Source organism: Urocitellus parryii, chromosome 4 (genome assembly GCF_045843805.1).
Source record: "Urocitellus parryii isolate mUroPar1 chromosome 4, mUroPar1.hap1, whole genome shotgun sequence".
Lineage (NCBI taxonomy): Eukaryota > Metazoa > Chordata > Mammalia > Rodentia > Sciuridae > Urocitellus > Urocitellus parryii.
This window is the reverse complement of record NC_135534.1, coordinates 202,705,433-202,986,132: the sequence shown is the minus strand read 5'-3', so window position 1 is coordinate 202,986,132 and position 280,700 is coordinate 202,705,433. Positions and strand designations below refer to the sequence as shown.

At 51.0% G+C, this 280,700-nt stretch overlaps 1 protein-coding gene across 3 annotated transcripts; it reads right to left on the bottom strand.

Moving 5' to 3' along the window:
* Positions 1 to 79,786: 79,786 nt before the first annotated feature.
* On the bottom strand, positions 79,787 to 244,298 carry Mvb12b (multivesicular body subunit 12B). 3 transcript variants are annotated; one of them, XM_026386449.2, is made up of 11 exons: positions 244,175 to 244,298; positions 231,844 to 231,966; positions 185,103 to 185,210; positions 180,191 to 180,287; positions 172,877 to 173,006; positions 169,220 to 169,342; positions 146,625 to 146,719; positions 100,555 to 100,610; positions 97,765 to 97,824; positions 96,857 to 96,925; positions 79,787 to 83,382 (listed from the first exon to the last, which is right to left on the bottom strand). In XM_026386449.2, exons 1-11 carry the CDS (start codon positions 244,253 to 244,255, stop codon positions 83,296 to 83,298), a joined length of 1,029 nt encoding a protein of 342 aa, XP_026242234.1. In that variant the 5' UTR covers positions 244,256 to 244,298; the 3' UTR covers positions 79,787 to 83,295. The 3 variants fall into 3 exon arrangements, with proteins under 3 accessions (XP_026242234.1, XP_026242235.1, XP_026242236.1); XM_026386450.2 differs by lacking the exon at positions 96,857 to 96,925; XM_026386451.2 differs by lacking the exons at positions 79,787 to 83,382; positions 96,857 to 96,925 and adding an exon at positions 97,005 to 97,069.
* Positions 244,299 to 280,700: the final 36,402 nt, after the last annotated feature.

Here is a 280,700-nt window from a genome sequence, read left to right as displayed (position 1 = left end):
GTGCAGGGGCGGCCCCGCGGGCTGGGGGGGAGCGGGCGGCGCAGCGGGGTCCCGGGCGGGGCGCAGCGGGCCGCGGGGCTCCGGGCGCGCTCCCCGCACTACTCCAGTGCCATGGTGCGCCCGAGGAGCGGCTCGGTTTAGAGCTGGGGCTGGCGGCGGAGGGATACTCCGGCCGGGAGCCGCCTCACCCCTCCTCAAACTTCCTGACATTTGAACTCATTGGTGCGCCTCGTATCCCTGCGCCGGGATGAGCCGGCGGCTCCACGTCAAATAGTGCCGTCGCCGCCCCCCCGCGGGAGGGCTCCCCGCGCCCCCAGCCAGTGTCCCGCGCTGCGCCTGGCCCCGAGCTCCGGCCCCGGCTTCCCTGCCCGTCCGGTCGCCCTGATGGTCCCTCGAAGAAAATTGGGTCGCCTTTGAAACAATCCTCTGCCCCACCTCCTTGGAAAATTGATTTGGGAGTTGGGAAATGGAGGCTTTCTTTTTTTCTTCCTTTCCTTCTTTATTATTAATATTTTGTAAAGCTTCAGTGCTAAGAGGAGTGGCCCCGAGCAAGGCCAGACTGCGCGGACGGCGGGGAGCGCAGCGGCTCCTCCCGGGTACGGCGCCAGCCGGCAGCGGCCGCCCGGGGACCCCGACAGTCGGCAGAGGTAGGTCGCAGGGGCTAAGTTGGCGTCTCCTGGGCGGCGGCGGGTGCCCACAACTCTCGGTTCGCTGAGAGGGCTGGCTGCCGGGATTGAGGGACCGAGGCGAGCAGAAGACTGCTGGCTTCGGCCTCGCCTAAGGGAGGCCCGGCCCAGGGAGGGAGAGGGGACCGGGTTTCGGGTGGGGAGTCGGGAAAGCTTCATGCTGGCAGAGATCGGATGGAGGAGCGAGCTGAAGGAGGGATTGGGGCCCCGAGATCGAGAATGCAGGGCATTGGGTAGGCGAGGAAGGTCAGGCCCGGGTTCAGACGAAGAGTTTCGATGATGATTGAGGATGGGAAAGGGGACGAGGGCAGGGGCGGGGACCCTGGGCTGGAGCTGGGCCTCGCAGGGTTTGGCGTGTAAGATGCGGGTAGGGAGTGGTGGCCCCAAGGTCTAGAGATAAAGGCACGGGATGACTTGTGTTCGGTCACCCCAAGGAAATCAGGTTGGCCACTGGGAGAAGCACCCTTTGGCGACGGCCGAGGATCCCAGTTAGGAGTCGGTAGGCTGGGCAGGTCAGGGACAGTGTCCTGGCCAGCACGGGCCAAGTGGGCCTAGACATCTCCTAGCCAAAGCCCGGCTAGACCTAGCTGACGACTCCCGCGCCCATCGGGCCTGGCACCGGCTCTGGACTCAGGAGGTCAATGCGTCGGGCCACAGGGCGTCATGCTCGGGCTGTGGCCCCTGGGTCCTCCCCAACGCATTGCTAGTCCAGGGACAGTAGGGCTGGTGCAGCCCTGAGGCAGGCGTGAGCCGCTGCTGGGTGAGCCGCTGCTGGGCTGCCCGAGCCCCTCCCGGAGAGGAGCAGCGGCGCGGAGCGGGGCGGGGGCGGAGGGCATGGGGGGCGGGTCCCCTGACCCCGCTGGAGGCGAGAGGGCGGATCGGATTTGGAACCTGCGGGAGGCTTGGTCAGAAGTGGCCCCTTGTGCCGCGGGGCCCCGCGGAGGGGCCCGGCTTTGTCAAGGATTAGGAGCTCCCACCCCAGTACCTGTGTGTGTGTTGGTGGGTATCTGTGTGTGTGTGTGTGAGTCGGCACTCTCCCCTGAGGTTCTTGCGTACTTGTGCACCCGTTTCTCTGCGCACATATTTTTGTGTCCTTGCCACTTTTGGGGATCCAAAAGTGTGAATCCGACTCTGATTACACTAGATCCTTGTGTGTGTGTGGGGGGGATCTATAGATCCTTTCATGCTTCTGAGTCTTAGGTGCTTTGGTACGTCTTTGTTGGTGTCCCTGTGTGTCTGTGCACTTTATGTGGGTGCCTACGTCTTTGTGTGTGTCTCTGCCCTTGTATTGTGTATGGAAGGTTTTTCTGCTTATGTGTATCTTCATGTCACATGTGTGCGCCTAACTCTGAGTTCCTGAATGATTCTGTCTCCCAGAGGGCTGTGTGTGTGTGTGTGTGTGTGTGTGTGTGTGTGTGTGGCTTTGTGTCTCTATATGTCTCGGCATCTTTGTGTGTCTGTATCCTGGAGGATGCAGGAGTAGATGTTCAGTGTACAACTGGCCCCCTCTGCACGTCTTCTCCCGCACACGCCCTTGGTCCCTTGTCTTTGCTTAATCTTTGAAACCCCAGGTCATGAGCCCCGAGGTTGGCCTGAGCCTGGGCGGTCTCCTTCGGACATCTGAGCCTGGGCGCTCCACTGTCGGGAGAAGCCTGGCAAACTAGACTCCAGCACGCAGAGCCTGGAGGCGCGGATCCCCGCCGCGGGGCGGGCGGGTGGACCGGGCGCATTCTGCCCTCTGCTGGCCATGGTTTGTCCCTGCAACGCTGCTGGGCGACCGCCTGTTGGCCTTGTTCCAGGACCAGACCCAGACCCTGGCCCTGTTATAGGCCCTGGCCCTTCAACTCCGGGCGCAATGTTCCATCCCCCTCCTGTTTCCCGTTCTCTATCACACCGTCCCGTTCCCTGCCCTTCCCCTCCACACCTCCCCTGTGCACCCACTCTGCCCCCCACTCTGAATGGAGGCTTTTCAGGCTTCCTTGTCCCTCTGGCTGGCGATTGTGTTCAGGGGCTCCTCATGGCGCCTGAAAGCAGGGTTTCACTGAAGTACCCCTGATGGTCTCTGCCGCAGCCGGCGCTCCGGGCGCATAGATTCTTGGCTTTTCTCTCAGCGTCCCTGTTGTAATCACAGCCCACGCCACCAGCGGCCACCTGGGACAGGCTGCCAGCGCCAGCAACTGGGTGAAGCCAGGCTGCCTTCTCTGGCCCTTCTCTGTTCAGTGTACAACCTGGCCCCCCGTGGCCTCTTCACCCCCATGCACTCCCTGTAGGCCCTGTTCCTTGCCCCTTGTCCCTCTCTCTGTGTTCCCCATCACCCCAGTTGAGATGGCCCTCCGGGTCCTGTGCTTACCGCCCCCTGAGGCCCCAGGTCTCTCTCCCGAGCACCACCAGAGCTCGGGTGCCTCCGGATCACTGCCCCTGCCCAAGAACAAGGCGGCCGCATAGGGGCCTAGGCCCAGAACTAGGCTCCTGCTGTTGGGAGCCAAGCCACACCTGGCTCCACCTGACCAGCCCTGAGCTCTTGCGTACTGGCGGATTCCACCTGGTGCCCTGTGACCCACCGCACCAGTGGCCCCTGGCACCCCCTAGTGCTGTCGGACCAGACCGGGATGCTCTCTGGCTTGGACTTCAGCGGCAGAACCAGCTGGGGATTAACTCCAAAACTGAATCAGCGACTTCAAATCGATCTTGAGAATCAAGAAGGCTAGGAAGGAGACTGGTCTCTTCCCAGTCTGCCAGACACCTCCTCCCCACGGAGCCCTGCCCTGTTCCCCTGGCTCCTCTTCTTAATTCCTCACACACTTCCCCGCAACCCGCGGACTGCCAGCTAGGAGGCAGCGCAGCTGGTAGGGCTTTCCCCAGGGAGCCGGACCCAGGCTGTGTGATTTCGGAGTGGTTTCGTGATTCTGACCAGAGCCCAGAGCGGAGCCAGAGGACCCTCCCATGTAAAGTCCCAGCGCCTCGGCTGGAGGCATTCGGATGGGCGGGGATGGAGCAGGAGCTTCTAGTTTCTGCCCTCAGGGGACAGCCAGGGCCACCGGATTGTCCTGGCTGCGGGGCACCTTTGGTTGTTTGGGAGAGCCGCAGCTCGGCCTGGGCCAGGTTAGGAGCTGCTAGTCCCGGGATTTGACCCACGAGGGAGGGTGCTGGAAGTGCAGTGAGGACACCTCAGCTGCTGGGAATTTCTGAGCTAGAGGCAAAGGAGCTCCCCTGTAGATCCCAGCTGAGCTTGACCGGGCCATGGGGGTCAGAGGGTCTGGCAGCATAAAGTAACATTGTCCTGGCTTTCCCACAGCCCAGTGAAGTGTCCCTGGTCTTCCTGTCTTCCCTGTGAGGACGGTAGAGCCCCGGAGACCCTGAGCCCAGGTGGAGGGCCATAGGACCGAGTGACTGGGAAGCCTCTGAGAGGGTCTTTCAGCCCCAGGACTGGGGCTGGGTCTCACCGTCCCTGCTGGAGACTCCTCACCCCCAGGGAGTGTGGGGAAAGGGTAGCAGGGAGGCAGGAACTCACTGGTGAGGCAGTGTGGCCCTGAATGCCCAGTCTGTGCCGAGTGTGTGCCGTGTCCAGCCCAGCCAAGTCCCTCTGCCCTCCTGGCAGGGCGCCCCCACCCTCCAGTCACAGACCCAGGACTTTTCAACACAAGGTCAGACTCATTAGTCATGGGATTCTTCCTCCGTGTCAGATCAATCTCCCTGGCCCCCACGTTCAGAGAATGAGTGCCCTGGCTGTGTGGGCCAGGGCTGAGGCCTCCCTCTGTCCAGGCAGTGGTTAGGTGTGTTCAAGCATGGGTCTCAGGAAGTCCTCGAGATCTGGTTCAGGATGTGGATGTGGAATCTCTGAAAAGGTTTACACCTCTGTGCCTCAGGGCTCTCCTCTGTAAAATGGGCATAGTGATAACATCTCTCCCATAGAGTAGCTGAGAGGATGAAGTATAAGGACTTGCCCAGGGCCCAGCCGTAGTTTGCCTCCATAAATATTTGGTGAATAATTGGATGGATGGGGATTCTTGCTTAAAAATGGGGGGGGGGTGCTTAAGAAAATCACAACTGCCTCCACCTCCTACAGCTAGGGCCTTAGGACAGACCTGACTTAAGCTCAACCATGTTCCTTCCTTCAGAGCAGGTGAAGCCCAGATGCAGGCTGAGCACAGGACACACCCAACCATCACCAGCAGCAGCAGTGCCCAGGCCCCCAGCACAAGCAGCTCAGCCTCCTCCCCTCGTCCCACCCTGGAAAGATTCTCTGGGAAAGATTAGAATTAGGGGCTTCAGCCCATTGCATTGAGAGCACAGTGTGGGACTCTCAAAGTGTCACTTATAGTTATTTTTAGCAGGCTCTTTCCTCAAGAATCTATGGATCTCTTGCCAAATGGATGGGCTGGGTTATTTCAGCAACCCACTAGAACCAGGGGCTTCCCCAGCAGAGGACCTGAGCCAGAACAAAGAGAAGCCAAGGACCGTATTTGGAGCCATAAAAGCCCCATTAGGACGCTAAGAATAACTCACAGAAAGACATTTTATATGAATTGGACACAAATTCACAAAAACCAGAGCGTTCATTTGTCTCCACCCCAAGGGGTCTATAGCTGGGGCGGGGGGGGGGGGGTGCTGGGCATGAGGGGGGCCAGTGCCCGTCCTATTTGATCTTTATCTTAAATCCACTTCAAAAAGCTGCGGCGGGGCGGAGTTGGAGGTTCACCCCTTCCTGTAATTATTTGGTGTCTAGTAAAGTTTTTATGAGTGTCTGTGCAAATAAATGGATCTGATGTGCATTTGTTTTGGCGAGCGCCGCTTGACGTAGGAGGTGCATGCAGCTTCAGAAAAGAGAGGCTGACGGTGAAAACAGAAATAAAACCCAGCCCTCCAGGTCAGGCAGAGGAGTGGAGCTGTGCAGTCCCACTGTGTGCCACCATCCCCCGGGGCCCAGGGGCTCAAGGGTGCCCAGGATGCTGCAGATCGAGGGTGTAGCCCTTGGGTTTGTGGCTCGGGGTGATCAGGGCTGGGAGTCCGGGTTGGTGGAATCCAGATCTGGAAACAGAACCAGGCCTGCTTTCTGGTGTCCACTGGGTATTCTTCATAAAGTGAAATTAACAGATAAAGGTGAGCCTTTTTTTTTTTTTGTGGTGGGGGGGGCAGGTGTCACATTATCATTTAAATGGCAGAATAGGCCTATTTCTTTCAGTGTGAACTCAGCACACCTGTTGGGAGGCAGAGGTGAGGTCAGATGCGTCCACTGTCCAGCCCACTCCCTTGTCAGGCCAGGATGGCATTCTTTCCATGTGGCTTGGAAAGTAGGGGACTGCCCACTAAGAGAGAGGAGTCAGCCCCAAGGGTCAGGGTAGAGCACCCGTGCCCTGCTCGGTGTCTGAAGGTGGTCCGGGGCCAGGATGCAGCCCACAGGTGTGAACAGGTGGGACCCACCCACACTGTCTCCTAGTCCTGCCATCTTGATTTATTTGTTTTACAATAATTTGAGCATCTTCTTGATGTATAATGTGCATGTAGAAAAATACACAAAGTTAAAATTACCCCACATCAGCAAGCCCCAGATTAAGAGAGAGAATGTTTTCGGCGCCCCAGAATCCCACCACATACCCCGCTCCCAGGCACTACCCACCCTCACCACCAAGGAAACTGTGATTGGGCCTCTGTCGGTAGACATGGGTTTTGCCTGGTTTTGAATTTTCCAGTCTGAACTCTTTCCCATACTTCCATCATGGCATTTTGCATGAAAAATTGAAATTTTCTCCTGAATAGTCAGGGATCTGATGAGTTTGGACCTTCATTTCCAGCAAGGTACAGATAACCTAGAGCAGAATTATGTCCCCCCCACCCCCCGCCCCGCTCACAGCCCCACCCCCACCCAAGCTGGAAACCCTCCCTGTTCCTGTGTCTTGCCAGGAGGCTTTTGTGTTGGTAACTCCAGCTGTAAACCTGTGGCTACTTCCCTGATCTTTAATTTGTCCCCCAAAGGAGTCATTGTACGTACACTAGGGAGTGCATCCGGAATCTCCCGTCATCTCAGTCCCTCCATCAGCATCAAGTGCCCTCTGAGGTAAAGATCATGAGACTTTGTAACAGGTGAGGAAAGCAGCACCTCAGAGAGGTGAAGTCACTTGCTCAGGGTCACACAGCATTCTGAGTGTCAGATTCTGCACTTGAACCCAATTGGCCTAAACCTAAACCCCAGGCTCTTGTCACTTCCCCACATGACTCCCCTGGGCATCCAGGCCCAGGCGAGAACAGTCCCCTCCTGCCTCCTTCCAGCAGGGAGGAAGCTGGACTTTTTCCAAAGGAAACGCTGGGAAACACAAAACCCCAAACAGAAAACAGGGCAGGGATGGTTCCCAGGCCCCGGCTGCCTAAGGGGTGATGCAAGTCTAGTCGGGGCTGGGCTGGTCTGAACTGGTGTGGCCTCCCCAGATGCATCAAGGGAGGGTGGCAGCGTGCCACTTGCTGAGTGTCCACCACATGTCAGGCACTTCATAGATGTCATTCCTGGTACTCAGAATGTGCCTGTGGGGTGGGTAGTTAGCCCCATTTTACAGATGAAGAAACTGAGGTTCAGAGAGGTAGATGTCCTGCCGTGGTCCACAGGTCCCTGAGTGGCTAGGTTGGATCTTGAATGAACCGAGGATGACTTCCTGCTCTTTGCCACCCTGGCCCCACCCTTGTCCTTCGCTCAGTCCCCTTATCTGAACCACCTCCACACCCCTGTTTTATGGGAGGAATGGCCAGATGCTTCCTCTTGGGTCTCAGAGATTCTGGGGTCTGGCTGGCCTGGCTTGAGGCCAAGTTGCAGGAGCCACTTGGTAATTCTCACGGCCTCAGTTTCCCCAACTGGAAAGTGGGGGTGATTTTACTACTTCTATTACTATTGGGGGGTTCAGCAAGGCCTGTGGTCTTTTGAATCTGGAAGAACAGTCAGTACCTAATAGAGGATGTGCAAAGGTTCTGAGGCTGGAAAGAACTGGATCCGCTGCAGGTCTGTGTGGCTGGGTCATTGCCAGGCTGCAGCGGGGCTGCAGGTCCGGGCGGGAGTCTGACCACAGGGCCCTGGAGGTCAGGTTGAGGAGAATGCCCTTGGGCAGTCAGTTTGTTTTCTAGGAAGATCTCTGTGGCTGTGGTGAGGGGTGAGACCTGAGGCGGGAGGCCAAGTGACGAGGCCAAGTGACGAGGCCCTTGGGTTTCAATATCCCTTTTGTATGGAATGAGGCTGGGCGGTCCGAGGAGCAGACCTTATCCTCCAATTTCCCATAGAGGTTGTGTTTCCAGATTCAGGGTTTCATGTTACACAGAGTTATTCTTTCTGGAATGTGTCCCCCGAGCAACCCCGCTGGACCCTCTGTGGAAGGAGGGGCTTCCGTGAAGGCAAGATGCACATGTATGCAGACAAGCACAGCCCCCGGAGCCCGGGCTCGGCAGTAGTGTCTGTCCCTGAACGCGTCCAGCCTGGAGTTGGGACAGGCTGCAGACAACAGCGATAGTAAACCAAGTTTTACTGGGGACTTGCTCTACCCAGTCCTAGGTGAAGCCTCTGCCGTCAGTGACCTCACGGGACCCCAAGAGGACCCCGTGAGTAACTGTCATGGGGCCCATTATTGTACAGACGGGAAAAGCCTTGCCCAAGGCCACTGAGCAGCCGAGCTGCTGCCCTTGACCTGTCACCAGCCTCAGAAGGGGGTGTGAGGGGCTGTTGTTGAGCTCTGCAAGATCCAGGCGTCCCGGCCACCATTCCCAGTGGGCGGAAAAGCCAGGAAATCCCACCTCCATGCCCGGCCTCCACCCGGCTGCAGACCACGCCATCTTGCCTGGCAGTTCCCCCTGGAAGAGCCGGCCATCTGGGCTTTTCCAGACCCAGGAGCATCCTCCCCATGGCCTCTCCCTGGCCTCGTCTCTGCCTCCCTCCCCTTTGCTCTCCGTGGGCCTCGCGGAGCCTGCTTCTCATTTCAGCTTCTCGGAGTGGCTGTCCCCTAGCCGGGAGGCTTTCTCCACTCTCCCGGCTTCCTCCTGTTCATCCTGCCTGACTCCGTGCAAATGTCACCTCCTCCCAGAAGCCTGAGGTCCACCTCTTCCACGTCCTCAGCCATCTCTCCTCCACGGTGAGAGGGGGTTCCCTGCCCCCTTCACCCCTCTGTCTCCAGGACTAAGCCAGGAAGGGTGAGGAAGGAGTGAGGAATCGGATCCAGGAATAACTTGGGGGAAATTTCCCCTCCTTTGTATTCTGGCCGTGTGGTGACATTGACAGCAGCAGCGCAGAAAGGAGCCGGTGTGCTGGATGGGCCCAGCACTCTACAGCGTCACTGAATCCTCATGACAGCCTTAGTGGAAGGGACTGCTACTGTGCCCGGGCTACAGGCGGGGAGTTGCGGCTCACGCGGGTGGAAGCACATACCCAGGGTCACAGAGGGACTGGCTGGTGGATCTGCGATTGGAGCCCGTACCTCTGAGACCAGGCTCCTCCTCCATGCAGATGCACCGTGGACGGTGACCAGATCTTTGCCAGCTGTCAAGGTCCCAGTGCTGTGCACGCCCCAGAGAGAAGCCTACCGGGTGGGTTGACAGCATCCCTGCCTCGGGCCGCCACGTGGGCTGCCTAGTTGGGACCCAAACCCATTTGGGCTCCTATCAGTTGGGGGTTCTCTCAATTGGGGTCGGTGGCGCACGGCACGCGGCCCCTCCTCACCCTGCTCAGGTGGTTTAGAGCCAGCTTACCAGCAGGTTCTTGGAAGAAGGAGTGTTGAGAAGAAAATGCCACTCAAGCCACTGTTGACACCAAGAGGTGACAACAGAAAACATCAGAAGCACAACAGCCCATCCTGCGCTGCTGTCCTTCTGTTTTGCAAAAGGAGCTTTCCAAAGCTTGTATTTCATTTATTTGTGTTTTTGGGGTGCTGGGGATTGAAGCCAGGGCCTCATGCAGCTATGCGAGTGCTCTACCACTGAGCTACACCCCCAGCCCAGTTTGCTTATTTATTTATTTAATATGAAAAATTTTTTAAATATGGAAGATTTCAAACTTATATAAAAGGAAAATAATGTACCCACCACCCAGCTGTGTCACCCAATTGTTAAAATTGCCCAACAATTTAAACTCAGGTACAATCTAGTTTTACCTCTATCTTGGAACTCTAATTCTCTTATCCCAATAGAGGTTTTTTTTTTTTCTTTTTTTTTTTGTGTGTGTGTGTGTGTGCGTTTTTGCAGTGCCAGGGAAGGAACACAGGGTCTCATGTATGCCAGGCAAGTGCTCTACCGTGGAGCTACATCCCCTGCTCCCAACAGATTATTTTAAACCAAATCCCAGACACTATAACATCTCATCTAAGACAATTTTGAAATATATTTTCAAAAGATAAGGAAATCTTTTTTAAAAAATAGCCATGGTATCATTATCATACCTGGAAAAATCATCATCAAACCTACCCAAGGTTTTAACTGTCTCAGATGCGTCCTGCACCTTCTGCAAGGTCTACGTATCTCCCCCGCCTCCCCAGCCCTGCGGTTCATCTGTTGGAGAAACCCAGTTGTTTGTCCTACAGCCTTCTCCCCACCTGGATCTGCTGCCTGGATTCCTGTGGGGTCCTTTAACATGTGCGTCTGCCTCTGTATTTCCTGTAATTAGATCTAGAGACTTGATCAGATTCAGGTTCAATTTTTGGCAATGATTCTTCACAGGAGGTGCAGTGTCCTTCCGTCAGGAGCTCATAACGTCTTGGTGTGTGTGTGTGTGTGTGTGTGTGTGTGTGTGTGAAGTTAGCTGTGGCTGATGTTCATTGATGAGGTTTATTAATTCACTCAGGATCACACAATTTCATTTATTAGCTAGAATACTTGAAAAAACAGCAATGTGTCCTTATTAACACTGTTTTTTTGCAGGGGGGGGGATACTGGGGATAGAACTCAGAGGTATTTAACCACTGAGCCATATCCCCAGCCCTTTTTATTTTTTTATTTTGAGAAGGCTAAGTTGTCTAGGGCCTCATTAAAGTAGCTGAGGCTGGCTGTAAACTTGGGATCCTCCTGCTTCAGCCTTCTGAGCCACTGGGATTACACCACACCTGGCCAACACCCCCTGCTGTTCTTATGACATTCCCCTTGGGCCGGAGAGGACTTCTCTGGGTTGTCTTCTGAGGCCTTTGGTCCCTGTAGAATCGTCTGGCTTCTTTGCTTTCTGGAATAGCAAGTTGCTCCCGACAAATCTTGTACATTTTCCGTTCCAGCCGAGAAACCGTCATTTCTCAAAGGAGTCTCAGCTTCCTTGACTGAGGAATAGGGTGCAGAGACCACAGTTAGGTTTAAGCACCGTTTTCTGCCATTGGGTTGGTCATGGTGTCTGGGATTTTCAGTGAGGAGAGTGGGAAATGCACTGTTTACTCTGGCATTGGGGGTCGGACCCAGGGGTACTCTGTCACCCAGCTGCATCCCCAGCCTTTTAATTTTTATTTATTTATTTTTTAAAATCTTGAACAGGTCTTGCTAAGCTGTTGAGGCTGGCCTTGAACTTGTGACTCTCTGACCTCAACCTCCCCAGTACTTGGGATCATAGATGTGCACCACTGTGCCTGGCTTGAAATAAATTAAAAAAAAAAAAAAAAAAAAGATCAAATACATCATGAGTCCTGATTCCCAAACTGGAAAGCAACCCAGATGTCCTTCAACAGGTCAGTGGGTTAACTAACTGTGGTACACCCAGACAGTTCAATACTATTCAGCTATAAAAAGAAATGGCCTTGAGTACATATTGCTAGGTGAAGAGGTCAATGAGTATGATTCTAATCATGTGATAAGGCAAAACTAGGGAGTAAAAAATCAGTGGTCGTCAGGTGTTGGGCGGGAGGCAGGAGGGCTTATCCCCCTATTTGGTGGAGCATGGGGGATCTTTAGAGTAATGAAACTATTCTGTGTGACACTACAGTAGTCCTCCCCTACGCTCCTGGTTTTAGTTACCCATGGTCAGCTGTAGTTCAAAAATATTAAATTGAAACTTCTCCAAAATAAACAATTTTTAAAGTTTGAAATTGCATTCCATTCTGAGAAATCTCATATTTTCCTATTTTTTTCTCTCCAGGACATGAATCATCCCTGGGTCCAGTGTATCCACACGGTATATGCTACCCACTGGTTAGTCACTTAATCACCATTGCGATTATCAGATTCCCTGTCATGGCATTGCAGTACTTGTGCTTGAATACTCTGTGCCACAATGCCTACTCCATTCACCCCCCCTTCATCTTGTCACTAGCCATTGTCTCGTCACACATCATCACAAGAAGGGTGAGTACAGTAAAGATATTTTGAGAGACCACATTCATATCACTTTTATTACAGTCTGTTGTTCTGATTGTTCTACTTTATTATTAGTTATTACTGTTAATTTCTTATTGTGCCTAATTTATAAGTTATTCATTTACAAATTAAACTCTATCATAGGCATTCATATGGAGAAAATTATTTATACACACACATGTATATTTCAGTACTATCTGGAGTTTCGGGTATCTGCTGGGGCTCTTGAAATGTATCCCATGGATAAGGGGTCACTAGTGTATAAGGTAGATAAGTGTCCTTATGTATTTGTCAAAACCCATAGAAACACAGGGTTCACACTCAGGTAAAAATTAACTTCAGTTAATAACAATGTATCAATATTGGCTCATAAAGTGTAACAAGGTTACTCCATTGATGGAAGAAGTTAACAGGAGGGGAGAGGGAGGAGAAGGAATATATGGAAACTGTACTTTCTGCTCAATTTTTCTATAAACCTAAAACTGCTCAAAATATAAATGTATTGATTTTTTAAAAATCATGACGTCATAACAACACTTCTTACTTGAATTCAGGACTACAATATTTTTGCCTGACTTACATCTGTGTGTCCTTTGTCTTATGAGAAATGACTTTTCTTTTTGCTTCCATTTGCTGAGAGCCACTTAACATGCACAGCAAGCTGAGCTAATACCAACCTCCATCTCCTCATCCATGGGGGCTGCTCTAACAAAATACCTTAGACTGGGTATTTTGAAAGCAACAGAAGTTTATTGCTCACAGTTCTGGGGGCTTGGAAGTTCAAGATCAAGGCAGGAACAGGTTTGTTATCTAGTGAGGTGCACGCAGGCTCTGCTTCCAAGATAGGGATTTCTAGCTGCATGCGCGCATGGCGGAAGGGCAAAGGACAACTACGCTCCCTCAAGCCTCTTATGGAAGACCATCGATCAGGTTCCTGAGGGCGGAGCAGCCCCCTGACCTGATCCCCTCTTAAAGGCCCCCCTCTTGACACCAGGTTGCAGATTAGCTTCCAACATGGATTTTAGTGGGACTGACACAAAATATTCAGGCCACTGCACACCAACGGTACTTTTTTTTTTTTCTTGCAGCTGAGTCAAAATTCCTATTTCAAAATCACTTGGAGTAATTCTTCTCTATGGTGCTATGGTACCAACTTGCCAAAAGTTGGCTTTTTTTTTTTTTTTTTTTTAATTTCTTGGCCTGGGGATGTGGCTCAGTGGTAGGGTGCTTGCCCAACATGTGCGAGGACCTGAGTTCAATCCCACTGCTACCAAAAAAAAAAAAAAAAGTTGATATTCAGAATTTCTTTTCAAATATTTCATGTCATTTTATAATATGGTCTCCAAACAGCTTCTAAAAACAAGGAATATTATGTGTAGTCTTTCTGCTCTTCTACCCTATTCCCTATTGATACTGGGGATTGAACTCAGGGGCACTCAACCACTGAGCCACATCCCCAGCCCTATTTTTATTTAGACACAGGGTCTCACTGAGTTGCTTAGTGCCTTGCCTTTGTTGAGGCTGACTTTGAACTCGTGATCCTCCTGCCTCAGTCTCCAGAACTGCTAGGATTACAGGTGTGTACTCCCCTCCCTTCCTCGAATTTTTATTGCTTCAAGATTTTGATTTGTGGGCTGGGGATGTGGCTCAAGCAGTAACATGCTCGTCTGGCATGCGTGCGGCCCGGGTTCGATCCTCAGCACCACATACCAACAAAGATGTTGTGTGCGCCGAAAACTAAAAAATAAATAAATATTAAAATTTAAAAAAAAAGATGCAAATCATTCATATGAAAAAAAAAGATTTTGATTTGTACTTAAATCCATTTTAAAGTTTAATAAATGCTTCTGTACTTCTTAGATAAAAGTGAGAATAATCTAGACATTCTTCTCCAAATTATAAACCAAATTTCCTTCTAGTTAAACTCCAGATATTTGCAGAGGAGAGCTGAACTCAGACTTTGTACATCATCATAATCTACCTCAATGTTTGTTTTGTGTGTGTGTGTGTGAGGGGTGCTGGAGATCGAACCCAGGGCTGTGTACATGTGAGGCAAGTGCTTCACTGCTGAGCTACACCCCAGCCCCAATCTACCCAATTTGAAATACATTATTTCTACTGTTACAAGAGTCTAGTATATACCCAGGTATCATCTAAAGGACTTTCTGCATATTAAACAAGGTTTCCAACAACACTGTGGGTGGGTATTACCCTCATGTTTTGCAGAAGGGGAAACTGGAGTCAAATAAGCTGGGATATGAACTCATCTCTCCCAGGAACTGGGGCACAGAGGTGACCCAGAGGCTCCTGACTTCATGGGGTTCACATCTAGTGGGCTACTCATGCCTGGGCAGACAACTGTGGTCTAGGACTGTCTGTCTGTCTGTCCACCCACTGTACAAGGAGTTCCTCAAGGGAACCTGCGTCTGGTCCACTCTGATTGGCGGCCCAGCTCAGCAGAACTCAGTGCGTGTTTGTTGAATGAAAAAACAAATAAAGGAAGAGGGAAGTTAAAAGGAAAACAGAACTCGAGGTGGTAATGGGAGCCTTATGCTCCTTAGACTTGGAAACATTTGTAAAAATTATAATGACTTTTAAATTATGAATATAATGTACTTTGTTATAGAAAATTTGGTAAGTGTAGAAAATGAGAACATAAAAATAATCATGATACCAGCTTTCAGAGTTAGTCTTTTTGTTTATTCCTTTGGTCTTCCTTATATATGGCTAGTCTTTTCAAAAAGCATTTGGATCATATATATATGATATGCCGTTTGCATTTTTAAGAAGATCAGTAACAATCTATCATGAACATTTTCCTAATTGAACATCCACTTAAGCCTAAGTGTCTACTTAGGGTTTGGATTTACTTTCACCAGTGATGTCATCCTTCACCGTATAAAATAATTATAAACTCAAGATTAAGGCTGCACTCGAAACAGGAAGAATATTCAGCAGCCCTAGAGACAGAGCTCTGTTTCTTCGCTCTGATTGCGTAACCCTTCCCCAGCAAATGCCAGGAAAATGTGGAGAGGACATTAGCCGGGGGGCATCTGCCGTCCTCAGCCCTTAAATACGGGGAGCTGCGTCCTCTGCACGTCCACTTTCTTCCAGTTCTGATCTCCACAGGTGCCACCAGAATTCCCTCTTGTCTGCAGAGAGGAGCTGCGGGCAGGCAGCAGAACCTGAGACCTCAACCCAGCCCTGCTCCACTGAGATGGCTGTGTGACCCTGCCCAGGAACTTGGCCCCTCTGCTGCAGTCCCTCATCTGTAACACAGGGCAGCCACTGTGCCCACCTCCCCAGGCAGCCGGGAGGAGTTCACAGCACAGTGTCTGACAGGTGATAAGCCACCAATAAACTTAGCCGTTATTATCATTAACTGTGTTGGGACTCCCTCTCTCTCCTCCCAGCTGCGCTTGCCATTGCTGGTCTCAGAGCTGCTCTTGACACCTCGTCTTGAGGGAGGGACAACATGGGTCTTGCAAAGTGCCTGCAGGCTGCCACCCTCTTGGCTGGAGGTGCTGGGCATGGCATCTCAGGGTTGCTCTAATCCAGTCCAGTTTCAGCAGCCGGGCACCACCAGCCCACTAAGGGGGGCTTCTGATTCTATTTTATTCCAAAATGAATCAAAATACTATACAAATGATCATAGGAAACAGGTTCAAGCAGTTAATAAATGTATGTCTTTGGAGTTAGACAATGCAGGCTCAAGTCCTGGCCACCTTACTCTCTGTTGGACTTCGTTAGAAGTTATTTCCTATTTCTGAACTCTAGTTTCCTCACTAGCAAGTTGCAAATGATAATCGTGGTGGATGGTTTTATTTTATCCTCCTTCCAGGATCCATGAGCCTGATTTTATTTTGGCTTTGGGAGAACCAGCAGCCATCCAATAGAGTAACTGGGCTTTTGCTTGAAGCTCATCTCTCCATGGCCTCACAGCTGCGGGGAGGTGAGCAGAGATCTTCAAGGACACTCCACTCCCAAATGGAGCTGGATGTCCAAGAGTGGAGCTGCCAGGAGAACCCTCAGATTGGTGGACAAATTTTGGGCTCCTGCAGGAAGCCGATCCTGGTTTTCCATTGATATTAGCTAATTAATCCTTTCTCTTTGCTTAAGCCAGTTTGAGTTGAGTGTTTTGTACTTTCAACTAAAATTATCATGCCTAAAAAAATGAGGAAGATTCAGTATCTCATCCAAAATGCTTGGGACCAAGCATTGGGTTTTTTTCTTTCCAGATTTTGCAATATTTGCATATATTTTACCCTAATCCCTAATCTGAAAACTCTAAATCCAAAATCTTTTGAGTGCCATGTCAACTCTCAAAAAGTTTTGGATTTGGGAACATTCCAGATTTCAGATTTTTGGAATAGAGATTCTCAATCTGTAGGATCTGGCTCCCCAAATTGTTACCAGGATTCACTAAGGAAACATAAATAAAGCACTTGATCTGGTGATTAGCACAGAGTAAATGCTTATTAAATGATATTGATATTGTTATAAACTTAGCTGAAGAAAAACAAGAAAGTGAAGATAAAACAAAGAGGGAAAACTTATTCTTAATATCACTTTTAAGGAGTAGGTAAATATTTTGAAATATTTCTCTTCCAGACATATTCACATATATGTATCATTTGATATGGAGATATATATATAAAATTTACATCAAATCAAATTTATATTATTTCACTCCATTTCACTTGGATATAAATCAAACACATCATAAAAATTTATTTATTTATTTATTTTGGTATCAGGGATTGAACCCCAAGGGTGTTTAACCACTGAGTCACATCCCCAGCCCTTTTTTTAAAATTTTGAGACAGGGTTTTTCTTGGTTGCTTAGAACCTCACTAAGTTGTTGAGGCTGGCCTTGAACTTGTGATCCTCCTCCCTCAGCCTCCGGAGCTGCTAGGATTACAGGCATGTGCCACCACACCTGGCAAATATATCATAAAGATATATCTGTGCAAGGTGGCCATTTGAAATGGCTGTATGACATTCCACATTTTCTCTGAATATTCAGGTGATCTCCAAGTTATTTTTTATAAGTAATAATGTGATAATATTCCACATCCTCTGTCAATTGACTGATCCACATCTTTGTGCATTTCATGATTGTCTCTCAGTTACTAAGGGTAGGACTACAGAATCTAAAAGTTTTAAAAATCAAAGAACTTGTACTTTAAATATTGACATGCTTAATTTTCAAATAAAGTGTATTACTAAGGATTTACATGTTTTCACCAGACAGCAGGCACCCAGTTCTTTGGGTTGCAAATTCTGTTCCCACCAGATATTTCATGAACTCCATGACCACCCAGGAGTGGAGGGACTGTGATCGCTGCAACTTTGACATCAATAAGTTGCATGACAAGCTGATTTTGCTCATTCTGAGTCTTAGTTTCTCCACTTGGGGGACCTAAATCCTTGCAGAGCCCATTCTTCTTCCCAGGTGTTTCAGGGAGCCTTCTAACATTAATACCCGCAGGTGAATATGAGTTGCCACTTTTTTTTTTAAATGAAACAGTAAAATTGGTGGGGTGAGATGGCACCTGCCTATAATCCCAGCAACTTGGGAGGCTGAGGTAGGAGGATCACAAATTTGAGGCCAGCCTCAGTAACTTAAGCAACTTAGCTAGACAGTGTCTCAAAACAAAAAATGAAAAGGGCTGGGGATGTGGCTCAGTGGTTAAGCCCCTCTGGGTACAATATCTGGTACAAAACAAAAAAAGTAAAATCGCATTTATTTGCAGATGATATGATCACTATATAGAAAATTCAGTGTAATCAATTTGGCTACAAGAACTAGTGAGTTTAGTGAGATTGCAAAATACAAGTTCAAAATATCAAAAAATCAATTGCATTTCAGTATCCTGGCAAGGAATGAATGCAAATTAAGATTTAAAAAAAAAAAACAAAAAAACAGCACTAGTGAGATGTCATTCACAATAGTCCCTCCGGGTTGGCATTAGACAGTATCTCCACGGCCAGTGGCTGGGCTAAGCTGCCTACTGGCTCCTGGCTGTTTCTGAGCCTCCTGGGGGCTTTTGGGGGGACAAAAACTCTGCCCGGGTCATGGCTACGCCATGAATCTGCGTGGCTCCACTTGGCTCTGTCCACGCAGAGCTGCTCCTCCCTGTGGACTTGTCCTGCTGGGATGGCCCTGGAGGAGAAGGTGAGGTCATGCCTCTGGCTTGCACTTGGTGGGGAGTCCGCCCAGCAGGGCTGCTTGGGACACAGAGTCTGCAGTCGAATGACACGGGCTTCCTTCTGCAGAGCCCCTTCCTCCCAGGGAGCATCCACAGTATCAGGAGACCTGTGTCCACACTGGCATCCAGACTCCCCTCTGCCAGCCACAGCTGCCGTCATGCCCATGCCCCTCTGCTCCTTGGTCCCGGGCTGACCTGGACTCACTGTCCTAGGCTCCTTCCCTCCTGGGGTGGATTCATTCTCAAGGGCCGAGGCTCCTCCTGGAAACCTGCTCCCATCGCCTCCCTGGTCCACACGCCGTCTCATGCGTGAACCTACCTCTCTGTGCCTCATCTCTGCCCCTGGGGAGGCTGCCCAGACCCAATGGATTCAAATACCTCCTGGGCTGAAGTATCTGCTGATCTTAATGTCACCACCCCTCGGCCCCAGCCCCTCAGCCGCAGCCACCTGGTGCATTCCGTACAGAATGTACGGTACAGGAGCAGAGGGCCAGAGAGGCCCCTACCTACCCAAGCTCCTCCAGCAAGTCGGATGGAGCCAGAATCTGAGCCCATTTCCCTCTGACACTGAGTTCAGTGCTGTGTCGATCATGACCTCCAGAGCCAGCCCATGGCCCAAGAACTCCTGCCACCCAGGGTCTAAGAGGCTCTCAACCAGGGTCTAGAGGGGAGGGGTGTCTGGCACAGGGATCAAGCATGGCACCCCGAAGAGGTAACTGGGCAGCTTCCCATCTGCATCCGGATCTGCACTCCAGTTCCTGTAGGCTCCATCTCCAGGGCCACCCAAGAGGACCTCCTTTCTTGGAACCCATAGCCAGGCTCAGCTTTCCGAGCCTGGATCCCTGGGTTTGGAGGCCCTTCACCTGCCTCTGTCCCGGTGGTGTGGGATGGGGTTAGGCAGGAGGGAGGCTGGGTTTTGACAGGCAGCTGAGCTCACGGGGCTGCAGGCCTGGCCCCTGACCCCACCCCCATTCCAGCTGGCTCCAGAAGGGAAGCGGGGGTGGGGGCAACTTCACAGGGAAACTTTTGTTCTTGCTTCGAACAGACAGGGGCTGGGGACCGAGCTTCCCCTTGGCTGCCACGGAGACCAGGGCCACTTGAGTTCATGTTTATTTTCACAGCGTGGATTCCATGGAGATAATCGTCCCTGACAGGGAAGCCCTGGGAAGAGGGCTCCAGCCTCCGTGGAGTGCCTACTATGTGCTGAGCCAAAGACAGACAGGAGCCAGCAGGAAACTCCAGACAGACTGAGGCCTCAGACACCTCTCCACACTTGACTGAGGTAGAGACAGCCCAGAGAGGGAAAGTCACTTGCCCAAGGTCAAACAGCTGATCAGGGCAGAGCTGGACCGGGGGCCACCTGCTCCCTGGCATCTCCTTACCGTGTGCCTGAGTGATGGGCACAGGAGCTCAGCATCCTTAAGGCCTCGAGGAGGATGTGCTGTGTGGGGCTCCATGCAGGCTGGGGGCCCCAGAGCTGGTGGATAAGAGCTGGGCATGTTTTCCATGTCAGAGCCTTGAATCCAAGTGGGGTCTCGGCCAAGCAGCTAATTTTCTGGGCCTCAGTTGCTCCTCTGAGAAATGGGGCTAGCAGCAGCAGCTGTCTCATCAGAGGGCTGCGTACGTGGTGGGAGAAGGCGCCAGGTGCATGGTAGGAGCTGAGCAGTCCCCACGGTGAATGTTACTATCATGACGCTCTTCCTCCCTCACCTGCTCCTAAACTGCCTGCTCACTGTGGGCCCCAGGAGTCTCCAGCGGGCTGAGTGAGCGCAGGAGGGTGGACCTACGGGTGAGACACTACTGTGGACAGCCCCTGAGCAGCGGACGGGAGGTGTCTCCAGGAACCACCCCAGACCTGCCTGGGGGGACCACCGCCCCGCACCCTGCGTCTGGCCACCCCTGCCCGGCTCTCCTCCCGACCCCCCTTCCACATGAGTGACTTTCTGCGCAGGCTCTTCTGGTCAGTTCAGCTCATGCTGGAGCACACCTCAAAGCCCCATTAGACCCAACCCGCCAACATGACTGGCCAGCCAATCACCGGCTGGCGGGGGAGACCTGCATCCGATGCACAAGACCCGAGGAAACAGCCAGATCAAAACCCAAACATGGAACCAATCAAACCCTTAACCTGACACTACAAACTTCCCACAGACTTCAGAGAAATACCTCGAGGAGTGCACGACCTCCGTCTCTCCCCCAGGCGCCCTCCTCCTCCAGCGGGGTCTTGCTCAAACACAGGTTTGACCTGGCCACTTCCCGCCCCAGAGCCCCGCCGGAGCGCTCATTATTTGTTATTCTTATTTGTTACTCTTGATCGAGGTCCTCTGCTGTGCATCTGTTCCCATGGGGCAGGGACCGCTGCTGTCTCTGTACCGGGGACCAGGAAACAGCGAGGAGGGCAGCGTCACACAGCTGGTGAGTGGGACGCAATCCCAGGTGGCTCGGCCACATTCCACCTCTCTGTTGTCCTGTCGGATTCCTGGGCCTGCCCTTGGAGACCCTGCCCTGCCCGTGGCCTGCGTCTGATGTCGCCTCGTGTCACTGTGCTCCTTGCCCGGCTTTCCCTGGGTTGACCCTCCCAGCTCATCACTTCGTTCCCTCAGTTCCTCGGTCTCAATGCAAAAGCCCCCCCACTGCCCTGACCTCTGGACCTCAACCCTGACTCCTTCTCTAGGGACCTCCCTGCCTCCAGTAACCCATCAGCTCCTGTGACTTGAACTTCCCAATGTCCCTGGCTCTTTGGGTTTCCCATTTTGAAATGGAAACTGTCCCCTGCCCTGGAACCTCTGTTGGCTGCCATCCTCTACCCTCTTTCTGTTTCCTGCCCAGCAACGCGTGCGGCCCGCCGCCTCCCCCCACCCACCCGCCCTCAGCTCTCGGCCTCACCCCTCCCCTGGTGGTGCTCACTTGGCCACCTGTCATATCACGGTGCCTGAGGCACTTGCTGGGTTTTCTGTCACCCCTTTTGTCCTGACCATTTCTCCGCCTTGGTGTCCACCTCCCTCTGGCTGCTCCTTCTCCAGGCTCCCAGGCGGCTGGCTCTGGCTCTGTGCTCACGTGGGTGTGCGGGGCTCTGACCCAGCCCACGGCTCTCCCTGCGGCCCATGCTCCCGGGGACCTTGGTGTCCACCCCAGCAGGGTGATGCCTGGACCTGCTCCCAGCTCTGGATTCTCTTCTGTCCACTTGGCCAACGGCCTCTTAGGCAACTGGAAAATCCCATAAATCCCGCAGGACTCCTTCCTCAGCCTCCCCCGTGGGCTGACCATCTTTCAGGCGCTAGGAGCACCTGCCCGGCACGACATTCGGGCCTCGGACAGATTTCCTCTTCCCTCCTCTCCTCACTCCTTCTTCCTGTCCGCCAACCCTTATACTGACCTCAGGGCCCCTGGCATTCCCTGGGGGCTGCCCTCCATCCAGCCTCCTTATTCTCGAGCCTGCTCACTGGACTCCCCTCTCCAGCCTCCCATCCAAAGTCTGCTCCCCGCTGAACACTGAGTGATCTTCCTCAAAGACAAACTTGATCTCCTGTGTCCCTGTCATAGCTCGCGGTCATCCTCACACTAAAACCCACCCTGGTCAAACCATCCCGATCTCCCCCCCCAACTTGGTCCTTTCTTGTTGGGGACCTTGGATCAGACTGTTTTGCCAAATGAGCTGCGGGAGACGCCCTGCCACCCAGGCTCTTGTGTGAGACTCTCTGTCCCCAGCCCTCTTCCCTTCTGGTTCTCCAGGCAAAATGCTGTCACTGTCAAGTCTTTGTGCCAACGCCACCTTCCTTGGCTTGGGTGGAAGACTGAAGCCTCTTCTCCCAGGTCCTACCCGAGTGTGTCCAGTCACCTGTGAGGGTTTTATAAAGTTGTAATCCTCTTTCATGTCTGTCTGTCTCCCCAGCCTCCACTGAAGAGGAATGTCCTCGAAGGTGGCCCAGGGTGAGTCCTGGAGGAGAAGCTCCACAGACATTTGCTGGGTGCCTTTAGTTCAGGAAAGGGAAGGGAAGGGAACCGAAGGGGGGAAATGGGGCTGCAAGTTGGAGGGGTCACCTGGGTGAGGCTGGAGGACCAACAGCCAAAGGCTGGTTAATCCAGGTCAAGCCAAGTCTGAGGACCCTTGGGTCATGTGACCCAACACTGCCCAGCCCCACACACCCCTGGACGTGAGAGTGGGCAAACTCCAGGACTAGGCTTCCCAGATGAGACTGGGAGTCCTCTCTGCACGAGGTTTGCGAGGCCAGCAGAGCTGGCTTCACACCAGCCCCCTTCCCAGCTGGGGGACCTTGGGCGAGTCCCTTCACTTCCCTGAGCCTCCTTCCCCTTTGCAGCATGGCAGGGCTGCGTGGCTCAGTGAGGCGAGTTCCATGGAGTAGCTGGGCTGGTGCTGGGCACCCAGGAGGTGCTCAGGCACGTGGGCACGCAGACTCAAGACCTCCCTGGAGGGCCCACCCTCTGGCCTTTCCTTTCCAGGAAGACCTGGCTGGATAGAGGGTAATAAACAGTCATGGTCAGTCCTTGTGCCACTGTGACCGGTGCCCTGCCTAGACTATCCCAGGCATCCTCTCCAATTCCAATGAGGAAACTCAGGTCCAGAGAGGTCAGGCTACTTGCCCAAGGTCATACAGCCAGGGGGTGAGCTGGGATCTGACATCAGTCCAGTTGTTAAACACTGGCTTGGTCTGTGTGTCCATCCCAGGTTCACCCATGTGTCCCCAGAGGGCTCTGAGGCCTGAACACTGCCCAGCTGTCTGTGCCAGCGGGCTCTCCCCTTCCCCCGCCTCCCTTCTGCCCAACACTAGATGTGTTTAAACTAGCTGAGCAGGGTGAGGTGGGGAGGCTGCGGAGAAGGTACGGAGATGTTTGTTTTCCTTGGGGGTTTATATCAACATTGGCCTTGACATTTCGCCTGTTATTATGTGTGGTTCTTTAGAGGGTGAAATAATATTTTCTTTTGCTGGAGAAAAGGACAAAGTTCAGATAGAGCTCTTGGCCCCAGATGGATTTTCCTCCTTCTCTGCTTTCCACGGGCCACAGCTACCCGGAGCTCCTTGGAACCGCTTTTGGGGGCAGACGTCCTCCCTGGGCCGTGGGCACGGGCTCCGGCTGCAGAGACCTACCACGAGCGCCAGCCGCGGCCTGTGCGAGGTGAGACGGGTTCGTGGACCCGGGATTCCGTCCATGTGGTGGCACCTGGCTTCTCTCAACCCACAGGACCTGGGGGCCGCGTGCTGCGCCTGCTCCTCGCCACGCCACGGGTTGGCTTCCCTTCCCTGCTGGCACCTGGGGGCTGCGGGCACCCTGGCTGTGCCGTCGGGTGCTCTGGACGGTCAACGCCCTGACACACGCCGCGGGTAGCAGGTACAGGCAGTGAAGGCGAGTGCCAGGTACTGTGGGTGAATTCCCGTGGGTGCTAGGGATCCCTGCGAGCTTCACCCACCTGCGCTGCAAATATGAACTGGGGCCTGGAGACACCGACCGGCGACACGCGTGCAGAAAACCCGGAGTGGCAGACTCATCCTGGGCACTCCAGTTCTGAGCGTCAGGCTGGAGGGCACAGGGGTGCAGGCACTCGGCCACTCCTGGAGACCTGTGGCTCTAGAGAGCTGAGGGTCATTGTAATGTCAATCACTGCACGGCCACGCCCTGGCTTAGCGGTGGCTTCTAACAGCAGGCGTCATCCCTGGAAATCCGACTTGAAAGTGGGGGTGGTTCCTTCTTAGGCTCTGGGTTGGGGGCGGGAATCTGCTGCTGTTCTTGGTGTTCCTTGGCTTGAAGCCACATCATTATCCTGGCTCTGCCTCTGCCTTCTACCTGCGTCTCTGTGCCTGGATCCCCCACCCCCCCTTTCTCTAATAAAGACAGCTGACTGGATAAGACACCCTTATCCAGTAGGACCACATTTTACTGCAACTAATGACATCTGCAAAAATGCTATTTCCAAATAAAGTCACATTCTGAGATTCCCGATGGATGTGAATTTTGGGGAGACTAGTCAACCCACTCTGTATAGCCCCATTTCCTTGAGCTCTGACTCTGTTATTAAACCCTGTGCACAATCCTTGTGCAGCCTAAAGGAATGTGGATGAGCTTCCATCACTGTGGAAAAATCCTGAGAAAACCCATTTACAGGAGAAAGGGGCGTTTTGGCCCATGGTTTCTGAGGTTGAGGCTCGCGATGGGCCCAGGTGCTTTGGGCCCATGGGAGGCAGAAGAGCATGCCAGCAGGATGATTTGGCAGAGGAGGCTGCTCACCTGGTGGTAGCCAGTAAAGCAAAGAGAGACAGGAAGGGGCCAGGCTTCCTGTGTCCCTTTCCAGGGCATAACCCCAGTGACCTAGGTCCCACCTCCTCAGAGTTCCACCACCTCCCATAGCACCACAGGGCAGGTATTATCTTTCCCATTTTATAGTGGAGGCGGCAGAGGCTGTGTGTGTGTGTGTGTGTGTGTGTGTGTGTGTGTGTGTGTGCAGGGCAGGACTTCAGTTGCCCAGGACACACAGCCCTCCAAAGGGCTCACACTCAGGTCTACAGGAGTCAATGCCCGGCATGACGGACGCCCTTGGGGACGAGGGCACATTCCATACACACTCTGCTTCATCGAGGCCAGGGTTTCATTTGACATTGGGGACTGATTCTTTTTCTCTCTCTTTTTTTAAAGTTTCATTTTATTTCTAATCGACACATAGTTGCATATATTTACAGGGTACAATGTGATGTTTGGATACATGTATTCAAGGCATAATGCTCAAATTTGGGCAATTGCCATCACCTACCATTTCTTTGGGGTGGGAATATTTAAAATCCTTTCTTCTGGCTGTTTTGAAATAGGTGCTACATTGCTGTTACCTATGCAATATGTTAACTGGGTAATAAGCCACCAGCACCAGTTGCTTCTATTTAACCAGAGCTGTGAACTCACTGACCAGTTCTCCCCACCCTCGCCTCCTCCCCACCCTTCCCAGGCTCTGGTAACTGGTATTCTACTCTCCGTGTCTATGAGATAGACTTTTTTAGATTTCACCTATGAGGTCTTATCCTTCTTGTCTTTCTGTGTCTGGCTCATTTCATTTAACATAATGTCCTCCAGGTTCATCTGTGTTGTCACAAAATGGCAAGATTCATTCTTTTTCTGTGTGGCAGACTGGTATTCGTGTCTGTGTGTGTGCACACGTGTGCCACATTTTCTTTGTCCATTGCTCTGTTGCTGGACACAGGTTGAATCCCTCTCTTGGCTGTTGTGAACAGTGCTGCTTAAACACAGGAATGCACTTATCTCTTAAAAAATAAAAAAAAAAAAAACTGATTTCATTTCTTTTGGATCTATACTCATGCTATGGTTTGGATATGAGGGGTCCCCCCAGAACCCATGTTAATACAGGAATATTCAAACAGAGGTGAAATGATTAGATTGTTAGAGCCGTACACTAATCAGCTCACCCTAGTTTGGATGGACTGGGTGGCAGCTATAGGCAGGTGGAGCATGGCTGGCGGGGGGTCTCCTGGAGTGTGTCCTGGAAGAGCTCGTCTGCCCCGCGCCCCTTGCCCCTACCCCTCTGCTTTCCTGCTGCCGTGAGCAGAGCAGGGCTTCTCCACACCCTTCCAAGGTGCTCTCCTCACCTTGGGCCCAGAGCAGTGGAGCTGGCTGACCGTGAACTAACTCTGCAGCAGTGAGCCAAAATCAACCTGTCCTCCCTCAGCTATTCTGTCAGGTGTTTGGTCACAGTGATGAAAACCTAATCTAGTAGTGGGATTGCTGGATCTGAGGGTAGCTCTATTTTTAGTTTCTGGAGAAACCTCCCTGCACTTTCCACAGTGGCTGTGCTAATTTATGTTTCCACCAAGAGGGTGTGAGCACGCCCTCTTCCACACGCCCTCCCCTGCGCTTATTTTCTTGTCTTTTGGATCATGGCCTTTCTACCTGGAGTGAGGTGCTCTCTCATTGTGTCTGGATTTGCATTTCCCCAACTCTCAGTGATGTTGAGCAAAATCTACCTGTTGAGCCATTTGCACATCTTCTTTGAGAAACTATTCAGGTCTTTTGCCTATTTTTTAATTATGTTTTTTGTTGTCGAAGTTGTGTGAGAGTGACTTCTATATTCTGGGTATTAACCGAGATGTAGGGTTTTTAGTTTGTTTTTGGTACTGAGGATTGAACTACTTAGGGCACTGGACCCCTGAGCCACATCCCCAGCCCTATTTTGTATTTTATTTAAAGACAGGGTCTCACTGAGTTGCTTAGCACTTCACTTTTTGCTGAGGCTGGCTTTGAACTTGCGATCCTCCTGTCTCAACCTCCCAAGCCACTGGTATGACAGGCGTGTGCCACCGCGCCGGCTCAGATGTAGAGTCTGTAAATCTTTGCCCTCATTTTGTAGGTTATCTCTTTACCCTGTTGATTATTTCTTTGTTGTAAAGAAATATAGTTTGATGTCATTCTATTTGCATATTTTTGCTTTATGCTATTTACCCATATATTTGTGGCTCTGGGTCCCTGGGTGGCTTTTATTCCTGGTGCTTTTAAGGTCTTAGCTAAATGATCCTTGTCCAGGTCAATGTTATAAATTCTTTCCTCTCTGTTTTCTTGTGGTTGGCTCATAGTTTGAGGTCTTACATTATTTTGAGTTGACTTTAGTATGGGGGAGAGATAGGGGTTTGATTTCTATACATTTCAGGTGGGTTTCCAATTTACCCAGCACTATTTATAAAAGAGACTGTCCTTTCTTTTGGTACCTTTGTTAAAAATCAGGTGGCTGTCAATGCGTGACTTTATTTCTGAGCTCTCTATTCTGTTCCATTGGTCTATGTGTCTTTTTTTTTTTTTTTAAATACCAGCACTGTGCTGGTATTTAAAGTTACTATGATGCTGTGGTATATTTTACAGTCATGATTACACATGCCTCCAGTTTTGTTCTCTTTTTTTTTGCTCAAATTGCTTCAGCTATTCAGGAATCTTTGTGGCTCCATATGAATTTGAGAGTTTTTTTTTCTTATTTTTGTGAAGAAAGCCGTTTTTACTTTGATAGGGAGTGCATTGAATCAGTGGATCACTCTGGGTGGCACAAACATCTTAACAATCATCATCCTTCTAAGTCACGAACACAGAAAGGATATCTTTACTTTTATTTGGGTTCTCTTTAATTTCTTTTCTCAATGTTTTATGATTTTTACTGTAGAGATCTTTCACCTCCTTGGAAATTTGTTCCTAGAAATCTTTTTTTAAAAAAATAGCTATTATAAATGGCTAGTTATAGATATTATAAATTATTGTAAGTATTATATATGGTTTTCTTAATTTCTTTTTCAGATAGTCCACTATTATTAGTCTATAAAACACTACCGAGGGGTCTGGAGATGCAGCTCAGTTGGGAGAGTGCTTGCCTCTCTTGCACAAGACCCTGAGTTCAGTTCCCAGCACCACAAAAACCAAAACAAAACAAAAAACACTACTAGGGCTGGGCTGGGGCTCAGTGGGAGAGCGCTTGCCTCACATACGTGAGGCACTGGATCGATCCTCAGCACCACATAAAAATAAATAAATAAAGATATTGTGTCCATCTACAACTAAAAATAAAAATAAAAAAAAAACACTATGGATTTTTGTATGTTGGTTTTATAACCTGCGACTTTACTGAATTCATTTAATCTAACTTTTGTGGGTTTTTTGGTGGCGTCTTTAGGATTTTCTACCTGTAAGATCATGACATCTGCAAACGGACAATTTGACACCCCCCTTTCCAGTCTTGAGGCCTCTTATTTCTTTCTCACCTTCTTGCTCTGGTTAGGATTTAATCTTCTGATGATAGAAGAAGTGGAAGTAATCATCCTTGTCTTGTTGGAGAACTTACAAGAAAAGCAGTCAACATTTTTCCCATTCAGTACGATGTTAGAGGTGGGTTTGTCACATTTAGCCTTTATTACGTGGGGTATGTACCTTTTATGCCTAATTTATTGAGAGTTTTTTTTTTTTTATCATGAAGCAATGCTAAAATTTGTCCAATGCCTCTTCTGCATCTATCAAAATGATTGTGTGATCTTTGTCCTTCATTATTTCATGTAACGAAGTGTGTTTGTTGATCGACAGCAGAACCATCTTTGCATCCTGGGGCTGAATCCCGGTTGACTGTGGTGAATGACCTTTTAAACGTACTTTGAGTTCAGTTAGTATTTTGATGAACACCTTGCAGCTATGTTCTTCAGGGATATTGCCCCACAGTCTTCTTTTTTGTTGTGTCCTTGTCTGGTTTGGGTATCAGCGTTGATACTGGCCTCATTGATCGAGTTTGAATAATTCCTTCCTCTTCAATGTTCAGGAATAGTTTGAAAAGAATTGATATTTGCTCTTTAAATGTGTAGAAATCAGCAGTGAAGTCCTAGGTCCTGGGTTTTCCTTTGAGGAGAGACTTTTTACTCTCCCCTCTTGTCACTCTTTACGGGTATGTTCAGATTTCCCATTTCTTCACGGTCTATTCTTCATAGGTTGTATATGTTCAGGAATTCAACTATTTTTTTTTCCATATCTTCCATTTTGTTAGTGTACAATTGATCATAAGAGTCTCTTATGATCCCTTGTATTTCTGTGCTACCAGTAGTAATAAGTTCTTTTTCCCCCTCTGATTTCATTTATTTTTAAATTTTAATTAACACAATATTTGCACTTTCCCATGGTCATAGCACTGCAGTCCCATGCACATGTACAATATGTGATGAACAAATCAGGGAAATGACCATTTCCACCTTCTCCAATGTGATCATTCCTCTGTGTTGGAAACCTTCCAATTCTTCTTCTGTAGTTGTTTTGAAGTGTACGACTATTGGAGTCTATAGTCATCCTATTGTGCTATAGAGCATTAGAACTACTCCCTACCCCAGACTCCTTGATTTCATTTATTTGAGCCTTTTTTATTTGGATACTGATTGATCCCAGGGGTGTTCTACCCACAAGCTACATCCCAGCCATTTTTAAATTTTATTTTGAGATCTCACTAAATTACCCGGGCTGGGATGGAGCTTGCAATCCTCCTGCCTCAGCCTCCTGAGTCCCTGGCGGGTCTGAGATCTTCCTTCTTTTTGCTATGCGCCTTCATGGCTCCCAACCTCCCTCTGAGGGCTGCTTTTCGGGTACCGTGCAAGTTTTAGTATGTTGTGGTGCCATTTTCATTTGTCTCCAGAACTTTTTTTTTTTTGCATTTACTCATTGGTTGTTCAGGCGTGGGCTGTTCAATTCCCACGTGTTTGGTTGGTTTCCCAAGTTTCTTCTCTCGCTGATTTCTGGTTTCATGTCATTGTGGTCCAGAATCACCCGTGATGTGACTTTGACTTCTTCAGTTTGGGAAGACTTGTCCTGTGGCCCACCTACCGTTCAGTCTATCCTGAGAATGTGCCATGTGCACCAGAGGAGTATGGTGTGCATTCCGCAGCTGTGGGACGGAGGTATCTGCCAGGTCCCTTTTGTTCAAAGTGCGTTTTCAGCTGATTGACTGTCTGTTGTTGAAAGTCTGCTACTACGACTGTCCTGCTACGACTGTCCTGCTACGATTTCTCTCTTCACGTCCACTAACATTTGCTTTGTGAATTTAGATGCGCTGATGTGGGTGCATACAGATTTACAGTTGTTATGTCTTCCTCATGAATTGAGCTGTACATAATGACCCTTTGTCTCCTGGGACAGTTTTGACCTGAAGTCTGTTTCATCTGGTAGAAGCGTCACCTCTCCTGCTGTCCTCTTCCAATTGCGTGGGATATTGTCTCCATCCTCTCCCTTTTTAGTCTGTGTGCTCCTCATGGCCAAGGTGTGTCTCTTGTAGGCAGCATTGAGTTGGGACTTATTTTTTAAATCCATTCAGCTATTCTATGTCCTTTGATCGGAGAATTTAATCCATAAAGTTAAGGTCATGATGGGTAGGTAAAAACTCACCCCCCCCCCCATTTTATTAATTGTTTTCTGCTTGTTTTGTAGATCCTTTGTTCTTTTCTTTCTTATTTAATCTGTATAATTTGGTGCTTTTCTTTAGTGCTAAGTTTTGATTCTTTTATCTATTATTTCTGTATTTGCTATAGTTTTTGGTTTGCTGTTACCACGGAGCTTACGTAAAACATTTTGTAGTTATAATAGACTCTTTTACATTGACAGCAGCATTGAAAATGCTGGACTTTTGGGCTGGGCTGGGGCTCAGCAGTAGAGCACTCGCCTAGCATGTGTGAGGCCCTGGGTTCGATCCTCAGCATCACATAAAAATAAATAAAACAAAGGTATTTTGTCCAACTACAGCTAAAAAAATGAATATTTTTTAAAAAATGCTAGACTTCTTTATAATCCTCCCACAATTTATATTTTTGGTGTCTCAATCTACATCTTTTTGTGTCATATATTTCTTATGGTAGTGGTACCACTTCATGGTAGTTGCTATTTTGTACTGTTTTGACTTTAGACTTCTATACTAAAATTATATGTGACTAATATGGTACTCTAATGGTATTGGAATATTCTGGGCTTAAATTTATATTTTCTTTATAAGTGAATTTTATACTTTCATATGTTTTAATGTTAGTAATCGATGTCTTTTTGTTTCTATGTGAGGCATTTCCTGTAAGACAGGTCTAAGGGGGATGGATTTCCTCAACTTTTGCTAGTCTGAGAAAGTATTTCTCCTTCATTGCAGAAGGGCAATTTTTCTGGGAATAGTAGTCTTAGTTGGCAGGATGTGTGTGTGTGTGTGTGTGTGTATGTATGTGTGTGTATGATGCTGGGGATTGAACCCAGGGCCTTGTGCATGTGAGGCAAAACCTCAACCAACTAAGCTATACCCCTAGCCCCTTGGTTGGTATTTAAAATAATTTTTCTGTACTTTAACTATGTCATTCTGTTCTTTCTTGGCTTGAAGGGTTTCTGCTGAGAAATCTGCCGGTGATCTGATAAGAGACTTACATGTTCCTTGATGCTTTTCTCTGGCTGCTTTTAAAATTCTCTGGAAGCCTGGCATGCTGGTAGATTACTACAGGCCCAACCACTCAAGAGCCTGAGGCAGAGGGTCACTTGAGCCCAGGGATTCAGGGCTAGCCTGGGCTACTAGCAAGACCCTATTTCTTAAGAAAGTCACATAAAAACGAAATTCTTTCTGTCTTGACTCTTGACAGTTGGATTGTAATACTACTTCAGAAAGACCCCCTTGGATTGAGTCTCTTTGGGGACTTCAGAGCTTCACATTGGGGATGTCCATATCTCTTCCAAGGCTTGGGAAGTGGTCAGCGATTGCTTCATTGGCTAACTTTCTGTCCCTGCCTTTATCATGTCTTCCACTGCAACTCAGGCTCCAGGGAGCAGGGGTGGCCAAGGCAGAGCCTCCCAGGAGGCGGGGCACCACTTCTCCTGAGGAACAGGGGCTGTCCTGGGTGGAACAGGGGCTGTCCTGGGTGGAACAGGGGCTGTCCTGGGTGGAACAGGGGTGGCCCTACCCTTTCCTTGGGAGGCATCGTACATTTTAGCTGGGGCCCAAGTGGGGGGGTGACGGGCAGCACAACAAGCACCTCGACCTGGGGATAGCAGACCACAGGCAGGCGTGATTCCTGGGTGGCTAAGCCACAGGGGTGGAAGGGTACATGGCTACTTGTTCCCAGAGCAGGGCACAGTCCAGTGGTGGCTCTGGTTCCAAGATGGCTGACCTCAGTGGCCTCCTGACCAGGCAGTTGGCTCATCTCTGGGGCAGCATGGCTTTGTGGGCCCCGTCTCCTCCCTCCCGGAGCTCAGTGTGTGTATGAGAATCACAGAGGTCCCTAGGGGTGAGGACTGTAGGTGCCCGAGGTGTTAATGGGGTCCTCTGGCCTTTCTTTCCTGCAGGAAAAGTCTTCCAGGTTCCAAGTTGACTTCAGCTGGGGCCGGGGTGCCCCCGACCAGGGGTTTGGTTCCGTGGTCCTGCAGGGTTTCTGCTCCTCCTTCGACCCACTCTGTGCCCTTTCTCTCCTCAGTGACTGGTGTCTTGGTTGAGGGGAACAAGGGCCAGGGGCTCCGGGTCAGCCAGTTGGCTGACTTCCCAACTCAGGACTGATTCATTCATTTATTTTTATCCATTCTTTATTTTGAGGGACTGTCCTTTGTCCTGTTGATCTGGTGTCCCTGACCTCTACATAATAGCTGCCAGCGGTGCCTTCTCTCCAGTTGTGACCCCTGAAAGCCTCCAGCCATCGCCAGACGTGGCCTGCAGCCATGTTGCCTTGAGTTAGAGCCACGGCTTGGGCTCTGTCCTTTAGGAGTGAAGTGGTCCTCGTGGGAGGACCAGGGCTGGCCTCGTAGGTCTGATGATGAAGGACAGGGTCATAGGTGGGAAAGAATCACCTGGCTGATGGCAATGACAAGAGGCTCAGGAGCGCTATGTGGCATCTTTTTAAAAAAATTTTTTTTTTGTAGTTGGACACAATACCTTTATTTTCATTTATCTATTTTATTTTTAATTTTTATAGTTTTAGGTGGACACAATCTCTTTATTTTACATTTATGTAGTGCTGAGGATCGAACCCAGTGCCTCGCTAGGAGAGCACTCTACCACTGAGCCACAACCCCAGCCCAGTGCGCCATCTTATTGAACCCCCACACGACCCCTGAGGTTGGCGAATCAGATCAGAAGCTGTCAACCTGCCCAGCTCCAGAGATGCTTACTGTTCCCATTCTGCAAACAAAAGCCCCAGTCCTCAGCACCCCCATCCTGCCCCTGGGGCCCGAGGACCCTTCCTGGGATTGCTCAGCTGACCTCAAGGCCATCAGAGCTCCTGGGGAGCAGCGTCTGTCCCCAGAACTGTCCCGAATGCTCTCTGACCCCTAAGTTTCAACGCTCACTTCTCTGTTCACCTTTATCACCTTTGAGGGTGAGCTCCTAGCTGGGTGGGTTGAAAGAAAGCATCCTAATGTTATAAAAAAGGAGCATCTGCCCTCCAGAATAAAGACCTGAGAGATAGTTGGCTCTAACCATGTCGAGTTCGCTCCTTTGGAATGACTGTGTCTGGCTGGAGGACCAGGGATTACCGCTCAGGTCTGACAACGAAGCTCAGCCTGATAAATGGAGAATCTGGGTCTCTCCCATGTTCCAAAAGAGGAACAGGCCGGTGTGGTCAGGGCCGTTCCTTTCCATCTCACTTACTGAGCACCAAATATGTTCCGGCTTGACTCAGGTGCTGGGGGCAGAGCTCACAGAATCTGCAGCCTAATTTGGGAGAAAAACAAAAGTCAAATGATCAAGGTCATCAGGAACAAAACTGCAGGCAAGAGAGCAGGCCAGGGGCTGAGACCCTGGAGTCGGGTGCTGGGGCCTGGACGGCTACTTCAGAACAGGCAGCCAGGGAGCCTGTCTTGGCCTGGGCTTGGCAGCAAGCAGGGCCCGAGACAAAGGCATGTGCAAGAACTTGACGGGGCCGAGAGCCGGAATGGAGATGTGCCATCGAGTTGGCCACCGTGACTGGGGATGCGAGCAGCCCAAGTGTCGTGTGAAGTGGGGGGAGGATGGGGGCATGTGTGCAGTGACATCAGTTCCCCACTGCTACGAGGTTCACCCTGCAGGACGCGAACTCTTCCAGCTCATCTCGGCTCGGACCAGTCGTATGTCAAGTGTTCAAAAGCTACGTGTGGATCGCGACTCTGTGCTGGACAGACGGGCCTGGCGATTAGGAGTGAAGCTTATTCCATGTGTTTCAGCGATGTGTTTCCATTATGATAAATCAGAAAGTTTTAGTTGACAACTGACTCCTCGCCCGTCCCTGGCCCAGGAATCTGCTGGTGTCAACAGCCGAGGCATCTCCTTTACTGGGTATAAAATGAGTCCTTTTTTTTTTTTTTAATTAACATTTTATTTTTAGGTAGTTGTATATTCACAGGCAGTTTGTAAGAAACTCTCACTATTTACCCAGTTACCTTCCAATAGCAATATCTTGCAAACTGTGCTACAATATCCACCCCCCCCACCCCAGGAAATTGACATGGATACGGTCCATGGGGTTTATTCAGATTTCCCTGTTTTCCTTACACTCGTCTCTCTCTCTCACTCTCTGTGTGGGCCAGTGTAGTTCTCTGTGTCACATGCATAGGTTCATGTATCCACCGCCACAATCAACCTACACAACAGTTTCATCCTGGGACTGAGAGTGGTTCTGGAGGAACAGAATTTTCAGGATGAGTTTAATTTTAAGGATTGGTTCTCAGGTTTCTGGAATTGTCTCTTTGATCAGTTAGATAAGCTGCTAAAGACTCTAATAGTAAAGAGAGCACTGATATTCCATGCTGTAAACTCTCTATAGAGATACACAAAATATCTGCATTGGATATGTCTAATCTGCTACTTAAAAGAGGCAAGAAGCTAGGTGACTCTGTGTGTGGTGCTTTGAACACTTTTGGAAAACTAAGACATAATAATGCATTGGTTTGTGGTCAATGGACAAAGTAATGAAAGAAAGGAGGAGGTCGGGGATTCAAATTCCCAACGTAAGCGCTGCAAAAGAGACCTAAGCTCCCCTTGCTGGGCCCTGACGGAGGGCCGTCACCTCCTGCCACGGTGCCGAACCTGCTGAAAATCAGATGCAGAACCCCATCCCGTGACTGACTGGATACAGTGCACGCTCCACCCTCGACCTCGAAGGGTGTTCACTGTTACCGTCAGGGCACTGGCTGGGACAGGATGAGATCCTGTAAGTAGGGATGGGGACATGTGAGAAGGCTCTGGAGAAGGTGGGGACACTTTGAGTCCTTGAGTTCTGACGAGTGTGTTTTGCCAGAGGAAGAGGTCTTCCTAACTCCAACAAAGTTGTCCTTCCCCACCCAGGTCAGAGAAGGGCAGCAGCGTCCCTCGGAACGGTGGTGGCCTTTAGAAGACTCTGTTACAGTGCTGTCAAGGCAGCGGTGCCTTCCAGTGCTGGGCAAGGTTCTCCAGAAAGCTGCATCTGGAACATGGTGCTGCTACTCCCATAGCCAGGGTCTCCAGGTCCAGAGCGAGGGATGGAAGAGCGAGGGCCACGACTCACTCTTATTATTACACTAGAAAAATGTTGCTTCCTCTTCTTGAGACTTTATGCTTTCCTGGGCCAGAGATCTTAGTTCCCATCGGGGGGAATGCTTCCATCAGGAGACATAACAACGATTCCAAGGAACTGGATGTCCTGATGTCCCCCTGGCCACTTTGGGATCCTCATGCCTCTGAACCAAATCAGGCAAAGAGGAGAGTTATAGCTTTTTTTTTTTTTTTTTGAGAGGTTGGTCAAGAGTTCCAAGGAGAAGTTGGATTGCTATTCCATCATACAAGTAAGGAAGAGTGTGTCTGGAATACGGGAGCTCCTTTAGAGTATCTCTTGGTATTAGAATGTTCTGTGATTAAGATAAATGGGAAATTACAATATCTCAATCCAGGTAGAACTTTAAATGCCCCAGTCCCTTCAGAGTCTGTTGCTGTACCTGAGGCTGGGTACTTTATAAAGAAAAGAGATTTATTTAGTTCACAGTTTGAGAGGCTAAAAGTCCAAGATGGAATGGCTTCATCTGTTTGGCCTCTGGCAAGAGCTTCTGGCTGTGTCATAACACGGTAGATGCCTTCTCCTGGTGGGAGCCCATGTGAGGGCAGGAGGAAGCAAGAAGCCAGGGAAGGGCTTGGCTGCTTTTGAGAGAATGAACCCCATCTGCAGTGATGACGTTCCTCCTTTAGGAGGGTGGTGCCCTGTGATGTGATCTTCTCGGCGCTGTTGCCCTGGGGACCAAGCTTCCGGCTCAAACCCTCCTGCTGTGGCCGAGGCCCTCACAGGCTCCTGACACCAGTTACGGCATCACCTGACACGTGAGCATCTGGGAGCTGGGCGACTTGTCCAAGCCCTAGCAGCCGGGGCTGGAGCTGCCTGATGCCAACGTCTCTGGTGCAGACGCGTGGAGGGGTGGGGGGCCTGGGGCTGATTTCTGCAAGTCAGGGGCCGCCTCAGGATCTGCATGTCCCCGTGTCCCCAGAGCCACTTGCAGGTCACCTGGAATGAGGCATGAACGAAGGCTGGGAGAGGGCAGCATTCAGCTCCCCCGGCTCTAGGGTCAGCTCTGGGGCCTTTCTCAGTGCTCCCCGAGGCTCCCTGCTGGCCTCTGCAGCACCCCTCTGAAATGCGGGACCAAGGTGAGCCCCACACTGTGGCCAGCCAGCGAGGTGGGGCTTGCCTTCCTCTCCATTGCATGGGGACCTTGACCACTCAGAGCCATAAACTCCATCCCCGGGCCAGGGCTGGCCAGCCAGTGCTGCGGAGCCCGGACCTGGAGAGGTGGGGTCAACAAACAGTGCCCGGGGACGGGGACAGTGCTGGTGCACTCCTTGGTGATGGTCATGAGTCTCAACTAGACGGGGACAGAGCGAACATGGCTGAGGATGAGGCGGGACGGGGGTTTATGAGGGCAGGACGGGACTCCTGCAGTGGGACAGTGCTTGGGGACATAGTGGGACGAAGCTCCGGGGAGCCTGACCTGGAACTGTCCCTGGTCCCCTCTGCAGTCTTGGGCCCTCCCCACCCCCTGCCCGGGCTGCTGCCCTGCCTAACTCTCCTTTGAAATCTTATCTCCCATCTTGTTCTCTGCTTCCTCCTGCTCAGGCCTGGCTCCCACCCCACCCCCCCTGCTTCCCATCTGTGCCCTCCCCGCTCCCTGCTGGCCACTGCTCCTTCCGTCCTGTCCTGTGCTGTCCTGTGCTGTCTCTCGCTCCTCCAGGGACCCTCTGCCAGGCAGCCTTGCTGACTCTCCCAGAAAAGCCACCTCCCTTTCCCTGCCTCACAGAGAGACAGATGCACTCCCTCGTCCTCCCAGCGGCTGGTCTGTGTCCCCAAGGGGTAAGGACTCCCCAGCTTCCTGCCCCTCGCTGAGGCCAGGAGGCCCAGGCCCTTCCCCTGGCCCAGAGGGTCCTCCCTCCCAGGGAATCAGGCTCCTAGTGCAGACCCAGCCTGCCGGCCTTGAGGTCCCAGCTCTGCCACCTGGTAGCTGAGAGAGCTTGGGCGAGTCCTTCTCTCCAGTCCTCCGTGTCCACACCTGTGCATCACAGAGGCTCACGGTGATCTCAGGCTTGAGAATTAAATGAGTTAATGCACTTTAGGACCTCGCTGCAGATCCTGGCATCCAGCAGTCACTCAATGAACAGCCCTCCCATTCCCAGGTGTGGGCACAGTGACAGCCACAGAGAAGCAGGACAATCAGGGCCCCAGACATGAAGCTCACCCCTGCAGGACATTAACAATGATAATGTGACCTCTTGTCCTGAGTCTGGTCCTTCCCAGTGCTTTACATCCTGAACCTCTTCAGTCCTCGACACACCGGAGGTGTGAACCCCCACTCCCCTCTTCCACACGAGCAGCCCCAGATGCCTGGACCCCCCCGGATCCCACGAGCATCCTGTCCACGGCCCAGTCTGCCCTGAGTCTGGCAGGAGCAGGGGTCTGGAGACCCGTGGGGGCTGGGGGCTGTGGGATCTCAGGCCTGATGTGGCTCAGGCTCTTCCCACAGAGAGGCCTGGGCAAGTCACGCTCCCTCTCAGCCTCAGCTTCACAGTCTGTAACGTGGGGACCAAGGCCTCAGCTCACCGAGCCACAGTGGGAATTCTTTTTTTTTTTTTTTTTAATATTTATTTTTTAGTTCTCGGCGGACACAGCATCTTTGTTGGTATGTGGTGCTGAGGATCGAACCCGGGCCGCACGCATGCCAGGCATGGCGTGCTACCACTTGAGCCACATCCCCAGCCCCACAGTGGGAATTCTGAAGGCTTCCTCAGCGATCCCTTGAAGGACAGTGGCTGACCACAGAGGCTCCCGGCTGGGCCTGAAGCCCTGTCCACTCCGAGCCTGAGCACCCCCACTCCTTGGCTGCTGCAGTTTGGGCCTGGAATGTCCCCGAAGGCCCACAGGATAAAGGCTCACTCCCCACAGTGGCTCTCTTGGAAGGTGGCGGTATCTTCACAAGGCGGAGTCTCGCGGGGTCTTCCGGTCATGGGATCGTGGGACCTGGGCCCCTTCCTTCTTTTTCTTGTTCCTGACCATGAGGTGAACAGCTTTGCTCTACCACACCTTGATGTGTCTCCATAGGCCCAAAGCAAGGATCCAGTTGGTCATGGACTAAAACCTCCAGGCCGTGAGCCAAAACCAACCTTTTTTTCTTTATAAGTTGATTTTTTATGAGTAACTGTTATAATAATGGAAAACTGACTAACACAATGGCTCAGTCTTCTAAGAATGCATAGAGCCCCTTCCTGCTCTGCCAGGGACCCTCAGGCCTCTGGAACTTGCTAATGTAGTCTAGGAGTTTTGAGGAAGACACCCACAGCCCCATGGTGATATGATACGTTTGGGGTCTGAGTCTCTTGGGCTTCCAACCCTTATTAAATCTACCTGAGACATTTTTATCTTGAAAGCTGAGCCAGAAGGGAGGGCCCCTAAGGGGAGGCCTCCAAGGTCTTTGGGTGTTTTCCTGTCCACTCAGATAGTTTAGCTCTGAGATGCATCACAGCCTGACAACTCACTGGTGAGATGGCACAGGTGAGTTTCTGGGCATATGCCTGCTACTGCCCTGGTGGGGGCGACCGGGAGGCTCCACAATCTCCCCATCCCTGCAGCCCAAGAGGGGGGTCAGCGTGGCCATGCTGTCTTGCAGTGGGGGCCCGGGGTGGCCGGCCCTGGCAGTCCTTCCCTGCACTCACCATCTTGCCCTGGATGCAGACCCTGGGAGGATGGGTGGAGGTGGCGGGGGGTGGGAGAGGGCCGCTGTGGTCCCAGAGCAGCTGAGACCTCAACCCGCCTGCTCCAGCTTTGGTCCCCAGACTTTCACCCACCCAGGCCCCCTGTTGTGTTGCCCTGCACTGTGTCCTTGGATGAGTAAAGTCACCTCCTGGGCTTCTGTTGCCTTGCCTAGCCCAGGGCGGGGGGGGGGCATCACGGAGGGGAACCTAGCAAGAACTCTCTAAGGGTCCGGTGGGGCGACCCCCAGAGGGCCAGACAGAGTTCCTGCTCCAGTGAGGGCGCAGCCAACAGCTCATGCTTGGAAGCTTATAGAGAATAAGAAAAATGTGATTTGCAAACCGTTTCCCTCTAGGATCCCACGAAGTCCTCACTACTCCCTTCTTTGAGAAGTGGCTGCGGTTCTATCATTTTCCAGAGGGGGAAACTGAGGGAGTGGCCCCAGGTTGTCACAGGGAGCTAGGAGGGGACTGGGAAGCCAGGCTGGGGGAGCTGACAAGCAGCAGAGCCATTGGTCCCCCCACAGCCATTCAGCCTGTCGCCCACCTCATCCTGTGCCCAGCACAGAATGTGTTCCGTGGCCCTGTCCTTCTGCCCAGCGGCTCCAGGCTCCATTCCCCGCCCTCCGGATGGTTTCTGGGTTTGTTTTTCTTGTCCTTACACTCGTGGAAATCAAATGAATGGTTTTCTTGCTTATTATTCATGTCTCCCGTATGAATGGCAGCTCTCAGGGGACAAGAACTTTGTATTTTATACTTACTGCAACATCCTCCGTGCCCAAGGAGGTCCTCAGGAAATATTTGTCCGATGATTTGATCATTTTCTAGCTAATGGAAGCACAACTGTGGGGCCAGCTGTGATGCAGGGCCCCGTTCCACCCAGCAGATGGCAGCAGAGAACAAGGCACCTGCCAGCCGGAGCCCAGGTGAAGGTCCAGGTTTGACCTTCCAGGTTGGCGAGAGGGAGCCACCGGCAGAATGTGGGCCGGTGTTTATGCATCTTCTACCACCTCCTCTTCCTAAGTGCGGGCCAGGCCCGAGGGCCGGATAATACTATGCAGCTGTCATTGAGAAGGCTCAAAAGCAGCATGTGCCCAGCACAGTTCAAGCACTTTCATTGATAGGTCACAACAGCCTTATGACAAGTCTCATTGTGCAGACAGGAAGCTGTGTTGCAATAACAGCACCAGGTTACACAGCCAGCGGGGTGCCAGGCCTGGTAGGGGACCGGACCCACTTCCTTAACCACCACGAGATAAGGTCTCTATGTTCTGTTGTCCCTCTATGGACTCAATGAAGTGCGTCCCCTTGGCTGGAGGTGGCAAGCTGAGCCTGGGGAGGAGGGGGGGGGGGCGCAGGAGACGCTCCGCCTGGCCATCCAGAGACGGCTATTTGATTTGCAGGGCCAAGAGCAAAAGGAGAAGGTGGGACCCTCTGCTCAAAGTAATTAAGAATTTGAAGAATTAAGGATTTGAAGAATAACGGCGCAGCGAGCAGAGCGCGAGGTCCTCGGGAGGCTGGGGCTCTGGGTGACCACACAGGTCGCGTGCCCTGGAAGCCAGACCCTCTTGGTCTGGGGCGGGTATTGGAGGAACGGATCTCAGGGTCATCCCAAGGCTAAGGGCCTTGTAAATGGAGTGGGACGGAGACAGAGCGACCTGCCCTGGAGTCCAGTCAGGTCTGAGCCAAGCAGCCCGCTCCACGGGAGCACAGGGACTGGGCCTCTCCGTGGTCTCTTCCCTAAGATCCGCTTGCATCCCGCACCTTTTATCTTCCTGCCCCGGCTGTGATTTATCTCCATGGGAAGGACCGAGGCGGCCTCCAAGGCAAAAGGCCCTTTTGATGGGCCATGAATCTTCCCTTTGCGGATCCTCTGGCCCCTTTGCACAGTTGGGCGGACCTACCACTTCCTCTCTGCCAAGTGAGGATTAGGAAGCCATAAAACAAGGACCCCGAATCCCTGGCCAGGAGAGCTCACACATGGGCCTCAGATGCTCCGGGCAGAGGAAGATGAGGCCTGCCAGATCTCAAATCCCCGAGGGGACCCTTTCCTTGGGAGCCCCCATTTCCAGCTCCCTGCCCCATGTGGAGCGGGGAGGGGGACATCCTGGTCAAGCTGGAACAAAAGCTGCTCAGGGCATCCCCGAAGGGAGAAGGGATCCCAGCTGAAGCTAGGGCTAAAAGTGCTCCCTCGCATATGCGGGGAGCGAGGGAGCCTAGGCTGGACTGAGAGTGAGAGCAGCCCCAGTCCAGGCTGTGGGGAAAGCAGAGCACTTAATACATGTGCTTTCTTTTTATCCCAGGGCTGCGTTTGTCCACATCCAACAGGAGGACGACCTGGGGCTCAGAGATGTGAGGTCACTGGGTAAGGCCACTTGCCAAAGTCACATAGCAGAAAGTGATAGGGTTGGGATTCGAAGCCAGTGAACATTTAACAAACCCTTTCTCCAGAGAGCAACTTTAAAACCATCTTGTTTGAAGAACAATTTATTTTCTTAAATGATACCTTTTTATTTTTAAAAAATCACTTGTGAAAGGAATGTGGTACAGAATTCAGAAGAGCGTAAAATAAGAAGACTCTGCGGGTCTCTCCTCCCCAGCTGGCCAAAGGCCCTGGCTCAGTCCCAAGAAGCAGCCTCGGCGGCCAGGGACGTGGCTGTCCAGAGACGGCGTGGACTGGAGACACCCGGGACTTCTTCCTCCTCCATTCAGACGGTGCATTCTGTGCACAACATCTGGACCTTGCTTTTCTACCTTAACACGACTTAGAGACTCTTCCCCATCAAGGGCTGCCTCACTCTTTTTAATGGCTGTATTTTGTGCCACTGTGTAGATGGGGTGTTTCAGTGAGCTGTCACCGAGTGACAAACAACCCAACAGCTAGTGGCTTCCAACTCGCCCTGTACTATCTCACTCACCTAAGAGCTGCTGAGCAGATCTGCTGGTCTTGGCTGGGCGCACTTGGGTATGTCTGTCAGTGGCTGGTTGGCTGGGGGCTGGCCAGCTGGGGTGACCTCAGCTGAGCATCCCAGCTCTCTTCCTTGTGTTTCCCACATCTCTGCATTTTCTCATAGTGAGGTTGGCAATGCAGGAGCGATGGCAGCCATGCTGGGGGCAAGAGGAACTGGGCAATGCTTTCCAGTTCTCCTATTGTGTCCTATCTGCCAACAAGCCACTGGCCTAGGAAAGCCACATGGGGAGGGCCAGCTCAGGTTGGGAGGGTGTCATAGAGGTACAGGGCAAAGGTGAGAGGCTATTTAATTCAGGCTGTCACAGTGACCAGTCTCCCACACCGAGCTTGATTCACGAGGCCTTAACAACACTGTGAATGGGCTGCACAGCACCCAGCGCCCCACATTCCCTCCCCCAGGGACGACAGGTCCTAGCCTCTCCAGTGTGGCCACTCCACCCTGACCAGAGCAGCTCAGGGAGGGGCCCATGACCATCCAGTGGTGCAGCCTGCCACCCCCAGTTGCTGGGCAGAGACGTGGGGAATGGCTGTCCTGCCCCTGGAGGTAGGTGGTGGCCAGAGCTGATGGCAAGACCTTGCTCCCCACATGAGCTGAATGAGCCTGGCAGCCTCACAGCCACTCAAGGTCCCAGGGAAACGTCTTCCTCCCTCACCGTCTGCCCTGAGGGCTCTGGGGGCAGGCTCTGAGCCAGCCCAGGGAGGCCTGGACCCGTGGGGGAGACAAATCAGCTGACAGAGGACCAGGGGCCTTCCAAAGGAGGAGTGACACTCCCATCCTGGAGGGGCGTCTGGAAGACCTCCTTAGAAGAGGACGGTAGCTCTGGGCTTTGAAGGATGAATAGGAGTTCACCGCCAGGCCAAGGGAGGGAGGAGAGGGGATTCCAGATGGAGAGCCAGCCAGGCAAGCGAGTGGAGGCGTGGAGCGGTCAAGAGGCCGCGGAGTACAGGCGCCTCGAGGCTGGACAGGACAGCACCAAGGACAGAAAAGGACAGAAGCCCTAGAACATCATGCCCAATGTCCAAGGATGTGCAGGCAGAGCCCCATGGAGCGGGGCTTCCTCCAGGAGCCTGCCCTGACCCCGCTGAGAGCCCCCAGGGTCCAGCGCAGCCTGGTTCACTCTCGGGGTTCAGACTCCTGAGCCTGTGCTGCCTAAGGTCCACCTCCTCCCCTGGACATGGAGGGTCCTGAGAGCCAGGTGGGGGGGTCTGTCCCTGCTCCACACTTCCGAGTGAATGAATGGGTGAGCAGGAGGGTGACGGGGGAGGTGAATCCCAGAGAACGCCATCCTGGGTAAGTCAATGCTCACGCCACCATCTACGTCCTTGACACTGGTTTGCCCTGATTTTATTATTTTATTTTATAATCGAGTAAAAAATCTTTCCTGAGAGAATCTGAGACATGGCCACGGTGCCCGGCAGAGACCGGGAGGAGGCTGCAGGAGGCTGGGGGGTGGGACACGTGAGGGGGGTGTGCGGGGCACCCCGAGGCCGGGACTTCAGCTTCCTCATTGAAGAATGGGACTAACAGACACGAAATGTCCTTCTGTGATGATGCGCAAATGAGAGCCACGTCATTTATGGCAGTGCCCCACTGTCTTCTCTAATACCCCCCCCACCCCGTTCCCCGGGGAGGAACATCGTCTCTATTTTCTGGGAGGGGAGACTGAGGCTGGTGTCCATTCAAGTCCGACCTCGGACATAATCAAGCTGCGTGGTCCCCGTTGATTCTGATCCTCACTGTTCCTGCCTGTAAAGTGGGGTGCTGTGGGGGGTCCGTAGAACTGTACGCAGGAGGCAGGATAGGTGGGCACATGTGAGCTGTTCTCTTACTGTGGCCCGAAAGGGGGACTGACTGTCCTAAGGTCACTCGGCAGGGTCCCGCCCAGGTCTCTTCCTGGTTCCTGGGGTGGGAGGCTCTCCTGCCCAACAAGGGCTCCGGGTGGCAGAAGCCTGGCACATGGTGGGGCTGGGGGAGGGGGCCCTGCCCAGAACCCCTCCCTGGTGGTGCGGCACGGAAGGGGAAGGGTCAGGGATGCCAGCCCCACGGCAGGGTTCGGGGCCCGTGTGTCCTCGAAGGCAAGTGGCTTCCCGGCAGCCGTCCCAGAGCTAGGGGGCTCCCTCCATGACAATCTGTTATGACAGATTTAATTAAAAAGAGCTCGCACCCCCTGCAGGACGGCAGCCCAGGGCGTGGGGCACCCCCTGCAGGACGGCAGCAGCACGGGGCGTGGGGCCTGCTGCGAAAACAGCTCTGTAAAGTCAGGGCTCAGGAGCAGGCACCAGGACCGCGGGTTTACTAAACAGAACCCCGACACCACCTTGTGATTTATTGAGTTAATCATGTCCCCTGGCCTCAGCTCGAACCAGCTCCAAGACCTTGGGCCCCAGTGCCCACTCTGGCTCCCAGGCTCTGCCGGGCGTACACACCCCTGTACCCAGGGGCAAGGCCGGCGATGCCAGCTCTTGAGCCAGGAAGACCAGGAGGGCCTCTCTGTGGCTTCGAGAGGTGGACAGGTGACATTCCTCTTGGATCTTCTTTTTGGGCTTCCAGAAGTGGCACAGAGCCGGAGCTGCCCCTGGAGGGTCGGCGAGGCCCAAAGGAGACAATGAGGACCGGCCTCAGCCCAGCGGGCACTTGGAGCATGCTGGCCACTGCTACCTTCATGGTCAGTATTGTGACCACTAGTCAGGGGCACTGAGCGCAGGAGGCCACAGTGAAAGGGCTGGCAGGATGGTTGGGGAGGCCCAGCAGTTAAGAGTGGACACTTGGTCCCAGGGCTCAGGAGCCGGAGGCAGGAGAATCCTGAGTTCAAAGCCAGCCTCAGCAACTTATCGAGGCCCCCAGCGACTCAGCAAGACCCTGTCTCAAATAAAATATTTAAAAAGGGCGGTGGCTGGGGCTCAGTGGTGAAGCGCCGGCTCAGTCCTGTTTTCTCATCTGTAAAATGGGGACAACAGCAGAACCTTCCTCACAGGATTGTGGCCTGAGAAACCTGATCAAGGCACAACCCGGGACCAAGGGCAAGCTCAGAGGGGGTGGCCAGGAGAGCGGTGGCCGGCGAGGATGACTCTGCCTGGCTTCCGCCTGGCTCCGGAGAGGTTCCCCAGAGGCCAGCAGCCGGAAGGGGACCTCCCACGTGTTCACTCCCAGGTGCCTGCGCTGTCAGGCTGCGGATAGAGGTGGCCTCCTTGTGGCCAGATAGGTGGCCTGATAGCAGGGCCGTGGGGACAAAGCTATCGGAGGTGGCGATGGATACTGAATGGGCTTCTCCGAGCGGGTGCAGAATTGCGTTCGGCTTGGATTTAATTAAAAAGACTCAAATCTTCCTGATAATCCTCCCGGCAACCGCGGAGCGGGGCCTGCAGCCGGCTCCCTGGCAACGGCGCATCCTGCTGATAAAGGACTTGGGGGGGCCCACCGAGCCCCTCGGCTGGCCCAGCACCCGCTGCTATCAGCCCTGCCCATCGCCTGTGGCCCAGCAAGGGGGGTTGGGAGGCAGCTGCGGCCCCCTCTCCACGGCCAACCCGCCCGCCTCGGCCCCGCTCCGGGAGCACCGTGGATGTCTTTGTTCGACACGAGCCCTGGGCCTGGCACCTTGGCATCTGGCTCTCCTCCCAGGCAGCTGCCCAGCCTGCCTCGTCCTGGCCCCGGGCACCCACATCTTGGTGTTGTGGAAGGGGCAGGAGGAAGCCAAGCGCTGGTGTCCTCACCTGTCCCCACGTCCCAGCCTTTGCCTGAGCCCAGCCTCTCCTTCGAGGGGTTCCCACCTGTCCCACCTCCAGCCCCAGGGGACCCTCCCTGCCCCCTCCCTCTGAGGTACCCACAGAGCCCCACAGAGGGCAAGAGCCTGGCAGAGGGCAGGGCTTACAGGCATCTGGTAGCCGGCTGACCGGTTGAAGGGGGGAATGGGGACGAGTCTGCCTCAGGAAGGCCCCCAGCACCCCTGCCACCAGAGCCTGGCAGGGAAGCCACTCACCCCACCCGAACCGTCACCTCCTCGTCACTGTGGGTCCCTTAACTGACTCGAGGAGGCCTCCACCCCTGGTGACCCTGGAGAGTCAGCTTGGCCCGCCTGTCGTGTGCCGTGGGCCCCGCAGGGCTGTGCTGGACACTGGCTCTGGGGTGCCCATCGCCCTGGAGCCCTGTGGCCCAGGAGAACTTGCCAGCTCTGGCCTGCCTCATCTACCGACAAGGACACCATGTTTGAATCTGACCTGTTTCCAGCTTGTGGTGAGCTGACTGAGCCACGGTACCTTCCAGGGATGTGGATCCACCCTCCAGGGGAGAAACGGGGCCCAGGAGGCTGGGCTGGGTTGAGGGCAGCACTGGGGGCCAGGGTCCTTACCCTCCACCCCGACCTCTCTGGCCTCCCGGGGGTCACCTGCCCAGTGCTGCCCCCTCTGCCCACCAGGATGCCTTGGCCAGCCTGCCCTTGGGTCCCTCCCCCAGCCCCTTCCCTTCACCCAGACCAGGAACTGCTCTAGTGCCCAGAAGGCAGCGGGCAGCAGGGAGGATATTGCTGTGACCAGCTGACAGTGCCACGGTACCAGGAGGCCGAGGGACTGCCTCACGAGGACCTGATGGGATCCAAGTGCCCCCTGGAGTCAGGGGCTGTGGGGTCCTGGGGTGGGGGGAGAAGAGGCACAGCGTGAGCGGGGCCTGAGGAGAGGGGAGGAGGGGCAGAGGGAGTCCAAGGACCTGAGCAGGGGACAGGCTCGGGGGACCTGGTCAAAGGGAGCACAGCGGAGGGGTGGCCCTGTGACGGGGCCTGTGACTGCCAGGAGGGACTCTCACTCTGGATGGCCCGGTCACCTGGCTGGCTCCAGGTGGGGCAGGAGGGGCAGAGGGGAGGATGGAGGGTCCAGGGAGGCCTCTGCACAGGGGACGGGGATCAAGGCTCCACCTCAGGGACCAGGGCAGAGGAATGGAGGCTGACGGGCCTCGGTGACTGGCCTCCCAGACCTGGACCCCACTGAGCTTCCTCATCTCCAGGGCCGGGGCCAGACTCTGCTCTATCCCACCCTGCGCCAGCCCTCCCGCCCCCGGTACTCCCCGGGGAAGGTCATCTCCAGGGTGGGAGCCAGTCCTGGCAGAGGCCAGGTGTTGGGTGGACTTACTTCACCCAAAACAGAATCAAGGGCACACACCCCCGCCCCCCCCCCCCCCCCCCCCCGTGAGAGCCCTGCCCACACACAGTCTCTCGCTCACTCCGACTTCGTGTTTGGCGCTGGAGTCTCGGGGAAGTCAGGAGCCCCCACCCGAGGGCTGGCTGGAGGATGCCCGAGGGGACAGTCAACGAAGCTCCCCTGGACATTCTGTGGCTGTGCCCATGGCTGACGCCAGGACCACTCTCCCGCCTCTCTCCCAGGTGCTAGGCCTGGGCCATCAGGTGCCCTGAGACCAAAACCAGAGGGACAGAGGGTGAGGGAGAGCCAGGGTCAGGATTGTGCCACGGGTTCAGCTCACCCCCACCCGTGCCCAGCAGGGGCCGTCCTGCGTGGTGTGCACACGCAAGGCCTGCTGCAGGGAGCAGCGGGTCCCACAGGAGCCCACGCCAGCCCTTGGGTCCTTCATCGGCCTCAGCTGACACACGCCGCCCTTTCTTCTGGTCCCCGTCACCAGGACATCCGGGGCTCGGCCTTCCTGCTGGGAGAGAGGGGCCGTGGGGAGAGGCTGGAGGACGCAGGCAGGTGCCAGGGCCCTGTGTGTAGGGTGCCTTCTGCCCAGCCAACCTGGAGGAGGGCCAGGGGAGGGCCAGGACCTAGCCGGACGGGCCCTCCAGGTTCCAGGACAAGGCTCCTGGGTGGTCTGAGCCCTGTGACGAGTGGAGCCCCCTTGAGCTGGCGGGGGGTTCGCCAGAGTCACCTGCTCAGGGGGGTCAGGACGGTGCCACCGGGTTTAGCTCACCCCAACCAGGGTGCTCCGGATGCTCTGCCCTGATGGGCGGGGCCAGGGCCTCTGGGGACCGTGTGGCACAGTGAGGTGAGAGGGGACGGCCTGTGTCTGGAGTGAGCCGGTCAGCAGGACCCCTTCAGACCCCAGGGTCCTCAGCCACCGCCAGGGGAGTGGCCGCTGGGCGGGCACCGGGGTGTTTCCTGCAGGCTCGGGGGGACCCGAGGCTTGTTCAGGACCAAGAGGACGAGACGGTGGGGAGGCTGCAGGGAGGGGTCCTCACGGGGTGTGTCCTGGGCTGGCTGGGCCCTGGGCCCCTCCAGGAAAATGTATGAAGTAAAGCACAGGAGACCTCCTGAGCAGCCTCAGGGAAATGACAATAGAGAAAACGGAAGCTTCCAGAAGCTGTCACCCAGGGCCACAGCAAGTGTCACTGACCCAGCTGGTGTGGGGGAGGGGTGAAGGCATGAGGAGGCAGGCCCCACACTCACACTCACACACACACAGCCACACACACTCACAGCCCCACAGCCACACACACTTCACATACACACAGCCACACAAACACACGCACCATATAAACACTAGAACACACAGACACTCACACAGACACACACTCTTACACACAACATTCACACAAGCCACACACATATACAGTTACACTTACACACACTCATGCAGTTACAGTCACACACACATGCTCACACACACTCCCCCACACACTCCCCCCCACACATTAATACACACACGCAATTGCACCTCACCCAACCAGAGTTACACACTCACACACAAGTGAACTCATATACATATACAGTCTCTCACACAAAACCACACGTGAAAACACTCACATAGACCCTCACACTCACACATTTACACACATTGTAACAGCCACACACTCAACCACACATTTACACACTTTCACCCTCCACACATACATACACACTCATACGCCCAATCTCTCTCTTTTTAAAAATATTTTTAGTTGTAGATGGACGCAATACCCTTGTTTGATTTATTTATTTTTATGTGGTGCTGAGGTGAACCCAGGGCCTCACGCACGCGTGCTGGGCGAGCGCTCTACCACTGAGCTACATCCCCAGCCCTCACACAATCCCTCAAATGCACACTCACATACTCACACACTAGTACACACCTCACAGCCCCACACACATACACACAACACAGTCACACTCACACATGTACATAAACACACTCACATAGACAACACTCCTACACCACAGGCACACACACTCACACACACATACAACCTTATACTCATCTAATCAGACTCCCAGCTTACACGCACACAATCACATACAACTGCAATACACACACACTTATAAGTCACATAAGCCCAGATACGTGCAAATACACTCACACAAATATACACACTCAACACACACAGCCACACAGCCACACACACCTACATTCAGACATACACACTCACACTCCTATTCTCACAGCCGTATATAGTCTCAGGCACAAATGCACTCACATGTGTACACTCTCACATAGTATCACCTAATCACACACCCACTCACACACACATATGCACCATCACTCACACTCACACCCGGCAGTCTGTGCACGTGGCCTCTCCTGCGCCCCGGCACCCTCGGGTGTGATGCCTCTGACTTGTGCCCAGGGGCAGAGCCTCCGTGGCCGCTGTCTGCCTCTGGGTGTTGGTGAGATGGCCTCTCTTCCCACACGCGTGGGCCATTTTGATTTCTTTCGCAAATGGCGTCTGTCACACTTGCCTTTCTGGTTGTGCAAGAGCTACCCACCCGGGGTGCGTTCCCTCCCACCTGTCGCGCAGCCAGCCGCAGCCCTGCCTCAGCTTGGAGCTGTCTGTCCATGTGCTCATTTCGAATGCTCTCAGACATCCAATAGCTGCTCATTTTATTTAAGAAACACATAAGCATTAACATTTAACTTTTTATTTAATAATCTGTAGCAATCAAAACACTGGGTTTTCATCTTGGAGCTGCTCTGGGATCGCATAAATATTCACCAGTATATTTTCCAGTAATTAAAAAAATTACTTCTAAAGCCTCGAACCTTGGATCAATCTGGAATTTATTTTCACAAAAGCTAGAAATCTATCTTTTCCCGATGGTTTCCGAATGTCGCCACATTATTCAGTCAAAATTCCATTATTATTTCCCTACTGAATTGGAATCCGCCTTTGACTGGAGTCAGTTTGCTGTGACTTTGGGTTGCTGTCTTCCGTGCTCTCCGCCAGCATCTCCCTGATTTAAGTCCTGCAGTTTTAAAACAGGCTTTGCTATCTTATGGGCAAAACTTCTCACTAATTCCTTCTTTTAAGAACTTTCATGGTGCAGCTCAGGAGGCTGAGACAGGAGGATCGCGAGTTTGAAGCCAGCCTCAGCAATGGCAAGGCGCGAAGCAGCTCAATGAGACCCTGTGTCCAAATAAAATACAAAACAGGACGGGGATGGGGCTCAGTGGGTGAGTGCTCCTGGGTTTGATCCTCAGCACCAAAAAAAAAAAGAAATTTCATGGTAATTCTAATATATTTGTATTTCCAGGTAAACTGTAGATTTAAGTTAACAATTTGCTGATGTTTTCTTTGTGCTTGTGTTAAATTTGTAGATGACTTTGGAGAAGATGGTCATTGATACAGTCATCAATTTTCCCATCCAGGAAAATGTCCAGTTTGAAATAATTTCTCCTTAGCTCTTTAGCAAACTCTCTTTTTGGTCCTAATATATTTTTCCCCAAGCATTCTACCCCCGAGCGACCCCCAACCCAGCCCCTTCTGATAATCTCCCATTTGACTGTCTTGAGTTTTGTAGGCAAACCACCTCTTCATCTGCCAATAACGGTTCTTTGTTTTCTGCCATTTTTATGTCATCATAGGTCCCTGGCATGTCATGATTATTTGAGCTGGTGGGTTACAGTCTATGGTCTGGGAGCCACAGATAAGCTCAGGTTGGCTTGGTCACATGCAGCACTCCCTGTGACATCAGGGAGGAGAGGAGAATGTGAACCTGGGATTGTGCCGTGGAGACCACAGGTAGAGGACAGCCGAGTCAGCAGAGCCAGGGCCACGTTACGTGGTAGCTGCCACCTCGGCATCCCTGGACTCCTCCGCCTCAGCTGGGGTTTCCACTCTTCTGCACAAAGTCCGTGTGCTGTTGACCTTGGGAATGGACTCTCAGTGTCATGAATCATACAAGCAGATTTTCCTCAACTGGACCCTCTTTCCTGAAGTGTGATTTAATCACAGTCTATCATACACCTAGTGTTCTCCTGGACTCTCTTGGATAGTATTTCATTTTGTGTTTCCCAACAACACTTATTTACAGAGGAACTTAATCTATACGGTTGACAGCACTGTTTTGTTAGGTTTGTACTAAACTCCTAAAATTATAAATGAAACGTCCCATCTTTTCCATTTCTTTGGAAAATCATAAATTACATGTGTATCATCTATTCTTTGAGAGAACTCATACCACCGTTTGGGCCTGGTGCCATTTTAGGGTCATCATTTTTAGAATGGAATTTGACGATGTCACATGCTTTTGATAGCTTCTCCCCAATCACAGGATGAAATGCAAAAAGAATACATTTTTTGGGGTGTGTGTGTGTGTGTGTGTGTGGTATTAGGAATTGAACTGAGGGGTTCTCTACCACTGAGCTCCATCCAAAGCCCCTTTTATTGTGAGACAGGGTCTTGCTAAGTGGCTGAGCTGGCCTCAACCTTGCAATCCTCCTGCCTCAGCCTCCAGAGTAGCTGGGATTATAGACATGCACCTCCACACCCAGAAAAATGCAAATGCTTCATCATGACATTTCAAAGACACTATGATTAGCTGCATCAGCTCTCGTGACCCCAGACCCTCTCCCCATACCCCAGACACACCCAGCTCCTGGACCCAAGAGGGCAAGAACCACACTGTTCAGTTCACTACAAATTCTTGGGCACCTTTGGCAGGAGTTGACTGAGTTCTCGTGAAAGGCACCACTCCACTCTCATGGTTATCCTCATATGTGTTCACTGGTCATCCCTCCTGGGCCTGGTCACATGCTGGCCCTGGGGAGAAAGAATCCCACCCCCCACTTTCAGTATCCTGCTCTCTGGCTACTGGGGAGGCAGGTGAGTGAACGGAGCCTTGATCACAGAGGAGACTGCAGGAGGGGATGCTCCTGGGCATGCGGGAGCACCTGGTGGCCGTCTGACCTGACCTGGGAGGGAGAGGACACACTTACCAAGAGACTCTCTTGCAAGCTACAGCTTCCCAGAGGAGGTGACCCCATTTAGTCTACATGATAAGGAGCAGGGGGTGGAGGGTGGGCAGGTCACTCCATGCTAGGGGGACCCGAACCAAAGACCAGAAAGGAAGAACCAGCATGGCGTCTGCCATGTCCACCAGGGGTGATTGCCAGTGTCCCCCTGCATGTGTCCTGGGTCTGCCCAGGACCCCACCAGCACAGCAGCCAGAGTGAAGGTGTGATGTGTCTATCCCGTCCTCACTGTCTCCAGATGAAAGCCAGAGCCCTAAGCACGAGGGACAAGATGCTGCCTGGTCTGGTCCCTGTGTTCTGAATTCACCTGGTCACTGTTCCAGCCATTGTCCTTCCTGGGATTGGCCAGACCTCCCAGCTCAGGACCTCGACCAGCTATGCCCTCTGCTTGGAGCCCCACACCAGGTCTCCCCAAAGGTCACCAATAGGGAGGCTGACCTTGACTCCTGTCTCACACAGCCACTCCTGTGGGGATCTCGTTGTCCTTAGTCTGCTTTATTTTTCTCATATTAATGATGCTACCCAAGACAGACAGATAGACAGACAGACAGACACACACACACAGATTTAAATTTTTTTATATCTATTTTACCTACTAGAATGGGAACCTCAAAACAACAGGGATTTTGCCTCATTCTGTCTTGTAGTCCCAGTACCAGGCCGCCATCTAGGAGAACGTGCTCAGTCGCCCTAAGCAGCTGGGTGTGGCTGGGCACCAGCAGCAGAGAGCCACGTAGCTCAGCAGAGCCTCCAGGATGGAGGAGGAGCTGGGGACGGTCACAGTGCCAACCAGGAGGAGGATGGGATGGAGGGATAGGATGGATTGACCACCAGTGAGAAGAAGGGCCCAGTGCAGACAGGAAACAGTGGAGGATTGGCTATGGGGCTGGGGTGGAGTGGCCAGGCGGACCTATGTCCAGGCTGCTGGCCATGGAGGAAGACGAGGCCATTCCCTGGCCTGGGGAGTCCTTGAAGGGGAGACCCTGGTTTGGACATGTCAAAGCCTGGGCATCCCACTGCAGGTATGTGGAAGGGGAGGGCCAGGGGGGCCTGGGGCTCAGGAAAGAGGCCTGGGCTGGAGAGAGAGGTCTCTGGTGGGAACATTGGCCACTCTGTCACGTCACCGCACTCATCACCTTGGTCAAAACAAGCTTTCGTTGAGTGCTTTGTACGGCCCAGGCCTGGGGCTCGGAGCTGAGGCAGAGTTGGACTTGTTCTGCGGTCCAGGGGCTCTCCGCCGCTGAACTCCACCTGCAGCCCTTTAATTTTTAGTTTGAGACAAAATCTGGCTAAGTTACCCAGGCTGGCCTCGGATTTGCTCTCCTCCAGCATCTGGCCTACACACTGTGCCCCACCACGATGGGCTTTTAGTGGTGCTTCTGTATGATCCAGTGATGCTCTGTCCGCGTCTCACAAACAGCTCTCTGGAGAAAAACGTCCTGATCTGTAGAGTTTGCCCGTTTCAGGCTACTGACATGATGTCACCACGGAGCTGGGAGATGTGGTGACCATCTGCTGTAGTAGATCTTCAGGGCCCCCCACAGTTCCCGTGATAAAGGCTCTGCCTCAGTGTGGCTCTCCTGGGAGCTGGGGGGGGCCCCGAGGAGATGGGGCCTAGGTGACTAGGAGGTATTTTGGTCACTGGGTGTGTGTCCTTGGAGGGGACGTGGGGCCCCAGTCTTTCCTTTCTCTTTGCCTCCCTGGCTGCAAGGGGAGCAATTTTGCTCTGCCAAGCACTTTCCCCGTGATGAGCTGTGTGGCCACAGGCCAAAAAGTCACGGGGCCAGTTGATCAGGAACTGAAACCTCCAAAACTATAAGCCCCAATAAAGTTTTTTTTCTTTATCAGTGTTTATGTCAGGTATTTGTTACAGCAGCAGAAAGTTGGCTATCACACTCCATCGTACGGTATCTCCTCCCCAGGAAAAACAGACATGGGCCCAAGAGCTTAGGTGACAGTGAAAGGAAGTACATCGACAGGAATGGCCGAATTTGAAGTATTCATGACTTTTGATTTGAATATGACTTATTGAATTGTGAATTTAAACCTTGAGCCATGCCTGTGTTGAATAACCAGCCCACAGAATCAATTCCTGAAACAAAAGGTTAACAAAAGGCTCTCTTGAAAGCCGGTATGACAGTCATCCCAAGATGTAGACGCTGTCATCAGGGAGATGAAGTGAGGACACCCAGATAGTAAATGGTACAGCTCGGTATTCATTTTTTTTTTTTTTTTTTTGAGTCAGGGTCTCGCTGAGTTGCTTAGGGCCTTGCTAAGTTGCTGAGGCTGGCTTTGAACTTGTGATCCTCCTCCCTCAGCCTCCTGAGCCACTGGGATTACAGGTGTGCACCACCGCATTGGGTCCGCTAATTACTTCTTGAGCAAGTAATTCCTGTCCGAGGGCCTCAGTTTCCTCATCTGTGAAGTGGAAACGAGAAAACGTTCCTCCCAGCATGCCACTGGAGACTGGATGAACTAACCCTCATGAAGCCATTAGCATTCAGTCAATGCTTGGCAAATGGGCACCAGAGCTGGTGGAGCCCCTGGGAGATGGGGCCTAGGTCACTGGGAGGGCCCTGCTGTGAGCGTGATGATAATCAGGAACTTGGACCCTGCCCCACAGGTGTTCATGGGCTAGTGAGTGAGGAGGATGGCGGCGGTAAGTGTGTGCCTGTTGGTAGGATTCGGATTCAGAAGAACCCTGTGTGGAGGCTGCATTTGAACAGGACTAGCCTGAGAGAAGGCGGTCCGTGGGGTTGGGGTGAGGCGTCCCGCTGACGGTCCTCAACAAGCAGAGGAGGAGGCAGAGGGGCATCTGGAGCTCAGGCCGCCTGGAGATGAGGCGGGAGCTGACTGGAAGCCTGCTGAGCGCTGGCTGGAGCCTGGACTTTCTTCTGAGGGCAGTAGGGAGCCACGGCAGACTGCCGGGCAGGGTGTGGCAGACTCAGATGGGCCTCTGGGAACACCAGGGGGACTGCAGTGGGGGGGGAGGCCAGGAGGGGCAAGAGTGACCGCAGCGGCCATCCAGGGAGCCTGGCTGGGGCTGAGGGTGTCCAAAGACACAGGCTCCCTGGCCCCTCCCTTTGGGCACCTACTGGGAAGGGCGGCCGGACTCCCTCCCCTTCTGCCCCTGCCCAGTCCCAGCAGCTAATCCTAGTGACACTGGGTCCTGGGGCTGGGGCGGGGCGGCTGGACAGCTGGCCTCAATTAGCTGGGGAGCCGGGTCTGGACAGTGTCATTAGGAGAAAACCAGAGCCCGGTCATAAACTCTAATGAATGCATTAATGGAAGGCTTGTGCGCCTCAAAGGGGAAAAAAAAAGTGGGTCTAAATAAAGTTATTAACACAGCCCACCTGTGTTCGGCCCTCGGCCTCTATTGTTCAAATAGCCCATTAGCTCCCGAGGCGGCGGGCCTTGGAAGGCAGCCTCCTCTCTGAAGCAGACTTTAACTGCGTTCATATAACTCAATTAGATTCCGCAGTCCTGATCCCGAGGCATCGCTGGGCTTTCATCTTGGTAATGGCCTGCAGGCTGGAGCGGGGTGCAGGGGGTTAAAAAGCCGGGCTGGAACCTGCCTGTGGCCCGACTCACCCCTGCACCCAGAGGGGCCTCAAGTGAGGTTCCCGGGGCAGCGCCCCGCCTCCCGCCCACATGCTCACGGATGCTGGTCCCTGCCCGGGATTCGCACTCAGACCCCCTCGTGCCTTCTCCATCAGGTAGGGGGCCTGTCACCCCCATTCCAACCGTCCCCCTTGACCAAGGGCCCAGCGTGCCCTGGCCCCCGACTCCACTCAGCCAGCCCTATTAATAAAGAGTTAAGAAAATTCATTAGGAAGTGGGCCTTTTATAGATTCTGTTAAAGCCTTCTTCCTACTTCTGTCACTGAGAAAGGATAAAAATCCTTTTATCACTCTACAACTTGTTAATGTCCCGCCCCGGGAGCACTTCATCTGTAATAAACATCTTCACAAAATATGCATCCCCGGGGAGCAGCGTTAATTTCCTCAAGGCCTCACACATGTGAGGGATTTTATTGCCTGCAGGTGCTTCACGATATTGCGTGGGCTTCTAATAATCGGCCAGTAAACCGCAGGTAGCGCCTCTGAGAGCCAGGGCTCTGTGCACCTGTCCACAAAGGGCCTCCACACACCGCACCTCCAAGGCCCAGCCCCGGCCCGGCCGCTCCCGAGCCCGACCTGCCCCCCACCTGCCCCTCAGGACGCTGACAGGTAAGTTCTCAAAGTCTCTCACCTCCTTGACCCACTTCCAGAACGTTGGGGGAGCCAGGATTTGCTTCCCTTAGTGCCAGGAAAATCCCCCCCGGAGCCTGCAGGCTCGGCGGGGAGGGCAAGCCCGGGGCACGGGACCTGCTCTCTAGCATTTCTTGGGTCTCTTCCCTCACCCGTCCCGAGTCCCTCCCGTTCCGCTCTGCCCAGGAAACGTGATTATCGACCGATTTAACTTCCCATTTTCTTAATAACTGAGATGGAGGAAAAAGCGAGCTTGCCTCTCTCCTAAGTGCGATTCAGACAAAATGGCTTTTGCATATCTTAAGGGCAATTTTCCGAATGTTAAAAATAATTGCTAGAAAAACGCGTCGTATAGCTCTGTCAGGAGGGAAAAAATCACTCGAGGAGTAATTAGAAGTTTGCATTTAATAAATATCTTTCTACTCTCTGGGATTCACTCCAAGTTTTGATCATCCGATGAATCGCGAGGTCCATGCTGGGTGTCGGTCTGCGGTCGTGGTACACGGCCGGGAGCTGGGGTGCCACTGGGACTCATTCCTAAGACAATGTGAGCTGGGGACCCAGCTGCAGGCTCCTGGGGCATCGCAGGGGGTGGGGGTGGAGGGGCTGCTCAGGTGGGCGCAGAGGACTGACAAGGTGACCTCTTCAGCTCCTCCTGGGAGAGGTGGCTCTGGGGACCAGGGCTTGGGACAGTACGATCACTTCTAATCAAAGGCAGCGTATGCTGTCTCTGGACACTCGACGCGGGGCATTTCCAGGTCACCTCCACGCTGCTGGGTCTCTGAGAAACAGGACCTGAGGTTGGGGGGTGGCGGGAGCGCCCGGGAGCTCGGTTCTTTGTTCAGACCTGTGACCCCGAGCGTGGGTGTTACGTCCCCTGGCCTTGTCAGCTAGGTACCCACAGTGACTTGGGCCATGCACATGCCACCCTGGGGAAGCCTGGGAAGGGAGAGGCCACTGGACTCAGCCCTCTCGTGGCTGGCGGGGACACCACAGGGGTCCACAGAGACTTCCAGGAAGAGCCCTCAGATGGACCCCGGAGCGCCGAGGAGGGAGCGCCAGCCTGGCAGGCCCCTCCTCCCGAGCCAGGGGCGCGGAATCCGCCAGGCCCAGCGTCCAGGGCTCCAGGGTAGGGCCAAGCCCAGACAGGCCTGCCCATGGCTGGCCCGGGCTGGGGAACGGTGGCGCAACTGCACCGTCCCTCTGTGTGGCGCCAGTGAGGAGGTGAGCCCACCGCCCTGCACGACTCTCGTGGGTCAGGCCCCAGCCTCAGGGCTGTGTGTCTGGAATTTTCTTAAATAAACCTGGCAGGTGAGGGAGCTGAGGTCTGAGAGGAGAGGTCGTCTGCCCAAGGTCACCGGTGAGAGTCGAGATGCTGAGGATGGCCTAGAACTGAAGCAGAGGGCTCCCCCGAGTCCCCTCCTGGCCTGTCCACCGAGCCTTCCAGGGATGTGATAGTCCCCATTTTCCAGACGACAAGCTGAGGCTCAGCCGGCAAAGGTGGGGGCCTGGCTTGGCCCTGACAGTGGCCTCCTTTCCCCCTCCACGGCTGCCCCTCCCCCACCTCCCTGGCTGGGAAGGGAGAGGGGTCATTCACCACCTGCCCCCACCTCCACTGGTCAGCCTGGCCTGGCCCTGCAGAGTCGTAGGAGCAGCTTCAGAGTCACCGTGGACATGATGAAAGCCCTAGATCGTGGGGCCCAGCTGAAAGGTTAGAGGAAGCGGGATTATTCTGCCCAGGGAGCGGAAGGCCCAGGGGGCAGGAGCCCTGGCTAATGGAGAGCACCAGATGCTGGCCAGCTGTGCTCTGTGTCCCTGGAGGCCCAGCAGGACCAAAGGGCTTGTCCTACAGCAGGAGGGAGTTGGGAGGGATAGGAGAAAGAACTGGCTGAAGGAGTGGTTAGGGTTGGAAGAGTGACGGAGCCTCACTCTGAGGAGCTCCTAGCTGGCTCTCGGGAGCTGAGGGGGTCCGTAGGCCAGGAAGGCAAAGGGTGATGACACGTGGCTTTCATGTGCAGTGGGCCGAGGGCCGCTGGGAGAGTTAGCCTGGAGAAACTTGCTCTTCTGAGTTCCCCCCACGCCCACCCACCTGCCATGTGGACCAGAGGCCGAGTCCCCGGGCAGGGCTGGTGGGCCTCTGAGGCCGTCTCCCAGGTTCGGTGCTGCCCATGAGAGGTCAGGGAAGCCACAGGGCTCAGAGGCCGGACCCCAGGGGCTGGCCACGGGGCCACAAGTCACGTCAAAACCTTCAGTGGCCAAAGCTCCTAAAACGTCCTGTGCCCTCACCCTCAGAGTCCTTAAAACAAGTGGCACTGCTCGGTGAGGCGGGTTTTAGGGAGGCCTGTGAGTTCTGGTCCCTCCACCAGGAATTCGGCCTCAGCACCTCACCAGCCCCCGACTCGGAACAAGGAAATACAAAGGGCTGGGACGCGGCTCGGTGCTAAAGCGCCTCTGGGTTCAGTCCCAGCCCCCCGCGAGTCTCGGGGTCCCTGTTCCGCTGGTGGCCATTTGGGGGGTGCTCAGCCCGGCCTCCTCCTAGAGCTGCGTGTCCTCGGGGTCAGGCAGGGAGGGGTCTCTGAGCCGTGAGGCTGGTGGACAGAGGTGTGAGGAGACCACACGGCGACCCCCTGCCCTTCCTCGAGGTCCCGGGCCTCATCCCAAACCTCAGCTGGTGGGTGCAGGGCGAGGAGTGGGGGCCCTTCACAGCAGCCTGCGGCCCCCAGTCCCGGTTCCCAGCCAGACACAGCGGCTGTTTCTTCACGGACTCAGTTTAGCTTCTAGAAGAAAAAATGGGACGTCACTGCTAGGCTTCCTCAGCCCTATTTAGAGCCCAAGGCTAGGGCTCCCCGATAAAACCCAGGATGCGCCATTAGACGCGAATATCAGATAAAGCAGCAGGACTCACTTTTAGCCTAAGTGTGTCCCACGTAATTTGGGGGATACTTACACTAAAAAAAAAAGAACTTATTTATCTGAAATTATAATTTAACGGGGTACCCTGATTGTTATTTGCCAAATTTGGCAACCCTCTATTCCCAGAGCCCCTTCTTCACTGGGTGGCCCCAGCCCCTCATCGGGGAACCTTCCGGGCTGCTTCTCTGGCAGCTGAAACCCGGTCAGAGCCACTTGCTCTCAGCTGGTGGAGACACGAGGAGGCTGTGATCTTCCCCTTTCTGCTGCAAAAGAGCAGACAATGCATTTTCTTGTGACATTGTTCTCGTGATATATATTTTTGGAGGGGAATGGCTCACGAGGGGAATGACTTTTCAGGGAAATGAGCCATTTTTGGGCTTGCCGTGTGCAGAGAGCTCGGCAGTGCCGGCCAGCGCTGCCTCTCCGACCTCGGGTTTCTTTGGAAGGATGTGGAAACCAGTGGAAGGGAAGCTTTCCGTCTGGTGCCTCTGGGATCGTCTCGATTTACAGTTTGCTAGGACACAGCTGGATTTTAAGGGTTAAAATGGAAGAAAAAAAAAAAGACAAATGTCCCCAAAAGTTCCCTGAGTGGCCCTGGGAATATGGTTCCTGGGATCAAGGGGATTTCATTTTTCAAATTGTTGAGGGCTTTTTTTTTTTTTTCCCTCAAAAAAATTATTTCCAAAAGGGCCATTGCAATTGCACAAGATATTCAGAAAGGCTTTTTCTTTTTCTTTCTGGACAAAGATGTTAAAGACAAATTGTTTGAATGGAACAATTGGGAATAAAACATTTGCAGAGTCAAATATCAACTGACCACGAAAAAGGGAAACACAAAAAGGAACAAAACTGCACACTAGAAACAGCCCTGGCATTAGATTTTCTTAAAGGTATTTTAATGTTTGAATTTCTACTTTGGGATGCTAGTCTATAATCATATTTAGCTTTAAAAATGCCATAACTGAAACTTCAACCCTTGACTACTTTCTCTTACTTTTTCCAAGCATTTGATGGCTTTTAAAATTATTTTGAAAAATTGAAAAATATATATATATATTTCAGTTGTAGATAGACACAATACCTTTATTTTATTTATTTTTATGTGATGCTGAGGATCAAACCCAGGGTTTCACATGTGCAAGGCAAGCGCTCTACTGCTGAGCCACAGCCCCAACCCCAAAATTTTCAAAAAAATTTTTGAAATTTTTAATGGATTAAAAACCATAAAATTTGTAAATATTAATGGGGTACCATGTTTGGTGTAAATATCACATAATGTTTAAATCAGTTTACATGTATTTATGTCCTCAAACACTTATCATTTCTTTGCGGTGAAAACTTTCAAAATCCTTTGTTCTCTGTTTTGAAATGCACGGTACATATTGGCCTGTAGAGTCGGCCTTCTGTGCAACTCTTGTGCCTATCTGACTATAACTTAGTCCCCGTCAACCAACCCTTACCCAGTGTCCCCGGGTCACCACTGTTGTACTCTCAATTTCTACGAGATCACCTTTTCTAGATTCCACATGAGTGAGATCTTGCAGTACTTGTCTTTCTGCCCCGACTTTTTTTTTTTTTTTTAAACATCTTCCTGGACCAAGAGAAATATTCCAATGTGGGGAGATCATGTACTCAGATATTTCCTTTCCAGAATGGTCTTCAAAGGCAATCGGGTTCTGCTCTCAAGACGGCACGTTTTGCAAAGGCCAAAAAAAGAAAAACAAAAACCTAAAAGAAATTCCTAGTCCCAGTTTCCACCAGAATCCAAACCAGAGGTGTTCCTTCAGACTTGGCAAGGTCCCAACTATGGGACCTGTCACTGAGGGCAGAGCCCTGCCCAAACCCAAGGGATCAACACAGGAGCCCGTACCCCACTTCCCATCCCTCTTCCCTCTCGGAGCGTAGACCCCAGATGGATGCTCGGCCCCAGCCTGGAGCCGGGAGGTGCCGCTGGATGTCAATTACAGCCCAGTTCCAGAGGTGCCATCAAAGAGTTAACCAGGATGTCCCAGTGCGCAAATGTGGGATAATTGGGAAACAAATTCTACAAACATCTTGAAAGGGGCAAAAGACCTTTGATCTTGCCATGGAGGGGCGGACATTGCCATGCCGTCTGCCTCTGGGGCCTGCACACATCTCAGGCCGGGCTGGAGGATGGCATCTTTTGGAGAAATCAGCCGACACCTAATTCCATCGAACCTTAATTATCCTAACTGGTTTCGTATGGCCCAAGGCATTTTCCCCAAAGATTAGAGGAGAAGGAGGGACTGACAAAATAATTAAATATGCAATTTGCCAAGCGTGGACAATATGGCTTTGAAATCACCTTTTCAGGAAGTTTTACCGCTTGTTCATTGACATGTATATTGCAGACTTCAGACTTTTATTTAAGCTCTTTTGATTGCCTTAATGGATTAATACCCGAGTACCATCAGCGAGGGGCAGAGACTCGGGCTGTTTCTAATTTCGCGAATATTGCGCCCGCTTCCTCTGGTGTTATGACAAAAACAAGTATATCTGCCCGGCCTTCTCACTTCAGGCACATGCTGATCCCCCCAATAATTGCCTGATGGAAGAATCCGCGTCTCACACGTGTTGTCCGTTACAGGAAACTCTCGTGGTGCCAGGGCCGGGGCTCTGGCGGTGGCCTGGGCAGGCCTGGGTTGCGTGCTTTTGGGTCTTGGATCCATTTGGGTGGTATTCTCAAAATGAATCTGTGTCTCCGGACAGCAGGACGCCTCTCAAACTAAGGCCCCGGCAGCATCCCGGGGTGTGGAGGAATGTGTTACTGTCCTTGCTTATAACTCCTGACATGGGTAAGAACATTCCACACGGCTGGGGGTGGGAGAGGCTGCTCGTCGGGATTTGGAGAAGAATCTCGGCTGGGCTCAGACCCGGCAGCCTCCAAGGGAGGCATCCGGAAACCGGAGCTGGGAGCTTGCTCTGAGGGAATAGTTTGCATTCTGTACTCGTGATGGGGAGAGTCAGAGTCCATGAGGGGGAATCGGCGGGAAGGAGCTGGCTCCACTCCCATCTTTTGGCCAAGCTGGGTGTCTGGGGACAGTGTCTTGGGGCCTCCTCTGGGGACCTGAGGACGGGGCTCCTGGGGGCGATTCCCTCTGGTCTGGGACACCTGTGTCATCCTGTGGGCAGGAGGAGATCGCTGTGGACTTGCAGGACGTCTGGTTCGAGGATCGGTGGAATGGAGGGAACCTAGAGAAAAGACCCAGAGGCCGAGGAGGGACCCGCGTGGCCGGTCGCATGCTCTGGCTGGTGCGCGCATAGACTGCGGGCTTGCCTTTGAAGGAAGGGCAGGGCCTAATTGTCCCCGGGATGTGCCCAGTGGCCTGGCCTTTTCATCGTCTCAGAACTCCCTAATGAGGCTGCGGCCTCTCCTGGTGGGAGCCTCGCTCCCTGGAATGGGCTTTGACAAGGTGGACAGACCGTCTGGGATGAGTTACCGCCTTTCCTCTTTCCCTTTTGAACCCTGCGGTGGTTTTGCTCTTTCATGGCAAGCAGAGCAGGGACCAAGTCTCTGGTCTCTGTCCTCGGGCAGCACAGGCCATCCCACCTCCTGGGACACCCAGGTGTCGGGGCGGGGAAACGGTGGACCCTGCGGGGACCCTGGCCTAGGCCACTGGCAGCTGGTGAGAAGAGGGACTTGAAAGACTCCATCTTCAGACCCCAGCATAGGCACCACCCAAACCATACCTCAGCAAAGCACAGGCGCCCTGGGGCCTGGCGTCAGGACACGCACAGGCCTGCGAGGACAGCGGCATTGGCGACGATCATGCCAACTCCTGGTGTGCTCCTCTGCGCCAAGCCCTGAGCCAAGCGTCTGAGGGCACTTCTTACTACAGGAGCGCTCTGTGCCTTTTATAGCAGAGCAGACGGGCTCAGGGTCTGGTGGCTTATTGGTCGGAGGCAGGAGGGGACCAGGTCTTGTCGACACAGAGTCCCCCTTTCAACTATTGGCCTTCTCCCCAAAGGGGTGGAAGCCCCAGCTGGCCCTCAGGCCCCCTGGACACATTTCTAGGTGGACAATCCCGCCTGCGTGTCCTCTTGCCAGCCGTAAGGCAGCTACAACCTGGATCATGGGCCCTGGATGCCTGCCCTGGCCACCCTGACCTCCCACTGTAGGACGCAGTGTCCAGGGGTCTCCCTGAGCCTGGGCGGGTGGGAGCAGTGGGAGGGCAGTGCTGAGTCTCACACTGTGGCAGCAGGACAAGAAAGACCTTGGGTCTACAACAGCTTCCCCAGGAGGACCCGCAGCCAGGGGACTTGTCTCCGATGAATAAAACAAACATCCTGGGGGAGCCCCGATATCGGGGGAGCCCCTCCTTCCCCGCCAGAGAGGCTGTCCTGCCCGTGCTGGGGGTCCCCATCTCCTAGCCCCAGCTGCCTTCCTCCTGGCCGGGTCCCACCTGCTGGCCCTCTAGCTTCTCCCCTGGGGCGCCTCAACCTTCTCTAGGGAGCACCTCCCGGGAAGACCAGAAAGGCAGGTGAGACCACCCCGGTCCCTCGTCCCTGCTCTCTGCCACTCTGTAAGGAGTGACCACCTCTTTAGAACTTGTGACAGAGAGGGCACTGGCTGTGAGCGCCCCTTCGTGCCAGGGAGGGGGCGTGGTCCTGCATGCCTGGTGGGGCTCTGATTCCGACTGTCATGGTCTCTGGGCCACCCACAAAGTGTGGCACACCATGAGGGGAGAGCTGGGGACAGGTCTCCTATCGAAGTGCCTGGTCACAGCCTTCCCAGGGGTTCTCATGGGTCCCTAGAGGTGGAGTACACGAGAAGCTTCATGACCGTGTCCTATTGGGCTCAGTCCTCAGGACGTCTCCGTGGGGAGAGGGAAGGTGAGCTCGCATCCCACCAGAGGCATGGCCCTGGGGCTTGAGTCACTCGGTGGTGAGGATGTCAACACGTAGAAAACTCTAAAGAACAGTCATCCCCACTTCCTGAGGTGCTAGTTACCTGTGGTCGACCTTGCTCCAAAAAATTAAATATCCACATAACTTTTATTACAGTACATTACTATACTTGTTCTATTTTATTATGATGTATATTGTTAATTCCTACTGCCCAATTTATAAACTGAGCTTTATCACAGGTCCGTGTAGACAAAAACAGCATGTGTATACAGTTGATATGCAGCACACATAAACCACCCATGGTTTCAGGCATCTCAGGACATGTTCCTGGGAGATGACGCGGCAGGGGGCAGGGGGAACATACCGTGAAGGCTTACGTGCCCACTCCCAATTCCAAAGTCATAAACATTTCACTGTCTTTGCTTTACGGTGTATACATACGTCTCCATCTATGTCTTTTTTACTGTAAGTTTGAAAATAGGTTCTAGACATTATCCCTAAATACTTCAGTGTGTATCTCTGAGAGGAAGGATATTCTCTTAACCACTTGCCACTTGAGGAGATAATGAATAGTAATCCAGGAGGTAGGGATTTTGAGAGTACATCAAGACGTCAGACTGGTATCTTAGAAAAACAAGAGATCCTGCAGAACAGTATTATTTGAAAGAGTCCCTTTGGTTTTGGTCCTCTGCAGAGCAGCTGGGGAGAGTAGACTGACGCTGGTTATAAAATCTATGCATTCCATACAAGTAAGGGCTGCACACAGTAGGTGCTCAGCTGTGTTGTTAATCGTGGGAACGTGAAGGGAGCCCATTGGACCACAGAACTCATCTCCAAAGCTTCCTCCATGCTGAGCGTGGGGGGCTGCTCTTCTGGCCCTGCCCTGCCCTGCCCACAGGAGGGGGCAGGTAGGGAGAGGGGGCCCCAGCAAAGTCCAGAGCTGGTTTGGATCTCTGTGGGACCTGGGATGATGGGAGTACCCCCAGGTCCCTGGCTCCCCTTGGAGCATTAAAGCTAGGTTTTGGCAAGGTCTAGGTGTGTTCCCACATAGGTGAGTCCACACCCTGTGTGACGTTAGAAGTGGGGTTTGGGTACAAAACAATATCATTCAGCCTTTAAGAGAGGAGATATTTTGACCCATCCCATGACATGCGTAGACCTAGAGGACATTCTGCTAAGTGAAATACACCAGCTGCAAAAAGATAATACTGTATGAGTCCACTTCTGTGAGCTCCCTAGAGAAGTCAGACTCGGAGACAGAAAGTGGCTTGGAGGTGGCCAGGGGCCGAGGGGGGGGGGACGAATAGGGAGTTAGTATTTAATGGGGACTGTTTCAGTTTTGCAAAATGAAAACCGCTTTGGAGATGGATAGAAGTGCAGGTGGCACAGATCTGGGAGTGTGCTCATCATGCTGAGCTGCACTTAAAAATGGTTAAGAGGGCAAATTTTGTTATGCGTATTTTAGCACTTTTTTTTTTAAAGTGGGATTTTGGTACATTATACAGTTTCCCATTTCAGATGATGGTGCGTCCCCCTACCCCACCCCCCCTTTTGTGACATTACGGCTCACGGCTGTTCCTAGGGAAGCCAGAATATTGTCAACTGGAGACAATCTAATGAAGCCAAAGCCATGCTTTGGGTATGGTATGAACTTAGGACCCCAGACTTGCTGGTTTCTGGAAATGCCACTGCGCTGGAAACGCGTCTCACCAGCCAGGAATGAAACAGAGGCATTTTGTCAAAGGAAAGAACTTGATGAAAAATTGGTATATGAAAGCCGATTTTTGGCATGTTTTCACGTTTTAGTTTGTCAGAACACAGGGTAATAAATGTTCAACATGTTGTTTATTATTATGTATGGCTGATTTCTTTAGGATGACGATCCTCTTTTACAGTTCACCATAGAGTCATGCAGGGTGGGGTGGGAGTTCTAGAAGAATTCTAGAATGGGAGAGATGTTTTACATTTTATCCCAGCAGGACCATGGGGAAAGTGGTTTTTATTAAAAAAAAAAATACAGAATAAACAGAGGAGGGGGCATCCCAGGCCCAGTCCTCCCACCATGTTTGGGTTGGGGGGTCATTATGGCACGGGGCAATCAGGAAGCCCAGGATGGTGGCTGTGGGGAGCCGGTGTACGCTCTTGCTGATCCCCTGGTGGCTGAGACTGAGCTCTGGGGCCGTCTTTGTTCCTGGCCTGATGTCTGGGTGGCTGGTTTGTGGAATAATCAGCAGGAACCTGGATGGGAGCAGCCAGGCAGCCCAGAAGCCAGTTCCTCCCGCCCCCAATCCCCTGTGCTGTGTGGATTCCCCACGGCCCGTCCTGTAGGAGAAAGGACCAGTGCGTGAGTTCGCTTCCTTTTCAATTCCTTCAGAAGATTTGGGTTCAGGTAATAATGTCCTTATCAATCCCTTGACTGTCCTAACCCCTTTCCCCCTCTCTTCCTCTCCCTCCCCTTTGTTGTATCTAAATTTTCTCCATCCCTCCCATGCTCCCCCCACCATCCCTATTATATCTGCTGTCATATATAACAAATTGGAATAAATAAATAAATTTTTAAAAAAGAAAAAAAAAAAAAAAGATTTGGGTTGTAGCCGTGGGTCCCACGGTCCTCAATGCACCTGGGCATTGAGTCTGGGTGAGGGTCCCACGTTTGTGTGCTCAGAATCCATGCAGAAAATAGGGTGACTTCCTGCCTGGACTGGCTGAAGTGGACAGGAGATGACCCGGCATCTGACCTCAGGGTTGCAGAAGATGGGCAGGCTTCCAGGGACATAGGGAACTGGGCTCTGACCCGAGCTCCATGATCCTGGTCAAAGTCAGGAAACTTACTAAAACCCAAGAGGGTCCACCTCTCCCTGGAGGGAGCTGGGGCCTGGTGCCCCAGGGCCAGGCTCTTGGCTGAAGGTTGTGTATGTGCCAAGTCATGGCTCCAGCCTTCCACTTCAGTGCCAGGACCCTCTTTGGGAGGTTCCAGACCAGGGAACCAGGATCAGGGTAGTAGGGCGGCAGGTTCAGGGAGCCTTCCTGGGGAGAGAGGCGAGGCACTGGTCTGCGGCTCTCCAAGAGTTTCCATGTGGGTTCTGAGAGGAGGGCACAAAGACGGAGGCTCCTAACCCTGAGGCTGGATTGGGTGGGACTGAGAGCAGGACAATACTCCCGACTCTGGCTGCACCCTGTCCTTTGGCATCTGGGGAGTTGGTGGAGGGGCTTGGAGGAAGGAAATGGGCCTCCCCCCTTCAGGGCCATGTGTACTACATTCCTGCTTTTGAGCATAGATATTGGCCAACAGGAGATGAGGAGGCTGGTTAGGGGACAGTTTGGGGTCCTCCCCCAAGATACAGTTCAGAAATACACCCAGCCAACCCTCCAGGGCCCCCTGTCACCACCCGTGGTAGGAAATGCTTCTAAGAAAGTGGAGATGGATCTGAGAGCCCTGGCGGAGAGTGGCGGGTCCCAGCCAGGCCACCGTCTGCTCGCAGAGGGGCACTCGGCTCCTGCCCCTTCTGACCCGAAGCTCCTCCAGCGCCGCCACCAGAGCCTCCAGCCGGGCAGCGGATCCTCCATAAAAGGATAAGGATCGCATTCTTCACTTTTTAAGTCGCACAAAAGCTGTATGCATAATTAATGTGCAATAAACGTGAGCGGCTGGAAATTAACTAAATGAAAAAAGGAATATACTTAATTGTGGAAATTTAATTTTGCCTTTATTCTTTTTCTTTCTTTCCCTCTCTCCCGCCCCTCTCCCCTGGCCTTTTACAACTTGTTATATTCTCGGGCCGTCAGATCTTGCTGGAGATCGGAGTGTGAAGGACTCGCCTCCTGACCTCTTGCCAGGGAGCCGAGGATGAGATTAGTTCTAAGCTGCAGCCCCGGCAGAGGGTCCGAGAGTGCCCACGAGCCGGGTTATTATGTCACACAAAGGAATCTTGGAATCATCCCTCACGACCGTCCTTGGGGGACCTTGGTGCCTGATTTCCAAGGCTTTGGTAGATGCAATTTTGAGAGTTGCTTTTGGAAACTTGGAGACCAAGCCCCTCATGGTATTTAAAATTCCTAAAATGAATTCAGCGTTTGAGAAGTTGAAAGACTCCGTAAATTTACATATATTCGAGCAAAATATTTTAAGCAATAACAAAGGCTCCCTTCTTGTTCTTCTACAATTTTTTAAAGGACAAGATCTTTTCTAGGTGGTAGGATTGGGTGGTGAAATTTCCCAGTGGAAAAATTTACTGGTGTATCCTTATTGTCACATTTCTTAATAAAACTCGGGGATTGAACTTCAAGAAATAACTCATCTCCTTGAAAGAGAATTTAAAAATATATATATATATTAAGAATAAAACTCTGTTAATAGAGATTTTAAAATGTGATTTATTTCACATACAACAACAATAACCCAAAATATCAAATCCTTGGAAATAAATCACTGCCGATCCCATCTCCCTATGTGCCAGCTGTTCCCTGCTCCTGCCCTCGTTCCCAGCCCTGGTCTATATCAGCAGATAATTTTTCAAGTAGCAGGAGAATCAGACGGAATCCAGAGTCATTTCAGCTGTTGGGGCAAAATTCTGTTTTTCAAAACACTCTAGTTTGTCCTGGACCGTTCACACCTGGCCCTTCTCATCTTTGCAAACAGTAATTCAGGATGTCTCTGGGTCATCCTATCACCAGATTGATTAATAACAAAATAAGCACAGAAGTCTCTTGCTGCCACTTCCACCCAGGTGCCCGGTCCTGCTTAAGGTGAGCTACTGTCATCCAGGAGCTTCCTACAACCAGATCTGCGGCCACACTTCACTCCTGACTGGCCAGCCGTGTGTGCCCAGCCGGTAGATGTGCTGCCTCTGTGAACAGGTGGCCCTCAGGAGGCTGAGGACAGGCGGTGGGCTGGGGCAGCAGGCAGATTCTGCAACCATCTTTAAGGACCAGCTTGGTTCCAGCCCAGACCCTCCACTGGCACCCAGCGGGGCCCCCAGACAGATCTGTGCATTAAACAGCTTCTGACACTAAAAATCCAGGTCCTCTGGCTGTTGTCATAGGGATGCAATATCCTCTGGAGGTCCCCTTATTAAAACCAAGGCTCACTGCTGCTGCCCGGGATAGATTTCTATTCCATTTGTATTGATCACGGGGAAATGTCTCATTCCCTGGTTGACATATACTGCCAGCAGGGAGTTTGTGTTTCGAGGAAAACATTTGTTTCCACAGTGATTTGGGAACCCTGTGCTGGGACTGTGGTCATATTCTGGGGGCATGAAGGGGAAGCACTAGCTATGATACAGTATTACAAATGGAGAATTCCAGTCTCGCACAACAATAGAGTCTGCAGGGGGCTTCAGAAATCATCTCCTGCAGCCAGATCATTTCACAGATTCAGGGTCAAGGGAAGGGACTAGACTTACCTAGACTATGTCACGGATGTAGTAGTGCCTCTGGGAACTTACCCTGGAGATAACTCCTGTCGGGATAGACAGAGGATATTCAAGATCACAGCACTGTTGGGAGGGACATATATGTGGAAAACCACCTCAATGTCCACCACAGAAGACTGCATAAAAATTATGGTATCAGATAGAATCATGTTAAATTGATGTCTTTGCTGGTCAACAATGGCTGGACACTGACAGCCATACGTGGGTCCATCTGCTGCATCTATTGCCTAGAATGGCATGTAGTCTTAGAAATGAGATGAACAAGCTCCCAAGTATATTATTAAATGAAAAAAAAAGCAAGCTACAAGCAATGTACCTGTTTGGCTCCATGTGTATTTTTTAAATGCAAACATACATACATTGCTGGGATAAACCTCAGTTGTTTGGAAGGAGACGTGAGAAATTGTACAAGCTGGCTGCCTTGGGGACCTGAAGAGGGGGCTGAGCAAAGAGTGACAGCAAGGATGACTGTTTTACAGCCTTTGTGCCTTCTGAATTCCATGTGTATGGTAGGTATCAAGTCGCCATTTAAAAGAAAGATCCAAATGTCAGTGGAAAGCCCTCATCGGGAGTGAAGAACTTCTCGGGCCCTGCGGCCCCAGAAGTGGGCTTCAAGGCACTTCATCTCTCGGAGCCTCAGTTTTTTCATCTGCCAAGTGGGGGTAATGATGGCTTCCACGTCCTAGAGTGGAACTGGAAGTTTCCCTGAGACAAGAATGAGAAAGCTCGGCCCCGTGGCCCAGAGAAGTCAGTAAATGTGGCGTGTGATTATAAACGACAAATCGTCTCGCACACACATGTGAGTCCTTCTACTGACTTGCTTGGCACTTGGGTTTTCTTGGAAGAGACATTAAAAATAGCTGCGTGTGTTCAGAGTCCAGAGCTGAGACTGCTGAGTGTTATGTCTGTTTGGGGGACCCTTTGGGGGCAGTGGCGACGGCCCACGCTAAATTCACTGGGTGGGTCTGAGGCTTTTTTTCCTGAACTGGTAAATGGTCTTCCGCGTCTCTGTGTACACAGGCAGGTGAACTAATAGAATTAAGCTTATTGGTTTAATTCCTCTGGGCCCCCTTGGCGAGGGGAGAGCAGCTGGATGAATATTTTAATTAAGCTCTGACACCCAGAAGTCAAAGTCCCCGAGTGGTCCCATTGGGCCATGTCTCGCAGTTTGGGGTTTAATCAAGTGCGGCCTCAGAGTTCAAATTTCTTCCTGGACAGAAATATGTCATTAGGCGTCCAAGATTTCCACTGGAAAAAAAAAATACAACTTGACTGCATTCTCTCTAGAGAATGACACGGTGATTCGATTAGCCCTTGTTCCTTGACATTGTGCCCACTTTATTAACTTCTGCTTTGCTTTTAAGCAGGCAACTACTGTTTCACTTCCCTGAAGAAGCTCATAATATTATAATTCAAGTGTCAGGACAGATTAGGTTAAACGAACTGTGTAATTCCCGAAGGAAAACAAACTTCAAAACGGACGCGGTTAGCCTTGTAACATGTCATGGGTTGCATTAGCGTCGTGCGGGCGATTCCGTCACCTAATGTGCTAAAGTTGGCTCAGATGTCCCCCCCCCTCTGCAAGGTGAGAAATTACTTAGCTAACAAAACATTTAGTTTTCCCCTCTTTGCATTCTTTCTTTATGAGATCCTGAAAGTGACATTTTCACCAAAAAATCTCTGCGCTTATTTGTGAAAAATGTATATTAAAACCAAAACCCATCAAATGGAAAGAAATCACAGATGGTTTTATTCACAAGCAGTAGAATTAATGGCCTCTCTTCTCTTTATAAATATTAGAAGCAGATGAGTTCATTACGATTTCACCCTAATAAAGAAAACCTGCTTGATTTTGACAAGACATCGACTTATCTAATATATCTACTAAATAACAAAGCTACTTCCCGCCGGTAAAACACGGCTCCGAAATCACCGGTGTTACCTGGGCGGCTTCTAAATTAATGAAAAACACTCCAATCCCCAATTCTGCAAGAGAAAGGGCGGGTGGGGTGGGAGGAGATGGAATCCAAGGGATTTTTGAAAATGTGACTGATTTTGCAAAGAGAGGGTTTTGAAATGTTTACTTTGTGGTGGTTTGAAATTTTTACATCTTTCAACAAAGCGGGCCGAGAAGTGAAACCATCTGAGGGGGCTTTTCAAAAGCGCGATTCAGCAGAAGCTGGAAGCCGAGGCTCTTTATCTGGGCGATCTGCGCGCAGCTCTGGGCCGCCCGGGGCCGCGTCCTGCTCCGCCCGCGAGCCGCGCCCCCGGCTTCAAAGCGCAGTCGGCGGAGCGTCCTGGGAGGGAATCGGACACCTCGCTCCAGGGTCCCTCGGGCCGGCTCCTTATCCCCGGCGTGGCCGCCTGATGTGGTCATCTCGTTAGTCCCGGGGTATTTCTGTTTGTGCCGCTTTCAGCACTTGGGAAGCCAGACGTGGGAGGCTTCCCGAGAAAGTGCCAAAGATGCTTAGTCTCCCCGGGGCCGCAGCAGCCGGGGCCGCAGCCTATCCATCATGGCAGAGGCCTCGGGCAGAAACCAGCAAGAATGTCCTACTGGGGTGGGGCGAGGGACAAAATTGAGGGGCGCAGGGGGCCTCTGGCCCGGGACCTTCTTGGCTTGGCTCCGCAGTCTGGGAGCACCGGGGACAGCCTGGGCCCAGCAGGCCACTATCTTAAGAAGAAAGGCGAGCCGCTGCTGGTGTCCACATGTGCGGCTCAGGGCTCTCCACCTAGACCTCAGCCCCAGGGCAACCGCTCAGGGCTCTCCACCCAGCCCCAGTGCACCGGGGGCTGCAGAGAGCAGACGCCTGCCCCAAGGTGTCTCTGCCAGGAAGGGGAGGGGCCAGTTCTCCCCACCTGGTGCTGGGATTCAACCCAGGCTTCAGCGCAAAGCAGGTGCTTCACCCCGAGCTACACCCTCAGCCCAGAAATACTGTTCCTGAGTAGCTTCTTAAGGCGCAGGAGTCCCAGTACCTCCACGTTGTCCCAGAAACTGCATCTTTCTGGCTGTCCTGTGCTCTCTGCCTCCAGGCCAGGGGCTGTGAGTTCTCTGACAGCCCAGGTAGAGTTCTGAGATCATCAGAGCACCTCCTTTGTGTCTCAGTTCCATAAGTAACAAACTTCTGGGGAGATTTTTGGGGAAGCAACAAGTTTGAGCCAAGACCCCATGATTGGAATTCTCCAATAAATCCCTCCCAGCTGAGCCCTGAGGGTCTGTAGCTGCTTCAGCAGGAACGGCAGGGGGGTGATGGCAAACTTCAAACAGGACCTGGGGTTGTGGGGGTGGAGGGGGATTGTGCTGAGAAAGGAGGCTGTGGATCAAGGACTCGGAGTTAATTAAAGAGGCTACGTGGTTGTACCCATAAACTCCAACCTTCTCATACTGAAGTGCCAGCAGCCCAGCTCTTTGCAAGGATGCCCTCTCGCTTGGGGGTGAACCTGGAGCTGGGGCAGGAGAGATGGAACCACCAGTCAGGGTGGACATTTGTTTGGTCCTCTGGAAAGCCCCAGCACGGACCTTCTGCTCTGTTGACAGCCCCACTGAATACTGAGGGTCTCCTGACTCCCAGGCACGGGCCTAGGCACTCCGCCTGGGTGCTATGGGCACCATCTGCCATTTCTCAACCAGAGAGGACCCCGGAGGACCAAGCACACTGTGGTGTAGGAGAATCAGGGTTGAGACCCACATCCTCCCACTCATGCCAGGTTGGAGATGGGGTGGGGACCAGCGAAGGACAGTTAACGTGGCTTCCATGTGGCCGTCACCTCAGCCCTGCCCCCTCGCACTGTCCGTGACATTCAATCAGGTGCTGGTGATGTCTGGGCCAGCAGCGTAGGGGCAGGGCCTCCCCAGCTTCCCGGGACAAATGGTTCTCATTTGAAAGGGAGGTTATAAAAACACATGCCCAAAGACACTGTCAGGGAACTGAGGATTAATCTCATTTCAGTCAAAGACCATTCCAAATATTTTTCTGGGGGGGAGTGGGGGTGGGCAGCAGCCCTGGCTGGGAAGGAAGTCAGGGTTCCTGGGGCGCCCCTCGGGTTGGCTGTTGGGAGGCACTTTGTGGTGCAGGCTGGTGGGGTCAGGGGTCACTCTGTACCTGGCCAGGCTGACTCTGACCAAGCATGGCGCTTTGCTGCATAAGCCCTAGGCTGGCTTCGCCGGAGGCCTCGGCTCTGGCGTGTACGCGCACACTGCATCCGACGTGTTGGCTGTGTCTCGGGGTGGTGTAAGCTGCCAAGAGGAAGGGAAGGGTTAGACTCCTGGGACATTCTCATTTTTATGGATGGTGTCAAAATCAGGGTGTTTTTGCTGAGTCTCTCAACCAGAAAGGACCCCTGAGGACCAGCTTGGGGAGGACGCTGTCGCCAAGTCCTCTGCCCAGACACCCGTGGGCCACACAGCAAGTCACCTATTCAAGCCAGGGAGTGGGAAGTACTGCTCTGCACTGAGCTAGCAGCTCCCAACATGGCGGGGGGTGCTGGGTCCCTTGTGACTCTCTGGGCTTCAGGGCACAGGCGGGGGCTGTGGACAGGGTCTCTGCCTGAGCTTTCCCAAGAGTATCATAAAATGACCCTGTAAGGGCTTTCATTAGCCCATTTTACAGCTGGGGAAACCGAGGCTGGGGGTGCAGCTGGCTGGCCTGAGGCCTGGAAGCCGAGCTACATTTCCTTAACCTGCTCAACAACTTTGAAGTAGGGACCGGTGACCTCCAGGGTTTGTGGATGTAGAAGTTGTGGATCAGTAATGTGACAAGTCCAAGTCCCCAGACAAGGGAGGGTGGAGCTGGGGTCTGTGGTCCCAAGGGGCTGGGCCCCGCCTGTCCTCCCTCAGGGGCCCTGGTCAAAGCTGGCTGCTCCCCCACAAGCTGTGGGACCCCCGAGAGGCAAGGAGGGGACTTAGCTGTGGGCTGGCCTCCTTCCAAACACACTTCAGCAGCACATGAAGCCGAAGGATTTATTTTCCAACTGTCGCAGGAGGAGCTCCACTTTCTTTGTGAGGGTGGGAGGGGGTGGGAGGGTCCCCATGGTGCGTGAGGGTGGGGCTGTTCCTGCGGGACACAGCCAGAACTGGGGCTGGCGATGTGCACCTTGACCAGGTGCCAAACCAGCGGCCTGAAGGTGGGGTCTCTCGCAATCTGAGGAGGAGGTAAGAGCACCGCCCTCGCTTTACCGCCCAGGAAGTGCCGCAGACCCCCACCACTCCCCCACCCACACTGCAGAAAACAGAACCGGAAAAAACAGGACTCAACAGGGGGGTTGCCCACTGCAAGGTGCCTCTTACCTGGACCTGGCAGGGATCACCCTAGGGAGCCTCCAGTGGGGTGGGGTGCCAGGGACCCCGCCCTGCAGCTCTGACCAAGCCCACATCACCCCAGGACCCCAGCAGGAAGCTCTGGTAGGTGAGGTGAGGGGGCAGCTTAGCCCAGAAGCAAATGCAAACAGGGAGCCCTGGTCCCCTCTGTGAAAATCCAGCAGGGGGTCTGGAGGGAGAACCTGTGTGACAGAGTCACACAGTCTGGAGAGGCTGGGGGTGGGCCAGGGCCACCTGAACTTAGACATTGGTCTCCCTGCCCTCAGTGGAGGGGCTCCTGCGGCCTCCCTCTGGGTGCCCCATTCCAGCCCCGTCCTGCACCCTGGGTCAAGCATGTGACAGTGGTCTGGTCTCTAGTCCCCCTCCTGAAGGGTGGCTAGCTGCTGTTACCCCAGAGCCCCAGGGTCACATCAGGGGAAGTGGCAGACCTAAGTAGGCCTGCCTGACCTCATGAGCCACCCTCCTCTTAACCCTGCCTCCAGGACAGGACACCTCGGTGCAGGTGGAAGGCTGTGTGAGGCATAGTGCCAGAGTTGTGGGTGCCCAGGTTGGGTGCCCTGAGCTACCCTTGGTTGGTGGTGTGCTTCTGAGCACTCTCTGGAGCCTCGGTTTCCTCATCTGCTAAATGGGGGAATCCCTCGCTGCAGGACTGTGGTGGTGACACACACAGGGAGCCACAGTGGCCCCCTAAGCGTCTGCTAATGCTGAGTGGAGCATCTGTCCTCGTCACCCTCACTGGGAGCATCCTTCATCCCAGGCCCACCCCTAGAGCCCAGGACCCACCTTGTCTCCTCTAGGAAGCTCCCTCACCTGTTTTCTGGGAGGTAGTGGCAGAAATAAGAGCCATTTTAAAAGGGGTTGGGAGGATGGGCAAAGATTTTTAAGACATTAACCATGAAGGAAAAGGTAGAAAATGGAATCACATTTATTTTCCTAACTTTTATTCATTAAAAGATACACCCTTACAAGGGTAAAAGGCAGTCCACAGGGTGGGAGAAGATACTGGCACATATGTATGGTGAGAGACTTTCTTGGAGAGTCCATATATAAAGAATATGAGCCAGATCTGACAGTGTGTACCTGTCGCCCCAGCTACTGGGGAGGCCAAGGCAGGAGGATTGCTTGGGCCTAGGAGTTTGAGGCCAAGCCTGGGCAACATAGTGAGACCCTGTCTTAAACAAAACAAGAGGAATAAAGTAAGGAAAAGAAAAATGGGCAGAAGACTTACCAAATCTTCAGTGAAGACACAAGGGACCAGTAAACGTATGTCCATGGGCTGAGTCTCATCAGTCAAGAGGGAAATGCAAATTTCAACTGAAGTGAAATACAACTTCACACCTGTTACCACTGCCAATTTAAAAAAAACTGCAAAATGTCTAGTTTTGTTCAGGATGTGGGGCAACAGGAATGATTACACATAGCTGGTATAAGGGTCAATAGCTAGAACCACATTAGAAATTGGTACAGCCACTTTAGGAGAATATTTGGAAATGTTCACTGACTCTGAAGCTGTGTCTCCTCTGTGTCCCAGCAAGGCCACTCCTGGGTATGCACTCAGCGTCCATGTGCACACACATCCACCACACAAGGCAGTTTCACCAGCCCACTTACCAGCGTCTACGTGTTTTGGGATCAGTAGCACAATGCTTTAAAATGTTTTATTTTTAAATTTTGGAACAGTTTTAGGTTTATAGAAAAATTTCACTTTTCCATAGAATCCATATCACCTTCCCTATTTGTAGCATTTTACAGTACCACTTGTTTTAAAAGTATCACTTGTTTTTATTAGTTTTGCAGTGTCTATGTCTAAAAATGAACCCCTCTTTGCACTATTTCCTTTTAAGTGTTTAATGTAGACTTTCATTATTCCATAAACATCTTAGAAGTTTTGAATAACATTGTGAAATTCTGCAAGAAGTCTTGCATAAATTTCTTTAAAAATTTGTGATTTTATTTATTTTATTTTTGCTCGAAATTGGATTTGAATTGCAAATATTAGTTGGAAAAGAACTGGCATCTTCACATTTAATCCAATGAACAAATATTTAGCAAGGGGCTATTTAGTGTCAAACACTGCTCTATTCACAGTGTACACACCAACAACAAAGGTTCTCACCCCTTCGGAACTTATAATATCCTAGTGGAAAGAGGTCTTAGAAAAGAGAAATATAGTATATCTTTCTGTTAATTTAGATATCCTTTGTCTTTTGAGTGTTCAAAATTTTCATAAAAGTCTTGCTAGATACTTCAGGGCTATTTAAAAGATTCTCTTATTTTCTATTTGGTTGTTGTTCATATAGAGAAATACTATTCATTTCTGGGAGTTGCTTTTCTATCTAGCAACCTTGCCTAACTAACTCTATCATTCTAATAGTTGGTTCCATTTGATTCTCTACATACATGATTATGTAACTTGCTGAGAGTGGTGGCTTTGTCTCTTCTTTTTCAATCCATATACTTTCTTTTTCTTGTCTTATAGCATTGGCTTGGACCTCCAATGCAATTTAATGGAATGGTGGTAGTAGCATCCTTGAATTGTCCCTGACCCGAAGATGGTGCTAATAGATATTGTTGGTATGGTATTTACCAAAAGCGGTCTCTGCACTGGTTGAGGTGACTGTGGAGCCTTCTCATTAGTGGGGTGAATTGCGTGGGTGGACCTTCCAGTGCTGAATATTCTTGCATTCTTAGAATGATCCCTACTCAGTCTAAATGCATAAGTTTTATATATACTGCTAAATTCAGTTAGATAATATTTTATTAAGAATTTTTATACCCATGTTTATAAGAAAAACAGGCCTTGAATTTTTTGGTTCCTGTGAATTGTCTCTATCAGGTTTGGGATCAACTTCTCTCTTGAGATGAGTTGGGCTGCCTTCCTCCCTTCCTTTGTTCTAGAATGGGTTGTATCAGAAGGGACTGTCCTGTCGGGGAGTCTGAGTGAGCTTGGCCACATGATTATTTGGTCCTGGGGATACTGTGAGGGAAAGGGGAGAAACTCTGCTTTATTTAGATCTTTAATAGTTGTTCATTTTTCTTAATTTTGATGTTTTGTATTTCCCCAAATGTTTAATGACATATTGTTACTAAGACTTTTTAGTTAACTGTTAGACCTAGTTATTTCTTATTTTTCTTTCTTGTTTTTTTCCTCCTCTTCCTTACTATTATCACATCTTTTTTCTTATTGTCAGAAGTTTGTCCATCTTTTAGTCTTTTCAAAGAAGAGCTTTCTGTGGCTGTGATAAGACCAGCGATAAACAACTGAAAAGAGAAAGGTTTATTTGGGCTCAGGGTTTCAGTCCCTGGTCACTGGGCTCTGTTGCTCCGGGCCTGTGGGGAGGCAGCACATGGCGGGAGTGAGCATGGGGCAGGTCTACTCACCTCACCGTGGCTGGGAGGGAAAAAGAGGGAGAGGGAAGGGCCAGGGTCCCAGCTGTGAGCCTGTGGCTTAGCTGGAGTGAGTGGCCAGAGAAGCAGGGGGAGAGCTGATGTAGACACTGGTGCAAGGAGGACGGGGCACCTGGAGGGGCAGGCCAGGCCAGGCCGCCCACTCCCCTGGGGCAGGAACGCCACGAGATTTGGTCACTGCTTCATGGCAGTGCTGGCACGAGGCTGGCACCTGAAGGTGCCTACACAGGACCTGGCTGCAAGGACAATCGGGTGCCCTCGTCCCTTGCCATCCCAGGGCTGCTGCTGCAGGGTCCCGTCTCCCTGGAGCCCTGCTCCTCTCCTCCTCCTGGGAAGGAGCCCAGCCCCACTGCCCAGCCCACCCTCCTCTCTAGCAGATGGGTCTGAACCTCTGGGACCTGTTCCAGGAGGCTTGTGTACATACCCTCATGCCACCACCAGGGCCGGAGCTTCCAGGGGCAGAAGGGGTGACCTGGCCCAGCTAACCTGTCAGTCTGTCCTGGGCTCTGGATTGGGAATCATGAGACTGTGGCTTAGGGACAGGTAAACACGGTGGCCATGTGCTTGTGGACCCCCTGATGCTGGTGTGCAGAGAGTGGGAGGGGAAGCCAGCAGATGTCCAGGCAGGCACAGGGCGAGGTGGAGGAACGGTGTGCCCGGGTCTGGACCCGAGGCTCAGCGCCACCCTGCTGTGGGTTCCGGTGCGATTGATGCTTGGGGGCTGTCTGCTCACCCCACCCCCACCCGGGCTGGTGTGAGTGGGTTTTGCCTATGGGCCTGGTGCGCCTTCCTGTGCTTTGGCCAGTGTCTCCTGTGTCCAGGGCCCCCACTTCGATGTGCTTCCCTGGTGTCCCGGGCCCAGCATGTGGGAGGGATCTAGTGTGTCTGTGGACAGTGACGGAACCCTGGCACTCTTTGGGGACCCTTGCAGTGCCCAGGAGATGAGTGCTGAGCTCAGGTCGCCAGTTCTGGCTCCTTCCCACAGAGTCTGGCAAGAACAGAGCCTGCAGGCAGGGACGGCCCTGGCTGGCACGTGGAGCCCAGAAATGCAAAGGTCACTGCTCAGGGAGGCAGAGATGTTGATGGTGACACTCGAGCTGCTGGTGCTCACAGGGGGCTGTGGGTGCCCGCCAGGGCAGGGGCCACCTGGGCCAGCCTGGGGGGTGGCGTCCTGCAGGCAGGTGAGCAGTGGGGACAGCCCTGACGGCATCGGGACCTGCATCCTCGTGGCCAGGTGTGGTGTGACCCCACAGACAGGGCGGGAGGCACCCGAGACGGAAGGGCACCCTGCGTTCCTCGCCGGGGTGCAGCTCTCGGGGCCACCGAGGTTCTTCTGCTTCACAGAGCACCCTGAGGGCTGCTGGGAGGAAGGTGGAGCCCCACACCCTCCTGAACCAGGTGGGGGGCAAGACGGCCTTCCTAGAAGGCTGAAGGCCAGGCAGTGGCCGTGTCCCAAGGAGCCCGGCCGGCCTGTGGGCAGGCTCAGGGCTGGTCACGGGGCGGCCCTGAGAGACACTGACCTCTGGTGGCTGCAGATACAACAGCAGACGGGGAGAGGTTAAAACGAACGTTTATTTAACAAATTATATTAAGAACACAGACAACCACACAGTGAAACTTCCCTGGCCAAGTGCAGAGTTGCCTTGAATAAATATGCAGGAAGAGGGGCCTTCCTCAGGTCCTTGTCTGAGGCCAGTGGTCACACAGCAGCCACGCACCCTCCATCGCGGGGACAAAGCCCAGGCTCCTGGATGAGGGCTGCCGCTGTCCCAGGGGTCTGCACCCAGAGCAGGTGGAGGAAGCTGGGCTGACCTGAGGTTCCAGGCTGCTGGAGAGGGGGCCTTGTGCAGGGGCAAGAGCAAGTGGCCTGCCCCTCCTGCAGGCTCCGGGGTCAGGCAGACTGAACGGAACTCGACGGGCTCAGCTCCACGTGGCTTGGAGGCACGGGGCTCGCTCGGCGGGGCCCTGCCTGCCTGGGTCTCAGAAGCTGCAGGCTGGGAGCCCCCGACATGGCAAGGGATGGAGCACTGCAACGGCAGCCTGGGGAGCCCCTGCATAGGGGTGGCCCGTGCTCAGTGTGTGACCAGCAGGGCCCAGTGACAGCCAGGAAGTCACAGGAATGCAAACAGGGTCAGCCCAAGGCATGTGCTTTTGAAAGGACATTGGCCCAGTGCACCTTGGGGCCAGAGCCTGTCTCTGCCACTTACCAGCCTGTGCCAGGGACAATCTCGGGTTTCCCATCGGCAACAGGCAGCAAAGAACGTGAACTACTAGGTCTTGTTTTGGGGGAGGCTATGGGAGAAAGCGTCTGGACTGCCCAGCAGAGGGCTGCTCGGAACAGGTCAGCCCCGTCCCCCCATGGCCTTCTGAAGCACTCGGGGGCCACCGACCAGTGTCCGTGGTTTTTTCCTACAAAATGAGCTTGGTCGCTGGAGACCACACGGCTCTGGCCATGGGGAAGGGCAGTGCAGGCTGTGATGTCTTCACTGAACTCGGGGTGGGGTGTGGCTGGCATCAGTTCTTGGATTTGGGGTAGAAAAAAAGGCCTCATGATAAATTTGCAAGTGAACCTGGAGCAAGAGACATCTGCTCCTTGTCAACTTTGTGCCATTTGCTAGGTCTCAGAAGACTGAGTTTTCAGGGCGGAGGGCAGGGCTCGGGGATGCTGTGCTCTGGTTGGTCTTCTCAGGGGGGCAGGGTGCTGGGCAGGGACAGCAGCAGCTATGGGACATGCTGGGGGGACCCAAGGAAGAGGCCGTGGCCCTTCATATAGCCAAGGGCATCCTTGTCCCTCGCTTCCAGAAGAGGCCAGGGGTTGGTGGACACAGCATTCCCCACCTAAGACTTGAGAGGCCCCTCAGCTCCTCACCCTGCCACAGTCCTGTGGTCTGCACGACGCCATCGGGGTGGGCGTACACACGCACAAGCTGTGACCCACACGCTTGCCCCTCCTTGTCCACCTCTCAGAGGGCAGGAGCCCGGGTAGGGAGCAGCCTAATGTCTACCAACCTCAACTTGACCTCACCACTCATCAGCTCATGTCACAAGCTTCACAGTCAAGGTCATTATTAAACTGAGTCCATAATGCCATGGGGAGACCTCTCCTACCGGCCAGAGCCCACAGTGTGCCCTCTTCCTGGTGGCCCTGAGGGAGGGTGGCGGTGGGGGCTGTGGCTGCCCTCTCCCTTCCCCATCCCTGACCAGGGATCCTGCTGTCGCCCTGTGGCCTTCCAGGACTGTCAGCGCCGCGGAGACGCTGCCTTCTCCACTGTGGAGGACGAGGACCCCGGTTACCTGCTGGGGACAGTCTCACAATCAGGGGGTGGAAAGAGGTCGAACAACAAAGTAGACAAACCAAAACGAAGTGCAGAGTTCCCTCCTCCACCCTCCTGCGGCCCCGGGGCCTCGCTCCTTTGTCTAGCCTCAAGCTGTGCTGGCCGCTGGGTTCTGGATAAACCACCATCAAAAAGCAGCAGCGGGCAGGTTGTGGGGTGCCCAGGCCCTGGAGCACAGCTGGCTTGTTCTGTGGGTGCTGGCTCCACCCGCCAGCCCTCCTGTGAAGCACCGGCCCGCGGGGGGCCAAGGGCCTTTCCCTGCCTTGTGCTGCCCAGAGGTGTGGGAGGGTCACCTCACAGGTGCCCTTAGGTCTTGGGAAGGGGCCAGGCAGCCACTTGCTGACACACAGAAACGAAGAGGGGCCAAGAGGAGGAGCTGCTGAGGAGGAGGCTGGCCCGCCGCGGGCTGCTGAGGCTCTGGGGGCCGAGGGGCGACGCAGGTGGTGAGGTATTTGGGCCCCCCCGGCTCCTGGCCAGCCTGTCGACTCTCTGGTTCCTTTGGCCTGTGGACCGTCCCTGGAACTTCAGCTGGCGGGGCCTGTACTGACCCAGGGCTGCTGTCCACAGCCCCCTCCATGGCGCCTCCGAAGCGCAGCAAGCCCTCACGTCCAGAGCCCCCTCTGGGGACCCAAAGCAGTCAGACCCCGCGTCTGTGGGCCTGGGGCAAAGCAGGCCCCTGGGCTGAAGTCCTGGGCCCCAGGGAGGGTGCTGGCGACTGTTCTCGGGGTGGATGTGTGGGGCCGAGCTTGGCACCTCCAGTGCCGGGCAGGGACGGGGGACGCTGGCCCTGGCTCAACCCAGGTCTGGGTCAGGGGCTTTCACGATGACCTGTCTCTGTCCGCTGATGCCAAGGAGACACAGCCGGGCTGAGAGCAGCCTGATGGCAGCGTGGCAGTGTCCTCCAGTGCTGGGCACCTCTCATGTGCCTGTGGCGGCCTCGTGGGGCACGTCCTGTAGTCACTGGGTCAGGGCACTGGCCGCGGCAGGTGGCGCTGTCACTGGCTGGAGTGCCCCACAGTCAAGCCCTCTGGGGGGGTAGGGCAAGGTGGGTAGGGTAGGGGGTAGGTGCCTGGTCACTGTCCTCTCCCGGGAAAGTGAGTCCCCCTCTGTGCCAGTGGCAGGGCCTCTGGTGTCCAGTCATGCACTGGGCGAAGAGTCCACAGCTGTCCACAGTGGAAGGGGCCCTCTGGCCTCCCCACCCGCGGTTTCTCAGGGCTGCTGTGAAGTGCTTGGTGTACCTGAGCCTGTAGGTGGGAGGGATATGCTCCCCCCAGCTCTGCATCTCAGGTGGCAGTGAGCCCGGAGGGTCCTATATGAAGTGGCCAGCCCTGTGGCCTTCCGGGGGGGAACGATGGCTTGTGGGATTCCTATGGTGGGTGACGGGAGAAAAGGAGCCAGTGTGCGTCACTGGGCGGCCGGAGGGACTGCCGGGCCCTCGGGGACGACTCCAGCTGGGGGAGGTGTTTGGCAGCACGACTGGTCATCACATGGACAGCTGGGAATGGCTGGTCACTACAGCACACACAGATTAGTCGCAGTTGTGAACAATGTCCCCGGGAGGCTGGGGTCTTGTCAGGCGAGCCAATGACCGGAGGTCACCACTCAGCTGCCCAGGGTCTTGGGTGCTTGTGGGGTGGGAGGTGGAGGCAGGGCTGGGGGCAGGGCGGGCAGGGCGGGGAGCGGCCCCCGCTGCCCCGTCAGTAGTCTGGGCACTGGGCGAGGCGTCTTCTCCCCGCAGAGGCCCCGCTCCTCAGGACTGGGGGGTCTGCTGACACCGGGTGGGGCTGGGCGGGAGTCTGGCCGCGGCGCTCTGCTCCGTGCGGAAGCTGTACTCGTACTGCAGGAAGAGGGCGGGCAGGGCACAGTCAGTCCCGGTGCACCCAGGGGCCCGTGCTGCCCAGGCCAGGCAGGACGCCGGCCAGGCCAGTGCCCGCTGGCAGTGACGTGGGCAGGGGTGTGCGCGCCGGGGCTGTCGGTCTGAGCCGTGTACAGGTGTGAACACACCTGTCAGGTGATGGGCTTGGGTGGTGACAGGTGACAGCTTTCACAGTCCCTACCTGCCTCTGCCCCCGGGTTCTGATACCAATGGTAAACCCGTGTGAGCCACCCTGTGCCAGGCTGAGCACCAGCCTGCTGCCTGGAGGCTGCCCGGCTGTGGACCCCACCCCCTGCCCAGCTGTGCTGCCTGACCTCCCGGAGAAGGCGAGTACCGGGATGGGCGCGGGCTCCTGCAGTTCACCCAGAGGCCAGGGATCTCAACACCCAAGTGAGGGGCGGGAGAGGAGCGCCCACCCTGACAGGTGGCATCCCGGTGCCGCAGGCTCAGGCTGGGTGGGGTTGTGGGGCAGCCTGGAGCTCGCTGGGCAGCTGTGCCCTCGCTCATGTGGGTTTGAGGAACCGGGGCCTGGGCTGGGCCAGTGGTCATCTACGTAAAAAGGTTCAGCCACAGAAAAGCAGTGACGAAGGGCTCCCCAGGGTCACGGCGGAGCTGCTGTTGAACAGAGGGCTACCCAGGATGGCAGCGCCTCAGGACCAGCAGGTGGGCCTGCAGGGAGAGGGCAGCAGGAGCTGCAGCACGCTGTCCGCATGCCCCGGCACACTGGTGAGCCGGCCTCCAGCCTGCTGACCCTGCAGCGGGGAGGTGCAATCACGGAGGATGCTGAGCTGAGGGCTGCAGGGTCCACCCGGCTACAGCCCACTGGAGAAGGGAGGGGACTGCTGCAGGGCTGCGCTGGGGCTGGGGCTCTGGAGCCTCGGAGCCGTGGGGGGCCTCAGGCAGGCCCTCCACTCCCAGGGATGCCTGAGGGTGTCAGGAGGCACAGTAGCTCGGGGCTCCTGTCCCTGGAAAGGAGCAAGCACTCACTGGATCCCTGCCTGCCCATCCCATCAGCGCCCAGGCCTCTTGCTTTCCTGCTTCCTGGCCAGCGCTCAGGTGCCCACCCTGCGTGGGGCTCACAGGCCGCTTGGGCAAGGGCTGGGCTAATGCTGCCACCTGGTGGCTGCTTAGGTACGCACACCGCAGCACACAGAGCTGTTCAGGTCGGCTGCACCCTGGCGTTGACCCTGCACTGGGTGCTGGGACCAGGCACAAGCCCCACAAAGCCCTTGTTCCCAGGGCTCACAGGGTGCCCAGGGAGGGACCCAGACACTCTCAACACAGCCCAGCATGAAGGCCACATCCAAGGGCAGCCACACAAGGATGGGGCCACAGGAGGAGTCAGGTAGCATTTCTCTGGAGCACAGCAGGGGTCTGACTGGGGAAGAGCATGATGGGAACCCAGACCTACTGAGTAGAGGGCCTGGGGAGGTGGGTCCACCAGGATGATGGCACAGCCATTAGCCCAAAAGGAGCGCAGCTCTGCCCCTGGCTGGGGCAGGGCCGCCAGGATACCAGGGAACAGCATGGAGGCAGGGACCTGGGCTGCCTGGCGGGTGGCCTGGCCATGGTACATGAGTAAGCCACGAGTTCACGTTCCCTTTTTCTGACTGCAGCCTGAGCACACAGAGACCCCGAGGGGCCCGGCCATGGGGGCAGCGCACAGACGGCCTGTTCCCCACCCCTCTCCCTCAGGACTTTTTCCCTTTTTAGGTTATCTTGGCTGAAGAAAAGTGCCGCCCCCCCTCCTGTTTTCCCTAACTCCCCAAATGAAATTTCAACATATGTCCCCCGACATAATCCCCCTTAGGCTGCGGATAACCTTCCCACAGACGCTGTCCTCTGCCCAGGATTGCTCGTCCCCACAATGTTTGCCCAAGAGACTAGGCTGCTTCTGGAAGCCCTGTCACTCCCTTGGGCAAACAGTGAGTACCTTTGAAGGTGGATCTGGGCCCAGATCTGTTTACTCAAGACATTAGTCTCCTGCATAAGGAAAACCTGCACTCAAGTACAAACAGCAAATCCTTTTTGAATTAAAAAAATTTTCAATTAAAAAGCATTTGGTTCACAGAGCTGAGTCCAGCTGAGCAGTGCGGAGCCAGGGTGCCCTCTGGTGGGTACAGGCTGCCATTGCAACCACCCCGCCACCCAGGCCTGGCCTCTCCTGGAAAAGAGCTGTCACTGTCAGGGGCTCTGTTGGGGCTTTCCTGGGGGTGGGGTGGGGGCCTGCAAGCCCCAGCTGCCACAGTCCTTTGCCCATCATGAGGCCAGCGCTCCGTCAGCAGGAGGTTTTGACTTCAGCTTCCAGCTGTACCTTGGAGGCTGGGTCACCTCAGCCTCAACCTCGCTGGCAAAAAGGGGTCATCAAACACTCATGAGGGAGCTGTGAGAGCCCAGAGAGTACCCGGACAGTAAAGCCATCTGTCCTGGCTATGCACCAGAGTGGACGGTTCAGCCACAGCCATGCTGAGCCACGGTGGGACGGGGCATTGGCATGTTATGAAATACCAGGTGACTTTAATGGCTAGGCAGGTGGGGGAGCGTGGCCTTCAACAGTAACTAAATACACTGCCACAGGACAGGCAAGGTGCGCACCCCTGGCCCCCAGCCTGCCCCGCCCCCCGATCCAGAAATGACTGCATGGAGCAGAGGGCTCCTGGCAAGACAGGGTGAGGGACTGCTTCTGCCCCCACGCTTTGTGGTTGAGGAAATAAGCCTGGGAAGGATCTGACTTCCTGAGGCCCAGGCCTAGTGACACTGGGGGTCGGTGCTAAGCTGGCTGGGACACTTGCACCAGAAAGTGTCTGTAGCCACCTGTCACAGGATTGCCGTTCAGAGGTGATATGAGCAAGGCAGCTGGCACTGAAGTGGGTCACAGAAGGGCCTGGAGGGAGTGGTCCAGAGGGTAAGGCTGGGGAAGCAGCCGGTACAGGGTGGAGGAGAGTGGAGGGTGGGCCACGCAGTCAGAGGCCAGGGAGGTGATGGCCTGGCGTCAGCATGGACAGGAAGGCAGGAGAGTGTTAGGGTCTGTAAACAAGTCAGGATGGCGCCTGGTATTTTGCCAGGGGGAGTGGTTTGTGAAGTAACGCCAGCGAGCCATTAGGTGTGGAGATTCCTTATTGGTTGACTGCTGTATCTAGTTTATGCTAATTAAGATAAGCTGTGTGGAATGTATATATACCCCTCCTGTCCTACAATACACGGCTCCCACTCCTGCTGTATCAATGTACAGAAGTTGCTCATCACCCCCCTGGTTATTTTGCTGCAGCCGGACTGCGGCAGGTGAGAGTCCATGTGCCTGCGTCCCTGCCTGCCTGGGCTGCTCCATCCCTCCCGTCTCCCAGGTAGCCCCATGCCTGGGCCCCTGCCCACAGTCCTCCACTTGTGAATTCTTAGAGCTCAGCCTCCCCCTAGGCTGAAGCTCAGGGAGCCTCCCAGAGGCTCTCAAGCCGTCTTTCCTTTTCCTGCTCTCAGAAGCCATGGAACTATTTCACAGGCATATTTTGTCCCCATCACCCCCCCCCCAATACAGTCAGTGATAAAACAGCAGCTGGCCCCTGCCTGGTCCGGCAGTGTTTGGGGAGCAGAGGACTGTGGCAAACGGGAGGCTGCCCCTCCCCCAGGAAGCAGGGCTGAGAGGAGGGTCTAGAACTGCTGTCACCTGTGACAAAGCCTGGATAGATTTTGGCATTTTATTTGGTCTCCTGACTTTCCAGAGTTTATTCTTAGAGACCACCCAGGCCAACACCGTGAGCCAGCGGTGCCTCTGGTCTGTGCCTAGAGATAGGAACACAAATCGCATTGGTGCTCGGTGCCACCTCTCACGGGGGAGACGTGCCACCATGGACACGCTCTGGGCTTGTGCAAGTCACTGTGCTATAAGACAGGCCATGCAGGGTCATGCTCAGAGCACCTAGGGCTGGGCCACATGCTGCAGCTGCCACCAGGAATGACCTGCACAAGAACTGACCGCCCAACCAGCTGCCTTCTCTCCTTTGTCCCTTCATCCCGGCTGGCCGTCCACCTACCCCTCATTCAATCTCCTGCTCTGGGCCATAACCCCCAGGCTCTGGAGCCACAGGAGTGGCGAGGCTCCGTGGCCAGCCTGTGTGGCAGCACTCTTAGCAAGGGGAGGGATGCCTCTCCAGACAGCGCCCCTTTAGCTGGGTGTAAAGGACAAGGGGACTCCACCACCTAGGGATGAAGCCTGGTCCAGACAGGGTGGTGCTCCGAAAGGCAGGCGGGCGCCTGGCCCTGCCCTGCAGTAGGGGAGGCAGCCGGGTGGGAGGCCTGGGAAGCCTGCTGGGGAAAAGCCTCTGCGGAGGCTGCCTGGGCTGGCCATGGGGCAGGGGCTCTGGGTCGGCCGCGGGCCTGGGGGTGGGAGTCCCTCATCTGCTCCTACTGCTCTGTGAGACGTGGGTGCCCTAGAGGGAGAGGGGCCCTTTTGCTCTGGAGCCCAGGGCCGTGGGTATGGCTCTGAGACAGACCCTCGGGGTGGCCACCCCCACACATGGGGGGCCCTGGGCTTGGGGCAGGAAACGAGAGGTGAGAGCTGGGAGGACTGGAGCGTGGGGACCTGACTGGGGGGTGGCATGTTTACAGGTCCCCTCAGCCTGGCTCTATGCCAGACAGGTGGCTCCTGCTCAGGAGCTCACAGCAGGCAGGGGCTGGACAAAGACTGCAGCCTGTGCAGCGGATCAAGTGATGACCCCTTCCCTGGGCCCCACGGCTGGGGCTGGGGCTCCTGGCTCCCCTCTCCCCTCTCCCCCTCCCCCCTGGGAAAGCTCTGAGCCACACCCCTCAGGGCCTCAGGAGCCCTGGCTGACCTCCAGCCCCAGGGGCATGGTGGCTCAAGGCAGCTCTAGCTGTGTCCTAACCCCAGGTGGCCTGGTGAGGTCAACCCCCCCCAGCTTCTGCTTGTTCCCCTTCAGCAGGAAGGACATCAGCTGACCTCACAGTGAGGTGCAGGCTCTAGCCCAGACCCTGCCAAAGCTTGTAGCACCCGTTACTCTTGTCGCCTTCTTAACACCACAGGAGCCACGAGCTGCAGTCCACAGCTCTGAGCTCCAGACCTTGCTGCAGGGTCTCCCCTTAAACCAAGGCATCGGGCAACGTTCTTCCCCACTCCCCAGTATTCCAGACACGCCCCAGGCATGAGGGCCATCCCTGCCTCCCCCACGTGCCCCTGGTGCCCCGGCCTCCCGCCTTTCTTCCCGTCCTCCCAGTGTCTCTGGGGAGCTGTGATCCCAGCAGTGAATAAGGCCTCCCACAGAAGGTGGGGCCACGGTGTGTCCCTTCCCTCTCTGGCCCCAGCCTGTACTTCAGTTGCCACAGGAGTGGGCATTTCGGGGTGCAGGCCTGGCTGCTAAGCAGAATCACCTGGGCTCCTGGGCAAACTCAGGTGCCACACCTGCCGAGCCCAGTGCCTGGGGGAGGCCCTGGGATCTGGCTGCAAACCAGCCCGGCCCACCCCCAGGATGGCAGCACCAGGCCTCACGGGCAGCTCCCCGGGGTGCCCTGCTGTTCTCCCCAGGGCCAGGTATCAGGAGACTGCGAGGAGGACAGGTCCCCACCAGTGGGAGGGGATGCTTACCGAGGACAAGGAAAGACACTTGAGAAGGCCACGCATTTCAGGAAGCCAGAGGAAGCGCCCTGGGGGGACTGAGAGCCACTGGGATTAATAAGGACTGAACACGCCTTGCTCCTCCCAGCCCCTCCTGCAGCCTGGAAGGCCCTGCAGACACTGCCCCAGCTTCTCTCCCGGGCCTGGGTGGGCTGCGGCCACTGCCTCTGCTGCTGGGGAGCCAGGCAGGTCAGCCTCCGGCTTCCTCGCTTCAGCGTTCAGAATCGGCCTGAGCAGCACCTGAGTGCAGGCATCCCTCGGGGTTTTCCCTCTGGATTACAGCAGGAAGCACTGGAAATGCTGGTTTCCAGTAATGGTTTCCGGTCGAAGGTGGGGAGCTATGAGGATGCTCTGGAGGTCCTTCCCAGCCTGCAGGAGTCCCGTCTTGTGCTCCTCCGTCATATGGGCCAGGAAACCTTCCTCTAATTTATTTTGGGGCATTACATTACTTGAAACATATCGGGCAAAAGTTTCCAAAGCCGTAAGGGGAGAGAGCGCCTTCTCTGTAGGTTCTGGAAAGCCCTGCCTCCAGGACGTGTGAGCCGCCTTCCGCCCTCCTTCCGCCCTCCCGGGAACCGGGCAGGGGTTCTGCTGGTGCCGGCTCTGCTTCCTCTGCCCCTCCTTGGCCAGCCTGGGCCTCTCACTTGTATGGTGAGCTTCCTGGGCCACCAGGGGACCGCCTATGTGGTGGCTGCTGCCACGAAAACCAAGGGGCAGCGCTGGGAGGGGGTCCCTGGGACCCAGAACTGGGACACAATCCTGCTGCCTCCATGTGCCCAGAGCGGAAAAGACGACCGTCTGGATGGATGGTGAGACATTATCAAGAGCCTCCCTCCATTCCTGACCAGGACGTTTGGGAAAAGAGCAATGAGGGCTAGTTCTTTGGGAAGAGAGAAATGAGGGCTAGTTCTTTAACACGATAGAGAGAGAGACAGACGTGGATGGAGAGCGAACCAGAATGCAGCAGCGCAGGCTGCTAATGAAACCAGAAGCTCCACTCAAGACGGCAAGGCCAGGGGCCTGGGGACTTGAACATGCCGAGGGCAGACAAAGGCTCCTGGAAGGGGGCCTAAGGCTGGGTTTGGCATGCAGCTGCCTGCCTGGGAGCCCAAGGAAAGCCATGGAAACCCATCGGAAACAGAGAGGTCAGCGAGATGGCCGGTGCCCTGTGCACACACGTCACCTGCTGCTCTAGATATGAGTGGCAGAAAACAGCAAGAGAAAAGATCCTGTTGGTGAGAACTACAAAAACATCAGCCTCGGAGGCGGACTCACGAGAGGGAGTCTGTGGAGGCGCCTGCAGAAAACCCTTCTTCTCTGCTGAGCAACACGCGCAGACCGGGGAGGCAGAAGCACACCTGTCCTCGGAGACACGGAGACACGCAGGTGAAACGCCAATCATCCCCCATTAACGGATGCACTCGATGCAGTTTCCATGCAAGTGTAGGGCGGGTTTTCAGACCTCCCCCCAAGAGTCCAAGAGTCCAAGTTAAGCTGGAAGAACAGCCACCCTTCATTTAGGAAAGTCACAGGTGCGGGGCGCGGGGCGAGTAACACTACCAGATATGAAAGGTTATTATAAAGTGGAAAGATCCAACATGTGGCCATAATGTAAAAATAAAGGAGGGCAGGGCAAAGCCAGGAACAACTCCACTGGCCCCGTCACGCATGGGAATATATGATACAGGCGGCATTTAAAAAAGTCAAGGAGGAACAAACTCTAACCTGAAGAACACTGGCTAAGGGCTCAGGATGAACGGAGCTGGCTGCCATCTGACTTCCCAAGGCCCTTCAGACAAATGAAATGGTTGAAGAGTAATTGATATTTAGTACATTAAAATACAAGAGTAGAAGAAAATAGGGCTGAATGTTCTTATAATCCAAGACCAGAGCAAAACACTTAAAATTGCCACAAAAGGTTTCATGAGCAGCACACACCATTAACCAGGAAAAAGACACGGGTTAAAGCACACGTGTGTGCACATGGGTATTTGGAGAAAAGGTGGCTATCTTAAAAACATAAAGAGCTCTTAAAAATGAGTGTGAAAAGCTAAACAATCCAGTACAAAACAACCGGGCTGTGGTCACGAGGCGGTGCGGGAGACAAGCCAGCCAAGGGGCACATGCGATGTTCAGCTTGGCAGCAGTCACAGATTAATAAGGCCTAGCAGCATGTGGAAAGGCCCTTGCGTACCTCTGGTGGGGTCTGGAAGGTGAGAGCCCGAGGCGCACAGGCATGCATGCAGTGAGTGGACTGACTGGGAGCACCTCAGGGGCCAGCCAGTAGGGGCTGCCCAAGCACATCATGGATGACCACAAAGGGGCAACTCGGCGTCTTCAGGTCGGCAAGGTGTACTGGACAGTGGGGTGGTGGGTCACAGGCCCCTGTGCACAGGGTGAGCTGAACGTGTGTGTGCTGTGTGCACTAACACATCTGCAATGTTTGCATTTTTATAAACGTGATGGCTGTACTCGGGAAAACACTAAATATCAAAAAAAAAAAAAAAAACAATTCTGATTGGTGGGGTAGCTGCTTACGATGATAAACTGCTTGCAAGTTTCCCACTATCTAGGGGAAGGCTGGGCCCTGTCTGCACGGGCAACAGCAGTTGCTGGGCTGTGGTCAGTGGGGAGCAGGACGGGTGGGCCCTTGCTCCTTACCAGGGCAAAGAAGGGGCCTGGAATGTCTTTCATGCCATCAGAGGGGCCATTTAATTAATTTGTTAGACTTCTCTTAAAATGCTTTTTAAAATTTATTTTTAATTGGCAAATACTAATTCTGTATATTTATGGCGTTCAACATGATGTTTTGATTTATGTGCACATCATAGAAAAATTCAATCAAGCTAATTAACATATCCATCACTCACCCACGGATCACGTTTTCGTGGTGAGAACGGTGGGTTTCTTTGTTTTTAGCTGAGGGGGTCCAACCCAGCGTGGGCTTTGGGAGAATCTGGGTAGCAGCTCTCATCCCTGAACAGCACATACAAGGGGAGCAGGGCAGGTCAGCTCCCTTTGACTTAACCAGCTTTTACTTAGTGAATAAAGAAGCGTATTTCTACCCCAAACATTCCAGCTGCCTGACCAAAAAAATAAAGCAATCAAGAGGATGCTGGGTGGTGAAGATTCTGAATCAGAACAGAGGGAAGGCACGTTATTATTTCCTGTTGCAATTTAAGACCTGACCACTAGATGGTGCAAAGGGACCACAGATTTTGTAGTTGCACGTAGCCCTCCACAAAATTCGTTAACTGTAATAAGCACAATGAAGGCTTTCCAAAAGTAGAAAGAATAAACAATTGTGTTGGGATCTGAACATTTTGCTTTTATAAAATTGGGACTCTGCCATTTCATTATTGATACAAAAATCTTCTGCCTCACTTTTTTTCCCTACAGAATGTAGATCCCAAATCCACCCTAACCTCGCATTTGAAGAGGCCCAGGCAAAGCGGATATCCAAAAGTTGGATTCGAAAATGCTTTTTACCTTGTGCTGCCAAAGGTAATTTCATTAATTTCACCTCAATGTCGTGACGTAAATGCTAGTGGAATCGGCCCCAAGCTAAATAAGCAATAAGCCCCATTTTTCAACACACAAACACATAAAGATGTCAGCTCAAACTGTTTACTAATTAACACTTAAAAAGACACAAATTAGATATGCGTGGCTAAGAGCAATTATAATCAAGACGAATTTCTCTAGTCATTTGGGAACTGAAAAAAATGCCTAATTGCTGGAACCAATGTTTTAAAAACTGAAATCACGCCAGTTAGCAAATATGTTCATTTAAAGAACATTCCACGTGACTACACTCTTGAGGATTGACTACAAACATGAGAACAAGGAAAATATTTAGGTATAAAATTAAAATTTTAAGCTCCCTTAGATTTATAACTTCTTCATTAAATATGTCTGCAAACAGCAGCCCATAAAAACCTGTAGCAATTAAGTGGTTAAATGAACTGCCTCCCTTGTCAATTTTAAGGGAGTGATTAATACGAGAACGTCCCTTTACTAATTAGACGCTCCCTCGTCTTTGAGCTTTCAAGTCCAATGAAAATGGAGGTTGTCTGCTCACCAGGAAGCGAGGTGGGCTAATGAGTGCTTCCCTCAGCCAGGTCTCCACGCGCACTCTGGAGGGCAGGAAGGGTGTGCGCCACGGCTTCGGGTGAGCGGGCAGCTGGGGGCAAGGGCTCTGCATGGGGCTGGCGGCTCTGACTCCCCACGCCCGTGCATCCCGGGGATTGCTCACTCCTATTTTAAAAGGCTGCAGGTAGTTATGCATGAAATGCACCCGCGAGGCCACTGCCGCCCGACCCATCCTGGAGACGAGGGATGATGAGGTCCCTGAGGGAGGCCAGGCTGGGATGCAGGGCGGGCAGGGCGCTAAGGAGAGGCTAAGTGGCCCAGCTTGGGGGTACTTCAGAGGCTGCCGCCTGGACCGCAGAGCCAGGGAGGCCGGGGATGGCTGCGGGGAATCCATCAGATGGAGAAATGGGGCAGCTGCTTACGAGGGAAATAAAGAGCGGCAGGGAGGAGAATATTTATACACCCGTCTTCTCACTCCGAGGGAAGACGCTTCATCACGGGTCGGCTGCAAAATTACACTCTTCCTTCTCCCGGCCAGAGCAGCTTCCTGGGGCAGTGGTGGACCACGGCCCCAGAGGTCCCTGCTGCCCTCCCGCAGAGCAACATGACTGCTGCCTGGACCCTTGGGGCCCAGGGACAGCTCATAGCCGTCAAGCAGCTGGGGGGACGCTCTGGTGGCTCCTGTGGCCGCGGGGAGGAGCCAAGGTTCACTTCCCCCTCCTGGGGCTTGTTCACCACATCCAGGGCGGACACGGAGCCTCTGTTCTGAGCAGCGGGTACATGTGGGTGACACATGGATGGTGGCTGCTGGAAGGGGGGGCAGACAGGAGGCCTCGAGGCCATCACTGGGAGCTGGGGGTGACGGCAGTGGAGTGAATCTCTTTATTAATCATGGCTTCATTCTTCTTTAACCAGCCACCTCAGAGCACATCCCAACCGCGAGAGGTCCCATCTTTCCAAGGATCGTGGGGACAAACCTGCTCACTGGCGTGTGCACCGATGTCAGATTTCAACATGATCCTCCACGGCTTGTCCAGGAAGCCTAGCTCAAGGTGTGGCATGTACCATGTTGCCCAGGAGATGTGCCCTAGGGTCAGACCTAAGCACCAGATGGGCACCTACCCTGGGCATGCAGATGGGACCTGTGTCCTGTCCATACTGCCTGCACCACCTCCAGTCCATGGAGGTCTCTGTAGACCCCTGGTCTTGGTGCTGACCTGTGGCCCTGGGCTGCTGGCCTGTGCCTGTCCTTTGCTCTCAGGTGTCCCTGGCTGCCTGAGTTGAGTGCCACACTCTCCCCTGAGGTCAGCAGCCTTCTGGGGGCTGAGGGTGAACTGCCCACCACAAAAGGGCGAGATCTTGTCCCCTGCCACGTGCTTCTCAGTGCCAGGCAGCTCAGTGGTCCTGGCTGGGTGGGTCAGAAGGACGGGGCCTGGCTGGAGTTTACCTGAGGCTCTCCTGCTCAGGTCCCACCCACAGCACTCAGGGCCGACAGGGTCAGGGGCTTCTGAGGTCATGGGGTGGGATGGGGCTTGGGATGAAATTCAGAAACGTCCCCCACCTGCACAGGGTGGCAGGAAAGCAACCTGGCTTGGGGCTAAAGGGACAGAATGATAAGCTGCCTTCGGGTGGACAGGCTACTTCCACTGAAGTCCTGATCCCCTTGAGAGGATGTGGCGTGTTCAGCCAGGGTCACACTCAACCCCACCCTGCCCCGAGTGCTGGGACCACCAAGCAGTCCCACTGGGCAGGTGGCTTGACTCCTTGAGTCTAGTGTCCTGCAAGGTGGGAGGACATTCTGCCCACAGGGCAGCCTAAGGCCTCTCCTGCCTGCCGAGGACGCTGGGCAGACATGGGAGGCGTCTGGGTGGACAGGAAGCCACAGAGGTCGGGCATCTGTGCCTGGGCCCAGGGGCAGTCTCCCACGTATTTTTCTGCATTTTCTTCCTCATTTATTGGCCTTGGTTTAATAGTGTCAAATACACGGGCTTCAGGAGCAAAGCAGATTTCTAAGCTGAGGTCTTGGGGCCCCCAACCGAGGCAGCCGGACTTGCTGGGAATGGGAAAAAAGGGGCAAGAAGAGCAAACCATCTCGGGGACACCTGCTGCCCTAGGCCCGCACAGCAGGGCCCGAGAGCAGAGGCCCCTCCTCCGTCTCCAGCACCCCTCCTCCGTCTCCAGCTCCCACCGGCCGACAGGCCCCTGCGGGTTCTCTGTGGGCGGGGGACGGCTGAGCAAAGAGCCTCCCCAGAGGGTACCAAGGACTATCCAGCGGTGGACACTGGAGTCTGCTGAGCCCGGGCTGCAGCGCTCGCCGTGCTCCGTGTTGCCTGGTCCCCACCGTCCAGCGCTCCTGGCCTCCCAAGCCCAGATGTGCTCTTCTTTACCCATCAGTGAAGATGAGGAATACGGCGAGGATTTGTCAACTGGGGTGACTCTTGGCGGCCAGCAGCTGGGCGTGTGCCCTGAGGGGCTGGCTGGATGCTGGGGGTGATGGAGACCACACAGGTCACAGCTGCACTGCTCCAAGCCACACAGGCCGTCTCAGTAAAGTGTATGAGTACTGTGAGCTAAGTGTCCTTGTCACCATCCCGACTTTACAGCAAAGGGAACTGGGGCTGGCAAAGCTCGGGTGGAAAGGTGAGGTCGAGCTGGGCCTGCTCCAGGAGCCTCCCCACCCCCGGGCTTTGCCTCAGGGGCTGCCACACCCATGCAGTGACCTGGTGACCTGGCAGCACTGAGGGGAGTGAGCTTGCTGTCCTACCACATGCCCTGGGCCCTCCACTGGCCTCTCCTGCCCACCCCATCCCTGCCACTCAGCTGCCCAGCCAGGGCTGGAACCCAGGCGGCCTGGCCTCTGAGACCAGTTGTCCCCATCAGCCAGAGGATCTCCTTACAGGGACATGGACCCACAGACCCTAGCCTCATGGAGAAGAGTGGGTCTCAGTCTTGTCACTTGGAGCCTCGAGTCTGCCAGTCGGCCGGGGTGAGAGGTGGGGATGACGGCACAAGCCGGAGCCCAGAGCTGTGACGTGGCAGGTACGTGGGGGCAGGACAGCCGGGGACCAAGGCACGCCGCTCCCTCCCCTCAGCACCCCCCAGCACCCCCCAGCACGGTCTTCCTGCGGGGGCTCACTGGGCGGCCTTCTCACAAGGCCCCGCGGTAAGCTCTGTTGTTCTCCCCTTTGAACAGAGGGCAGGGGGCTGGTTCACATGTCTGTCCGCTGGACCAGACCGTGGCCTATCTTAAAGAGCCCAGGTCAGGCCCTCCACCTACAGCTGGAGCAGGCCAACCTTAGAGGCCTTCCGTGCACATCCACTGGGCCCCACACAAGATGGCGTTCATACGCAGGTGGCCCCTGGAACCACCATGGCCGTCTGCTTTTGAGAAGGGCAGACAGGAAATTCCATGTGCACCTGCCTGTTTAATGCAGTCGCCAGCTGTTTTTTTTCCTAAGTTATCAGAAAAAAACAACCCCCCCCCAAAAAAAAAAAAAACCTATAGGTGACAGTCGGGTTGGTTTTTATGATTTACTGAAAATCAAAGACAAAGGGGGAGTTTTTTGTTTTGTTTCTGCTATGACAGGTTTAGAAATTTGTTGTACTACATTGATTCAATTTTCCTTGATTTCAGCCATCTTTCAATAATGCAACCTGCTTTTGCTAGCTGCGTACACTGGAGAAAACCCCAAGGAGCGGAGAATATTGAAATGGTCCTACCATTTCCATCTTTGAGACAAATGTTCCTCTCCGAGGAGAGCTGGCTGCACCACGTGGCTGCTTCACAAGCTACGAGACAGAAGGGGCGACGCACACGCTGATGCCGTCTCATGAAAACAGGAAGGAACCGGCAGGTCTGGCCTCCAGTCTGATGCCACCATCTCAACCCCGTCTCCTCAGAGCCGCGCCTGGACTCTAAGCCTGGACGGCTTCCTTTTTTTTTTTTTTATTAGAAAAACACAGAACACTCCCAAATCAGGCTGCCAAATGAGGTCTAATTCATCAAGCACAAGGTACCCTGATCCCTCCTTTGAGTCATAAAGAGGTCTGATCACTTCCCTAGGACTCTCCTGGTGGCATATAGTATAACAGGGAGAAAGAAAGGTCAACCCCATGCCGGACCCTGGCCTCTACCTTCACTGAGCTGAGACATTTTAAACAGTGAAGCTGTGCTGACAGCTCCCTTTGTTACTTAACACCTTTAATTTACACATGAAGATGGGATGTTGGTCATATTTGGCTGGAAGAATTAAGTACATTAAAGTGAGTAGTCCAGGCACGGTGGCCACACCTGTAATCCCAGCTACTTGGGAGGCAGAGGCAGGAGGATTGCAAGTCCGAGGCCAGCTTGGGCAACTTACACCCTTTTTCAAAATAAAAAGGGCTGGGAATATAGCTCGGTGTCAGAGCATTCCTGGGTTTAATCCCATTAATGAAGGGGAAAAAAGTGAGTTATTTTACTTTTTTCTAATAGATTTAAATAATATATATATATATATCTTTTTTTTTTTTTTTCTCAGAAGGGCATCCTGCACCGGCTGTTCCCAGGGCAGCCCACAGATCCCTTGCGGAGGGTATACCCTGTGGTGGACCAAGCTGGCCTGCCCTTCTCTGGGTAGCCTACTTACCTCTTTCTCAATTTCTGCTAGAGATTTGATGGTGATTCCCAAGAGATCAAAGGGCTGCATCTGAAAACAGATCAACAGCCTTTTAACCGGCTGCAAAACACGGCTTCACGTTTGCACCTATGGGTGTCAACTGGAAAATCTTGAGCTACGCTGTGGGAACCCGCATGCCTCCACCTCTTCCTCACAGGACTCCACAGTTGTCAGGGGGGCACAGGGATGAGTAGTGGGGTGCAGGGTGGCCACAGAGAGCAGGCATGGCCCTGAGCTGCAGGCTCACTGCTGGGCCACCCAGGCGCTCACGGCCTCCGGAACAGTGACAGTGGCAGAGGACTCTGCCTCTCTTCTCCCACATTCAGAGGAAAACGTGGGCAGAGCTAGAGCTGTGGGGCTGGGGGTGTCACCAGAGATCACCCTGACCCACTGCCCAGGGTGGCAGTGGGTCCTAAAGATTTCCAGGAGTCCGTGGTGTCTGGGGCAGGAGCTGGGCGGTTCCGGGTCTCTGGAAACAACTGCCACCGACTATCATTTGTGAACTCAGTGGTGGTGAGAGATGATGACACTGCATTTTAATGGGAGTTTCTATAATTTTGTGAAAATAAGGACTTTAAAAAAAATTGCTGGCTTTTCAGCGTGAAAAACCAAACACACAGGCAATGAGCGTCACAGATACCCACGGGAGACTGGGCTGGATACGGAGGAGCCCTCTGAAGCCCCCGGTCCACGTCCCTTCAAACCCTGTCAGCTCTGTATTTCTGAGAGGGACACAGGGCCCAGCCTCCTGGAGTCCAGGCCAGCTGCTGGTGGCCTGGGAGGAGCAGGTGGGCCCGGAGAGTCACCCAGAGAACCTGGGGCCTTTGTGGTTCTGACCTGCGGCAGCCTGCAGGGGGCAGAGGTGACGCCCACATGGGCTGCGGGGACTTCCTGGGTGGTGGTAGCAGGAAGCCAGCTCTGGAGTCTGAAGACCCAGATGCAGAACCAGCCTCTGGAAATCCAGTGCAGATGTTAGGGTTTGGGTGTGAGGTGTCCCCAGGACACCTGTGTTGGGCAGCAATGCGCGGTGAGGTGCCTGGGTGGCGAGAGCTGAGACGCTGTCAGTCCTTCCTAGCTTGAAGGAATGGGGGCGGGGCGCGGCTGGGGAGCTGGGCCACTGGGGCGTGCCCTGGAAGGCAGCAGCTGCCCTGTGTTCCCGCCTGTCTCTCTGCTTCGCGGCCACCATGAGGTGAGCAGCCCCCTCCCCACACCTTTCCGACACCATGCTCTGCCTCCTCTCGGGCCCAGAGCAACGAAGTTGGCCCACCATGGACTGAACCTCTGAAACCATGGGCCCAAAATAAAGCGTTCTTTCTCCAGGCTGAGCTTGTCCGGTATCTGATCACAGCGACCATAAAGCTGACTACCAAACAGCTCAGGCCACTCTTCATTTCCTCACCTGGTAGAAAGTGGCTTGGGCCCGGCCTCCTGGCCAGGCCACTGTGGGGTTAAACAGCAGGAGTGCTTGTGGCCTTCAGTGCTCGCTGAGCCAGCAGCAGCACAATCACAGGGGCAGGGGCTTGGGACAGGGCCACCAAGTTAGACACCAAGAGCCCCTGGGGCTGCTGTGCCAGTAGTCCCAAGAATGCCTGGCTCTGTCTGCGCTGCCAGCCTGCGCGCATGAGGACGGAGCCGCCTGCCTGCACCGCCAGGGTCCAGCAGGGGTCCAGCTGTCGCGTCGTTAGGCCCTAACTACCCACTAAACTTCCCGACTGGAGCTGGTGAGCGGGCAGCGGGCCTCTCCAAGGAGCTGTGGGAGAGGCGCCAGCATCTCCATGGCAACGGGGCCCAGTGGAGCCGCGGAAGTTACTCGAGCTCCGCGTGTCACGTCAGGAGCATTTTTCAAGATTAAGCTGCTTACCAGAAGGGTTCAGAGGAGGCCTATTATATTTCATGAAAATGGAAAGTACAGAGCAGGTCAAATTGCAGGCCGGGTGGTTTTAAGCTGGCTCCAAGAAAAACAGCGAGGGGCTCTTTAGCGGGTGCCCAAACTGGGACTTCGATTTGGAGCTACTCAAGGCAATCTTCTAGAGAAAGCATAAAGCCAGAAACAAGTTTACCAAACTGGTGTGGGCCATGCCTGCTGCCATCCTGGGGCTGGGGCATCTGCTGAGAGGGTCCCCAGGAGGGCCAAGCAAGCGGGCAGCCCAGCTCGGGCTCTTGTGCACGGCAGGTGCCTCTCACGGTCTGAATTGTGGCCTCCAGTCTCAGCCAGCTCACTCAGTCTGTCCCCCAAGAGGGCTGGGGAGTGGGAAGACCTTGGCCAGAGGTGCTCTGCACCCTCGGGGGCCTCAGAGCCAGAGCAGAGTACAGTTAGACCAGAATGCAGGAACTGCAAGGGGGGAGTGGGGAGGCTCTTTGCTACAGGAAACCATCATCATTAAACAAAAAAGAACAAAAATTACTAAGCTGAACACAGAAAACGACCTTCTCAACCCGAGAAGTGTGCCTCAATTTGGCACCACCTTTGAAACGAAAAGGCTCCCTGTGTGCCAGCCTCCGCCGTCTCGTGCCCCCGACTCCCAGGTCTCCCCACGCCTTCCTTCCACCTCTCAAGCACCTCAGGTGCAGGAACCAGCCAAAGGGGCCCAGGGGGGAGCAGCGCCACCCCAGCTCTCAGGAAGCTCCTTGGGTTCCACGTGTAGGCAGAAGGAATCTGGGGCAGGAGTGTGGGCATGCCTGGAACAGCCCGAGGGAGACGCCAAGGCAGAGGGGCTTCAGAGGGTGGCAGAAGAAGGGGCAACTCGGCACAGGACTTACACTTTCTGGAACACAGGAGAACTTCTCTGAAATCATGAAAGGCACACCATCCATTGCTGCAAAAGAAGAAAGGAGAGAAAATGGCATGAGGCCACCACCAATGTTCACTGACGTCACCCACAGAGGGTTCGAGTGAGCCCGAGCAGGAGCCCGGCTCCCAGGACCACGACTGGAGGGGACAGGCACACAGGCACCTCCAGCCCCCAGCTGGAGGTCTAGACAGCCACTCCGCCCTCCACCCGGGGTCTCTCCAGGCTGTCAGTGGTGGGAGCCACCAAGGGGCTGACAGCAGGGAGGGGACACTCAGCAGGGAGGGGACAGTGCTGCACTCTGGGAGGTGTGTGTTGGCTAGACGTCTGAGCGGAGCCAGTGTCTCCCCAGGCTGCTGGGCTCACAGGTAAAGCCTCGCTGGAGGAAAGAGGGGCTCTGGAGTCGCTGACTGGGCACAAGTGCCAGCTGGGACTGAGTGAGCAGCCGAGGTCACATGTAGAAGAGGACAGCCCCCAGCAGAGGGTTTGGCAGGCAGGGCGCATGTGTGTGCACACAGGCTGGGTACTGTCAATGACCCTTGGTCACAGTCCCGGGCTTCAGGGCTGAGGCAGGCTGTTAGTCTGATTTTAACAGGACCCGAGGGCAGGGGCGTGGACGGGTATCCAGCCGTGAGGGGACCAGGCCCAGAGGTGCAGTTCCTTTCCTGAGTCCTCCCCACACTCCACCCGCCCTGTCCCCAGCTCTCACTGTCAAAGGCACGGGGAGAAAGCACAGCGTCTCTGCTGGCCCTGCGTCATGACAATGGCAGAGCACTCGGTGGCCACACTGCCACTGGCCACCTCACCACATGGGGGTGGCCACGAGGGACACAGTGACAGGGGCTTCCTGGAGAGGGTGTTAAGCCCAGGGGCTGCTGGGAGGAGCCTGAGCAGCCAGGCCATGTAGCCAGGCGGTGGCCAGGATGGCGGCCTTGCCAGGGGCCATGACTTTAGAAGAAATGGAGGGAGGGACAGACGCCTTGGTGGGTGGGTGCCCTGGGAAATGACATCCTCCGCTCCCCCAGGGTCTCCTCTGGTAGCCAAGGGCTGGACAATCTTTCAGTTCCAGGAAGGAAGAGCAGCAGACGCAGAAAGAAGGAGCGCGGAGGAGGACAGGAGAAAGAGGAGAGCCCGGGGCCGGCCCCTCCGTCAGCAGGACGGCCGAGTGAGCCAGGCTCGTAACTGATCCCAGGACAGGGGAGAAGGAGCTCTGCCCCCGTGTGAAGAGCAGCAGGCAGAGCGAGGCAGGCTCCCACCACTGCCTGGGCACCTCCCCTCCCTGGGAGGCGTGGTCCTGAGCACGGGTGGGGACAGGACACTGGCAGGCAGCGGCCATCTCCCACTGCAGCCGCCCTGTGACTGACTGTGATAGACCCCTCTGGGGCTGAGCCCTGAATGGGTGCCGGGGACACTCCCTGGCACAGGGGGTGGAGCAGAGAGGGGCAAATAATATTCATTACCTGTTCAAGCACCCCAGTGGCCGTCCAGCACCTATGTATGTTTGTTTATTTATACCTGGAAGCCATTCTGTGAATAAAGGATCCTTTATTCATTCTGTGAATAAAGGTCCAGAGCAGGTCAGAACCGAGTCCCACCCACATTGGGGAAGAGGCCATGCTGGCTCCTGCACCGCTCATCGGCCACCACTCGCCCCCATGACACCTGGGTGCTCTGACTTCTGACCCTTTGATGCTGTTGACCCTGGCTGGGCATGCAGGACTCACGCCATCTCTGGTCACTTTGCAGATGGGGAAGCAGAGACCCTGGAGAGGATGGGGCTTGCCAAGGTCACACAGGTAGGAAGCAGTGACCCCCCAAAGCCTAACTTGTAAAACTTGGATACCAATAACAAAGCATTTTTACGTACACAGGTATAATATGTATCAAATACATAGTTTGAAAATAAACTGTGGTACACATAAATCTGTGCCACAGCACGTGTATTTGGGGTGTGTTGTGTGGACAGCACGTCTACACTGGGTGTCAGGCACACACGGTTCTCTCTGAGCTGCTGGAGACCGAAGGGCATGGATGGCGCGCACAGCCGGGATTGGGGGGCTGCTGGGCCATGGCCAGCCCGCCTTGTGAGCACACCCAGGAGCCCGCCTTGGGCTCACCTTCTGTGCTGACACAGGCAGAGGGAATTCTTCACAGAGAAGCTCCTTGAGGCGCCGAAAGGTAAGAAGATCAGAGGTGACATCACTGTCACACACACCAAGAAGGCCCCGGAGAAGGAAGAGAGGAGTGTAGCCACGGTGCCTGAGGAGTGGAGGCAGCTCCGGGCGCACCCGGGTGCTGGCAGCTGGCGCACGTCCACCTGGGCTGGTGACAGAGGGGACTGGAACTGCCTGGTGAAGTGATGGAGCTGAGCCGAGGGCAAAGGACCACCTGCCTGAGAGCTCACGCAGAAGGTCGCACAAGTTGCCCCCTCCCACTCCAGTCTTCTAGAGCACAGACTTAACCAGCGCAGAGAGAAGGCCCAGCTGGCAGGATCTCACTGCTCAGGAGGAGCAGGACTCCTGCCAGCACAGGAGGCTCTAAAGAACAGTAGAGTCAGGGGAGCCTCTGCCGGAAAGGAGAGGCCCCGACCAGGCTTCACAGATTTAACCAATCAGTGGACCAAAGATCCCGGCAGGCCGTGAGCAGCGAGCGTCAGCAGAACCTTGATGAAACTTCTTGTGTTATCCACTAGACAGGCAGAGAGGGACGAGTGGAGACTATTAAGGTTAGGAGATTGCCCACCGGCCTGGGCATCTGAGGGCAGATCAGCAGGACTGTTACCCCTGCAACCTCTCTGAAGGGCACCCAGGGCGTCACCAGCTACCTGGACAAAGACGCGTACGGGATGCCCATCTGATACGCACCTGGGGCAGCCTGGAGGGTGAGCCTAGGCTGGGAAACAGCACAGAACCCAGGAGAGAGCTCAGAAACTGGGGTCCTGGGCCACACTACCCGGCGGAGCTTACTCAGGGTTATGTAAAGTCCTGTAGTTTAGCTCCCCAAATCCAACTGATTCAACAGGATGAAAGCAACTCAGATAACAGGGAGAAAGGAAGGCAGACTTTCAATCATGTGACCTGACGGACAGCAAAGGGGAGGGCCACCAGAAAGGGCACAGTGCCACGCTCCTGGTGCCAGGTCAGGGAGCCGCTCATCTTGCTGTGCTCCAAGCGTGGTGTGGTCTCGTGTGTGGGGACTGCTTTGCACAGGGTCATCCCCAGAGCCTCCAAGGAGGCCAGGGAGGGGACTTAAAGCCTGGCCCCATGAGGCAGAGGAGAAGCAGCCATAGGCCTGATGTCCCAGGACAGTGTGAGCCTGTCCACTTTTTTTGCCATGTCCAACATACCCCAAGTCCAGCGCTGTGCCCAGCTTGTGGGAAGTGCAGCCAGACAGGGGGCACCGTCCAGATAAGACCCCACAACATTCAGGACCCACAGGAAGAGAGGCCAGACAGATCTCCCCTTTTTGGGGAGACTGTGCTGTCCTGGGGAAGAGGCATGAGGAGGTAGAACAGGAGCTGCTGACCAGGGTCCAGCAGGGCCGCTTGTTGGAGAGCCAGGGAGGGGCCTGTGGGATGTTGGCTCTACTCTCCTTCTCTGGGCAGCCTTTCTACATTTAAAGTGCCCAGCACTTGCCACACGGGATCCTTGAAACCAACGGCAGGCACTTTTCACGCGTCCCTGAAGGCGCTCCTAGATCCTCCCGGCCCTGGGGTGCCCTCGCTCCTCCCTCTCTCCCCTGGCGGCAGCCAGTGCTCCCTCTCTACTCTCCCCCCACTGAGGCGCTGTGATTGCCACTGAGCAGCCGGTCTCTCACTACCCTACTCAGGGTGTCACTCTTTGAGGACCTGGTGACATGCCCACACTGCACATGGTGGCTCTGCCAATCAGCAGGAGTGAGGGTGGAGCTTCTCGCTGAGACTTCTTGACCAGTCCCTAGTCACAACCCAGAGGCAAGGACGGTACCTGCCTTTCCTGAGCCAAAGGTGGCATTTCTGGGGCACACTGGCCCTTTCTCCAGCCCCTGTGACCCCCAGGGTGAAATACAAAGGCTCCCCCAGTCTAGGAGGGGACAGAAACTCTCACCTAGTCCAGTTCTATGATAGAGAGAAAAGGAAAGGAAACCCCGAGTCCTGCCCAGACCAGGCCACGGTCTTGCGTCAAATGACCTGACCCTCCACGCTGCCATCCCAGCTCACACTCCAGGACAATGACATGGAGGAGCAGCGGGCTGTGGGAGGATCTGCCCTGGGGTCTGGCTGGCACTGTGGGGGGCTGTGGTGGAAGAGCGTTCCTCCCAGCTCCATGGCCATGTGGCCACACCCCAGCCACGCCAGCCACTTCACCTACCTCACCTTGGAGCCTTCACAGCCCTGTCTGTGACATGGGGACGATGCCACGGCTGGCTCAGGAGGCTGCAGTGAGAGTGAGAGCAGGTCGGGGGGCACAGAGGTGGGGCCAGCGTGGAGGGAGCCTGCCCACACCTGGTTTCTGCTGGGACCAAAAGCCACACACGGGCAGGTCTCCTTTCAGCACCAGGCCAGCGTTTTCGAAAATTTCCTTTTTTTAAATTTTTGGTGGCAGTTTTAACAAAACGCTGATCCACGGCACAGAGCAACATCCAGTGGATGAAAGTAAGGACGAGCCGCAGGCTCTGAAGCGCAATTAGCATTCTCCTAAACAAACGAGCTTCAGCAGAGCTGTAATTAAGCAGGCCTGTAATTAAGTATATGCCCTTTATCATAACGATCATGCTTAAAAATGGCACGATGCATGGAACTCTGTTATTAATGCTGTAATCCCAGCTGAAGTGCGGGTACATGGAAATCAGCGTGTCAGGACTGTCAGCAGAGTGTTTGTAAAATACATTAAAGAAAAAAACCAGAAAACAATGAGCTCATTCAACTGTTCTTTTTACAATCAGGCACTACAAGTCAAGAGGATTGTGCATGCTTACAGATTCTGCAAGGTTTAAACAAATAAAGCTCTCATCTGCTGCTGTCGGGGCCCCACCCCCATTTTAAAGAAGGCAAGGGGGAGGCAGTGGTGTTTTTCCCCACCTGACCTGAATACCTGTCTGCTGTTGGGGGAAGCAGTCCCATTTGCATGCTGCATTTGTTTGGACATAAAATTGGATTCCTGCTCGAGCAGATAGTTTGCCATGAATCTGCAGGAGCCCTGCTTGGCAGCGGATGGGATTCCAGCTCCTGCCCCCGCCCTCCGGGTGGGAACTATAATTTTACTTGCCAAGGCGATCCCCCAGAGCCATCCCCGCATTCTTCCTTGAAACACACACCCTCAGGCTTCTCCAGGCTCAGCACAAACCCACCACCGACCAATTCCCAAGGGCTTCGGGCCTAGGACGGTCCCACCCTCTGGAACACCCAGAGTAGCTGTGGGCGGCTGGCCCCTGCCCGAGAGCAGCAGGGACGAGAAAATACTACAACTGATGCATGGAGTCATTTCAACATGCTTGATAAAGAGTCATAAAATCATGTGGTAAAAGTGTAACACTTGGAGCGAGACCCCATCACTAGCACCTGGGCTGCTACCTGCTCACAGTGGCCCTGAGGCTCAGCCCCTCCACGGCACCTGCGGAGGGGATGGAGAGCAGCCGGTGCCCGGCCAGCGATTTTCTGAATAAAATTAAATGCAGCGGAGGCTCAGCTGTAAATAATCAGCAACTCCAGCCCTTTTTTCTCCCGTCCTGTGATGGGGAGAGTCCTGTACCACTTGTGATGGGAAAAACACTAGCAGCTCAACAGCTTAGGGCCATTTCTCAAAATTCATTTGCAAACCAAAACCTGGAGGCCACTCCTCTGCTTTGGAGGTGACTTTACTTTGGGGCTGATCTTGGGGAGGTATTTGTAGATGCCTCCAGAGCTGCCTGCTCTGTGACATTCCAATTGAGTTTACACAAGGCCAACAACTTCCTTCTCGATCCCCAAAGTAATTTGCTCTGCCACGGTATTCATGAGCCAGAAGTGATTTATCAGCCACAGCCGGAGCCGCGGAGCCCCACGCACAAGAGGCAGCTTGGGAAGGAGGAGGAGCGCCCCAGCCAGGCCCAGCACTTGGTGGCCATGTGGCTTTGGGTGAGTCATTTACTCTCCCAGTCAGACTCTCATCTGTCACATGGGGTGATCACGCCACTCTCTTGCACTGCTGGGGGACGGGACAGCAACTGTGAAGGGCCCAGCATGGCTGGCCCCACAGCAGCCACTGATACCAGCAGCAACTGTTCCTGGGGGAGGAAGTCCCACCAGGCCACCTCCCACCACATGTGATTTAGGACAAGTGTTCTCCCTGAGCCTTTCCTTCCTCCATGGTAGGAGAAGGAAATAATAACTGGATTACCGAGAAGTTTCAATGAGATAAAAACATGAAGCCCTAGGTACAAACCTACTGCTCAGAAACTTAGGCATCACTATTTTTATTCTTACTGGACAGAGGAAAATGCCCTTCCGTGGTTGGCCCTTTTCTACCTGCTTTTATATAAAACTGCAGGTGCAGCCACATTAAACTACCTAACCCAGGAGCCTCGTGACCCATGCAAAGACCTCTGGGGGCACTGAAGCATCGTGTGAGGAGTGACTCCCTGGATCCCCACTGTGGTCCTCCCTCATCTGTCATCTCTGGGGTTACAAGTCAAGCTCAACCCAGAAGCAAGGCCCCAGCAGAGTCTGGGTGGCTTGATGCCCCCTGGAGAAGAGTCCCCAGACCAAAATAAAGCAAGCCACCCTGGGGAATGAGGTTAAGAAGCAGAGCATCCTTGCCAATGAATGTTCTCTGAGGTTCTATCTGGCATGGGCAATCTGGATCTCACGCACACACACGGATCCTCCCAGAGCCACCTCCACACAGGTGCTTGACAGGCACGGCCACCTTTATCCCCCTACCTGGCCCAAGGTCCAGGCCCAAGGCCCCACCCCTGCCCCAGGAGTCCCTCTCCCAGCCCCAGACCTCTGCTACAGACACCTGGACAGGTGCAGGAGGCTCTCTGAAAGCTAAGGGAGCAGGAGGACAGAAGGATCACACATCATGCCCAGAGAAACTAGAAACACATCAAGGACATTTCTCTAAGGAGTTTTAAACTTTATCAATATTTGATGGCTCCAGGGGCTGGGATTGTGGCTCAATGATAGAGCACTTGCCTAGCATGTGTGAGGGACTGGGTTCGAGTCTCATATAAATAAATAAATAAAGGCCCATAAATGACCAAAAAATTTAATGACTCCAGGCAGAGATCAGCTGCACTGCTCAAGGTAAAGACGAACTTCCTCTAAGGAACACTCTGCCGAGCACACGCGCTTGGGTCAGTGCTCCACCAGCCGCCACAGGGAGCAAACGCAGCAGGCCCCTGGCATGCTGGAGACTAACCACAGGTTCCGTGCTTGCAGGATCAACAGCAGAACTGAGCTGAGGGGCCAATGAGGCGTGTTCCCATGAGGAATCACAGCACTGCCTGAAACCAGCTCAGGTGTTTTTAGTCTTCATTTTCTCAACTTCAACACAGAAACACTTTCTAGAGCAGCCATGCCCACAGGGCAGCCAGGTGAGAGCATCTCTTGAACCCACAGCCTTTGGGCCCGGCGTCCTCCTTGGGCATGCCCTGATGGTGGGATGTGTACAGTCCCTGGTCCCCTCCAGCTCACTTGCCATGCATTTCCATATGTGTTTGCATGTGTTCAGAAATACAGAATTTCATGTTTGTTTTTAATAAAAATAGCATCCTAGCATAACTGTTTTACAGTTTATTTTCACTTTACTGTCAGAGAATTTTCCATAGCAGTGCCTATAGTTCTGTCTTAGTCTTGTTAACAGTTGCACAGAAATAGGGTGGAGAGACCAAGGGTCAGCTCCCAAGGAGCCTCAACTGTCATTCCAAGTGGCCTGAAGGACATCATGAGTTCCCTGGGAGGTCACTGAGGGTTTGTGGGCTGGAGAAAGACACAGACCCAGATATCAGGGATGTCATCCTTGCTGTGGGGCAAGGTGTAGATCAGAGGGGGTGAGGCTGGCACGGTGCCAGGGTGAGAGCCTGCCCTAACCTAGTGAGGGAAGCAGGTGTCAGGGAGGACTCTGCAGTGGGGACGGGAGAGAGGGCAAACAAGGGGAGTGTGGATGGGAGACTCGAGACTCGGGGCCCCTGGCTACAGAGGGCCAGGGGGGATCAAGGGCGATTCTGGGGGGCTGGCTTTCACAGTGGGAGAACAGGATGTGGGATGTGTGGAGGTGAGCGGGGAGGCAGCAGCAGTAAACCCAGGGTTCCATCTTGCCCCTGCCAGGCCGGAGGGGTTTGGGAGACACCCCAGGGAAGAAAACTGGTAAGGACAGCCTGGATGGCAATGGGAGGGATGAAGAGGCCACCAGAGAAGGGGACGCCACCTGAAAGCAAAGAGGCAGGCCCAGGACAGAGCTGAGCGATGTAAACATTAAGTTCAGGAAGAGAAGCCGGGAAAAGGCAGAAGATGCAGGGGGGCTCTGCGGCGGGGGCCACACATGGAGGAAGGAGGGTGAGCTGGTGTAATATGCAGCGCGGGCGGGCAGCTGTGTGCACACCTAGACATGTTTGTGTGCACACAGGAATGCACGTGTGTGTGCACACAGACCTGTGTCTCTCTGCTGCAGTCCAGGAAGCAATGACACCTCGGGCGGCAAGAGGCCTGGGACCCAGGCGGTTTCCCACCGCCGCCCTCCAAGGGAAACGGGGGCTTTTTGGAGAAATGGATGATTCAGGGCAGCAGGAAAAGAAAAGCCCAGGATGTCTTCCAAGGCCAGAAAGTAATGACATCCTCAAAGAATCACGCAGCAGCCAGGACACGGGAGCCAGCTGCAGGGGCCCCGCCGAGCGTGAACAACCGGCCCACACCCAGACGAACAAGCAGACACGCCTGCGAGCCACTGGGGACAAGGGAAAGCTCTTCTTTACCACCAAGCGCCAACCACTGACCAACCACCTGCGGATGGCGCAGTGACAAACCCCACAGGGGCTAGAGCTGGCGGGTGAAGTAGGACAGGAGCAAGCCACTGGCATGGCCCTGGGCATCCTGACACGTCGAACAGTCATGGACAGAGAGGAAGGAGCTCCACAGAGAAGTAGCCCAACAAATACCTCCTTAGCAGGGGACCAAGCTAACGTCACCAGTCCTGGGCACTGCCAACACCACAGGCTCCTCCTCCTGTGCACTGGGAGGGACAGCGCGGCTTCCATGCTGTCCCCGTGGTGTGTAATATGAACCCGGTCACTGAGACAGCGAGCAAGCGCCAAGTGCAGGTCACCAATGTGTAAGACAAGACTCTCACCATGGGACCTCACAGCCTCCTCACGAGGTCCCCAGAAGGGTGACGTGAGGTTAAAGTTAGCTCAATCAAATCTCATTTCCCACAAAGTCAGGGGCACATGCTTGGTGCTCAAGGATGCAATGGGGTGTCCACCCCAGCGCCAATGCCCGATTTTTAGGAATTACTTTAGACACTAGATTTCCCTGTCTCTTGGGGCCCGTGGAAAGTGCTCTGCAGTCGATGGAACTCAACAACACGACGCTGGCCCTTCTTCCCTAGCAACTGCCTGGCACCAGCCAGGAACCGCTGGAGTCAGGACCAGACATCTTCTTTGGGAACAGGCCGTGGTGGTGGATTAAAAAAGCCGTCAGTCGCTAGTCCCTCCTATTCTCATATGCACGCCCCTTGCCATATGACTTTGTCCCTTCTTCCACCAAGAAGTGTGGCCCATTTCTTCACCCCTTGAATCTGGGTCTGGCCATGAGACTTGTTTGCCTAACAGGACATTGGCACGTGTAACCAGCAGAGACTTAACGCCACGAACAGGGCTTGCCTGCTCGACTGTGGAGGCTGGGTGGCCGCGTGGGGACCGGAGAAGCTTCCTGGGAGATGAGACGCCACGTGGGACAGCTTCAGTTGGCCACACTAATGGCCTGTCAACTCTCCCATAGGTAGGCGAGGCCATCCCTGACCATCTAGTCCAGCAGGGCTGGCCACACCAGAGTAACCACCCCCTTACCCAAAGGACCAGGGGAGACTGTAAAGGCGGCTGTTTTAAGCCCCCAGTCTCAGGGTGGTCTGTACACAGCAAACACACACACACCAGTGGGGGGCGGGTTGCATCTTTGAGAGGAAATCCAGACGTTTCCAGAAACTGACTTCTTTGTGTTATCTTTACATCACCACCAAGCCTCTCCCTCTGACTAGCCCGGGGGAGAGAGAAGCAAGGACTCAGGGGGAGAAGGCATGTCAAATGCTCGTCCCATGTGTTAGCTGTGACTGCCACCACACCAAGGTATACAGACACCAAGGGAAGGTGTTGTGGACCAGCTGCTGGATGGGACCATCCTGCCCCCCACAATCTGGGGCCACTATGCATTTAGAGCTCCATGACAGTTGTGTCTCTAGCTCCTAGAGTAGTGCCTGGCACTGAACAGAATCTGCACATAACTGCTGAATAAAAACAATGAGAAGCCGGGCTCGGTGGCCCACGCCTGTCATCCCAGAGGCTTGAGAGGCTGAGGCAGGAGGATGGAGAATTCGAAGCCAGTCTTAGCAAAAGCAAGGGGCTAAGCAACTCAGTGAGCCCCTGTCTGTAAATAAAATACACAACAGGGCTGGGATGTGGCTCAGTGGTCAGGTGCCCCTAGGTTCAATCCCAGTACCATTGCCCCCCCACTCAGAAAAATTTAAAAAATGACAATGAGAAGATGCTTGGCCTTGGAGTCAGGGGCCCAGGTGTAGGACTCAGAGTCCCGACCTGTGGGTCAAAGGCTTGGGCTCGACAGGTGACTGTCGTCCCTGTGCTCATCTGCCGGGGGGCAAGAGGTCACCGTTGCCTGCTGCCCCTCCCACTCGGGCTCTGATGGGACCAGTCTGAGGGGTGGGCTCAGGGCCTCAGTGTTTGTCAAGGCTCCCTACTGCCCCTTGGTTCAGGAATTCCTGGGCTGGACGAGGTCTGAAGTCCAGCTCTAACATCCTCCAAGCTCACCAAGATGTACTGGGGCCTGGTGCCTGAGGATGCGATTTACCGAGTCCACCAAGTTGCCTGGTTGCAGGAATAGCGGACCTCTGCTCCTTGCCAAATCCACCCACAGGGGTCTTAAACACAGCACCTGCAGGAAATAGCTGGACCCAGGCCTGGTGACCCCTTGCTTCCCCAGGACCAAAGGGCAGGAGAGACAGGTCTTAGATCCCAAGCCCACGCGGGTGGTGCTCCTGCTTCAGAGCTCGGCACAGCGCAGCTGTCGGGCCAGAAGAGAGCTCTGCTTCTAAATGGGAATCCTTCAGGATGCTGTGACAAAGGGACCATCTGAGTCCCTTTACTCTGATCTAATCGCCGTTCACCTGCAGTAAGACAGCAGGCTTGAGTTCAGCACAAACTGGAAAGGCACAGTCGAGTTACAAATCAGTGGATTTGAAGAGCCTAGCCGTGGGTGGAGAAAAGAAAAGGTTCAAACTGTGATGGTTTGGTACCAGAGCCCGGGATCATCTGACCCTGACCAGCGGGCTCAGGCTCCCCAGGCCCTGGGGTCCCTCCGCAGCACTGAGCCTGAAGGAGGAGCGTGAGCCCTAGAGGACAGCCAACCAGGGGTCACTGCCTATGAGGACCAGGCCTCCACCACCCTGAGCGCCCGAGTGCTTCCCAGAGGCCGCTGTGGTGACAGACGGGCACACGCCACGTAGAGAAACCTGCCAACAGCAGATCTGGCCGTGGGCTAAATCCCAGCTACGTTTCCCATAGGCCTCGACTGCTGGGGTGCATTCAACAGGGTCATCATTCAACAACCTGAGGGGGAAGAAAACGTTTCTAGGCTGACGTCCCCCCACTTGTTAGGAAGCTCAAACACTGGCCTCCCGGGTCACACCAGATACCTGGCTGTCCTACACGGTGCTGCTAGGCTCGGGGCACCTGGTCACGGTGGACATGGCTGACGGTCCTTGCACAGTGAACACGCAGGGCTGGCGTGGAGCTCAGGGAAATGAGTGTCCCACCTACACGGAGGGGCATGTCCAACTGGCTGAATCTTCCAGAAACACTTCTATGTCAAGGACTTCTTTTGGAAGCAGTACAAGCCTCAGCCACCAGGACACCAGCTCTCTGGGTCCTGGTGACGAGGGATGAAAGAACAGCTGGAGACAGAGCCCTGACTGAAGTGACATCCACTTTGATTTGGAAATACCAGGGACTGTGCTGCCTTCTATCCAGTTGTCTGTCTAGGAAGTACAATGCCATAAATTACCCCGATTTCAGATTTAATATTAACCTTTAAAGGGCATGCCACAAAAAACCCGTATCCTCTAAATATTGGTTGTTAGTTCACTTTGTAGGTCTTTCAGGGAAAATAGGTGTGAGGCTGCCACCGTCTCTGACTGTACCTGTCATGTATATCTCCTGCCACCTGACAGTAATTCCAAGGGAACGCAGCAGTCCCAAGAGCGAACAATTCAGCCAGCCACTCTAGCTGCGGTCTAAGCGCAACCTTAAGACTTAATAATAGAGCCTGTGAGTATTACTCTAATTTCCAGAGCTGATGAACTTTCAGAGGCAACATGAGTTGAAATAATGAGCGCAGAGATGACAAAGGATTTTAATCCATGGTTCTTTGAACTATCCAGTATAATAAGCACTTGTTCCTTTCTACAATGGGCACATAAAAGAGAAATCTAAATAATAATTGCTGTAATTATCTTGAAAAATATGCAGAGATTAATGGTGATTATGAAAATCTGTATAATTGTTCTCTGAAATCATCGCTGATCAAGTGGTATCTCGAGATGGCCGCTGCCAGAGGACTTGTGACACTGCGCTCCAGGTGGGTGCGGGAACACGACACTCTGGCTCTCTCCCTGCGGAATGTTACCCCGTGTTTACCAAGTCGGTTTTCATCCTGCCCTGGCCTGCGTTTTAACTCTTCCTACCAGTGCCCGAAGAGGTTTCCGAGGCACCCTTAATGGGATGCGGGTGTCACTGTGGTTCAAAGCCCCAAGTTCAACTTGTTATTTATTCAAATAATTAATTACTCTTGTATCCATCGAGCAGTTTGTCATGACACATTAATGACTTGATAGACTTCCATGAACTGGTGAACACAGAACAGCAGAGCGTTTTTATCGTCATTTAATTTTAAAACGATCCTGTGTGAAATTATCTCGTCGTGAGTGATGGGCGCATAAAGAACCGACTCAGCAGAGCCCCTTTTGGATCATTGCTTTATTAATGGTAACGTCAGGGAAATGAAAAATGCTAACATTGTCATATTCCGCTGCTGGGTGGAGATGGATGGTGGGGAGTGGGTGAGGGCTCCGTGGACTCTCTCCATGGGCACGAGCCCGCCCTGGGGCCACAGCCTGCAACCCTTGCCCACCGGCCACCGCCTTGCCCAGGCCCCCCCTTTGCATTTATAGCCCCTGACGTCTACTACTTTGTGTATGTGGGCTTCTCTTTTTTCTGAACTTGAATTTTCCATAAAGCACCCTCACGAAAACATTTCGCTTTATTGCTTTGAACATTAAACGTTATTAATCCAATAGAAAAACGTTAAAGATATTGCTGTCACCTTTAAATGTGAAATGATATTAGGAGCTAAAAAATGCTGGGTTAGTGGAAAAGATGTTCCCTTAGCCTCTTCCGAGTCTTGAGCTGGGCTGATGATAAAATGAACTTTCTGCATGGCTCACAGCGCAACATCTGCTTAAGAGAGACTTCCGCTCGGCTCTTCTTCTCCTCTTCTAATATGGTGGAAACTGTTTCTTGACTGTTTTAATTACAAACTATGCACGCTGCTCCCCAGCAGTGCGATTCAAAGACTGCAGACGTAGCTGGCGATCCCGGCGGGGCCACCAGCACCAGCCCGTGGAACTGTGGGCTGCTGTGACAGCTGCGCAGGTCCACAGAGGGACAACCAGGAACAGGGGACCGGGAGCCAGGTGCTGCTCCTGGCCTCCTGGATGAACTCCCAGGAATGGCTTTACCACTGTCCCTGCCCTGAACACAGGTCCCCAGGGCTTTAGTTCTCAAAGAGGGCAGTGGCAGCAGGCGCGGCTTCCCCTGCTGGGCTGTAGGCTGCCACTTTCTGTGCACTGACTGAATCCTCACAATGACCCTCAAGAGTGAGATGGGTGTGGACGTGCACATTGCCACCATCAATGACAATGATGGTGTTACTGACACCCAGGTGAGGGCGGCCAAGCTATTGCGGAGTCACATGGCTAGCAGAGGTGGAGCCTGGTTCTTTCCTGCCCCACAGCCAGTGGCTATGGGCTCTGCCCAGAGGTCTCTGCTACGGGGGCCCCTGCGGCACAGTGCCCATGTCCACGGGGTGCTGAGGTCTAACCCCCCTGGCCCTGCCTGGCGTCCTGACTCTGCATCCCCTGCAGTAGAAGGGGAATTAGAAGCAGCGGAGTCCAAGCAGATGCTTCCACCAGAGATGGCAAGTGGCAAGTGTCACAAAGGCAGAGCCCTGGGGGTGGACACTGGCACACCTGCAAATACACCCTAGTTTTTCTGGCAGCAAAACTGCCTCACGCAGTGAGTGCTGGTTGAAATGGGATGCCAGAATCCCCACACACAAGTCATGGCAGGGGACAGGTCCCAAGCAGCATAGGGAGGGTGGCTTGTTCTGTGGAATGCCTTTCTTTGCAGAAAGAGACACTGAGGCTACGTGGTCACAATTTTCCCAGGGTCTGGTGAGCTGGCAGCAAAACTGTCTCAGGAAGTGAGTGCTGCTCACCACATGGGGAGCAGAGCCTCTTTCACCCCACTGGGCAGGGAGCCACTGAGCGCTTGGGTGAGGGTCTTGCACTGTAGGGTCTCAGTGCAGTTCTGTGGAGCTTTTCTGCACAAGCAGAGCTCCTGGTTACCTGTAAGGGCCCTGTGCTGGGGCAGCTGGTCCCGTCCACAGGTCTCAGCTGGCACCTGGTGGAAGCCTTGGTTGGTGCCAGGCACTGTACTAGGCCCCTCCCATGTGTCACAACCCTGTGAGGCAAACGGGTCTAGCCTGTTTTATGACTGTGGGAGGCAAGGGGTCCAGGTCAAAGGGGAGGTCAGCACTGATCACCATTTGGCAGGGCAGCTCAGAAGGCCAGGATCTTCACACCCTAAATAACGTAAGGCAAGACGTAAAAAAACTCTCGTGCCCGAGCACAGCCAGGTGCTTACTAATCTATTACCTACCACTCACTGTGGAACCAGCCTGGGCTCCTCTGGGTCAGACCTTTTGAGAACTGAGCCTCTGAAACTTGCAGGGTGGGAGGACCCAGGAAGGGTCCCGTCTGCCTCTGCTTCTGAGGTGAGCTTCCTGGGTTCTCAGGGAGCCTGAGAATGATGAGAGATGCCAACCCCTTGTGACTGTCTTTCTGGAATCCAGACAGTGGTGCCCGCCCCCACCTCTACCTAACTCAAATTGAACTCTTCGTAGCTAAGGAACATGATGATTCTAACTTATCCTGGACTCTCGAACCTCCTCCTCAAATCTTTCTGTGCTTTGGTGAGTAATCACTTCCAGCCACTTGAAAATCTGCCTTGAATATTTTTCAAGGGACCCTTGGGCCAGAACAAAGTATGAAAGGCCCCATTTCCACAGCTTGAAAGGAGGCCCACAGGAGAGTCTCGTTCCACCATGAGGCTTCCAGAGCTGGGCCGCACTGCGGAGGAGCGGCAGGTATCCAGGGACCACCAGGGAAATGAGGGCCGCATGGGAAACAGGCACCTGTGCTGAAAATGCTTCTTATTTTAAAATTGGTGCTTACCTTCCTACACGGTGGTGGGATGCACTGTGGCAGCTTCATGTGGGGGCCCAACACTTTGGTCAGTTTTACTGCCCAGTCTTCCCTTCTCCTGGGCCCCCAGCCCCCATCCTCCACTCTAGTGGTCCCCCTTCTATTTTCATGAAGAAAACCTCCCCCTCTTTTCTCTCTGGCCTCCACATAGGAGAGAAAACACTGCCCTTGGCTTTCTGAGCTGGCTTGTTTCACTTAACGCGACGTTCTCTAGGTCCATCCGTTTTCCTGCAAAGGACATGGCTTTGTTCTTTCGATGGTCATGGAGAACTCCACATTTCTTATCCATTGGTCTATCAATGGGCAGACAGGCTAGTTCTACAATTTGTTTACTGTGAATTGTGCTGTTGTAAACAGGGCTATGCATGCTACAGTGTGCTGACCTTAATTCTTCAGGATAAACACCGAGGAGTGGCACACCTGGGTCATTGGTGGCTCCATGCCTAGCCTTTTGAGGAACCTCACACTGATTCCCACAGTGGTCGTACTAATTTGTAGTCCCACCAACAGTGTAAAAGCATCCTTTTTCTCCACATCCTCTCCAGCATTTATTATCTGTACTCTTGATGACTGCCATTCTGGCTGCTGTGAGATGAAATCTCAGAGTAGTTTTGATTTGCATTTGCAAACATTTTTGATTTGATATTGAACATTTTTTCATGCATTGTTGGCTATTTGTATTTCTTTTGAGAAATGTCTGTCAGTTCATTTGCCCATTTATTGATTGGGGTTTTCGTTTGTTTTGTTTATTTTGGTGTTGAGTTTTGAGTTCTCTACATATTCTAGACACATATGCTTGGTCAGAAGAGTAGCTGGCAAAGATTTGCTCCTATTCTGCAGGCTCTCTCTTCAGGTTTCCTTTGCTGTGCAGAAGCTTTTGAATTTGATGCCACCAATTTACTAATTCTTGGTTTTATAAAAATACTTTCTGTAAAGCCTCAGGGGAGGGAGAACATCTCCTGAATCAGAAAGCCCAGCCCTCTCTGAGGCAGAGAAACCCTGCAGGCGACAGTCAGAGGCCAGTGTGGAAGAGAGCTGGCCTGGGAGGGCTCAGGAGCTCACCAAAGCAAGGAGCCTGGAGGCCCCGAGCAGCCCAGGGAAGTCAGGCAGTCCCTAAGACACCCGGGTCCTAGGAGCCACGCGGTGCACACCTGTGATGTCTCCCAGGGCCTGCTGGGCTCCTGGTGGCTATCCTGCTGCCTAGTCTCTGCCCAGGGCCCCAGTGAGGCTGCCTGCCTCAGCTTTGCCATGCCAACACTGGGCACAGAGAGGTTTACTGGCTTGCTGGATGCCACCCTTTGGGCTAGTAATAGACCAGGCCTGGGATGCGGGTCTCCTGGCTGCTACAGGAGCATTAACTGAGTTAGTGGGAAATAACTGCAGCGCAGGCTTGGCAGGCGCCCCAGAACCAGAGTCTGGGGCCACCTCCTGGAGAGACTGTGGGTCTTTCTGCTTGGTGGATGTCACGGGAAGTCGCCACACTGCCTTTGGAGATACACTCTGTAAGCAATGAGGTCTGCTCGTTCTTGTGTGTGGTTCTGGTGGTGTCGAGGCGCGGGGGCTGCTGACAAGGCTCTCAGCTTGATTCCATCCAGGCTGCTGGATATGCACCAAACCATGATTTCATTTGTGCCTTAGGTGGCTGAAAAATCCTGAATGGTCAGAGGTGCTGCCCGTGCACATACCTTTGCTTCCCTGGTGGCGTGAGACACTTGTTTCCACTAAACCTCTGTCTTGTGAGCTGTGACAAGACTCAGAGGAGGCCAAAGAGCTGAGTGGTGTCCTTTCCCTAAAGCCTGGCTCTCCTTGGTATCTGAGATGGTAACACTGGTGGTGGAAGGTTTGATGAAGGCAGTCTGGAAGGTCATGACATGAAATACTTTGTCCTTCTGCAAAGGCACACTGGGATTCCACGGCGAGGGGGCCTGCTTGGGGTGCTGGGCAGCGGGCAAGCCTGCCGGACGCTCAGTGCTGGTTGCAGCCCACGTACAAAAACTAACTTTTGAAGCCAGAGCTTTTGCTCATTTAGAAACACTGATTTCACCAAAAGCCCGCTGCTAGAGCAGGAGGAGAGGAGAGGGCCTCCCAAAGGTCTTGAAAAGAAGGGGATCTGGGGTGGGGTGAGGAAAGGAGTCCGGGTGGGCGAGGGGCTGGAACTCGGCCCAGGTGCCCTCGGCCTCTCCTAAGGGGGCCAGCCACGCGGTAGCTAAGAAAACTGGACTTGTGAGCTTGTGGGGTAAGGGCGACTTTACCTGTAGACACTGCTCCTCCTGGGACACAGAGAACATGGGTGGACGCCCATGAGCTGTTAAACCCGGGCTCGAGGAGATGAGCAGAAAATCCAGCTTTCCCAGAGGAGGCTAGGGAGGAGGCTGGGGCTGTGCTAACTCAAGATATGGGTGGCTTCAGAGCTCTGCGGACTGAGGTCGAGGCACTACCGTCAGGCTGCGCTGCTGGTGGGCAGACGCGGCCTAGTTAAGGAGCCAGGGGGAGGGCGTCCAGCAAACCAGGGCTCGGGGCGCCCACTGAGCCTGCCTCTCACTCCTGACAGCCGGTGAGAGGGAACCTCCAAGTTCAAGGTGGCCACCCAGCAAGGACCCCTCCTCCCTGGCCCGCAGCAGCCTTGAGGACCCAGCTTACCCCTGCCACCGTCTGGACATCCTGAGGGACGCAGGGAGGGGCCGGGGTGAGAACCCACTGCACACATGGACTGCTCGTCTTAAAAACCCAATTCTCTTTTATAGGAAGAAAACTCACAGTTCAAATTGTTATTAAGAATGATGTAATATATAGAGGAATTTATTTTAGTGAAAATTTATTTAAATAACTTTATAAATGACATAAGTTTTTACTTATCAAATCATTAGTTCTAAAAGTTCACCAGAATGTCTCACTTCTACGTTACTACATTTTGTGAGGAAAATCATGTGTTCAAGAGTCTTTTTTTTTCTTTTTTGGCAGTACTTTTTTTTTTTGTTTTTGTTTTACTGAATCCAAGGTCTTGCACATGCTAGGCAGACATTCTATCTCTGAGCCACTTCTCCAGCCCTTTTAATTAATTAATTAAGTTGTTGAGAATCTTTGTTTTTATTTACTTATTTGTATGTGGTGCTGAAAATCAAACCCAGGGCCTCACACATGCTAGACCAATGCTCTACCACTGAGCCCCAGCCCCAGCCCTCCAGCCCTTTTTATTTTGAGACAGGGTTTTGCTAAGTTGTGAGGCCAGCCTTGGACTTGCAGTACTCCTGCCTCAGCCTCCCGAGTGGCTGGGATTGCAGGTATACATCACTGCACCTGGCTAAGAGCCTCTTTTAAATCTGGAGATTTGGGGATGTCTTGAGGGAGTAGCCTACAAAAACACTTAGGGCCTAACTACTGTACTGGGAAGTGGTGATCAAGATGACCCACCAAACTTCATTGTTCTAGAACCACCTACAAAACTACAGCACAGTGCATTCAGGCTCAAAAGGCCACTTCTCTCCTCGTGGGGCCTCTGTGGGGCCGAGGACATGTAGTGGTCACACACACCCAGGCCACATCCAAGCAGAGGCCTCCTTCCCATCCTCTGCAGCCACCATGGCACCTGGCTCTCCAAGGCAGAAGCTGCACTGCAGTGGACGGAGAGCCCTGAGCAGCACCTGAGCAGGATGCACCTTCCAGCAAAAAGAACAGGAGAGCCCGCTGTCCCATGCATCTCTAAACCAGGGGACACAGGCGGGAGGCCGAGCCCACGAGTGGCGTTGAGGGGCGACCCCACCCCCACCCGGCACATGTGTAAAGCCTTTGGAATTTCACTGCAGGAACTTTATTTCAGAAGTGACCTTTGAAGTTTGGAAATGAAAGCAGAAGGGCCTCTCCAGCCAGGAAGGTGGCGCTGAGTTGCAGGGAGGGGGGTGCTGGGACTGCGCTAGGCAGATGGCGGAGGGCTGGCGGGGTCGCCTGTGCTGCCCCCCCCTCGTCTCCTCCTCCCAGGGCGGTGCAGGCGTCGTTGGCTCCCATGCTGTCCCCTGCCTGTCTGGAGAGCCCACACCCGGGCTCTGGAAGGAGCCACTGATGGTGCTGAGAACAGAGGGCACGAGCGTGTGAATATGCACGAGTGTGCACGGGTGTGTGCAGGTGTGAGGAGGCAGACATGCCAGGAGCCTGTCAGGCAAGTAGGGGCCAAGTGTGACCAACGCCACTTCCCGGAGCAGCAGCTGACCCAGGACCCGTGCCGTGGGAACAGGCCCCTCCACGGACCCCACGGGCAGAGAGGAGACGGTCACGGAGACTCCCAGCCTCAGTTGGAAACAAAGCCTCAACCAGGGCAGACGGTGGCTCTGCCACTGCGCTTCCAAGCCCTGGGGTCCTTTTGCCCTCTCCAGCCCCGGTTTGCCCCTGCCCACATCAGGACCTCCCCCTGGTCCACGTCCATGGGGCCCACATCCACAGCGCCCACGTCCACGGCCACACACTGCAGGTGGCAGCAGTGCTCACGAGGAGGCCGTGCCTCCCTGGGGGTTTGTGCACACGGCACAGCACAGACCCAGGCGAAGTAGACACTCAGTGAGGTACCGCACTGAAGAGACGGGGTGTCACCTGCTGGCGCATGTCACAGTGGACAGTTTCCAGTGTGTCATCTCTGCTGGTTCCAGGCTCAGAGCCGGACGCAGCATTCACCCCCATTTACATTCACCCCCATTTACAAAGACAGGCCTGAGGCTCAACAGCCAGTGTCCTGTCTGGGGCTGAGCTCCGACCCGAGTCCAGAGCTTTTACAAACACAAACCCCTGTGTCCTAGAGTCACCATCCCTGTCCTCATGAGCAAGTCAAGAGAGACCAAGAGAGGACCGGACTGCGAAGTCCAGAAATGGCTGCGGAAGGAGGGAGGCTGGCAGAGGTGCTGGCCTTTCCACGGTGCTTTTACTTCTGGTGTCGTCGGAGTCACCTTGCTCTCCCCTCCCGCCCCCCGTGGAGACGGCCCAATCACTTCACCTCAAAAACCCACCAAGCTCCCATCACCCTGCTCCTGCCACGAGCTGTGAGATCAAAGGCTGCTCGCTGGCTGGACACAGAGGCGCCACCCCACCGTGTCCCTCCAGCCCCAGCGAGCACAGCCCGGAGCCTGGGGGCCCGCAGGATGGCTGCCCGCTGCCCCGGTCAACATGGGCTGTGCCCAGGGAGGCGCCTCCGCCTGCAGGCCGAGCTCTGGGCTGCAGCCTTCCCCTGGGGCCAGCGCTGCAGGCCAGCTTCACCGGGGCAAGGGCATCTCCTCAGAGTCTCCTCTCCCAGAGTCAAGCAGAGTGACCCAGAGCCAGGAGGACCTCAGGGTTAGGCAGGGACTGACCACCAGCCCTCGTCCCACCCCAGGAGCCAGGCTGGGTCCACTTTGTAGCATGCAAGTTCTCCTGGGAAGTCCCTCGTGTGTGTGTGCCCTGCAAGTGAGTGCATGCCCTGCGGGTGTGCATGTGCCCTGCAGGCGAGTGTGTGCCCTGCACACGTGCACATGCAGCATTTGCCCGCTTTTCATCTGCCAGAGAAGAAGGTGCCCCTGCTGGGCGCCGTCCCCTCGGGTGTTGGAAGAGGCCTGGGCGCGGACCCCTGGCTCCCACAGGCCAGGGGCTGTGGGGAGGGGCTCACCGTGCTGCACAGCTCACACCCAGTGCGAGGGCTGAGGAGTGACACGGCGCTACTTTCGTGCCCGCCAGCCCCCGCGTTCCAGGTGACAACCCACCAGGCTGCTTGAAATTCGCAGGTGCTGGGCAGACAGCTCGGGGCCAGCCGCACAGCTGACCTCACCTGCTCTTTAGATCCACCTGGCCTCTCCTCGCCCCGCTGTGACCAGAGGCAGGAATTCAGGGCATCTTTAGAGCTAAATCAAAAGGATAAATAAATCTCTTCCAAACGACACAGGTCCTGGGTGCCTGGCCCAGGCCCCGGGTCCTCTCTCTTCAGGCATCTGGGAGGCAGAGTTCCCTTAGCAATTCCCAGTCCCTCTTCTGGCTTCTGCTCTGGGGCCCCGGGAGGTTGGCAGTCCCCTGCCGATGGCCTCCATTCCTCCCTGGGCTTGCACCCTGCTCCCAGAGCCCGCCCGTGCCTGGTCTCTGGGGCCCTCCAGAGGACTGTTCACACAACTGTCCAGAGGTGTCCCCAGGACTCCTCCAATGAAGCGTGCCAGGGGACAGCGGCCTCTGCCCGGCTCCACCTCACTGCTCCCCGGGGCCCTGCAGGGTGAGTGCCTGCAAGGCTGGCCAGCTGGACGGCTTCGCCGCTTACCCTCACCCCGATTCTCTGAGGAGTCTCCAGGGCTGGGCCAGGCGGTGCCAGGCGGCCTCCTGACCCAGTCTCAGCATGAAAGGCTGAGCTGGGCACGCGGCCTGCCAGCCCCGTCTCCTCTGACCAGCTCTTCTGGGGAAGCAGAGGCCTCACCCCGGGGGCAGACCCCCGGCTCCCCACAGGCCCGAGACTGGGAGACACCTGGCTCCATGCCTCCCCTGAGGTGGCACAGCTGTTTTGTACCCGAGGTCTGTGGGACACCCTGGGTTCCTGGGTCCCATTTCTGCTGCCTCCCAGACCCCTGGCCTAGAGCAAGGGGCAAGTGCCCTTTCACCGCAACCCCCCACGGGACAGTGGGGTGCATAGGGAAAGCACAGAGGCTGGGCTGGTGCTGAGAGCTGTGTGACTGTGGGGAAGTTAACTAAGATCTCTGTGCCTCTGACTCTGCAGAGGGGGACTGCTCAGACCCACACGGTTCAGCGTTGCTGAGACGGGATGGCACGGGGATGGCACTCCGCGGATGCAGAGTGTACGCTGTTGTGTTTCATTCCCAGAACATGAAAGACAGCGAGCGATGCCTGTTCTGTGCCCTCCCTCTCTGCCCCCATCCCCGTAAAATGCAGCTTCCTATAAACAACGCTCACGTGTGTGTGTGGGGGGTGTCCCTGATCCCTGAGGTTGCGTGACATGAGGACTACGCTCAGGCTCACGCCTCCTAGGAACACTGGCCTCTACTCTGGGCTCCCCATCGGGCCTCCTGTCAGAGGCTGGCCTCCCAGGCTGCGCTGGTAGCCAGCAGGAGAGTCCGCCAGTGCCCACAGGGTCAGCAGGCTCAGGGGCCCCCCCGCAAGGATGCCTAAGAGGGGGAGACAGGGCTGACCCTGGGCCCACTGGAAGCTGGTCCTTCCCAGAGCAGGCAGCGCTCAGCACCCAGTGGCCAAGGTCCAGGTTGGTGGCCAGAGGGGACAGCAGGCTGCCATGCAAACCTGACGGCAGAGCGGTCATGTCAGGAAGCTGGGGGCACAGAGAGGGAAAACGCCCAGCACAGGCTTTGTGGGGACAGTCTAGGATCGGACAAAGGAACACTCAGGGCAGAGAGGGGAGAAGGCTGTGGAGGATCCTGAGGGAGAGCAACGGAGGTACTGGGCGGAGGCACTGTCCTCATTTGCTGTGTGATCTTGGGGAAGTCATTTAACCTCTCTCAATCTAAGTTCCTCACTTGTAGAATGGAGATAATAGTAATACCATCTGCTTCCCCGGGTGGTTTTGAAGATTACATGAGTTTGTACATGAAGGTGATTTAGCTCATGAGCACTGACTATTATTCCTGAAGCCAGACACGAGTCACTTTTTCTCTGTGGTAAGGCTGGTCAAGAGGGGACCAAAGCCAGCCTCTCACTGTAGGTAAGGACACAGTCATCCCATTCTGCAGGCTCAGAAACGCTGCAAGGTCTAGGCAGGAGCGGGAGGAAGGGGCCAAGTTTTTCCTAATTACAGGCTGTCTTTACTTTTAACCATGAAGAATGACTTTCTGCCTCTCCCTGAAATGAGCCTCAGCCAGGAGGTGCTGTGGGCACAGTCACACCCGAGACCATTAGTGACAGGAAGCCAGGGCAGCTGCGCCGTCTATCAGACGACCCAGGAGGCCAGGGGCCCGAGAGGTCTATGGCTGGTCAGCCCATCTCCAGGGTGAGCCTGTGGGCACACCCACTGTCCCAGCCCTTGGGAGGGAGGCTGAGGCAGGAGGATTGCAAGTTAGGGAGGCCTGTTTCAAAATCAAAGTAAATAAATAAAATAAAATGGGGCGGGGATGCAGCACAGTGGTGAGTCCTTGCGTAACAAGTGCGAGGCCCTGGTTCCATCCCTAACCCTGCAAGCCAATGAGACGACGATTCCACCCAGGACGTACGTAAAACAGCAAACTGAGCCAAAAGAAAGAAGAAGAAGAACCCAAACAGATAAAGGTAATGAGATACAAAGCAAGCCCAATGGTGAGATATGTGATAAAAAAAATAAGCAGAAATAAATCCCTAGCAGGATAACCAAGAAAAACGGGGAAAGTATCAGGAACACAGATGATCACAGGTTTATTAATTTTAAAATAATAATAATCTCAGGCCCAAATTTGTAACATTAAATTTTGGGTGATTTTTTTCCTCTACAAAAAATATGAATGACAAAATTGACTCAAGAAAAGGCAGAAAGCCCGAAAAAACATCATGAAAGACCCTGAAAGTGATCTCCTCCGCCCCAGATGCCTGGCTTCCCTACATTACTCCAGGGCAACTGAGTTCCTATGGGTCACTTCCTTCATTCCCAATCCCAGAGGAGAAGACACAGAGTATTTTAGAAATATTTTTAGGTTTGAAAAGAAGTAACTCAAGAGTCCTAGAACACTTGCAAAACTATATTTTGTCTAATTTCACATCCATAAATGATAAAATCTTAAATTTTAGCAGCTCAGATATAGTACTATATTTAAAGAATAATGCATCATACCAAAGCAAGATGTACTTTGGAAACATAACAGTGATGTTCTCAGTGATAAGTCATAAAAACAAAGTGGTATCCATAGGTTAATGAGAAAAAACATACAATACTGTATTAACAGTTTCTGAAAGTGTTTAAAATATGAAATTCAAGTTAGCACCTGAATTTAAGTAAAGAAACCTCCCCCAGGAAACAGGCATGAAGGATCATTGCTTTAATGTGATCAAACACTCCCAAATCAACAGCCTGCGTCAGACTGGACCTGGCCACAGCCAGGAGCCGGGGAGCAGGGTGAGTTCCTGACTGTGGTCAGCAACGGTGGTCATCAAGACAGAGCAAGAAAAGGAACAAGCAGGAAAGTTGTCACGGACACAAGATTAGCTACGCTTGCAGATGATATTGTAGTCTATCAAGAAAACCTCGATAAAACAGTTTGGAAGCTACTGGAAATGAAAAACACAGAGAGTGTCCAGTTACAAAGTAAGTACTCAAAACCAAGGGTTTAAAATATATATGTATAAGCAACCATCAGTTACAGCCCAAAGGACAAAGCAACAACTAAAATTAAAACCTAAGGGGCTGGGGATGTGGCTCAAGCGGTAGCGCGCTCGCCTGGCATGCGTGCGGCCCGGGTTCGATCCTCAGCACCACATACAAACAAAGATGTTGTGTCCGCCGAAAAACTAAAAATAAATATTAAAATTCTCTCTCTCTCTCTCTCTTAAAAAAAACAAAAATAAAACAAAAAACCTAAGGTAGGAGACAAGGAAAACTGGCTGGGCAAGTGGCCAAGCCTGTAATTCCAACAGCTCAGGAGGCTGAGGCAGGAGGATTTCAAGTTCAAAGCCAGCCTCAGCAACTTAGTGAGGCCCTAAGCAATTCAATGAGACCCTGTCTCAAACTAAAAAATAAAAAGGGGCTGGGAATGTAGCTCAGTGGTTAAGGCCCTGGGTTCAGTCAGTACCCTTCCCTGCCCAAACAAGAAAAACTGTGATACTTTACTAAATAATATAAAAAGACATTTGGATGAAGGGAGAATCACATTATATTGCTGGATGAAAAGATCAAGTATTTTAAAGAAGACCATTCTTTCTAAATTAATTTATAACTTCAGTGTGTTTTTTTTTCCAATAAAAATCTTGAAAGTATTTTCCTTGGAAATTCAAGAGATTCTATATTTCATCTGGGTAATAAAAATATTGAGCTATAACTATTAGGAACATGTTGAAAAACAACTACAAAAATAGTAAGACAGGAAATCTTACACACACTCATAATAATTAAAAGTGTGATTCCCCCATTAAAATATGTGTTCAAGTCAATGGAACAGAGAACACAGGCCACAAAACACATCACAGTCCACAGTAAGAGCTTATGATAAGACTGCTTTTCAGAGGGGGGGGGGGGAAGGAGGAGGAGGAGGGGGGGAGGGGCTGTAGTAAGTGTGGCTGAGACTCAGACTGGGTCCGAGGACGGGAAGAACGTGGATTCTTACGTCATAGACAGAAGAACAGAAAAATTTAGACTTAAATGTTGAAAAAAGAAGGCGGCACCAGAACTACTACTGCGAGATAGAGGAGGTTTTCCACAGGGTGACAGCAAAGACACAAAGCACAAAGGAAGCAGAACCCTAGGTCAAGGGCAGGACAGGACGGCAAGGGCCTCGCTGCCCAGGGGCCGCTGGGCAGAGCAGGGGGCACTGGGTAGGGCAGCAAGCCCCAGGGAGATGGAAACAGCAGCAGCCCTCCCCACCTGCCAACCCTGGCGGTCAGTGAGGAGCCCTTCAGGGGTCCTTAGTGAGAGAGCCCATCATATGCGTTGGTTCAGGTGATCCAACCCCTGTTTCCGCAGTCATGACAGAGAGTTTCCTTAATTGTCCTCTATAGCTTGAAGCCGTCAGGTTCATCTGTGGGTTTTTTCCAAACTGTCACAAATCTCAAGAAAAGGATCCACGTGCAAGTGGACAGATGTGGGCGAAGATGTAGCAGACAGTGGGACAGAGCACACTGTCCCAGGAGCACTGTGCAACGGTGCACAGCACCCCGAGGACTGAGTCGGTGCTGAGTGCACAAACTGTCTCAAGACAGGACGGGCTCGGCCAACTGAAAGGAGCCAGTCACTGACATGGGTGACCACGGAGGGTCTCACAGATCAGGCTGAGGACAGACCAAGCCACACCCTATAGCCCTGTTCAGTGACAGGGGATGGGTGGGTTGCCAGGGAGAGGCCGAGGGGCTGGAAAATGCTCAGGAGTGGGTGCAAGTGAACTTCAGGGGTGACAGGGACATTCCAGGTCTTGCTCCTGGAGGCAGCTGTCATGTGGTTTGACATTTTCCAGAAAGGTGGATTCACTTATCTTTTACTGGTGTTCTACAATTATACATAATAGTGGGGTTTGTGTTACATATTCAGATTTTTTGATGTGTATGTCAATTAAACCTCAATAAATTGGACTTTAAAAAAAATCCAGAATGGACAATTAGGAATATACTTTTGCATGTAAATATATGGTCTAGGAAAAATGTTGAGAAAGGAGAGACCCTAACACACTTGCGTCCCCGGGTGATGGGATTATGAGTGGTATTTAATTTCTTCCTCATGCTCTTATGCATTTTCTAATTTTGCTACAATGAACACATTGCTTTCATAATTCAAAAAAGAAAATGGTTTACATCTGGTTTTGATTTAACCAAAAAAAAAAAAAAAAAAAAAGAAAGAAAAATCTATCAATGAGCTGTTCTGTCCAGCAACAGACTTTATTAGGCTGTCACAGGAAATGTCAGGCAAGTCACTCTAGTTGGCACCTCAGGCCACCATCCCTGAGGCAGAACTCCTGGAGCACCCTGTTCCAGCTCCTGCAGGTGCCTGGCTCTCAACGGGGGTGCTGAGGGGTACAGGCAGGGCACAGCAACAAGAAGCACCACCTGGTCTAACAGCTCTATTTGCTGCTAGGAAAACCAAATTCCAGAGGAAGGAAGCCACCGTCTCAAGTCTGGAAGGTCAAATGGACTAAAACTTGAAGGTCTCAAGTTTGATCAAAACAAGCCTTTAACACTGGAGAGCAGTGCTAATTCCACTGCGCTGGAACACCTGCCCAAATCCCTGGGCTCTGACTCCAGGAAAGACTGCAACTGGCCAGATGCCGACAGCCACTTGCTGCTCTTCCATGTTGCCTGCCCTTTCCCTCCACTCTGAGAACAGCAAATTGCATCATCGTGGGCCCCCAAATGAGAAGACACATGGAGTGGGGTCCACAGCCAACCCACAGTCACCAACTTGTAATTTGAGTGAGCATGCTACATGGCGCTATTGTAAGTTACTGCAATTTAGGGATTGTTTGTTGCTGCAGCATGACCCAGCAAAGAATGATTAATATACCTATCTTATTTTGAATGACGATATCCATTGTGTGCTATTATAAAGTAAAAATAAAAGATTAAAAAGGCCATCTCTGTGCACTCTAAAATCACCCCCCTGTCCTAAAATACACACCTTTGGGAAACGGCCACAGCTCAAGGTGGGAAAGAGATGAGGGTCAGGGAAGATGATGACAAAGAACCATCTCTGAAGGGAGGATCTTTGAGGGCCAAGTGGACAAAATTCAGACCTGAATCTCCAAGAACCGAGAGCTGCATCACAGACTGTGCTCATGTGCATATCACTGCTATAAAGTACTTGCCAATTTTAAGACATCTGAAGTTGGGAATAGCTGAAATGCACAGGGGAAGCACACAGAGGGGCGCTGGGATAGTGAGAGGCAGGGAGACACGAGCCTAGGAGCCACCTCCCTGAGCTGGATGCTCCGGCCACGCATCTCCTTAGCAAAGTCCATCTGACCTCCAAGGTACAGGCAGTGTTTGCCAACTCCACCTACTTCAGGTATCTGGCCTAATAGGTACCATTCGGCTACCTAGAACTTCCATGCTCTGATCAATAATGGTCCACTTGTTTGGCTCAGGTAAATTACATTTGCATATGCAAATCATGTCTAAATATTCTGTACTATTAATGTTATCACTAATTACATAATAATAGTTACCAATTTCCACACGGATCAAACTTACAGTTTTGTAGCTATTAGGGAAATTGTGCTTTGTAATTAAGATAATCCTCATTTCCAGATGCTAATTAACTATATAATAATTAGTCTCATTCACTAATGCAAATTAAGGATTTTCATCTTTATTGATAAAAGAGTTGCTTCTTATCGGTTAAGGAACGGTAGCTCCAGAAATCTTGCAGAGAAATACTTTTCCTCCTCTAAAGGTTAAAAGGTAAATCCATTTTTATCAGTCTCATTTGCGAATGCAAATTAGGTCTGATTAATCAAGTCCAAGATAAATGTGCGAGTCTTATTTGGGGACAGAATGTATAGCTTCTTGAGTTCAGCTCTCTCCCCTTATAAACACACAGATAAAAGGATGTGTTCACGGGAGCGAGGCTCCTGGTCACAGGAGCACTGGCCCAAGCTCTCCAGAACGCCACTTTTTGCTTCCCTCTAGGGCAGCAGGAGAGATCTTGAAACAGTTGTCTTAATGCTCCAGCCACAGTGCGAACAAGGGAGGAGAGATTTTTGTGAGTAAATACAGAGGAGAAAGGGAGAGCCACATCCGTTTGCGTTATTAAGTTTTCTGTGCTCCAAACAGAACACAAACTGGCACCTCCCATCGTGACTAATGAGGGCCGCCTCGGCTAGAGCAGAAGGGCTGACAGCCAGCGAGGCCTAGTTGGCAGCCGCAGCCCGGCTTCGCCGCATTCATCATCCGATAAACCAATCCACCAATTCTGCACCACCATTTGTCATTAATTATGCTAATCAGCACACCATTACTCTCTGATGACACTGTGGCTGTTATTAGCTAGTTATGGCTTTTCAAACGCACAACTTATTGTGCATGCACGGGCTGTGCCGGCATCAGCCTACAGGGAAGAAACGTCCAATTATGAAGAGAAGAAATTTGCTATTATCTTTTTATAACAAACCAATTTAGTAATTAGAAAAGTCTCTGAACTCATAGGTTCTTCCCCCCTTAAAATAATTGAAACCCAAAAATATGTTTTTCAATATTTCTCTGAAAGAAAGGGAAATATCAACTCAGAGACTTTTTTTTGCTAAACATCTAAAAGTGGGTCCTGGGAACCACTGTGCACGTGCATGTGGGACAGAGACTCCCTGCAGGCTTGTTTCCTTTCTGATTTTGAATTAGCATGGGTACTTCATCTCATATATTTCAGCCTCGCCAAACGCCTGGAGGATGGAAGCACACCCAGGTGACCTTTGCGGTGACCTTCCCACTCTCCGTGAGCAGAGCTGTGCACATCCCTACCTGGCAGATGCTCCCTCCTGGAGCCATAACAGCCTTCTTTAACCCCTAGTGGCCCCTGGTGACACTGCCATGGACATCCCATCCCTAAAATGACCTTGGAGAGGAAAGGGCTGGCCAAGTTAGCACATGGCCTATGCAAGCTTGGGGCACCATTCTCGGGCTGGTGGAAGAATGGAGTCCGAGGGGGTCAGTGGGCAGACCACATCATGGACAGCCCTTTTCAGAAACTCCAGACTCCAGGACTCACCTCCGGGCACTTGTCCAAACCAGGCACTAATTCCGAGTTGTTGTGTTCGGGCTGGGAGTCTTTACCACTAGTTTGAGAAGCTTCATCTGGATTAAGAGCTCATTAATATCATCAGAGCAAATGGGCCTATTAAAACATCTTTAAGCAATATCTGAACATAAATCTCCCTAAACTATATTTAATGACTGTACTTAAGATACATTATATGCAAGTCTTAATGAGACATTAGATAGCATTTTGAAGATTAAAATTAGAGAAGCCATATAAAGTCTGTCCACTTAATGCAGCCTTAAGCTACCCTGATGAAAGCATTACTACCAAATTATCACTGCATTAGAACAAATATTTTTAATCATGTCTGATTTATGCATCCTCTTTTTCACATAGTTTTCCTTTTCACAAAAATACATTTGGAGTTGACAAAAGAGTATATTAGGAAGGTTTCGAGTTCTGGAGCAGGCCGGAGGGAGGCGAAGGCAGAATTCTGCTGGCGCAGCACCCCAAGCCCGTCAGCATGGTCTCCTCAGCCATTCCAGTACCATGGCAGCCAAGGACACCTCGCCTCACCACTGAACCCCCTCCAGATCTGACCAGGCAACACAGTGGCATTCCACCACAACTCTGAAGGCCACGCAGCTCAACATGGTGCAGGGCATGTAACTCAGCCAGCAGCCACATCTGGGTGCCTGACACCCTGCCAGCAACTAGCCTGCCCTGCACTGGGCCCCAGCCCAGGGGACGGGGACAACAGGCACTCCAAGCTGTAAGGTCTGTGACCTTCTACTTGTCTTTGTTCCCCAGAGCCTGCCTCAGAGGTGTCAGTCAGTCCTATTTCCACTCCAGGGCCCCCTGTACGAACAGCAGTCAGTGCTGCTGGTGAAGAATTAAAAAAAAAAAAAAAGTTTGACTCTCCTGGGGCCAAGGGGATTTAGACTCCTTAACCACATCCAAATCCTCCTCAAGGCTGTTCAAACAAGGAGGCATCCTGAGGCCTGCAGAATGCTGGAGGCAGGATGGGAGCTACTGGGAGCAGGAGGTGGGCTGCAGAGAGGTGCTCTCTGCATACGGGGCTCTGCTCTGCGGAAAACAGGAATGTGTATCCTGAGCCAGTGAGAGCCTGGTGAGACTCTCTGCACAGACACATGGGGTCTCCTGAAAGCAAGTCCAACTTCAGATGAAATACATAAGGTTATATTTTTCCGGATATTTTTCTGCTATATTTCAAACCTACATGCCCAAATTGTATATATATTTTTTTCTTTGCAATGCTAGGGCTTCATGCATGCTAGCCAAGCACTCTGCCACCGAGCTGCATCCCCAGCCCCAACAAAACCAGAGTTTTGATGCAAGAGAGAACTCTTCTGCCTCCACCCACCTAGTTGCTGCTCTGGGGGACAATCCTCCAAGGGGCCAAGCTGCATCCACTCCTGCACAGAAGCAGTGGCCTCAGTCCTGTGCTGTGTCTGCAGAAGACTCGGGACCTCACTGCTGGCTGAACTGGACAGAGAAGGTGCTCCAAGGGGCTGCACAAGGATGGGACTACCTGAGTGTCACCAGGGATCATGCACAGCCTGGACACGGGTCTGATAAGCACGAGGTGCCTGGTAATAAACTGACACTTGGAAAACATTTGAGACCAATTATCACTGGGTTTTTTAGACTTTTCTCCTTGGTACTTTATACCAAAGTGTAGCCACCTCTCCTACATACTATTCAATTATGAAAGACTTTGGGATTATGTAAATCTAGGCCAGTCAACCCGTGACGCCTCTTTTAATAGAATGAGATTACCCAGGTCTCTTTCTTCCTTCAAAGAAGAAAGCAACACAGTTTAAACACACTGGTCATTGAAAGGCGACTCCTCCTTTAGCGTGTAAAATTGGTAGTGACAAGCCCATTTCTATTTGCTCTTTCTAGATATTCTCTCCCCAAAAGGAACTACTTCATGATACAATTTTGCATTTTTAACTGTACGAATTAGGCATTCTTTATAAATAACAGCCTATGTGCTATACACAGGAGCTCCTTTTTATTAGGGACATAGTAATGAACAATGAGCAATGTGTTCTATTATTCTTTGTCAAATCACAAAATGCTACATTAGAATAACTGTGCTGGTCAATGTAATATAGTAGATTAAATTCAACTTCTGTAGAAAAACCACTGTAAAACAGCATGATAAGAAGGCTATAAAAAATTTAATTTTACTCCAAACTCCATCACAAAAAAAATGGTGTGAAAAGTAATTTTGCATAATCAGTACACGCCATCTGGAACAATTAACCGATTTCTATAGAACTAGGAGGATCAGTCATATCTGCTTATTAAAGATCAGAAATTATACAAGTAATAAATCCTTGAAAAAACTACGCGCACTCCCGCCTGTCAACGCTATTTTAACTTCAAATACTGAAGAACGCCTGATAAGGCTGAAAAGAAGAGATTAATATATGCAAATTACATCCAGCATTTAAAATCCCCACAACTGTCTCCGGTTTTCTGTCCCTTATTGCTGCCTTTATGTTTTATTCATACACCAACTCACCTGTCACTTCATAAGCTATAATATTATGGGGGTATTATTAAACAGCATAAAGCCGTGCTTTAATTGGAAAGCTTCATTGCATTTTCCAATTATTTGGAGTAAATTAAAAGCAGATGCACATAGTTTAATAAGGAGTCTAATATCAGTTCCGGGAAATCAAAATTCATTGTCATTACTATGCCGCGATAGTTTTGCAAACTGTACTCAATTTCAGAGGTTTTCAAAAGAAAATCTGTCTATGCAATCTGTTAATTGTCATTCGGTTAATAACTGTTTAAATATCCAAACTACACAGCAGCTTCCTATTAAAAAAAATTAAACTACAGGGTTTCTGCAAGCAAACAAATAACAGTGCGAGGCTCCTGGGCTGGGCTGGCTGGACTTGCCAGACCTGCAGGTTCACCTCCCAGCAACGGGAAGGCTCCAGCGCCCAGTCCCACCGCCGCTCAGCCCCGGAGGACAAAGAACGGCAATTTCTGTACTCCTCCGAGCACCGAGGTTACAGAGCTCCAAGACAGTGCTCCGCAGAAAAGGGCAGAAGCCAGGTTATAAATTGTGCTTTCAGAGATCTGCACTGCTCAGCAAAATATTAGCGTCCAAAGTTTTAATTGGTCCATCTAAAATAAATCCTTTTAATGAGTGGATTAACGGATTCAGGACACAAACATGGAAAAATCAAAGAAAGCAAATGTCGTGAGCAATTTGTTTTTCAAAAAATTGACCCCTGAAGGGCCATTCCATTCCTGGCTCATGACCCCCTAAGTGGGGCGTTCCTTGGGCTCTGCAGGCACCCAAGTGGGCCAGGCTGCCAGACAAAGGGCTGTACTTTAAGCCATCATGGACCTGAAGGACCACATCTCAAAGGTCATTCTTCCCAGGACTCTTGCTGGCAGCTGTAGCTCCCCACAGCTCTGCAGCTACCAGTTGCACACACACAAACACATGTAGCAGAAGCAGTTACAAATGGGAAGTCAGAGGTGGACGCCAACGGTACACGTAACCTTTTCATTTTTACACTAAGTGACAGACTTTTCCAAATCCTTGGTGTGTAAATTATAATAGGACAAGCAGTAATTGACTTCTAAACTCCTCCCACAGCGAGGGCTACAATTAATCTGTTTTTAGCAGAAGAACTGCTGCTCTGCAAAGTTCATAACTTGTAGGCTCTTTCCCCGATCCAATTAAGACCTGAGCTGGAAAGGGAACAGCGCAGAATTTGATCTGCAGCTTGCCTTTCAAAGGGCGGAGCAGCCAAGGTCCCAATCAGGGATGGGCAAGCCCCTCCAGGCCAGACCAGACACCAAGGGCCCATGGGGGAGCTTTCTGCAAAACAACTGGAAACTATGCTCAAAGATGAAGATAAAAGCAATTCTTGTGCAGTGATCCAAAAAATAGCATCTCTTTTCCCCCCCAAAATTACCTGTTTTAATAAAGTAGACACACTGTGCCAACTGAACCATTTAATTATCTGCAAAAATGATGAATCAAAACAATCGTTTGCAAAAATAAATGACTAACCTCTGATTAAAATGTCTGTCCTCATTAAGTCCAAATAAAAGGTACAATATCTTTTTGAAAAAATGGAGCCTGAAGAAATGAGCAATCCTTCAGCATCGGTAGCCTCTCGCTGAACAGTGGTGGTGGCTCTCACCAGACAGGACATCTGAGGAAGATGCTCAGTCTACTCCCGATCCTGAGCACAGACACTTGGGAAGGACCCGCAGTGTGCGTGCCCTGTGTTCTTGAGCCTGGAGGGCTGCTGGCCTGGCAGTGCGCTCCAGCTCAGGGAGAGGGGCTGTGGCAGGACACGCTCACCTGGTGTGCACGGTTCTGCAGCAAGGAAACGGACCTTTTTTTGTTGTTATGATTTTTCTTCTGTCAGAGGGTCTGGGGAGGGGAGAGATTGGGAAGGCAACAACTGTAAACCCAAGAGAACAGGACAAGAGGCAGAGGAGAGAGAAAAGTCACAGAGAGGGCTGAGCAGCACCAGGACCAGCAGCCTCAGACCAGAGCTAATTTGGTGAAAACGGAAAGAGAAAATTGAGGCAGGCTTAAACCTGAGGCGGTTTTTGCTGCTGCAGACCAACACCTCAAGCAGTTCCTGAGTTCTGATTAGCAGGGAGGGCTGGCCTTGCTTCACGTGGCAGAAGGTCCCCTCCAGGGAGCTCCCAGTGGCAGCTGCTGGAGCGAGGGCTGCCCTGGCTGACCGTGTTCTTAGGTGTGCTTGTGGGAGATGACGTCAGTGCTTCCTGGGAGCATGAGAAGTGTCCCTGCAGTGCTGGCAACTCATGCACATATCTCTCACCCTCAAAAGTCAGAAGAGAAAAATGTGACTCAAAATTACACGAGGAAGTGCAGTGACTCTTCCGGAAGCCGTCTGCAGCAGGGGCGGCACACACGAGAGGGCTGGGCCGGGGCCAAGACCAGCTCCTCCCCAGAACCCATCCAACACCAGTACTGAGCACCTGCTGTATGCCAGGCCCTGGGCTGGGCACCAGGCACGTGCCAGTGAATGAGCATCCTCATCGACATTCCCTCATCGAACCCCGAACTCTGACCAAGATGGGGCTTCTTTCGCCAGGGCGCCTTCTCACAGGGGCGAAGGGGCATTTTGCAAGCAAAGGGCATATTTTAGGTAGATGCAAGGCAAAGGACAGAAAGACAGGTGCATTTATTGCCTCTGGGTAACAAGCAATTAAAGACACCTCTGAGTGTCACCAGGAGCAGTGCTGAGGTCCAACCAGGCAAGCTGTACCCTCTCATTCAAAGTTATGGGTGCTGCCTTGCGGGGGATCATGAGACCACTCAAGCCATAAAGCAACTCAGGTGTGAGAAAGCGCTCTACGGCAGGGTCTCACCTTGAGGGGCTTCCGCATCACTCATCTCTCAGACAACCGTGAGACAAATCTGAGCCCAAGGAGCGTGCTCTCCGGACTCGGCATAAGTTATTCCATTTGAACTACAGGCTGGAAAACTGAAGTTTCTCTTTAAAATAAAACATAAATAGATTTAGGATTGCCATTGACCATTACTGAAGAGAGGGAAGAAAGCATTTGGTGTTCAAGACACCAAGACCAATGAGGGTCAGGGGATGGACTCAGGGACTCTGTCCATGCAGGAGAGGTGGCTTCTCTGTTCTAAGTGGATCCCAACCTCCTTTGTCCTGCCAGATGTTAAACGCACTTATTATGACATGGAAGGGAGGTGCTCATGTTGAGTGACAGTGAAGGGTGACTCTGGATCTCATCTCCACCCCTGGCAGCCACCAGGCTCCTCCCCAGGTCCTGCCAATGCCCACATCCCCACACCGCAGAGCCCTCAGGGACTAAGTGCTAACTGGGGTCTCAGGACCTGCTTCCACTCGCGAGGCTGAAGCAGGGCGTCATGGGCTGGGCCGTTCCTGAGAGCTGGCTGGCGTGCACAGGCCGGGGAGGCTCCAGCATTCCTGGGCTTGGTGTCAGCAGAGGCTGGCTCTTTGGAGACCCAACCTGGAGGCTGAAGCTTCAAAGCAGGGAGGCAGGTGGCACTGGGATGGCTATCGCTTCAAATGGGAGCCCTGCTCAAGGGAATGTGGCACAGGAGAGCTGGAGTGGGGGAGAGGAACACTAGTGGTTCAGTCTCCGAAAGTGACATGGTGGCCTTGGGCTACTCATCACCACTAGAGGGCCTGGAGAAGACCTCGGAAAGGGGGCCATCTGGTGTCCAGATCCCCAGTGGTCTGCAACAGGAGGACTGGCCTACCCCTGAGGACTGGTGGGGGCCAGCAGAACCCCTTTCCTGGTGAGAAAGTCTCCGAGAAGGCTTGGGGAGGGGCTGCAGACAGTGACCAACATGGGGACATGCCCCTAGCACGTAGTGTGGCACCTGGAACAGCTGTAATCCACCATGTGTCACTTCACGGACGGGAAGCCCAAGGCATGGAAAGGCTCCTGCCTGCCTGAGGTCACCGAGGCCAGAGGCCCGCGCGCCCTGCCTGCCCTCCGTGATGACTCCACGCCTGGGGTCCTACTCAGCCCAGCGCCCTGGCCTCACTCCAAGGAGATCCCAGAGACGACGGTCCTGGGCCACCTGAGACTTCAAATAACCTTGAGACCCAACATGGCCAGTAGGCCTGTGTCCTTCCCCATTTTCGGCATGGCGGGGGCTGGGTGGTCTGGAGTTAGGGTCTGGGGTCCAAGACGGTGCGTGGCTCCACCCTGCGCTGCAACATGGGCGTCTGCAGCCTCTCAGGACCTTCCTCCCACCTGCAAAGGGTCTTCTCACCCTCGACACGTTGGGACTAATGACAAGACGCGTGGACGTGTGTATCCAGCACATACACGGCAGGGGTGGGGGGCAGCCAGGCATTAGTAAATAAATCAATCCAATTAACGTGATCCATTTTAATAAAGCAAAACCAACTTCAGCTCCCTCCATGTGCTCAAATGAAAGAAGTTGCCTTAATTGTACCATTTCCCCCCGTGCAGCCCCTAGTTTATTATTGTGAGAAAGAGACAAAGAAACGGGCTGAGTGGACACAAGCTGCCCCGGGCAGGGGTGTCTGGTAAACCCACCACCTCCTCCCTCCACAGCAGACCTCTGAAGAAGTGCGGAGGCAAATGAAGAGCAGGACCAAGCGTTCTCCTGTGTCCTCAGCGCTTTCCCCAGGTCTGATGGTGCCACCTACGCGGAAGGGAACCATGAGGGGGAACGGGGCATGTTCCTGCTGAGAACCAGACAGGGAAGATGAACACCCAGGGGGAAGGTGTCCGAGAGCGCTTCCTTCCCCGGCAGCTCGAGGTTTAGGGCCACGTCTAGCCACCTTCAGCTGCGAGGCCTGCAGCCTGGAGCCCGGACAAGGCAGACCCACACAGGGTGTCCTCAGTCAGTGCTAGCTGGACTGCTGTGGCTATGACAGCTAGTGTTGTCACTGCAGTGTGACTGAGGGGACGTGAGAGTGGAGACCCCGACAGGCAGGGCCCTGAGCCTGACTTCACTCACTTCTCCCGACCAGCTAACCTGGCTCCTGCCGCGCACCCAGGCCCTGGCACCGGCCCAGGCTGAAGCAGGGCTGAGGCCCATGAACCCGGGCTGCCTGCGCCGCGCCACACTCAGGAGCCAAACAGAGGAGGAGGCACAGGGCACTGAAGTATCTGCCACCTAATAACATTTTTTCACGATGACGAAACTGGAAAGTCTTGCTCTCCCCTCTGTGCACAGGGGCAGCAGACAGGAAACCTGCAGCAGCCCCGGCCCCGCAGAGTGGACGCGGCTACCGAGGCTGGCCTCTCCCTCCTGAGTGGCCGTGCCGTCACCTCCCCGAGAAAGGGCTCGTGGGCTGCTTGCCACTGAAAATAGCCCACTCCTAAGTGATGACGCGTGACAGGCGGTCTCGGCTGCCAGGGGTGCGCGCCGAACCACGCCAGAGAGCCTTTTATTGCAAGTTTCTCTGGACTGAGGAAGAAATTTTCCCCGAGTGCTCGGGGAAGGCATCTTATATATCAAAGTTATATAAGGAAGCACGAGGCTAAGAAGGCGACCTTGCTGGGCGCGAGCCAGGGAGCCCGAGTGATCATTCTCGACCAATCTTTGGGTCGCTCTACGGACTGCACCCCTGCAGGGGAGGTGAATGCGGAGGGAAGTGACACTACTGCAGCCCCCTGGCTCACAGAACGTCCTCACACACCCCGGTCCTCGCAACAATGCAGGGGAGCAGCAGGCAGTTACTGCGTTCTGTTACAGGTATAAAGAAGAATATGAGCTGGCCCAAAACAGGGCTTGTCCAAGGTAGCAAATACATGGCTCCAGGGGCTGCCATTCACATGTGTTGTGCAGTGCACAATCCGGGCAGCTACTCGCAGCAGCTCTGGATGATGATCAGTATGTGTCAGGGCCAAGACTGGAATCTGTGCTTCTGACCCCCGTATCCCACCAGTCACATGATAGCCCTTTCAACAGGCTTCTGTTTAGCTCAGAGGCACGGAGCCTGGCACACAGCCGCTCTCAGGGTCTGAGGAATGGGTGGAGAATGAAGAGCCTTGCTTTCTTCTGGCCCTTGTTTATTTACATCCTGCTCACTTCAAAGGGACGGAAGGCTGTCTCTGTCCTCTCTCAGTGGGGTCTCGCCTGGCTCCATGTGCTCACAGGGAGGTCCCCCAGCACCAGTAGAGTGGTGGACCAGGAAGAGCAGCGGCCCCAGGGGAACAGAGGGCCTGTGGAGGGCAGTCCGAGTTCTGGCCTTCACAGATGGGGACAGAGGCCTTGGGGGGACCACTGCAGTGCCTGGCACAGATGTGCAGACACAAAGGTGAGATGGCTCCGTGGGACGCAGGGGAAGGGTCACAGGTCACAGACATCGCCAGGCAGGTCATGGGCCGGGGCGTGGGGTCATGAAGCTTTGATCTGAAGAGCAAAAGCCAAGCTGAGCTTTGAGAGGCAGCTCTGTCCCCTGGTGCCTGGACGTAGGCTGGGGAAACCTGGTGAAGGAGGAGAGCCAGGGAGGCACGTGGTCTGGCCTGAGCAGAAACACCACCGGAGGGCGGAGAGGGGGACACGGGTGGCTCCACAGGACTTGCTGTGGGGACGGCCAGAGCTCTGTGCAGGGCCTTTGGGCCTTTCCCTGTGACATCCGGCAGAGGCACTGGAAGCAGAAACCCTCCGAGGCGAGGGCTCCCGAGTGCCCCGTGCGTCTGCCCGCACGCGCCGTTCATTAACTCCGGTGACACCGCCACCGCGGAGGATGTATAAAAGCACATCCAATTAGCCGGGCCTACATGAATATTTGCACTCTTAAATCTTTTGCATTTCGAAAGGGTTAAAGCTTATTATTAGCATATAATTTACAGTCCTTTCTCCCAGGAAAGGAATAATGCACAGTAAATGCCACATTCATTTTAATAATACATGTTACAGTCTGTGCCCAACATCTGCACAAAGGTAAAGGAGACAGATTTTTTTGACATGTCCCACTCTGCCATCTAAACACAGGCTTTTTGTTTCTTAAGTGACGGAAGGTTTAATCAAGAAAGCAGGCAATTCATCAATCGAAACAAGGCAGCGTGCGTGCGCCTGACAGCGCACACATGGCTGTGTGCAGAGCAAACCTGGCCACCTGTCAGCCGCACCTCTACATCAGGACGCACAGGCGTGCCTGCGACGGAGCCCCCCCACTCCCACGCGTTTCTTCTGTCCTCACTGTATTTCCCTTTATACGCGGTCTCGTTGTCAGTCAGGGCCGGGGCAGATGGATGGACAGGGAAGCAGCGGCTGTTACAGGTGATGATAGAGATTTATCAGCCTCTGCGGTGACTTGGCTCCCTTGATGTGAGCACCACGATCAGGAGTATTTTTCACTCGTTCAGGAATTTCCCCATATGTGACTATCTGTGGCTCTGCCAAGCTGATGTCCCTTGCTGGGACCTTCGTCACCCTCTGGAGCATCCCCCTGCCCACAACCTACCCCAGGCAGCTCTGAGAAATCCCAGTGAAGGAAGAAAAGGGAAGCAGAGGCCTGGAATCCAAAGCCACAGCAGGCCACGAGAACACGTCACCAAAGACAAAGGCCACGGAGACCCGCGAATGCAGAGGCAGCCGTCACTCAGGCGTTGTCACTCAGGCGCCACCACAGGACGCAGCGGCTCTTTTCCTTGCTCGAGCTGACGCCCACCCCACGGGAAGAGGAGGCCTGCAGCGGGCATGCTCGGAACCCGGTGCGAATCTTGCAGCACGAGATGGTGAACATCCAGGGCTGTGGCTGTGCCCCTCACAGGTGGGGGCATCTTCTAGCCCCCACTCCCCACCCCACAGGGCTCCTCAGTCATGAAGGGTTGATGTTTATTTTAGATTGTCCCCTCATCTAGAGACAGGTCTCAAGTAACCACATGTGAAAGGAATCGTGTCTGCACCGTGGGGTCTGCAGCAGGTGGGTTTTCAGACCCCACCGTAAGGAGCTCAGATCTGCTGCATCGGGAGATGAAGAGCTAGGGACAGGAGTTTTATCCAATGGGATGAAATATATAAATCACGAATTTCACAATGCTGATAATTAAATGTCCATCTTCCAATTTAAATGAGGACTAGATTAAAACTGCATGCAGGAGGCTGATTCTCAGAAATCATTAATTATTTTTAATTGCCTCGTGCCCTCCTGTCCGACGTCAGAGCTGCACATCTTGTCCACGGCTCTGCAGATCAAATCCCCCTCGGCCCCGACGAGAGGGATGCTGGCCGCCGGCTGACCACACTCAACCTTCCTGGTGTCAAAGGTCTTGAAAGGGGGCTGGATTTTAAGGGGAACGGCTGTGGGGTGATAAGGGGCTTCTCTAGCAAAGAGAAAAAGACTAGCGCCGCGGGTCCTAGCCCACTGGCCGCGAGCGCCTGGACACTCGACTGGGCGTTCCATTCACGTTCTCAAGTGGCACGCCGGTGGCACGCGAGGAGCCCCACAGCCTCCCAACTGCTCAGAGAAGCGCCCTGGCCCGTCCAGCACCGCCGGGCCTTGGCAGTCTGCACCGCACTGTGTCCTGGGTGCAGGGGGTCTGGGAGCCTCGGTCTTACTGCACGCCGGTTTTAGTGGCATCTGCTCGATTTTCCTGTCTTACACCACCATGCCACTTTTTTTTTTTTTTAAAGGGAGAAATGTAAGTTTTTTGTGGTTAGGAAAACCTCCATTCTTGGAGAGAAACCGGTGGTCTACAACAGCGGCAACGATGGAGGGCAGCGCATGTGGCTTCCCGGCCTCTGGTGTCTCACACCTGAGCAAAGGCTGCCAGGGACCGAGGGGAGGGAGGCATGCCTGGGTTGGGAGGGGCATGCGGAGCCTCCTCTCCTGCCCAGCCTCAGGAAGTGGCCAGATGCTTGGCAGGTGTGGGTGCAACGCCCGTCCCTCCCGCATCCCGAGGCCTCTGGTCCCCTTACAGCCCTTTACTCAACTTTCGGACACCCTAGGGTCACTTAGGGTCACTTCAACCTGAGTGCCCCCCGAGACACAGTCTGTCTTTGCCAAACTCAGGGTCACTGCCACTGGGCCGTGTTGGAATTCTGCCATGGCTCTTGACAGGACCCTCCCCACAGACAGCGCCAGGCGGTGCGGGGACTGGGTTAAGACGCATCTACAGGGTCACCGCTCACGGGGAGTGTGGTGCAGCAAGGGCGGAGCTGAGGAGGGTCTGTCTGAAAATAACAGACACAGCTGGCGGCAGAGGCCTTGCCCGGGCTCCGTGTGGTCTTCGGCACTGAGCCTGGGACCACTCGGAAGGGACACGGCTTCCGGCTCAGGACCAAATCCTGAGCCCTGGCACAGCTGCGTCTGCTTCTGTCCCGCTGCCAGTGACTCTCGCGTCTGGCGTCCCTTCCCGCTCTGCTCTGTGTCTGAGGGGCTGCTGCAGATCCTTCAGGACCAGGTGAAACAGACACGAGTGAAGGTGCACTGTCCGGGGAGCAAGGGAGGCTGGGCATGGGGACTAAGACGGAAGGCTTCAGGAAGGGGAGACGCTCTTAGAGGACAGCGGCAGGCGGGAAGAGACTGAGGAGGACGTCTGTGGGCAGGCTGGACAGGAGCGCTGTGGAGGGCCCCCAGAGGCAGACCTCAGGCACGTCTGAACCCCCAGGACCACAGGGCCACTGGAGAGGGACAGCACAGGAGCCTGGGAAGCACAAGCCACCACTCACCAAAAGGGAGAACAGGGAACACGGGTGCTTTCCCAGAGGAGTTCAGATAGGAAAAAAGACAAGGAGCAGCGCGCCCCCGGGACCCCCGTCAGGCAGGTGCTGCAGACGGGGCCTGAGTTTGGGGGCCATGTGGGAGCACCAGAGACAACCAGGTACGGCTGGGCGCCAAAAGAACTTGATCTGGATTTTGTGTCATTTTCACACTCCACTAAACATGATTCCCCTTTTCTGGACTATTTACAAAGTGCAGATCCCAGGGAAGGCTATGAGAGGGAGGTGGCCCCAGGCTGAGGCTGGCTGCCACTGAACACAAAGGGACGGCCTGAATCAAGCCTGGAGCTGCCACTTCCCTCCCAGCTCCTTCTCTATGAAGGCCACCTCCAAACCAACGAGCGGTGACGTGGGAACTGACCTGGACTCAAGAACAGAGTTGGGGTGACGGCTCCACCAGCTGCTGGCCAGTGGGACGTGAGGGTGAAAGTAGGAGCCAGGGAGCGTGGAAGAGGCTCGCTGAGCAGGGCTCAGGGGACAGGACGACAAGCGCAATTATATTCTCAAGGCAGGACAAGAAAGTTATTGATCTGTGGTCTGGAAGCGATTTCCAGTAAGCCCTGAAAGCACAGTGCAAGCCAGGCAGCTTGTGAGCACTCGGAAAAACCTGGGTGATCTGTAGGGGCCCCTGGGGTTTACCGAGAAGACGCCACATTAACGCCAGGTCTGTGTCTTATTACAACAGTGACAAACGCTATTACAGGAAAATGGGAAATGGCCAGAAAGCTGGGGAAGAAGACAGGACTGGAGAGTCGGGCAGACCCCACCTCCCTGGGCGTGGGCCTCTAAGACCTTCAGACGTGCACATTTCACACGAAATCACCTGAACACGCTGGCTAGTCGCTGCCGTTCCCCCTCACCTTCCCAACTAAGCCGTCCCCCTCTGGACAGCGGGGAAGTGAAGGCCACTGGCTGGCACTTACGCTTCAGCACCTGCCTCCATCCCTCTTTTGGAGCTGTGGTTTTCAAAGGCAGTCGTGCTTACCCTCTGGATAAGTCTGTCTGCACATCTGTAAGCATTTTCTAGAAGAGACTCCTAGAAGAGGAAGCGTGAGGACCAAAGGTCTCCTCCGTGGCCATTCTGACTGGGGAACGAATTGGCAGGGCGAGGGACATGGGCGTCTCAGGATTCCAGCACTGGGCCCATGCAAGTCCCTCCCCTCTTCTGTGGACAAGAGAAACATCTGCTCCACTGTGGAGACCAGCTGACAAACTTGGCCGATGGAACGCAGAGTGCCCCAAGCTGCTGAGTGGCTGTGAGAGCAGGAGACAGAGGAGCTTGAGGAGCAAGGGTCTCGGAGACAGAAGGGGCTGCTTCCGGAAGGAAGGGTGTGGCCCCAGGCTCTGGGGATTGAGGAGGCCAATCAGGGTGATCACCTGCCCCAGGGTCCTGGAGGGTGTTCCTGGCAAGGCAGATGCTAGGTTAACTCCTTTCTTCCACACACATTTCACGGGCGCCTCGTGTGCCGGGGACAGAGCTGCGTGTCAGGTCTGCCGGTGCCTCCAGCAGCCCAGAGCAGTGGCTCTGCCTCGCAGGTATAGCGCAGGAGGCCTGTCTCAGCACAAGGTCCAGGAAAATGAGTTCATTAACAGGCACGCCATTGAGACAATAACTAAAAGTAAAAGCCCATCCCTATGCGTTAAATATGGACTGCTCTTCAAATTTCTAATTCCATTGTTTTGAGATCTACTTTCCCTAGGAAGGGACCACAAACTAGGGAGCACTAACCAGAGGTCCTCAGGAGGAACACGGTGTCCCAGAGGTTGCAGCAAGGGCTTGGGGCCAGGAGTGTGCAGTGAACATGTGCCAGGGTCGCTCTGGAAGAAGCGCTTGATGATTCACTTCATCAGCAGCGAGACTCCAGCCATGAAGGCGCCAGCGCCGGGCAGGGGCTAGGACCTGGGGCACACTCTGCCGGAACTGTTTTGGAATAAACTGTTGCAAACCTCAACTTTGTAATACCAAATGGAGATGTGCCACTTGGCACCAGACCCTCTTTGAGGTGGGGAGAGGGGGTGGTCTCTGCTCCCTTCTAGCCAGAACCATGCACAGGCCGGCTGCCAGGGGCTGGGTGGGCAGGCTTCCCAGTCGCGCCCTGGTTGTCCAGTGCTGAGCTTGCAGGCCGTGTGGAGCCGGTGGGTCCTGCGGGGTATTTCTGGCAGCATCACTACAAAGCAGCCCTGGGCCCTGGCAGAGCCTCGGAGGCAGTCTGAGCTGCCCCTGACGTGGGCTGGGACCCTAACTGCCTCTGGAAGATAAAATCCCATTGACTGCCACTCACATAAATAGAACAGGAAGTTTCTGAATGGCTTCCCCTGTGTCTTGAGGCAGTTACCTTGGTATTGCTACACTAACAGCTGAAACGCACCTGGACAACACCTCATCAACCGCAAGGCGAGGAAGCAGCGGTCCAGAGGCAGGCAGCAAGAGTCCTGCCAAACCAGAGATTTCACTCCCGGCTCTTTGCCGCAGAAACCCCAATAGCTGGGAAAGCCGTCGGAGGATGCGGGGAAGGTGGGTGCAGCCCAACACTGCACTGGAAAGAGAGCAGAGGCTGCAGGCGAAAAGTCATCTGTTTGATGGCTGTCCTTGCCTGCACTGCAACCAGCCCTGCCTGCTGGATTTCCTGGGCCTGTTACATGCCACTCTGCCACTAAACATCTGGGGACATATTCAGCTTTTCTACAAAATAGGTTATCTTTCCACACTTGTTCTGCTCCCTGTCGACTCTGGCGAAATAGCCACTGCATAAAAGAACTCCCTGGAGAAGCTGCACTTAGACAAACACGCGCCTTTTCCCCGGGAGAGCCTGGCTCCTGGCGTGGAGCCAGGGCGGGGGCTGAGAACACCCCTGTCCTCCCCTTCCCAGCAGGAGAGCAGCCCGGAAATGGAACAACTGGCTTTTGCTTATACTTCCAAACCTATTAGGGAGTGATCATAACGAGAGAAACTAATACTGACAAGAATTATGCCATTGTTCTATTTCATCTGTTTAGTAACCTGAAGTTGCAATTTTTAGAAAAAAGATTACCTTTTAAATAACCGATTCATTATGGTACATGAATGAATGCCATGTTCCCGCGTTCAAAACGTCACTCACCATTAAGGGCGTGCGCGGGTAAGTGGCACCGATTTACCACTTCCCCCTTATACACAAACACCGACTGGCGGCCCCGGACAATCAGAGACAAGTGTGGTTTCCTGGGCTCTTGGCAAGTGGCCTACACTGCCCAGGGACAAGGACGCCCACACCTGAAACAAGCCTGGTAAACTGTCCCTCCGGGTGGAGGCGAGGAGGGGGACCAGGAATGATGAGGCTCCTGCCAAGGTGACACTGTCAGTTTCAAGGCTGGGTTGAGAAATCATGGACTCACACTCTGGGCGCGTAGGGGAGACGGCCGGTGCCGCCTTGGGACACAGTCTGGCTGTGAGACACGAGCGGAGGGTGCTGGCCCCACTACTCAGCTTGGCACTGCTCCCCATCCGGTGGGAGACGGGGCCCAGCAGGGGAGGGTGTTCTCTGACCCTCCCTTCCAGCCTGCGAACCCCACACGCTGTTTTCCATCATTAGTTTCAAAGCCTGCTGAGCACTTGGCCTCTCCATCTCTGTAAGTGCCGCAGTAACACAAAGGCAAGGGGAGGCGGGGTCCCCGCAGGGCAGATGCCACCGGACACAGACCCCACGTACCTGATATGGCATACAAGTTGGAGTGCTGGTACTCATAGTCCGTCCGGCTGCTGTTCCTGCCTCGGAAGGTGGCGGGGAGCGTTAGAGAGATGTGCCTGGAAAGAGGCAGAGGGGAGAGAGGCGGTTACTGGAGCCTGGAACGTCCCCAAGGCTCCCACTCACCCCCAGAGCTGTCGCCAGGGTCCTGCACACCCGCAGGGGAGCGTGCGTGGGCCAGCCTCTTCCTCCTCCACTTCCCCACCAGCCTCCAGGCCTCCCCCCAAGGATCCAGAGGCTTCCAGACACCAACAGCCTCCTTCCCCGCACTGCACAGGGCACCCAAGGGAGGGAACGACTCCCAGGCGTGTCCCAGGCACTCTGTGGAGGCGGCAGTCTGACCCGGGCCTCTGCGTGCTGGGCAAATGCAACAGTGGCACCAAGACACCAGCTCTGGACACGAGCCCGGCCTGCTCAGTGTCCACCCTGTGGCTTCCACATTTGCCTCGAGGTGGGGAGGGCCATGGCACGTGAAGAAGCACTCGGAGGTGAAGGTGCCAGGTGTTATTCCCAGGTGAGCTCAGGGACCAGGGACCTCTGCCATCAGGAAAGCACTCTGCTCTGGTCAGCTGGGTCTGGGGCCCCTGCAGGTGAAGCACACAGTAGGTGCTCAGGAAAGCACCTCTGCCTGGGCCACTGCTGTCTTGCGTGGTTCAGGTGTTGTCCGTGGAAGCACCTGATGAGCACTAAGCTGAGCACTCAGACCACAGGAAGTGCTCCCGAGGTGGGGCCGCGAGCCACCTCAGGGCTGGAAGGCCACGTGTGGCAGTGGAGCAAGCTCAAAACCCTGCAGGTCAGGGAGACGCATCCACCCAGACCTCGGGAGGAATGGCTGTGGGGGCATGCAGGGCTCAGCAGTCCCCGGAGCATGGCATAGAAAGTGGGGTGGGGGTGGCCTGGAATGGACGCCAAGTGCCACATAAGGGGTCTAGGTTTTATCCCTGGGATAGAGGTTCCCAACCTCTGCCACTCATCAGAGTGGCACACAGATGAAGGTGTCAGGTCTCTGGGGACGAGCTAACAAGAGAGATGCACAGGCCTGGCCCTAAGGTGCCTGGTTCAGTGGCCTGTTGGGCTACAGAGCAGGAACCCATTTCTAACAGGCCCTGGCCCAGACTTCAAAGTGTGTCAGGGCTGGGAACCTGGAGGGTCAGAAGTGCGGCAGAAGGTGGTGAGTAGTCTGTTGGAGCTTCACGGGGGAATGAAGCGCTGCCTGCGGCCATGGCTGAGGGAATGGCAAAGGTGGCGCTGCAGGGTGTCGCCAGGTGCTGGCTGGCAGGGACGTGGACATCATATGTTCTCCATGGTGCCTCACAAGGCCCTGGTGGGCAGTTATGGGGCACTAGCCGAGGAGCAGGCACAGTACAAAATGGAACCATGGGCGACTCAGTGGCTCCCCAGGTGGCCACAGAAGAGAAGCCAGCGTGGGCCCTTCATGACAACAGATGTCATGCCCGAGACACGGGCCCAGGGTGCACACTGCTACTGCATCCCCTGGACCAATGCGGGAATGGGCAGGAGCTGGGGAGAACTGGGCTGCCAGATGCTCTGATTTCTAAGCTTTATAGTCCTAAAAAGGTGCACCTGGCCTCCGAGGGCCACAGCCCGGGGGTGCAGCGACGCTCCAGGGCGAGAGGGAGGCCCAGGAGCAGGCAGTCCCCGTAGAACTTGGGAAGACGTGTGAACCCGGATGGTGGCAAGGAGGCCAGAAAGGGCCAGCCTGACCACCAGGGTCAGATGCATGGACACAGAAGTGTGGGGACTTAGCAGAGCCAGAAGAAGGGGGGCCCAGAGTTGTTCATAAAGTGATGTGAACGCCTGCTTCCAAGCGTGAGCTTGTGTGGAAGCAGGAAGATGGTGGGGCTGGGGAGGCAGGCGGTGGTTCGGGAAGGCTTCTGCCAGGACTTGGGCTGAAGTGGGGACCTGAAGAGTCTGGGGCAACGTGGAGGAGGCCGTGCACCCCAGGCTCTGCAGGTATCTGGGAGGATGAGGACATTGGCCAGTGGGAAGAGCTGGAGGGACCAAGCTGGCCAGGGTGGAGCACGGGGCCCCACAGCCTGGACTTTATCCTGAAGCATTTTTAAGCAGAGCTGTGACAAGGGCCAAATGACAGCTGTAAAGTTCACCTCTAGTGGAACCATGAAGAACTAGACCGAGACTCCAGGTGGACGGGGACAGGAACAAGCTGAAGCTGACTGTCGGGGAACTTGTGCAGAGCCTGAATCACTGTCAAAATGACCTGCCACAGACCCCTAAGGGGATAGTTTTGTGGCAATTCTGTGACAAACTGGACTTAAAAAGAGGTGCATTCTAGAGAATCATGGAGCCTGGCTCTTTGGCTGCCCATCCAAAGAGGAGCTTGGCATCTGAACCTCCTGGCCTCTGGGGCGTGGGAACAGCTTGGCTGCCCACCCTGCACGCTCCTGACTGGGCCCGTTCCCCTTGCACTTGAAGACAAGTCCGCTGGGCCCTCCCTCCTCCTCCTGCCTTCCAAAGGCTGCCGTCTGCAAGGGTCCTGGTGCGCTCACAGCCCACGTCCACAGGTCCAACGCACAGCCGTCCCACCACAGCCACCTCCGCCAGCAGCTGGGGAGTCCTGGAGGCCTCTGAAGGCCCTGGCTCCTCAAGCCTGGGCCTGACTCCGTGCCCATGCTGGTCCTTCTTCCTCCCTACTCTCCAGACCCCTTCGTCCTTCAGGACCCCCCAGCCCTCTCTCTGCTAAGAGCCTTTTCCGGGCTTGTCTCGGGCTGCACTGGTGCTGGGTGTCCTCTCTTACCACTGGATCCTCCTCAACGAGAGGGCTAGGTCTCCACTTTCTAGGACCATTCTCCACACAGGGGACGCCTATTAGACATTTGTTGACCAAATTAGGGGTGAACTCAGTCCACTGAGGCCCTGGTCCCTGTGGTGAGCTGTGTTAGCTCTGTTTGTTTTCCTCACTGGACCCGAGGGGTGTCTGCAGGGCACCCCACTCCCACCCACCTTTGCTGTGGAAACCAGGGCAGAGCAGCAGGTATTCAGGGGAGGGGCAGTTTCTGTTTATATCACAGACGATGTGCTGTTGGGAGGGGGGTGGGAAGTTAAAAGAAAATTCACGTTTCAGGCTGATCTCTGACAGGCAGCTGCTCTACCGGAATCTGCTGAGCTGAAATCAGGTTTCAAAAACTCCAGCCAGAGAGGCTGGCGAGAGCCCCGGGCTTGAGGGGCTTGAGGGGCTTGAGGGCTTGAGGGCTTGAGGCCGGGCTCCTCTTCCCTCTTCAGAGCCTTTTCCTGTGTGAGCTTTTCGCTCCCACTCTCCTGCACTGAGGAAGCAGGGACACAGGGGACACAGGGATAGGACAGAAAGGCCTATCGAGGCCTCCTGCTGCTGAGAATGAGCACTCTGGGCAGAGGGGACGGTCACCTGGGCTTGAACAGGATGAAGAAGTCCCTGCTGAGTCCCAGAGTGAACCAAGACTCCAAGTCCCCAGAGAAGCACCTGCCAGGGAGGATCTGCCCCCTCCATGCCGCACCTGGCTCACCTCTCGGCCATCTTTTAGATAGGAATAGTTATTCTCACTTAACTGAACAGGAAACTGAAATTCTCAGAGGTGAAGCCAATAGAGAAAGCCAGGGATTCGGGAAAGGCCAGCCCGTGTCCTCCGCATGCTGCTGTCTTCACGTCTCCCTGACCTATCACCTGGACCATCAGGTGTGGAGACTGAGGTCACTCAGTCAAGACCACGTGGCTGCCCTCAAGACACCTCTGAAAACCAGTGATGCCAGGACTCCGTGTCTGCCACCTGCCCGTGTGGCGGCCCTCCAGGGCCCGGCGCAGCCCACAGGCAGGTAACCACAGCATGAGGCCCAGGGAGGCAGGGAGGCTGCAGTGGTGAGTCTGCCGGACGCAGGTCCAGACCCTAGCGCCAAGGCCCGGCGGGGGCACACTCTGGGGGCGGCAGGGAGGCAGGCAGGCAGCGAGCCTGACAAGCACCGTGACCTCCAGTTCTGGTCAGCTCTTCCCATCCTGCCACCCGGCTTACGCAGGTCCTGCTCACGCGGGCCTGAGTGCAGGACCAGAACAAAAGCCCCCGCGGGCCTCCCTCTGCACCAAGAGGAAGTGGAAATGCGCCACGGTGGGAGCCTGTCTCCCTCTGGCAGCCTGTAACCTGTGCTCCTCCACACAGGTCCGCCAGCCTCACCTGCAGCTCTAGCCCCCTGCCCCCCTGGCTCCCGCTCCTGCCCCAGGGCCTCTGCACTTGGGTCCCTCTGCCCGAAACACTCTTCCTCCAGTTCCTCAGAAGCTGGCTCCTCCTCCTGGGCCAGGCCTGCCCTGACTGCCTTTTGGGGAGACACCCACCCCCAGCCACTCTCTTCCATCCCTTCCCTCTCCACGGGGAGGTCTGATTTGGTTTGGGGTCACCAGAACATAACCTCCATCACCTCCCCTCCCCATGTCCCCAGTGCTGAGGACAGTGCCCAACATGGTGGGTGCTTAGGAATGTTGAGGAAAACCCTATATGGTTACCCAACTTGTTGAATGAACAAATGCCTTTGATTCTGACTTGTAATTAGAGATGATTTGGGAGTCTTCCAGAAGCCTTCCCACTTGTCTCCTTCTCATCCCCAGGACTGGGCTGGTTAATGGTTTGGAAAATGCAACTATTTCTGATTCATGGACACTTTTACATAAACAGTAAATACATTCTTTGTGGCATTGCTTATAAAGCCCCAAACCAAAATTGAATGAAATCTCAAACAAAAGGGGACTAGTTAAGAAGATTATGGTACAACTATGCACTGAAATATTCTGCAGTCTTTTAAAATATCTTAGAAGGCAACTTCCTGGCCAGAGCCTATGCTCAGGCTCAGCATCAGTGAAGAGGAGGAGACATCCTTCCTCCTGCACCTGGACACTGACCAGTCCACCTGCACTGGCTGAATGGTGGCACGAGAGCTGCTGCACAGGCCTGTGCTGGAGGACAGACAAGGAATGGAGTTCTGCCTGGGGTGGCACATGGGTGCCCAGTGCCCCTGCAGCACCCGGAAAGAACAGGGCCCGGGCAGCTTCACACAAGGCAGAGGCAGCTGAGAACATGCTGGTACCCCAGGGACAGCAATGTCAGTGCAGTTTCGGAAGAGTCACTTCAAAGGCCCCAAAGGCAACCATTCTGCAGGCAGACCACAGGAAGACTAAGGGGAAGTCAACTCTCTCTGTCCAGGATGGCACCTGGAGGAAGACCCCTGGTACCATGCCCAGGAGGTCTTGGTGACCACCAGAGGCCAATAGTTCTGCTACCTGACCCGAGGGATAGATTATTATTCCAACATCTGTCTGACAACTAGAGAACGGAATCAGAACAGCTGTTCTATCTGAGGTGGGCTTTCCTGCCATCCTGGCCCATCCCCTGCCCTCGAAACAACCAGAGACAGGGCACCCTGCAGGGCTGCTCCTGGTGGCCACTGCCTCTCGGTGGTGTAGGGACAGGCTGTTCTGTAACAAATGGGTCAGTGATGCACACGCTGCTAGGGATGAATCCTGCTAAAGAGATGCAAGGGAAATTTCATTTTTCTCCCCAAGTCTGTCTGAGCACCTTATTCAATTAACACGGCCGTGGAGCTGGAGACAGCGCCATGTGAAGCCCTTCAGTTACAGAATACATTTTATTAGGTGACAATGTTGCCAGCACGATTTATTTCCTTTGATGGGATTCTGCTTTTTCCTTGTTAATTTAAATCTGTATTTTCTAGTGCTGATTCCAGGTCTGTGTGAATTTTTAAAATGTTACCATTAATCTTGTGGAGCCAGTGGCCACATATAATGAAGACGGCTCTGCCGGGGCACTGGAGGGGCCTGTGTCACTGGAGGGGCCTGTGTCCCCACCAGCTGTCCGAGGGCAGCAGGCAGTGGTGGTGAGGCAGGGAGAGGCTGGTCTCCTTACCTGCCGCTACACACACACACACACACACACACACACACACACACACACACACACACACGTCCCTCATGGCATGAAACCCCACTGCCATTCTACTTTCCTGGGGCAGTGCTCCAGGGGTCAAAGACTTTCAGGGGGAACACAAAGCCACAGTGATTTTCACAATACTGAGATATCGCTTCCCTTCATTTTTTTTTTTTTTTTTTTTTTTGGTCCTGGGAATTGAATCCAGGGTGCTTAACCACTGAGCCACATCCCAGCCCTTTGATTTTTTGAGACAGGTTTCACCAAGTTGCTGAGGTTGGCCTTGAACTTGTGATCCTTCTGCTGCAGCCTCCTGACCACAGAGATTACAGACATGCACCTCCACTCAGTTCTTCCCTCATTTTTAAATAGGACACTGAGAACACAAACTATATAAGAAGAATAATTCAATAAAATGAGACTTCAACATTTAAAACTCTTGTTCTTGAAAACATACTGTTACAAAAATGAAAAGGCAAGTCACAGACTGGAGAAAATATGTATAAAACACATGTCCAACTCACACTAGGACAGATACAGGACTCTGAACTGAACGGAAGGCAACCCAATTTAAAGAGGGCCAAAAAATTTAAAGCAGATACTTCATTAAAGAAAATACAATGGCAAATATGCACATGGACACACTCAGCATCGTCACTCGAGAGGGAAACACATGGTAAGTCACAGTGAGATACTACGCATGTCCTCAAGAACAGTGGAAAGTCGAGAGCTAGGCAACAGCTGGAATGTGTCATAGTGCCACCAATTCAGAAAACGGTTTCTTAGAAAGCTGAACTTACCCTGTCGTAAAACCCAGCCATCAAACCCATCAACACTCTCCAGGTTTTACCCAGGAGGTAAATGTCTATATGGAGATTTATCCACAAATGCACCTGTCAGCTTTATTTATGACAGTCAAAAACCAAAACCAAGCTGGATGTCCAGTAACAGGGCACTAGACAAATGAGCTATGTATGACATGATGGGTGTCAGTCAGCAATCGAAGAGGAACTCAGATCAACACATGCAAGATGATAAATCTCAAGACAACTACGCTGAGTAAAACAAGGCAGGCAGAAGAAGGCACAGGTGGCCTGATTCCATTTACAGAAAGTTCTATAAGTGCACACTGTTCACAAAAACAGATCCTAGTTGCCAGAGGAGGGAGGGGAGCAGAGCCAAGGAGCACAAAGGACTTCCAGGTGCAGATACATCTGTGACCTTGATGTTGGTGAGGGTTTCACAGGTGTATGCAAACGTCAAAGCCCATCACCTGCAAACTCCAGTGCATGCAGTTCACCATACACGGATTACACTTCGGTAAAGTTGGAAATATGCTCCTGATTAAAAACCACAGCAAAAAAAAAGGCCTATATATACAAGCCAGTAAGTTCACTGTACCCAGAAGAGCCAGGGAGAAGTTCCTCGGTTAAGTCCCGGCGGACACTGAGGGTGACTTCAGACTGCTCCTCTGCCCACTCAATGCCTGAGGACAGTGGGGCCATCGAGGTCTGAAGCCAAAAACACTGTGGCTCAGAAATGTCTATTCCTTCAGGTGGTCCTTGCCAGAGCAGACGCCAGCACAGCGTCATCGGCACAGGGCCACGTGCATGGCTCTCTGTGGGAGCAACACGCTCCAGCAGCTCCGAGGTGCTTGTGGATCTACAAGCGATGGAAACGCGCATGGGGATGGGGTGCTCCATGCGGAGTGCGCCCAAGGTGGGCCAGGCACAGCCCAGGGGCTCGGGGCCGGCCTCGGCAACACAGCAAGACCCAGCTCAAAAAGACAACAAAACCCTCTAGATCATTCCAACCCAGACTCAAGAGTCCAGGAGCAAACGGGACGAGGACCGGCGTTGACTCTTTCTCTTTAGAAATCTGAGGAAAGAAACTTGAAATGTGGGGAATGCCTTCTAAGGTGGAAAACATGACTCTTGAGGGTTTCGCCTTCGCACGCACCACGGGGGCCCTTGGCCTCCTCCCACGCATGATGGGAGGTCACCCACTGCAGATGTGGGCAAAAGGGGGCCCAGAGTCAGGTGGCGCAGGGCAGGGACATGCTCCTGCTATTGACAACAGAAACTGGGAAGGGGAGTGTGCAGACCCCTCACCCCATCTTTCTGTACATTTTTAAATGTTAAATTTTTCAACAAGAAATTGATTCTCTTTATTGGAAAGGTGGCAACACTAGAGGAACCCCTGTCAGAGAGGTGGGGAGTCACAGCGGGTGTGCGCAGAGGTGGCCAAAGCACTGGGGCACAGGATGTCAGGTTCTGCTGGGGCACAGACAGGGACCAGGTGCAAAGGAGCAGGGATGGGGCTGGGTGTGGCAGAGGAACATGCAGAGGCTGGGGAGGGGAGGGGATGCAGCAAATGGCCAAAGGACTCCCTCGCATCCTGCACCCCTGCTGGGAAGGCAGCGTCTGTGGCGCACAGCTTCAGGGCCAGGTGTGAGGATGTGCTTGATGAGTGCCACTTAATGGAGGAAAGGCTCCCCGGAACACCTGGCACGGCAGGGCCCGGGAGCCACGGGAGAGGACCTCTGCCGCACCTGCTGGCATTTAATAAGCACCTTCCAGAGTGCCCACCCTCTGGGGCTGGTGGACAGTGTCAAAGAGGTCCCTGGCCATCGCCCATGCTCACTGACAGCTTGGGAGCCTTATTTCTTAAGGACCATATGCTCAGGTACTGGCTGGCTCTGGGAGGTAATTAAAATGGATCATTTTCAGCTGGAAGGGCCTGACCAGTGCGCGAGTCCTCTTCAGTGACTTCACAGCCCGAGTTCCAGCTCCGGGTCCCCTGTGCTCCACGAGGAGGCCCCGAGTCTCAGGAGAGACCCGGGAAGACCCAGGTGTAAGAACACACCGTAGCTTTTCCTTGTAAATTGGCACCATTAAAACAGAGAGTTATTTTAGTGACTCTAGGCCTGAAAATATCTTAAGCTGTAGTGCTTTTCCTTTCCGTATTGATTTTGGAGCCAGCCTCAGAGAGAAGTCACCATGTCCAAAGTTTCCTGCCACTTCTCAGGGTGACGAGACACTTTTCTGTTTTGTTTTGCAGTTGACACTGGCAAAGGAAGGTGAGGTTTTTGTACAACCTAAAGAGAAGCTCATCCTCTGGAATGGGCTTCACTGTCTCGTAAACTTTCATCGTCTACACTGGAAACTGAACTCAACCAAACCCGGGGACACGACCTGACCAAGGAGAGACGGACTGCAGTGCAGCTGCCATCGGTGCGTGGTGACGGAGTCAGGCAGGTCATCGTGATTGAGCGTCTACTATAAGCTAAACACTATGCCCGACACTGAGATAGTTTCGAAAACCAAGAATCAGACTTTCCCTTTTAGGAATTCGTCTATAAGCACTTGAAACACATACACAGGTCTCCTAAATATTCTAAGACGTGCCATAAAGGACTCTAACTATGAGCTTCAACTTGAAGCAATGGCACGGACTAAGAACCAAGCAGTCAACATCCACTGAGAGTCCTGAGTCTAGTTGGTGGTCCCACCTGCAGACAGGGAAGAATGGGGGGTACAGAAAAGCCCCCACCAATGAAACAGTGATTCAGGTGTCAAGACAGTGACCCTGAAAATGTCACACAGCAAGACAGAAGTGGGACCTCAGTCTGACGCAGTAGGGAGTGGCTTTTGGCAGGAGGCAGGTGCTTTGTTCCTGCCATTTACTGAGCACTGGCACTATTCTTCATGCTTCACCTTCATCTCTAAACAATTGGGCAGGGTAAGCAGTATTGTACAGTACAGGTAGGAGAAAAGAGGCTCAGAGAAGCCAAGGAACTTGCCTAAGGTCACACAGCTAAAAAAACTGACTGCGGTACGATTCGAGTCACGCTCTTTCTCCCATGCTATGATGCCCTCTTAACACACAGCGCAGTGAGTACAAATGCAGACTGTTGGTTTCCACTCAAGCCGCCTATTTGCCAGGATCAATATAACGTCAAACCACAAACCTGAATATATAATGAGTTTCCCTCCTGGGCAACCCTCCCCCCAGCCAAATGCCAAATCACTCTGCACTGGAGAAGGGGAAAAAAGAAAGAAAGAAAGAAAGAAAGAAAAGAAAAGAAAAGAAAAGAAAAAGCTGTCATAGGAAGACTAAGGAAATCGCAATTCCAAACTCCCCAAGTTCCTGAACGCACAGCTTTGAAGTGCATGCAGCTCCACGGCATATGGCAAATCAATTACTAGTTTAAATCTTAAAACAAAAACATGGCAAGTGTGGTACAGAAATAATCAAGAACAACGGTTGGGTTTAGATTACAGCGGGCCACTAGAGTTTTGAATACAATTAATCATCATTCCAGGCAATGGGAAGCCATATTGACACTTATTCCTAATTTGAATATTTAATTAGGGTGAAGTTCTTCATCAAATTATCGCAGAACTGGGAGAGCGCCTGGAAGACTCACAGTCCCCACCTTAACCCCTTTCCTGCTGCGCCCCTGCGAGCACAGCGCCCAGCCCAGCCCTGCAGGGGGACGCAGGCCCTGGGCTGGCCGCAGCCACAGCTGTCTGTGGCAGGGAAGCCCCGGGGGGGGGGGGGGCGGCAAGAAAGATCTCGGGTGAGCTCAGACAGTCAGAATGAGCCTGGGTAAGATGAAGGCCCCGGCGCACCATCTGTGAACCTCCTGTCCCCATTTAATCCCCCCCCAGTCCTGCCCACCCTGTGGGGGCACTCCTGCAAGTCACCAGGGAGCAGGGCCCTCATCACACACGCAGCCCACTGAGAACGTGCCAGGGAGCCTGCAGGCCAGCCCAGGGCACTGGAAGCAGTGCTCAGAGGGTCCCCTGCTGAGTGGGCTGGCGGCTGGAGCACCCGGCCTCCTCAGCTGGATTCTGAAACCTGAGTCCTGGGTTCCTCGAACTGGAGTCCCATTGCTGTTGCCACCAGCTGCTCAGGAGACAGGAGGTGAGGCACAGAAGAGCTCAGGGGAATGAGACAAGGGACAGGGCGAGGCTGTCCAACCTGGGCAGGGGGCTGCGGCGTGGCACGGTGGACCTGCCCTGCACCCGGGAGGGGAGCCACAGCAGGCCGGGAAGCAGCAGCGGCGTCTTCTGTCTGAACAGCAAAGGCTCCACGAGGCATTTACAGCCACTCGCGGGTTTAGAGGTCTCATTTCCTTAGGTTCTCCTGTTTCTCTATAAGAAAAGACTTTTGCTGACATTTCACAGACACCACGTGCTTCCAGCTGCCATACGCCTAACAGTAACGCATGTCCCCCCAGGACGCCAGGGCAGGACCAAGGGTGGCCGCACCTGCACTTGGCCAAGGGAGGTCTAGAATGTTTCTCCTTCAGACTCCTCTGAGATGCTCAGAATGGGGACAACTGATATCTCAGACAAGGGACAGTCCCTTAAAAGCCCAAGATAGGTTCAATCACCCTCTGGTAGAAAGTCACAGCTACATTTGCAACAGCCACTTTTAGCAGAAAATGGACCCTGGGACGGGAGGAAACAGCCGCCTGACGCAGTGTGGCAGTGTGGCACGGCCCCTCTTGCCATGTTGCGGCCCAGTCGAGGCCCAGCCACCACAGGAGACCCTGGGTCCAGCAGCCTGCTCTGAGCCTGCCTGTGACGGGAGCAAATGGCGTCGGGAACTCTGGAACTTTCCTTTGTATGTTACATTAATCCATATAAGAAAATCTCTTTTAATGAGGAGTGATGTAGTTACAAACTCTCCAGAGCCATAATTAGAGCAAACTAATTGAAGCTGTGTTTTGACACACTTTCCAAACTCACGGGCGCCGGCGACACACTCACAACACTGCTGCAGAATCATTAGGCTAATAACACTCGCTCGCATCCCGTGAAGCTCGCCCTCCCTCAGACGCACCCGCCTGCCCTGTGGTCTCCACTGAAGATATTAACTGTGATCATGAGCACCTTTGTGGAATTCTAATGTTAAGAGCAACAAGGAGCATCAGCGTCCGCTGCTGTGTGGCACCTCTCCCTGACCCGCTGTCAGCAGGTCTGGGCCCTTTCCGTCCCCCCATCCCACAGCCAGGGTGACCCGGTGCAATCTCAGCGGTACTTTAAACAGTGCTGAGGGACCACGTCCAGTGGGACCCTCTGAAGCTGGGGTTTCTGCACTATTTGTTTCAAATGTTTGGTGAGAAAGATCTTTCTTGTTTTGTTAGGTACAATAAAATGAAATAGTTAAGTAGAAATTTTTTCCAAGCAGTTAAAAAAAAAAATCTCAATTTACAACACAGTCCTTGGTAATAATACTAATGAATTCCAGGAGGACGAGCCTTGGCCAGTCTCTGTCGCCACCCTGGTGGTGACTGAAGGCAGACGCGGCTGCCCCGGTGTTGAGCGGGCAGGGGCTGGGGCAGCTCGGGCTGTCAAGACGGAGCCGCTGTTTGCCACCAACAAGGCCAATTTTTTGGATGCTTAACTCAGACACTCACACAGAGAGAGGAAGATGCGACAGTTCTAAATAATGGTTATTAATGACGCTCCCTGCTAAAGTGACAAATTGCTTGTGAAATTTAGAATCGAAGAGGTATGAGAGTGAATGTGTCCTGCTGCATGTGACAGAACGCCCGCAGCACCAGGGCCCCCTTGAGCTCCCGAGGGGCAGGGAAGACCCCTCTCTGGGCCGGGGCCGTTGCACAGGGGCGGTGATCACGGCCATCTCTCCCTGGGTATCTCCCCGCAGCTCATGTCACCTCTCGGTGAAAAGTGCAAAGTGGGGGCGCCATGTTGAGGGTGCCCTCAGGGTCAGGTGGCAATGCTCTCAGGGCCCAGGCTCCTGCCAATACCCTGCGGTTAAGAAAGCCACCACCGCCCCGTTCGCCCTCCACCACCCAAGGGAAAACGTCTGACCACTGAGAGCGAGCGCAGCCTGTGCGGCTGGATGGCGCCACCTGGCCAGCTCCGAGTGGGGAGGAAAATGCTCCTTGGGAAAGTGCCAACGACCAGATACTTCTTTGAAGCTTGGGAGTTTTCTGTTACTTAAATTACAATCCTTGCACCAATCTGCTATTTTTCAAGCCACTGATTACTTTCAAAAAATAAAATTTAAAAAGGAAACTAACTCTCACTGCTGTAGCAATGCTCCCAATCATGCTATTTATTCACTACATTTAAGTTTTATTCCACTTGAACCCAGTGACGCCAAAACACCGAGCTCCCACATAAAAGAAACGAGACAGAAGCCATGCCTGGGACCCGGCACCACACTTCCACTCCAGACGCTCTAGTCTAATCTCATAAACGGAAATATTGAAAGAGTCTCTCAACCTCGCTGACCTTACTTCTAGAAACCAGGAACATATGGGCACTGCTAGCTTTTCATCTCTTCCAGCCTACTAAAGCGCCTGCTTCTCCAAAGTCAGGAGCTGGGGGGCTGCCGAACTCCGATCCACAACGGGCCGTGGGGGGGCACAGGACACGGTGGGCAGCACACACCCTCCGCAGCTGGGGACCAGCGTGAGCAAGAGGAGGCTCTGAGGCCAGGCTGCGCGGCTGTGTCTGACCCTGGCTGAGGAAGCACTGAAGTCCTAGGTGGCCTGGAGGGTCTTCGCAGGCAGGCAGAGCATGAGGTGAACCTGGCTCAGTGCTGGCTCCTCCAAATCCCAGCTCTCCAAGGTCAGTCTCCTCACCTCTTAAAAGTGAGGACACGATTATTTACCTCACAGCATGGTTATAAAAATGAAAACTGTATGTATGTGTGTGTGTGTGTGTGTGTGTGTGTGAGAGAGAGAGAGACACATACACACACACACACACTCTCACACACCCCTTGAGAATTTACACAATACCTGGCAGAACATGTTCAGAAAATTGTGGCTGAAATAATGATGATGATGATGATTATATTTATTCTAATAATTATTATTAATATTATTATTCAACTGGAAACAAAACATCTGCTGCTCAAGAAGGAATTTCAAGTTGAATTCTACCCTACCCGTGGGCCAAACCTCAGCCCAAATAAACTCAAAAGGCCTTTTGAAAGTTACTGCAAGCAGAGGATTTTATTAAATACCCAAATTAATAATTGAAACCCTGCCTTGCAATAGAACTGCAGAGTGCTGGGGGTGCAGTAAGGTCCCGGGAATAGTGGGGGAGAAGTGCTCATTTCTTCTTTATTTGGCGGCTAGATTTACACTGAGAGACCCAGGTGAAATATTCCATGGGGCACCTGCAAATAGACTGTCAGCTTCCACTCTGATGGAAGGTAAAATACCCTCCTCTAAATGGTCTGGTTCACAAAACCGACCCTAAAGTGAACTGATAAATCTGTTCTGACACACGGAAAACTATTTTCATAATCCTGAAAAAGGCCTTTCTCCAAACCCTGGAGCTGCAGCCGCTACACAAAGAGCCCTCCACCTCGGGCCAGGAGGGGCGGCCTCACACCCAGAGTCCGCTTCCCGGGACAGCCAGCACCGAGAGCACACGTGACATCACAGCCATCAAGGAAAACAAGACATCCACAAGTCACAGAGATCACCAAGAATGGCACGTTCACAAGCAGCCAATTCCTGGTCGAGGCCTGTGCAAGGCTGAAAGCCCAGGCCGCCCAGAGGGGGAGCCGCATCGACTACGAGTCAATCCTTCATTAAACAGGAGCTCTGACTTCCCAAGAAGCCATATTAAAAATTAATATCAAAAAGTGTATTGCTCAGCCTAAACTCATCATTCATATCCAACAATACCAAACTGCATTCTAATGAAATTCCTCCTTCAAAATTACCCTGACACCAACCCTAAGTTTGGTGCTGCTACAGAGGTAGCCAGGCGCCACTCGCCAGGATTCTGAAAATATTCAGATGCCCTCACTCTGAAGGTCTCTTTCACGCCATTCTCATGACCCCAGAATAAACCACGCTGCTTGGGACCGTGCTAAAGCAAGAGCTGTGAAGCCATTCCAGGGGACGGTGATGGGACCCTCTGCGTATGGACACCACATGTTCCCCATGGTCAGCACCCCCAGCTCCTGTGCACAGGCCCCGGCGAGGTCCCATGTCTGAGGGTGTGAGTGTGACTGTGCAGGCAGGTCCCATCAGGGGAGCCTCTGGCAGCAGAGTCCCCACACAGGGCATACTCAGGAAGTCCTTAACAGCCAGCTGTGCTGGTCAGGAGGCTGGAGAAGCTGCCCATGAAGACAGCTGGGCACCTGGGTGGCTGCACCTGATCAGGCACAGGCTCAGCTCCCAGCCAAAGTTTCCCAACCAGGGACCCTGTGACCACTAGCACAAGGGCACAGGGGCAGTCTATGAGCTAAAGGCAGATGGAATACAGGTTTAGGTCCTAACTCTGACACTAACTAGCTGGGTGACTCTGAGTGGGAAATTTACCCTCTGACCTGTGTCCCCAGTTTCGCACAGGGCTGGTCACAGCCCTCACCTCAAGAGTGACAGTTAGGATGAATGGAGTTGTTATTTCTGAAGCCCCAGGGCAGAGCCTGATGCCAGTCAATGCAATGCAAGCTTCCACTGAAAGGAGGAATGGACAGATATGCAGATGGATGGATGGATGGACAGATTGACAGATGGAGAGACAGGTGAATGGACAGAGAGGTGGAAGAACAGATGGAAGGAGAGATGGGTAAATAAGGACAGTGCCTGGTCCTACAAATGTACACTAGCTCACTTTTATACATACAATAAATACCTTCCCAAAATAATTCCCAGGTGCCTGGCACCTGGAGTTCAGAGGTCCCAACCATCTTGGGACCACACAGTTCTCACTCAGCTATTCCTGGGTTGAATGAGACGATGCAGCTAAAAGCACCTGCAGGTTCCGATGTGCAGCAATGCAATGTTGTCACCTCTGTGATTTCTCTGGGACCAACCTTTTATGGGTTCTTAAAGGAGAAAAGGCACCATGAGAGTACCCACGATGAATAAGAAAAGATCCAGTTAGAGCAACTTGGAACAAGCAGTAGCGACAGGGAACCAGGAGATGCCGCACATGACATGGCGGAAGCATCCTGGGGGCTCAGGGGAGAGGAGCTGGCAGGAGGCAGGGTGTGCAGAGTGGCTTCTGGAAGCCACATAATGAAGGCGGGTGGGAGGCAGGTCAGACAGCAGGGAGCCAGACTAAGGAGTCTGAGACCCCAGGGGACGAGGCCAGGCAGCGAGGACCTGGAGGTCAGGGACAAAGGATGCAAGTGTGGTCTGCTGGAGTGAAATCATGCTGGGGCCCCAGGAGTGCCCTGCCCAGCTTTCACCCTATGCTCTGGGCGGGGCAGGGGGCTCTTCTCTGAAATAGCCCAGCTACTGGTCCTGTCCAGGGCGTGGGCAAAAAGCAGCCCCCCTGGTGCAGAGGATTCAAATCACAGTGCTAACGTCTGTGCTCTCTGGGCAAAGAGCCCTGCCCTCCAGGCTGTGTCCTAAAAAGACGGTCACATCAAGGAAAGAAAGGAAAAACACGTGCCCATCTCAAGAGTTAAACAGACAAACAAGACGTGTGTATGGCTTCTGTATGAAGGAAAAGGAAATGGAATGGACCTGTGGAGGGGCCAGCATCCCTCAAGCCCAGCAGCAACCCAAGCCCTCCACCGAGGGGACCAGGCAGAGCCCACCTACTCCCAGCTGTCTCTTGACACTATGGTGAGCATCGCAGACTGTGCCAGTGTGTTCTCCTCTGGGGACAAGTTGGAAAGGCCACCAGGGTGGCCTTGGCCTTGCCGTCTAACCTTCCTCCATGCAAGACACACATGAGCCCCAGGCCATGGCTTCCGGCTCCAGCCCTCTGACTGCGCCCTCCCTGTGAAGCCTGGGGAGAAGCCGCTGGGCCCGCACAGCCGAGGGCCTCCAGCGCCAAGCCTTTGGTCACTCAGAGCAGATGGGAGTCTCCACCACGGGAAGAGAAAACAGTCTTCCTGGTCTGAGCAGCATGGACCTCTCATTCTAGTCCTGCCAATACAGGACAGGTGACAGGTGTCACCTGAGGTACAAAGACCATCCTGCAAATAAAAACTGACAGAAAGCAGCCTGAGGATTTGAGGCTACAGATAGACGACGGGGCTCCAGGGTGACCCGCGGCTCCGCCTGCGCCCCGGACTCACTCTGCCTGTCCATCAGGAGGAGCGGGCTGGTCCCTGGTCAGGCAGGGTCAAGGAGGCAGGGCAGAGCACGGCCTGCTTGTGGGCCTTGACAATGTGTGTGACGCAGACGAGCGTGGGCGGCATGGCCTGAATTCCAGATCACCGCGGTGGGATTTCCTTTCTCCTGTAGGAAGGGCCATTAACCTTTCAGATGACAGCCCTGGGACCTGAGTGATGGAACGATTTTTGAGGTCAGCAAGGATCTATGTTCTCAAAACCTGACATCGACATGCAAAAGTTGTGACTGAATCCTGGTGTCCCTGAGAGAAAGACTAAGTGCATGTGACAGATCTTCTGCAATCAAAATGCCCCATTTCCCAGAGTATCTGTCACAGATTGATAACATGCAAAAAGTTAAGTACAATTATGTCTGTCACCAAGAAACAGACTTTGGAACCCGTGACTGACAACTTGCTGGCGCTGACAAATCACCGAGAGATCACCGAGCCCCAAGGAGCACGGGCCACCTTACAACTACCTCCTGGGTGAGGCTCCCGGGAGGCTGCACGCGAGGGGAGGCTGGGGTCCAGGGTGTGCTGGTGGCTTCCAGTGTGAAGCTGGCCTTTCTCCCGAGGAGGGTGGTTGGCAAGGGGCACAGGAATTGCACACAACCCCAGGGCCTGGGGTCACGGGAAGCTCTCCTCCTTCAGGACCACAGAGCAGGTGACTCCACACCCAGGAGACGGGAGAGCGGACTGCAGCTGCTGGAGCCACACAGCCAGGCCTTCCAGGGCAGCCCAACCCAAGGGCCACCTGGCATTAAGTATCTGGAAGTTCTAGACGTCTGGGGTCCAGATCACTCATTCCAGATAGACTCTGCAGGGGACAGGACCGTTCTCGTCAGCTCACGGGTGCCAGCGCTGGGTTGAGACACGGGCCCTCCTGGGGATGAGGCCACAGCAGCACCTGCCTCATGCCAGCCTCCTTCCCTGTCATTGGTGCTGCAAGCAGGAATGGTGGTGGCTGCAGACGCCCAGGCTGAGCTCTGCAGCCAATGCCCACTCTGTGTCCTCCCTGTCCACTGGCCATCTTCAGTGCTGCTCTTGGGACGGGGAAGGTGGCACATTTTTTAAACCAGCTTGAGAAGCACCGTGACCCCAGTTGTCACCGAGGTCTGAAAATCTGACGTTGTTGGCCATCCCAGGCAGCAGGGAGCTGTTGAACCCCAGGGAGCTTCTTCAATGCCACAGAATCTCCACCGTTGGTAAATTTCACTTTTCAATTTTTTAAAAAGTTGAGTCCAAATCTGCCTTCTTGTAACCCAAGCCCACCTGACCCTACCTTGCCTTCTGTGCTCCCAGCGGCCCCCTCTCCAGCCCCACCCAGAAACACCACACTGCCCACGTGGACCTCAGAAGCCAGCTGCTTGTGGCCGACCCAGGTCAGAGCACAGCACTGCACTCAAGTGACTTTTAGGTGGTCTGTGTGGCTGTGGGTGACTCTCTATGTACCTGACAGGTGTGACGGGGCATGGCCTCCAGGCATCCCCTGCTGAGCATGGCAGGCTGCTTCCCTAGCCATACTGCACACACACACTGCTGGGCCCAGTCCAGTCTCCTTAGTCTGGCTCCTGTGCTGTGGACTATGGGGACTCAGGGGCACCTCTGTGGGTGCCTTCACCTTTCATCTCCCGGTCCCCAGGGCAAGGGGCTGTGGAGATGTGGTGTGTTCATTCTGTCATCCACACATCAGCTCTCCCTAACGAGTCCTTGTTATCTGCGGGTCTGAGCTCCATGTCTCTATGTCTTTATCAAGTCGCTGACTCTACTGCTTAGCAGGCCAGGAGCAGCGTCCCACCAGCACCTCCTTCCAGGTGACACAAAACCGTTCATCTGTCCACATTTGGGGGCTCCTGGTACTTGAACAGCTTTAGATCCTCTGCCTCCTGGAGCTTTTCCAAATCTTCATCCTAAAAGCAGAAGAAGTCCCTTCCCAGCAGAATCGAATGAAAGACCCTACTGTAAGAGGGGGTGGCGTGTTGCTTGGGTGAAGCTGGAAAGGTGCTTTCTCTGCGGGCACACCCTCCCCAAGGCGGCAGCACTGAGCGGGGGCCCAAGCCAGCCCAGAGAGGGGTGGGCAGGCAGGACGCTCCAAGGCCAGCTCCACCCTGCTGGTCAATGTGCACGAAGTGAGCAGGGCCTCTGCCCTGCCAGAGACACAGGCTCAAGTTCTGGGAGCAGCCTGCCCGTCTTCCCTGTCTGCTGTGTGCAGAGATGCTTGTGTGTGAGCTGACTCCCTGCACAGGAAGAGGAGCCCTGTGGAGCCATTTGATGCCCCCTTTTGACATGAACTACATCAAACACAGCATGTGATTCACTGGATACGGACAAGAAGCACCCTGGCCCTCCAGGGACTTGCCCGTGCTGGGAGGGGACTCGTACCTGGTTCCACCATGAGCACTTTCTGCGATATGGGAAGCTTTTGTTCCCAGGGGCAATGTCTGCCTCTGGAAAGAGAAGGCAGCTCTGCTAGGACAGGAGGTGCTCAGGTGATGGCCAGTCATCTGTGAAAAGATCCACCAAATGCCCCTTTTGTTTGAAATAAAGTTGGGGGTGACAGCTCGCCCTCAGAACAACTGGGGATTCTTTGAAATCTAAGTGATGACAAAAGAAATGAAGGCAGAGCACACGTTGTTTTTGAGATGAGGGCAGCACGTTGTCTAGGGACCCCAGCCTCTTCCTTCCAGCCCAGGGATGGGGGGAGAATGACTGGCACCTGCTGCTCCCTGCCACCTCCTGGTTGGTCAGTAGAGGGCGCTGTGCCACCGCTCTCCTGCAGCCCAGGCGGCAGCATTTGATCCAGCGGCAGCATCCACACAAAGACCACACTGGAAGAAGTGTTTCTAGTGTTTGTGGCTTAATAGGCCACGAGAAAACAGAGCGAGCCACCAGCTTGCTATTACATGCTATATCATCACCTATGTAAAAAAGCACACAGAAAAAAGGTCCTGAAGAAAATACAACAAAAGGTTATGAGCATTCACTCACTGGAAATGGAATTTGTTTTTCCATTATTTTCTACATTCTGCCAATTTTCTACAAAGCTGTATTTCTCTTGCAATTGAAAAAACCCTACAGTGCCCAAGGACTGGGGAGTCATCTGGAGGGGCTACAGAACAGGGTCCTTGTGAATTCGTGCCAGGATCCAGCAGCGTGCTGGGGACATAATAAGGGACAAGACCCGGTTCCCGCCCCTGCCCCAGAGGGGCAAAAGCACAGCCCAGCATGAAAAAGCAGAGCCCAGCCCAGGGGCTCAGGGAAAGCTTCCTGGGAGAGGAGACCCAGGGCTGGGGTGCAGGGCACACGATGCACAGAGGCCCAGAATAGGACAGCAAGAGGAGGCTGCCCGGTGGGCCTGGGGGCTGGGAGACAGAGGCAGGAAACCTTGGAGCTGGACAAGGAGGCCCAGAGTCTAAGGAGGAGCTCCGCCCTTACCCTGTAGGTTGCTGCAAACACTGCACCACACCCACCTCCAGAGAGAAGGCTGTCAGTTCCTTTTCTGGGGGATTGAGAGAGACCCGACACCTCAAGGAACTAAACAGCACACTCCCCTTTCCTACGTCTTCCGTGCCAAATTCAAATAAGTCATCGGCATTTCATTTGTTTTCAAGTCAAAGATATCAGATAGGAAAACACAATCCCAAACACCCCCAAGCCCCATAAAAGGAAGAACCCCTAATGGATCAAGAGGCACCCGAAGCTGTGCCGCCACCTGCATATCGCCACACGGCGAGAGAGGACAGTGTGGCACAGACAGTGGTTTTCACCTGGAAGCATTAACACACCTTCAACGACCCTACTGCACCACGGGCGGACTTAACTCAGTCAAATTAGAATACATTTTATATTGACTATTTTGACATTTGTTTTATTTGGCAAGTAAAACAAAACTGATCCAATTTCCTTGCAGCCATTGTAAACCATAAACTGTACAACAGAGGTTATAAAATATATAAGCCTTATAAACACTTTGTTCTGATGCGCTACCCTACAACTCTGCCTGGCTCCAGTGGCCGGGCGTCCAGGGCCACCTGCTTTGGTTGCCAGTGACCCTGCCCTCCTGCTGTGGGACAGCACTGTCCCCACATCACCTGGGAGCTCTGGTGCTCCTTGTTTATCCAGCAGTTTAACACCTGTCCTGAGGTGGTGCTCACCCTGGGCCCTTCCAGGCCCTGTGATGTCAACAAGGGGCCACTCTAAGTAACAGAACCCTGGGGCTCTCCAACCCCTACAAGGAGCCCAAACTGGAGCCAACATCAAGCATGAACTCTAGTCCAGGTGATGGACTGAGATGACATCCCTGGCACAGGTATGGGCCTCAGCTGGCCTGAGCTCTGCTGATGGTGAACCTCAGCAGTGCCCTCCAAGACAGAGCTGTGACAATGCTGTTGGCCAGCCAGAAAGTAAGAAACAAGTACTGCCAGCCTCACACTCCTGAGCGGGGGGAGACGTGGCTGCTCAGCCCGCAGCTCTGGGAAGCTCACTAGCTCTCCACACCTGCTTATACCAGGGAAACTGCAAACTGCTTCCAGAGCTTCAGGCAGTTCAGGGGTAGTCTAGTTTAAATTCCAACCTTCGTTGATGAAACTGGAGGAAGACAAGAGAGTCCTTGGAGCTGAGGGGTTCCTTACAGTGGCCCAGCATGGAGGAACAGCAGCAGAGGGGGAGACTGGGGGTGGGGCGGGGGGTGGTGTGGAGCCCAGGAGGGGCTCTGCTGTGGCAAGGCTCTGCTCGGCACTCACCTCTGCGTGCTGTCTGTGGCAACCTTCTTTGTTATGTTAGCCCCCAGATGCCGTGTCACCAACCTTCCTGCTTTACCCACTGCTGCAATCCTAGTCGCCATGGCTGTTTGCTCGCGGCCCTCAAACTATTTACTTCTAGTGATGCAAAGGGGTTGTGTCTGATGCGGCTCTGTTTATTCTCTGCTTTTCATAAAACATGTGGGGAGAATCACTCCATCTTTTGGGACTGAAACCAGCTGCAGAGCAACCAGTTCCATTAACCACGAGTCTCTGTGGGTCAACCATTAAAATCAGCACCATCTCCTGAGAAGCTTCCCACTTGCCTCTAAAATCCAAGGTACCCACTTCTCAGTCTGGGGCTCACTGGGAAGGAACAACATGAAAATGAACAGAGTTGCCAACCGGCCCTCCTGGGTCACAGAGGACTGGCCGGCTGAGGAAGAGAAGCCGCCCTTTGGAGGCAGGTGCCTCCAGCCATGTGGTCACCACGCCCATGTCTGCACATCTCTTGAGTTCCTTCAAACAGAAAGACAATTTCAGTGGCATATGTTGTTTTAGGACCCTGCATCATGTGCACGGGAGACAGGAAGGCCTTTCCATTCATGTCATGCACAGATTTCTAACTGGGCTTTTAAAAAATCTCCTCTAGAGGCACAAGTTTAAACTAAACTTGCACAAGTGCTCAGTGACACCGTGCACTATTTCATCAGACATTAAGCAGGTGTGTTTTAAAACATGCCTCAGAACCCAAGACCACGTGAGCAAGCACATCGGACAACCGGACCAGGCCTCACCTGGGGAGGTTGGGGGCTGGGGTGGAGGCGGCCGAGGACTGCGAGGGTGTTGTGGGTTGAGATGAGTCGTGATTTCTAGGCACTCTGCCCATTCGATACCAGATCCCCATGCTGTTCAGTTCCCTGCAGGAGAAAAGAGAAATCTTCATGGCGCTGTTTGGCCTGGAGCACGAACCTGAGCCGCAAAGCAAACCAGTCATTGCCTCAAACCCCAGAGGTCAGTTCTTGCCCAAGTGACAGGTCCCATCACTGCACCTTCTGCCCTGGGCCTCACAGCGAGAGCACCTGTGCTGCAGGGCCGTCTTACCCGTCTGGGCTGGCCTCCCACCGCAGCTGTGTCTTCCTCGCCTCTCACTCTGAACTGCTTTCTATTTTACCCTCCCAGGATCAGTAGCTTTGTGACAACCCCTAGGAAATCCCCCTGTTAGGGAGAGACTGATGGAAGAGTAGTCCCATGGATGAGCATGCCTGGGTTTTAACCAGGAGAGGGATCTCTCCACCTACCCTAAGATGCACCCCAGTTTCAGGAGGCAACCCCTCGCACGGATGTCACCTGCATTGGCTTCACCCCAAGACCAGCTGAGAAGATGACTTCAAACCACAAAACCTGAAGCACATGCCCCACAAGCCACCACTAGAGTGGACATGCACATGACATTTCCTGCTACTAGTGTGACAGCCACAGTGGCCCAGCCCACACCACAAGGCCATGCTTATGAGACAGGTACATGCTTGGGAACTTCACAGTACTATTTCAGTCACATCCAACTTCTCCACTGCCCTGCAGAACGTGCACAGGAGACAGGACCATCTTTGGGACCAGAAAGAGAGGAAGACCACCTCTTCAAAACATGAAAAAAAATATTCTGTAGATATTTTTGGTAAGGTTTTCAGTGCACCCCACAACTATTCTGAACCTCAATTCTAATTTCAATCAATGATTTGCAATGATCTCACTGCATCGGGGCCCCAGCCTCAGGGGCTTTGAGGAAGCCCTCTTGAATGTGAGGTTTGTGCCTCCTGGGTGGATGGCCCCGCACCTTGTGAAGCTACATAGGAAGTGTGCCTATTTTGAAAAATAAGTGACTCTGGGGCTGAGGTTGTGGCTCAGCAATACAGCGCTTGCCTAGCACGTGTGAGGCACTAGGTTCCATCCCAACATCACATAAAATAAATAAATAAAATAAAGATATTGTGACCAACTACAACTAAAAAAATAGTAAAAAAAAAAAAAAAAGTGACTCTGTTCTGACCCTGAGTTCTCTTCCCTTACTTAAAACTAACATTGGAATTGTCTTCCCTTGGGAAAGAATTTTTGGCCCAAGATGAAATGAAACTACACTTTAATGATTTTTTCAAAATGATAGGGGAAAAGACTCTAGTTTTGATTACAAACATTAGTAAAAACCTATTCTTCAGAATTGTTTCAATTGGTTAAAATTACATCTTCTTACAGTAGCATAGTTGGTAATTAAAAATACTAAAATTAGATTTTGAAAGTTCATTACAAAATTGTTGGTTTCTACCACTTGCAAGTAACTGCACACCAGTACCAACCTGTGGTTATTCCCGTACCTAGTTCTTACTCCTGCAATCCTACCTCTGTAATTAAACCTTTCTGCCAAACAGGAAGTCTGAGAGTATAAAGAAAGGAACGATCGCAGAGTCCATTTGTTTTTGTCTGTCTTCTATGTGTTGGTGCTGGGACTGAACCCAGAGCTCGTGCGTGCCAAATCAGAGCTCACCTCGCAGCTACACTCCCAGCTCGAGTTCCTGCTAAGAACCACAAAGCCTAGATCCCGAGCATCAGTGTCCCCAGCTGAAGCGTGAAGAAAGCGCTGCTCACGCACACGGCAGCACGCACGGCCACCTCTGTGGCTGTGGCCATGCCATGTCTACGGGAGGGAAGGCCCTGCTTAGAGAGTGACGGCAGCTCTGGGCTCAAGTGAACAAGAGCAAGACAGAGTACAGACCACCCAAGGCTGACCTCGGCCAGGTGGAGGGTGCTTCCTCAGTGACAGGAGTGCCTGGCCAGGGGCAGCAGCACGGGGCCCAAGACTGCACACGGCTCCCGAGATCCCCTTCCACTGATGGAGCACAGCAAACGTCCACCTTCTGGACGTCTAGCACCTATTTCCTCCCCTTGCTGGCCCTCCCCTCCTCTCCCCTCCCAGGTCCGGGGCAGACACCTCCTCGCTGTTCATCCTTGAGTTCCAGTGGAGCTGACCCTGCTTCTGGTTCAGCCTGGGCCATCAAAGACTGGCATCTTCCCGATACCAGTGTCCAGGTAAGGGTGCCCCAGACCCTAGTTAGATCAGTCAGACAACGAGACTGAACTCCAGAGCTTCTGTGTGAACTACCAGGAACGTGGGTGAAGGCGTGCACCCTGATTGCTTCCCCCAGAGATCAGGTATCAGATGGGGTCCTCCAGAGGACTCTAAGCAAGGAGGAAGATGTCCTGGGCATCCTGGGAAACCCTCTGACCACTGAAGCCAATCTGCCCAGAGCTCTTCTGCTGTGTCAGGCAACAAATTCTTCCTTTTGCTCAAGCTACCTGGGTTGGGTTTCCTGTCACTTACAATCTAAACAGCCCAGAGCTGGGCACGGTGGCACACACCAGTAATCCCAGCGGCTCAGGAGGCTGAGGCAGGAGGATGGAGAGTTCAAAGCCAGCCTCAGTAATGGTGAGGTGCTAAGCAACTCAGTGAGACCCTGTCTCTAAATAAAATACAAAATAGGGCTAGGGATATGGCTCAGTGGCCGAGAGCCCCTGGGTTTAATCCCTGGTACCACAAACAACAACAAAAAGAGCCCAGAGTGAAACCTGCGATTTCATGAGAGTTGGTATTTATGACGTGGCTCTGGGGCCAGGCCTGGTGCTGCAGCTGTGGGTGAACCTGACACAACCTGGCCCTGGCCCTGGCAGTTCCCTGCTCATCAGCAAAGACAAATAGCTGGTCCAAAACTGCACAGTGAATTATCAGGGCTACTACTTGTGTTTCTTCCTGACTCAGACCATCTGACGGCTTCCCACTGGGATAAAACCCAGACAGCCACTACGTCCTGGAGCCCTGCAGATGGCTTCCCTCGCAGCCCCCACACCCTGTCCCTCCATGTCTGCTCCGGCCACACAGGGATGCTTCTGTTTCCAGAACACAGATGCTCAGTCCCACCAGCCTACAGCTTGCCGGCTCCACCTGTGGGCTCGGTCTGCTCATGTCCACGGCTGGACTCTTTGACACTGAGTCTCTGGTGCAATGCTGCCGCCCTGACCCCCTCACTGAAGCAGCCCATGCCTCACCGAGTCCCGTTTTCTTGACCATCTGAAATCATCTCTTTTCTTGTTTGTTGTGTGGTGAGGACGGGGTCTTCCCCTCGCCTCTGCACACACAGGGCCTGCTCTCACACAGGAGGGGCACACCATAAATCTGCAGAGGGATCAGGGGGCCTGGGTGGCTGCACAGGACAGGGAAAGGGAGGTCCAGAGGTGGCAGTCCGCACCAGGCGAGGCACAGGGAGGCCAAAGGCCTGCCAAGCTGCACAGCTGCAGCACAGCAGGAGGGCAGAACGAGGGCCCGGGCTGGGAGGGCCTCACCCGAGGAGTGTCCGAGCACTCACAACGGACAGCAGCAGATGACACCTGTGTTATAAACTTACCCAATAAACGTGTACTGAGGAGGGGCCTGCTTGGTCCGGCCCATGATCCGAATGTCACAGATGGCAGCTTCAGTGGAATCCCGGGGGATGAATTTGATGCACAGCCTCTTCTTTCTAAAAGCCACCTCCTCTAAAGGAAAGGACCACAGAGAAGACATGAGTTTTGCAGAGATGCTCCCTTGGTCTCTGTACATCTTCCCGGGCGGCAGGATGGAGGATGGACAGCTCCACCCTGCCTTCCCAGGGCCACAGGCTATGACAAACAAGTGCACAGTCACACTGCCCCACATCTAGGACCCAACCCCATATGTGCCCGGCCTGGGGCAGCTGAAGGCCAGGACCTGCATCTGCAGAGGCCCACCGGGGAGGCTAGGCACCTGTGCATTCCACCACACAGGGTTCTCTTGCTCACATTTTATTATAGACATCCTGGAACCCACCCAGGGGGGAGGGAAGCGCAGGAAGAACCCCTGTGCCTCGTCACTCGGCTTCATTATGCTGACCATGGACAGGCCAGGTCCAACTTTCGGCCACCCTAAATCTAGCTGGATCTTCAAAATGAGTCCCTGATGCCACATCCTGTCCCATGTCATCATCTTGGCAGGCATTTAATCAGATGCCCCTTTTCTACAGGACCACACGCCATGACCACTCCTGATGAAATCAGCGAGGCTCCTGTGGCAGCCGATGGGGCCCATGTTCAAGCTGCACCATTGGCTGTTCTGGATCCTGCTCCAGACCATGTCTGTGTGTCACTTTTGATCACAGGTGCCTGGTCCCTTTTGTGCTCCACAGACCTGCCCATGATCCTTTTCTTGAGGGCATGGGCAGCCCAGGGAGATGGGCTGTCCCTCCCATTGCTGTGAGATGACGGGGCTGAAGGCTGGACTGGGCTCAGGCCAACCTTCAGAAGAGGCCACCTCACAGACAGTATGTGTCCCCTTCAGTGTTGCATCTTGGGGATGCTTCCCCGGTTTTTCTGGGGAACCTGCTCACAGAGTCCCCAAGTGCAGCTCTGGAAGCCATTTCCTTATCACCATGGTGCCTTCTGACTCTGCCCTTCCTCTGCGCTGGCTAGCTGGAGGTCTTCTGCATCAAAACAACCTTTCTTCATCAACTATTTGGTCTTCCCTTTTATGGGAAAGGAAGGACACAGCTGGCAGTTCTTTCCTCTCACTTTTCAGGTCTTGGCACAGCACGGTGGTGCCCTCGCAGCCCTGGGTGGTGCCCTTGCAGCCCTGGGTGGTGTCCTTGCAGCCCTGGGTGGTGCCCTCGCAGCCCTGGGTGGCCGATGCAGTGTGAAGCTGCTCATTTGTGCTTCTGAACACGGGTTCCAGACAGCCCGTGAGGAGGCTGGATTTGGTTGACTTCCGCCACTGCTGTGCTGTGGCTCTGTGGCCTTAGGAGCACCCTTACATCCTCTGAGCCCTGTTTCATCATCTGTGGGAGGGAGCTGGCAAAGCCCAACCTACTGGGGACATCAGGTGGCTGTGAGCGGTGACAAGTACCATTCACCTGACCTGCCCTGGCACACGGGAGACTTCAGTAAAGATAAACCACGAGGAAAATTCCATCAAAATCACAGTTGGTCTCGGTGTAAGTGTAGCATCTGTGCTTGGTATTGACCTTCAGGCCGTCCAGTTCCGGGGCGGGAAATCTGCATTGACAGCACATTCGAACTTGGGAACAGATGGGGAGGGGGTCCTGCCCTGTATAGCCATGGTGCTGCTTGGTGGCTGTTAGCTTTTAGGATGAGGGGGCGTTTTTTAAAAAGAACTAGATTGAAACTCCTGTGGTTCCTTCCACAGGTGCAGAAGCCGAGGGCTGGGTCAGACCTGGAAGCCAAACAGCCTCCCGAATCCAGACCCAGAGCACTGTGTCCAGCAAGGCAGGAATGGTGTCCTGGGCTGGGGGTCACACAACCCTGCACCTTCAAAATCTGTCAGCTGCCAAGGTCAGCCTTTGAGAGCATGAGGGGAAGCCAGTCCTCAGGGGCACCCCAAGTGCAGGTGTCCTACGGGCAGCTGCCACTCGGCTCCTGACCGTGCTCCCTTCCTGGCTGCCGCGGTGCGGGGTGAGGGGGAGCCGCTCGCTCACACGCTGAAGCAGGCCTAATTTTAAGTAAACATATTCTACATAGTCAATAGAAATGTGTTCAGTCATGCTAATGAACACAGAGAAAGTACACAGCACTTTACTAAACAAACACTCTTCCGGTTTTTAAGTGCTATATGACTGCAACAAACTGTGTTTTAAATTAATTACAGGAGTCTCGTCTGTTTGGCTGACTTTATGAAATCAGGGCCTTGAATACACTCATATGACACAGGACTGACCATAAAGCTCTCCTGTCCCCTGGGCAGAGCTCCAGGAAGTAGCCCCATGATGGGAAGTGAAAAGGCTCCCTTGACCCAGCCTCCTATGCAATAAGGCACCCGAGGGAGACCTGGGTCCTGACCCCAGAATGTCCATGGCTGGACAATGCCCAATGCAGCCCAGACGTGGGGACAGACGTCCCCGATAGGGCACCTGGCCCCCCATCGCCAGACCATGGGCTCTGATGGGGCTGTGCCCTGGGCCCCCCAATGAGCTGGCTCAATAAGAGGAAAATGCAGGATGGGAAGCCCTTGTGGCTCTGTAGTGTGTCAACATAGAGACACTGTAGGTCAACTCCTGGTCAAAAATGAAAACCAGTGCAGATGGTGAAACTAAAGAGAGCCGGGGAGAAGTGCGAGTTGTGCCCGTCTGTGAGTCAGTCTCAGTCTATAGGCAGTTGCTTCACAAGAGACGGAGCAAAAGCAATAAGCCAGGGCTGGGGATGTGGCTCAAGCGGTAGCGCGCTCGCCTGGCATGCGTGTGGCCCGGGTTCGATCCTCAGCACCACATACCAACAGTACAAACAGTACAAACAAGAGATGTTGTGTCCACCGAAAAAAACTAAAATAAATAAATAAACTCTCTCTCTCTCCCTCTCTCCTCTCTCTTTAAAAAAAAAAAAAAAAAAAAGCAATAAGCCAGCCCCTCTGAAGTGTCCAGCTCGCCAGTGAGGAACGCAGTGAGGTCACTACAATTAAAATAGAAAAACTCAATAAAAAACTGAAAGCCTACGCTGACGCAGGCCTGTGGAAACCAAGCCCAAGCTCACATCACCAGTGGAACTGGGGACAGGGGTTCTGGACGTCCACCTGGCAACAAAGCTCACCTTCCCCGAGGCTGCGCTGCATGCAAAGCGCCACGTGGGGAGGTGCGGTAGTTCAGCTAGGAGGGCCCCCAAGGCTTCTGTGGGTGACAACACAAGAACTTCAGGAGTAGAAGGCTTAGCTGAGGAGAGCTCAACCTCATCAGTGGACTCCCCCATGGTAGGTTGAACTGGTGGTCACTGTGGGCAGGTAGGGGGTGGCTGGAGGAAGCAGGTCACTGGGGTGTACCCTCGGGGTTCATATATTGTCCCTGGTGAGTGGAGCTCTCTGCTTCCTGGTGCCATGTCCTGAGCTGCCTTCCTTTGCCACAGCCTCTGATGTTCTGCCTCACCCCAGGCCCAGGGCCAGGGCCAGGGCCAGAGATGATCTAAATATGATCTGTCCTAAAGAAACAGATGAGTGGCAAAGGCAGGGAGGCAGGTGCGTGGCTGTCATGCATCAACCAGCATCACAGAGTCAGTTCACATCCTTCTCCGTGGCAGGGAGGTTTTAACTGAGGCCCAGGAGGGAGAAGGATCTACCTGGAGCCCACAACTTCAAGGACAGTGCCAGTCTGTCCATCAGTGAGACAGACTCCAGAGTCCGGGGTCCTCCACCTACACCATGTGGCCATTTGTCCCAACAGAGGTGAAGGCGGGAATTGGGAGGTGGAACCAATGGCTCTCCTTCCACTCCTGCCACTGCTGGCCTTGGCCCGCCCCTCCCCAGCCTCAGCAAGCTGCGCTGTGCCAGGTGTGTGCACGGCCCCGGACAGGTCACGCTGGCTGCAATGCAGACCTCTGTTGCAGCCTGCCCTCCACAGGACCGTGCTCCCTGAGGGATGGTGCTGGTCACCATCTCTCCCGCTGGAGCCTGCAGCGCCTGACCCTGGCTGTGTGGAGGGAGCGCTGGCTTCCTTCCAAGTGGGATCTAGGATCAGAGGCGGTTTCCTGCAGCGGGCACCCTGATGCTCACTCAGGGTGTGGACTTTTCAAGAGGAGGAAAGGGAACTGTGGGCAAGGGGAACGGCAACCCAAACTCCTGGAGCCCCGAGAGAAAGGGGCACCGAGGGGAGACAGGTGGGGTCTGCAAAGAGTCTGAGCACTGGGACACAGGGACTGGCCTGGAGAGTCAGAGTGGAGGCCGACTGTGGACAGGACGTCCTCTAGAACCCCACGCACCCCAGCCACGACAGAGCAACACCAGCCCTGCCAACCACACTGGCTTCCTTGCAGAAACTGACAAGCTAATCCCAAAATTCGTGTGGCCACTCAAGAGACCCAGAATGGCCACAACAACCTTGAAAATGAACAGAGGTGACAGAGTCATGTGTCCCATCTCGAAACTTGCTACGAAGCTCCAGTAATTGAGACTGTGCAGAGACCTAGGGGATGGAACCAGGTCCAGAAAGAACACGCCGCACTCACGGTCAGCGCCACTCCACATGGTGCCGACGCAATCCAACGTGGAAGAGTAGTCCTGTCAACAAATGGGCAGGGACAACTAGATCGGTCCAATATAATAAAGCTGGACCCTAGCTCATAAAAATTAGCTAAATATGATCAGACCTAAGTGTAAGAGCTAAAATGATAAACTCTTAGAAGAAAACTTAGGCGTAAAACTTGGTGACCTGGGTGGGATTGGGCAGTGGCTTCTATGACACTAAAAGCACAGCCACTAGATAAGCAGAGCTCCAGCAGGGGTGGAGTTCATGTTTCAAGGGCACCATCAAGAACATGAAGAGAAAAACCACAAAATGGTAGAAGATTTTTGCCAATCATCTTCTGTTAAGGAACTTCTACTTAAAATACTCTTACAACTCAATAACAAAAGACAACCCATTACCAAGTGAGCGAAGAATTGTAAGGGATGTCTCTGCAGAGCGGGTACATGAGTGGCCAACAGCACCCCGGGCACTAGGGAGGTGGAAGTCAAGACCACAAAGAAACCTCACGTGGCCTCCACGAAGATGGCTGGAAACAGAAGGACTGACGGACAGCTGTGTCAGACATGGAGAAGTCAGAGTTTCACGCACAGCTGATGGGAACGTGAAATGGTGCCACTGCCCTGAGAAACAGCTTGGTGTCCCCTTAAAAGTGAAGCACAGAGATGCAGTGACCCAGCAACTGGGCAGAGACCCGAGAGAACTGAAAACATGTCTATTCAAAAACCTGTGCACGAACGTTCCCAGCAGCATTGTCATAACAGCCCCAAAGTAGGAACGACCGAAACCGGCAGCCGAGTGAGTTACCAAAACGGGACACCCGTCGGGTGGTGTGTTTGGCAATGGAAGCTGGAGCTCGGGGCCATGGTGCCACCTGCTCCGGCCTTGAACACGTCCCGCCGAGGAAAGAAGCCAGACACCCAAGACAACGTTCCACCCACAGGAAACACACAGGGTAAGCGAATCAGTTAGAAAGCAGATCTGAGCGGCCGTCCAGGAGTGCAGGGGGGGCGGCGAGGGCTGGAAGCAGTGGACAGCCTTGGCTAGGGGTCCAGATTTTCCTTTGTGGTGATAAAATTGAGAGTGGTCTGTAAATATTCTAAAAAATCACTGAATCGTACTTAATGGGTGAATTAAATGATGTTTGAACTGTATCTTAATAAGGTTGTTAAAAAAAACCCCTCTGCATAAATATATGAAATCTATCTGCACAAGACAGTGGTACTGTGATTAAAAGTGGCCGAGACAGACTGGAGTGTGCACCTGGTATAGTGTGCACAGTGGTGGGAGGCACTAGGGACTGAACCCACGGGCGCTCTATCACTGAGCTATAACCCCAGCCCTTTTTAATCTTTATTTTTACATGGGGTCTCACTAAGTTGCTAAGGCTGGCCTTGAAACTTGCCATCCTCCTGCCTCAGCCTCCTGAGCTGCTGGGATTACAGGCTGCGGCACTGCGTGGGTTCCCACCTCTAAATGTGCGTGTGAGACTTTGCTAAATTCTTTGAACCCTAAATATTTACTAGAACTCATTTTTTATATGCAAAATGGGTGTAATGATACGGATCTCTAAAGAGGGGTCTTTTGAACATGAAACGCTGTCAGGGAGGTAAACCCCAGGGCTAATGCATAGCAAACACACGGTCCACACCAGCCAGGGAGAGGGTAGCTTGTATAACATGATGACGACACTAAAAACAACCTGGACTTTCCACCGAGAACTAAAGAATGAATATTAAAAAGAGAAAAATTCTCTCTCTCTCTCTCTCTGCCCCCCTCTCTCACTCTCTCTTTAAAAAAAAAAAAAAAAAAAAAAAGTGAGAAAGTGAGGCCACTGAGAACGAAGATAAGGCCAAACGGCGGGTTCACCTGCTTCACTGAAACAACAGTTGCCGTGGGTCCACACAGAATGCCAGCAGGAAAATGACAACAGGCCAAGGTGAGCCCAACTGGGACCAGCACAGAAAAGTGGAATGCGCATGACAAAGAATGCGCATGACAAAGAATGAGAACTGAGCTTCTTCATAAGTGACCCGGGGTCACGCAAGAGGCCGAGAGGGTGTGCCTGCTCCTCCTTCCCTGCTCCACCTGGTGGGCACGGCACACCCAATGAGAACGAGGAAACTCCAGTGCCCAGAGCTTTCTAGCTCTGCCTACCACCACCGCCACCAGACCATAGGTGCCCAGCGTCCCAAGGCAGCTCTGTCCATCAGCAGGTCACTGATGCTCAGTGCTCCTTGGTGGTCAGGGTATTCAAAGCCAGCTCCCGTGTGTGCTTGCCCGGGGTTATTCTGGTTCTCACTGGTGTTGTTGGCTTTCCGAGCCCCCAGTGGACACAGGGCTGCATGTGAATCCCCCGGGCATCTTTGATTCTCCTCTTGAGCTCCTGGTCTCGGGTGGAGCCTGGCTTCAGCAGCTCGACCGTCACCAGCTCCGCACTCTGACCTGGCTAGGCCAGCTCTGGGGCCACCCGCTGAGGGAGAGGGGCCTCTGCTTACTTACAGGCTGCCCAGGATCTCTGCCAGCCCTGGGGAAGCAAGGAGGACGCACGGAGAAAGCAGCAGACACTGTCCATGGGCACACAGTAGGACCTCCTAAATGTTTCCAAAGAAAAACGCACACAAAAAATCCCTCAGATGCCACTTGGGGGAAGAAGACTCGTGTGAGAAGCAGCGCTAAAGGGAGACTCACGTGTGTCCACCGTCTCCTGCATCGGGATGAAGCCCACGGGCAGCGTGTCCTTGATGTCAATGAGCTTCATGTCCACTAACACGTTCCCCAAATGACTCTTGGGAAGAAAGAGAGACACAGACTATTAGGCTGAGCACGCCTGCAGCAGGTTCGCCATTTTGGCTTCAAGATGCACATTTAACACAATGACTTGTACAGCTTTACGACAGCAGGTTAATTAGAGGAGGTGACACTTAATGTTCCCTAGCGGTTACGAAGGGACTCAGTGGCTGCCGGGAAGGAGTTTCATCTGCAGAACTTCAAAGCTATTCACTCAGACTGGCCTTGGTTAGCCAGGTGGGCCACCCCGCAGACGATGTGGACAGAACCCAGCAGAGGGCAGCTGTGCACACCAGTCCCTGGGCCTGGCTGCCACTCAGCCCTGAGCACCAGATCTCAGGGCAGTAGGTTTTAGAAACAGCAGATTCCTGGGCACCTGCACGGGAAGAGCTGCACCTAAACTGAACAGGGAACCCATCAGACTCCTGAGCAATCACCAGCCTGCTACCGACACACATTTCGGTCGCTAGATACATTTAGCAAAATCCCAGGGATCATAAACTAACACGGCTGCCTCAGCACCGCACGTCTTCTAACACGACACGCCCGAGGGCCTCTTAAGCTCCTGCTTAGTGCTGGTATTTGGGGTCCACAGTGCACGGTTTCCGTAACCAGTGTGGACACATCTTTCTGAGACAGAGCGCCATTCTGTACCTGCAGGAGAGAATGCTCTTGAGCACACTGGCACTTGCAGCCTGTACTTCATGCTGGAAACAGCCCTAAAGAAATCTGCCCTACAACTTAAACACACAGGGCCACCACTGAGGTTCATTAACATCCTCGGAGTCACCCGCAGCCTCGTTCCCCTCTCTCTAGTCAGAGTCAGTTACGGAGGGAATGATGGGTTCCCATCCCAAATCTCTCCTGTTAGGATCCCAGCAATACACCCTGCACCCTGCTTCCTGGATGTGCCTGGCCCCCGAGCCCAGCATGAGCACACTCTCCGTGCACTTCTCTGTGTCCCTGGACCAATGTCCAGGTAGTCAGCGCATGACTTTAGCCTCGGCAGCAATCTCTCAGGCTACTGTCCCCATCGTTTAGTGAGGAAGGGTCTTGGCCCCACTGTGTGCAGGGCCACCTCGGCCTGCACAGTGCTGGGCCTGTGAGAAGCCACGCGGGAATCCTCACGCCCTATCTGAGCCGCGCTCTCTGGAGGTGTTCTTTTCCCTCATGTCAATCACAATCGTGTATTTGTGGGGCTGTGTGCTTGATATCTGCCTCTCCCCTGGGGTTTAAGGACCACAGGGACCTCTGCTCCACAGCAGATCGCAGCCTAGCATGGCGCCTGCTCACGGGAGGTGCTCACTAATGATTCACTGAATAAATTAATGTGTTTGTACTTTTTTTTTTTCTTTTTGATACATTTCTTTCAACTCTGTGGGTCATGGAGTCAGAAATCAAACTGGATTTGCTTAGAGGGCAAATCTAAACCATATCATAAAAATCATGAAAGTATGTTTAACAAATGCATCATAAATCAAAAGCGAACAAATAAAATAAATTCTTCAAATTGAAACACGAAGGTCAAGTGGCTAGTGTAACCCACAACCGGTGTTTTCATGGCCCTGCCAGCACCAAGCCCTTCTCCCTCTCTGCACCACGTGCTCACCAAGCCCGAACACGACGTGGTCTCAGGGAGCGGGGCCTCAGGAAGACAATGCACAGAGCGGCCCAGTGAGTGCAGAGGGGCCCGCGCTGCATGGAATAAATCTCTGAGCTCGCAGGAGGGGTTTGAACCGTTAACCTGACTCACGAACATCAGCTGCTTCCAGAATCGCCTGATCTAATCTATCATCATTTTTTTTCATGGCAGTTGCTTTTCCACGTCGTCACTGCTTTCTGCATTGAGGAATTAACAACCGGGCATGTTTGCTACCCCGTAGATGGATGGGAATTCATCAGTATCCTTCTCAAATGTCTCCTCCTTGACAAGTTGGGCTTCCAGAAGTCAACTGCAAACCACTTAGCGACCTCGCCCTCCACACTCTCTACAAACGTCCCCGGTCATAAAACCAGAGCATCAGTGGTGCGGCCATTAAAAGGAGCCCGGGAGAATCCTTCCGTGCATGCAAAATGGGAGGCTGCACCGTGGATGCTTCCGCAGCCCAAGTGGCCCTCCACACACAGGGCTGGGGCTGCCACCGCTCAGGGTTTAATACGGTAGGTCTGCGACACCATTAATTTTGCTTGTTCCTCTCCCCTCCCCCACCCGTGCTCTCTTTCATTTCCTCCTCATAAATATGAAGAACGTATTCCCAATCCTTGTTGAGCAAATGATTCATGCCAAAAGCCCAATATGCACTGACTCAGGGTATTTATATTGTCTCTGGTAGCCAGTATTTGCTAGTATACTGTAATTATTTTTGACAACCTTGCATTTAAGGTAGCCACAGATAACCAACTTAATATTCAAATGTTCATAAATCCTTCTGTTTAATATCCTCCCTACCTAATCTATGTACATTATTATTACAGGTAATGCAGAAAGTACAGGGCATGAAAAGTGCAATTAATCTCGATCCTTCCCCAGGAAGCAATGTCACTCCAAAGCCAGGTTTCTGTATTAATAGCATTATTGGGGGAAAGGAATTTAGGTTCCAGAGGAGGCTCCCAAAACTCCTACATTGGGAGTCTCGAGTCGCCTAATTAAGACTCTGCCCAGTCTGGAGATCCCACACCCTCCTGCACGGCTGTAAAAACCGCACTCTGCACAGCCCTCGCCCACACTGCGGGACCAAGACGGACGACTGTAAGGACCAAAGCTCACCCGGCCCCTGCCTCACTCTGGGGCAGCAAGTGGCCCCGCCACCTCCGGATTTGATCCCAAACCAAATTCAATCTATGGATTTGATCATTTGGAACCCATACAGGACCCATTCACTCTTTTTCCAAAAATGAAACGCACCTGCTCTCACACTGCTGGGGGCGGGTGGGGGCTGCTCCCGCTGCCCTCGGCCTCTCCCTGCCCTCGGCCTCTCCCTGCCCTCGGCCTCTCCCTGCCCTCGGCCTCTCCCTGCCCGTCGCACCAACGACACACAGCTGCGCAGTGACCAGCCAATAGTGAGAAAAGCAACACATTTTCTATAAGACACTTATTCAAGACACCCAAAACAAACAAGGCCCTGTGACTTCTTTGTCATGTCAAAGTCCAAGGAACCAAAAGTGATCACAGAGCTGTGACCAGGAAGGAAGACCTGGGAAGCAGCAGGGGACAGAGGGCATGAACAGTGTTCCTTCAAGTCCTCGGGAGCCTTGCTTGCAGCCCCAAGCCTCAGTAGCACACTGACCTCCTGCAGGAAGCAGCAGATGGGATGGTGGACAGAACAAAGGTGACAAAAGCTAAAAATAGAACTAGTTTCAAAAAGAGTGTAGGTCATGCCCAGGGACAAAGGGCAGGAAGAGCGCCCTGGGGGTGGGCAGTGAGGAAGCTCTAGGATGGGTGCCACCCCCAGCCCCATGAGCCTAACATCTGGAAAGGCAATGCCACCTCCTGGCCTGCTCCATGGTGTCCCTCAGGCCACAGTGAGCCCGAGGCAGCCGTGTGGACAGGCTGCCAGCTCACGGTGAGGCGTCCCCCAGCTCAGCTGCTGCCTTCCTGGTATTGAAAATGTGTTCAGAAGATTTCCAGCACTTAGTGCCAGGACTTTCCCTACTCCATTATAAGCTCAGTACATTACAACCAGCAAATATGTTGCTCTTGAAGGTGGGGAAACCTAACCAAGTTCTGAACACATGAGGAGCAATTCTCCCAACAAAAAACAGGAACGGGTGGAAGAGGGTGGAAGCCAGAGAGCGGGATGGCCCACCTGTGGCCACACTGGAAAGGACACACCCAGGTGCGTGACATGGCACCAGGCTGAGGGCTATGATGGAGAGGAAGACTCCTCCCTGCCCAGGCCTCTGGGTGACGGTGTTTGAAGTCATTGTTATGGTTTGGTTTTGTTTTTTTAACCATGAACATACATTACTATTTAGCAAAGTTTATAAAAATAAGTTGGTAAAATGTTTTAAAAAAAACAAAAACATTCGCATTAGAAAGAGAAGTAACTATGTGGGCCAGCAATAAACTTCCCCACTGAAAATGAGAATCGGGCTGCTCCCCACCTGAGGCCAGGGAAGAGCGTGGCCTTGGACAAGCCTTAAACTCAACTCTCAGTGTCCGTCTTTATGGGGAGGGCAATGCTGAGGGACTGGGTGAGGGGCCAATAAGGCAGGCCTGATGCGGGGGAGAAATAACAGAGCTATTTCTCTCTTTTCTAAGCCGCCCATTGAAACACCTTATTGGGAAAGACTTAGTAGGGATATTTAAAGTTTCCTAATTCATGGATCCAAGTAACAAAACCCAGCATATTAAGAGAAATCTGCATAAGTGAATACCTATCGAGGAAACAATGGACAGCTAATGTCCACAGAGACTCAAGGGGCAGTCCCTTTGGGAACCAGGAGCAGGTAGGGCAGGTCCCCTTTGAGTGGGGCTGCCATTTGCTGGCCAGCATCAACTCCAGCTCCACTGGAAGGCGGTCATGTCCACACCACCGTGATCTGTCACTTGAAGGAAAGTAGGCAAATGAGAGCTGTGAGAGAAATTCCTTTTGAGAACACACTTTAATGGAATTCACTGTGCACTTGGGTACATGGTTAATAATACTGTTAATAAATGAAACCCAGTGCTGGCTGCCGATTCTACCCAGTTCACTAAAACCTCAGATAAATTAATACAGCAATGAAAGAAACCACAACAAAAAATGAGGAAATTCCAAACAGGAATATAATTATCTGTGCCCACTCAGCAAATAGAAACCCCTACACTTACATTTTCTTTGGAAAACGATCTTGTGAAACACAGGTATCTGGTAACCTTGGACTTGAACAAGCCGTCTTTCCAGAGGTCAGCGTCCACACCATCTGCCGTCTGTGCCACCTGTGCCGGAGAGACGGGGGAGAGGATCGCAGGTGAGACAAGATGGAGCTGAAGGTGTGCACGAGCCGCTTCCTCTGTACCTGTTCCAATTAACACGGCCCCAAGTCTCCTGGCATCTCATTAGTCCGTTTCACTAGGCAGGGGAAGAGAATTTCCAAAAGGGGAAAAGGGAGAGTGTGAAAAATACAACTTCTAAAAATACTGTCCCTGGGGAAGCCACTGATTAAAGACACCCTGACAAAAATGGTTCTAAGGGAAAAGAGCCACTTTATTGTAATGAACCAAGAAGGGCTGGGGTCAGTCAGCACATTGGGGTGCTCATGACCACTTACTCGGGGTGTAGGGTGCAGAAAAGCCCAATGGGGTGTGGAATGCACCCTGCGGGGTGACTGGCAGCCTCCTGCCTGGGCGGGGCCAGCAGGCATGTTATTCAGGGGGTTCTGCTGGGGACTGAGGGGGCACAGGTCAGTTACACTTGCTTCCAAACTGTGTCTTCTTGGAACAGCCTTGAAAGTGGAATTCAAGGTCAGAAACGCATCGTGATTGAAAAATGAAACCAGACTCGGTGTCCCCTTCCTAGTCTCACTGGAAGCCATGTCCTCTCCTGCAGCTGAGGGAGTTCTCCTGCAGGGAATGCTCAAGGGTGAGGCCTGGATGTGCCCGGCAAGGCGGGACAGGGCGGGGCTGGCCTGGGTCCTTGCATGGTGTCCTTGCTGGGTGAACAAGAGGCTGCAGGAGGCCCGATGGAGGAGCAAGAGGCCTGAAGGAGCCTCTCCCTTCTTCCTTCCTCTCCAGGCTGCCCCATCACTAGATGGCCAGGGCTTGGTCTGCGCTCTCACCCAGCTGCCAATGTGACCACATCACATAGCCTTGCACCCCGTGGTCAGCATCACAAAGGGGGCGTCCAGAAAGCCCGGGGAGCAGAGCCAAATGTGGGACACACAAGAGGGGATTGGAAGCCATTGCCTTCTGAATGCTCTTTGTTGTGTCTAAGGTTTACACGGGGATCCAGTCCTGGATCTGACACGTTCCTGACAATGCTAACAAGCTGCTGAAAGCGGCTCCTCTCCTTACACAAGCCGGCCCCGCCCAGCCCATCCCTGCCCACTGAGCCGGCCTACCCCGCAGTCCACAGCCTCCACCACTGTAGGCCAGGGTGGGCCAGACAAGCCTGGAGCCTGCCCCAGCCGCCTGGGAGGCTGCCTCGGAGGAGCTAGAAGGCAGCTGGCAGCAGAAAAATGCTTGGTTTTCAAACTAAACAAGTGTAAATTAGCAATACACGGAAGGGAAAAGACTGGTCCGGATGCTAAGTGTGCAAGTCTCTTTGACCTGAAAGCGGAAGGAGGACTGGCGTGGGGATAATGCTCCAAGTGTGTGTGTAGCCGTCCTCCAGCCCCACAGGGAGCCACACCCTGGGACAAGACGGGGCCTAGAGGGCATCTTCCTGGATGGCCCGCAGCAGGATTCCAGGGAAGCACCACACACAGCAGCTCCCCACTTGCAGCAAGGTGTTCCCAGACCTTCTTCCAGATCTAGTCACCAATGGAGCTATCAACCCAGTCCCTTTCCCCAAGTCAGGCAGACCAGCTACAAGATCAACGCCACAGTGTGAGGAGAGGTGCCCTTGACTGACCCAAGGCAGCATCAGAACCCAGTGTGCACACCCCTAGGGCACCACACAGAAACCTTCAAACCCCACTGTCAGGCAGCAGAGCCCAGGAAGGGAAGGCTCTGGGGGGCTGGGGTACAAGGTGGAGGACCAAAGGCCCTACAGGGAACAGACAGACCTCACCTGAGCCCAAAGGCTTCATCTGTCCAGGACTAGAAGCTTCCCCAAGACACTGCTTGCCATTTCACCCATGGACCAAGCACAGTGCCTGACACAAGTGGCTCAATCAAAACCCCCCAGAGAAAGGAATGAGCAGCCGACCACCTGAGCAGAGCCCAGAGTGTGCAGCCACGCGCCTGCTGGCTCCCCTAGGTAAGGCAGCAAGCACACTTTTAAATGAAGCTTCCAGGACTGAACCCCTGAGCTGCATGGGCATCTGGGTCCTCTCTGCCTCAGGGGCTCACCCTCCAGCCACTTCCCAAGTGGCCATCCATGAGGCAGAGACCCATGCTAACACTGAGGTCACTTTTCCTCTGGCTAACCTCCCTGTTTCCTGCCTTGTTCCCTAACCATTTGCTCTGTCCAAGGCTGCTGAGGACCACAGTGCCTGCAGAGCCTGGCACGGGGCTCACATTAACCCTTGCACGCACACACACACACATGCTTGTGAGAAGCTCTCACTTTTCTGGCTTTTTCCCCAGGGTGCAGGAACCTGTGAGGAGGAGAGGCAGGTGGGCTGATAACCAGGCGGGGCAGATCTCTCCTCCCTGCCAACATCCCCACAATGAACAGTAGCCAAAGCAGGAGCCTGCCAAAACCAAGAGCCAGAGAGGAGCACACCAGCAGGGCCGGAACCGTGGAATGCGCCAGTGGGGGCCCCACAGAGGAGGGGACTATTACAAGGGCCCACGTGGCTGATGCTCAAGGAGGAGGCCTCCAACCCGAAGCCCAGGCCCAGACACCACAAGCGTGAGGGTGGGAAGCAGGTCTGAATTTCGGACCCCAGTAGGTGGACCAGACCAAAGCAGCAAGATCCCAGTCCCCGCCCCATTTCTGCAGAAGGACTGCAGAACCCCAGCCCGGCGGGGAAGCAGGTGGGGGAGGAAGTGCAGCTCTAGACTAAAGACAGGGGGTTGGCTGCACACTGGACGGTGCCCCCTCACCATGCCTGGGGCTCACTGACCTCCTTCCCACTTCCCAGTGTCTCTCCTAAACGCCGGACATTGGAAGCCTGGTTACTGAGAGGCTGAGTGTGCCGGAGGTGGACCAGCATGGACTCTGGGGGCGTCCCCTACAAAGGTGCCCCACCATGCAGCCCACCAGCTCCAACCCACCAGCCAGCGCCTTGCCCCTAAATGTCAACTGACTACCTGGCTCCGGGGGGAAGGTTCAAACATGAACAAAAATAAAAAAGAGAACTGGAATCTATCACAGATGACAGGAGGAAACCAGAAAGCTAGGGATGACCACAGGACAGTGGAATCCTTGGGAACAGTGGACACACAGCATCCCACAAACAAGAAGAGCACCCTGTAAAGACTTGTGAAAGAGGAGCCCTGGGAGAATGATATAAAGAGATGAGAAATTTAAAAAGTAAAATAACTAAAATTAAAAACTTTTAAAACCACTGAAAGAGAAAGTTAAGGAAATTTTCCAGAAGGTAAAATGCAAACATGAGGAGCGAGATGAGGGGAAAGAACCAAGAAGGTTCTTGGGGAGCCAGCCAAGTTCAGAGAGAAGTCAAGGGAAGAGCGTGAACCTGGCCCTGAGAGGTCCTGAGTGGTCCAGCCAGAGAAGAGGGAGCCCCACCCCAGAGCAAAGCAGCAAATCACCCCAAAACCACCTACACACCCGCAGAGGGAGTGAGCAGGCGCCCTACAGCAGAGGTGGAGTCAGATTCATCATGCTTCAGCCACAGGTGCAGCTAAAAGAAAAGACGTCCTCCAAGTTCTGAGGAATGCTGGGGTTCCACACCTGAGCCACTGTCAGGTGGCTGACAGGAGGCTCAGTAGAGGCCCGTGCAGATGTGCATGCCCTTGGAAAGGTCGCCTCCAGGGGCTCTCTTAGGAAGCTGCCAGGGACGAGGACGCAGAACCTGGGACTCAAAGGACAGGGAGGAAACCACCAACTCCAGGAAATGGGGCCCACAGGGCAGCAGTGAGGAAGGTGGCACACCCAGCCACAGGGGATTTCCTGTGGAAGAGAAGTCAGGGCCCGCCACCCCTGGGGGAGGGGGTATGGATCAAAGGCCCGGTAAACTGCACTTAAGCAGCTGGAAGAAATAGAGACAGGCAGGGGACAAAGGTGTTGGTGCTTTTAGAAAAGAGAAAACAACAGGCATAAAGTGACTGAAGGAATATCACTCACTTCAGTGGCACCAACGGTTTGCACCATCAGCATTAAACAGGGAGCCTTACCTCCCCAAACTCCGAGCCGCTGCCGAATGGGGGCTGTAAGAGGAGAAAGGCCTAGGGTAGGCTGAGTGAGAAGCGCAGCACAGTCGAGCTGCTGGGGACATGCAGATAAGGTGGCGGAGCAGGAACGCTGCGGAGAGCTGAAAGTCACTGCCCAGGGAGGGAAGCGGCAAGGGGCCTGGGTGGGCATTATCTTTTCTCATAAGCCTTTTGGTGCTCTTTAGTTTTCCAACTGTGTGTGCATGCCACTTTGTAAATTTTTAACTTTACGGGTCTGAGAGCTGGGGAAATGACGTGGAAGATGGTAAGGAACACGATTCCTTATAGATAAACCGCCAGGGTCACCACCATCAGGGACGGTCCCACCATGTCAACGGGCTCACTCCTAGTTCCCAGGCCTGTAACCACGTCCAGAGCGGCTCCTTCAGCAGGGTCCAGCCTTCCCCATGGCCAGAGTCCACCACAGATAACCTTCCCATGGCCCAGGAGAGGCGGCAGCACCAGCCTGCACAGGACTTTCAGGACAGGGCTTGGCCTCTGCCACACAGCTCAGGCCTCCCATGTCCTTTCCTGGCTTAAGGACAGAGGTCACATTCTAGCAGTTACAGAAGAAGATGTGCCTGACACCCCAACAAGCCTCTGATGTGGGACTAGCTGCCTCTGAGACACTGCACTTGTGGGAGCCCTGGGGAAGGTGTGACATCCTGCTGGGGGCAGGGCTCAGGCTCTCCTCAACACTGGCCAGCACCTCAAAGCCAGTCACCTGCATCTTCACAGATCCTCCCCACAACCCATGACATGCACTCTATCTCCCCAGTTTACAGAGGAGAAAATGACAAACTTACTCAAAGTTGTTCAATGGGGCCCTGCCTTTGGTAAATGCCTTTAGGACAGTTGACCAGGCACATGCGGCCTCTGGAACATACCAGAAGGACCTGCCCATACAGAAAGAGTCACGGAGGGGCACCAGGTACCACCATGGTGAGAGGAAGCTGGGAGCCCAGAGCATCAGCTCGACTGCCCAGACACGCGGCTCTTGAGGGCACTTTTGGGAACATGTATGTTTCAAGAATTCTGCTTTGACAACAGTAGCATATGAGAAGACTGTGAGCTAAGGTTTGAACGTCCCCTCCAGAACTCACGCTGAAATGTAACTGCAACTGTATGAAGCGGTGGCCTTTAAGAGGTGACGAGGCCACAGGAGTTGTCCTGACAGTGGGATGAGGCTGGCCTCGTGCATGCTCTCCTGTGCATTCTTGCCATGTGACATTTTCTGCCACATTAAGACACAGGGAGAGAAGGCCTTTGCCAGAGGTGGCAAAAACTGGAGTAAAGCACATACACTAATTTTTATACCACATGGCTTACTTGTTTTGTGACCTCCGTCCCAGCCCGCAGCCCTGGTGGTCTTAAAAGGCCTCCCTCACACATCCAGGAAGGGCCAGGGTTTTAATCAAGTTCTTTAGGTGGCAAGACACAGAAGCACTCAAGATTACCTAATTCAGGGAGAAAGCACAGGACGTGTACCCAGAAGCCAGGAGTAACCAGGCCACCAGCCTCGGAAAGAGAAAGCACCTTTGTCCATGGGGGCCAACACGTGGCCCCTCGGGCTCGGCTTTCCTGCTTTCCCTGATCAGCCCCCCTCGGCCTCCGTGTCAGCCTCCCACCGCGTTTCTGCTCACTCCAGCACTGCAGATCCTCTCAGATCACCAGCACCGTGAGTCACGTGCCGATACCACCTGATTTTAGCAGATGAGAAGCTGAGGAGCAGGAGTGTCAGTCCCAGTGTGGGGTGACCCCATGGTGGACCTCGGCCTCAGGACGATATGTACGTGTGGACCTGCCCGGGGAAACTGCTTATCAAAAAGTATACAAGAGAATACACTTAAACAGCTCCCACGGGGCAAGGAAAAGACATGCGCTCAGGCAGCACCAGGCTGAGGCCGCCGACAGCCCTTGGCAGCTCTACCCGGGACACATGGCCTGGGTAGTTACGAAACCAAGGGAGAACAACACGATGCGACTATTCTTTGTCAAACTGTTAAGGACACTTTGAAAGGGGGGGGGGACACCAGTGCTGAGGGGCGCAGCAGTCACCCCTGGGGTGAGCATCAAGAGGTCCCTTCGAGTCACATGAGGTGCCGTTTATCACAGGCCTTAGAATCATACAGTCCAGGCCCAAGAATCCTACTTCTGGGAGAGCCTGAGGACACGGTCAGTTTTGTGCCCAAGCGTGCACCATTCACCTGCCCTTCACTGCAGGTGTGCTGAGCTCAGGGTACCCCAGGCTGCTCCGAAGCTACAGAGCGCTGAAGGAAAGGGGCCAGTCACAGACCCAAGAGCCACATTCCAGATGGGGGAAGGTACACAGTAAACACAGAAGCAAACCAATCTTGGGGCCTAATTGCCTTGTGTATAAAATGCAACAGGATGATGGGGGCGGCAGCTGGCGAGAGAGGGATGGGACCCCCTATGTCAGGTGGGCTGGGGGTGTGCTCTGCACAGGGGGGTGGGCTGGCACTGGATGGAAAGAAAGAAACCTGCAAGATCTGTGGGGCAGGGAACAGCTACTGCACAGCCCTGAGGGGGACACCAAGTTTATGGGCTAGGGGACAGAAAGTGGGCTCCCTGAACAGAGTCCAGTAATGGGAAGTATGTCACCTCTGCCCACTGGGCTCTGTTTATAAAGGCAGAGGTGAGAGTGGATAAACTGCTGTGAGACCAGCCTCACAATGAAGACTTGGGAGCCACGTAAGCAACATGAGGGGCGCAGAACTGAGAACACAGCTCAGGGGTAAAAGTAAGGCACAAAGTGGTTCATACAGCACAATTCCAATTCATTGTTTTAAAAACTGCATAGAAAAGGATCTAGACTAGTATGAAGCAAAGTGCTAGCTAGCTGCTGTTTGGCTCTGTGCAGTGGAGATTATGGATATGTTTTTTAAATGTTCTTTAATTTGTATATTTCTCATTTTTTTGGTTAATGAGCATATACAGCTTTTATAATGAGAAAAATCTCAATTGTAAAGACTTCACTTGTCTAATCTGACAAACCTAAATTTGAGAGATCTATTGTAAATCAATCAGCTGCCCTGCTAAGCCACGCAAAGAGGAGCCGGGCAGTCAGTCATTGAGCACCCAGAGGCTCTGGGCATCCAGCTCCCGCTCTGGTAACAGCACCAGACTCTGGAGAGAGACTCTCCAAAGCCACGTTCACCACCCATTTCCTCAACCTCTTCACACCCTGTGTTTAAAGAGAGCCCACCCACAATTCAAAGGTACACCAGGCAGACAGTGAGCAGCCAGGGGCAGGAAACTCTGCAGACATTCTGGGGAAAATATCTGGCTGACAGGATGCACAAGAAGGAAGTTCAGAGGCCTCTGGACATACTGGGTCATCCACTGTGGAGCCACCCGGGGCCCAGGCAGACCATGCAGCAGCTTAAACTCTTCCGCAGAGCAGTTCGGCACGGCAGGACAGCAGGAGCCTAGCTGTCCATCCTGCCAGTCCCTAGCAGGAATCAGGCTGCCCCAGACTGTCTGCAACCTTCCAGTAAAGTGGAACCAGCTGGTGAACTCGGTGACCAGTCCAGGAGCTGTTCAGTGCTTTTCAATTCTGATTTGATTTACATCATTTTATTATTTTGTATTCTGAAAACAGAGCGCGAGTCTGCCAGACCTTTGGCCAAAATGTCTAATACTGGAGAGCAAAAGAGATGGCGTGCAAGTTTCCTCAGTGAGACTGGTCTCCGGCGTCTCTGGGTCCTTCTCTCAGCAGACACGACCACCCGCCCCTCTCCGGGCTTCCTCGCACACAGCCCGCTCACCTCTGGCTCTTTCCTCAGGTGGACCTGCCCTGGCCTTGTGGCCACGTCCTGCCGCCTGAGCGCCTGTACCCCTAGTGCGTCATCCATGTGGACCTGGTCTCATCACTCAGGGCCCGACTGAAAGAACCTGCCACTGCGGAGCCTCCCTGGAGACACCAGCAGGGAGAGCTTGCAGTCTTGGGGTCAGGTGGACTTGAGTTCAAGCCCAGCCACGTTCATACGGGGTTTCCCAAAATCACCCTGTGACTCTGAGCAGCCTCGAAAAGCAGAAAACAGTAGTGACAGCCACCCCATGCAAGTATTTGTGAGGATTAAATGAGAGAAAACGCCAAAAGCACTCAAGCACAAGGAGAATCCACTTCAGACCCACGGTGAGCGCTCTCAACACAAAGACTCAGAGTAAGAGATGTTGGCACATCAGACCCCCGAAACTCTGCTGGGGGCCTTGGAACATGGGGTGGTCACCTCAGAAAGCAGCCTTGCAGTTCCTCAAAATGTTAAACACAGTTACCACAGGATCCAGCAATGCTGCACGCAGGTTCAGACCCACCAGAAACAAAAGCCTGTGTCCGACCACAGCCTGTGCCCGTGCTCACGACAGGTAGCAGAAACAAATGCCCAGCGCCTGACGAATGACACGAGGCCACCCGTTAACACAGTGCAATGTGGATGACCTTGAAAACACCATGCTGATCAGATAAGACGGTCATAGAAGTCCACAGGCTGCACGATTTTGTTCATATGAAATGTCCAGAAAGGGAAAGTCCACGGCGAGAGACGGTAGATTGGTGGCTGCCAGGGGCCAGAGGGAAGCTGGGGGGGACTTTAGGGAGGAGAACTGCTCTGTAATCAGACAGTGGTAATGGCTGTTCAGTTCATGAATGTACTAAAAACCACTGAACTGTACACTTAAGAGAATGAATCTCATGATATGTGAACTGTATCTCAATAAAGCTGCTATTGTTTTTAATGCACTCAGCACAAGGCCTGGCACCTGGCAGACATGTTAAAAATGTTGTTATTTATCATTATCTCTGGTCCTCAGAAAAACCTGTTGTAGTCAGTGGCTATTCTTCTGAATACCAAGACAGATCCCCCGCTTACGGCACACAGTCAGATCCGTGCCGAACAAACCGCTAAAGAATGCACAACACAAACAGTGCCCAGAGACTGACACTGGGCATATCAGCATCTCGGGAGGCAGGACTTTCTTCACTCCACCTGTTGCCCAGATGCCTGGGCCACTGCAGGCACTAACAGATGGCTCCTGAGATGGGCAGGGCAAAGAAAGCAGAGGACAGTGGTCACAAGTCCTGGCTGTGCACCTCTTGAGGGGGAAGGTGGTCACACAGGGTGGTCAGCTCCTGGGACTGAGAGGCCCACAAGAGGGGAGGTGGGAGACACACCAGGCAGGACAGCTGAGTCCCCTCCCTGTTCCAGCTCACAGGAGGGAGGCCTGGGCCAGAAGTGCCCCTGCTCGCCACACCAGATGGCCAGGTTGGGACATGGCCTGGGCCTGCAGAGACCTGTGGGAAGCAGTCACAGCGGCCCAGAGGATGCCGCGTGGCTGGTGGGTATTTAGGTGATGACCCCCCTCTCAGCAGTGTGACATGGTCTTTCCCAGAACCTCTACAGATGACAGCGGCTAAATACTCAAGCATAGCATTCAGACACCTGGCAGTCATTGATCACAGAACAAAAACCCAAATAGAACCTCTCTTCAGGTCAACAAATCTTGGTGGATTAAAGACTAAATATGAAAAGCAACTTTAACACTTTCAGAAAAAAATGTGTCATATCTTTGTTTATTTAATAGAAAGAATTATTAAAGAAACAGACACATGTACAAGAATACTAGGGAATTCTACTCCCCTAAATTAAAAACTTTGATACCACAAAGATTCAAAGCACTGAGACGAGCCTCAGACCATCCCCACAATGGATTAACATCCAAATAACAAAAATCAGAACTCCCCCAAAGAAATGAGGAAATAATCCACAAGAATAATGCTGTGCCATTACCTAAGAAAACACTCCACCTCTCCACTCCAGGACATGCACACTTAAAATGACCATGAAAAACTGTTCATGGAAAACCCCACAAATGTCCAACAGGAGACCCACTAAGCAGACTTCCTCCTCCACTTAGTGAAGCCCAGACCTGCACCCCACCCTGAAGAGCACATTAGTACAACCGCCAATTCCACTCCTCAACTGCTCCCTAGAGAAACTCTTAGCACAGAGAAGGAGGATATTATCTGCAACATTGTTTGTAGTAGTAAATTATTGGAAACAACCCACAACCTTATTAACAGAAGGACGAATAAATAAGTTCATGAAACAGATTTCTACACAGCCCTGAAAATACACAAACCATCAGCAAGGACACATCCCAAGAACAATGCTAAACAAAAAAAGCAAGTTGAAAAATATGTAATCTATAAATTTAGAATCCATATGAAGTTTGAAAACAGGGAAAAATTTACAGGAATGACAAACACCAACTCAGAACAGTATACACTCTGGTAAGGAAGTGGGTGTGGGCATCAAAATTTCAAAACATCTAATATCAACTTGGTGAAACATCAGTACACGGAAAAGCTGCAAGGTGGTTGCCCAAGCATGTCTTAAATGATTCTCTACGCTTTCCATATATTTTAATTGTCTCAATTTTTAATCAGATAATAAACCTGAAATAGAAAATATTTTTTCAATATGCTCAAAAATGTGCATAAGGAATAGAGTTATTAAAGACAATCAAGAAATGATTTTTTCAGAATTTTCACATTGAAATGTCTTGTGGCATTTTGGTTTGCTAAGTCTGACCACCCTAACCAGGGGGCAGTACTCCCGCTTTGTGGAGCGAGCACTGGAGGACACCGGTGGGGGCCTCACCCCACGGGGAACACGGCACCCCAGTTAGCAGGAGGCAGGAGTGCACATGCAAGACCTAAATGTCATTCATAGAAATGGCACTGCCTGAAGCACGACCTCATGCATTTGAGAGATGCGAGCACAAGGACACGTTTCACAGAGGCCGAGGAAGGATCAGGAGGAATAGGCAGAGGCAGGGCAGGGACAGAAGCCAGGGCTGTGGCCGAGAGGGGTGCAGCTTTGGCTTCACTATTTTAAAATAAGATCTTCGTACATTCCTTTTCAAATTAGAAATAATAATAACTACTATTATTAACTATATTTATATATTATTTTATATATTATATTGTCATTATATATATCATATATAATATATATTACATATCGTATTATATCATGTATTATTTTTATATATTATATATTTATATTATTATTATTATTATTATTTGTAAAAGGAACAAAACAAGTCCAGTAAATATGTCCAAACCACCCACAGTATGTGTGGAGCAGAGGTAAAGAAAGCTCACATTTTCACTCTTTAGTCTAGATAATTCTATAGGATTTTGATTTTTATGAGATGAGCTTTTCTAATTTCGCAAATATCCTGAGTTATCGTTTTCCTTTTGTTTTAGGCAAGGTCCCCAATCTCTTTCCCCACAGGCCCTGAAGAACTGACGTCACTGTGGGTGACACATGTGCCGAGCAGGGAAGGCAGGGGAAGGCGGAGGAGCTGTGTGGAAGGCTGCTCAAGAGCACCTGGACTCTCGATGGCTGCGGCCCGGGTTCCAAACCCCCCTGGCTGGAATCTGGGATCACGATTGGTCCTCCCCGTACCTCCCCTCCTGGGCCACGAAAGCTGAAGATGCGGTCACTTAAAACATGGGCCTGTGCTGGACCGATGTGATCTGAGGCCTTGCCTGGCTTTGAAGGAGCTGTGTGACCTTGGCAGCTTCTCCAGTGCAAGCCTCAGCTTCTGTCTCTAAATACAGACAACAGATTCTGCCTCACAGCTATAATAACAATTAAAAATTCTAAGTAAAGTGCTTTGCCCAGTACCTAACGTTACAGCGATTACAGCGATGACTTGACCACTGGTGAACACCAATGCTGCTGGTGTCCCTGGCGCGGCTTCCCTTCCCCCCACAGGCAGAGCCCTCTGCCCACACCTGCAGCCATCAGCAGGGTGCAATTCAACTCTTCAGGCCACAGATCTTTATTTTTCTTTCAATAAACATTTATGAAGTGCTCATGATACGCCGAGCTCATCAGATGTAAGCAGACGTGCTCAAGGCAAGCTGAACCCGCGCCGTGGGTACCTGGGGAGAGCTGGACGTGGAGGCCAGAGACCTGGCCCGGAGCTCAGCTCGGCCACGCCTACCATGTGACCTCCAGAGGAGCCCCTGGGCCCTCTGTGGCTTTGTTTTATTTGTAAAATAAGATTGTAACTCCACAGGACCCTAATGTGAAATAATGCCATCTGGGAACAAGTAGCACAGTGTCAGTCATCCTAAGAAGGTGCCTCAGGGAGGACATCTGCAGCTGCGGTGGGAGGACCACAGCCCTGCTGAAGAGGCCATCCGCCAGGATGGGTGTGAGGATCTGGCTGGCGTGGAGGCCAAGGCCAAGAACTATGCTGCAGAAAGTGAAGAAACTCCCTGGGAGGAGCCCCTGGAGGACTCCGGCTGCACTGGTGGAAACAGCTCAGAAGAGGGACGGACGGCAGCGGGTTGGCTCTTTCCCAGCGGCCGGGCCTGGGTGGAAAGGAAACAAGACTGAACGCTGAAGTCCAGGATCCGCCAGCCTGAGGCAGGGGAACAGGCCTGCCTGGTGCTGAAGAGACGGCTGCATGGGGACCACAGCCCGGCCTGGTGCGGCTGTACCCAGGAGGGAGGAGGGGCACACAGGAGGCTGGGTCAGCGCCTGCACTGTGCACTGTGGGGAAGTCCCCTGCAAGAAGGGGAGATCGGGAGGAGCGAGGCAGAGAGTGGGTGAAATCAAACCTAAGGGCTGTGTGTGAGAGGAGGGAAAGAGGGACAGATAGAAGGACATCTGATGACCTAAGAAAAGACTGCAGTAACACAGCAAGAAAATGCAATGCAGTGAGCAAGTCTAAAACAATAGGAACAACAGAGTGCCACTACTGAGCATGTGTGTGTGTGTGTGCGTGCACACACACACACAGGGGAAACCCAAAGGATGCCTGTCACAGGTTAAGAGTCGTTTTCCTCTGAGTGGTAGGACTAGGGGTGACTTTACCCTCTTCCTTGTGCTTTTCGTCATCTTGTAAACATTCTCCAACAAACATGGATTGGTTCTGTATTCAAGAAATGAGTATATGAGGAAGGAATTGGTTAACAGTGTCCAAAGCTGACACAAAGTCTAAAGAATAAGGATCAGGAAAAGGACAGGAACTAAGGGGAGTGGGGAGAGGAGGAAGGGGAGGACGCGTGTGACAGAGGGGGCTGCAGGGCAGCAGGCGGCGGGAGGGCAGGGGAGGCAGCAGCAGGTTGCTGAGGGAAGAGTCGAGGGGGGAGAACTCCACTGCCACCAAGGCAGGGTCTCAAGTGGCCGCGAGAGCTCATGGGGCACTAACCTGGGGAAGGAAGAGGGCCACCAGAAGGGGCTGTCCTTTCTCACTTTCATCCTGGGAACTGAGGCTCCATGCAGGGACCGCTGTCACCACTCGGTTCCAAGTACCTAGCCCAGGACCTTCATGTGGGACCTTAGTAGGTAACTGCTAACACAGGACACAAGCCCCGAGTCTGACAGATCTCCCTCTGAACCCACGGTTGGGTGCAGCCTACTTAGCAGCCTTCAGAAATGGTCAGTCACAAGCCCTCAGAGGGGGCTAAAAGTTTCTGGAGACTCAAGACTTTGGAGTGCCTTCTAAAAAACAAGAAGGAAGTTCTTCCATAGAACCAAGTCCACCCACCTCAAGGCAGGCCCAACCACTGGACAGACAGGATTTCTGAGTGCAGTCCAAACAGGCTACAAGGACAGCGGGATTGAGAAAAGGTGGCCTGGCACTGACAGGCAGCACTGTGTGTACCTCAGCAGGTCCCCGCAGCATCTGGTTCAAAAAATAGTGGAACCAGGGCTCCTGGGCTCAGCGGGAATCCAGCAGCCCTCATGGCCTCCTAGGCCTTGGGAAAAGACGCTGCCTGCACCTGGCCTGGAGGCCCCCTCCCTGGGCACTGCCCAAGCTCTCTGCCTAGACCAGAGGGAGTGGGGACACAGCCTCCTGCTGCAGCCAATCAACTCAGCCTGCAAGGTCTGGCTCTGGTTTTAACCAAGGGATCCAGAAGAGACCCAGTGATACAGGAGGGCGGAAGAGCGAAAGTGATGGGGTTTCAGAGAAGACAAGTTGAACTCCTGCTGTTCATGAGTCACCCTCCATGACAGGAAGCAAGAAAGCACGGGAGATGAACTGACCCGCGTGACTAAGTCACTCTTGTTATTTACTCTATTACTCAGCTCTCAAACCACATTGCAGCTGTAATTGCATTTCAATTCATGTTTAACACAAACATAACTTAGCTGGATGCTGGCATCCAATATCCTAGACACAGGAAGGCGAAACAGAGAAGAACCAGCTAATTCAATTGGATAAATGTTCTGTGCCTGCCTGGTGGCGTCAGTATGCAGCCAGGCACTGTGTGGGTACTGGGGGTGCAGCTTCGTGGAAGACACTGCCCCATGCATGCGTGCTGGGGCTCAGAGCACAGGGAGAGCCACACGGGACCAGCAGCTGTCCTTAGACAGGGCAAGAGTTGCAACACAGGAAAGTAAAAGTGCTATCAAAGCAGAAGCACAGCTTCCCAGGGAGAAGGATGAACAGCACGCATCAGTGCTAAGGCAGAGGCAGGCAAGGCGCCAGCGCCTTGGGGACTTGAAGTTCAAGAGGTAGAGCAAGGACTGTAACAGTAGGTAAGGGACGAACCAAAACCAGTCTTAGATGCCAGTCAAGTCCATCCACTTGACAGACACCTACTGAGTACAAGCAGACATTCACTGGAAAGTAAAACAATGAATTTGTTCTTTTACTTTTTTGGTAAGGGGGATTGAACCCCCAGGGGCGCTTAACCACTGAGCCACATCCCCAGCCCTTTTAAGTTTTTGTTTTTGAGACAGGGTCTCACTAGGTTGCTTAAGGCCTCACTAAGATGCTAAGTTTGGCACTGAACTTGCGATTTTCCTGCCTTAGCCTCCTGAGCCTCTGGGATGACAGGTGTGCACCATCGTGCCTGGCTCACGAATTTGTCTTTGAAGCTAAAAACAAAGGGCCAGAGCACAATTTTAAACAGGGGCAATTACCAACTCTCATGGAATGTTTCCACTGACAGTTGGTGAAGAAGACTAGAGAAGGCTGGGGTGCGCTGGGAGGGCTTCAGCAGGTGCAGTGAGGCAGGGTCAATGGTGTCTGCTCAGTCGACATGGCCAATCTCTCCTTCCCCTCATCCACTCTCACCTGCCCTTCCCCACAAACACAGCAGGATCTGCAGTGACAACTTCCCAACACACGATGTTGCTGACTTCTTATCCTAAACCATGATCCAAAGGGTCATGAACAGTCAGGAAACAAAGTGGAGAATTAGAAGCAGTAAGAAAATTCAGTGAGGTTGTTGGATATAAGAGAAATTTATTTTTTAAAAAATCAGTTTTCCTCTATACAAAACACACAAACCATAACTGATAACCATTAGAGAACTCAACAAGGAAAACAGCACTGACCCAACAGCAGCGCCAGTCATATCATTGAGTCAGCTCTCTGAACCTAGGAAGTTTACCATTTTTTTTTTCAAAGCTTTGGGACACGTGGGAATTACCTGTTCCGTGGAAATCTGGGGAATGTTAACTGAAAACATTTTGAGCCTACTGCTCTTGTTGGAAAAAATATCTAATAACATTTCTAATTTCTTTCTTGGATAAACTTTTAAAAAAAAAACAGGTATTGAACCACTGAGCCATACCCCCAGTCCTTTTTTTTCTTTTTTAATATTTTTAGTTGCAGATGGACATAATATCTTTAATTTACTTATTTTTATTTGGTGTTGAGAATTGAACCCAGTGCCTCACACATGCTAAGCAAGTACTCTATCACTGGGCTACAACCCCAGTGCCCAGTCCTTCTTAAAAAAATTATTTCTTAAAATTTTGAAACAGGGTCTCTCTAAGTTCCTTAGGGCTAAGCTAAATTGCTAAGGCTGGCCTTGAATTTGCAATCCTCCTGCTTCCACTTCCTGAGCCAATGGGATTATAGGCATAAATCCCATGGGATTATAGGCATAAGTCTATGGCTTGGATACAGGTTTGTTAGAGGATTTCTTCATAAATAGCAGTAGAAATAATCTAACATATCAAGAGTTTAAATTTTAGTCACATATGACTGCATATAAAAGCTGAACAGTATCTTCTAATTTTCAAATGTTCTTATACTCTTATTTTCCTTTTTTCAATCTAAATTTTGCTTATCATTCTTTCCTTTTACCATTAGATCTGCCAGTTTTATCTATTATGCTTTTTATAAAGACTCAATTCTCAATCCCCACTCCTTTTCTCTTACTTTTAATTTATGATTTTATCCTTTTTATTTCCTTCCATGCATTTTTCTACCTACTTAACCCATCAGACAAACATCAAATGGTCAATAGGCATGTTATCAGAGGACCATTGAAGGAAGACATGAAAAAGAAATATTTTAGTAAAGGCCAGAAATTTTTCAAATATGAGAACAATTATAAACCCACAATATCAAGAATATCACTAACCACTGAGCAGAATAACCATTAAGAAAACTACACCAGTAAGGCACAGTGTTTTGCTCCTGAAATCCCAGAAACTGGGGTGGCTGAGGCAGGAGGATCACAGTTCAAGAGCAGCAACTTTGCAAGGCCCAAAGCAACTTAGAAGACCCTACTTCAAAAAATTTTTAAAAAATAATTAAAAGAAAGAAAGCAACAACAAAGCATATCATAATCAAAATTAAACCAATGATAAAGAAAAGCCTAAAAAGTAGGCTGAGAAAACCGACCCATAGGTACAGAGGAAGATAAGAGTGACAGCAGACTTCTCATAAGAAGCAATGCAAGTTACAGTATAATGGAGCAACATCTTTCAACTAGAGGAAGGAAATGCCACTGAGAACCCTGTACCCAGGGGGAAAATTTTCAAAAACAAATTTGAAATAAAAACTTTCCCAGGCATATGAGAGCTGAGAGAATACATTACTAACAGAACAATATAAGAAATGTTCAGAAAAGTTCTTCAGGCTGAAAGAAAATTATAATAGATGAAAATCTGAATCTACACAAATCAATGAAAAGCACCAGAAACAGTGATATACAAAAACAACTATAAAGGACTGTGCTACATTTTTCAAGTCTTTTCATAAGACAATAAATTTTTAAAAGCAGAACTGATAGTAATGTGTATACATGGAAGAAAAAGATATGAAAATAATAGTACAAAAGCCAGGAGGGAAAAATAAATGGTATACTATACACATTAGTATCAGTTCTGCTTTAAAAATTTATATATTTTATTTTCCACCATGTATTTGATTATTTCTTTGTATCCCATTCTCTTTTTCTCTACAGTCTTACTACTTTGACCTTGTTTGTTTGCTTGTTTCTTGGTAGATTCTTTGGTAGATTCTATTGCACCATATATCTCCAACTTATCATGGTCTCCTTTAAGTAATACACCACTTCGTGTATGGAATTTATGGCATACATGGTGGCTACTTAGAAGGCTAAGGCAGGAGGATTTCCTCTCCAAAAGAAAGAGAGAAAGATAGATGGTGTTTTGTAAAATAAGGAAGTAAAACAAACAACAGATTGGGGGGAATCAGAAAACAAAGAGCAAGATTGGTAGAGCTCAACCCAACCACATCATTAATCTTGTTAACTGTAAATGATTTAAACTCTCCAATTAAAAGGAAGAAATTTTTAGACTGGATAACATTCTGTCTATAAGAAACCCACTTTGAACATAAAGACACATACATTAGAATCCGGATATTTACTTCAATACTGTGTGTTGTTTTTGTCCCTCTAACTGTGAGGTACTGGGAACCGACAGGGACATTAATAGTTCACAGGCTAGAGATCCTGCCACTGAACTAAAGATTCTCTGACATTATTCCAACTCAAAGAAGTGAAGACACAAAAGCCCCAAACCAATAAGGACCCAAGGAGGAACAACCAGGTAAGGAACTGGGCTTCCATCCCTTGGCATCTACTCACAACATCAAAAATGGACAGAAGTTCCACAACAAATAGGTAATTACACACAAAGGGACACACCTAACAAAAGAGGAAGGGGAACCCACCTAAACAGATGCACAAGTCCAAGAGCTCTGAAGACCTGAGAAAACTGGCAGACAAATCTCCCCCTAAAATCCACATCCCCCAACAAAAGACCCCACAGACAGTAAGGGGGATAAAAGCCAAGAGAAAGATTATAAAACACAGATTATTACGTTCAATGAACTAAAATGTTCACTGAACTAAAGGATATAAGGAAGGAATTAAGAGAGCAATTACAGGAAAGACCACTCCAGTAAAGAACTAGAAATGGTGAAAAGAAACCAAGCAGAACTCCTAGAAATGAGAGAAACAATCAAATTAAAAACTCACTTGAAGGCATCACTAACAGATTAGAAAGCACAGTAAATAGAACCTCAGCCCTTGCAGACAGAACTTCAGACCTTGAAGATAGGGTACATGATCTTGAGTACACAGAATGTAATAACTGGGAAAAAATTATTGAACATGAGCAGAATACACAGGAACTCTGGGACAACATTAAAAGAACAAACCTGAGAATCTATGGGACAGAAGAGAACATGGAAATACAAACTAAAGGCATAGAGAACGTTTAAATGAGATACTTACAGAAAACTTTTTCTATATCAGAAATAAGATAGACAACCACACACAGCAGGCTTACAGGACCCGAAATAGTCAAAAGAGAAGCTTGTCAAGATATATCATAATCAAAATATCTAACAGAGAAAATAAGGAAAGAATATTAAAAGCTGCAAGAGAAAAAAAGAGGGATAGCTGGGCCAAATGGTGGTTCCATTCCCAGTTTTCCAAGTTCTTCATACTGCTCTCCATATTGGCTGCACCATTTTGCAGTCCCACCAGCAGTGTATGAGTGTGCCTTTTCCCCCACATCCTCGCCAACACCTATTGTTGTTTGTCTTCATAATAGCTGCCATTCTGACTGGAGTGAGGGGAAATCTTAAAGTAGTTTTGATTTGCACTTCTCTAATTGCTAGCGATGATGAACATTTTTCATATATTTGTTGGTTGATTATATATCCTCTTCTGAGAAGTGTCTGTTCAGGTTCTTGGCCCATTTATTGACTGTTTTTTTTTTTTTTTTTTTTTTTTTGGTGCTTAGCTTTTTGAGTTCTTTATATACCCTCAGATGAGTGCTGCTCTATCTGATGTGTGAGGGGTAAAGATTTGCCCCCAAGATGTAGGCTCTCTAGTCACCTCAAAGATTATTTCTTTTGCTGAGAAGAAACTTTTTAGTTTGAGTTAATCCCATTTATTGATACTTGATTTTAATTCTTGTGCTATAGGAGTCTTACTAAGGAAGTTGGGGCCTAATCCCACATGATTAAGATTAGGGCCTACTTTTTCTTCTATTAGACACAGGATCTCTAGTTTAATTTCTAGGTCCTTGATCCACTTTGAGTTGAGTTTTGTGCATGCCGAGAGACAGGGGTTTAATTTCATTTGGTTGCATATGGATTTCCAGTTTTTTCCAAGCACCATTTGTTGAAGAGGCTACCTTTTCTCCAATGCATGTTTTTGGCACCTTTGTCTAATATAAGATAATTGTAATTTTGTGGGTTAGTCTGTGTGTCCTCTATTCTGTACCATTGGTCTACAAGTCTGTTTTGGTGCCAATATCATGCCATTTTTATTACTATTGCTCTGTATTACTAGTTTAAGGTCTGGTATAGTGATGCCACCTGCTTCACTCTTCCTGCTAAGGATTGCTTTAGCTATTCTGGGTCTCATACTTTTCCAGATGAATTTCATGATTGCTTTTTCTATTTCTATGAGGAATGCCACTGGGATTTTGATCAGAATTGCATTAAATCTGTATATGCTTTTGGTAGTATGGTCATTTTGATAATATTAATTCTGCTTATCTAAGAGCAAGGTAGATCTTTGCATCTCCTAAGGTCTTCTTCGATTTCTTTCTTTAAGGTTCTGTAGTTTTCATTGTATAGATCTTTCACCTCTTTCGTTAAGTTGATTCCCAAGTATTTTTTTTTTTTTTGAGGCTACTGTAAATGGGTAGTTTTCCTCATTTCCCTTTCAGAGGACTTGTCACTGATATACAGAAATGCCTTTGATTTATGGATGTTGATTTTATATCCTGCTACTTTACTGAATTCACTTACTAGTTCTAGAATTTTACTGGTGGAACATTTTGGGTCTTCTAGGTCAGCAAACAGTGCTAATTTAAGTTCTTCTTTTCCTATGCGTATCCCTTTAATTTCTTTCATCTAATTGCTCTGGCCAGTGTTCCAGGAACTATGTCAAATAGAAGTGATGAAAGAGGGCATCCCTGTCTTGTTCCAGTTTTTAGAGGGAATGCCTTCAATTTTTCTCCACTTAGAATGATGTTAGCTTAGTGTAGTCTGTCTTTACGATGTTGAGATATGTTCCTGTTATCTGTAATTTTTCTAGTGTGTAGAACATGAAGGGGTGCTGTATTTTGTCAAATGTTTTTTCTGCATCTATTGAGATGATCATATGATTCTTATCTTTGAGTCTATTGATGTGATGAATTACATTTATTGATTTCCATGTGTTGAACCAAACTTGCATCCCTGGGATGAACCCCACTTGATCGTGGTATACTATCTTTTTGATATGTTTCTGTATTTGATTTGTCAGAATTTTATTGAGAATTTTTGCATCTATATTCATTAGAGATATTGGTCTGAAGTTTTCTTTCTTTCGTGTGTCTTTGCCTGGTTTTGGAATCAGGGTGATACTGGCCTCACAGAATGAGTCTGGAAGTGCTGCCTCTTTTTTTTATTTTTCTGAAATAAATTGAAGAGTGTGGTATTAGTTCTTCTTTAAAGGTCTTGTAGAACTCAATTGTGTATCCATCTGGTCTTGGGCTTTTCTTGGTTGGTAGGCTTCTGATGGTGTCTTCTATTTCATCACTTGAAATTGATCTGTTTAAGTTTATATATCATCCTGATTCAATTTGGGCAAATCATATGACTTAAGAAATTTGTTGATGCCTTCAATATCTTCTATTTTATTGGAGTACAAGTTTTCAAAGCAATTTCTAATTAACCTCTGTATTTCTGTAGTGTCTGTTGTGATATTAACTTTTTCATGACGTATGTTAGTGATTTGAGTTTTCTCCTTCTCTTCGTTAGCATGGCTAAGGGTCTGTCAATTTTATTTATTTTTTTCAAAGAACCAAATTTTTATTTTGTCAATTTTTTCAATTGTTTCTTTTGTTTCAATTTCATTGATTTCAGCTCTAATTTTAATTATCTCCTGCCTTCTGCTGCTTTTGGTATTTATTTGTTCTTTTTTTCTAGGGTTTTGAGATGTTCTGTTAGGTCATTTATTTGTTGACTTTTTCTTCTTTTAAGGAATGAGCTCCATACAATGAACTTTCCTCTTAGTACTGCTTTTATAGTGTTCCAGAGATTTCGATATGTTGTGTCTATGTTTTCATTTACCTCTAAGAATTTTTTAATCTCCTCCTTGATGTCTTTTGCAACCCATTGTTCATTCAGTAGCATATTGTTTAGTCTCCAAGTGTTTGAGTGATTTTTATTTTTTATTTTGTCATTGATTTCTAATTTCATTCCATTATGATCTGATAAAATACAGGGTAGTATCTCTACTTTTTTGTATTTGTTAAGAGTTGCTTTGTGGCATATTATATGGTCTATTTTAGAGAAAGATCCATGTGCTGCTGAGAAGAAAATGTATTTGCTTGATGAAGGATGAAATAGTAAAAACGGCATACTACAGGGACACAGCCACATCAATGGTATAGCAGCACAATTCACAATTCTAAACTGTGGAACCAACCTAGATGCCCTTCAGTAGATAAATGGATTAAAAATGTGGCATTATATACAATGGAATATTACTCAGCAACAAAAGAGATTAAAATCATGGCATTTCAGGTAAAAGGATGAAGTCAGAGAAGACAATGCTAAGTGAAGTTAGCCAACCCCCCCCCCAAAAAAAAAACAATGACGAATGTTTTCTCTGATATAAGGAGACTGATTTATAGTGGGACAGGGAGGGGGAGTATAGGAGGAATAGACCAACTCTAGATAGGAGAGAGAAGTAGAAGGGGAAGGAGGGGAGCCAGGGGTTAGAAATGATGGTGGAATGTGTTGAACATCATTATCCAAAGTACATGCCTAAAGACACAAATTGTTGTGAATATACTTTATATACAACCAGAGATATGAAAAAAACGTGCTCCACATCTGTAGTATGAATTGTAGCATTCTGCTGTCATATATTTTTTAAAAATCAATTAAAAATCAAAAAAATAAAATAAAAGCTGCAAGAGAGAAACATCAGATCACATTTACAGGCAAACCAGCAGGCTCACTTCTGATTTCTCAGCTCAGACCTTAAAATCAAGAAGAGCTTAGGGATGTTCCAAGGCCTAAAAGAAAACAACCACCTTTATTATACCAGCAAAGCTCAGGTTCAAATTCGAGGAGAAAAATGAAAACTTTCCATGACAAGAATAGACTAAAAGAATTCATGAGCACCAAGCCAGCACTACAAACAATACTCAACAATAAACTGCACACAGAGGAACTAAAAAACAATTCCCAAAGCTCACAAACAGAGGAAGTTCAACAGAAGAATAAGCCACTAAATGAGAATCCAGACAGGATAAAATATAGCAAAGAAAAACCAAAATGGCAGGAAACCACAAACACATATCCATAAAAATACTGAATGTTAATGGTCTTATCTCAACTCTCCAATTAAAAAATACAAATTAGCATAATGGATCAAAAAACAAGGTCCAACTATTGTTTACAAGAGACTCATAGGCAAAGACATCCACAGGATGAAGGTAAAAGGATGGCAAAAAAAAAAATAGCCAAGAAAATAAGCAGGAGTAGCTATTCTCATATCTGACAAAGGAGAATTCAAGCAAAATTAATCAGAAGAGAGAAATAAGACCACCACATCCTACTAAAGGGAATTATCCAACAAGAAGGTTCAATAGTAAACATTTATGCCCCAATGTCAATGCACTGCATTACATGGAAAAAATACTCCATGACGTTAAATCCCACATGGACACCAACACAATAATACTGGGTGATTTCAATATACCTTTTTCACCAATAAACAGGTTACCTAAATAACACTTTAAATTAAGTGGACCTAACAGACATCTACAGAATATTCCACCACAAAACAGCATTCCCCTTCTCAGTTGTGCATGGGATTTTTTCAAAAATAGATCATATTCTAGGCCACAAAGCAAATCTTAGCAAATACAAAATTGATATAATCCTATGTATCTTATCTATGCTAATGGAATGAAGCTAGAAATCAAGAGCAAGAAAAATAATGGAAACCACATAAACACATGGAGATTGAACAACACTCTCTTAAATGAAGAATGGATCAAAGAAGAAATGACAATATCAAGAAATTCTTAGAAACAAAGGAGAACAGAGATACAATATATCAAACTCTCTGGGACAGGATGAAAGCAGTTCTAAGAGGAAAATTTATAGCACTGAATGCCTCCTACATTAAAAATTAGCCAAAATAAATAAGCTTGTTGTCCCACCTTAAGATCTTGGAAAAATAAGATCTAACCCCCAAACCATTAGAAGATAGGAAATAATTAAGATCAAAGCCAAAATCAATGAAATTGAGCATACGAAAATAATACACAGGATTAATCAATAAAGAGTTCATTCCTTGAAAAAATAAATAAGATCGGCAAACCCTTTGTGAGAGCCACAACCAAGTCAAGATGGTGCCTGGCATTTTGCCAGAAGGAGTGGTTGAGAAGTAATGCCAGCGAGCCATTAAGATGATGATAATTAAGTTAAGCTGTGTATAATTATTAAGATAATGACTGATTGCTGTAACTGGATGATGCTAAATTGAAACAAGCTGTGTATTCAGTTGTGTATATAAACCTCTGCTGTCCGGCAATAAGGCGGCTCCTGCTACCTCGGGTGCCCGCTACTTTTGAGTTCTCACAGAGTTCCTGTTGAGTTCTGGCAATAAAGTAGTTCCTGTTTGAACCTACAAGTGGCTCATGACCTCCCGGTTATTTGTGCCCAGCCAGACTGCAGCAACCCTTAGTCAAACTAATCATAAGAGAGGACCCAAATCAACAAGATCAGATATGAAAAAGGAGACATCACCACAGAACCTTCTGAAATCCAAAGAACTGTTCATACCCATTTTGAAAATTTGTAGTTCAATAAACTAGAAAATCTGGAAGATATTAACAAATTTCTAGACACAAATGACCTGCCCAAATTGAATCAGGAAAATTTAGAAAACATAAACAGACCAATATTGAGTAATGAAATTGAAACAGCAATAAAAGCCTTCTAAAAAGGAAAAGCCCAGGACCTGATGGATTCTCAGCTGAGTTCTAACAGACCTTTGCAGAAGAACTAACACCAGTCTTTCTCAAATTATTCCATGAAATTGAAAGGGTGGGAACACTCCCAAATACATTTTATGAAGCCAGAATAACCCTGATACCCAAACCAGACAAAGACACACCAAGGAAAGAAAACTACAGACCAATATCCCTGATGAACATAGATTTTAAAAATCCTTAAACAAATTAACAAACTACATTCAAAATACATCAAAAAGATAATACACCATGATCAAATGGGTTTATTCTAAGGTTGGTTCAACATACACAAATCAGTAAATGTCATTCACCACTTAGAATTAAGGACTTAAATCACATGATTATCTCAACAAATGCTGAAAAGGCCTTTTTATAAAATCCAGCATCCATTCATGTTAAAAATGCTGGAGAAGCTAGGGATCAAAGGAACTTACCTCAATATTGTAAAGGCCATTTATGACAAACCCAAAGCCAACATTATACTAAATGGAGAAAAACTAAAAGCATTTCCTTTAAAATCAGGAACAAGACAAGACTGTCCACTCTCAGCACTCCTATTCAATATAGTCCTCGCAGCCAGAGCAATCAAGCAACAAAAGGAAATCAAAAGGATGCAAATAGAAAAAGATGTCAAACTATCTCTGTTAGCCTTTAATATGATCCTTTATCTAGAAGGCCCAGAAAACTCCACCAGAAGACTTCTAGAGCTTATAGGTAAGTTTAATAAAAGTAGCAGGACACAAGATGAACACCCATAAGACAACAGATTTCCTCTATGCTAACAGTGATTCAGATCAGGAAGAAATCAGAAAAACCATCCCATTCACAACAACCTCAAAAAGAAAAAAGAAAACCTTGGGAATTAATCTAACCAAGGAGGTAAAAGAGCTCTACAATGAAAATTACAGAACACTGAAGAAAGAAGTTGAGGAAGACCTTAGAAAATGGAAAGACCTACCATGGTCTTGGATGGTCATAATCAACACTGCCAAAATAACCATACCACCAAAAGCAATATACAGATTCAAGGAAACACCCATCAAAATACCAATGACATTCTTCACAGAAGTAGGAAAAACAATTCTCTTAAATTCATTTGGAAGAATAAGAGACCCAGAATAGCCAAAGCAATACTAAGCAAGAAAAGTGAGGCAGAAGGCATCCCAATACCTGATCTGAAATGATTCTACAGAACTGTAAACAACAATATTATGGTAATTGACATCAAAACAGACACACAGACCAATGGTACAGAACAAAAGACACAGAGACAAATCCATGTACCTATAATATCACTCTGATATTTGACACAGGAACCAAAAATATATCTTGGAGAAAAGACAGCCTTGTTAACAAAGGGTGCTGGGAAACGGGATAGCTCTACGCAGACAACTGAAAGAATCAGACCCCCCCCCCACCCTGCACAAAACTCAAACTGCAATGGAGGAAGGACTTAGGAATTAGACCAGAAACATTATAACTGCTAGAAGAAAAAACGGGTCAATGCTCCATCATATAAGTGCTGGCACCAACTTCCTTAACAAGACCCTGGAAATGTAAGAAATAAGACCAAGAGTCAGTAAGTGGGTGCCGTGAAACCAGACGCTTCTGCACAGCGAAGGAGCCGACTGTGAGCCTGGAGAGGACAGCTACAGAACCAGAAAATCCTGGCTGCCTGCTGCTCACACAGGAGATTGGTATCCAAAATACACAAAGAACTCAATGTCAAAACAAGCAAACAAAATCAAATAACCCAATCAATAAATGGGCAAAAGAACAGAAACTTCTCAAGAGAAGAAACACAACAGCCATCAAATATTTAAAAAAAAAAATGTTCAACATCTCTAGCAATCAGGGAAAGGCATCTCACTCCAGTCAGTATGGCAATGATCAAGAATGTGAACAAGAAATGCTGGCAAGGCTGTGGGGGAAGGCACACCTGTGCGTTGTTGGTGGGGCTGCAGACCAGTAAGTGCAGTCACTCTGGAAAGCAGTATGGAGAGTCCTCAAAAAGCTAGGGATGGAACCACCAAAGAACCCAGCTATCCCACTCCTTACTATTTTCCCAAAAGATCTAAAACCAACATTGTACAGCAACACAGCCTCATTGATGTTTACAGAAGCACGATTCATAGTAGCTAAATTATGGAATCAACCCAGATGCCTGTCAATAGATGAGCAGATTAAGAAATCAGTTTTTTCCCTCAGCCATAAAAATGGAATGAAATTATGGCATTTGCTGGTAAATGGATGCATATGAAGAATATCATGCTAAGTGAAATTAGCCAAACTCAGAAACTCAAAGATCTAATGTTTTCTGTTGTACGTGGAAGCTAGGGTGAAATAAAGGAAAGGCGGAGGGAAGGGTAAGATGACAAAAACCAATTGAATACCAATTAAGAGATGAACGGAAGGAAGTCTGGCAGAGTAGAGGAAGAAGAATGGGAGAGGGAAGGTCGGAGGGAAAGAAGAGGATCATGAACTGAAATCAGTTTCCATGTGAGTATAAATTTGTCAGAATGAAACCGACTACTGTATAACTACAAATCTCTGATTAAGAAAGAATGAGAAAGACAAAAGAAAAAAAAAAGAAATTTCAATTCCCATCTCTCAATAATTGAAAGAATGGATAGACATAAAATTAATTAAAGCACAGGAAACTTGAATAAATACCATCAATCGTTGGGGCCAAGTTGACATTTGTAGAACTGTCAACCACAACAACAGCAGAACATACTTTCTTTTCAAGTGTTCTGGGAACATCCACCAAAGCGCCCCAGTCCAGCCTGGGGTCAGCGAACCAGAGCTCACAGGCCAGGTCCAGTCATCAATCTGTGTAGGGTCTAAGAATTAAAAATAGTTTTTATATTTTTAAGGGTAAAAAACATAATAATATGAAAAAGGGATCATATGTGACTCACAAAGCCAAAAATATTTACTCTCAGGCCCTTTCAAAAAAAAAAAAAGTTGGCTTTCCTTATTCTAGGATATGTTCTTTCATCACATGGAATTTAATAAATTAATAACAGAAAATATTTAGAAAATCCCCAAATATATGAAAAAATCATACACTGAAATAAATCAAGATCAAAGAAGATATCATACAAGAAACTAGACAGTATTATGAACGGAGTTTAAAATTATAAAAAACATGATTGAATTTGAGGAATACAGTTAATGCAGAGTTTAGAGGGTAATTCATAGCATTAAATGAATTTAAAGAAGTGAGATCTCAACTTGATGATCAAAACATCCACCTTAAAAAACCAGAATGAGCCAGGTATGGTGGTGCATATCTGTGATTCCAGTGACTCAGGAGGCTGAGGCAGGAGAATTGCAAGTTCCAGCCTGGCCTGGATCACTTAGCAAAACCTTGTGTCAAAATTGAAATAAAAAGGGCTGCAAATGTAGCTTAGTGATAGAGTATCCCTGAGTTCAATCCCTAGTATCACAAGAACAAATGAAATGAAAAAGAAAACCCTATCATGGAAAACCTGTAATAACTAAAAATAAATAGAGAAAAATCAATAAAACCAAAAGCTGGTTCTTAGAGAAGATCAATAAAATTGATAAAAACGGTAGGCAGCCTGAAGAGGAAAACAAGAGAGATGACATTTGTCTTCATTTCAAATGGAATTAGAGAGAGGATATCCCACATACCTTACAGACATTAAAAATACAATAAGAGAATATTACGAACAACTTTATGACCAGGAATCTTCAAAAATATATTAAATGGAAAATTACTTGACACACACAAATTACCATGGCTCACTTAAGAATGAAAATCTGAATAGCACAGTATCTATTTTAAAAATCAAACTATTGTTAAAAATCTTCCCAAATCCAGGCTTAGAGAGCTTCACTGGTGAATTCCTCAAGCACTTAAAGAAGAAATAATACTAATTTTACACTAAATCTTTTTTTTTCCTCTACACTAAATCTTGAGAAAACAGAAAAGGAACACCTCTCAATTCATTATGTAAGACCAATATTACTCTAATATAAAAACTAGACAAAGACATTATAAGAAAGAAAACCACAGACCAATCAATACTTCTCACATTATGAACAAATGTTATGAACACACATAACATTTCTTAACAAATTTTTAGTAAACTTAAAAGAAATACATAAAGAGAACAACATATTTGTGCACATGATATTTATTCCAGAAATGCAAGTCTTAGATTAACATTGAAATATGAATCAGTATAGTTCATCATTGTAAAAGTTTAAAAAGATAAACCATTTGATCATCCAAATAGATATAGATAAAGCATTTGACAAAATTCAACATCCATGTGTGATTAAAATTCTCTGGAAGGGTACTTCCTGTTATAAAGTAGCTACAAATTAACCTTCAAGCAACACTATACTTAAGCAGTCAGACACTGACTTTTGTTCTCAAATCTGGTACATGGTGAAGATGTCTGATTTTGCCTCTTGTGGTCAATACTGTACTACTAGATGCTCTAGCTGGTGTAGTAAGACAAGAAAAAGAAATAAAAAGGCATACAGGCTGGAAAGGAAGAAATAAACGCATTTTTACTCACAGAAAAATATTACTTTGTAGAAAATTGTAAGAAATTTTTTAAAAGTGCTGAGAATACGTGAGTTCAATAAGGATGCAGAATACCGAGTTGATATGCAGAAATCAACTTTATTTCTATAAACAAGAATGAAGTAAAAATAAACATCATTTATAATAGCATCAAAAATATTAAATGCCTAGGGATAAACCTGACAAACTATCTGCATGAGTTGTACACTAAAAACTAAAAGACTGCTAAGAGAAATTAAACAGGACTTAAATAAATGAAGAGCTATACCTTATCATATCCATGACCCCAAATTGTTAAGCTGTCAAATATCTATAAATTCACCCACACATTTAACACAGCCTCATTCAAAATCCCAGCAGGCTTTTTTTTTTTGTAGAAATTGGCAAGGTTGTTTGCAAATTTATATTAAAATTCAAAAGACCCAGAACAATCAAAAGTACTTTAAAAAATACAAAGGAATTTGCCCTACAACACACATGTATACACATGACCAACTGATTTTTTCAATTGGTTAAAGTAGTCCATGAAGAAAAGATGATCAGTAAAGAAAGGGTGCTGCAATTAGACCACAAATGACAAAAGTGACCCTTGATCCATGTGTCATACTGAATATAAAATAAACTTGAAATAAGTCATTGTCATAAACTTAAGAGTAAGGCCATAACCCTTCTAGAAGGATTAGAAGGAAAAATCTTGACTGTGAGTTTGTAAAGATTTCTCAAATATAATTAGCTACAAAAGAAAAAAAATAGTAAACTGGATATCAAACTTTAAAACGTTTGCTTTTTTTTAAAAGAGAAAGAGAGAGAATTTTTTAATATTTATTTTTCAGTTTCCTGCGGACACAACATCTTTATTTATTTATTTTTTTAATGTGGTGCTGAGGATCGAACCCAGCGCCCCGCGATTGCCAGGCGAGTGCGCCACCGCTTGAGCCACATCCCCAGCCCAAAAACGTTTGCTTTTTAAACATACTGTTAAGAAAATAAAAAGGCAAACTACCAACTGGGAGAACATATTTGCAAAATATACATCCAAAAGATTTGTTCTTAAAATACACAGAACCTTTCCAGATGAATAATTAGACAACCCAATAAAAAACAGGCCAAAAAAATTTGGATACAACACCAAAGAACATATGCTAATAGCAAAAGAGTTTAATAGCATTAATTATTCAAGAAACACAAACTACACTCATAAACACATACCTACTGGCCTGGCCCCATTAAGAAAGACCAGGTCAAGTTGGCAAGGATGTAGAAGAAGTGAAACTCTAAAGGTGGGGCTGCAATGTGATGCAACCCCCTGGAGATAGTCCGGCAGTTGCTTTAAAAGTTAGACCTGGGTCTGCCATATGATCCGGTCATTCCACTCCCTGTAATGAATGCTCATAGCAGCTTTATTTCCAGCCCAGCCTGGAAGCAGCCCAGGTAATCCAGGGGTGAACCACTGCCACACAGGAGAAGAACAGAGATCCACTCATTAAACAAACAAGGAAGCACTACCGGCACACTCAACCATGTGAAAGATCTCAAAATAATTATTCTGAGAGAAAAAAGCCTGCCCAAAAAAGAGAAATTACATAAAGTTCTAGAAAATGCAACCTGGTCTACCATGACAGTAAACCAGTGGTTTCTTAGGAATGGGGTGAGGGGCATGACGGATGCATTTCAAAAGAGCCAACCAGAAAGGCTGGAGTCATGGGCAGGTTCATTATCTTGTGGGCATACAGTCCTGTGTCCAGATGCATCCCAACAGTTCAATTCTAGTACATGCAGTATACTGTATATTGACTACCTCTCAATAAAGCTAGTAAAAACAAACCCATACACATCAGAAACAAAAGGAAACCACGTACAAAAATAACAGGAATGACATGACATGTGAAGAAGGCCATAAAACCTTACTGAAGGATAAATAAATAAAAAAACCAGGTTCACAGATGGGAAAGCTTGATATTATAAACATGTTGATTCCTCTCAGATCAACTTGTTAATTCAGTGCAACTGCACTGAGAATCAAAACGTAATGTTTTGTACAACTGGACAAGTCGAACCTGAAGTTCTTTTAGGAAATATGGGTTAATAACCAAACATTTATTAAAAAGAGAAAAAGGAAGGAAATAGCTGTATCAGACATGCTATAAAAACATTATGCTAGGGGCTGGGGCTTATTGGTAGAGCTCTTGCCTGGCATGTGTACGGCACTGGGTTCAACCCTCAGCACCAATTAGATAGATAGATAGATAGATAGATAGACAGACAGACAGACAGAGGTCCATCTACAACTAAAAATACATATATTTTAAAAATATGCTAAATGAAAGGAGCCCCCCAAAAGGGTCTCAATACATGATTCAATTTATATGAAATATCCAGAGTAGGTAGCTCTCTGCAGAGTGCAGACTAGGGGTGGCCATAGTGGGGGGGGCAGCTTCTTATTGGGTAGAGGGCTTCCTACTGGGGAAAAAGAAATGTTCTGAGATTGGATAGAAACAGTGATTGCACAACCCTGAATGGATTCAATGCCACCGAACTGTTCACTTTAAAATGGTTAATTTTATGTTATGGGCAATTTCACCTCAATTTTTAGAAAATCAAGAAATTGCTAACTTTGAAAAAAAGTGCTATGAACTTTCAATAATTGAAACTGTGCTACTATAGAATAGGTTCAATAGATGAAGGCAACAGAGTATGGCTGAGAAATAGCCTGAAAAATCCAGCTCTTTGGGGCCCAAGCACATGCCACACGGCAAAAGATTCTTCACTGTGGTCACCAGACTGCATTCTAACAGGGAAGCCTGCAGGCTGAGGTCATAAGCAAGATGCCGTGACATCATCTTCACGCAGGATTTGGGTTAAGCACTAAAGCCTGGCTGTCGGTATGATCTGACTGAACCTGAGTTTCCAGGGCCCCTGCGGGTAGGCCTGCTGCAGTGTGGCTGCTGTGACTCCCACTGGCTGCTGTGGGTCCCATCCCTCGCCTGCACAGCATCTCTGCAGACCCTCAGGGTCAGCCCACGCCCAGTCAGCCCACGCTCAGGTGGACAGGCCTCTGAAGGAGGCTACTTCCTTATGACTACTTCCCTGTGGCTCAAGTGCGGGTCAGCGTGAGGACCTCACCACAGGAAACAGAAGCTGGATTTCGCCTCAGGGATGGGAAGTGAGCTTTGGGTGGAGCTAAAGCACACACCTGAGCTTGCAGGGGCCTTGGACAGGACTAGGCAGCCCCGCATCCCACAGGGAAAGGAGGTGCTCAGAAGAGGGTACCCTGGGGGTGGGGAGGGGTTAGGGTCCACCTGAGGCTTGACTCCAAGACACAGACAGGGATGGGCGGTAAAAGACACATCAAAAAAACAGATGAGAGGAGAGCCATAAATACACACAATGTCTTCATCACCCTGGGACAGACAGATATCTCTTAGTTCCCTTAAGTTTTTTAAAGCTTTTGTATTAAAATAATTTCAGATTTAGGGATAAGTTACAAAAATAATGTGAAAATTGCCTAAAATCCTAACATTTTACCCCACTTACTTTCCCCTTCTTTCCTATGTGTTACACATATACACATTTATGTGACGTGTGATGTGTACAGTTTTTCCGCATGTTAATTCATGTGCTGTGTCCTTCTCAGGAGGACGTGACAGCTGTTCTTCTCATATGGTGGCGCTGACTCGGATCACTCATTTATGAGGATCTGCTTGGTTTCATGAAGAAAGTCCATGAAGAAAGTTCTGTTCTTAATCCCACTGCAGAGACACTACAAGGTGATGTGACCTGACCAGGGTGCAGAGCCAAGGGGCAGAGCCAAGATCCAAACCCAGAAAGGCTGCCAGAGCCTAGGCTTTTGATAACTAAACTACACAGTCCCCCAGGTAGGAAAAGGACTTAAAGATCTTCCCTACAGGAAAGACCACATGGTGATCTTGACGCTCAAGGACAGCTCTTCTCCCAAATCCTCCATGTCAGCTGCATCTGCTCCTGCCAATGTGCTCCACCCTCCCTCAAACAACTTTCAACACTGCAAATGCAAACCACAAAAAACAAGAAAGGTGGCCCAAAGCACCCGCAGTTTTGAGGACTTTAGGGAGTAGCTGGTGAGCATTTTGTAAGCAGACGCTAGCATACTTCCTGCGTGTGTGCAGAACAGCAAGGCTGAAACAAATGCTTTGAAAAGACTTCCCACAGGCTTAGAAATGAGCAGATTCTGGTTAACCCTGAATTAACATAAAATTAAAGCAAGCCAATGCTTGTACTTCTAGGAGTGTGGGGTGGGTATACTTTCCCCTATTTCTCTTACTGCTTAGAACTAAAACCCCTGGAATTATAGAAAACAAACAGAAGACTCTCAAAGGTGAGAAAAGGCACACCTGCTGGGAGCTCAGGACCCAAGGAACACCACGGTGGTGAGCTCCCGGGGCTTATTCTGGCCTCAAGTATCCCAGACTGGGAGCTAACGACACCAGCAACCTAGAAACAGCAACAGACACAGACCAAAAGATAAAAGCAGGGGCTGAGGGGGTGGCTCAGTGGCAGAGCGTTTGCCTCGCACCTATGAGGCCCTGGGTTGGATCCTCAGCACCACATAAAAGTAAATAAATAAAATAAAGGTATTGTGTCCATTTACAACTAAAAAAAAAGAAAAATTTAAAAAAAAGATAAAAACAAAAAGACCCAACAACAACCTGCTCTTTCCATTCTACGGCAGCCACGCAAACAGAAAACTTTCTGGAACAACTACTCTACTCTGGCAAGACATAAGGCCCTGCCCGACTCACACCTCTAAGGAGCCCAGACTTCAGGAGGTGTCAGAGGAGGCCCTGTAAAGAGGGAGGGCTTTCATCCCCACTGGGCAGTAAGGAGTACCCTCCCCTTTCCAGCTCCAGGGGGTGATACTGATACTGACTGAGGCTACATTCCAGCCCCAAACAGGCAGCAGAGGCCCAAGGGGAGCTGCATTGAGCAGCTCCTACCAGGGAGGTCAATGCAGAGGCCAGGGCAGCCAGAACTCCCGCCTCCACCCAGTAGCAACAGGGAGCCCTGCCTCCTTGGGTGTCAATGATGTCCAGCAAGGAAACTGGACTTCTACCCCTACTTGGCAATAAAGAGGTGGCACCTCCCACCTTTTCCAACCACAGCAGTGCCACAAGCTGGCTAGCTAGACATGGTAGTGCCTGCCTATTGGAGAGGCCAAGGCAGCAGGATGGCAAATTAAGGGTCAACCTGGGGAGCTTAATGAGCTTTTTTTTTTTTGGTCTCAAAATAAAATTTAAAAAGCTAGGTGTGTAACTCAGTGGTAGAGTGCTTACCTAGCATGCACAAGGCCCTGGGTTCAATATTGAGTATCACAAAAAGAAAAAAAAAAGTATAAAAGAAACATCTAGCTAAGAGAAAAGATTTTAAAAAGATCCAGTCTTACAACATAATACCCTAAATGTCCAGGTTTCAATAAAAAATTTATCTATCATATCAAAAAACAGAAAGATATCAGATTGAATAAACCATGGCAATCAGATGCCAAACCAGGATGACAGAGACATTAAAATTACCTGGAAAAATTTTATTTTTTAAGTATAAAACAATGTAAGCATAAAAATGCTCCCTGAGCCAATTATAAACACACTTAATAAAAAAGAGTCTCAGCAAATACATGGTGGATGGTCCATTTTCTGTTGCTAACAATAAAATGCCATAGACTTGGTAAGTTTTAATGAAAAGAAATTCACTTGACTCATGGTTCTGCAGGTCAAAGGTTGGGAGGCCACAGCTGGTTATGACCTTCTTGCTGGCCGAGTCCTGGGTGGTGCGAGGCCAGCACAAGGAGGCCATGTGTGCACCTCTCTGGCCTCTCCCTCTTCTTGTCAGGCTGTGAGTCACCTGCGGCTCTGTCCAAATGACCTTATCTGACCCTAGTCCCCTCCCAAAGGCCCCACCTCCGAACACCACAGTCAGAACCACCTCTACTCTCAATGTCTCCTGAGGGGAATTGAAGTTCAATACATGAAGCCCTGGGGGACACACTCAGACCACATCCAAACAGCATTCAAAATATAAAGAAGAACCAAACTGGAACCTCAGAATGGAAAAAATACACGCACTGAAAGGAACTCAGTGTTTGGGCTCTGCAGAGGGGACAGAAGATGACAGATAGTGAGCTACAGACAGCGGGCACCACCCACACCAAGAGCAGAGAGAAGAGAGACTGCACAGAGCCCACAGTCCTCAGGCGCCTGCAGAACACGACAAAAGCGCTGTCTGTCGTCAGAATTAAAAGAGGGGAGATGCTGAGAACTGAACCTGAAGAAATCAGGACTAAAAACTTCAACTTGGCAAAAAGCATGAACCTACAGAGTCATAAAATTAAGAAAATCCCAAACAGGATAAACCAACACAAATCCACACATTCTAGTCAAACTCCTGAGATGAAGGAAGAATTTTGGAAGTAGTGAAAAAGAAATGGCACCTTACTTACAGGGGAAGAGCAATTCAGATTCCAAGACTTCTCATTAGAGATCACAGGGGCCACAGGAAGCCACATCATTTTTCAAGCACTAAAAATAATCAGCTTGGAATCCTCTAAGCAAAGAAATTTCCTTCAGGAGTTAAGGGGAAATGAAGACATTTTCAGATTTAAAAAAAAACAATGGTAAGCAAAAATATGAGAAAGAAGATCTTCTTCCTCTTGTGTTTTCTAAATTAGGATTGATGGTGGAAGCAAAAGTCATAACATTATGTGATTGGTTCTAAATGTATCTATAGGAAATATTCAGGACAATTACATTTGTCAATGAGGGAAAGTTAAAGGACATACAACAAAGTAAGAATTCTACATTTCATCTGAACTGTTAAAATGACAACAGTGGTAGATTGTTATAAAAATGGCAAACAGACCAACACAAACACAGGTGCACATACACACACAATGTAAAATATGGACTTACCACTAAAAAAATTATGCAAACAAATTCCAAAATGGAATTCTAACAAATGTCTAAGTAACCCATAAGAAGGCAGGAAACAGAAAACAAAGACAAGAATGAACAGTGAAAAAAAATGGTATTCTTAAGCCCTAACATATCAATAACCACAATAAGTGTAAATGGTATAGGACACCAATTAAAAGACAAAATATCAGCAAAGAAAATTTAGCAACTGACCAAGTGGGATTGATTCTAGGGATAGAATCAATCAATTGTTTAAAAAAAAAAAACACAGGGAATATAGCCTACATGTTAACAGAAAAAGGACAAAATCACATGATCACATCAATTGATGCATTAAAAACACTTGACAAAATTTAATATCTATTGGTGATAAAATTTCTCAGAAAATCAGGAATAGAAAGGGACTTTAACAACTTGATAAAAAGTATCCACAAAAACTCAGTAGGTAACATTATACTTAATAGTGAAAACTGCTTTCCCCTTATAATCAGTAGACAACGTCATGTTAGAAGTTCTAACATTTGCAATAAGACAAGAAAAGGAAATAAAAGGCATACAGATGGGAAAGGAATAAAGAATGTCAAGGTAGAAAATCCCATGGAATCCACAAAAATAACTGGACCTAATAAGTTAGTTCAGTAAGATCACAGGGATCAAGAAAACCATATGAAAATTAACTGTATTTCTACATAATAGCAATAAATACTTTCAAATTTAAAGGACAATTCCATTTACACTCACTCAAAATAAAAAAATACAGTATATACATTTAAATCTACCAAAACATAAAGAGAGCTTGTTGGCTAAAAACTGTAAAATGTTGGTGAAAGAAATCAAAGAAGAACTAAATAAACATTCATGAATAGAAGACTCAGTATAGTAAAGATACGAATTCTTCTCAAATTGATAAACAGATTTCACATTAAGGTCCATCAAAATCCCAACAAAAGATTTGTCAATAGACAAGATTATCCTAATATTTATATGGGCAGACAACTTGAATAGCTAAAACTATTCTGAAAAAGAAGAATAAAGCAGAAGGAATTATTCCATCCAATTTCAGGACTTATTATATAGCTGCAATAATCAATACTGTATGGTACTGGCAGAGGGACAGATACATAGAAGAGGACAAAATATATAACGACACAATACGTTCAACTGCTTTTTAACTAAGGTTCAAAAGGAAAGTTGCTCAGTTCCTTGACACATTTATTGATTGGGTTATTTGGGGTTTTTTTGTTTTTGTTTTTGTTTTGGTGTTAAGATTTTTTTAGTTCTGTGTGAAGGGTAAAAATTTGCCCCCAAGATGAAGGCTCTCTATTCACCTCACAGATTATTTCTTTTGCTGAGAAGAAACTTTTTAGTTTGAATCCATCCCATTTATTGATTCTTGATTTTAATTCTGGTGTTCTGGGAGTCTTTTAAGAAAGTTGGGGCCTAATCCAACATGATGGAGATTTGGATCTACTTTTTCTTCTATTAGACACAGTGTCTCTGGTTTAATTCCTAGGTCCTTGATCCACTTTGAGTTGAGCTTTGTGCATGGTGAGAGATAGGGGGTTAATTTCATTTTGTTGCATATAGATTTCCAGTTTTCCCAGCATCATTTGTTGAAGACGCTTTCTTTTCTTCAATGTACATTTTGGCGCCTTCATCTAATATAAGATAACTGCAAATATGTGGGTTAGTCTCTGTCTTCTATTCTGTACCACTGGTCTACAAGTCTATTTTGGTGCCAATACCATCTGTTTTTGTTACTATTGCTCTGTAGTATAGTTTAAAGTCTGGTATAGTGATGCCTCCTGCTTCACTTTTCTTGCTAAGGATTGTTTAAGCTATTCTGGGTCTCTTATTTTTCCAGATGAATTTCATGACTGCTTTTTCTATTTCTATGAGGAATGGAACTCAACAGACACTTCTCAGAAGAAGATATACAATCAACCAACAAATACGTGAAAAAATGTTCAACATCTCTAGCAATTAGAGAAATGCAAATCAAAACTACTCTAAGATTTCATCTCACTCCAGTCAGAATAGTAGCTATTTAGAATTCAAACAACAATAAGTGTTGGTGAGGATATGAGGGAAAAGACCCACTTATACATTGCTGGTGGGACTGCAAATTGGTGCAGCCAATACGGAAAACAGTATGGAGAATCCTTGGAAAACAGGGAATGGAACCACCATTTGACCCAGCTATCCTACTCCTCAGTCTATACCCAAAGGAGTTAAAAACAGCATACTACAAGGACACTGCCACATCAATGTTTATAGCAGCACAATTCACAATAGCTAAACTGTGGAACCAACCTAGATAGATGCCCTTCAGTAGATGAATGGATAAAGAAAATTTGGTATATACACAATGGAATATTACTCAGCATTAAAAGAGAATAAAATCATGGCATGTGCAGGTAAATGGATGGAGTTGAAGAATATAATGCTAAGTGAAGTTAGCCAATCCCAAAAAACCAAATGCTGAATATTTTCTGTGATTTAAGGATGCTGATTCATAATGTGGTTGGATGGGGGCATGGGGGTAGGAAAATAGAGCAAATGGAGGGAGGGGAATAGAGGGGGCATGGGGGTAGGAAAGACAGTGGAATGAGATGGTGTCATTACCCTAAGTACACGTATGTAGACACGAATGGTGTGACTCTATTTTGTGTACAACCAGAGATTTGAAAAATTGGGCTTTTGTGTGTAATATGAACTATAATGCATTCTACTGTCATATATAACAAATTAGAATTTAAAACAAAAAGGAAAATTGCCTTTCTCATACATGGTCCTTCCAAAGGTGTTTAAAAGGAAGCAATAAAAAAATTATGTAAAATATGGATCACAGGCTTAGATGTTAAATGTAAAATTATGAAACCTATAGAAAAAAATAGGAGAAAATCTACAGGAATATACAAATGGCAAAGAAGCTTATAAAAAGAACATAATTAGCTGCCAGGAAAACACAAATTAAAACTAAATGAGTTATTGATACCTGTCAGAAAGGCAGAAATACACACACACATACATATATATATACATTTTGTCAATATATATATGTTGACAAAAACAAATGCTGGAAAGATATGGAGAAACTGTACCACTTGTACTTTATAGCCACATGGGCAAGTAGTTTATCATTAAAAAAAAAGAAACTAAATGTGCAACTATCATATTATCTAGCAAATGTACTCCTGAACAGTTTATTCCAGAGGAATAAAAACTTAGGTTCATACCAAAGCCTGTAAATGAGTATTTACAGTAACTTTATTGATAATAGCTTCAAACTAGAAACAACCAAGATGTCTTTCAGTGGGTGAATGGTCAAACTAATTATGGTTCATATGTACTAGGGGATAGCTTTATCAATAAAAAGGAATCAACTATTGATACATGCAATAGATTCTCTGGATGACTCTTCAGAGAATTATTCAGAGATTTTGAAAAACTGCTAATAATCCCGAAAGGTATAATTCTATTTATATAACATTTCTGAAAAGACCAAAGGATAGATTAGTGATGATCAGGTTACAGAGGAGGTGGGGATGGGAGTATAGTGTGGCACTAAAGGGGCAACATGACGGATCCTTTGGGTGATGGGAACCATATTATGGGTTTTTTCCATGTTCCGTATGATGCTTCGATGCCTTAGGGCTTTGCAGAACCAGCTCTTCCCATCAGCTCATCTGTCCCTAGAGGCAGTTAGGGACTTGCTATTGCCTGTCCTGTTGGGTGCCTTTGACCTACAAGCCAACCAATCCCAGGTCTAAACTCCCATCAGCCTCCTGCAGCCTCCTGCATCAGGCCCCTGCAGTCCTGGACCCTCTCTCCTGCCTGTGTCAGCTTGGGGCAGACACCTGACACTAGGGACCATCCTTGCAGCCCAGAGCCCACCAAACTTATCCAATCTAGACAGCCCTGGGTTGGCGGGCCCTCCTGCCTTGCCCATCCCAGGCAATCCGCCACAGAGGCTGTTGCCCCTGCTCTCCTGGTTTCCTCTCCCTCTGCCCCACACTGGTGCTTCTCCGAGTGGCCCTGCGTGGCCTGGCATGTCCACTCTGGAACCCAGTAAGGAACTAGCTCCCTGATCTATCGGCCACACCACACCTGAGGAAAATCAAAATCCTGGGCATCTTTTAGGACAGAAATATTCTATGTCTTAACTGCACGATGTCAATGGCCCAGCTGTAATACTGCACTAGAGTCCACGAGATGTCCCCACCGGGGGAAAGCCTGCACAGGACAACTCTGCACTACTCCTTAAGGGGCACAGAAGTCAAAATTAAAAGTTGAATTTTTTAAAAAGAGAAGTTAAACCAAGCTCCTCTTCTCTTCCTTCAATTATTTGAGGCTTTGTTGTTATAAGCCTTTCTAAATAGTGAATAGGACACGGGGACCCTTTGCTGTTCCCCACCAGGCCCGGCACCCAGCTGTGAGTCCTCAGTGGGAACTCAGGCCTCTGTTCCACCCTGGTGGCAGGGGAGGGAAGCCTGGAGGAGGCAGGCCCGCTCCTCCACAAGCAGGCAGAGGAACCCGGTTTCTGAGGGAACAGTCAAGAGGTCGGGCAGCACGCTGGCTCCCCTGGACGCTGGCACTGTGCTGAGTGTGCACGGGACTTCACCCAGGGGGGCTCGTCCCTGGGGACAAGCTCAGTGGGACAAGGGGGACCAAGGAGGGGAAACATGGGACAGTTAACAGTGGGTTGCTAATTCAGGCCACAGGAAACAAAGGCCAAGGGCGGTCGTGAAACCACTTTCCGTGTTTTCAGTAAATCTTGGTTTAATGTATTTTCTATCAAAACAAAAAGGAGGAACACCTGGTGCCTTTTATCAAAACAAGCTCTAGTTCTGAAAATAAACCAATCTGGGAGGCGGGATCATGTCCTGGCCACTTCTGTAGCGAGGCTGGCCCTGGCCAGGGGCTCTCAGAACCACAGGAACAAGCTGCTGCCCTTGGTTCTGGCACCTGCGGCTGGAGACAGGAGGGCAGCAGCCTGAGGCTCTGGCCAGGAGGAACAGGGGGGTTTTCCTGCCCGCCCATGGCCCCCCACCAGCTTCAGCTTTCCAGAGACCATGTGACAGCGGTGGCCAGCACACACATTTTCCACTGACAGCTATCATATGCTTTTAACAAGATATTGCCACCGTCTTCCTGAGCTCTTCAGGATTTTTTAATTCCTTGAGCACCACATGAAACACAAGCTCCTCGGAGCCTGTTTCAACAGGGAGGGGTTGTGTGTTTTGTTTTGTTTTTCTTTTCCTACTTTGGTAAGAGAAAATCAGGCCTTCCTTGGCAGGTTGGGACCCTCCTGTCAGCTCCCGGCATTGCTCCCCACCCAGCCCACTGGCCCAGAGAGGCGCTGCTCCGGCCTAGTGCCCCCAAAGCCCCTGTCGAGGTCTGGATATGAAGTGTTCCTCAAAGGTTTGATCCCCAGTACAGCAATGTTCAGAAGTGGGGCTTCTGGGATCCTGGGGGCCCTGACCTCACCCATGGATTAATCCACTGAGGGATTCACGGCCGAGTGGATTATTAGGTGGGAGAACTATAGGAGATGGGGCCTCTCTGCAAAAAGTGGGTCACTGGAGGAGTGCCCTGGAAGCCCACTTCTTGTTCCTGACAGCTTCCTTGAGAGCACGCGCTCTCTCTCTCTCTCTCTCTCTCTCTCTCTCTCTCTCTCTCCTGGCTGCCATGAACTGCACAGCTTTCTTCCACCATGCCCTTCACCATGATGTTCTGCCTCAAATCAGGCCCAAAGTGATGGGGCCAGCAGACTATGGACGGAAACCTCTGAAGCCATGAATCCAAATAAGTCTTTCTCCCGTTTAACTTGTCAGTGTTGGATATTTTGTCACTGCAACAAAAGCTAACTAACACAATCCCTTCCATCTTACTGTTCAAGCATGTGAAACTCCAATTATCCAGAAAACTCCTAATACATGTTGGGCATATATAAATTATGTAGGCCCAACAGTTTTAAGTAATGTTTTATTGCCTAATTAGTTTCAACACTGTTGGAAGAAAGGGAGAAGGGAGAGGAGGAGGAGGGAGGGAAGCACTGACAGCTTGTCCACACGCTGCCCATGGTACGGTGCGTGGCCAGAGTGTCACCAGAGGAAGGGAGGACAGTGGGGGAATCTCAGGTCCTCAGAGGGAGTCAATAGCACAGGTAAAGATTTACTTAAGGACAACAAAGAAGGTCACACTCAGAGGGAGTGCAGGCAACCCTCGCCTCTCAGAGGAGAGGATGAACAGCTCAGGTTTGGGCTCTCTGGTGACATGTATGATTTTCACAGGGTGGAGTCTTAAGCGCTCGAGCCATCATGAGATTTTGATGATTTGGAAAATATTTACAAAATTCCTTGGAAACCAAGTTCCATGGCAACCACCTACCCTTGGAAGTCAGAGGCTCCCCTTTGGTCCAACAGTCTAGCCATTAATCACTCATGCATGCTGTATAGGTTCCCCAGGTAGATGACATTTTAATTTATAACATATCCAATATCTTACAAGCATATACTGAATGTTCTGTTGATCTGAACCTGAAGACACAGCCCAACTAACTTGTGTTTTCAGAGGTCTCCATTTTCTAAGGGTCTCTCCCCACGGGCCTGTGTGGGTTTACCTGTCTCAGAGGCCGTACCCAAGGATGGCTTCCCAGCCCATGCAGCAGGATGGAGCAAAAGCTAACCAAACATAACCTCCTGGACCCCTGGTCCCAACCCCTCTGCCCCTACCTCTCCTGGGTCCACGCCCCTCCCTCACTGAACCTGCTCAACACTCGACCACCTGTAAGCCAGGGACAGGCCCAGGATGCCAAGCCATCCTCTGGCACCACCTTCCCGCCTCCTCCCCTTCAAGGCCTCCCACACTCCTCAGTGTTGTCCCCCATACTCCTCAAGTCCACCCAGCCCTGCTCCTGAGACTGCTCTGCCCATCCTCAATCCAAGATTACCTGTGGGACTCGATGTGACCCTGTCAGACACAGTATCTCCTGGCTCCCCAGCCTCTCCCTGGCTGAGGCCGGCTGTGCCCAATCCCTGCTATATGAGAATGACCCTCAGACCTCTCCCTAGACCTCAGGACTAGGGCTCCGCCTGGATGATGCACGAGCACGTCAAACTGAGGCGTCCAAAACAGCCCCGCTTCTCTCCCTCCCCCACCCCACCCACATGGCTCTGCTCCTGTCTCAACAGAGAACACCCATGTCCACCCAGCTGCCCAGATAGGGATCCCTGTGTCGCTCTCACCCTTCCCTTTTCTCACCTTTGCACCCAGGGCCAGCACTCAGAGATGGTGCGCCTGGTTCCCCCAGATCTTCTACCTCTCTCCACTGCCACTGTCAGCTGCCCCGTGAGGCCCCATCTTCTCTCTGTCCTAACAGCCTCCAAACTCACCCACCTGCCTCAACATCTATCCTCTCCAACCATTTTCCTTCCTGTACTTACCTGTGAACTCCTGAAACACAAACTTGACTAAGAACCTCTTTTCCTTAAAATCTTTCCTGACCCTAACCCTCCAGAATAATAACCACGCTCCTCAGTATGGCTCAGAACTCTGTTGTAACCTGGCCTCATCCGGCTGTCTTCATCTCTGACCTTTCACCTCCTGGAGCCCAATGCCCCAGAATATAGGACTTCTAGTGTCTTGTACAGCAGTAGGTGGCCAATAAAACCTATGAAGCCAAGCAGAGTGTCAAAAGAGCACTGCTAACAAAGAGTCTCTCCAAGGTATGGTGTGAGCTGGGTTTCAAAGGATGGTCACATTTTTACCAAAAGTAAGGGCAACATGGAAAAGCGGCTTCACAGGTATGACGGTTCAGGGCCACCTCACACATACAATGTTGTGACATTGGTCTGAGCTGTAAGCATTCATGAGTGTATGTAAAAGGTAAGACATGTCACTGGGAATACAGGAAATATGCCCCACAGTAATCCTCAGTGAGGTCTAGTCCGATGCCCCTGAGACACGGGACATCCCAGTGTGGCCTAGAATTAGAAGTTTCATTCTGGGTGATAAGCTGTAGCATGAAGTGTTTCTCACTGCATTACAATCCTTCCAAAATTCCCCATCCCCGTAAGATGAAATGGCACGCGCTGCCTTTGGCCAAAGCCAGGCACCTGCAGCAGAGAGTCATGAGGCCAGGTGCTGGGACATCCCAGAACCACAAGACCCACCCAACTCCTGACGGCATGGAAATCAGCCCCAGTCATTCCAGATTTGAGAGTGTGGCTGCAGGACACAAAGAGGAGGCCATTTCAGAAAAGACCACAGAAATGGGACAATAAGTTGAGAAGTTTAGCAAATAGTCCCCAGCCTCCTAACCTAAGAAGCTACCCTTGACTGGAAGGGAAGTGAAGTCATTAAATTAGATTTTTATAAATGAACCTTTGGCAATTTTAATGTCAAGCAGCAATGGCGCCTAAATCCACTTTAAAGCAGCTGTGTGACAGGGCCAGCCGCCCTCGGGTGCCTGACTCGCAGGACTTCAGGGTCATTGTGCTCAATATACCTGTGCAGGGGGCTAACCCTGAGGCCCATGCGAGAGAGGTCTCACCACCATTGGCAGCAGGGCACCCTCATCCTCTGGACCTCCTCAGGGTTCCTCCCGCACGGTCACTATCAAACTCCACAACTTCATGTGAAACTCCATATGTGAAGAATGGGGAAGCACCCCTTCTCCCCGGGCCCTTCCCACCATCCCCCTGAACCTGGGGCCAGTCCTCTGGGGAACAAGATGCTTATCTGAAAAGAGACCAGAACAAAGAGACAACTCCCACCCCTCTCCCTCTTAGAGGGAGCCCACAGACATCTCATTCTTGGCCGCGCATGGAGGCTGGGTAATTACCAGGCGATCTAGCTCAAGCCCCTTGGCCTGCTCACCTTCCACTAAAATGCATGGTACAGCATGATCATGAAATGTGCTTATTAATTTTATTCATTTGACACCGCGCTCTTCTGCCCTGAGCTAGATGTTAGGAGAAAATGATAGGGATGGATTGTGCTCCTGTCAGGCTCCCCGAGACTTTCAGAAAACCAAACCATCAAAGGCCATCTGCCACCCACTAGCCAAGCATTCAAGATGACCCCAAAGGTGCCAACAGAATGTTATTGATGCAGATCAACAAGGGAGCAACGGCAGGACAGCAAGCCAGGCCCAGTGTTCAAGCTCCCCGAGGCCTCCCAGGAGAGGGACCCCAGGGCCCACCCTCCCACAGGGCGAGCGCTCAGCCTGTCTTGATTCACCATCCAACTCATCCAAAGACACTTTGGCTTCTTAAATCAGAAACATTTTTATTAGCTTTCCTAAAAGTTTTATGGCAAAAGCCATACCTAGTGGTTCTACTTTATGGAAAGTTTTACATTCCAACAGGGCTTTGAAGACAGGCAGCAGGTAACCCTCAAACCTTTGTCAAAAAAGATCCCCTCGTTCTTTCACTTTTAAAATGTTTAAAACATTCTGAAAAGTTGGGAAAGTGATGTGGAGCATTTTAACAGGCCCCTCTGCCTGCACTCAGACCCACACTGACCCACCTGGCACAGCCTGTGTGACCGCAGCAGTTCTCAGTTGGGCTGATTTTACCCACCCTTCCCTCCTCCTGGGATCATCTGGAAATATCTGGAGACATTTCTGATCATCTCCACTGGGGGAAGAGTGGCAGCTGCTACTCCCTGGACTGGGTGGAGGCCAGGGACGTTCAGCTCCTGTGATGCACAGGAGTCCCACAGCACAGAGCTGCAGGACTGTCTGGCCCCAAATGTCAACAGCACTAGACTAAGAATCCGGGACTCAGGGCTTCTTCAGGACCAGGCATCCGGGCCTTCCCACCCCAGGACGTTAGATGCTGACCTAATCACTGTGAGGTGTTTTTTTTTCTGTGCTGGCTAAGGAGACCAGCACTCTTCTATTTTTATGTATTCTTGATATACATTTTTAATGGACAAGAATAAGGTGTAAACAAAATAGGAAGTAAAAATAAGATCACCTTAGAATCTCAAACACAGGATGACATTCACCATTAACCCCCCTGGTGTCACTCTGCACTCCCTGTGGGAATTTGTCACTGAACTAACAGAAGGGCCAGTCCTGTCGTATGGGACTACTGTGCACAGCACGAGGTGTGGGGCAAAGCAAGTGCTCCACCAAGCGTGTGCTTGGGGGAGGTTTGGTCCCGATTAATCACCATATCCAAGGATGAGGACTCTGTCACCTCACTTCTTAGAGCTTAAGTTCTAATTGACAAAGCAGAGACAAAACTGTGTGTTCTCTCAGACTTCCAGGGACTCAGAGAGCTAAAAGAATTCACGGATAGGACATTTCTGTGAACTGCAAAGAGCCATTCGGCGTACGACAACGCGTTTGTAGCATTTATACATGTATGACAACCACCAGGGTCTTTCACAGAGTTTTGGATCCTTGTCATGAAATGTCACAACTAGAAGTGACTTTGGAAATCAGTGAGCCCAACCCCTTAATTTTTCAGAAGGTGAAAATGACCGTCACTGAAGTCAAATGACTCAGCCACACTCAAAGCTAGGATACAGCCCTGACTGGCTCCGTCTTCTGACTCCCAAACCAGCACATTCCCAGAGCCCTCCCACTGGCACTGGTCTCCCACCTCTGATTAAGTTCCTAGAGGGAAGAAGCACATCTTACACACAGGGTCAGAAGATCTCGGACACAGGAGGTAAATATTTACTGAATCAGTGAGCAAAGTGTACAAACTAGTGTCTTGACTCACTACATCATAGCCTGCTGGGGCTCGGTTCCGGGAAGCCACCACCCCGACTCCCGTGATGGGGTCCATGGACGTCTCTGGCAAGGCTTCCGAAAGGTCTTTGACTTCAGGCATGGTGGATTGGTCCTGGTTCAGAAAAAGAAAAAGAAAGCACAGAATTCAAACTTAGTGTTTAAGACAAACAATACAAAGTCTCAGCAACCAGAACCATAATACACAGCAATTGTGCCCAGCCACACGCCACACACCTGAGCTGGCTGACCCTTCACTCAGACCAAGAATTCAATCACCTCTGGCCTCTGCTCTCCTCAAGTGAGCTTTGAAAACTGAGGGCTTGTCCCTGTCTGCTCCCAGGAGGAAATTTCAACTCAAACCCAAAAGCACATCATTCTTAACTCCACCGTCCAGCTGTCTGATTTTGTAACAGATACCAGCAGCTCCACTGAGGATCGCTCAGACATGGCTATGTCTAACGACAGCCTCTGTTTCTCTGCCTTCTGCTCACTCCTTCTGGAGGTGTGGGCTTCCAAGCGCACTGCCTCTACCGTGCCGTGCCGAGGCTGAGCTCTGCAAACATGCAAGCAGCTTTGCAAATACAGAGAAGTGTTCTGGGCACTGGGCAAAGGCAGAGCATTGAGTTCAGGCTCTATCACATTCCAGTGGTGACCTAGAGCAAGAAGCCAAACCTCCTGGAGCCTCAATTTTTCTCTACTATAAAATGGAGTCATGATACTTACACTCTGAGAATTGGTGCAAGAACTAAGAGCATCCAAGTAAAAGAAGGGCTTGGATTGGAGAGGTCCCTGACATGGAGTGGGCACTTAATAAAAAAGCAGATGAGACTGGCAGAATTGGGGCAACAGACCCAGAGTGACTGGCCAGAAACAAAGGCAGCACCACCCCTAGAGGACTGGCAGATCCCTTTGTTGTGTTTAACCCCAGGTCACGTGGGCACTTACTCAAAGCTAAACACTGACAATGACCCTAATTCTTGCTGGTGAAAGGGAGGGGAAATGGAATTATTCTGCTGCTGCAGACTACCTCTTGACAGTGCCAGAGGAGACAGGTGTAGCGTGGACAGCACTGTACTCAGGCAGTCCAAGTGGCCAGTGCACCAGAAAGCAAATAAAGAAGGCAACACCTTATGTAAATGAACTTAAGTACTTTTAAAGAAGCAGCAGTGAAAAGAGCAAGTTAAATTCCACCTCCTTCTGTAACAATTAAACTCCACTGACTATAGTTCTGCCAGCTCTCTTAAGGCCAGTTACTGCTTCAAAAGAAAACCAAACACCCTGCCTAACTAGGCAGGTAGGAGGAACATTCTTAGCGTGGAATCAGAAAAGGCAGGGCTGAAGGATGTTGGCTCAATGGTAGAGTGCTTGCCTCGCATACACGAAAACCTGGATTGCACCCCCAGTACAGCAGCAGGGAAAAGAAAATCAGAAAGAACAGGGGACCACTAGAAATGACTGCAGGCTGTTAATTAGGAACAGTCAAAATGCTGCATGCAAGTCACACATACAACCAGTGGAACCCACAGAAAGCTACAGAAACGGACTTGCCAATGCATTGATAAACTTGCCCAAGTCTAGGGCAGGGGTAGAAACCATACTGCATCATTTCTTATTTTCAAATTTCATTTACCAGGCAGGTTTATCTGCATAAAGCACGAAGGTTAGTGCTTCCTGTATCCAGTAGGCATTAAATAAATATTTATTGAGTGGCTATGCAGGCAGGCCCCCAATACAGATTTTGAGTTAAATATCTGTAGCTGCCTGTTCAAAACAAGCACTGATCAAATAGTCTGCACTCAAAAAATCGTGTCTTATTGGGAACGTGAAAACGACGTTGCTGCAGCGTACAAGATACTGGTACCTGCTATCGGTTACCAAAAGTGCTTTGCAAAAGTAACGACTCATTAACAGAATGGACGAATTCTGCCAGTGCTCACTACCGCACTGAGGACTGATAAAGAGCAGGTGGGTACTTGTTTGTTAAGACACTACTGCCTCTACTATCAGAGCGAGGGAAGGTGAAAGACAAGGGGTGTGTGGGTGGGGGGACCAGGTGAGCAGCCATCAGAGGCCTGGGATTCGCCGCCCGCTCGCCCCTGTCAACCGCGGCCGCTGCCAACCGCAGGAGGCGGTCTCCCAGGATGCACCGGGCGGCCCAGCAGCCTCCAAGATGGCTGCGGGCGGCCTCCAGCTGGGGCGGACAAAGGAGCCTGGGCTTCCGCGCAGCCCCGGCCTGGCCAGCCTGCAGGGCCGCAGACACAGCAGGCCCCTGCCGCACGCCCCCGCCCTTCTCCCCTTCCCCCCAGTTGCGGTGCCCAGGGGATCAAGGCAGCCTTTGTGCAACAGAGACAAATGGCCGCCCTGGGTGCGGGGCTGCGGCCCACTCGCCGGTGCAGGAAGCCCCACCACAGCCAAGGAGGCTTTTAATGAGAAACGCCCAAGATATCCATGGCAGAGGCCATCGCTCAAAGCAGCTTGCCCTGAATTACATATTTTCTGACTGCAAATTACTTTTAACAGCGTCTCCACCGTCACTTCAATTGACCTTCCTAACAAAAGGCCATTTATTAACTAGCACTCCAGGCTGCCCAAGCTGCTGAGCCTCCAGCCAGAAGGGAGGGCACGGTGCATCCTCTGCAGCCCAGGCTGCAGCCAGGGGAAGAAGAAGGGTGGATGTGAGCCTGCACATGGAATCTGAGGGGTGGGGGACACGGGAGCCTGGGTGTTTAAGACCAATTTTAACCTGCCTGCAGGATGCGAGAAAACACCAAATCTACTTGCAGCAGCTCCTCATCCAGTGACACCAAGACTGCACAAAACACGCAGACATACCTCTGCTTTGTTTGTACAGCACTTTGCAAACCTCAAAAAACGTTCTCAGGCTCCTTTTCAGTTGATGCTCACATCACACCTGGGATGTGACCGGGCCATGTTATCTCCCTATTTTACAGGAGAGGAAGCATCCTGAGTTCTCAGACACTGCAGGGATGGCGGCTGCAGAGACATGGCCTCCCTGGTCTGGCCTGCTTTCCATTGCACTGTGCGCAGAGAGCAGCGACCCGCCCAATTGGAAAAGCAGTTTCAACACTAATTATATTTTAAAATGCCAAAGCTCTTCTTTCTCTGGCCACAGCTCAATAAGTCAAGCAAGGGAGAGAAAAGTACAGAAAGATAAAAGTAACATGGGATTAATTTTCCTCACACCTCAGTTTCAAGATTCAACATTCCCCTCATAAATAATTTACAACAATAAAAATGAGCTAAGGCCATGTTTGTGTAGGATGGAGGTAAATTCAGGCCTAATGAGGGAGATCCGAGCACAGCACAGGAGGGAACAGGTTGATGAACGGCCTGGTGCATGCAGGATCGACAGCACACAGGGGCTCCATTACCAGCCACAAGCTGCGGGGCCAACCAGGAGCAGGGGAGCCCACTGGGAAACCTTGCCATCCAGCTGTGGCACAAGGAGGGTCTCTACAGGGAAAGCAAAAGTGGACCCAGTGTTTTGAACAGCAAGACAGTAGAACTTCAGTGTTAAGCAGGTCTGAATCCAAGTCAGTTCTCAACAAAGGCCAAGGAAAGAAGGAAGGTGGGGGCACAGAGGGGCCCATCTGCTCTGTCTGCTCCAGATCATAGTGACACTGACCTTGAGCTGTCCTAATTTAGCCTAGGGGTCATCTGGTTTCAATCCCCACCCAACCTCTACCTTGAGTAAGCATACAGCCTCTGCAAGGTCATTTGCAAGCTGGGGGCTGCAAAGCTTAGCTCCAGGCAGCTGTTGGTGTCTGATCAAGAGGTTCTACCCCAAGGCATGAGTGGGTGTGTGCCTGATCATGTGCGCACAGGTGTGGCATGGACTGGGCAAGATGAGGAGGGTTCACCTGATCCACGGTGCACTTTGCCTGGCACACCATGTTTGATGCATACCGTACACGGGCCGGGAGGAACCTGCTGCCTGCTCTTGCTTGCCCTGCTGCCAACAGCACTGGGAGGCCCTCATGCCAGCATTGCAGCACCTCACCGATGCTGTCATCCCAGGTTCACAGAGAAATGAACTTTAACTATGAAGCCCCTTCACACAGCCGGCACACTGCTCCCTTGTAGCTGATCAAAGAATTACCACAACAGTGTGCTTAATCCCTGAAAGTCAGCAGCAGGGCTTCACTGATGCTGAACATTGTTTCGGAATCAAAGGCCTGCCTCCCGGCCCCAGCCTGGGAGAAAACTAAGCTACTGTATCACAGCTGAAAACTCAGGGGAACTTTGATATCATCTCTGTTTAATTTCCACGGCCCTAGTGAGCCTGGGTTTATCTCATTCTATCAACTCCAGTACTGAAATCCAAACCCAACTAACAACACGCAGCCCTCTCTCCACCGAGGCCCTCCCAGCAGCGGGGTGTGGGTTGAGTTTAAAGTGCTTTCGGGGGGCAATGACTGCAGGGGGCAGGGGTGCTGCCTTCAAAGGAGGCATCGGGCCTCCCTGCCGCGCAAGGGAGGCTGGCTCAGAAGCAGGGCCGGCAGCCCGCCAGGGCCAAAGGCATGACCGCACAACTTTTGAGGAGAGTGATTTCAAAGTATTAGGGGGGTAGGTCAAATCGGGCTACTGTAATTGAAATGACAAAACCAGTGGGTTAATTAAGTCCCTACAGAAGGATGAACTTGTGATCAGCTTGCTTGAAATCCAAAGTCAAGGGCACCAAAGACTTAAACTGCCATCCCCTGCGGGGCTGGGGAGGTAAGGGAATGAAAACTTAACTCACCCTGGGGAAGGACACAGAGCCGGGTTCCCACTAGGACTGGGCTGTCCCAGCAAACACTGCTGCCACAGCCAGTGTCCTGGGGAGGCTCTCGGCCCGTTTCCCAGCTGTAGCAGTGGTCTGCAGGAATCCTTGTCCTTGTCCCCTTTGGTGCCTCAAGAGTACTAGCACCTTTCTCCTGACAGATTCGCAAGAAGGGTCAAGAGGACATGGCATAGCCTCAAAGGAAGGAACCAGTGGCCAGGCTTCACCAACATGCACTGCCACACACACACACAACCAGGCCACCTCCTTGAGGCAATGGTGCAAAGACCCACTTCCTCAGAAGGCTGCAGCAGTGGGCAGGCACCCAGCACTGCCTGCACTCTGACCTGGACAGATGACCTCATGACCAGCCAGAAGTCAAATCCTTCACACATGCTTTCTGGTTCTCAGGTGGCTTCAGGCCATGGGCTGCTGGGACATTGGGGAACTGAAGTAAATATAATTTTAGCCTCTCCTAGATCACAAAGAATTTTCCAGCTAAGAAACTAACAATTATGAGCACCTCCTCCCATCCCAGCAATATTTGTTGTGTTTCTTCTAATAGAAGAATCTGGTATCTAAACACATCAGTTGAATCTGACCAATGTTTGGATTTATATTAACCATCTTATGATTAGAGTCCATAAACTATGTGAGGCAGGTCCCAGGCTCGGGCTGCATTGGCCCATATAGTGCAACTCTAGATCCCAGAATTCCCTCTCGAAAAGTAAATCCAGGATTAAGTTCGACAGCGCTGCCCTGGTCCAAGCCCTGCCCTATACAAGCCCAACTTGACCGAAGCAAGGGAACACGGCTGGAGGGTGCGCCATCCTGTAGAGCATGTGTATCCCTACTCTGACTTGCTCAAGATCACTGGAAATGAGGTAATCCAGGTCTGACCTGGTGATACCACACTGTCCCCTGGATAGCAGGAAAAAGGAGGACCCCAACAGAAACAGATGCCCTACAAATGAAACCATCCTAGGAGGCCCCAAGGGCAATGGTTCCTGATGTATTCAGTCCTGCAAGATAAGTCACACCCCTGTCCTGATGGCCAGTGTCTGCAGAGTAAAAGTTCCATGATGTCAATTCAATTCTAGGCAAATGGGTTGGCTCTCTTCACCTGCATGTCCCACCCACACCTCCAAATGCAGCTGACCTCCATGCACCCACTACATTCCCTGGCACACAGCAGTCCACAGATGTCTAGGGAGAGCAGGGATGGAGGGGGACGAGACTGCATTCAGGAGTAGGAGTCATGAGACTGTAGCACACGTGAGAGTCCCCTGGAGAGGCTGTTAAGACAGACACTACTAAGCCCCACCCCAGAGACACTGACAGCAGGTCTGGGGGCCTAAGAGGCTGCATTTCTAACAAGCTCCCAGCTGACACTGAAACAGCTGGTCCATAGTCCAAAATGTAAGCACCTAAGAGTAGGCACTTTCTAAGTGTTTAATGAATGATGAATGAATAGAACCAACCTGAAGGTGACCTTTCATGGAACAAAGTCTCAAAATGAGTCCCCCAGTCTTTCCCTCCCATCTTAGGTCAGCTAAGAAGGCACAATTGCTCTCCTACAGCCACCCACCCCACCATTCAGAATCTGGGCCAGGTTCCCACCTCCACAGACTTTTACCAACTGCCCAGCCAGACAGGTGCTGAAACACTGAAAGAACAAAAAAATAAAAATAAAACATAAATAAAATTCACAACCTATCTGCCCCCCTCTGCCATTTCTAAGAGCTGAGCAATGATGCAGACCTATAGGTGCCCCAGTGGTCTGAAGGAAGAGAGTCCCAGGCCTTCCAGCTCAACACCTCTCTCTCCAAGGCCACTTCCTTCTGACCCAGAGGCCTCCTCTGTCTGCTATTAGCACAGCGGGCAGAATAGCAGGCAGAGCTGAGGGGAGGAGCAGGCAGAGCTGAGGGGAGGAGGGGGGCAGGCTTTGCAGTTAGATGGACCCAGCTCCAATCCCAGCTGACACCTACCCCTGTGTGACCCTTGGCACATCAACCAAACTGGGCTGGAGTTGGTCACCCCCTAAAAAAATAATAGAATAATAGACAAGATGTTCTCAACAGAGTTACAATGTATAGAAATCATCTAGAATTTGCATCAAAGGACACAATCAATCGAGTAAAAAGACAACCCAAGGAATCAGAAAAAGCACTGGCAAATCTTATATCTCATGAGAGATTACTATCCAGGTCCATGAAGAACTCCTACAGCTCAACAATAAAATCAGACTAACTAAAAATTGGGCAAATGATTGTTAGAAGAAAACATGGGTACAGGCATAGACTTTCTCAATGGGATTCCTAAAGTTCTAGAAATAAAACCCAGAGTTAATCAATGAAATGACATCAAATTAAATTCTTCTGCAAAGCAAAGGATACAATTAGAAGTGTGGAGAAAAGCTACAGAATGGGAGAAAATCTTTGCTGGCTACTCTTCTGACAGAAGATTAATATCCAGAACATATAAAGAACTCAAAAAACGTAACACTAAATAAACAAATAACTCATTTAATAATTGGGCAAATGAACTAAAAAGACATTTCTCAAAAGAAGAAATACAAATGGCCAATAAATATGTGAAAATTTTGTTCAATATCCTTATTAATCAAGGAAATGCAAATCAAAACTACACCCAGCTAGGCACAGTAGCACATGACTATAATTCCAGAGGTTCAGGAGGCTGAGGCAGGAGGATCTGAAGTTCAGAGCCAGCCTCAGCAACTTAGCAAGGACCTCAGCAACTTAGCAAGACCCTGTCTCAAAAAAATAAAAGTAAAAATAAAAAGGGCCAGGGATGTGGTTCAGTGGTTAAGCACCCCTGTATTCAATACCCAGTACAAAAAAAAAGAACTACAGTACTAAGATTTTATCTCAGTCCAGCTAAGAATGGAAGCTATCAAGAATATAAATATTAATAAATGCTGGCAAGTGTGCAAGACATATAGGAACACTTATACACCGTATACACTTATACAATTTACAGTTGTAAATTAGTACAACTACTATGGAGATCGGTATGGAGGTTCCTCAAAAGACCAGGCATGGAACCACCACATGACCCAGCCATCCCGCTCCTCAGTGTTTACCCAGAAGAATTAAAGTCAGCATACTTCCACAACACATGCATATCCGTGTTTATAACAGCACAATTTGCAATAGCCAAGCTCTGGAATCAGCCTAGATGCCCATCAACAGATGAAGGGACGCAGAAAATGTGATGTATATGCACACTGGAGTTTTATGCAGCCATAAAGAATTTAGGTCATCATTTGCAGGAAATAGATGAAACTGGAATGAAATAACAGAAAGTCAAGTATTCTGAGTTCCTCAAAAGACAAGGAATGGCTCTAGCATACATCCCAGCTATTCCACTCAGTATTTATCCAAAAGAATTAAAGTCATGACTTTCTCTCATCTATGGATGCTAGAAAGAAAGGGGAGAAAAGAGGCTTTTCCTGCCAACAGAAGGGAAGCCAGTAGAATAGAGGATTGGAGAGAAGCAGGAGAGAAGTGAAAGGGGAAGTACTGGGCAAGGAAATGGGCCACATTATGTGACATGCATACATGGGTATCACAATGAATCCCACTATTGTGTATAAGTAAATGAGCCAATTAAAATGGGCAAAGGACTTGAACAAACATTTCCCCCAAAATGATATACAAATGGCCAGTTAGCATATGAAAAGACATTCAACACCTCTAGTCATTATGGAAATGCAAGTTAGGAGCAAAACCACAGGCTCTCACCTCACACCCATCAGGACAGCCACTACCAAAAAATAAAACAAAGCACCAAGAAACTACTGGTGAAGCCGTGGAAAAAATGGGGAAGCTTGTTAACAACAGAAAGGGCAGCCATCATTTTATGGAAAACAGTGTGTTAGTTCCCCCAAAAAAAAAAATAAATAAAATTTCCATATAATAGAATTGAAAATGGGGTCTCAAAGCAATACTGGAACACCTGTGTTCATAGACAAAACATGGAAGCAACTCGAGCGCCCACCTGTGGAGGGGTGGAGGGACAAAGCCTGGTAGACACATTCAACAGAATATTAGTCAGCCTCTGAAAGGAAGGAAAACATCTGACCCAAGCTATGGTATAGGATATTTTGCTAAGTGAAACAAGCCAGTCACAAAAAGTGAAATCCTATATGGTCCTGCCTGTTCAGGAAGGCACAGAGTCAGAAACTCAGAGGGACACAGCAGAAGGGTGGCTGCCAAGAGCCAAGGGGAAGGGAAATGGGGAGTTTTAGGGGGTACAGAGCTTCAGTTTTGCAAAATGAAAAAGTTCTAGAGATTGGCTGTTCAACAGTGTGAAATGTACTTACTGCCACTGATCCATACATTTAAATATAGCTAAGATGCCAGATTTTATGGCATGTGCATTTAACAATTTTTTAGAAAGTATCCAGAACTGTGGTTTTCAAATTTCAGCAAATATAAGTACAGCCTACAAATATAAGTACAGTCTGTTAAACTCGCATGTTCCAGGGCTCCTTCTCCAGAGAATCTAATTCAAGAGTCTAGGCCTGAAACCCAGGAATCAGCATTGTCATAAACACCCAGGTAACTTAGCTCATTAAGAACTCATTTATGACTTTCTTCTGAAGGATAAGGGTGATCTTTTGAAGACTCTGCTCTACTGCTCAGCATCCATGTTTTAAGCAAGTGTGTGCATGTGGATGTATATCCACATGTACAAAGAGCAAGAGAACAACTTCAGGCAGGTTCCAGCCACAGCTCTCCCGTCCTGGGGAAGCTGGAGCTGTAAGGCTCCTGTGTGCGGCCTGGGCTCCAAGCCCACAGGGCTCTCACATTTCTGCCTGGACGAGCTCCACATCTTGCCAGAAGCATGTCAAATAAACCAAACACATGTCCACAGGATGTCCCCAACAAGGGAGGTAATGTCACACACACCCCACAGTGGCCTTGCTTCCCGGGCAGCTGGAGAGAGATCTGACTCAGGCAAGGCCACTGCGAACAGTGCACACAACACAGGGAAATCACAACTCCCAACAGTGGCCCTGGGAGCAGAAGGCCGAGGAGGGCCCTGAGGCCAGGGATTCACTGGCCAGGAGGGCCTGGGAGAGGGAGAAGAGCCTGGGAGGAGCAGCTCTTTCAAGGAACCCCTCACTGCCTGACTGGCAAAGGAGGCTCTGCTCATTCAGCCACGGCCACCAACCAGTGCCCTCAGCCTGAAGACATCCCAGCCATGAAGTCATTTGTTATCTTCGTAATGGCACCTCCCAAGCTCCACTCCAACGCCACCATTACTTTGCAGTGCGGCGAGGATGTCGCTCTTTGGGCATGAAGCAAAGAGCACTTCCAGCCTGCTGCAGCCAGGGCCCCTACGGTTCGGAAGCAGAGAGGCCATAGAACTCCCTTACCTCTTCCAAGGCCCTGAGAGTTCACATGGCCGTGCAGTTTTGTAACACATACAAAGCCACGACATTCCTGAATTCTTTTGCTGATAGTCCAGTCATTGCCAATAAATTATTTGAGTATTAGACCCATAGAACCGGAACCTACTACTGGATACTATTTAAATTTCATGAGGACCCCCACCTCTGAAAGGGCCAAGTGCAGTCACACCCATTAGCTCATTCAAATCTTCCCTTAGGGGTAGATTTTATTTGTAAGTCATATTTACAGTTAAGAAAATAGGAATTCAGAAAAGTTCCATGACTTCCCTAGGGTCACCTAGGGTCCCAGAGATAGTGTGAAATACAAACCCAAACCCAGTGTTCACTCTACAATACCATTAACTCCTAATGATAAGAATGAGATAACCCACCCTTCTGGATGGGTGCTCTGGGTCTAGAGAGCACAAACAAGAACACACTCTAAAAACAAACAAATAAATGAGCTTCTCTTTGGATCAGTCCATTAACAAACACTTAATAATAACTGCCAACTTTTATTGATTGCTTGTCACATGATAGGTACTGAGCTAAATTTTTCTTGCAATATTTTATAACTCACCATGATCCTATAAAAATAAAACACAGACATTAGCCTCACTCTGCAGATGAGGAAACTAGACTCAGAAAGGCTTCTTAATTTGCTCAATTACACACAGTAGATAAGAAAGTCAAGCCTTAGGCTGAGGTCTAATTCTAAAGCCCTTGCATTTAACCATGATGCAATATTCTAGAAGTGGAGAAGGCCCAGCAGCAGTACACAGGCAGGGTATGGAAAATGCCTTTAGCCTACATCAGAGACTAAAAGCAAAAAGGAAAAGAACAAAAAAATATAGATTACATGATTTTAGGTTCTAAGGAACTGGTCATTGCCACATCAACTGCTCTACATGGGTATTGCCCAGGTCCCTGCAGAAGCCCCATTTCTCAGAGGCTCCACTTAGATATTCTGAGCATGGCACAATTCTTCAAAGCACCCCACAAGATTTCCAGCGAGAAAGGTGCCACCAGCTCTTGTAACTAACCTTTCGAGTACACTAAGATTTTTCAGTTAGTCTGGATCTATGCAGAGCTTATCTTCTAACTTTTCTAAGGCTTTTCTGGTGCAGCTGATAAGATTTGCTAGCCCTGTTAAAATGCGATGAGATCCAGCCAGCTGTCGAGAAATGTACAATGAGATTATACTGAGAAGGAACCACCAGAGACAAAGGCCCCTAAAGAGGAGCTGGCCTGCTGTCTGCTTTTGTGGCTGAAATCCAGGGGTCTCTGGTTCTTGGGTGGGGGCAGGGAGAAGAAGAAGGGGCAACAGCCATTTGCTTTATGCTCTGCTGTGGTCTTCCTCTGTGCCCTGTTGAACAGGCTGTTGGAGGACAGGGGACAGAAGGTGCATCTTTAGTGGAGAGAAAGGCTGATGATTTAGGAACAGTTGTGTGCTGGTAACAAAGAGGACAAAGATGATCCTGGGTCTACCTTGTTCTCCATGCCTGTCTCTTAGGTTCTGATGTTCCCTGGTCCTAGGTCCCAGCCCCTGGCCCTGGTGCCTCACTTGCACTGGAGAGACTGCAAGGTGCTTATCAGCATGCCCTTCTGGATGGGTGCTCTGGGTCTGGAGCGCCCAAGCGGAACATCTCACCTCGCACACAGGTGCCCTAGGTGTGAATGTTCTCTGCTGCGCCCGGTCACACAGGCCAACGCCCCAGAATATGCCTAAGGGTCAGGTGCACTCTGGTCTGCACCCACGTGACCGCAGAAAGCCGGACCCCGGGCCTGGCGGGTCAAGCGACTGTGCCCAGCCCGTGCCAGGTGGGCCCCTCACCTGCGCCGGGCCCGGGGGTGCTGCTTCCACCCGGTCCCCCAGTCCCTCCCGCCTCCCGCCGCGAGGCCGGGCCGGGGACGCGAAGCCGCGGCGCGCGCTGGGCCCGGCAGAGGCCGCCCGGCCGGTCTGTCCCCGCGGCGGGCCGGGCACGGAGCCCGCAGGCCTCGGCGCGGCCCGGCTCCTCCCGCCCGCCCGCCCCTGGGCCCGCGGCCCGCCCGCCCGCCCCGGGGCAGGCAGAGCCGGCCGGGCCGAGCCTCCGCGGCGCCCGTCCGGCCTCACTTAACTGTTCCCCGTTGGGGCGGCGGCGGCGGCGGCTGCGGCGGCGGCGGGTCCCGGCTCCGTCTCACGCAGAAGCAGCTTCTCATCGCCCGGGCGGCGCGGGAGGGGCCGGGCCCGGGGCCCAGGCGGCGGCAGCCGGCGCCGCAGCTCGAGCGCGAGCCTCACCGGGGGCGCGGCGGCGGCAGGGGCGGGGCGCGGCCTGGCGGCGGCGGCTCCCTCCGCGGGCCGCGGCGGCGGGCCGGGCTCCGGGGAAGGCGCTGGGCGCCCGCGGCTGGCTCGGGCGGGCGGGAGAGCGGAGCCCAGGCGTCCCGAGCCCGCGCCGCCGCCGCCGCCGCCGCCCACCGCGGGCCTCCTGGGCGCCCCGGAGCTCGGGCCCCGCCGCCTCGGGCGTCGGCTGCTCGCCCCGCGCCGCGCCTCTCGGGGCCTCGCCCGGCTGGGCTCGCCTAGGCCTCGCCGCCCCTGGAGCCGTCCTGCTCGGCCGCGGGTTCCAGGCAGCCCCGGGCCGAGTGGCCTCTTCAGGGAGGGACACCCGCCCACCAGCCCTTCCAGGCCTCACTGACCCCGGGCAGCCCCTGGGCTCTTCCCACCGCCCCGCTGCCCTAACGCGGGCTCAGCCTGGCCTCCTTGACCCCGATCTCCCAGCGGCTCTCGGCCTCCCTGGTTTTGGGAAATGATTTACCCACACAGGCCGAGAGCTAGGTTTGGGAGGCCGGCCTCAAGGAAGCTCTAGAGCAAGAGGTTTAAGCAGGAGTCCTGCCCCTGCAGTACTTGGAGAAAGGTACAAGCCAGAGGATGGAATGGAGCTGGCTGAGGAGGGGGGCTCCAGAGCTGAACCTTCAGCTAGAGCGGCTGGAAGGAAAACCAGACCAGACCTTTCCCTGCTTAACCAAATCTGCCTACAAAGCCCCCGCCAGCAGCCCCAGGCAGAGGGGTGTGTCATTTCAAAGGGTGCTGGCCAGGAAGCTGGCTCATTTGGAGCAGAGGACCATGCAGGAGTGATCAGCATCAATTTGCTAATGCATTTAGTCTCATTTTCACACATTCTAGGCTTTTCCAAAATAGCTTGATCCTAAAGAGAAGGATGCCAAGCAGAATTGGCTGTCGAGGAAAACATCCTGTGGGGAAGCCACTCAAGTGCACACATTCCAAGCATCTGTATCACTCAGAAATGCCGCTGGCTCAGATGGTTTTATAGCAAGTTCTATCACACCATCAAGGGACAGTCAACCCTTGTGTTATTTAAACTGTTAACCAGGGGAGGAGGGGGGGAGAATGAAAAAAGACAATTTTTTTTTTCATTTTCCAGGTTTAGCATAAACGTCATACTAAAATTCAATAAGGATAATACCAAAAAGGAGAACTTCTGATAAGTTTAGAATAATACTCCCTGGAGAATTTAATGTGTGCTTATTGAAAAGGGGCTTCTGTATTCTAATAACTTAAAAAAGTACTGCATGCCACTTGTAGTTTACTTTTTAGAGAATCACAGTGTTAGTATATTGAGGTCTCAGTGAAAGTCTAGGAGTAAAGAACTCTGTTTGGTTTGTTTAACCTGGCATTTTCCCAATTCATCTGGGCCAGGACCACCATTCCAAAGCTCATTGATTAGTCTCTAATATGTGAATCGACACACTTAGGCATATAATAGTTGCAACATGATTAAATAAAATTTTATCAATTTGAATTCAGTTGACTTGAAAAACAAGTCAAAATCCACCATGATCAATCCATATATATTCAGAAATGGAAAGATAAAATTCAATATTAAGGAATCTGTGAATATATTGTCTTGTTAAAAGTAAATAAGTCATGAATTAGTACCAACAGAATAGATACTTTAAAAGTATTTGTTAAGTCTCAACATCAATGACTTATAAATTTTTAAAAATAGTAAACTAGGAGGAAAATTTAAACTTCTTATGACAAAGTTTTGTACCAGAAGCCAGCAACAACACTAAATACCAGTGATTTAGAAAGTATGATAGAAAACAAGTATAATGGTGAAATATTAAAAGTATTCTCAGTTGAGGGGCTGGGGTAGTGGCTCAGCAGAGAAATGTTCGCCTAGTACTTTCGAAGCCCTGGGTTCACTCCTCAGCACCACATAAAATAACAAATAAAATAAAGGTATTGTGTTCAATTATAACTAAAAAAATATTAAAAGAAAAATATTCTCAGTTGAATCAGAAACAAAATAAGGATGCCTGCTATAATTGTTAACAACTTAAAGCCAATGCAATAAGATAAGAAAAATAAATAATAGGTATGAATACTGGGAAGGAAGAGAACACTTTCATTATTTGCTCATGATTTAAGTGTTTCTCTAAGAATAAAAATCAAGAGAATCCAACTAAAAATATTACAGACTTAGGTAAGAATAACAGCAAAATCAATGTCTTTCCTAAATGTTATGGGGGAAGCTTTCTTTTCCAAATAGAGGAACTTACATTAGAATTTGACTCCTGGCCTTCTCACCTTCTGGGAGGATGAGTGAGTTTAGAAGAAGTGATTAATGAGTTTAGGAGAAGGAATTGGAGAGCAGAGAATTCTGAGTTCCCTTTGTGAATCTGGATTTGGCTGACTGCAGAAAGCAAATATTTTTATGTTCTTTCACTATTCAGTAACTGGACCTGTTTCTGAGAAAGAGAGATACTATTGACCTGTAATTCCTGCAACTATAAGACTAAATCTATCTACTTCAAGGAGGAATATGCTAAACCTACTTAGCTAAAGATCAAAAGCTACACTTTTAATCATACTTATCAATAATACAGGTAATATTTTTATGTCCTATCCTCTCTTCTATCTATGCTTCAGTTCGTTCTAAACTCAGAAGGGAGAGAGGCATTACTTGTAGGATTCCCCCCATGTATGACACTAAAGACTAGGGATTGCCATTTAGGAAGTGTGATGCAAAAAAATATATTCACATTAACAATAAATATTCCAAGTCATGTGTTAAACATGTGCTTAACAAGAAATGATAAAGTACATTAGAAAACTATAAAGTCTTATTGAAGGGCATAAAAAGAAAATGTTTTTAAGTGGAAAATTGAATAGAACGTCTTGAATAGAACGTCTCGACATTAAAAAAAATCATATATGCCCAAATCAATTTATAAATTTATAAATCCACATCAAAGGATCAATGTGATTTGGGGGTGAAGAGTGAGCTAAAACATGGCAAAATTACTTTAAAGCTTGTTTGATAAGTAAACATGGGGAAATACCCAAAAATGTTGAAATAGAAAAAATGAGGGAATATTTCTCTAACAGATATTAAAATATAAAATGAAACTTCAGGGGCTGGGGATGTGGCTCAAGCGGTAGCGAGCTTGCCTGGCATGCGTGCGGCCCGGGTTCGATCCTCAGCACCACATACCAACAAAGATGTTGTGTCCGCCGATAAAATTAAAAAATAAATAAATAAATATTAAAATTCTCTCTCTCTCTCCTCTCTCTCTCCCTCTCTCACTCTCTCTTTAAAAAAAAATGAAACTTCAGTAAATAAAATTATGGGCCACAAATGTAGAAATATGCACTTTCATCCCATGTTAAATTCCATTTATAAATGTTTTATCTTTATACATTGGTCAGTTTGTATATTCCAATACGAATAAAATAAACAAACTTGTACATTCCTGGATACCCTTACTTGTTGCTTTCGTATGACTCTCCAGGAAATGAAATGGAACTTAAATGCTCCAGCATGCCCCACAGGGCCTGGTGTTGTCTGGACCCAGCCTGCCCCATCCTTTCCTTTTAGCTCGTTAAGTATCAAAGCTCTTTCTTCCCTGGGTGGTTTGCCTATGCACTTAGTCTATACAAGGCCTGGACTATTCTCATCTTTAAACTCTCAGCTTGAATATCACTCCTCGGAGGCCTTCCCTGGTTGCTTATCCTTATTTATAAATGCAATGTTGTTTCCACATTGCATTTATGCACTTCCTGCTTATCACTGATCACCATTTGCAACTATCCATCATTTACCTCTTCAACTGTGAGTCTTTCCACCAGACCCAAAGCTCCACCCCAGGCAGGGGACATATTTGTTTGGTTCATCAAGCATATTTATGCCACACACACTAGCCCCTCAATCAACATTCTCATAGAGGGGTCAACGTTTAACAATGTGCAACATTAAAGATATGCATTTAATATGTGCACACAGATGTATGTATGTTCAAAAATAATTATTTCAACATTGCTTACTATGAGAAAATATTGGACATACCCTTAATGTCTAGTAATAGAAGACTGAGTCAATAAAAAGAAAAGGCATACTAACATAGAAATACGCCATGGTATCTTGTTAAGTAAAAAGCAGGTTATAGGACAGAATGCATTTATTATATGAACCCATCTATTGCATATGTGTGTGTGCTAATTTATAATGCATAAATGCTTGCAAATATGTACACTAACTTGTTCTAGTTGTAGAAGGACATAATACCTTTATTGTATTTGTTTATTTTTTAATGTGGTGCTGAGGATTGAACCTAGTGCTTCACACGTGCTACGCAAGCACTCTACCAATGAGCCACAACTCCAGCTCCCCAATGTTAACTTTTAACCATGGCTATGTCTTGGGGATGGTTTACACAGAAACTACCATTTCTTATTCTAGCATATTCATATCACTTAGAAATAAGGATGCAAATAACAGAAAACCCAACAGACAGTAGCTTGAACACTAGGCGTCTATTTTATTAGTCAGAAGTCATTGACTTTCAGTCTTCTTGTAAAGGGAATGAAGCCATTAAGAACCCATGTCCTTCCATTGCTCTCTGGCATACTCAACATTGTGACTTTTATCCTCACACGTGTTGCCTCACAGGCACAGGAGTGCTCTCTGGGCTTCAGATATCAATGGTCTTTTTTTTTTCAAGCAGGGGATAGGGAGCAAAAACTTTCTCAGAAACCCTCCAGCAGACCTGCTAAGAGTTTATTGGCCAGAAATGGTCACATGGCCACTCCTTGCTGCAAGGGAGGCTGGGAAATTGACTTTGTCAATCATGGTCACCTTCTGGGACTACCCATATCATCAGACCTATTAAAGAAAAAAAAAATCACTGTTCCATTATCAGAGAAGGCAGCAATTAAGATTTTTTAAATTTTTAATAATGAACATATATGACCTTTTTAATGGGGGGGATAACAATGCATTTGAAGCCTAAGGTCCCAGGAATCATTCAATGCCACAAACAATACTTTTTCTGAAAGAAGTAGATGAAGCGAGGGGAAAGAGCGAGAGCAGGTCTTTATGTTTACTAGGCTTGATCTGCACAGGTGGAGGACCTCCTCAGCAGCTTCCTGAAGCTTAGATCCCTGCATTTCCCTCTTTGGCTGTCCTAAAGGGCTTTCTCAATTAATAAATACATCATTACTCCTAGGTTGTTTTCTGTATTGATTTGTGGGAACTAGAATGGATTGATTCTGCTTTAAAAGAGCAAGGGCAAAATCCCATCAGTTATTAGTCTTGTTGGCTAAACAGAACTTTTGCCTGCTCTGCACCATTAGGGGTCTGATCTGTGTGCTCAGATTGCACACAGGTGCTTGTAGGAACTGAAGGCTGGCAGGTGGCATTAACATGTTTACAAGACAGGTGTACAAATGTGGCTGGTTCTCTTTCACAAGAGTTTGGATAGATGTAAGAAATAAACATAGAATCCCCACAAACAGCACTGTTGAAACCAAGAAGCCAGGAGCATGTGCAGTCCTCATTTTATAGCACAGAGGCACTGCATGATGACAGATCCAAATTGTGAGTCTTCCAATACTGTCCCTAATCAAGGGGAGTTATGACCCAGAAAGCTGGCACAAAGAATGCATTTAAGACACACTATTTCCTTTTTTTTTTTTTTTTTTTTTAGATTTTAAGCTTCCAGAGGGCTGCTGGCACCTTAAGGACCTGGTGCCTCTCATTTAACCACTCCAGGACAAAGCAGGTACTCAACAAATATTTCTTGAGTGACTATTAATCCTTGTTATGGTTTGGATATGCTGCACCTAATCAGTCCAACCTAGTTTGAATGAACTAACTGGATGGTAACTATAGGCAGGTGGGGCGTGATGGAGGAAGTGGGTCGCTGGGGGTGTGCTCCTGAAGAGTTCCTCTTCCCTGGGACCCCTCCCTTTCCCCCAGCCCTTTTTCCCTCTGCGATGCCCTTCCACCATGATGTTCTGCCTCACCTGGGCCCAGGGCGATAGACTCGATCATCTATGGACTGAGACCTTTGTAACTGAACCCCAAGTAAACTTTTCCTCCTCTAAGTTGTTCTTTAGTCTTTATGACTAAAACAGTCCTCCTGGCAGCTGTTAATTTCCATTCCCAGGATATTTCCTCTGTGCCAGGCGCTGGGCTAGCCCTTCTAACCAAACCATTTCACTAAATATCAACATTATTCCTATGAAGCAGAGAGCGTGGTTCTCACATGAGACCTATGGAACTTGGACATAGAGAGATAAAGCAGATATCCTAAATCCCATCTTGGGACGTCACCCAGTGGGAGGTACGAGGTGGAGGTGTCACACTCGGAAGGGAGTGCTCGGAACTTCACTCTACAAAACTCTGGACAGATTTCCAGAGTCCTGGGGAACAATGTGTTGGGCAGAGTCCTGATTCTGTAGCTGATAGTTGGTCCTTCACTCCCTGATCAAGAATGCTGGTCAGACTTCTAGATTTAGAGAGATGAGCAGAGAATCAGTTTTGCCTCCAAGAGCTGAGTTGACACGTTGATGAAGAACCATTTTATTGTAAGTAATAGAAATACACTCGAACTAGCCTAGACAAAAAAAAAAAAAAAAAAAAAAAGAGAGAGAGAGAGAGAGAGAATTCATGGAACAAACCGGGGTTCTCATGGAAGCAGTCATCAGGTGGGAAAACTTCCAGGGCCCCTGGATGCTCCTTCTCCCTATGGGTCTGTCTTAGGCTTCTGCCCTTCCCCACAGGCCACCTTTTCTCCTCTTCTGTCCCTTGTTCACAAACCACCATGGCTGCCATGATGGGTCCTTTGTGCTACATCAGTCCTGGTGACCAAGAGACACTGATGACCATCTCTAATCCCCAATTCCAGACTGATGGGAAGATAATCTGATAGATCTCATAGTGGTCAGGTGTGCACTGGATCAGTGAACTGGGACCATAGACAGGTCCTCCACTCACCTGTGCCAAGGCTTGGGGCAGGGGAGTTAAAGGGCACAAACCTCAGGAAGGTCAGGGCTGCAGATATACCCAGGAAGAACTGAAAGCAGACACCCAAACACCAGCAAGACTTCCTCTATCTTGGGGCATGCTGTTCTCTGTCTCCTCTCTCCTCACAGGCCTTTCTCCCGCTGCCATAGCAGAAACGGACTGCTGTCAGCTTTGGGTCTTCTCGATGCTTCTTCCAGGACACAAGAACTGGCAGTCTAATAAGTTCACTTTGAAAATCCTGGGGAGTGATTCTGATTGGCCTGCCTGTGATCAGGTGACCACTCTAGCCCAATCAAGGCTGTCTGGAGGGACTATGTCATAAATTGACAATTGCTCCTGCAGAAGGAAAGCGGGTGGCCCCGGGCAAATCCACCAATGGACTGGTCCAGGCTGGGTCCCTCTGCTATGCCCCCCCCCCAATTATCTCAAACTCAGGAAGCAAAGCCATGTCATCTCTATGCCATCCCACCCCATGATTAGGGTCCAAACCTGCTGACTCAAACTTCTAAGGCTTGCAGCCTTCCTACCCAACCCTGGAAGGCAGGCTAGCAGCCACCAGCCGCTTCCTCCCTTCCTCCCTTCCCTCCCTGCTCCCTCCTCTCTGGGTCTACATGTGTGGGTGTTTAGATAACTGTGTGTTTTCCTCCTATTTCCAACTATCTGGTTCTTAATATGCCAATCTTCCAATAAAAGAGTCCAAATAACCACATCTCTTTGAAGAAATTGGCTAGCAAAGCAAAAACGAATTGTCTTTCAGACCATTTATCTGCCATGGATTTTTTTTTTTTTCTGATCTCATTTTTCTTTCTTTGGGGATTTAAAAAAAAAAAAATTTTTAGTTGTGGATGGACCTTTATTTTATTCATTTATTTATATGTGGTATTTCGTATTGAATCCTCTGCCTCACACATGTGAGGCAAGCGTTCTACCACTGAGCCACAACTCCAGCCCGGGGATTTTTTTTTTTTTTAGAGCAGTTTTAGATTCCTGGCAAAGTTGAGCAGGACGTACAGAGACGTCCCTTCCACCAGCAACCTCTGCCCTCCCATACAGTCAGCTTCCCCACCATCCACATTCCCCACCACAGTTGGACAAGTGATCACATTGATGAGCCTGCATTGACACATCCCTGTCCCCCCACCAAGACCAAAGCTGACATTAGGGTTCACTCCTGGGTTTGGACAAATATATAATGGCCTGTGTCCACCATTATAAGAGCATACAGAGAAGCGTCACTATCCAGAAAATTCTCTATGCTTCACCCATTCCTCCCCCAAGCCCCTTGACAACCACTGATTCTTTAGTCTGCATAGTTCTTCCTTTTCCAGAGCCTCCTGTAATCAAGATCATGCAGCCTGCCACCTTTCCAGTTTGGCTTCTCTCAATTAGTTCCATGTATTTAAGTTTCCTCTGTATCTTTTCATGGCCTGAGAGCTTCTTTCTTAGCATTGAACAATATTCCACGGTGGCTGTACCACAGTTTATTTATCCATTCACCAACCAAAGGATGCCTACTTGATTCTGAGTTTTGGCAATTAAGAAGAAAACTTCTTTCTATAAACATTCATGTGTACATGTGTAGTTTGTTTGTTTTTAGGATATGTTTTCACTTCCTTTGGTTAAATACTAAGGAGTGTGACTGCGGATCACATCGGAAGGGTATGTTTGGTTTTGTAAGAAGCTGCCCAGCTGTCTTTCAAAGTGGCTGTACCATTCCACATCCCACCAGCCATGAATGACAGATCTATTGCTCCACATTCTCGCCAGCATTTGGTGTGGTCAGTGTTTCAGATTTTGGTCATTCTAGTAGGCCAGTGGTAGTAGCTCATGGTTGTTTTAATTTGCACTTCTCTGATGGCATATGAGATGGACCATCTCTTCACATACTTATTTGCCATCCCTACATCTTCTTTATATCAGAGGCATCTGTTGAATTCTTCAGCTCATTTTTAAATCAGGTTATTTTCTTCTTCTGAGTCTTGTAAGTTCTTTGTATATTTTGGATAGTAGTCCTTCATCAGATATGTCTTTTGCAAATATTTTCTCTCATTCCGGGGTTTTTCTTCTAATTATCTTGATGCCATGGATATTAGTCGAGAAATTTAAAAACTCAAAGCCGAGAAATTCTCTGATTTTGCTGTTTTCTTGCACTTATCTGTCTCCTTTCTTTGGGCATGAAGCCTAAAGAAGGAAAAGTCTCAGAATAAGGTGCTGGAAGGGATTTCCAAGAGAAAACACATTAATAAACTACCTATCGATGACACCGGTATTATATAGTGAGAAGGAATTTGCCAAAAGCATCAATATATAAAGCCAAAGTACTATGGGAACAGTGTGGATAGAAATATTCATTCATCCAGGAAGAAGTAACAGGGGAAGGACGTAAGTCTGCTTCTCACCCGGGCAACTCCACGTGGCTCTACGGTGGTCGAGGCACAGACCCAGCCATGTGATAAGAGTTTCTCATGGATAACTTCAGGAAGCCAACTAATGTCCAATACCTGTGCCTGTCCAGATAGTGTGTCTGAGCATGCTTGCATTGCAGGATATATATAGAAATTGATCAAACATGTTCACTATGAAAAGAATGTTCTTGATTATAGTGCTGTTTCCTTCCAACTTGTAAATACTAAGATGCTCTTTATTCTATGGAATGGCGGTGACCGTGCATGTACTTGTGAGACAGACTCATGCTTTGTTGGTTTCATTGTAAGCAACTCTTTGTTGATTTCTGAGTTATTTTTGGAATTTGCCGGTCCATGAAAGCCCACGGTTTGGGAGTCAGGGCCTTCCTGATTAAACATTTGATTTTGAACACTTTACTCCAACTTTGACCTGAGTGTCCTTTTAGAACACAACTTTCAGTAATCTGTTGTTGTTGTAGGTTTCAGGAGGTAAAATTTGCCCCGCACTGAAGGCCACGAATGACAAACTCAAAAGGGGAAGGAACTGGGACAGCATTTCACATCACAGGGGGAACTCTCATGGCTCCTGGTTCAGTTTTCACACACTAAGCAGACTGCCAATTAAAATGTAAATCTGTTATGTTATTATCTGCAATAAAGATGGATGGGGTTCTCCAATGTAAGTCTGTGGTCTTTTACATTTATCTCCCAGTTTCCCTTGTAGTTAGGTTGGCTGTATGGCTAGTTCTGGCCAATGGGATGTGAGCAGAAGGGATATGTAACACTTTTAGGCTACTGTGGATAAGTATCTGCCATGCATTCCCCTCTTCCCCTTCTGTCTGTCCCCAGGGCCATTGTAAAGCAAATAAAAGCAACAAAAGGTTGGTGGAAGCCTGAGTGCCTGAGTTCACCATTTACAAGAAATCCTTTAGAAATAAGCATCTGTTGGAGCAAGACATTGAGATTTTAGGACTTATTCATTATTGCAGCAGCTCCTATACTATTCTGACTGATACACCATCTTGCTAAAATACTTGCCATTGGCTTTCCATTGTGTTTAGAAAAAAATCTGAAATCTTTTCCTGGGCTTACAAAGCCCTCCACTTGGTGGTCCCTACCAACCTCTTGGACCTGCTCTCTTGCCTTCTGCTCCCATGTTCACTCTGCTCCAGCCACACTGGCCCTTGAAGGTATTCAAACATGCCAAGCTCATGGCCCCCATAGGGAGTTTGCACTAGTGAATCTTTCTGCCTGGAATGTTCTCCTGCCAGATCTTGCTCCCTCTTGACATTTACCTCAATTTAAATGCCACCTCCTCTGAGCTGTCTTCCCCAGTCCCCTAACTGAAAGGCTTCCTGGGCTGGTCACTCTGTATCCTCACGTTCTCTTTTCATCTTGGTACTTATCATCGTTTGTCACTACCTGGCCATTTCCTTATTGAACTGCTTGCTTTCTGTCTTTCCTGTCTGTCCTTCCTGTTTACCAGTGAAGTCTCAGTGCCTAGCAAAGAGCCTGGGGCACAGATGTTTGGTAAGTGAACGGATGAAGAAACAGATGAGGCGGCTTGGTTTCCTCATTTCTGCCCAAGGATTAACTGGGTCTGGTAGACAACAGGACCAAGTCCCCATCATCAATCACTATGTGACAAACCTTCCCCAAACAGTTACTTATAATAACCACAATTTTTTACTTTGTTCATAAATCTAGGATTTCTGCCGTGCAGTTCTCAATTGGGGTCTGTCATGGGGTTGTATTCAGACGGGTTGATCTGAAGACCCTTCACACACATGTCTGGCTCCTGGGCTAGGAAGATTGAAACATCTGGAATTGAAACCACTGACCAGCTGTGTGACTTTAGACAAGTTGTTTAATCTCTCTGAGTCTCAGATATTTGTTTGTAAAATAGGAGCAGATATACAATAATAGAGCTTATCAATTATTAGGCACTTATTATGTTTTGGGCACACAAAAACTAGCCCAGACTTACAAATAAAGAAGGACAGCAACTCTACCTACCAAAAGTTGTAGGGAAACATTTTTCCAGCTGGTCTGCCAAAGACGCAGAAAGGTTTGCCATCCACCTGGACCAGGAGTAGAAAAAGCAAACAGGAGTCCTGGGGTAGGCTGTGTTTCTGCTGGAAGCCTGGAACCATGGGAATCATCCTGAGAAATTAATAAGTATGCATATCTGGACCCAGAAAAACAAACCTTGGCGCCCCAGAAGAGGCAGCTTCCAATTGCTCCAAAGACAAAACCCAGGGCACGCAGGAGGCCAGAGAAAACGGGCGGTGCCTAGTGAGAACCCACAGGGCTGCCAGGAACCAACCAGGCGGAGAAAGACCCTGTGGGCGCAACCCAGGGGGTCACTGGTCCCTCACATCCTGGAGATGCAGGGGCACCCTGGAAAGTGCGCATTGAGCCTGCTCTGTGAGACGGGAGTGAAACCAGGAGAGAAAGGAACAGACAAGGCGGGGAGCAGTGAGACTCTCGCCCACGTCAGAGCCGAGCCAGACCAAGATGAGACCTGAGTCCGTGTGTGGGGGGGAGGCAGGTCCCTGCCCTGCAGCCCCTTCCTGCTGGCTTCTCCAGGAAAGGTCTGTTTCCTAGGCTGAGGCCACACATGGCCACCATTTCCTATCTGCCATCAGTTTTGCAGAAAGAACAAATCAAAGTATCTATCAAAAAATCAACTCTGCTTATCACAGAGGCTGATGAGTACGGAGGAGAAAGTAAGGGTCAGCTATTGTCCTGGAGGGTTTTAACCAGGACCTGGATGTAGATTCCACTTCAAAGTGCAGGTAGTAGCATGCATGCATCCACCCATCCGTCCACCCATCCGTTCACCCATCCATCCATCCATTCATCCTTCCACCCATCCGTCCACCCATCCATCCACTCATCCTTCCACCCATCCATCCACCCATCCAGCCATTCAGTCATCCATCCACTCATCCATCAATACATCCATCCACTCATCTACCCATCCATCCATCCATTCATTTATTCATTCATTAATTCATCCATCCATCCATCCATCCATCCATCCATCCATCCATCCATCCATTTCTTAACCAAACACCATCCATGGAATCCTGGGAGCCGTCAGAGCCCTCAGTGCAAATTCCTGGCTCCTAGAGTGTGACCAAGTCACCGTGCCTTCTTGGGTGTCAGTTCCTTCCACTGGCAAATGGGGACAATAACGCCCCCCTTGCAGGCTTGTAGGGAGGACAGAGCAGACGCATGTGAAGCCCTGAGCACATGGAGGGAACTTTGCAGTGAAGGTGATGCCTACCCCGGCCCCAGGCTCAGGGTGCATAGATCTGTGGCAGGACATGGCGGGGACAGAAAGGGCTCAGCGTGGAGGGGCCGGCTGTGGCCCGGTGGAGTAAGGCAAAGGCTCTGCATGGCGGCTGGCTCACCCTCCAGACCCGCTGCTGCCGCCCCTGCCACCCCCACCAGCAGAGTCTGCTCTGCCCCATTGTTTTGCTCTGTATGTGGCTTTGTCACTGTTTTAAAGATGCCAACACACCACAGAATCACCCTGGAGCCAGCCCAGCTCGTGGCTGTCCTCTCGCCCCCTGGTGCCAACGCATGCTGGGCCCACTCTCCCTCTGCTTCTGCGAACACCGCCCCCTTCCAAATCTCAGATGAATAGGAGCCCCCCTTCCGGCCACATGCCCGTGATGGGTCGGACAGAGGGTCACCGCTGCTCACAGGGACCCAGAGGCGAGCAGACCCCATCCCATGGGCCCCAGTCCCCCAGGCCTCTGGCGTTGGGGATTCCACACCAGAGCCCCCCAGGTGGGCCAGGTCTCAAGGTCAAATGCAGGACAAGACCCAGGGCCCCTGAAGGTCTCAGAAGGACACGCGCACACATGCCGTGTTCCTGAGGCAGAAACAGGTTGTCGTCACATGTCACAGGGTCACGGGTGGGGAGGGGGCTTTAAAGGGTAACTGAGAACAAATGAGGTCACCAGGGTGGCCCTAATCCAGGGGTCCTTCTAAGAAGAGCACACTGAGACATGGTCCGACCATGTGAAGCCACAGGACAAAGACACCACCGACGGTCAGGGAGAGAGACTCCGGAGGGGCCACGTCCGCCACAGACCGTCCTTCCCTGTAGCCTGCGGATCTGGGAGGAAGCAGCCTTCTGACGGTTAAGCCCCTAGTGTCTGGCGTTTTGTTAGGGCAGCCTGAGAGGCCAGTGCAGACTGACCTCCGCCCAAAGTCAGGGCCTGCCAGCCTTCCTCCGCACAAGGACTGACCTTGGGCCCCATCTGCCAGCATCAGCAGCAGGCAGGACACGAGTGTGCACCTGGGAGCCTCCTCCACTGGACAGTGGAATGTGGAAAACGCTGGCACAAGAATAGCTCACACGTACCAAGTGCCAATTGTCAGCACCGAATCCTCTAACTTTCTCAAGAACCCTGTGCAGTAGGCACTGTTACCAAAATCTCCAGCCAAGAGTAGCAAAACAGAGGCACAGAGAGGGGAAGTAACTCTCCTAAGATCGCACAGCTAGCAAACAGAGAACTGGGATGGGAATCAAGGGAGCCTGGGTTCAGCCTAACCCTGAACCACCAGAAGCAGAGACAGAAGCAAGATAGAAAAGAACTCAAACTCCTGACCAGGAGCAAGTGAGCCGCACACATTCCCAACAGCACAGCTCATCCCCCGGGGCTTACGGGCCTGGCTGAAAACCCGCACTCAGGTTGGGCAACGCGAGTTCCTGGGCCGAGTGCAAAAGGAAGACCCGAGCCCTTGTTCAGAAAGCCAGGAAAATATTGAAATAGAGAGGGTTTGTGAGTCTTTGGTGGGCTCTTCACTTCCTAGTTTGCAAAGTAGGTTAAATGCAGCAGAGCATTTCACCTACAAGGAAGCACCTAAATGACGCTGTAGCTCATGCAGACAGAGGTGTTTTGTTCTTAGCGAAATGGTAGAAATGCTGCCTCCAGCTAACCCACGGCTGCTTTCATTTCCCTGCTCTGCCAGCACACATCCTCCTCCCCAGGACAGGGAAGAAGGACTCAAGGAAAAGAAACTGTGGCTGCGTTTCCTTCCCTTCCTCTGGGTCCTGGTTTCCGGGTCACACGGTTGGCTGTCACTGCGAGGTAGAACCCAGCCGGGGTCCAGGGTCATTCTTGTTTCCTAGAACCCTCCTTCTACAGCGCTGGTGATGCAGCTCAGAAACAGAGCACTTTGGGTGAAGCCTTGGGTTTGCTCTCCAGCACTTTAGAGGGGAAGAAAAAGGAATGCCATACCCTAAGTTTGAAGCAAGTTCCGATTTGAGGGAAAATGTGTGGCCTCTTGAGGCTACCAGTGCCCACTTTGTCACAGAAGTAGCACATTGACATGGGGAGCCATGGCACATGCCTGTCATCCTAGTGACTTGGGAGGCTGAGGCAGGAGGATTGTAAGTTTGAGGCCAGCCTCAGCAATTTAGTGAGGCCCTAAGCAACTTAGCAAGACCCTGTCACAAAATAAAATATGAAAAAAGGCCTGGGAATGTGGCTTTGTGGTTAAGTGTCCCTGGGTTCAATCCCCAGTAACCCCCCGCCATAAAAGTAACACACTTACCTTCTAATTGCTTTGAGTCTTACCAGACTTGGTGAATTGTGTGTCCAGCACAACTTTTTCACTCATGGGGCATCAAAACCCTCCATATGAATGGAATATGCATGTGGCTTGTCACCTCCACTGTTCACATGCCTGCCTCGAGCTGTCCCATTGAACTTGACCTCTAGAACACAAGTTCAAAGATAAAATGAGTCAGGATTTTAAAACAGCATCCCTTAGCCCAGTACAACAAGGGGATGCTGCCCCTGGGGAGAGTCGACCCCTGGGAACCACACACACAGGGAGCCTCTGGACCCCAGGGCGGGGTGGGGGGTTCCTTCTGCTCCGCAGGGTCAAGACGCTGAGATGGGAACAGAGCCTAGACCTAGGCTCAGAGGATGGCCAAGGTCGAAAACCCCTGTCGAGAGGACAGTGTGAGGGAGCCTGGGGGAAAATGGCTTGGTGAATAGAAGGTGAGGGAGGGTGACTTTCAGGACCACAGGGTGGTACAGAGGACAGCAGAAGCACAGTGCGAGATGCCATTCCACGACAGGGTGCAACCGCGCCCCCTGCCCACCGACTTGCAAAGTGAATCATCCCGGATGAGGTTTTGTCTTGTGGAAGGACCCAGAAGTTGGCGGTGGGGTGGGGACGGCGGCAGGAGTTAGCTGGTCCTGACCAAGCCACCCCACGGCTTCCTGGAAACGACTCCCCATCATTGGTGGGGGTGGGGAGGTGAGGCCCTGGCTCCCGTCCAGGGGAGGAGAATCTGCCCTATTTTTCTCTTAATAAAATAATTAACTTTTAATTATATAAGCAGTCCATAACACCATCTCCCTTTTCCTTTATGAAAAAAAAAAAAAAGAGAGAGAAATATTTTAAAGTTCAAGTCTCCCTGACCCCAACCACCATCCACAGGGTCCTTTCCTAAGCCTCAGAGGTGGTCGGATTCCAAACGGATTCACTTGTGTCAGAACTGACATGAAGGGAGGGTCCTCACGCACAAGTTGACTGCAGCAGGAAGGAGCACGACACATTTTTCCAACTGTAACTCACTTGGTGAGTCACACACAGATAGCTAGGAACCGGTGGCCGCCACCGCTCACCACTAGCTCCTCAGGGTTTGCCAGCTCCCAGCGACTCTGCTGCACCGGTGAACCTTGCTTCACAGGAGCTCTGGTAACTTTTCTCTTTCCCAGTAAAACCTCCACCTTTGTCTTTGCACTTTGGACGGACCAGAGGCCACCCTGGCCTGTGTTTGGTGTGTTCCAAATGGCAAGTCTATTCTTTGTATATATATATCCAAATAGATCCTTTGCTTGGAGATTTGTCTCTCTGTTATTTCCTGTTGAAAGTATTCTTCTTCCCATTTGAACCATTCTTTCAACTTTTGAGTGCGTTTTTATCCATTAAAAAAAAGCATCGTGGGTCTGCTTCTTGTTCTCTTCTGTCCTTGCGTACAAAGTGTGCAATCTTACACATATTTTTGCTCTTTGCTTCACTGTGCCCAAAACCTTTTCACATGATGCCATTCAGTCACCTCCATGTGTGGAGCATGGGCACAGAACGTCACAGTATGGCTCTGCTGAGTTTTATTAACGAATCCATTCTGTTGATGGATATTTAGATTTTCTCCAATTTTTGACCCTTCTCTAGACAACGCTGGTAAACATCCTCACGCAGGCCATCTGGAACTCGGGTACAAGTGTCTTCTCCAGAGGAGATACAATTTCTTGTCCTTCAAAGTGCTTGTGCCAATTTGCATTGTCAACAGCAGTATTTAAAAGGCCTCATTTCCCTGCGCCCTCACTACCATTATTTGCCAAACTTTAATTTTTTTCCCAATCTGAAGAATAAAATATAGCCCATGGTAGTTTCATGTTTTATTTCCTTGATTACTGGTGAAAATGAACATTCTTCAAGTTCATTGGCCATTTGAATTTCCTTTTCTATAAATCGACTTTTTTTTTTTATCATTTGCTGAGTGTTCTATTGGGCTATTTGTCTTTTTCTTATTGATTGGTTAGAATTCTTTATATATTTTGGATGCTAATCCCTTATCGGTGATATAAATCGTAAATATTTTCTCGCAGGCTATCCCTTGTTTTGAGCTTGTTTATGGTGTCTTTTGTCATTTAGAAGTTTTACATTTTAGTGTGGTGCCATCTATCAGTTCCTGCCATGCTGCTTGCTTTGGGCCAGTCTGTTTCTCAGTGGGGACACTGTGAAGCAGAAAAACAGTGGCCAGGAACCCAGGCTCTTCTTCTGGTGGACAGATGAGATTTTCTGATCCTTTCTGTGAGACAACAGTAGCCTCAACTGATTCTTGCTGAGGGGCTGGGATTTAGCTTAGGGCAAAGGGTGGCTTCGGGGTGCCATGAGGAGAGACGAAAGACTCTTCAGATGGGGAGGTGGGACTCTGCATCCTGTCAGCCTGTTACCAGACATTGGGCTTCCACTCCACATCTTCCCTGATGCAGTCTCTTCTGTCCCCTCTTCTTGCCACCACCCTCATCCCTTCATTTCAGTTACATCAAATTCCTTACCAATAACACATAATTTCTGCTTCTAGGCCTATTACTATGACTCTTTGGCTTTCAATAGATAGGAAAGAAATAATGATGGCACCCGTCCTGAACCAAGCTCAGTGAGAAGCCTTTTGCATACCGTCTTGCCAGCCAGCATACGCCAGGCAATGTTGCAGGATGAAAGAATTCCCACCTCCCAGGGTCGCAGGACTGCCAACATCTATTTTTCATTCAAGCTACCTGTCCGGGGCCACTCAGCGGTGGCTTGGCAAAACATTTGTTTTTCTTCCAGGATTCATGCTGCTGGAGCATTTTCTATCTGGAAATATGTGCTGGTTGTGATTGTCGTTTCGATAGGAAAGAGAATGTGGCAAAACACAAATTGGCTCTAACAGTTTCTGCTTAGCGTGACATGTCACTTCCACTCACATTTCATCAGCGAAAGTAAGTTACGTGGCCAAGACCGACTTCGAGGGCCTGGGACAGGAGTGACCAATAAAATAATCTGGAATGGTCCGTTCTCTGGGTCGCCACACGCTCCGATCCTCGTACCTCCTGTATGCAGGACTTGCTCCTCTTCGGGCCAGCAACCCAGAGTCCCAGCCAGCCACAGGCCAAGTTCAAAGTCCAGGATCTTGCATGACATTTGGAATTCCATTTATTGGAGAAAAAAGACAACTGCTTCAAGCAAGACAGGCAATCACCACCGTTAAAGATGCCCTCTCTGAAGGGACAGGAGAGGGAGACACACGCCACGGCAGACCCAGCTCCACAGAAATTCTGAAATCTTGCTGGGTATACATTTCAAAGGTCCCTTCCCTGGGCACGGGACATCTTCTTATACCAGGTTCCCTTCTATGTCCTGGGATTGGAAGGTCCTAGCCCAACATTCCCCACGGCTCTTGGCTCTTGGGGAGATCCCTTTAGTTCTAAGGTTGACTCCTATGGAAATCCTCTTTTATGAGCCCCAAATGATTGAAAATTGGCCATTTCATATGCACCCACTCATCCTTCTTCCACCTTAGTGACTATGCCCACTTTGGAAGTTGAACAGATTTTTTTTTTTGCGGGGGGGTGGGGGGAGTTCATTTCTATCCATGAAGGATGGGAGGCCCAATAGTGTGGGCTGTGCTGATCTTAAGCAGTCACCATATCTTCTAGATTAAGCTGTTCAGTGAGGACATCAGTGAATGGCAACACAATCTACCATGACATCTCACTGAATCCATACAACACAGGTGCACATAACCACTAAGCCACAATCCCAGCCCCGTTTTTTATTTTAATTTTTAATTTTCAGACAGGGTCCCACTAAGTTGCTTAGGACCTCACTAAGTTGCTGAGGGTGACCTCACACTCATGATCCTCCTGCCTCAGCCTCCCAAATTGCTGGGATTACAGGCGTGTGCCACCACACCCAGCTATGATGAGTATTTTTAGGGTACCTCTTTTACAGATGAGGAAACTAAAGCTCAAAAAGGTTAAGAATTCTGTCCAAACTCACACAGCTAGTATGTTTTTGAGTGAGAAGTCAAATTTATCGCCTATACTTCCTTCTCAGAAAAAAATAAGACTTCTATCATAGGCTGGGGGCTGGCTCTCTCCCCCTGGTGTTTAGTTATAATTTTTATTCTGCTGCACAAGACTGTTTACATCAATGGAATGTTCAGCATCTGCCCTTCCTGCCAGTTCTTTCCATAGCTGTTCAATCCATCACCAGAGAGGAAATCTGCTTGGTCCAGCATAGGTCATAGGCCAGCCTATGAATAGCTCTTCCAGGGTCAGATATTTTCTCCGGGTCTAGCAGCTCAGGCTGAGGTTATGAAATACAAAACGTGGCTTCTGAGGCAGCAGGGTGTGGTGGAGATGGGAGTCCCACCTTCTAGGTATATGCAGGAGTAACGCAGCTTAGGGAATGACATGTGCTAAGTACCTGTCACCTTTACACTAACCGCACCCCATAGGCAGGACCTCGGTCTCATTTGAAAGAAGAGAGGCTCAACCGGTCTCAGATCTTCAGCCTCACAGCTGGGACTCCGGTATGAAAACACTCACCACCCTACCATGAGGTCCCCAGGGCCTTTCCTGGAAGCCTCCCCAATCCGTGTCCAGTGGCTCCTCCTTGTTGACCTTCCAGGAACCTCCTGCTTTTAGGAGCTGAGCACCTTTCACCTCGCACTGTGCGGGCCCGGGGATCCGTCCCCCAGGTCTGCCCACGCCTTCATTCATTCTCTGCGTATTTACCCAGCGCCAGGCTGTGCGCTCAGCGAGTCCCCGCTTCCACGCGGTTTATTGTCCAGTGGGGAAGAAAGACGTTAAACAGATAATGACACCAATAATTATTTAATTACAATTGTTATAAATGTTATGAAGAAGTCCAGGGGGGCCCTGCAGGGTGGGGACGATGGCTCTGAGAAAGCAGTATTTAGGCCAAGCTGTGGAGGGGGCGGCAGCAACCGACCCACGCAGGAGAAGATGGGGCCAGGAAGAGGGGCGGGGAAGGGTTGGAAGCCCTGGAAACAGCTGGAGCCCCAGCCCTGAGGCTGGAAGAATTTGGTGCCTGATCCTGGGCAGGGGCAGGAGGCGCCCCGTGCTCCTGGCACTGCTGTTCACTGTGTCCCCTGCATTTGTGCAGCCCAGCCAGAGTCTAGCGTGATGGCTGCAGGGGCTAGAGCGGGGTGGTGGGCGTTCATCTCCGCGGAGCCAGCAGCTGCTAGCAGCTGCTATTCTGTGGCCATACCCCGTGCTCCTGGGTCAGGAGGAGGGAGGCGGCAGAGGACGCGCACTGCACACTTTTTATATATGTGTGGCCATAATATTTAAGTGTCTTGGCTGTAAGCCTGCGACTAGGTCCCCCGACAGCCAAGCCTTGCTCCGCACGCTCTAACAGCTGTCTGTAAAACCCGTTTATGGAGCCGCCATAAATTTCCCAGCTGCTGCAAAACACAGGGCTGGGGACAAAGAGTCGGAGGGAGGGAGGCATTGGAGAAAGGCGGCCTCTGCGTCTCTGCTGGCTCGTCCAGCAGGCCCGCGTGCCCCCTGCCCACCTGGGGCTGCCTTACCCTAAATTCTTTTATTGAAGCTGATCTTAACGTCAACCCCGAGGGGGCTGGCTGGGCAATCCGGCTCAGCTCGGATGCAGACCCTTTCAAGATTGCAGCAAAAGGTACAGTAAATCAGAATTAAGTGTCATGATAGTGATTTGAACTGACACTGTTTTCACCTTGTCCATTTACTGGGAAATATATAACAGGAATAGATTGAGCCTGTCATATTGTACCTGAAAAATACAGCTGTTAGGGTGGAAAAGGCAGCTGGCATCAGGGCAGGGTCCCAGTGGACAGTGGAGGGGTTGGTTGGTGGGGGGCTCCTCAGTATCCTGGTGGGCTGAGAGCTGGTGGGGCGACAGAGGGCCAGACTCTGCTTTTCCATGGGTTCTTTCAAGGCAGAACCAGCCTCCAGATGATCAGCCTCCCAGATGGGTGTGGCACCTCCCACGGGGACCCAGGAGCCAGCTCTTTTGCCCTCATGGCCCCACCTGCCCAGCCTACAGGACATTCCAGAGAAAGTATATCAGAGATACAGGAAAGTACTCACATCATAAATATATTGCCTGATTAATTTTTCCAACTGAATAAATACACCTGTGTTCCCAACACCCTGCAGAATGAAATTCGCCAGCCCCCCCCCCCAAACTACCCCCAAACCTCCCTGCTGTCTCAACCTGCTTCCCCCACAAGGGGGACCACTGTTCTGATGTCTGAAGTGGTGGATTGATTTTGTAGATGGCATTTTAATTAGGTCATTTGGAAATTCCCACCTGTTTTATGAAGGACTTTTTGAAATTCCCACCTGTTATTTGAACCCCCAAAGAAAAACAGACACCTCTCGACTTGAGTACCACTCTGAAAGTGGGCTGGGCCGGAGCTCAGTGGTAGGGCCTGACAGGCACCGAGGCCCTGGGTTCCGTCCCAGCACAGGGGGAAAGAAAAAGATCCCTAAGGAGCTGGAGTCACAAATGCCCTCCACCCTCCTCCCTGAGGACCCCCATCTGCTTCCCCAGGCAGGGCACGGAGCACCCAGGGAGAGATGAGGGTGGGACAGGAGTCGGGAAGGAGTGACCAGATGGGGGTGGGTGAGCTCAGGACTGGGGTGGATGGGGAGGGAAGGAGAGGGAGAGGCCCAGAGGTGGAAGTCCTGTCAGGATTGGGGCGAGGCTCAGGAATGGCCATCAGGACAGAGTCAGGGTCTGGATGAACTGCGGGTCAGGCTCAGGGTGTGCTCAGAAAAAGGTGGAGCTGAAACAGACTGAATGAGGTGGGGCAGGCCAGGAGGAGGTGAAGGACAAGAAGGTGCCTGTGGAGTCCCAAGGTCAAACCACTCAGTGGAGCAGGAAGAGCAGGCCTAGGCACAGGACCCTGGCCCGTCCTCCCAGCCCCAGGTGTGGGCAGCGTCTGCCCCTCCCAGCTGAGCCCCAGGCCCACATGCACTGGGCCAAGGGCAGTCAGTGGGCCCAGTGCCACCAGTCGGTGGCCCTCAGGATTACTCTCATGCCCTGAGTGCCCTCCCGCCCTTGGACTCCCTTCTCCTGCTGGACCTGGAACCCAGCTCGACTGGGCTGCAACCTCCTGCTGTTGAGGGCCCCTCAGGAAGGAGAGCCCTCTCAGGACTGGCTTCCTCTCAATCTCACCAGAAGCCAGCCCACCCAGCCACCCAGCCAGGGCCCCACAGCTGGCACCTCCTTGGGGCAGGAGATCCTCTTCTTCAGGGGTTTCCTGTTTTGCCCACTCTGATCTCCCACTGTCGGCCATTGATACCTGCTCTGCAGGGTGGCCTCTCTCTTTCCCTTCAGTGCTTGGGCCAGAAAGCTTTTCTGCCTTTGGCCACCTAAAGGGGACGTGTCCTCCGGACCCACGCTCAGGGGTTGGACTGCTCTCAGCACCCACATTCCTATGAGACACCACAAGCTCCAGGAGAGCAGGACTCATGCCTGTCTTGTGAAGAAGCCCCAGCATCCCTCCCAGGACCTGGCATCAAGATGCCCTTTTACAAATACCAGCCGCATGTCTGGGTGAGGAACGGCTGAACACACAGCTTTGAGGCCAAGGAACTCTGGGGCTGGATACCGGCACCTCCACTTGGACTAGCCTTAACTGCTCTGGGTCTCACTTGTCTCATCTGTGAATTGGACGATACCTCCTTAGTCTGCGGGCTCTGTGAGCGTCAAGTGCAATAATGCAGAGCCACGTCGGCACCAGCCTGGTACCTGAGGGTACTCCATAAGTGGCACTGGGTGCTACTTCTGTGTTCTCACCCAAATGCAACCACTACTGGTGTTTCTGTTCCTAGAACCACTCTGTTCCCCTCCACAGAACCTCAGAGATTCTAGGCTGCCTGAAGCAGCAGGCTCAGGGGAACTTCAGTCAAGGGCCTCCCCTCCCCTCGGGGCCGACTGCACTTGGCAGGACTGAGGAAGGCCTCTTGCTCCTCCTTGGGGCCTTCCCCCTCTGCTGGGCCCTGACCTGCTTCCCCATCCTGGTGGGCAGCCCAGGGCCAGCCCCAGGGGAGCCGTGTGGAGAGGGGAAGCAGCCTGGCGGCTGACGGGAGAGGCTGCGGTCCTGATGAAGAGCCTTCATCGACCTCCCTCCACAGACATCATTCACCGGCCCTGGGACGGGAGCCCATTCGTCTGGGGCACAGAAAGCGAAGGGCTGAGATTTCTCATCCCGGGGCAACACGAGTTCACGTTGGGAGATGTTAGTCTGATGAGTTCCCCGCGAGTGCAGGGACTGTCAGGCATTCATCACCGCCCAGGAGGAGGTGATGGAGGCCCTTGGACCAATCCCCGAGGGGCTCATCCTTTCTGGGAACTCGGGAGCCTTGCTGGGCCTGAAGACAGGGATGGAAATCACCTGGAGAGGCCCAGGCTTCTCCTGTCACCCTCCAAATCCTCACTGTCGGGGCTGGAGCCCTTCATGGGAACTTGGTGGGTGACTTCACCCCCAGTCTCAGTGTCTCTGTCTGTAAAACCGCTTGGGAATGACCTTCTTACCAGGGGACCAGGCCAAAAGGCACTCATGCGTGTCAGCAGTCTGACTCAATGCCTGGCATACAGTAGGCACTCCATACCTGCAGTCCCAGTTCCTGCCCCTTCCCTTTCCTCTACTGCACGACCCACCCCTGGGTGGTAGGACTGGCTCACTTCTCACCAGCGCCAGGCCCACGTGGTGGAGGACGCCTGGGTGGCGGGACCCCAGTTGCAGGCACTGTTCTTTTGTCAAAAAATGGTGGGTGGGGGGCTGCCACATAGTTCCTGCATGCAGCCAAATGTCTCCCTCATTTTTCTGTTCCAGTCCATCTCTGCACTTCTGTACTGAAATAAGAGCCACGTGGGATGGCAAGGGACACAGTGTCCAGTCACGTCACTCCTTTGTTTAAGACCCATCTGTGGCTCCCCAGTGCCCTTAGGTTAAAGCTCCAAATCCCTGTCTTGGGGTGACTCCGCTTGGGCACCACCTGGTCTTCTGCCCCTTCCCACCCCTCACCCCTCACTCTCTCCTCCAGCCCGCCTGGGTTTCCCTCCCCTGCCTCACCCTCTGTTGTGATGACCCTCATTCGCAGCTCCCTGGCTGAGTCCCTGGACAGACTGTCTTCTCTCCAGCGTCTGGGCTTTGGAACGTGTGGCATGAGCCCCTTTAGAATCTTCCCTCCACTTCCGGGTCCTCACAGGATGTCACTCAAGGGCTCCACGAGAACGGGAAGACCAGGGAGGTGTCCTCTCGGGGTCTCCCACCTGGGTGCTGGGATGATGGAGATGTCCAGTCCCCTGAGGACTTCATGGCTCAGACCGGAGTCCTGAGCAGGCCAGGAGGGAGCCATGGTCAGCCTGGCTGCACCAGCTGCTGGGCTCTGGGGTTGGTTTGCTGCCCGGGGTCTGCAGTCACACGGGCCTGGGGAGTTCAGGTCCCAGAGGAGCATACCTGGGGCCAGCTGCCACCTCAGCCCTGCTGTCTAACTGCCTCGCCTGGTTAGCCACCTCCCTCTGCCGTCCCACCACCTGAGTGGCTCTCCCGCCAGGTGGGCAGCCTGCTGGGAGCTCCGGGGTTTCCCTGTCTTCCTGGTTCCTTCATCTCTGGCTGCAAGGCCACTGCTCTTGGCATTCAGGCACTGCCCCCGAGGCAGGGTGACCGCAGAAGCAAGAGTGACGGGAGCAGGGGGTGCTGAGCCAGGCATGTTTTACAGCTCTGCCCAGACCGCTAATGGCCTTGGTGACATTGCTGCTCCCAATGGCAGCCTCAGAGCGGTCATAAATCCGGGGGTGCCTGCCCTGCAGCCCCCACCTCCTCCCAGATCATCTGTCCTGGGAGGACAGAGCTGCCAGGAGGTTTGGGGTCCTCCTAGCCAGGTGCTGTGGAGTGTCCCAGCAGAGCACGCTCAAGCCAGGCTTAGTGTGAAGGCTGAGGTTGTGCATGCCCATGTGTGTGTGTGTGTGTGTGTGTGTGTGTGTGTGGTGTTTATTCATGTTGTATGCCTAAATCTGTATTTTCTGGTGTGTCTATAAAAGCATGTTTGTGTGTGTGAGACACGTGTCTATGCATGTCAGTGTTTGTATGTATGTGGATTAACGAATGCATATAAAAATTAATGTGTGCTAGTGTGTGAGTCTGGTGTTCTCCTGAGAGTATGTGTTCATGTGTCTATATGAGCTGTATATTTGCATGTCTGTCTGTGGACGTGTCTGTTGATTCTGTCTTGTTGTGTGCATCCTCCATGTGGCTGTGTGTGTGTGTGTGTGTGTGTGTAAGTTTCTCCACCTACATGTATCTGCACCGTGAACGCCTGCATCATTTCCTTTAGTGTGTATCGAGTGTAAGTGCTGGTCTATGCTCCTGGGGCTAGGGACACAGCACCCAACAGACAGTCTCCACTCAGGGTACATGTTCTATTCTACCAGGAAACAAATGCAAACTCAGAAAAATACTTAAGTTGGGTCAAGAGAGACTTTAGGTGGGAATGGGGATGCTATTTAAGGAATGGTGAGTCCCAATCTAAGTCTTAGAGCAACCATTTGGGCATCTCTGTGAGAACGGGCTCAGGTCAGGGAAGGAGCTAGGACCAGTAAGGGGAGTGGAGGTGAGCAACAAAGGCAGCAGTGGAGGGGTGACCAGTGACCAGACATGAGACCTAGCTTTTCTACAGCTTAAATTGTGAAAGTGTTTGCTCCTACAGAGAAGTTGAAAGAAGATATAATCAATGCACTCTGGCTTCACTATTTGCTAAAATTCTGTAATATTTGTTCTCTTCCTCTCTTCCCCCATTGGAGAGTTAATTGCAGATATCACAACATCTCACCCCAAAATATTTGAGGATATCTTCCAAGAGCAATGACTTCCTCCTACATAACCACAGTACCATTTCCACACTAAGATTAACACATTCTAGTGATATCTAATATAAAGACTACACTTAGGTCTGCCCAATTATCCCAATTCTATTGTGCTGAGAAGCAAGAATGTCATACGAGACTAATGGAGACACTCAAAAGGACACAGAAGATAGTGTGAAGGATTTGGCCAAATTTTGAACAATTCGAACATAAAAAAAATGGTGATAATGGATTATAGCATAGGAATTGAAAAGTGATCTTTGAACCTATACCAATACTCAAAGAAAAGGAAGAGAAGCTCTTTACAGAAGAATGTAGAATATTTGTAGAAGAAATGATAAAATTAGGAAAAAGCCATTCTGCAATGACCCATGGAATATTTTTTATTCAAATATGTATCCCTAATAGATGCCTCAATCTTTGGATGAAATTTTGGATGAATACCCATACAATTTCAAAGCACCATTCAGCAGATTATTTCTCACTTTCAAGTAGGAATTCTTTGCCAAGACAGAATCTGGCAGGTGCCACCATAACCAAGGCTCCAACGATGTGGATCACCAACAGTGGGCTTCGGAACATAGTTCAAACCTGGACCCATACGGGTTGCCCTGGGATTGACTGCGGCATGGAAGAGAGCAAGAAGAATCAGGACAAAGTTTTGGATTTGGGGCTTGATCAATTGCTTAAATGGTGGTGCCGTTTCTGAGATGGAAAGTTTGGGGTGAGAGCCTCAGTCAAGTCTGAGATGCACATGCAGGTGAATTGTGGAATAGGCAGATTGGTCTATGACCCTGTAGCTCATGGTCATGGTTAGCGCATGGTTAAAGGAGGGAATTCAAGAGCCCTCCAGGCCCAGGGAACCAGGGGATGGGATGCTGTCAGGGAGGGATTGCTGATGGCCGTGCTCCAAGGGCTTGGGCTGATCCTGGCACTTATCAAGAGAAGGAGCCCACAGGAGAAGGGCTGGAGGCACCAAGAGAAGGTTCTGGAGCCACATGAAGAAAGTTTTACAGCCGTGTCACCGGCTGTAAAAAGGACAAATCAGATGAGGATAAGAATGGATACTGGACTCCTGGGGAGAGAGACTGTTGGAGCCCTTGAGCTGAGCAAATCCAGGGGTTGAGAAGACGAAATCCTGACAGGGGGAGCTGGGGGCAGTGCCAGGTGACAACAAGCACACACACTTTGAGGGATTTTGCTCAGAAGGGAACAAACAAATGCAGAGCAGATAGAGGGGTTGTCCACACAGGGAGGATGGAATCAATGGCGTGAGATGTTACCATGCAAATCAGAACAATATACAGTTTAAAACTTATAAATGGTTTCTATCCCAAAGATAGTGGGGGGTTTTTGAGACAGGCACTATAGGAAGATCACTGGAAGCGGAGAACAGCGAGGAGACAGGTGAAGGCTGGTGGACGGGGAGGCAGGTTTGCAGGCCGTTGTGCCCATGGAGGGAGTGTTTCAGTTAGGTCTTGTGTGGAGATGAACTTCAGAGAGTGGACTGGAACAACGTTGAGGAATGGAAGTGAGATGTGGTCAGGTAAGGCTAGGAAGAAGCCAGACATATTCTAGGGTCTTGCTACAGGACTGAACTATCAGCCTCGCCTCTCACAGAGCCGGGGAGGAGCAGATTTAGGTGGGGAGAGTGTGGCAGCCAAACCTAAGCTCCGTTTTGGATGTTTCAAGGTTCAGCTGGGGACTGAGGACTGTTCAGCCAGGTCAGCAGTTCCCCAGGTGCAGTCCAGGGACCAGTAGTCGTAGCACCACCGCAGCTGGAGGCTTGTTGGAAAGGTAGATGCTTGCCTCCTACTTGAGGCTTACTTCATGGGAAACCCTGGAAGAGGTTGCCCAGCAGTCTGTTCACCTGAGCCCTCCAGGTGCCCATGAGGCACACCTGAGAATAACTGGTCCAGGTGGCAATTACAGTCATGGGCATGGATGAGGGGAGAGGGCCAAGGAACCCGTAGAGGAGATGGAGACGCGGTCAGGGAGGTGAGAGGAAAACTACAGGGCCTAGACGTGGGGAAAGAGAGAGGACCAAGGGGGAAGGTCAAGGATCCAGATGCGGCTGTAGTGACCCCAGGTGAGGCAGAGGCTAGGGCTTCACAGCAGAGTGGGCAAGCTCCAGGGATGTGTCTGCTGCTGCTGTCCCCTCTACTCCAGGCCAGCGCTTCCCTCTCTGGTCATGTGGCTTTGGCCTTCAGATCTGAGAACAATCCAGGCTAGCAGCTTTGGCCCACCTAGGGTCCCGTTTATGAGTAGTCAGCGTGGGTTGCCATAACAGACTTCCACAGACTGAGTGCCTTAAACAACAGAAATCAATTTTCTCACAGCTTTCCTGGGAAGTCCAAAACCAATGTGCCTGTGGTAGGTAGCCACCTTCTCACGGTGCCCTCCTGGCACAGAGTGAAATTTAGTATCTCTTCCTCTTCTTATAAGGGCGCTAATGCCATCAGAAGGGCCCCACCCTCCCTCATGTCCTCATCTAACCATAATTGTCTTCCCAAGACCCATTTCCAAATACCATCACATTGGGGATTAGGGATTCAATATATGATTTTGGTGATTTGAGGGGGACACAATTCAGTCCATGGTCCCATCCATGGTGTATGGCAGAGTTTCAAACCACTGGAAGGACAAGCTCTCCTCCATCTGCTGCAGGCATTGTGCTATTCCAGGCTGTGGAAACTCCTTGACAGACACTTGGCACTAACAGGCAACTGATAGAAAGCCCCTTTTGATGGTCATGCCCCAAACACCTGCTTCTCTACTTCCACACATGCGTTAATGTATCATATCACACATTTTTATTGCTTCTTTCCATGTGCACTTTAAAAACGGGCTTTCTTTTTCTGACTCTCTTTTTCATCTTTCTGATCTCTCCCTAAGAGTCTCAAAATCAACATTAATAACCTGGTGCACATCTTTCCAAACCTTCCACGGGCCTGTACATCAGATACATACAGGGCTCATGGATCATAGTTCAGCAAAATGAATCTTGTTACAGGTATTTCTTGATTTTATCAATTAGCAATACATTGTGGAGACCCATCCAAATTAATCTATTCTTAACATAAGCTGCTTTTTTTTTTCCTATGACATGAATATGTTGTGATTCAAACACTCTCCTATTCTGGATCTTTCCAGCTCCTTGGTCACTACAAATATTGCTGCACTGAACCCCTTTAAATATTCCTATATCCAAGTGCTTTTTAAAAACATTTCTAAGACAAATTCTTACATATGTGGGATTATTGGTTGACAGGTATGCATGTCTGGGTTTTTTAAACAGATATGTTTCCATATTGCTTTCCTAAAGGGCAGCACTAAATCTCATTTCTGCCAGCTATGTATAAAAGCGTACTTTTGGTTTCGCTCCCGTAGGTGGTAGGTGTGAACATCCTTTTGAATGTTTGCCAATCTGATGGGCAAGAAGTGATACCTCATTGTTCCTTTAATTTGCATTTCCCTGAGTACTAGGAGCCTCAGCCATATGTTTATTGGCCATTGGGGCTCCCTTTTCTCTGAGCCTATTCATATCCTGGGAACATTTTTCTATTGGATGCTTCATCTTTTTCTCAACAATTCACAAGTGCTGAAAATTAACTCTTTACCCATCACAGGCATCACACACGTATCCATCCCCGAAACGTAGCGTCTGTCTTTGAAGTTTGTTGGTGATCTTTTGGTGGTAACCAGTTGCCATCTAAAGAAGTCTAAATTTTCCATCGTGAGTTCCACTTCTAATAATGACAGAGTACCCGGTTAAGGACAATTTCTCCCACAGATAAAAATTAGAAACACTGGAAAAGATATTTAAAAGGCTATGTGAATGCACCAGAAATGACCAGAACCAGGCAGAAACCAGAGACCCAAGTGAGCAACATGATTTCCTGGTTTTTTTGTTTTGTTTTGTTTTGGTTTTTACGTTTTTGTGCCCCTGGGAAGTGCCCCATGGATTGGTTAAGATTTGGTTGGAAATCTGCGTTGTGACTGTTGAGAAATCAGAAAGCAGAGCTTGGGACTCCAAGAAGGGGGGAATCCCAGCAAGGAGAATCCATGGAGGGGGTGTCCTAAACTCTGCTTATAAATGCCAATCAAATCTCAGGTGGCTTTCCGGACTCTGAATTCACTTGGGAAACTCCTAGAACCCTAATTGTAGCCTAAATGACTGAACTGAGAGTTCAGCGGCTTACTTACCAACTCAGTATAAGTTCATCCAAGTTAACAGCCTGATTCAAATAAAAACACAGTATTTCTTCAGAGGAATGTAACAGAATCCAAGAGTGTCTACAGCTATTATTGGTAGTGCACAGAATACACTCCCAAACTGCTGACACATGAAGAAATGGGAAAATGTAACCCGTATTAAATAGAAAAGGCAACCGATGGAGATCAACCTCAAGATGTTAGAATTAAGAAGCAATTTTTTTTTCTTTTAACCATTCTGGGCACGGAACCCAGGACCTTGCACATGTGATGCAAATGCTCTACCATTGAATTATAACCCCACCCCTAAAAAGCAAATATTTTAAAGTTACTATATTAACTATGCTCAAAGACATGAAGGAAAGCATCATAGTAATGAATGATTAAATGGAAAATATCAGCAGAGAAATGGACCCTAACAATAAGTTCATGAGAATTCTAGAAACAAAAGTGAAATGTCTGAAGCAAAAAGCAACTGAGAGAGGTTAAATTTTATGTAGTCAAGAATGATTCTGTCTGTATAGATTCTAGGCTTCCTGTTATAGGTAAAAATATTCCCTAATCACTGGATTACGTTTGTAATCACCTAAAATTTCTTTAAAGAGTTTGTGTTTTATTTTTGTATTGAAGACTTGTTTACTACTGGAATTTATTTTTACTTGTGGTAGGAGGTAAGGATTCAGTTTCATTCTTGCAAATAGATAGGGGCGTTTGGCCAGCTTGTTTATTAATCAAACTTTTTTTTCTTATGGCAGTGAAACACTTATTGTATATTAACTTTTCAATATATCAGGATGCATTTCTGGGTTCTTTATTTTACTCTAAAGTTTCCTCTAAATCTGTCAATCCTATGCTGCTACTATACTGTTGGATTCTATTGGCATTACAGTATATTTTAATATCTGTAAGATAAAGCTTTAAATAAAGATATTCCTATGTGTCTATGTCCATACATATATAGTAATTCTTAGACATGTATTCTTTTTTTAAATTTTTTTTAGTTGTAGATGGACACAATACCTTGGTTTTATTTTTGTTTATTTTTATGGGGTGCTGAGGACCGAACCCAGTGCCTCACATGTGCCAGGCAAGTACTCTACCACTGAGCCACAACCCCAGCCCCAGACATGTATTCTTTCACATGAACTTTATGATCATTTTATCCAGTTAGAAATATTATTGTTATTAATTGAAATTACATTAAATTTATACATCAAAATTGTGAGAATAGCCATTTTATGTCAAGGTTTTCCATCCAAAAATATGGTGCATGTTTTCCATGTCTTTGCGTTACATTTTTAAAATTTCAATATATTATCATAACTCAGTGGAAAGTGAATTAGGGACTAGAGAATTTATCTTACACATTTTTATATTATTGGAATAATAAGGAAAACACATATTTAAAGTAGTTTATTCTCTCAAAAAAAGTAATAGGTGCCTTAAGCCAACGGGTGGCTTCATGCTCTGTCATTATATGTCAATACCGTTCATATGTCTAAAATGTTTTAAGAAAGCAAAGAAGGCCAGAAGGCAAACATGGAAAAAAATTGGAGACAATGCATAAATCCATACAGAAGAAAACAAACAGTATCTGAAATTCCACCAACCAGTGATAACCATTTCAATCAGTAAATGTTTGGTCTATTTGATTTCAGACTACTCTTCATTTTCTGTACACACACACACACACACACGCACGCATGCACGCACATATATATGCTTCTATGTGTCACGTATGTATATGTATCTTCAGGTGCACATAAGATATTTGTATGAATCTAACACACACACACCTTGGCCCACTATTACAGTTTTTAATAACAGTCCTTTCTAAATACTGTGTTATACGTCTTTCCATTTTCATACACATACATCATCCTCGTTTTTAGAACGTGTGTCGGTCCTCTTGTAGGGTTGGATAACATTTTACTTAAACATTTTTTTATGAATAAACACATAGGTTATTTTCGATTCCCACACTATAAATATCACTGTGATCTTTTGCTCTCCTACCCCTTAGCACTAACAAGTAAATTTGAAGACGGAATTCCCACGATTCTTAACCCAGTCTGAGGAACTGTATTAACAGGGCACAGGGGTTGGAGAAGTGGCCAGTAGGGACCAAGGTTCTAATTACTTGCCGATCCCAGAAAATTCTGGGTGGCCCAGGGTACCCAGAATTGTGGCTTCCTTATAAGAGTCAATGCTTGATGGGATCAGGTGCGGGTGACCTGAACTTTGGTCTCCAGACTTTCAAAGATTTAAAAAAAATGTATTGTGCTTTCTTGAGCACTTACTGTATTTCAGGAAGATTCTGCCCATTGTTTCACCTAATCCTTACAACAGCCCTATGAGGTTTATACTATTACACAAACCATTTCACAGAGGAAGAGACTGAGGGTCCAAGGGCACATTCTGGAGGCTAAGCTGTCACAGGCATCCCGAGAGAACCCTAGCCTGGGGTGATAATCACAAAGTGGAGACATCCAGGATCCCACCAGACACATGAGAAACTAAGGTTGAAGAAGTTCTGGAATGTTCCATGCAAGAGTCCCAGAAGCATGGCTGAATCTCAGCATGGGCCCCAGAGCACCTTCTTTCCTGGAGCTTCATGTCCTGTTAGTGAACTTACATGTTACTAATATGGGTATGGATTTTAAAATGTGTTTGTTAAGTAAAATATTATACAACCCAGCAAAGGAATCCCCCCCCCCCCAGGAGCCCCAGCCTGATAACTAGCAGGATAGAACCGACTGGCTCCCTCTGCGCCTGTCTTGGCTGCAGCCAGTTAAGGACAGGTGAGCTGGCAGTGCTTGCCACAGAAGTATGAGTCTCAGCTGCTGTTCCCAGGAGACCCATCATCAAGCTTAGCTCCTTAGTGGCCCTGAGCAGGAAGCGCCACTTGAGGACATGGCCTAAGCAGCCCACACCATGCTGTCCCCTAACCCCCTGAAAGACAGCCCCCATGGCTGCCCCCCCACTGACCCCCAGCTGAGCAATTCAGCAATCACCCTTAGTCTTTGCTGAGCTCCCCAGACAGCCTCGGGAGGCGGTGGAGGAAGGCCTGGCTTGAGACTGGCCAGAGGCACCTCCCTGGGGCCTCACCCTGCCCTGCCCCCCACCCTCTCTGCCCCCTTGTCCCCTAGGGCTGGCAGCACCACAGGAGCCCTGTGTTAGTTTCTTCATGTTACTGTGACATGTTGAAGGGAAAGCGGGGACCAGACGGACGAGGCAGAGACAGAGCTGACAGGTGAAGGCCATCTCTCCTCAGAGCGGCAATAAGGCTTGGGTTCAGGGACCCTGTGGGGCAGGCTCAGGAGTCGAGCTGGGTGCGTCCTGGTGGGGTGGTTGGGGTGGGGCTGTGTGGGCAGTGGGGAGCCTTTCTCAGAAGCGCCCTTGGGTGGGAGAGCGGAACTTTTCTCTTAAAATGGTGGCTGTCACTTAAGATGGCCGTCCAGAGGCTAAGCAAGGACCTTGTGCATGTCACCACACTCTCAGTGGCTCCATCAGTACAAAGGTGTCCCCTCACAGTCTGGAGTGGGAAGCCTGCGGGGGTCTTCCAGGGTGGAGTCAGGTCCTCTCCTGTCCTTCCCCAGCTTCTTAGGCCTCTGGGTTCTCCAGGCCAGCGCCACGGCTCTCCAGCCCCACCTCCCCGGCCCGCTGTGCTCCACCCCTCTCCCCCTTCCCCTTTCCTCTGGACTATTGTGCTTGCAGGAGGCCACTCACATGGGCAAAGTCCCTTCTGCCATGAAAACACCTGCCCAGATCTGGGGACTGGCATGTGGGCATCGTTGGGAGGCCATCCTTCTGCCTACCACAGGCCCCATTCCTGGTTTGCTGGCCCAGGTGAGGCGCCTCCTCCACCCGGTGACAGGGCCATGTTTCAGACCCCAGGCCGCAGTCTCCAGAGCTCAGCTCCAGCTTCTGGGCTGAGAAGACACTTCCTCAGGCGACAGGTACAGTCCAAGAATACAGTCCCTCAGCGCAGCTCAGTGACCAGAGTGGCTGCGAGCTGGCATACACACACATGTGCGCACACACTCACACACTCAGCCGGTGTCCCACGTGAGGGGAGGGACATGATTCATCTCCGGGAGAAGGCTCTGGGTTCTGTAAAGTCCCACCACCTGGGGGTTGGGGACATGGGTGGGGCTGGCAAGGTCTGCAGGGTGAAGGAGAGGACCGAGAGCCAATTTCCCAGCAGAGTTTCTGAGGACAGCCTAGGGGCAGTGGATGAAGGGCACAGAGAAGCAGAGGAGAGGGGAGGAAGGGCAGAAGGAACCCAGAGGACCCCAACCTGGAGCCAGGCGGGGATTGCAGGCAAGGTCAGGGCCAGAGAAAAATTCCCTAAGGTGGAAAACAGAGGAAAAATTTCTGAGAATGGTGATGAGTTGTAACTTGCTTCCTGCTGTGTGCTGTTAACTGTCCCTACTGCCCCAGATCTTCAGCAAAAGTCTTGCTACAACACAGCGACCTTTGTTCCTGGGCTTTGTGGGGAGAATTAAAGGGGCTGGGGTGGGTAGAGCAGCCTAAGGTGAAGGTCAGAGCCAAGGCAGGGGCTGGGGCACTCCGGAGAGTCGCCGGAGACCCAGCGGGATATTGGTGGAGGTCCTGGGCAGCACGTGGGAGGAGAGCTGGAACCATCTCACTTCCACGGTAAAGTAAGGACTAATCCCTGGGGACCCCGGGCTGTGAGTGTGCGTGCAAGGCCGCCGTGACGTGTGATTCCGTGCATTCCCCGCCAGGCTGGAACCACGTGCTGGAGGGAGACCGCGTGTCAGTCTCCTGCCCTCTGCGGCTTCTCTCGACTGCGCACGCGCACTCCCTCTTTGGGCGGTTCGTCCCGCTCGTTTGAACGTTTGACCGGACCCAGAGCCGCCTTCGCACCAGGCTGCAGCTGAGTTCACCACCCTCCCGAACGACCCGCTTCTGGACCACAGCTGTCAGTGCACGGCTGAACTCCCCACCCAAGGAGAGGAGCGGGACGAAGCCCCAGTCCGGGTCCCCACCGCCTCGCCCTCCCTTTGTCCCACCCATCAGCAAGGCCTGGCACGAGGATCCGGTGCCCACTGCCACCAGGGCAGCCCAGTAACCTGCTGGGCTCTCCCGGGCAGTCTCCTCGCGTCTGTTCTTGACCTCCACTCTGTAGCCACAATAAAACAGCATTATTTCAATTATCTCAAAGTATTGTGTGCACTGTTTAAAAAGGTTAGCTCTCCACCCCATTCCCATCCCAATTCCCTGGCCCCCATCTCCGAGGCCACTTTCTCTAGCTACTATTTACAGATCACCGATTCTTTCAGTTAGACGCTTCCATTTCTAATTTTTGATTTGTATATCTCACACATTAGTCATTGTATGACTGCTGTGGTTCATTGCTGAGCCAAGTACTGTATTATAATTATAAATATTATTTTTGTGAATACCATTTCCCCCTGGAATTTCTACCTGCCTCCCTGTGCCCCTGTGCTATTTACTATTATCATGACTTCCTTTGTTTCCAGCCTCCCAGACAGTTCTGTGTTCTATCACTTCTTCCCTCTCTAGTACACTCCCTCTCTAGTACACTCCCTCTCCACATGTGGGCTGATTTCTCTCCTTAAATCTGATGCCTCCCTTGTCTTGTAGAATTTCTTTTTGCTGTTTTTTTTTCCGGTTGACTCATTGTTTCTTGAATATTCTTTGTATTCCTTTTCCTTTTACGCCCTAATTTTGCTGGAGCACATCCTTAAGTAATTTTCTTTAAAAAATGATGCACTGCAGATAAATTTTCTGAAGCTATATTTTTCTTCTAACCTCATATTTATCAATAGTTTGGCTGGGTATATAAATTCTACTTGAAAATTGTTCATTTCATAACTTTGATAATATTGAATCTATTGTGTCTATCTGTAAGAAATTTGAGGGTTGGGATTGTGGCTCAGCAGCAGAGCGCTTGCCTCCCAAGTGTGAGGCACTGGTTTGATCTTCAGCACCACATATAAATAAATAAACACACAAACAAACAAACAAATAAATAAAGGTTGTGTTCATCTGTAACTAAAATAATTTTAAAAAAAGAAATTTGATGCTCTTTTGCTTCCCAATCCTTTATATGTAACAAGTATTTTTCTTTCTTGAAGCATTTAATATTGTACCTTTATTTTTGGTACAACAACATTTCATGGTAGCATGTCTATATGTGGGTCATTTGGCATTTATTTTTTGCCAAGCATTCAGTGATTTTATATATCTTGGAGACGT

Coding starts and splice junctions, on each gene's coding strand:
- Mvb12b (XM_026386449.2), bottom strand. CDS start 244,255: ATGAGAAGCTGCTTCTGCGTGAGACGGAGCCGGGACCCGCCGCCGCCG. Junction 185,211..231,843: donor CCCCAGCAGGCTATGATGTA/GTGAGTCAAGAC, acceptor TCTCCGGCACAG/GTGGCACAGACGGCAGATGG. Junction 146,720..169,219: donor CCAGCCCCCAACCTCCCCAG/GTGAGGCCTGGT, acceptor GCCTCTTTCCAG/GCACATCTCTCTAACGCTCC.